At 39.1% G+C, this 288,358-nt stretch overlaps 1 protein-coding gene across 2 annotated transcripts; it reads left to right on the top strand.

Annotated features, from left to right (window-relative positions):
* Nucleotides 1–10,172: 10,172 nt before the first annotated feature.
* Nucleotides 10,173–181,761, top strand: LOC126298377 (inhibitor of growth protein 3-like). Of its 2 annotated transcripts, XM_049989685.1 has the most exons (10): nucleotides 10,174–10,865; nucleotides 34,820–34,932; nucleotides 51,162–51,233; nucleotides 163,673–163,801; nucleotides 163,877–164,011; nucleotides 164,673–164,756; nucleotides 172,316–172,545; nucleotides 174,247–174,401; nucleotides 180,966–181,194; nucleotides 181,309–181,761. In XM_049989685.1, the coding sequence occupies exons 2-10, from the start codon at nucleotides 34,902–34,904 to the stop codon at nucleotides 181,423–181,425; spliced, it is 1,182 nt and encodes a 393-aa protein (XP_049845642.1). In that variant the 5' UTR covers nucleotides 10,174–10,865; nucleotides 34,820–34,901; the 3' UTR covers nucleotides 181,426–181,761. The 2 variants fall into 2 exon arrangements, with proteins under 2 accessions (XP_049845643.1, XP_049845642.1); XM_049989686.1 differs by lacking the exon at nucleotides 34,820–34,932 and having other exon boundaries at nucleotides 10,173–10,865.
* The last annotated feature ends 106,597 nt before the right edge of the window (nucleotides 181,762–288,358 follow it).

Raw genomic sequence — 288,358 nt, forward strand, 5'->3', positions numbered from 1 at the left:
CCACTGTTGCCACACGCCTTGGTTTGGATAGTCCCATTTCACCATGCGTGGTATACTTTAACCACAGCTTACAACCATGGCCCAAAAGCCAATGATCATACCCTTTTGGAAATCAGACAAATCGCTCCATTTCCATAATACAACAATGACTACACCCCCAACACTCTTCACTGACAATGCTGCAACCTGCCACCTGTGAGTGGTTATGGTATTTTGATGTCGAACATAGGCAATGGTCAGTTTAATGTGATTGTAGCGTGTTTGATTAAAATGAACTGTGGACTTTGTGAGATTTTTGTCTGAAAAACTATTTTCTGTATTTGCTATTTATAGGTTGTGTTGCAGATTTTTAACAGTCCTTAATTACGTTTTCTCATGCGAAGTCCTGATGTTAAGAACTCCTCCCAAACACTTTAATAGCTCTCCATTGAAAAGAGTCACAATGATCCAGAATTCTAAAATTTCTATCGTAGAGACAAAAAGAATTATAAGAAGGTGCTGACTGCTGCGAAAAGTCATTTAATGACAAAATTATATGTAATGCAGACAAAAAAAAGCAAAGCAGTTTGGGGAGTTATAATAAAGAAAACGGGGAGAGGGAAACAAATGAAGAATAACCTACTGCTAAGGGAGAGGGATAAGGTAACAAACTATCCACAACACTTAGCAAATTATGCAATACGAGCATTTTTCAAATATTCCAGGGAAGGCACAGCAAAAATTCCCCAAAACAAATATAACACTTGTAAATAATGTTGTGCTAAATACAATAATGTTACTTCCAACCACAGATAATGAAATCAATAAAACCGTTCAAAAACTAAACAATAAAAAGTCAGTAGGCTTAGATGAAGTACCAATGTGTACTGAAACAATGCATGGAGATAATAAAAGGCCTCTTAACAAATATCATAAATGAATCCATAGCATCAGGGACATTTCTAGACCAGTAAAAACAGGCAAGAGTTTTACCTTTGCTGAATAAAGGTAATGCAGAAGACATATCTACATCTACATCTACATCCATACTCCGCAAGCCACCTGAGTACCTCTATCGGTTCTCCCTTCTATTCCAGTCTCGTTTTGTTCGTGGAAAGATGGATTGTCGGTATACTTCTGTGTGGGCTCTAATCTCTCTGATTTTATCCTCATGGTCTCTTCGCGAGATATACGTAGTAGGGAGCAATATACTGCTTGACTCTTCGGTGAAGGTATGTTCTCGAAACTTTAACAAAAGCCCGTACTGAACTACTGAGCGTCTCTCCTGCAGAGTCTTCCACTGGAGTTTATCTATCATTTCCGTAACGCTTTCGCGATTACTAAATGATCCTGTAACTAAACGTGCTGCTCTCTGTTGGATCTTCTCTATCTCTTCTATCAACCCTATCTCGTGCAGATCCCACACTGCTGAGCAGTATTCAAGCAGTGGGCGAACAAGCGTACTGTAACCTACTTCCTTTGTTTTCGGATTGGATTTCCTTAGGATTCTTCCAATGAATCTCAGTCTGGCATCTGCTTTACCGACGATCAACTTTATACTTTTTACTTCGCGTAATTTTTGTTTGTCTGCAAGGCTTTGCCTATGTTTATGTTTGTTGTGAAGTTCCCTTTGCTTACACAGCACTTTTCTAACTCGGTTGTTGTACCACGGTGGCTCACATAGAAAATTATCAGCCAATTTCCCAGCCGTCGCCTCTCTCAAAAATAAAAGAAGCAACACAGATTAATGAATTACCTGAATAAAAACAATCTTTTAAGCGAATCAGAGTTTGGCTTCCGAAGTGGCAAAAATACAGAGTCAGCCATAGTAGAATTCACAAAAGTTGTGCTTGATGCTCTTGACAAAGATGAGTGAGTCATAGGCATATTTTTGGATCTTTCTAAGGCCTTTGATACAGTCGACCACAAGGTTCTATTAAGGATATTAGAAGTATTAGGAATAAGAGGGGTAGCTAATGACTGGTTTTGATCATACCTAGCAGATAGGGTACAAAGATTAGAGATAACACATTAGTAAAACAGTTTTCACTACCAAAATACATTAATATAGGGGTTCTGCACGGTAGCATATTAGGACCAATACCATTCCTGATGTACATAAATGGCTTTCGCAGTAGTGTTAGTTATGGTGAAAAATTCTCTTCGCTGATGACAGCAATATTATAGTCACTGAGAAAACAAGAGCACTCCTTGCAGAGAAAGCAAATGAAACTCTGAAGGAAGTTAACGATTTGTCAATAAGCAATAAGGTGACATTTTAAAGAAAACTAATGGCATGAATTTCAGTTTGAAGAGAGAAAATGACAATGTTAAATTAAATGTAGATGGAACCTCTACAGACTGTGTAACAAATGCAATATACCTAGGAATGAATATTGATTCTCTGTTGAAGTGGTGTGAACACACAAAGGTACTTACAAACAGAATGCCATCATCATGTTATACTCTTAAAATCCTATTATATGTGCGTAACACAAAGTGTCTTTCAGTTACACACTATTCATGTGTACACTCAATTCCTAGCTAAGGCGTTCTGTTTTGGGGACAAATGCACAAAATATGAACACAATTTTCAAACTCCAGAAAAGATCCATAAGTATAATAACCAAAAATACTCGTCGAGCTTATTATAAAGATCTGTTCAAAACACTGGGGATTTTAACAGCTCTCTGTGAATACATTTACCAGTCAGTTGTTCACATCAAAAATAACATTGGTAATTAATGCACAAACAGCTCTGTCTCTGACCATGGAACAAGAGCTAGACTCGTATTATAAATTACCAAAAGAGATTAAACAAATTGCAAAAAAGTTTACATTATATTTTACATTTCTAAGTTACAGATACACAAGTACATAAAATAATACATGTAATACAATCCCTGTTTTCAGACTGTGAAACTGTCCTCTATGAATTCTTCACCAGAACAATAACACTTTTCCACCAGAAGAGTAAAGAGCTACCTTTTCAGTGAACCAAGCTCCATCTGAAATATATTACCGCCTTTTATTTTTATGAAAATTTTTAACCTCATTTAGCGTTTGGGCATAAAGTTTTAAACGATGTGTTGGAATTTTGAAATTATCTCTTTGGCGAGTGCTGTAGTTGTGGTCAAAACGGAAAGTGTCTAGTGTATATTAATTTTTATATACGAACACCACCACCCCATATATGTGAACTGAGGAGATAGGTAGTATTGTAAATTTTTTTATCTAGGAGCCAGTGATATTTGCTGAATTTCCTCAGAAGATTATACCATAACGAGTAACTGACTCAAAACAGCAATGTATCTTTCTGGTATCCATGTTTGTGGCACCTGACAAAATACACATTGTAAATGCCAAGCTATTCAGTTTATTTGCTAAGTAATGTATGTGTACTTCCGATTTAAAATTTTATCAAGATTTAAGCCGGGTTTACACACGCAACGAAAGTATTGCCACAAGTCAAGTCATTCTGGAGTGGCGCTTTGAGCTACCGTTCACACAGGACGCCACAAATTCTTCGTAATTGTGCAGTTTGCAAAATGGTGTCACCTGTCTCAGCTGATTAAACGGCTGTACATATTACTAAATAAGATGTTTTGGAAACATAATAAATGAAAAATATTACTTGCCAAAGTGTTTATCGTCTCTCTTGTCTCCACTACATGTTTTAAGAACTGTCCTGCAGCTTCAAACCAAGGAAGGCTGGGTTTATAAATACCGTCTGTAGACGCATCACTCTTAAGTGATTTCAGTACTTTTTATGTTCATTCATGTAAGCATTTCTAATGCTTCGAATTTTTAATTTTGTTTTAGCTACATTAATTCTAGATACATATTCATGCATACTGTTTACTATTTTAATTAATGCAGTGTCTCTCAAACTTCTGTCTTTGTATGATTCGCTTTTGTGGTTCCAAAGGCATTCTCGTTCTTGGTATACCTCCAAGAATCTCATAACTGACGCTGTTGACCACTTTTTCGACATATTAATAGCAAACGCACAAACAAAAGCACTATCTGCTAACGAATACGCACTTGAAAGGTTTGAATCCAGCTGCGAGTTAGCAATTGAATGACGTTATTCGATTTTGGAGAAGGCAAAATGGAGCAACAGAGTAGAAACAAGTTCAACTTTTTGTGGCGTGAACAAACCTTGCGCTTCTTAAATGGCGCCACTGAAAACTAAGAGTTCACACATGCAACTACAAAGCAAATGCAGTCCGCCATTAGCAGTGGCGATACTTTTGTTGCCTGTGTGAACCCGGCTTTAGGGTTAAAAACTTGACTTGGTTTACTTGTGTTATATCCTGATCATTCCAAGCTGTCTTTACTTCAATCCTTTCTACTGATTTAGCTTCAAATTGCATCATTTTGGTTTTTGGTAACAGTTTTAGTACGTTTTGATGGAACCAAGATTCGAGTTTTGCTAAAGTATTTTTGGCTTTTTCTGGAATATTTTCAGATTCCTCATTTTCAATTAGATCTGATGTATCATCAGCAAATTAGACTGAATGAACATCAGTAGAAAGTGGTAGGTCATTTAAGTAAAAAAGAAACAGGTATGGACCCAATATCGAATCTTGTGGGAATCTTTGGGGAAGTGTTTTCCAGTCTCTGGAATAAATGATTTTATTTGGAGTTAAGATTTCCCTTTGTTTCCTATCTGACAGGTAAGAGCTAAACCATTTTAAAGCAGTGTCCCCGATTCCGCACATCTATAATTTGTGGAGGAGTAATGCATGGTTCACTGAATCGAAAGCTTTAGGTAGATCACAGAAAATTTCTGTGACCTTACGGTGAAACAATATGTGTATAGTGTGTGAAGGACTGATAGTGAGATATGAGTGAACAGTGTTTCATTACATTATTTAATAAGTTATTTGTAAAAGCAGTATTGTACACCAGGACTAAATCTAATTATTGTCTCTAACTAGAAGTTGTAAATGTATGTGTACACGAATTAGTTTATTTTAAATTGCTCTAAACGTGTAAATACTGTGTCATGTCCTATATCATTGTAAAAAGAGGTCTACCGAAGAATAAAGCTACTACTACTACTACTACTACTACTAGTACTAGTACTAGTACTATCTTAGTGTAGCTAATACACACTTTTAACTGCACATTAACGTTTATAAAGCCAATAAATTTCTGTTTCTTTATTTAACCCATACACTATAGGTCGAAGTATTTCTTGAGAAATAAAATTATTAGTCTGAGGGCAGTTAGATTAGATTAGATTAGATTAGATTAATACTTGTTCCATAGATCATGAATACGACACTTCGTAATGATGTGAAACATGTCAGGTTAATGAAAGATGTCTGTACACGATATTACATTACACAAAATATTGCATGACACTAATGTTTAATTTAGTTTTTTTTCATTCCCTTAATTTATATCTAAAAAATTCAGCCAGTGAGTAGAAGGAGTTGTCATGTAGAAATTCTTTTAATTTATTTTTAATTGTTGGTTGACTATCTGTCAGGCTTTTGATGCTGTTTGGTAGGTGACCAAAGACTTTTGTGGCAGCATAATTTACCCCTTTCTGTGCCAAAGTCAGATTTAACCCTGCATAGTGAAGATCATCCTTTCTCCTGGTGTTATAGCTATGCACACTGCTATTACTGGGTTGGATTATTAACAACAAATTTCATAAGTGAATATATATACTGTGAGGTTACTGTGAGGATCCTTAGATCCTTAAATAGATGTCTGTAGGATGACCGTATGTGGACTCCAGCAATTATTCTGATTACACGTTTTTGAGCAATGAATACTTTTCTACTCAACGATGAATTACCCCAGAATATGATACCATACGAAAGCAGTGAATGAAAGTAGGCATAGTAAGCTAATTTACTGAGATTCTTATCACCAAAATTAGCAATAACCCTAATAGCATACGTAGCCGAACTCAGACGTTTCAGCAGACCATCAATGTGTTGCTTCCAGTTTAACCTCTCATCAATGGACACACCTAAAAATTTTGAAAATTCTGCCTTAGCTACAGACTTCTGTTCAAAGTCTATATTTATTATTGGAGTTGTGCCATTTACTGTACGGATCTGTGTATACTGTGTTTTATCACATTTTAAAGAGAGTCCGTTTGCTGAGAACCACTTAATAATTTTGTGAAAAACATCATTTACAATTACATCACTTAGTTCTTGGTTTTTGATTGTTATTACTATACTTGTATCATCAGCAAAAAGAACTAACTTTGCATCTTCATCAAGATGGAATGGTAAGTCATTAATGTATATCAAGAACAGTAAAGGACCTAAGACCGAACCCTGTGGGAATCCGTACTTGATATCCCCCCAGTTTGAGGAATCAGCTGTTGTATTAACATTACATGAACCACTTATTTCAACTTTCTGCATTCTTCCAGTTAAGTATGGATTAAACCATTCGTGCACTGCCCCCCTCAAACCATAATGATTTAGCTTATCTAAAAGAATTCCATGATTTACACAGTCAAAAGCTTTTGAGAGATCTCAAAAAATACCAATGGGTGATGTCCGGCTATTCAGAGCATTTAATATTTGATCAGTGAAAGCGTATATAGCATTTTCTGTTGAAAAGCCTTTCTGAAAACCAAACTGACATTTTGTTAATACTTTATTTTTACAAATATGGGAGGCTACTCTTGAATACATTACTTTCTCAAAAATTTTTGATAGAGCTGTCAGAAGAGAGATTGGGCGATAGTTGTTGACATCTGACGTATCCCCCTTTTTATGCAATGGTTTTACAATGGCATATTTCAGTCTATCGGGGAAAACACCCTGCTCCAAAGAACTATTACATGCATGACTGAGAAACCTACTTATCTGTGGGGAACAAGCTTTAAGTATCTTGCTGGAAATGCCATCAATTCCGTAAGAGCTTTTACTTTTCAGTGAGTTTATTATTTTACTGATTTCAGAGGGAGAGGTTTGTGGAAATACAGTTGTTTCAAACTGCGCAGGTATGGCCTCTTCTATTAGAAGCCTTGCCTCTTCTAGTGAAGATCTAGATCCTATTTTCTCCACAACATTTAAAAACTGATTATTGAAAATATTTCCATTTTCAGATTGTTTGTTAGTACACTTGTCATTCAGTTTTATGGCACTAAAGTCTTCCTGTGCTCTTGGTTGCCCTGTTTCCCTTTCAATAATATTCCAAATTGATTTAATTTTATTATCAGAGTTACTGATCTCAGACATGATACACATGCTTCTGGACTTTTTAATAACTTTTCTTAGTACCACACAATAGTTTTTATAATATTGAACAATTTCGGGGTCAGTACTCCCTCTTGCTGTTAGATACAGTTCTCTTTTATGGTTGCAAGATTCTTATTCCTTTAGTTTTCCAAGGTTTTTAATATGTTTTCTTGGAATTATGTTTCACTATTTTCTTGGGAAAACAATTTCCAAATACCCTTAAAAATGTATCGTGAAATAAGTTATATTTCAAGTTTGCATCGGGTTCCATATACACTTCATCCCAGTCTAGCTGCTTTGGGCTTTCCCTAAAATTTGCAGTATTTATATTGTTAATTGAACGCACTGCTTTGAAATTTTGATTTGATATACTGCATGGAGCTATGTCATGTACTGTAACTACCTGTGCACCATGATCTGAAAGACCATTCTCAACAGGATAAGCATTTATGTCCTTAAACTTATCTTGGTCTATAAAAAAGTTATCTATCAATGTCCTGCTGTTCTTTGTTATCCGAGTAGGAAAATCAATGACGGAGCTCAAATTGAAAGAACTGCGTAATACTACAAGGTCATTCTTCCTATTACACTCTTTCAGGGAATCAACATTGAAATCCCCACAAATGATAATTTGCTTCCCCCTGTCTGACAGATAGCACAACAAAGCATCCAAGTTTTTTAGAAATAGCTGGAAATTCCATGAGGGGGATCTATACAGTGTTACAATTATGAAAGTGCCATCATTTAGCTTTAGTAGCTTTAGTTCAGTGGCACATGCTTCCATATGTTGCTCTACACAAAATTTTTTAGTTTCTAAATGTTTTGCGCTGTGGAAGCTTTTGACATATATGGCAACTCCTCCTGTCATCATATTATCTCTACTTACATGTGCAGCTAATTTGTACCCATTGATGCTAACCTTTTGCATATCAGTGACAATGTGATGCTCAGACAGGCATAGAACATCTATTACATTCTCAGTTTCTATATCTTCTAAACAAAGCAGAAGCTCATGAGTTTTATTCTTCAATCCCCCAATATTTTGATGAAATATACTAACATTATTTTTCATTTTACTTATGTGAGTATCTTGAACTTTTTTAACATCTTTAGTACTTGCCTGGCTGAGTTTCCCACTGGACACTGATCTTACACTAAAAAAGAGTTACCACCATGAGATGTAGTTCCTTCCCCCTTTAAATTTTCTGCTGTCAGCCCAGCCAGTTTACCCTTCCCCTTCTTGTTGAGGTGTAGGCCATGTCTAGTATAATCCCACCTACAGAGTGAATCAACAGGAACCACACCAATGTGTGACCCTGCATCAGATCCAAGTAGCCATTCCAACTCCAAATTAACTCTCCTGACTGAAGAGCTCAAATGAGGCCGGTCGTGGCTCTCCAGAAGCGACACAAACCCAACACTGGTATGACTCGATGCCGATGCAATATTTGCCAGGTCACACTCTATTCTGTACCCTGGATCTCTGTCAATACTGTTGCCCACCCACAATAACCATGGTATCTTCCTTAGTAAAGCCTCTACATGGTGAACCTAAATCCTCTGTAACCTGCCCCAGTCCAGCACTAGGTTTGAAAAAACTTGTGACCTGGTATTCTGCCCCTAATTCACCCTGCAGAAGTTGGCCCACACCCCTAGCATCTGAACTACCTAGCAACAAGACTTTCTTTCTCTTTGCACACTTCCCTACCTTCTTATTCAATTTGCTGCTATAAGCTTGTTGAGCCCTGTCTACATCTACTTCTGTGAGAGGCTCATCAGTTTCCAACTGAGGCAACAGGTCAAACCTATTTTGTACATTAATAACAAAGCTGTCAGAAGAATTTCTTGGCCTGTTCCTTATGCCTGTTGCCACTTCCCACCCCTGTTTACCCTTCTCCCCCCCTTGACCTGCACAGTTCTCGCCTAGCCTCATCTAACTCAGCCTGAAGGGCAGCAATTTTCCTCTCTTGTTCCACAATCTTACTATCTCTACTGCATAGCCTACAGAACCACTGATGAGTTTCGCTCATTTTCCCAATTCCCACGCCACTACAATCACCCCAATGAAAAAAGTTACTACGTCCATCACATGAGACCCCGGAGCTAACGATTCTACGGCACGTCAGGCACTTTACACTGATGGTACAAATCGATTTTAGTGACAGAAAGACAATTAAGTTACCGGAAAACAATGAAAATACGTGTACAAAAAATTATGCCTAATCGCGACAATGTAAAAAATGGTTCAGAAGTTTCTTACTGGAAATTACTTAAGAGATGACGATACTCTACAGATATAAAGGGGCAGCAAACGTATTTGGCACACTAAACTATCAGTAAATGCACTTAAAATTGCGGTATGAAGTTTAATCTGAAAGCTCAAAAGTTCGGCCTGGCCGCGATATGTAAACAAAACGAACTTTGCGTGATTACTGTGAAAGTACGCGAGTAAGACAAAAACTTTTAATGGTACGCTTGAAGAGCACTATAATTAACGTAATAAATTAGTTTAAAGTGTTAGAAACAGTTTATTACTACTAAAATTACTTATCTGTTACGGGAGCTGTGACTCAAACGTCCGTATAGTAGGCGCAGGTTTTGTGAAAAACATCATTTACAATTACATCACTTAGTTCTTCGTTTTTATGTTATTACTATACTTGCATCATCAGCAAAAAGAACTAACTTTGCATCTTCGTCAATATGGAATGGTAAGTCATTAATGTATATCAAGAACAGTAAAGGACCTAAGACCGGAACCTGTGGGACCCGGTACTTGATAGCCCCGCCAGTTTGAGGAATCAGCTGTTGTTTTAACATTACATGAACCACTTATTTCAACTACTTCACTATTGCAAGCAGTACCCAGTTTTTTTCAATAATCATAATAGAAGTTCTGAGTGTATTGATGTGACCGATAATTTATCGTATAAGACTTCGAGTTTATATTAGTGATGTGTGAACTATCTTCAGCGACAATGTTTGAATTGTTTTTGTTTGAATTGGGAATACAGCGTTTTCATTTAAATGTGTAAAGGAAGTAATCTTCCTTTACAAGACCTTCGTTAATATGTAATAAGCCCGATAAATCATTGTAGACGAACTGTACGGCACTTATTAGTATTTTAATTTTTAAATCATGCCATACTGTGTGCTTTTTGAAAAAAATATTTACATGTTTGAGAATGTACGAAATAGAACTAGCTGCGGGGAATTATTATTTACTTGAATAAACGAACTGCAACATAAGTGTATTTCACAGACGTGCCTTCTCTTGACGTGTTTTGGAAGTGTGTTTGTATGATTCTCTTCGCTTGTGGTGCAATATATATCATTACCGTGGTTGTGAATCCGACTGCTAACAGGAATATATATAATGGAACTTATAATATACTCATGTGTGGACAATATTCAGTACTGTACGAAAATGACAACTTTGTGGCGAACTGACGTTGGGGTGGTGTCATGTTTACCGGTGTCGGGAGTGCGCGTGAAATGCTAATTCTTTACTCCACTTAATCCGTTCAATCGAATTCTGCTGCGTGGAAAATCTTGCGACATAAATCTGCTGCAAATATTAGTGCCCCTCAGAAGAGCTTCATCACTTCACCAAAGGATCGCAAACAAGACCGACAATGCTATATTTAGAAGATTACTTGGAAAGTGAGTATTCATGTTTTTTGTGAAGTAGTAATTTTTAATATTAACTTAACGATTCAAACTTAGCACACCTGTATTTTACATTTTCTGGGTTGATAGTTGCTGATCTCGCGATGAATTGTTGTCTGTGTTATTAGCCTTACATGAACAAAATTTGGTGTTTCATTTGTTTGGGTGTGATTTTTCGATTGGCAAAATGTGTGTACTATTGATTAATGAATAAACTCTCATTTGCCACCTTCAACAGTTGACTTCACAACTTTAAGACGTTTTCTTTATGCCAAGCATAGGAGTGCAAAATGGTTTATTTTCAATTATAAACACAGAGTACCACTGCAGTGGCCTCACAATTGCAATCAAACCGTGAATAAATAATAGTGGAATTGTCGTCACACTTGTATGTGATCTATAGCAGCCTGTATATTAGAGCCATGACATTTCCCACATACAAACATGTTTTTTACATTGATGAGTAGGTATGTTCGCACTCTTTGTTTAGTGTTGTTTGTACGCACGTTTTTCATAAGTAAATTTTCGTAGTTTTGCTTATAAGCCAATTATTGATACATTTGGTATTTGATTCATCAAATGCTCCATTGTGTAGCATGAGAAATTTTGTGTAGAACCCTTATGTATCTGAATCTGATACATGAAAATTAGATTAATTGTGTAATTACTCATCATGACAAACTACTGGGCATAGTGATTGATACCTCATCTTAAAAGTAGCCCTGTAACGTGGAACAGTTTGGCAATTTGTGATGACAACGGTGGGGTGCATTTTATAGTACTATTACTGTATGTTTTGAAAACGCTGTGATTTTAGTGTTTAATCAAATTCTATAAAATGTTCCAAATTGTCATCAGTTTAACAGATACAAATTTTAAGGTGCCAACATGAGCTTTTTTAAAATTAACAGTTATCAGTATGTAGAAATTGCATGAATTAATTCCCTCCAAACTATAAATTAATCATCATCATTAATGTCATCCCAGTTGGAGCATAGACCACACTATTATGTTTTCAGTGGTGACAGCAGTCTTCCATCTTCCCATCACAACTGCTGTCTATGATTAACTCACCCATGAGATTATTTCTGCTGGATCAAGTGGAAGTACACTTATTTTTACTGTGAACACCTGAATGTCAGCTTCTTAAGTATACAGAGCTAAACATTTTCTTTGGTACTGATTGTGGATTCGAACACTGACATCCCAGTATCGTCTGCACTCTTTTTTCCATGTGCATCAGCTTCCTACTCCTCAGTTGATGCAATTTCAAAGACTTCAGACAAACAGCTAATCTATTTCAGCAGTTACAAACCTGTGCAGAGGAACATTGCTTCAGCATATGAACAACCTTAGCACCATTGTTCAATCTTTCTTTTCTATTTTTTGACTTTCCGATACCCAAAATTTATGATTCAGCAATCTGTAGTCTACCACTGTGCAGTAGTGTTTCTTTGTAAAATAGTTTCTATTTCAGATACTTATTTGCTACTGTTGCTTGCCAGTTCTGTCATTGGAGGTATTAGCGGAAGTAGATGAAGCTCAGTCCCTCAACAACATGCCTTTACCTGCGGGCAGTGTTATATGTGAGAATGTAGATTCCTTCTCATGCTTCTCCCAATTCAACTTAAAATTTACGAATAAATTTAGTGCATTCTGCATATTAAAAAAATGACCACATGGCTAAATGACATTAATTATTGTTGTGTTAAGATGTGCACTTTTACGGTGTTTTTCGTCGATGATGCATCGTAGGTTTAAGTGCATAATGACTGTGTACACAGAGTCAGATTCTGACAAGGGAGGATAAGGTTTCATATTAAGTATTTCCTGCTTGCCTTTTGAGGGTGGAACAGTAGAGAAAAAGCTTGAATGTGGTTTGATGAACTCACTGCCTGGTACTTAACCGTGTATGGCAGAGTAGTCATGTAGATGTAAAATCTTTTAGCTATAGAAGACGACCCTTTAGTCACCAATTCAGAATCGAAGAATGAGGCAGAACTGACAGATCAATAAGTTGAGCAAGGAACACCATTCCAGAAATAAAGGAACTAATTAATGCAAGTGTATTTCTAATATATTTTCTCTGTTTTAAAATGAACATGCAAGTGACAGTGGTATGTTATAAGGTAAAGAAAGTAGTAACTGTCTGTCATTGCGTATATAATGTGGAATATGTGCAAATTTAAACAAGTTAACTGTTGGCCGTGTGGTGAATGAATATCATGCAGCGAAGTATCCGTTGTCAAATGTCTTTGTTTAAAAGTATGTAAACATCAATCTAAGACTTTGTAGAAATGAATTCTGAATTTGCTAAGTAGATCCAAATGGAACAGCTCTGAGAGTAACTTTGGGCATGGCGAGAGACTTAAAACCAAATGTGCCCAGTACGTAAGGGGTTTATTACGCCAAATATGCATCAACTGAGAAAGCCTTCCATCACCAGAAGATACATAGACACTTACAGAAAACTTTCTGTTTTTTTGGTAGCAGTACTAAGTGATTAAGACACATAGAGTGTATATGTATTCTAAATAATTACCAACTGAAGGTATAAAAATGCATAACACTCAAAGAACAAACTGTTACACTCTGCCAAATATTCAGGCATAATAAGGAGAAAAATTCATTTCCCCTTCACTCTATTTGTGAGTGGAACAGGAACGGAAATGATTAGTAGTGGTACAAGGTATCCTCCACCACATACATCATTCATTGGCTTATTTACTGTGTATGTTGATGTAGGTGAAACACTTTCTTAAATCAACATGGGTCTTGGGTGCTTGAGAATAGTTGAATAGCTGGCGCACTAACAATGGAACATTTCCAGGTGTAGATAAATGATTTTGATTAAATTTGGTGGGTATGCAGAGAAGTCAAAATGATGCACTTCGTATTTTTTCATTTTTGCCTAATTTATGTTTTAAGGTGTAAATCATACCATTTGAAAGGTAATTTGGCATATTAGATTTAGAGGGAATATTTTTGAAACCATGATATAAGAAAACTGTGTTTCATATAAAATTTGAAATGAAATTAGCATTCTTGAAAGTTGTATGGTCAAAATTTGTAATAATTTAAGATTTTACAAAATATCCCACCACCGTTAATTAATTTTGAAAATTGGAAAGTTTTGAGGTACAACATGAACTAAGGAAGCTTTCACACCACCTCAGTTTGTGTGCTGTAAAGCTGGTTCCTCAAATACCATTTTCGGAAAGAAAGGCACGCACAATGTGCTGTCGCAGTATTTTCAACATACCTAATTAAAATACCTAAATGTTCATTGTCATTCTAATTATTTTTTTACATCTTTTTGTTTTGTGTTTTAAATTGTTATTTTACATTTTCAGTTCCTGTTGTTTTGTTTGTTTTTCAGTTTACCATTTCACATATGTATATTTAGTTGACATAAAACAATAAGTCACTCATTATTATGATACAAAACTATTAGAATAATAAGAAATGCTTAAAACATAATGCCTTTTAGGGTCATTCCATGTCAAGTCACCCAGGCCTTGACACCAACCATGTCAGATTTTGATGAAACTTGCTACAATTACTTCTTTTATCATCCTGAAAGCACTTGTAAAAGTTTTTTTGCTCTATCTCTTATAGTTTTTTTTATAAATTTTTAAAGTTTTTAGATTTGGCGTTGTTTCAGCAGTCGGAAATCGTAACTTAAACTTGTCCTCACAACTAAAAAAATTTGTATATTAAAGAATACTCAAGATATCAGTATGAAATTTCGGAATAAGTTTGTGTATTATATCCAAATGTTAAAAAAATTACCATAAAGATATATTAAAATCTTCCAAATGAAAAAACATTTACAAGTTTTTTATTTCTCTCTCTCTCTCTCTCTCTCTCTCTCTCTCTCTCTCTCTTTCTTTCTTTTTTTTCTTTTTTTTTTTTTAAAGAATAACTGATGTTTAGTTTTACAAAAACTGCAATATCTAGAGTCTCAGACCTGATAGAAAGCTCATTTTTTTAAAAAAATACTCTTAATTGTATAGGCTATTAGATAAAAGAAAAATTATGTTGGCTTTTTAACCTGTTTAGTAGTTATCTAATTTTTTAAATAATATTAATTATATTTTAAAAATAAAAAGTACCAAGTGACTTAGGCACCGAAAATAAGTTTTTGTCATCTTGGAGTAACTATGTATGCTTGGATTTTGTTTTGTTACTCCTGTGTTTTAAAGTAAAAAATTATTACAGTGTTAAATAGTGCTTGGATAGTATTTTGTTAAGTTTATTCGAACTTTCAGTAAGTACTGTTACTTAGTTTACAGGGATTCTTTTCCAATATCCTATAAAAGCAACCAGAGCAGTAATCACATCAAAAGTGAAATCAGTATGTCAGATATTCAAACCTGTAGCATAGGGTTAATTAAAAAATCAGACTGTTTCCTAACAACCTACACACCTTCAAAAAAGTTACAACCGGTATCTGAATTGAGTGAGGAAGAAAAAGATTTGATCCCTTATGATCTGGAATTAATCTGTGTGAATTTAACAGTATATGTTCACACCACGGCTACTACTTTTTAATGTTTTTGAAAAGTATCAAACAACATGTGTAGACCCACTAAAAAAACACAAAAAGCCCATCGGAAATCGTTGAGAAGTGTAGTCTTGGATCTTTCTAAACAATTACTGATAAAAAAAATATTAGCATAAAATCTGGACAAAAGTTTTGCTCAACATGCCGTAACTTTTGTGAGGAAAAATTAAGAGTTGAAGTCACTGAAAGTGAAACAGATGATGAAGTCATGGTTGAATTAGAATCATTGGAATCCAGAAATGAATCCCTCGTACAAACAAACATTGCTCTTGATAATTTAGGTTTAATACCGATAAAGCTTCATGGCTTGTCAGAACAAAGTAAAGGGTCTTATTATAAAAGGAAGGTTAGCAGTATTGGAAAGACTGCAAAAAAGGCGGTTTCAAAAGCATTAAAATATTATGCACCAAGTTTTGATGATGACGAAGAAGATACAAGTGTGGTTGAGAAAGCAAAGGATTTTGATGTAATGATTTCTCTTATGAAAGAGAAGATTTCATCTGTTGGGAGGTCTAGAAAAATCCAGCTTCTGACCTTGGCTCCAGATTCTTGGAGTCGAAATAAAGTGATGAAAGAATTTACTGTAAGTGAGTACATGGTGCGACAAGCTAGCAAGCTAAAATCTGAAAAGGGTATTTTGAAACTCCTGGTCCAAAAAAAGGTAAAACGCTTTCTGAAGATACAGTAAGACTTGTAACAGAGTTTTATGAAAATGATGAAAGTTCCAGAGTGCTACCTGGAACAAAAGACAAAGTAAGTGTTCAAAAAAATGTGTACATACAAAAAAGACTCATTCTGTGTAACTTGAGAGAACTCTATTATTCTTTCAAATGGGAGAATCCTGAGGTAGAAGTAGGATTTTCAAAATTTTGTTTCTTGAGGCCTAAATGGTGTATCCTTGCTGGTGCTGCAGGCACACACACGGTATGTGTATGCAGTATCCACCAGTATGTTAAACTACTACTGGATGCTGTGAAAATTGAAGAATCATATAAAGACCTAATTAAGATGCTTGTGTGCAACACGAAAAACCAAAATTGCATGCTACATCATTGTGACAGCTGTCCTGCAAATACTGCACTAACTGAGTACTTAACTGAAAAACTAAGTGAAGATTATGATTTAGAAGAAGAAATTGTAATCAGTCAGTGGGTTAACACAGACAGGGCAGAAATGATCAAACAGTCTATAAGTGTTGAAGACTACATTTCTTTATTGGTTAGGTCATTGGAAAAGCTCACCCCGCACTCGGTTATAGCAAAATCCCAATCAGCAGCCTTTAAAAGATTGAAAGAAGACCCACCACCCGAAACAGCAATTATTGTGATGGATTTCAGTGAAAATTATTCCTTTGTTATACAAAATGAGATCCAAAGCAACCACTGGAATAGAGGTGGTTGTACTCTACATCCAGTTGGTGTTTTTCTAAGAAATGAGGAAAACAATGTTTTTGTTTCCAACCATTGTTTTATTAGTGATGACCAAGAACATGACACTGGTTTTGTTAACTTTGTACAAAAAGAAATTACAAAGTGGCTGTCATTACATCATACTGACGTTGACTCAGTTCACTACTTTACAGATGGTTGTGCTGGGCAGTACAAAAATAGAAACAGTTTTAAAAATTTAACTGAACACTTGAGAGACTTTAATTTGAGGGCCCAACACTCATTTTTTGCAACAAGTCATGGGAAGTCAATTTGTGATGGCCTAGGAGGAACTATTCAAAGAATTTTAGGAAAGCCGGTCTACAGCTTTCAGACGAAGAACAAATAATGGCGGCAATCGATGTGTAAAAGTTTTCTGAAGAAAAAAAAAATATTGAAAACATTCATTTTCACTTTATTGACTAAAAAGAAGCTGATTTGCTACGGTTAAAACTAGAAAAACCTTTTTCAGCAACCCGAACCATTCCTGGAACAAGAAGTTTTCATAACTTCAAACCACTTCCAACAAACAATCTTGAAATTAGAAAAACTACAGATAGTGTAAAACCCTCCTTAGTCTTTTCTTTCCATTTTTCTTCTGATTGGGTTCGTGTTGAACCATCCATAAATAGCTATATGGCTGCAAATTATGATGGTAACTGGTACTTTGGACTGTTAAAACAATATTCAGTGATGAAGAAGATGCAGAAATTCTATTTCTACATCCTTCAGGACCAGCTGCATCATTTTATTGGCCTGAAAGAGAAGATTCTTGCATAGTGCCTTTGGAGCACATAGTCTGTGTAGTAGACGCACTTCAATCAAGCGGCACTGGAAGAATGTATTACTTCAAAAAATACTGTATCAAAAGAACTGAAAGCTCTTGGATGAAGTGGAAAACAGTTTAAATCAGCATTAATGTTTATTAAAAAGACAAAATTACTCAAAAAATTCAATGTTTCAAGCAATCAGTTGGGTTATACATAAGTGTCGTAAGTACACTATCTTTATACATTATTCTAATGTAATCTACCATAATTAATAAACGTGTTAAAAAGCCATCATTATTTATGTTTTATCAAGTAGCCTGTATGTTTAAGAGTAAATTAAAACAAATTTGAGCATTCTATCAGGTCTGAGACTCTAGATATTGCAATTCTTATAAAACAAAACATCCGTTAAAAAAAAGAAAAAAAACACATAAATATTTTTTTCATGTTGTTGTTGTTGTTGTTGTTGTTGTTGTTGTTTGTCTTCAGTCCTGAGACTGGTTTGATGCAGCTCTCCATGCTACTATGTCTATCCTGTGCAAGCTTCTTCATCTCCCAGTACCTACTGCAACCTACATCCTTCTGAATCTGCTTAGTGTATTCATCTCTTGGTCTCCCTCTACGATTTTTACCTTCCACGCTGCCCTCCAATGCGAAATTTGTGATCCCTTGATGCCTCAAAACATGTCCTACCAACCGATCTCTTCTTCTAGTCAAGTTTTGCCACAAACTCCTCTTCTCCCCAATTCTATTCAATACCTCCTCATTAGTTAGGTGATCTATCCACCTTATCTTCAGTATTCTTCTGTAGCACCACATTTCGAAAGCTTCTATTCTCTTCTTGTCCAAACTAGTTATCGTCCATGTTTCACTTCCATACATGGCTACACTCCATACAAATACTTTCAGAAACGACTTCCTGACATTTAAATCTATACTCGATGTTAACAAATTTCTCTTTTTCAGAAACGCTTCCCTTGCCATAGCCAGTCTATATTTTATATCCTCTCTACTTCGACCATCATCAGTTATTTTGCTCCCCAAATAGCAAAACTCCTTCACTACTTTAAGTGTCTCATTTCCTAATCTAATTCCCTCAACATCACCTGACGTAATTCGACTACATTCCATTATCCTTGTTTTGCTTTTGTTGATGTTCATCTTATATCCTCCTTTCGAGCCACTATCCATTCCGTTCAGCTGCTCTTCCAAGTCCTTTGCTGTCTCTGACAGAATTACGATGTCATCGGCGAACCTCAAAGTTTTTATTTCTTCTCCATGGATTTTAATACCTACTCCCAATTTTTCTTTTGTATCCTTTACTGCTTGCTCAATATGCAGATTGAAAAACATCGGGGAGAGACTACAACCCTGTCTCACTCCCTTCCCAACCACTGCTTCCCTTTCATGTCCCTCGACTCTTATAACTGCCACCTGGTTTCTGTACAAATTGTAAATAGCCTTTTGCTCCCTATATTTTACCCCTGCCACCTTCATAATTTGAAAGAGCATATTCCAGTCAACATTGTCAAAAGCTTTCTCTAAGTCTGCAAATGCTAGAAACATATGTTTGCCTTTCCTTAATCTTGGGAACTATACCAAGACACTAGAGTAAGTCGAGATGAAGAAAAGCTCAACCAAAATAAGAAATATTGTAATATATTAAGGAAAGTTATAAAAAAAATCCAGAAGTGTGTGTATCAAGTCTGAGATTAGCACCTCTGATGACAAAGTTAAAACAATATGGAATATAGTTAAAAGGGAAACAGGGCAACCAAGGTCACAGGACAACAGTATTACTGTTAAGCACAATGAAAAGCTTATAAATGAAAAATCACAGGTTGAAAATATTTTTAATAATCATTTTATAAATGTAATGGAAAATATAGGCACCAGCTGCTCACCAGATAGGGCAGAACTCTATATGAAAGAGGCATTCCCGGTGCAAACAAATGAAATTGAAATCCTACCCACCCCACCATCTGAAATTAAGAAAATAATAAATTCACTTAAGAATAAAAACTCACTTGGAACTGATGGTATCTCCAATAGAATACTAAAATCTTGTCCACACCTGATAAGTCGAGTTCTTAGCCACATATGTAATAGCTCATTGAATCAGGGAATATTTCCTGACAGATTGAAATATGCCATAGTTAAACCCTTGTATAAAAAAGGTGACAAGACAGACATCAACAATTATCGTCCTATTTCACTTCTGACATCCTTCTCAAAAGTGTTTGAAAAAGTAATGTACTCAAGAGTAACTTTTCACATTAGTGGGAATAAAGTTTTAACAAAATGTCAGTTCGGATTTCAGAAAGGTGTTTCAACAGATAGTGCTATACATGGTTTCACTGATCAAATTTTAAATGCTCTGGATAGTAGAACATCACCAATTGGGATTTCCTGTGATCTCTCTAAGGCTTTTGATTGTGTGGATCATGAAATCCTCTTAGATAAGCTGAAGTACTATGGAATGAATGGTTCATTACACAGGTGGTTCACTTCATATTTAACTGGTAGAATGCAGAAGGTTGAAACAGTAAACCCACATAGTACACAAAGGGCATCAGAGTATTCAGACTGGGGATGTATCAAGAATGGGGTACCACAGGGTTCTGTCTCGGGGCCTTTATTGTTTTTAATATATGTTAATGACTTGCCTAATTATATTCATGAAGATGCAAACTTGGTTCTCTTTGCAGATGACACAAGTATTGTAATCAAGCCTAAAAAGCAAGAATCAACTGAGGAAAATGCAAATAATGTTTTTCAAAGAGTTATTAGGTGGTTTTCCGCAAATGGACTTTCATTGAACTTTGAAAAAACACTGTACATTTAGTTCAGTACAGGGAAAGGCATAACACCGGAAATAAATATAGAATGTGGGGGAAAATCTGTAGCTAAAGCAGATTGTTCAAAATTTCTGGGTGTCTGTATTGATCAGAATTTAAACTGGAAGACACACATTGACAATCTACTGAAACGATTGAGCTCAGCTACCTATGCTATTAGTGTCATTGCAAATTTTGGAGACAAGCACATCAGTAAGTTAGCTTACCATGCATATTTTCATTCGTTGCTTTCTTACGGAATCATCTTTTGGGGCAATTCATCACTGAGAAAGAAGGTATTTATTGCACAAAAATGTGTTATCAGAATAATGTCTGGGGCTCATCCAAGATCATCTTGTAGACAATTATTTAAAGAATTAGGGATATTGCCAGTAGCTTCACAATATATATACAGCCTAATGAATTTTTTTGTTAGTAACCCAGATCACCTTCAGAATTAATAGCACAGTCCACAGCTACAATACTAGGAGACAGGGTGACCTTCACTACCGTTCATTGAATTTGACATTGGCACAAAAGGGGGTGAATTATACTGCCACAAAGATTTTTGGTCAATTGCCAAACAATATCAAAAGTCTGACAGACAACCAATCGGCATTCAAAAGTAAGTTGAGGGAATTCCTGAATGACAACTCCTTCTACTCCATAGATGAATTTTTAGACATAGGCCAAAGAAATACAGTAAGCATTAACAATTGTACCTTATATAAGACTAACAATGATTATTTGGGATAAATGAATCTTGTGTAGTTTGACACGTTCCACATCATTACGAAAGAATCGTGTTCATGATCCATGGAACAAGTAATATAACTCCAACTAACTCTTCTAAGATAAGTTGTAAGGTCAGTATTGCCTCACGTGTTCCAACATTTCTATGGAATCCAAACTGATCCTCCCCGAGGTCAGCATCTACCAGTTATTCCATTCGCCTGTAAAGAATTCGCGTTAGTATTTTGCAGCTGTGACTTATTAAACTGATAATTCGGTAATTTTCACACCTGTCAGCGCTTGCTTTCTTTGGGATTGGAATTATTATATTCTTCTTGAAGTCTGAGGGTATTTCGCCTGTCTCATACATCTTGCTCACCAGCTGGTAGAGTTTTGTCATGACTGGCTCACCCAAGGCCGTCAGTAGTTCTAATGGAATGTTGTCTACTCCCGGGGCCTTGCTTCGACTCAGGTCTTTCAGTGCTCTGTCAAACTCTTCACGCAGTATCGTTTCTCCCATTTCATCTTCATCTACTTCCTCTTCCATTTCCATAATATTGTCCTCAAGTACATCGCCCTTGTATAAACACTCTATGTTCTCCTTCCACCTTTCTGCCTTCCCTTCTTTGCTTATAACTGGGTTGCCATCTGAGCTCTTGATATTCATACAAGTGGTTCTCTTCCCTCCAAAGGTCTCTTTAATTTTCCTGTCGGCAGTTTCTATCTTACCCCTAGTGAGATAAGCTTCTACATCCTTACATTTGTCCTCTAGCCATCCCTGTTTAGCCATTTTGCACTTCCTGTCAATCTCATTTTTGAGACGTATGTATTCCTTTTTGCCTGCTTCATTGACTGCATTTTTATATTTTCTCCTTTCATCAATTAAATTCAATATTTCTTCTGTTACCCAAGGATTTCTACTAGCTCTTGTCTTTTTACCTACTTTATCCTCTGCTGCCTTCACTACTTCATCCCTCAGAGCTACCCATTCTTCTTCTACTGTGTTTCTTTCCCCCATTCCTGTCAATTGTTCTTTTATGCTCTCTTTGAAACTCTGTACAACCTCTGGTTCTTTCAGCTTATCCAGATCCCATGTCCTTAAATTCCCACCTTTTTGCAGTTTCTTCAGTTTTAATCTACAGGTCATAACCAATAGATTGTGGTTAGAGTCCACATCTGCCCCTGGAAATGTCCTACAATTTAAAACCTGTTTCCTAAATCTCATTCTTACCATTATATAATCTATCTGATACCTTTTAGTATCTCCAGGATTCCTCCATGTATACAACCTTCTTTTATGATTCTTGAACCAAGTATTAGCTATGATTAAGTTATGCTCTGTGAAAAATTCTACCAGACGGCTTCCTCTTTCATTTCTTAGCCCCAATCCATATTCACCCACTATGTTTCCTTCTCTCCCTTTTCCTACTGACGAATTCCAGTCACCCATGACTATTAAATTTTCCTCTCCCTTCACTACCTGAATAATTTCTTTTATCTCATCATACATTTCGTCAATTTCTTCATCATCTGCAGATCTAGTTGGCATATAAACTTGTACTACCGTAGTAGGCATGGACTTTGTGTCTGTCTTGGCCACAATAATGCGTTCACTATACTGTTTGTAGTAGCTTACCACACTCCTATTTTTTTAATTCATAATTAAACCTACTCCTGCATTACCCCTATTTGATTTTGTATTTATAACCCTGTATTCACCTGACCAGGAGTCTTGTTCCTCCTGCCATCGAACTTCACTAATTCCCACTATATCTAACTTTAACCTATCCATTTCCCTTTTTAAATTTTCTAACCTACCTGCCTGATTAAGGGATCCAACATTCCACACTCCGATCCGTATAATGCCAGTTTTCTTTCTCCTGATAACGACGTCCTCCTGAGTAGTCCCCGCCCGGAGATCCGAATGGGGGACTATTTTATCTCCGGAATATTTTACCCAAGAGGACGCCATCATCATTTAATCATACAGTAAAGCTGCATGTCCTCGGGAAAAATTACACCTGTAGTTTCCCCCTGCTTTCAGCCGTTCACAGTACCAGCACAGCAAGGCCGTTTTGGTTAATGTTGCAAGGCCAGATCAGTCAATCATCCCGACTGTTGCCCCTGAAACTACTGAAAAGGCTGCTGCTCCTCTTCTGGAACCACATGTTTGTCTGGCCTCTCAACAGATACCCCTCCGTTGTGGTTGCACCTATGGTACGGCCATCTGTATCGCTGAGGCACGCAAGCCTCCCCACCAACGGCAAGGTCCATGGTTCATGGGGGGATTTTTTTCATAGAAAATATTAATATATTTTAATAGTATCATTTTTTTTTCAAATATGTATAATAAATAAACTTGCTGCAAAAATTCATGATGTTATCTAAAAGAGTTTTTAAGATAAGAAATTTTAAAGTTTTGAATACAAATGAAATTTACCATTTCCGAAGGTTCGGAAAATGCAAAACATAAAAAGTTTAAAAATTTATATAAAAAAGAAACTATAAGAGATAAACCAAAAAAAAAAAAAATGCAGGCGTTGTCAGGATGGTATTAGAACAATTTGAGCCAAATTTCATGAAAATCTAAGGAGGTGGGTGTAAAATTTATTTTTTATTGGGTGATTTGATATGGAATTTTTTTATTTCTTTATACACGTCCCACACATAAGATTAGTAAAATTTCTTCACATAACACTCACAATGGACAACACAATGTAAAACAAACTTCAGCCTTATTTGCAAATTGTGTGGATGATCTTCTAAATATCCTGATATGTATCAGGCATATTTCAGTTAATTGGATAACCTTCGCTAAGAGAACTGATTATATAGTAGTGACTGCTGCTTGATTATATTGTTTCTCAAGTCGAGATTGACATCATAATCAATCGAGAGAACTATTTCCAAAACTCTGCTGACCAAGTTCTTCCAACATCAAATGCCTTGTTCAGAAAATGGTTGTACCTGTCCCATTGAGTCTTTTGGAATCACCAGATAAATGATTTCCTTGTCTTCAGGTATAATGCTCAAAACAGTTCTTTCACATTGGCCACCCCGAAAATCTAACAATAATGCAGGTTTTTCTCCCACACTTCTGCCCAAATATCTTTTGATGTGGTCAAACGATAGTTTACCAGATTTTGATGGCGTCACAGGAACATTTGGGGTTTTAAAAAGAGATTCTCAAATTCTTTCTCCAAACGCTCCCCATTCTGAGTGTCATACGTGAGGACAAGGAACTTGTTCACCTGGTGTTAACAAAAGGCCCAACGGGAAAAGGAAAGCCACTGGGATGTATGCGGTATTTGATATTGGAAGCATTTTGTGAAAGTATTTTCAGATCTAGTTCTGCTGAAAGATTATGGAGTCAATCTTCATGTTTTCTTCGACAAGGTTTTCCAATGCACTGAAATATGTCTAATATAAGTACGGATATTTAGAGAATCACCCAGCAACAGTCTGTGAATCCTGTTTTACATTGTGTTGTCCGTTCTGTGTATTATGTGAAGAAATTTAATTCGCTCTATGTGCATGGTGTAAAAAAAAATGTGTTTTAAGCATGATATTATGTCATAATAATGAGTTAGTTATTAATTTTAGTTAACAAAATACTAATGTGTGAAACTGTAAACTAAAATATAAAATAACAGTGTAAGGCTTAAAACAAAAGTGAGTCAAACATATAGTTAGAATCATAATGACAGATTAGATATTTTAATTAGGTTTGTTGAAAATGCTGTGACAGCACATTGTGTACCTATTAATTTCCAGAATTGGTTTTTCAGAAACGTACTTTATTATATATTGATGGATGTGGCATGAAAGCTTAATTTATGTTTTTTTTAAATTAATTAATGATTATGGTGTATTTTGCAAAATTTAAAATTATTACAAAAGTTGATTATACACATTCCAAGAACGTTAATTACATTTCAGTTTTTATGTCAAACACATTTTGTATATTTCATGGTTTCAAAGCTATTCCCTCTAAACTTACTATGCCAAATTACCTTTCGGGGTGTCTTTTACCCCTTAAAAGTGAATCTCAAAGAAAATATGTATTGCATTATTTTGACTCCTCTACCTACAAGATCTGGAACTTACATTTGGGAATGTTCCCCTGTGCCAAGGGCCTTGCCACAGTGGTAACACTGGTTCCCATCAGATCACCAAAATTAGCCACTGTTAGGCTGGGCTAGCATGTGGATGGGTACCGTCCAGTCTGCCGAGTGCTGTTGGCAAGTGAGGTGCACTCACCCCATTGTGAGGCAAACTGAGGAGCTACTTGATTGAGGAGTAGCACCTCTGGTCTCGTAAACTGACATACAACCAGGAGAGTGGTGTGCTATCCACATGCCCCTCTGTATCCGCATCCAGTGATGCCTGTGGACTGAGGATGACATGGTGGCTGGTCAGTACCGTTGGGCCTTCCAAGGCCTGTTCGAATGGAGAGAGAGAATGTTCCCTTGTAGCACAAGAAACACCCTCAGGTGAAGCCAATGATGTGCTATTACCTGTTGGCCTTGACCTGGGACATCATCAAGGTGACGGACACACTTATTTTAAGCTTATATAATATGGCGACCATAGCATTGCTCATTACGCACACACACAAATAATATGACAAAGATTTAATTGTAAAAATAACATGAAACAAACGTGACAACTGTGGGAGTTAGGGGTTTATGGGTGGATACAAAATAAATATAAGACAGTCTTACTATTGAAGACATACCAAAACAAATGCTAACATAAAAATCAAGCTCACGATATCCTCAATAATCAACAAAACTACAACTTAAAAAAACTTGTGTCAGAAATTTGACCTACATAGCACACACACTGTCCATTGTATAGCTAAAATGAAGCCCTCAGTTCAACAAACCAAAATGTGCCCTTACAATTAGTACTGACAATGTAACCTCACCATTGTGGGTAAAAAAAAAAAAAAGCTTTTATGATATCTACCGGCCACAACATAACAGAATTACTAACAACAACCACGACCCCAAAAAAAAAATCATAAAAAATTGTGTTAACACCAGTTTTTATATACAAGGATCACACATAAAACACACATTTGCTATATACCACTCTAAAATAAAATAAAAAATGAAAATAAAAACATATTTACCAACGAATGTCAGCTGTCACACAAATCTAGCAATCTAGTGGTAGCAAAAATAATGTATCATCCGCACAATCTCTTAAACTGCCAGTCGAGACTTCTGAACTCGAGAACCCCTCCAGACAGAGCCCCGACAATGTCTCATGAACTGGTCCCTGGTCCGAGATGCAGCAGGTTTGGTCACTCTCCTACCTCCTCGCTAAATGTAACACTTCACATGTTCATCAGTCAAAGGGAATAACTGTAGGAATTTAATTGTGATATGCCATCCCCCATTGTGGCCTGTGAACTTTGTCATATCCATAACTAACAAAAAATGAAACATAAAATTAAATACCAAACCATAAAAAACAAACCCAAAAATGAATGCAGTGCCCACAACTACCAACACCAAAATAACTTCTTAACAAACTACCAGGAATGCTCAGCAATCAAAAAGTTCAGTGAGTCACTAATAGCACTGAAAAACATCTTAGAAACATAAATGTCGCACACTAGGGAATGCCACCACATACTCAAACATGCCCCTGTAAACATGATCCATTTCAAATACATTGCACCACCTTGATGTCACACACAATAACACAGTTACATTACTGAGCGAGGTGGTGCAGTGGCTAACACACTGTACTCGGACAATGACGGTTCAAACCCGCATCCAGCCTTCTGATTTAGGTTTACCATGATTTCCCTAAATTACTTCAGATGAATGTCAGGATGGTTACTTTGAAACGACAGGGCAGACTTCCTTCCCAAATCTGATGGTAACCGGTGACCTCGCTGTTTGGTTCTTTCCCCCAAATCAATCAACCAACAGCCACATCACAGATCAAAGCTGATGAGTGGTACCACAAACTTTGGTTGATCCTCTCCCACGCCAACTGCATAAATAAATCACATACACACCCTGCTATTTCTTGTGGATACCCAACACATCAGACTGATGTGAGCCATAAGCTGAATTCTTACTGCAAGCCCCCACATTAGCTTGCTCTCTTGCATGCAGGATGGGTTAAGACAACACTTTCTACATCTGCCCCTTATCACCCTCACTTGTAGCACTAGAGGTAGCCTCATTCACACCTAGCAGACTCCCCTCCCCTTTTCATATCCCCCCCCCCCCCCCGCCCCTCTTACCCTCTCTCCCTCTCTGTCGGAATGACTCAATATATATGGCCTTATCACTGTCTTTAGTACCTAGAGATAGACCTATTTGCCTTTTACATTGGAATTAAGGTAGAATCCTTAAACAGAAAAAAAAAACAATTGTAGCACTTTATGATCACTATGGTACAGCTTTTGCTCGTTTCTCTTAGATGGATCTATCACAATCAGTTTCATTCAGGATGTGTCAATATTCCATGCGCTGTGTTAACAAACAACAATAGTGGCAGGGTAGTAGTTCATTGGTGTTTTGTGAGTTATGTAGGTATGCGAGATGCATATACCAAATTTTTCCCCAGTGTGAACTACTTAAGGGCACTCTTTCAAGTATAGAACTTAAAGCCATATGCTAGTAGCAGGAAGCTTCATAAATGGCAGTGGGGAGAGACTAAAGCAGGTTATTGCAGTAGTTACCCCTCTCAGGCTCATCTTGCTATGATATCAGGCTTGATATCCTGGTATCTTTCTGTCAAATTGCATGGAGTGGTGATCTACAAAACCACTCCACTGGCAGCTGTACTGAGAATATGGCCTAATTTACTTAATTGTGCCAGATATAAAGATAGAAACCAGAGAGTATCAAATCCAACATGTATAATTCTCTGGGTGAGGTCCAACCAACTTATTAATAAGACTGAGGAATCCCACCCATGCAGATTGAAAGTGAGCTGTATGGGACGTTGAGACCCTTATGAAGGGCCACAATATCCATGCTTTGAAGAAACATTTGAACTCCTTAAGCAGTAAACCCATTTTCTATAAACCTGTCCTCAGACATCTGCTAGTTGCTGTGTGACACGTGTAGATGCATCCATAAATCTCCTGAAAGCTATTGAGTTGGTAGAAGACCCATGAAACAAAAACTGCATGACCACAGAGGCCACTACATGTAGCAAGAACCATAAGATGATCTGGCAGAAACATGAGTAATATATGAAAAATCATGCAATGATACAAAACATGTTCTCTGTAGTAGACATGCCATTATCAGTTGAAAATAGAATGCTAATGCTGTGGCTAAAATCCAACAGGGGAGTACTCATTCATTTGAGTCATTTTTAATTTAAAACTAATAATTCCACAGCTAGAAGTGTGATAAACACAGTTATGTTTTACATTGAAGGCAATAATTTTCTATAGTTTGTTCTTGATACAAGTAATTGATGTACCAAAGAGATCAACATTCAGGTGTATAAGGTGGTGGTCAACCAGTGTTAGAAACAAGTTTGTTGTTGTCGCAATCTCTCTCTTCTTGCCCATTAATTAATCAAAGTGAAATTTTGTGAATGTTGCTAAGGTTGATGCAGCCTTAGTAGTTGACTGACTTGTCCCTTACTTTTACATATTTAAGAAAAAATAATTTGACAGATCCTACTGATGCTGAACATCACCCTTGACCCTTAAAATGATTGCTGTAGCATAGAATGTCATAGCTGCACAAACAGAAATAGGACACTCATTATATTTACTTTGCATCCAATTCCACCTGTCTGCTTTGACTCGTGACGTAATGGTGTTGTGGTGTGTGATGTCACGATGGCACAGTGTTTTTGAGTTATGGTATTTTTATTGTGTTTTAATTGTTCTAGGGAATATTGTGTTTTTTGGGTTTTTGAGTTGTTGGTATTTTGGTTCAGGTGGTATTTTGTGAGTTGCATAGGTGTGTGAAGTTTGTAATTGTGACTTTTCTTTAGTTTGATTTGCCAGTAGGTATTGAGAGCTGTGTTTGAGCTTTATAGGTTAAGAGAAATGTCTGATTCGACTTTTCAGAGTTATAGTTGTTAGTTGCATTTCATTGGCAGGAGAATTAGAAGATGCAACAAGACAGCTTACACTACACTCGTTCGTCCTCTGTTAGAATATTGCTGCACGGTGTGGGATCCTTACCAAGTGGGATTGACGGAAGACATCGAAAGGGTGCAAAAACTGGCAGCTCGTTTTGTATTATCACGTAATAGGGGAGAGAGTGTGGCAGATATGATACGCGAATTGGGATGGAAGTCATTACAGCAAAGACGTTTATCGTCGCGGCGAGATCTTTTTACAAAATTTCAGTCACCAAGTTTCTCTTCCGAATGCGAAAATATTTCGTTGAGCCCAACCTACATAGGTAGGAATGATCATCAAAATAAAATAAGAGAAATCAGAGCTCGAAGAGAAAGGTTTAGGTGTTCGTTTTTCCCGCGCGCTGATAGGGAGTGGAATAGTAGAGAGATAGTATGATTGTGGTTCGATGAACCCTCTGCCAAGCACTTAAATGTGAATTGCAGAGTAGTCATGTAGATGTAGATTTTGGTATTAACGGCTTCATTTGAGCTATATAGGTCGAATGAAGTGTACTTGGTTTTGTGACTTTACCGTTATTTTATAAGTTGAGACTTTTTTAAATCGTATTTGTTTTGGGGTGGTACGGTGTTTTGTATCATTATATATTTAGCTGGTCCCCACCCTAAGCCCCCTATTCCTTGCAGTTGTGCTGTTAGTTTCATTTTATGGTTGGAGTGAGACTTTTTTGTGACATTTTGATTTCTGTTTGCAATTGTTGGTATGTTTATGTAGTGATGACATTGTTGCCATTTTGTATACGCTGGAAGTAGGAAAGGAGGCATTTCTGCCGTTTTGATGACGTCATGGATCAAAGCTGGTGGGTGGAATCAGATGCTTCCTAATGCTGTTGGAAGATGAAAGTTGAGTTGGGAATTAGCAAAGACAACAAATGTGAATATGACATTTATTGTGCTGACAGAGTGGTTTGTAGTGTAGCCGAAGATATAGGGTAGATTAATAAGTGGCAATTTGTCAGTTGGTGAAGCCACTAAGTATGTTGCCATGAAATTAACCAAAATGCTTATTATGACATATTTTATGCATATTGGACTTCTTGGAGTATTTTAATTCACTTGTTTTGGTGACGTTATGATCAATGCAGACAGACAGCATCAGTAGGTTCAATATCTTCGAAAATATGTTAATATTCACTAATCAAATAAAACTCATTGTGTAGTGCCCACATCTACCCATCTTTAACCAAGTGTCTTGTTGTGTTGAACTGCATATCGTAATACTTGTGTATTTTGTGCACTTATGTTCCCATCTCCCATACTGGGTAATTTCGTGGCGTAATAATATAGACGAGGGCAGTGAAGTTTTTAGCATGTTGAAATGAACATTGAGACTGTTGTGTAGACCACTGACATATGCTACCTTACCTTGTTATTTGAATCAAGTTCCATACATGCGTTCAATTTAATACATTACATAGGTGAGGGAGACTTAGATATTCAACTTTAGGTAAGAAAAACCTTTACTTGTGATGAAGCAATCATTCTTTATAGTGAAAATTTATATAATTTGTTCTAGTATTTGTATGTGTCCACAAAATAATAATGGCTGATCTGCTTTTTGATATTCTCTTTACGAGAACTATATCGTATATACTATCTGTCACAGATTTGTGTGCGTAATCTTAATTCTAAGTGTGACATGTTTTATTGTGTTACAGTTCTGTATTTTCCTCATACAAACACTTTCCTTGATTATTTGTTGTCAATTCTGTTGAATTAATAATAATAATAATAATAATAATAATAATAATAATACTGATTATTTCTATAAAATAGTGTATGTATGTAGCTGCAGTCTCACTCGGTGTCATTTTACTTTGTTCTGCTATTTCATGACACTTCCATTACACTTTTTGGAGTATTTTTTCAAATCTTTAACATTAACATGTACCAATTACATACATGATGATGCATGTTACCAACTGCGTTCCTAGCTTTGATAGTAAGTGAATGCTTGGGGAGTTAAATCTGTTAAGTTGTCTGCACTGAATGTGTTAACAGGTTGGACCTTCAGTTAATGCAACTTTTGTCTTAGAAATAATGTTTGTATGGGATTATGCTTTGATCATATCATTGTAAATTTCTCTGGTGAAAGGTATCCTATGTATCCCATGATAGTGACAGTGAAGATCTTCAGTACTTTCCAATGAGGCTCAGTTCTTTGTTAGAGATTTAGTGTACTATTCCCTGAGAAAATTAAATCTGCGTACCATTGTATGTATGTGCCATTTGTGTGTGTGTGTGTGTGTTTACCATTATGGGATCTCTTGAAGTTTCTAGTGTTCTATATCACATACCTTCTATATTGTCTCTTGCACAATATTATCTTTTTTGTGAAGCTGCTTTTGTTACGTCATTTCCTTCTCTCTCAGTGTTAGTAATTAGACAGAGTTTCTGAAGTTTCCCTACAAACCTTGCAATTTTACTATCATTTCTCAAAATTTTCTATCTTTGTGCCCATGGACTTGCATGCTTCTTCACATATGTGTGTCATATCATACACTTTCTTAAGTGGAATTTGTTAAATTCTGAATCTTCAGACATTTAAGTACAAAAACATTTTCATATTCATAAAGTAACATAGGCTATCTGCCCTACATTACTACATAGGATGTGTAGTCATTTGTTTTGTCTGCCTAACTTCCAAAGACTTCTGGAGTTTTATTAATGCCTGTCACTTCCAATTTAACATCGCCTTAGAATAATTGTGTACAGCCAGAAATCATAAGAAGAATATTTGTGTAATAGTTCTTGCTATCATTTAGTGAACTGAATTCCATGTTTAGTAGGCTGGAGCATAAGTGGCAGTAATTAATTTTTACCTTGAAAGAATATTGGGCAGACCTGACACGTGGGTGGGACATAGTGTCTGGTGTTTTTGAAAGTAGGGTAAGGTGGGGTAAATCCGACCCAGTAATTTCTTGCGGCTATAAAATGCTTATCTGGGGTTGGATTATAACGTTATATACGTTAAATTATTGGTAATACAAAGGAGCAACTGTTTGTAAAATATTTTTTTTATACCATGAATAGTTTTTGAGATACCTGCATTTTAAGAAACATCCATTTTTGTCATTTGCAAAAATGGTGGGGTAAATCCGACCTCTATTTTGTATGGCTGATTTTGCAAAGAAATAGTTCTAAATGAATGATTTGTTTGGGTAATAATTATAAGCAATTATGTTTTTTACATAAATGAACAAAATGTATTAAAAAATAACAATGTTTATAGTACTAAATGTACTGAAAGTTAAATGAATGTAAATTTTAATTGAAAAAAGATGATTTCATTGCACGCTGGTGCAACAGCAATGTCGATCTCGGAATGTTAAAATCACGAGCGACAGCTCGTAAAGACATTCCCATTTGCATTGCAGTAACTGCTCCACGAATATCGTTTTGATTGTGTTTTGTCATTTTTCTTTTATAATTTCATACCATTTTCCTAAAAGTAAACAAAAATTCACTTTGTTTACGTAAATAAATAATTCTATATACATAAACGATAAAAAATACGCGGTCAGATTTACCCCACCATTTAGCGGTCGGATTTACCCCACCATGCCATGTTTCATTTAACACATACACGACGTTTCCAACAAAAATGATACATACACTGAATAGGTCACTAAATGCACTACAAAAATCACTTACCATTTGTTTTGCGTCGTTTTATTCAATAAGGTAAATCTAGTGATGTAATTTGCAAGAAATTAAATTGAAACAATCAAAAACACACTTGTTGTCTTTTGGGTGTCTAAATGTCAAATGCAGCAAAGATGTCAAGGTAACATTTTTGTTATTTCGAATGCTCTATATGGTAACAGTAATGTGAAATCACTCCACTTTGCCATTTCTCACAAATAGAGTGCGGTTGGGTTTACCCACCCAGTCAGATTTACCCCACCTTATCCTATTTTCAATCTAGATTGTGTGTGTTCAGGGTAAGTACAGTAGTGTGAAGAAGAGAAAGGTTGCAAGGCCGTAGTGGCAGTACAAAAATAAATAAATATTAAAAAATAGGCCTCTATATTGCCCTCAGGTCCATAATTTGCTGTCAAAAAAGTCTTCCACTCAATATTGTCCATTGTACCACTTGTGAGTGGTTCATTCTTTGGGAATACGGAAGTGTCCGATTCCACCCATGTGCTTTGACCCATGACATCATCAATATGGCAGAAATGACTATTCTAAGAGTCTCCAATATGGCGCCTATGACGGAACTACATACACACAGCAGGAAACACGAAAATACGTATAAATAAGACAACACCTCCCTCCAAAAATACAATCAAACTAACGGGGCAACTGCAGGCAATTGGGGGTTTTAGGGAGTGGACAAGCTTAAAAAAAAAAAAAGAGGCCTCACCACGATCCCAAAACACACAAGATGACGAACAAAAAAAAATTAGAAAATCTACAGGAATCGGACACTTCCCTTGACCTACATAGGTCATTGGCAGCTGATGATGCCAAAACACCAATGCCTACAGCAAAAACTATGAAAATTGGAATCAGACATTTCCCCTTGACCACACCTGACAGTACCAAAACACCTATACCTACATATAAAAATACGAAAATTGGAATTGGTCATTTCCCTTGACCTATATAGGTCAACTATAACTACTGATGCGAAAAACAATTACACACACAGGACTGCCATCGAACAAGAAGACAACATCTACAAACACAACCAACTCAAACCTTATCAATTTTTTTTTCCCTACATCAGTTTTGAGGAATGAATATTTAGATATGGCCCATGTTTGCTGCATTAAAACCCAATTATGACGACTTTCATGATGGGTTTTTGATACAACTTTCAACCCCCCCGCCCCGCCCCACTTGTATATACCAACAATTAAAATATGGAGAAAGTGACAATAAATCAAGTACTGAAATAAAGAAAAATATTTTTCAACAGAAATATCTTAAATGTTACTGTTATTGATGTTTTTATTGTAGTAGTTGTTGCTGTTGCTATTTTTTGGTAAAAAGAGAACGTTAGTGATGTCAAGCAACATTACTATTTTAGGAGGTAATTTATCAGATGTTCTGTGCACAGGTACAAGCATGGACAATAAAGAAAAGTGAGAAGAGTGTTGAAGCTTTTTGATGGAAGACGGTAAGGATTCCAATTAGTAAGGTTTCACAAGAAGGGGATACCACAAGGAAGCTCTGTGATTGTGTGAAAGTAATATTAATAATATAGGATCTACTTCAAAGAAAATCACAAAAGTACTTAGCTGCAGCTGGAATTTCTGAAGCAGTTATGAAATAAATGGTGTTTGAGTGATTTCTAGTGTTGGAGGTATAAATAACTGTGTGTGTCCTTCAGAACTGGAGTTCCAGTTTATAATTTTTGCATTTACACAGGAACAAAAAACATAGCAATTCTGTGATAAAATAGTTTAAATGTGTTGTGTGAAACCGTAACCTTAAGCATTTGTTGCCTAAAATCTGTGATACACAGGAAATCGGAGAATCACGTGTAAAAGCAACTTCAGTCAGAAGAAATGTGTGGTAGTAACTGAGACTCTTTAGAAAAATACATAATGCAGAGTTATTTAGAAGACTGTCGAGAAAGTGAGTATACTAAGGGAAAACAACTTAATGGTTTTGTTTATGTATCAATTTTTTTATGTTGTCTATAAACATGATTTATTTTTATTTTTTTATTTTTAGCTTTAGGTTATGTTGTGGGATTATGACCTCATTGATGTGTATCTAGCAAGTACGTGGATGGCAACTATGGAATCTTGAGTGGAGTGTGGTATTGCACCCATTTATTTGTACCAGAGACACCTCGCATGTGTATTCTTATTTTTGTTTCACCTGCCACACTCGGCAGTTATCCCTCTTTAAGTTTAAATACTGATGTGGTATTATGACTAGTGTGTGTGTTACTTTTCCACTTTTTCATTGACTGTCCCTCGTAATGGCCTAATACGGATGGGAAAGTCCAAGGGAAGGAGGCACCTCTTATTAGAAAAGACTTGGTGGAGACAATATTTAGCCATGGAAAGAATATTTTATTTATTGTCACTGTGGTGCCAAAAGTATGATGGAATTTATTTTTTATGTACTCCTGATGGATCTCACCTATGAAGTTTTCAAGTAGTATGGTATTAGCACTATAAGAAATTATGAATTTGAAATTTTAAAAAGGTTCAGGAGTTCATTGCAAAAATACCATTTTACAGCAGTGATAAGTGAGACATGAGGAAAAAAATTACTAAATATGAAAAAAGCAGACAAAAAATTAACTTGCTCTGGTAATAGCATAAAAAAGGAGTGCAGTAGTCAACGTATAATATATAGATACATACACAACTGATGGATGAGTGAGTGTTTTGAACAGTAATATTTGTGTGTATGTAAATGAAAAAATAGTAATAAAAAACTTTTTGATAAGTGAATATAACATTCCCATACAACAAGATGAAGTTACTGAGGAGTTGTAAGGACCCATAAGCCTCTGCAAAAACTAATGTATATGCTAAATAGCATGAATAGTGTGACTGATTGTAGGTGATTAAAAATTGTGAGTGTGAGACTAACAGAAGAAGACGAGAAAAAGTAATGAAAGTATTGTGACTGATAATATGATTTGGATGAGGAATTATTTCCATTGATGCTTTTCAAGCAATTAGCTCATATTTCAAACTGAACGAAATGTGAACAATTTGGACCATTAAGGGACTGCTGACTATAAGAGGGTGTGTGCAGATCAGTGCAAAATCATTTGCTCTGTCTCATTAATAAAGACAGGTTGCTGGGAAATAGCACTATCATAGTCATGAACAGAAGAAAGATGATTTAGGGTAAAATGAGTAGAGATGAAAATCGATACAAAAGTAGCTCTGCAATCGTGTCATCCAGAGAGCTATGTTTAAGTATATAATGTGCATAAAAATTAGATCTGATGAAGATAAGTACATCATAATAATGATGATTATAAGCAATAGGGTGAGGTGAAGAATGGAGCTGAAAAACTGTGTAAAAGCAAGAACAGAAGTGTTAAAATGATTAATGGGGTGTATCATGTGGTTCAAAGTGCAGGAGAAGCCCCTAAGTGTGGTGTTACATTGGTAGCTGTGGTCTCAGTTTTGTTACTTGTGTATTCAAGCAGCTTCTGACTCTGGACACCATTCTAGAGCTTGTTGCCGCAGAAAAATTCGAAATTGTCACTGGGAGTCACATATGGGACCTTCACTTCAGAAACTGACTATGCATATCACTAGACTATGGATGCAACACAGACAACTTGTGCCATGAAATAAACACTTATTTCACACAACTGCATGGATGGAAAAATCAACAAACAAACAAACTTGGAAGTTGGCTTGAAACTAGCTGGATTGTGATTATTGTGAAAACTGAGACTGATTCCCATCATGATATTGGTTATAGTTTATTTTCCAAAGTGATGGTGTATATGATTACAGTAGCGTTGGAAAATATCTTGGTAAAGAAATGAAGTGGATGTAGGAAGTGTAGATTTTGCTCAGGTAATGTGTTCATTATTAGGTACATGTTGTAGACAGCCTCGGTTAGCAGAATAGCAGAGTGTAACTAGTATTGACATGGTTTCTTCTGCTTCATTTTTCATTCGTGGATAGTATAGGAAGAAAATAAAAAGAAAAGCAAAGGGTGTATTGGTAAATAGGAAATTAATTTCTAATGGGACATTATTTATTGGTTATTTCAGATACTTTTAGCAACAAAATAAAGGGAGACAGTTATCAGTTTAAACAAACTTGTTGCAACAAAGGAGATATAGAGAGAAACGTACACCACTGTGAAAAAAAATGATAAGAAAAGCATTAGTAATGATATTTATAGCACTGATGCTGCCATTATGGGGCTTGCCATCATAAGATACATGTAAAAGTACGGAAATGAGTTATAATTCAGGGAGTCCAGATGTATATATATTTTTTTCTTTTCTTGGTTACTCCTGACCAGATTGTGAGAATGAAGAAGTTGTCACTAATGGTGCTACCTCGTTCTTTCCTTTCTTTCTTGCTTCCATGTATCCCCAAGTGTATAAAATTTTAGTTTCTTTTTCTCTGCCTGATCTCTAATGCTTTACGTTACAGCTCAGGAAGTGGAAATTTTTTATGTTGATGTATTTACAGGTCATCAGTTCTTATCATTTGCTTCACCTTCCAAGTCATGGTTCTGCCATCCGCGTATAAGTAATGTGTGTTTTCTCTTTTTTGATAACTGTCAGATGATATGCATGAGTATGTGTTATCACGCATGGTAGTACTAATTGATCAATGGTATCTTGATATTATGTTGCAAAGATAGAACTTTAATTTGACACATACCGCAAATAAGCCAACAAAATTGTCAGCACAATATATTTCAAAATCAAGATAATGGAAAAAAGTTGAAATTTCTGTAATTTTGGCACATGGCTTATTGGGATGTGATTGTGTTGTTTTCATGTTGTTGTTTTTTCTTTTTTTAATTACTTATTTTATGTTAAGCCTTTCAACAAACAGTAAATGGATTTTGGAAATGGGATACAAAAAGAGGAAGCTGAAAATTCTCTGTGTTAAAAATAAAATAAATTTATTAATTTTGAGTCACTTGACTCCAGCATTTTGTGTTTCAAATATTTCTAAAATATTTTGCTGCTATTTTTGGGGAATTTGAGGCTTCCTTGCAACTGTATTTTCAGTTTATGATGCCAGTTGGGTGTATGTTTCAGATTTTTTTACGCCAGTTCCATACCACATTATCCAAAAAGATTTTGCAATTTTACAAACACAAAAATATTTAATAATTCATAACATACTCAGTGTTTTGTGTAACTTTCTGTATCTTCTTTTGTCAAAAAAAAAAAAAAAAAAAAAAAAACCCTTGTTTGTACAAGTTGTTATGTTCGTTTCAAGACTGTTGTAACATTTAAAACTCTTAATCTCTTTCTTCTTTTTTCTGCATTTATGATGTGAAACTTTCTGTGTCTCAGTGATAGTTGATGACATTATTTGTCAAAATACACGCCTTGCCAATGCATGGTGAATCGAGAATACATCATGCCATAGATACTTTTGTTTCACAGATTTTGAATGTTGCACAAAATACTTGAAATTTCCACATTTTTAATATCAATGAACCAATAGTGTACACATATCTATGGTAAAAAATCTGTTTGTGACATAACACATGTAAAGGAAATATATGAGGATTAGTTAAGAAAGAAAAATAATTTTGTTGTTGACTTACTTTTATTTATTTGAACTAAGTATTACAAAATGAAAACTCTTATGTTCAATTTAGTGCCACTCTCCCCTTTTTCTAGGCATACTTGCTAAAGCATTTGAAATTTCTTGGCCCCGTACTACAAAAAATCACTTTCATAAATTTATGGACAGTTCTGGACAAACTTCTGCTCTTGCTGATTGTCTTCAAACTGCTGTCCTTCCAGCACTTCTTAAATAACACGAACATCTGGAAATCACACACTGAAATATCTGGAACTTGTTTGTTACAATCAGAATGTTATGTCGCCCAAACTTTGAGAGTCCACAATAATCCATGTCAACAGATAAACTAATTTGAAAATGATTCTATCTGGTGGTGTTGTTGCTTATCAAGCATCAATGTTATGTGAAGCAGTTCTTGTTCATGTAACAGCATCATGAACTTTGGTGTATTTGTTCTCCTTTTATGTGTAAATTAATTCCTGCCATTAACTCTTTCTCTGGCCTTTAAGAAACTGTACAAGAAAGACAACTAATCAGTTGTCTGTTAAAACTGTTTCAAGACTTTGGCAACTAAGAAACAAATTTTCACTTCCAATGGGCATGGATTCCCTTTTATTCACCACTCCACATTAGTAGTCACATTAGTAGTCATCTTTTACATGTACACTCTGCAAACCACTGAGGCTGCTTGATAGAGGGTACTTCCCATTGCATTAGGGTTTCGTCCTGTTCCATTTGCATTTGGAGCTTGGGAAGAATGAGCATCCCACCAGTGGGCCCTCAACTCTTTTATGAGTACATGCTAGGCTACCAGGGGGCTCCAGCACTACTTCCCTTTCTGTGCTGCAAGCCTATGCTTCCTCTTCTGCCCTTCCTTTGGATGGTCTCTCTAGTGCAGATCTCGTTTTGGCGTGGTACATGATGTAGAATCCTGTTTTTCAATTTAACTTCCAGCACACTCTACACTTTTTCATTAATAAGTACTTGGTCCCCATTGTGTATACAGTGAACTTGTGCCTCATGGTACAACTTTGGAGGCTGTGGCTATTCAAGTAAGTACATTTCAGGACTTTACCATCTGTAATGTTTATGTCCTCCCCATTGGTGGAGTGCCTTAGAAGATATTGTTTGCATTGGTTCGCCGTATTTACTGATCTTCGATAACTTCAGTACCCATAATCCTTTGTGGGGTGGAGCGCCAATCACTGGCCGTGGTAAAGACATCAAAAACTTAATGGCAGATCTTGACTTCTGTCCCTTGAATATTGGTGCCTCCACACACTTCAGTGCGGCAACTTACTCAGCCATTGATCTTTCTATTTGGATCTCTGGTCTTCTCCCAGCCACCTACTGGATGGTACACGATGACACTATGTGGTAGTGACCATTTCCCAATCTTTCAGTCCCTCCCTCAGTGTCACTACCTAAGGCCCCATCTCTCCCTCCACAATGCCTACTGGGATGATTTCACCTCCTCTGTTTTTTGATACTCCACCTGTCAGATGGTACTACATTGGAGGACCTCTGAAATTGCTGAGGCCATTAGAGATTGCAAGCGGGCTTTCCAGCACCACAAGTGGCATCTATTGATTGAGCACCTCATTGCCTTTAAATGGCTGTGTTTCCAGGTCTGCCACATCATAAAACTATGGAATCAAGAATGTTGGGAATGGTATGTTTCAACCATTGGACCATGTACGCCTCATTTGCAGGTTTGTGTGAAGATGAGACACCTCTGTGGATACCAGTTCTCTGCAGGTGTACTTGGTATTTCATTGAACATTGCTATTTTCACTGATCCAGATGCCACAGCCAAACAATTTGACTGTATTATGCTTGAACCACTGTGTCTGAGACCTATCAACCTGCCTTTTGTGTCCTTAAACAGCAGATTGAGTGATTGCACTTATTTTTCACTACACGCCACTCCATTCAGTGAGGGGGAAATTCTTCAGTGCTATAGCCCTTTTCCCTGGTACAGCCCCAGGGCCAGACTGCATCCACAATCAAATCCTCAGAACACCTATCAGTGGAATGTCAGTGTCATCTCCCTACCATCTGCAACCGTATCTGGAGCAAGGATGTGCCCCCATCTCAATGGCAGGAAGGAGAGTATCATCCTCCCAGTATTGAAACCAGGTGAGCATCCCTAAGAGATGGACAGCTATTACCCAATTAGTCTCACTGGTGTTATGTGAAAATTGCTTGAACACATAGTGAGCTGGGGTCTGTGTTGGGTCCTTAAGTCATACGGTCTTCTGGCTCAATCCCACTGCAGGTTTCACCAAGGCTGTTCCACTTATGATAATTTGATTTGCTTGGAGTCTGCCATCCAGACATATTTTGACCAACGTCAACACCTTATTGCTGTTTTCTTCGACCTACAAAAGGCTTGTGACATCACACGATGACACCACATTCTCTCTACCTTACATGGGTGGGGCCACAACTCCCTCCTCCCTCCTCTTTACCCCAGTCCCGCCTCCCTCTCCTGTCCCCCTCCCCTGCAGTTCCCACGCACTCTACTTTGTGTGCTGCTCCTGCTCCTCAGCTGGTGAAGCGTCCCCCTTCTTCAGTGCCCACTGGTGATGGGGCTCCCTCCCATAAACCCTTCCCCCCTGCTTCTCCTAGGATGGACACCTGCTGCCACAACTTGGCCTCAGGAGCCAGTCAGTGCACCCCAAAGTTGCTCGCTGTCTTTCAGTTCCAGATGTTCCAGAATCCTGCTCTCCCTTTCTGTCCTGCTCTCCTTGACCTATGAGAGAGAAGAAGAAGAAACATAAATACTTAATGAAATAGAGCAAGTGGGTGTGTTGGGAATGCTTTATCTCCTCCAGGTTCTTATGTCCTTTCATCATGGGTGTGGGCTACACTCCTCACCCTTCAAGGCCATCAGCGACAGTTTTACGTTCCGGGCCATCCAGGTGGCCTTCGTACAGATCCATCAGTTATTGGGGAACACCTTGTAACCCATTTTGCTACAACATTGGTGTCAGCCTCCTTTCCAACCACCTTCCTCATCTGGAAACAGAGGTCTGAAGCTTCCCACTTATCTATAACTCTTTTGTCAGGTGGAATCCTAAAATGAACCTTTTACTGAATGGGAACTTCCACTGGCCCTCTCTTTTCACCACAATTTAGCCCCTGGCTCTGATTCCATCCATGACCAGTTTCTTCAACACCTCAATCCTCCATGGCGATGATATCTCCTCATGGTGTTTACCTCTATTTAGCTCCAAGGCATTTTCCCCGCTAAATGTAGGGACAGTGTTGAAGTTTCAGTCCTTAAGCCCAGCAAGGATCCATTACCCCTCAGTGGTTGCCAGCCCATCACTCTGACTAATGTCACCTGAAATTTACTTGAACAGATGATGGTTTGTTGACTCAGTTGGGCCCTTGAATCTTGGGACTTTTTATCTCCTTACCAATGCAGATTTTAGGAGTGATCTCTGCTTTGATTCCTTAGGTTGACATCTCGACCATCAACTGTCTTCTTTCTGAAGACAAACGCTTCTTTATAGTGTCGTATTTGATAGAAATACTCTGCACCAAATAAGTATGCATTTTGAATGTTAAAATCACCTGCTTCCCAAAATGTTTTGAATAGTTTCATCACATTCAAATCTCCTACTTTTTCGAATCATTTACGAGGGCACTGGGAATTAGGTCCCACAGTTGTTTTACTTACAGTTGCTCCTGTCGAGAAACATACTCTTTGCGCAAATTACGCCTCTTCTGTTTAATTTTGCATTGGGAATCGACTCTCAGCCTTTTTTGAGACGACCTCTTTGTCTGTTCGAGGGTCCCTTCCTGAATGGTTTCTGCAGGAGCGATACACTGTTCGTTGTTTTCGGCAACATGATCTGATTCGCTATTAACCTGTACAACAACAAAAACTACTATTACCGTTACCATTATCATTATCACATGTAACAATATAAATGAGAAATGCGCATTCACACACCACTTAGCCAAAAAAATGTAGCCATTCTAAAATAACCTCAAAATTAACATACTTCAGGAACATAATGGTATGTACAGGCACTTACCATTATGTTCGTGAAAGTACTAAAGACAGTATATTTACAAAATAACATACCTCTGAGTCATCTGAATCATTAGGAATGTATTCTGGATACCTCTCGAAGATATTAGTATCATTGGAAGTATATTACTCGTATTCTGCCATGTTCACTGTTGCCATAATCTCGGAGATGTTTTTACTTGCCGCCATTCTCTCTGTCACTTACCATTACGTTTCCGCAACAGACGCACAGTGGCGCTTACCATTAAGCTCCACCCTGACATCTGTTGAGTGAATTTGGAACTACTAGTAAGTTTACTACAGTGTGCATCCCACAGGGGGTGTCATTAGCCATCTACTGCAAAATACATGGCGATGGCGCTTACCATTGTGTTCACCCGAGCAGCTCATATATAACTTGCGCCGTCTGTTACCTCTGTTGATCCAACATTCATTTCAGGGCAAGCCATTCCTGAAACTGGTGTTTGTTTCCTGCACGCTCATTGGCAACTGCTTCTGCACCTTTTCTCGGCCACCATCCCTCCTATGTGTTTTCTCACGGGCTACTTTCTTCTCCTTCTTCTTCCTTCCATCCACCTATTCCTTGTTTTTCATTGTATCTGACACCATAACAGATCTGCCTGCAGCCTTTGCCTCCAGGGGGCTCACATCTCTTTTGTGAGTACATGCTTGGTGAACATGGAGTCCTGGCCGTTGCAGTGCTACTTCCCTTTCTGTTTTGTAAGTCAGTCCTCGTACTGTTCTTTTTTCCCCCTCTGCCTTTACATTGGATTGTTTTGGTGCCAATCATGTTTGGAATTGGTTTATGTTTTTTGACACTCATTTTTTCTTTCGGCAATTTGTACTTTTCATCCTTCCCTACATGGTCCACATTGTTGGGTTTGACCTACCATTCCTCCTACAAATTTTACAGAAGTATGGATCATGCAAGGAAGGTTGCCCAACATGGCATATGTTTGACATTTTGTACCTTTATATATTTGCACCACTCCTTTCTGACAGATGGAATAGCCCAAAACCCAGCACTGTAGCCATCCCGCCAAGGGGGGGCTCTTTGAGTACCTGAATTGTCGTAGCCCCTGATCATGCAGTGATCACACTATTGGTGCCTGTGCTGGAAACTTGCACGTATTTGAGGAGTGTGTGCCTGTTGTGGCTAGGGTATGGGGATTCCAGGCAACAGTTACCAAGCTGCTAACTGTTGCTGTGGCTGGGTGGTGCCAGGGGCAAGTGTCCCTGTTCAGAGTGGGTGACAGGTGGCACCAAGGTGGATAACTCACAAATGAAGCACTCAGACTTTGTGGACATCAGTTGCACATGAACACTTTTTGTGCACCTCCCTCTGTTTGTGTCAGTTGCAGGAAGCACCTTTACCCATGTTCATTGGGCTGCTCTGTCTTCCAAAGAAAAAAAGAAAATCCAAGAATACATGACTACTGACCGACTGATGTATCAACAGGACAAGAAGGAACATGACCGAATGCATCCTGCACATATGACTTTGATGCTTGCTACATCAACAACAACATTATTATCTCTAGCCCTTTTACATTGGGCCCTCAGGGCTGCTTGACTACATCCCCTTCCCTGCTGCTTGGGGGCCCCCCCTCCGACTGTTTGCCCCCACACCCCCCTGTGTCCCAGAAACTAGGGCAGACAAGCCCTCACAAACATCGAAATCATCCAAGGAGAACAGGAACAAAAAGACCTCCAAGATGGAGTCCTCATTGGTTTGCATGCCACTGGACGCCACATGTTTTGACTCGTTACCCTACCATCCTATGCCAACCTGTTCATGGGCTGTGTAGAGAAATACTTCCTAGTCATCCAGAACCCCAAACCCCTTACCTGGTTCACCCTCATCAATAGCATCTTCAGTGATCTGGACCTACCAACTCACAACACCTCCATCGTGACAGCTGCGACTCAATCCACACCAAGAAGTCACTTACACGCAGCCTAGCCACTTCTGGCCATTGACTCTGCAATGACAAGCAGCTTTCTCCAAATATGCTGAGAGTCTCCTGAGACTTTCACAGGCTGATACTACTCTATCATCCTTATCCAGAAATTGATTTTCTGTGTCCTATCTATCCAGTCACCTGCCACACCCACTGGCTGATCACAGAGGAGCATCCTCCTTGTGACGCAGTACCATGCGGAACTAGAGCAATTGAATTATGTTCAACTCCCTCTCGCCATGCACTGAAATTAGAAATATCCTCCTCATTCCTCCCACAGCAGTGTTCCAGCACCCAATCAACTTATGCAGTAACCTTGTCTGTGCATTTTCCGATCCTGCTCCCAACCCCTTAGCCCTTATACCAAACCTTGTAAAAGACCCACATGTTAAACCTGTCCCATACATCCTCCCACTGCCATCTGCTCCAATCCTGTCACAGGCATTTCCTACCCCATCAAAGATAGGACCACATGTAAAGGCAGCTGTGTAATATAGCAAGTTAACTACAGGCACTGTACAGCATTCTATGTGGACATTACCACTAACAAGCTGTCTGTCCGCATGAATAGCCACTGCCAAATTGTGGCCGAGAGACAAATGGACCAGCCTGTTGCTAAATGTGCTGTACATCACAGAGAACTTGACTTCAATGGCTGCTTTGCAGTCCATTCTATCTGGATTCTTCCCACCTTTTCTGAATTGTGCAGGTGGGAATTCTTGGTGTAACATATCCTTCATCCCCATAAACCTCCTGGCCTCAACCTTTGCTAGTCCCCGTCCCCAATCTGCCTCTGTCCCCTTCCCTGCGTCCACTTCAGCCTCACACATGCCTTCTGTCCCCCAGCTCACATGCATAGTCCTTTCCTTTTCCCTGCTTCTCTCTGTGCCCAAGTACAGCTTGTGTTGCTTCACCTAGCAGTCTGGTACCCTGTCTGCTACATCTGTGCTCACACACATACAAGCAGCATTACATCTTCACCCACCTCTACCCTGCTATCCTTCCCATCCCCACTACCCATGACCACTGCTCGCTGAAGTGGCACTACAGCACCTGGAGAAACAGTGGCCTTGTGTGTGTAAGTTGTGCTTGTGTTTGTCTCTCATCTGTTGAGGGACTTCGTCCAAAAGCTGAGATTTTTCCAACTTTAGCTGTAAATGTGCCAGTCTGCCTCTCAATGCATACCATGTGTGGTGAGTAGCAATCTGTCCAATTAATTTTGTTATTCCATTGTGGATATTCCAAGTTTTATAAGTTCAGTGTATAAAACAAGGAGCATGGTTTCTTTTTCTATTCGGGTACTGTAAATTGTTAAAACTGCATTAATGCAGCTTTATTTTACGAAACACACAGTGATAATTGTCTCCCCAGTATTTAAAGACTCTCAGTATTCCACAGTTTTCATGCTCTGTTCTAGATAGTATAAAATGAAAACTTTTTCCTGTAGTGCAATCACAGACTGTTGGTAGAAGGCTCACTTCACCCATTATGGTAAATATTGCAATCCATTGCAAACATGCTTACCTGTGCTCATGGGAAATTGAAATGGGGATAGCTGCTGAGTAGGAGCGAGAGCATTTCTGTTGCCATGTTGTATGGTACTCGCTGTCAATATGACACTTGATGCTGGGTGAGGCAGAGGGACAGTATCATCACATTTGATTATGACCAGGTCATGGGTTCCCACAGAATAGGCTTTCAGTTTTGGTGAACACTCAGGCATTAGGCTTTTAACATTTCACTGTGTCAAGGGTGTACCGTGAGTACTTTGATCCTGTAGGAAACTGTCATATCAAGACTTTGATGCTGCAGGCGCAGAGTGCTGATACCAAGGGCTGCCACTATCACTTACTGTAGTAGCAAATAAATGTTCTACACTGTGCTCACCAGACTAATGTTGGACAACAACAACATCTGCTGCTGCTACTACTACTTCTACTACTACTTCTACTTCTACTACTACTACTACTACTACTACTACTACTACTACTCCCCCACAAGTGTACTTATACTCTCAACTGTTGAGTGTCTTTAATTCAAATGCTCAAGAGTTTATATTGATACTTTCAGTCTCTTGCAGGGCTTGGAAACAGATTTTTGTGTTGCACAGTTATTGCTTTTTGGAAAGGCTTTGATAGAATACCACTAACAGATGAATAATGTTCTCACAAAATTATCATCTCTGTGCAAGAGCAGAATAAGAATCTTGTTGCTGATGCATCTAGTACATCAGTGTAAATGGTCATCAAAAGTACCTTAACATTGAATGTTCATGAGGGAGTTGTGACAAGACAGTAGTATTCTTTGTGCAGAAAACACTGACGTGTTTGGTGTAGTGCCAGCTCAATAAGCCCTGCATAATGTGAAAGGCTCTGTAGTAACTTAAAACTCATTTAGAAATTATGTAAAGGTAATTCACTTCAGACAGGTGTTTGAAATTCCGCAATTTTGTTTGATTACAAAATCACCAGGTAACTGTAGAGTCAGTGCATAACTTCAAGTATATGGGCAAGAAATTTTGGAGTAATCTCAGATGGAATAAAAGTTTGAAATAAATAGATGGAGATGTAATTCACAAATTGAACTTGATTTGAAACTTCTGTGGAAATGTGATTTGTATCCATTATTAAGGTAAATGAAGAAACTCTGCCATGAAGTATTCTCGATTATTGAGTAAACAGTTTTTAATGTTGATAACTAGGACAATGTTTTCCCTGATATGCACCACAGATTGGGGGATGTCCTCACTTTGTGGAGGAAAGATGCCCAGATTTTCAAGTAGCTCTTTACAATCAGCCTGATTACTACTTCTAGCTGTTATTCTTATGGCCCTTTTCTGCAGTTTAAAAATTGTCCATATTGTGTGTCTTTGATCTATAGAAAAGAATTTCATAGCTCAGAACTGAATGCATGCAGATCTTGCATGCAGTCGCCACAAGACATCAGCTGTTACAAAATGATGTTAAAATCATAAGAGCATAAAATGCTGATGACATTCTTCGTGCCAGTATCTTTGTGTGCTCATTCCTTGTTGGCTGCTACTGTTCATCCCTAAAAACTTTGTGCTTGCTACACAATCTATAGGGTTATCATCTATGCCTCATGTGACGGTGTTGTCCCCTGCTGAAGTGCACCCTGTATGTTTTTCCTATGCTTAACATTAATTTATTACATACTTTCCAATTGTAAACATCCTTGAGGGTTTTATTTGCTTTCTGTATTAGGAATTCTGATGTTTTATCTGTGACTATGGTGTTGCTGTCATCTGTATAGAGAACTTGGCCTTGCACATTGATATGACGATAGCACTACATGTTATAATTCATCATCTCTACACCAGTGCTCTGTAATACTTACGACAAAGCTTCTCAAAGACTGTAACTCAGCTTCAAGTTGTGTACTTCATTTTTAATGGACTGCTCATTTTGATGAAAAATAGAACATTCTAAGCAAATTTGCTTGGTGTTCGTGCACTCCAATACGGTACTTTCTAATTTTTGCCTATGAGTTGAAGAAATCTCTAAGCAGGTTGAAATACTTTTAAGAGAGGAACCTGTTGTCATGGTTTATTCTAAAAAATGCCTAGTTATCATACTCATGGCAAGTTATTTGACTATGAGTGACCCCACATACACCTGCTTTACTCTCACTAATCAACTCCACCAACCGACCTTTGCAGCCCTGTTGACGTGCAGATTGTGCCTATGGTAGCCTAATGTCCTGATAGTCACTGCTGACTCCAGTGCAATGTGCATCCAATTAGCAGTCATCAGTGCCATCTCCACATTGTCTCACCATACAGCACTACCAAGACAGGCCGATCTTGCACCAGAAAAGCTTTACCATGTTTACATTGGTACTACCAGTTAGGGAAGCTATCTTATTCTGGGCACCACCTATGTTGTATGCCCAGTCCCTGTACAAGCTTTCCCTGCTCCACCCATTATCACCACCTGATTATCGTTGGTGAAATCCTTACACAAAAGCATTAAACACTCAGTCACCTGATTTAGCTCAGCACTTGCTTAAAAAAGCTGGCGACCTGATACTCCTCCCATAACTTCTCTTGTAATCAATGGCCTGCACCTCTGCTATGACTGGTGCCTTGCAGCAGCACTTCTTCCCAATGTTGGTGGTTTTCCTATCCTTCCTAACTGCAGGCAGGGACTACTGCACATTACCTTTTCCTACACCATCCTGAGGCTACTGTCCCCTCAACTCTGGCATCTGGAACCTGTTGCTGGTAGACACAACAAAACTATGACATCACATTCTCCTCCTGCTAACCCTCCTACCAGCTGCCAGTTCCCAACCACCTCCTTGCCACTGCCTTGCCTCATTCTCACAAGCTCTCTCCTAACTTTATCCATCTGTGCCTAAATGGCACAGATCATACTTTCTTGCACCTCTGTTAACCTATTTCTGTTGCATATTTTGCCCAGAGTCCTGCCAGTGACATTCCCCCTAGCGAAACCATTTACTACAGCACCCACAATGCATCCCACTACTTTATTCAGGGAACTCCCACAGTTTCCACTTACAGTCAAATAAAAAGTCTTTCTACATCAAATGGAAAAACTTAAACATGTAGAAGTAATGGAACATTATGAGGTATATTATGTGTGTTTCACTATTTTTTTTTTTAAAAAAAAAAGGTAAGTTCATTACTAGCGTATTTACAAGGGCATGCTGACAAGTAACACCTCAGAATTTATGTGAAACCTCTTAAAGCTTTTTAATTAAAACAAACTTTATTAACATTCTACATCTTTATTCTTCATGTCTACATATTTATTTCTTAACATAATCACCTTGGTAATGAACACATTTCGCCCAATGAGAGGTCAATTTATTGTTATCATCACTGTAGAATGTTTACTTTGTTGATGGAGCCACAGCCTCACCTCTGCTTGCACTCCTTCATTGCTATCAAAGTGAAATCCTTGAAAGTGTTGTTTCAGTTTTGGAAACAGATAAAAATTTCATGAGGCTAAGTCGGGACTTTATAGAGGATGATCGATGACAGTGAACCCAAGGCATCTGATAGTTGCAGATGTTGCAGCACTCATATCTGGTCTTTCATTGTTATGCTGAAGAAGAGATTGCTCATGGGTGAATGAAGTCTTTTGAATTCATGCTTTCTGATTTCTAAGGATCACTCAGTACCATGCAGAGTTTATGGTGGTGCCTTCAGGAATGAATTCCAAATGCTCCACACCTTGAATGTCCCAGAACACACTGAGCATGACTGCCTGCTGATGGCATGATCTTCAACTTATTTGGCAGGGTTATCCTGTGTGGTGGAACTCCAATGATGCTGTTATGTTTTTGGGGTAAAAATGGTGATCACCACTTTCATCAGCTGTCACAGTGTTGTTAAGGAACCCATAACCCTTACATTGAAAGCACTAAAGAAATTGTTGGCAGATGACCAGTCTCCTCTGTTTCATATCAGGAGTGAGCATTTGAGGCACCCACAGTCCACACAGTTTTCTGTAATGTAGTTCTGCAATGATGACCTGTACACACTCTCATGATATGCCACACTTATCTGAGAGTTGTGTCTGTGCTATCCAGTGATTTGCTATGATGACTTTATCAACCCGGTTCTGATGAGTCTCATTGCTTGATGTACTTGGGCATCCACTCTGATCTCTGTCACACATGTTGAGGTTAGCATCACCATATCCTTTGTCATGAGCACAAACAACCCAACATTGCACATTAATTCTGTCCATGCAATCATCAACACGATTTCAGTTGGAGGCACCATTTCTGAGATTAGAAACATGATTACAGTATGCTGTTTCTCATGTGCCAACATGCTTATGTTACACACCACAATGGTACATCATACAATTTGTTGCAGCTTGAGTCAGCAGAGCAGGAAAGTCAATCAAGTAATATGCACAACATATAATACCTCAACTGATATTGAAAACAGAATAAAAACTTCAGAGCAATTACTTTTCAGCATGCCCTCATAAACAAATGCCAAACAGAAGTTGCACCTAACAGCATTCAAAACAAGAATGTGACAAGAATTAGGCAGTTAAGATTCTATTGTGCTGATAAAAACTTTTGAATAATAATAACATTGATTTATTTTGTGTTAATGCGTTTTTGCTACAATTTTTTTTATTATTGCTGGTTTTGTAATTTTTTGTTACTGCCATGTTGGAAGAACATTGGTCCTGATTTGTGTTTTCATAAAACAAACTAACTACTATTTTGAAGGTATTCTTAAACATGTGTAATGTCACAAAATTGTTAGTAATGGTGCTAGAAACATGTATTTCATTGTATGAATGTTTATCATAGCTGTTACAAAAATTTAACTTTTAAAATTAATGTTTTCTATTTTAATGATTTACAGTGTCCTGTAAAAATTTCTCATTTACTGAATGATGGCTTTTTTCCCATCACGTTTCAAATTTTTAGCTTCTGAATAATTTAATGTAAATGTAACTGTGACTTACCAGTTTTCTATTGACAATGTGAAACAGAACAGTAATACCTTTTACTGATATTGTTCTTGATATATATGAAACAAGTATTGGCACTGATTTTGTGATAATTTGTTCACAGTGATAGAACATCTTCCCCAAGAACTGAGGGATCGTTTCACTGAAATGCGTGAGATGGACTTGACGGTCCAGAGTGAGTAATCGTTGAGAAAATATTAAAATTCTTTATGGTTCTTTTCTTCTTTATAAGTTGTTGAAAATATGCAAACTTGATCAAAGATTGGTTCATTGCTTTTCGTTTTGGTCTTCCATTGTCTGTCATTAGCTTTCTAATCTTTCCCATATTGCATTTAATCCACTTATGTTTTTGATAAAATGGTGGCTGAATAATAATCTTTCAGAGTTTATGTTGTGCGTGGGTGTTAAAGAGTTAGTGAGGAGTAAAACTATCTAGTAGAGTAACTTTCATATATTATGTTTTTGGTTTTGATAGCCAATGATAAAATTGCTACCACTGCTGAGGTATGTCGTAAGATCTAATGCTTATTTACACTGTCTAATCATCCCTTGTATGTAGTCCCAGGCCACTGTAAAATGTGAGGTCCGTTTAGAGCTGTTATTCAGAAACACCATGATATTTTGGTTGTTACTTCACTTTCAGCTAAATGTCCTGGTAATAAAGCAAACTGATCAATTTTAATTGAAGTGTTGATGATGTCAAGAGTCTATTGCCTCTAAGACATTGTGGTTGCTACAACAGATTTATTAATCTCATGCAAAATGAAATGTGTCTCTTCTCTATACTCATTCATTAAGAAAGGAGGGAGACAGGTCCAGATAAATGAAGATTTTCACTAAGTAAACAAAAAATAGTGTTTGAAATTTACTCTGTTGCTTCTTAGACAGTGTGGATGCTATTGCAATGATACAGCCAGGAAATATTGGCAGGATGACATGAAGTTTAAAGAGATCTTTTACTGTTTTTAATTTGTGTATATGGATACTTATCAGTTTCAACAATTCCCTTTTAAGCAACCACCTCTACATTGTCTTCACCTTCCAACCTATTTCTAATTGATTATTCTCATTCCATTACCTCTAACTTCCATCTGAAACATTTTATTCATATTTCTAACACTTGTCTTGGCTACGCATTTTACCATTTTAATTTCTTAATGTGTTTTTATATATTGTCCCTGCACTGGTCTTTCAGCATATCTGGTTTACGTGCTTCATTTTTCCCCTTCGTCATTTTTGTCCTGTATAAGCTAGTGTCTCGTATACGTATACTTTTTTGGGATGTTTATCATACTTTCAAACTATGCTTCATTGCATAGCTTGTACTCATTTAATTGTTTACCATCCTATCATGCCAGTCTATAACAGTTCCAATGTGCCTCATATTACCAACCCTTTTCGCAAGTGAGCAGGGTTTACCATTTGAGTCCTCTTGGATTTTCATCGTTGGCACTTGGATCTTAGAATCTGGAGCTTCCATAACTTATTATTGGAACAATTCCATCCTAGTCAAAAATTTCAGGTGTGTGTGTGTGTGTGTGTGTGTGTGTGTGTGTGTGTGAGAGAGAGAGAGAGAGAGATAGAGAGAGAGAGAGAGAGAGAGAGAGAAAAGTGAATGACTTGTTCAGTTATACTGTAGTCTGCCCATGCTCATTTCCTTGTAAAGTTCAATGCAAAGTAAAATGTTGTGTGCCACACTCTTCTGTCTCCTATCTGATAGACTTAACCTATGGAACAGATTATGTCATTGCTGTTGATTAAACTAGGTTGTTTAATGCTTCAGTTGATTAGGTCCTCCCCAATACCCAAGCCTTCCCAATCACCAAGTACTCCCCCCCCCCCCCCCCCCCCACATACGAAAGTTTCTTTTTTTTCCAACTGGGCAAATTAAGTAATTCCTTTCTGTTACATTGCATAAGAATTTGAAGAGTGAATGTGTTTGGAAGAGTTTTGAAATCTGGTGTTTCTCTTTAAAAAATGAGAGAAATTCACTAGCCTAGTGTGTTAAAATTTATCTGTATGTATATGTGAAAATGATAGATTGCTATTCACCATAAAGGTGACACTTTGAGGTGCAGACAGGCACAATGAAAAGTCTGGATACTGAGCTTTTGGGCAAAGCCTTCTTCAGAAAAGAAAGTAAAACACACACACACACACACACACACACACACACACACACACACACACCTGCCATCTCTGAACGCTCTTGCTGATAGCTCAACTGCAACTGTTGTGTTGGATGAAAGCAACAATCTGTAGTAGAGGCAGGGAAGGAGGAAGGTAAGCATGGTGCTGTGGGGGGAGGGGGGGGGGGGTGAAGAGAACAACATGCAGGGACTGAAGGCGGCGAGGCCCAGGCTTCCAGGTGCAATGTCATGATGCTGTGGGGGAACGGGGGGGGGGGGGGGGGGGGGAGTGGAAAAGTAGAGGAGCAGAGAGGGGAAAAGACTGGTGGGTGCACTGGCAGAGCACAGTGCACATTGAGGGTGAGGGATGTGAATTGGGAGGAGGTGGTAGGATAGAAGGGGCAGAAACTGTTGGGTGGAGGGTGTGTGGACATTGGTTATTGTAGGTTGAGGCTGGGATAATTTTGGGAGTAGAGAATGCATTGTAAGGGCAACTCCCATCTGTGCAGTTCAGAGAAGCTGGTGGTGGAGGATCCAGATGACTCAGTTGTGAAGCAGCCAACTACTGCTCCTTTGAAGGGAAGGTATACAAATAAATTTGTGGCACAGCCATGGGCACCTGCATCTCTCTGTCCTGTGCCAACCCATTTATGGGCCATCTAGACATAATCTTCCTAGACTCCCAAAACCTCAAACCCCTAGTCTAGTTCAAAGTTCATTGATGATATCTTCGTGATCTGCATTCAGGGCCAAGACATCCTATCCTCATTCCTTCGCAACCTCAACAGCTTCTCTCCCATCCACTTCACCTGGTCCTCCCCAACCCAGCATACCACCTTCCTGTACACTGATTTGCTTTCATCTGATGGCTCCATCCACACCTCTGTCCGCATTAAACCCACCAACCTCCAACACTACCTGGAATTCAACAGCTGCCATCCCTTCCACACCAAAAAGTCCCTCCCATACAGCCTGGCCACCCGAGGAAGGCATTCTGCAGTAACAAGTATTCACTTGCCCAATATGCTGAACGTCTCATCCTATGTATTTTCCGTCACCCTCCCAACCTTTACAATATCCTAATCCATCCCTATTCTACTCCTAATCCCAGCCCCTTGCCACAGGAATCATATCCCTGTGGAAGAGCCAGGTGCGAGACATGCCCAATCCAACCAGCCAGCGCTTGCTATTCCAGTCCTGTCGCAGGCTTATCCTACCATTCCAGCCCTGTCACAGATTTATCCTATGCCATCGGAGGCCTGGCCACATATGGAAGCAGCCGCATCATATACCAGCTCTGCTGCAATCATTGCATAGCTTTTTTTGTTGGTATCACTACCAACTAGCTGTCCACCAAGATGAATGACCACCACCAAACTGTGGCCTAGCGGAAAGAGAAGTGGACTACCCTGTGGCAAAACATGCTGCTGAACATAACATGCTTGATTTCAGCGGCCGTTTCACAACCCGAGCCATCTGGATCCTCCCCTGCACCATCAGCTTTTCTGGACTGTGCACGTGGGAGTTATCCTTAAAACATGTTCTGCATTCTTGAAATAATCATGGCATCAGCCTGCAATAACCAATGTCTCCATGCCTTCCACCCAACAGATTCTGCTCCCTGTGTCTTGTCACCTACATCTATTTCACATCCCCTCACCCTCATTGTGCGCCACTTCCTGCAACGCACCCACTGGTCTCGTCCCCTTCTCTGATCCTCTCCTTTACTGTCCTCCCAGCCCTTTCCCCACAGCCTCCCAATACTCTGTATGGCAACTTTGTCCTGTCGCCTTCTAATCTCTGCCCGCTCCATTGGACAGTGCCCTTCTCACGCATGCACACATACTGTGCTATCCCTCCACCTTTCCTGGCCCACTCTGTGTTGCTGCTTTCATTCAATGTGACCATTGCAGTCTGGCTACAGGGTGTATACGACCCGGGACAACTAGGTCTGTGAAAAACCTGGGAATTTTTTCATCTGGGAGAAAACCGGGAAAAACCCCGGAATTTTACATTGTTTTAGTTTTCATTTAAATTTTTGTGATTTTGACAGCTAAGAACCAATACTCTAACAAAGGATATTATTGTATCCCACTTCTGCAGAATAATACTGCAGCAACAAAACATGAAGAAGAGGAGCGGAAAAAAGAAAGAAAAAAAAAAGAAAAAAAACGGAAATAAAACTTAAGTCATAAAGGAAATATGCCATATATAACAATAAAACACAGTGCTCATACAAGCGTCTGCCAACAGCAAAGTGTGTCAAAGGCTTTAGGAAGACTATGCATGCTTCCTAACAACAAATTGCCTCCGATGAGTGTGATGTGACAGCTGTTTACATTTGATTCATTTGAGCGGTTGCGGGTGGGCTCTTGTGCGTGTCCAGTTGAGTCACATATGAGTAGTACCTTCTCCCACTTCTGGTTACAGATGTGTGGCTGGGCGCCACTACCTAGTATAGCCCCAGTTCGGAAATACTGTAGATCTGGGCTGATACCAAGAGCAGTCTGAGTTGCAGTGGGGAGTCTCCACGTGACCCATGTTTACGTTTAGTGGTTGTGCTGTTGCCTCTTCATTTATTGCTCCCACATTAAATGAAAACAAAATGGATTTCTGTGGCCGGGAGCTATCAAATGAATTAAAATATGTTTGTATAATTACGGAAGGCAAAAAATGTTATTAGTTTCGCAGAGCAATGAAGTTATTTTTGTCAGTTTGCTAAAGAGATTTGGCTTTTATTAATTTTTTGCACTGAGGCAGTCAATTTATTTGAAATGAAGTGTTTGATTCCACACTGTTGGCTAGTTTCAACTGCGCACATTTTCCATTTTCTAGCTCGTATGGCATTATGCCATAATATAGAACTAAACATGAGATAATACAGTACTGGTACTCAAAAAAAGGTTCATCTGATTCTGGATATATGAATGTGCACTTTAAACCGAATTATGCCTTTCAGTGTGGTTCATGAAATTCCGATGCTCTTGAAGTATCCTCTGATGTCTTGTTTCTTTCATGACATAATACAAGGTCTTTTAATATTTTACACATACGAACATGCGGACTTTCTGCGTCATCATAGCTGCGCAAGGGCAGTGACGCCTGTTCCCTGGCGCTCTCTGGCAACTGCTGAAACAAACCAATTTCTAACAGGTCATGGGAAGATATTGAGAATGGTGGTTTGAAAAGCGTTACTTTCAAAATAAATTTCCTTTCATGCAAGATGAACTGTGTATGAGAATGTTCGATGAATTTCGTAAATCACAGAGTGTGTGGCTCTCATTTAAAAATCGTGTCTTTGATTATGACCATCTAGAAGGATTTCAAGCCTAGATGATCAGACATTTACGTCGGTATTAAAAATTTTACTGGCGTACTTGTGTGATGTACCTTAAAGTGTAACGTGTGCAAAAAAGATCTACATTATATGTGGAAACTTAGCTTCTCTTGCAGCTTATTAATCTTAGAGACCAATATTATATGTGAAAGCTTGATTTTTCTTGTAGCAACACTATGTATATTAATTTAAACTATTAACTTTTCTTATTTGTGTGTTTGCACTACTTAAGAGTGATCTTGCTATTGGCTGACTACATCAGGTGTCCTATGTTGTCATCAGCTGAGCTATGACTGTATTACAAAAGTGCGTTGCAATCTCGATTTCTATACTTCAGGAAGTAACATGCGGTGTTTGGTGGAATTCTAACTTACATCTTCGTAACACGAAAATATGCAGCGTACATGTTGCGGCACATCAAACAAAACATTTGTTTTTTCTCCCCCGAGTTTTGCTTTCTAAAGTGCGGGGAAATTCAACGTCAGTGTGTAAAACCATAAACATTCTAAGGATTGATAAGTTTTACAGTGCTGAGGAAAAGTTCCTGTCACGTAACACGGAAAATGCGTATTTTCACCCAGGAGAAAGTGTATTTTCAACTGGGAAATCTGGGAAAAATCCGGTAATTTTTTTTCCTTGTCCATGTATACACCCTAGGCTAGAGCAGCCAGAAATAGCCATCATTTGTGTGATGAGTGTCTGCGTATGTGAACGTGTGTATATTTTCATTTCTTTTCTGAAGAAGGGTTCTCGAAAACTCTGTGTCAGTCTTCATTGTACCTGTCTCCAATTCAACATGTTATTTTTATGCTGAGTAGCAATCTCTCCTTTTCATAATATTGTTGATAGTATAACCTGGACTTTCTATTGTTTGAAAGAGTAAAATTGTTGACTTGCTCAGCTATATTCTAAAGTACTTGTGCTAAATTTGCATTTTTGAAATCGGCAGGGTACGCTATGGTAGAAGTCAGCAGTTCTCGTCAGCAAGACCCCCATGATACCCAGTTATTATCGGGGGGGGGGGGGGGGGGGGTGGAAGAGGATATAGTTCAATTGTGAAAATTTGTACATATATTTTTGTACAATGTTGTTGTTGTGGTCTTCAGTCCTGAGACTGGTTTGATGCAGCTCTCCATACTACTCTATCCTGTCTAAGCCTCTTCATCTCCCAGTACCTACTGCAGCCTACATCCTTCTGAATCTGCTAAGTGTATTCTTCTCTTGGTCTCCCTCTACGATTTTTACCCTCCACGCTGCCCTGCAATACTAAATTGGTGATCCCTTGATGTCTCAGAACATGTCCTACCAACTGATCCCTTCTTCTAGCTAAGTTGTGCCACAAGCTCTTCTTCTCCCCAATTCTATTCAATACCTCCTCATTAGTTATGTGTTCTACCCATCTGATCTTCAGCATTCTTCTGTAGCACCACATTCAAAAGCTTCCATTCTCTTCTTGTCTAAACTATTTATCGTCCACGTTTCACTTCCATACATGGCTACACTCCATACAAATACTTTCTGAAATGACTTCCTGACATTTAAATCTATACTTGATGTCAACAAATTTTTCTTCTTCAGAAACGCTTCACTTGCCATTGCCAGTCTACATTTTATATCCTCTCTACTTCGACCATCATCAGTTATTTTGCTCCCCAAATAGCAAAACATATTGTACATATTTTATAGATATATTTTTTATATCTATAAGGTCAAAGTTTTCGACTTTGAACTGTGCTACATGGAATTTAACCTCAGTCTCCTTTCCATGTTTATTACACACTATTGTCCACATGTTAGTGGACCTTAGAAACCCAAAAAGAAATAAATGCATGGTACACCACGATGAGTACTGACAAAATTGTGACATGTGACACAGTGCCAAAGATTCGAGATACGTTGATAACGGGTTGTGGAGAATTCTGCCACCTGCTGTACTCCGGGGGCATATAGCATGCCATAGAGTGTATGATGTCCTTGAATTGCAATGTTTATTTCATATTGGGCTGACCATTGTACCTTACAGTAATACACATCCTGCTGGGGTCCTCATGCACATAACAACATGGAGGGTTAATATGTCTGTGCGTATAGAGTGTAAGTATCCTTACATTGCGATGTTCTTCAGACAGGCACGCATATCTGAAGGTTATTGTAATGTGGAGGTACCACTGTATAAGTGTTGATATTGTAACGATCCGTGATGCTATGTACATGAGTGCACAAGTCTGACTTTCAACAGTTGTGGAACTGTTAGTCGGGTAAGTGCATCCACCACGGCAAGATCATACCACAACAGATTTAAAAAAAATCATTTTTTAATTTTCCTGTGGCGTAAAACAACAAAAAAAAGGTTTTTAATTGTCCTGAAGACAAATACAACATAAAAAACAACAGTGAAATCAGTTTTTAATTGCCTTGAGATGGGCACAAGACATGTTCATTATGCTGTCTACTGTTCTCTGCTACAAACTGAAATTGAGAAGCAGTGTGTTTCACAACAGACTGGAGTGTCTCAGGGGTCATATTCAGAATGTGTTGTGCAATGTGTGCCTTCAGTTCAGCTACATTTGTAATCGGAGTATGGAACACTGCATCTTTCAGATACACCCACTGCCAGAAGTCACACGGATTAAGATCAAGGGATCTGTATGGCCATACTGAAGGGAACTGACAGCTGATAATTCTAGCATTTCCAGAATGCCTCTACAGTAGCAGCTTCACTGGCTGTTCAATGTGCAGAGGAGTGCCTTCTTGCATAAAAATGATCCTACTCACACACCCACACTGTTGAATGGTATTTACCAGTGACTGCACTTTTCTACATCACCACCTGACCCTTTCTGCAATGCTGTAGCCATACCTTCTACTGATGTCAGATCAGTTGCTTTCCTCCCTCTACCACATTGCCCTTCAAAAGAAACTGTCTTCTCAAACTTCATAATAATTTTCTCTAGACCCATGGCAGACATCAGACCAATGCCTTTTTTCGCACCCTTGAGGGTTCAGAACTTGTGTAGGGTTACTGGTGCACAGTCACCATTGTTGTAAAAGAGCTTTAACAGCAGCACATGATCCTACACAGAGACAGGCAGACTGAGTGTACTTCTCCCCACCCCCCCCCACCCCCCCACCCTCCACCCCCGAGTAACATTTTTTTCCTTCTTCGATAATACTATGTTGAAATTCAAAATCATTCTGAGCAATTGGTTTTTACAGCTTTTTGAAACTTTAATTATAAACACTTTGTAGATAATATTAAAATGAATGTTATTTACTCATAATGTTAATAGCATCTGGTGATATTAAAGTAGCACATCACTTCCCATAAATGAGTGTCTTAGTTCGCAGTTTGCTTAAGGCAGAAAAAACAAAAGTAGCTAGGACAGCTATGGAAGAGGAGAGCTACCCAAATAAGATTTCCTGCTCTTTATTTATAATGTTTGAGTTGCAGTTGGTGCATCTGGATACTATTCATAACTACCCTTCATACACAAATCATAGTTATGGAAATTCCTATAACATTCATTGGCCTATACTTGGTAGTTCTGCTTCCAGTCAGTGTGTTGGCAGCAGGTGCCACTATGCCTTTGAAGTGTCAGCTTTCCCACTGCTAACTAGCTCAAGCAACACACAGGCTGAACAGATGTATTCTGTCTATTACTATTCTAATGGAGAACTGGCAACACTTTAGAATACATTTGTCAACTGTATGGCCATTGATTTACTTCCTGAGAAATTTATTAAATTTTTTTCTTGGCATTAGATTAAATATTCTGAATGATTCTTATTTAAGGGATGATGCAGATATAGAAAATTTATGTTTTTGAGTTCAAGAAAGTTGTAGCAACAGAAACTGCAGCTTACTTTCCCATATACACTGGGAAAGCTCCATCTTAGCCATCACTGGAACAACAAGGGAGTGATGTCTGTTACAGCTGTACAATAGCTTAGTCGTAAAGTGTTTGTCCTTTGAGGGAGGGGGGGGGGGGGGGGGGACTGCATTTGTTTTTGGCTTTAGTCTTGCTGGAGTAAATATGTTTACCTCTTCTGTGGTAGAGCCATTAGCAGTCACACTGATAATCAGTAAAGAAATCTCAAGGCAAATTCTCCCCCATAAGTTTTGTTGCTACCTTGATTCTGTACCTCTAGAGTTGTATAGATGAAAAACTTGCATGACTGCACTTGTTAATGCCTGTTTTTTTTTTGCTTTTGTCCATTGTATTGACTTAATTGTGCCACTCAATGAATTGTTAAGTGAATTTCATTATGTATATACTCCTTCTGCTTCATTTTGCATACTTCTGTGGTAGTCGTTCCTGTAACACCACTTCAATACAGTAGTGAACTGAACAAACACAGACCTGTTTTAAATACACTGAAAGTGCATATTATCCCGTCAATTTGTGACAATTTGGGATTCTCTGTTCTATTAAAAAAGTTTTTATTAAAAATACTATGATGATAAGTTGTAATTCATTTGTATTAGTACAGTGCGTGCTATATGGCATTTTTCATAAGTTTATTAAATACAACAGATAAAACATAAGAGATAAATTAATCAACAACAATATAGTTTCTTGAATTATCTAAAACAGTCGGACAAGGCTCAAATAGTTTTTCAACTCCAGGCCTGCAGACAGTATGTTGGTAGCACTTCATCTCCTTGAATCTTATGCTGTGGAAGAGACAATAAAGCTGTGCAATTGGACATAATAATAGGGTCAAGGGGTCTCATGAATTCTGTCTTTGACTGTGCATGGGAACAAACAACTATTCTATTCAAATTTAAAAGTATTGCAGTCAAGAATATCTTGTCAGTGCTGTATGTAATTGCCTGTGTGTTACATTATTATTCTACTACACACTGATAGTCAGTAAGTGAAATAAAATTAAGAAGTAGTATTACTAAAAACCAGTTACAGTTTAAAAACATTTTGAAATAGGAGATAGTGACTACTAACAAAAATGTGTATTTTCAAGACAAGAAAAATTAAGACCTTAAAGAAACTCAGTTCATTTACGAACACCATGTATTCCCCTAGTTGAAGACTGTTTTCCATTTCAAGGTACAAAATTGTGTACGATAGATGAAGTATGACTTGATCATTCACACATTACAAACTAGTTTTAAAAATATACAGAATTTACTCACTATAAAACTCTGTAACTGAAGAATTAAAAATGTCCCCGAATATATTGCACAGAACTTAAATATATAGAACTCAAAGTATTTGCAAGTGCTGCACAAAACCTACTCTCATGTCTCACAATAACAACACAGTAGAAAATACAAAGAACTGTTTATGGTGGATTCTATTGCACATTTCTTCATGTGATTTTAAAATCAGTCAGTAAATTAAAACAGGGACCATTAATCATCATGTATTCCTAGGTACCTCAACGTATGACACTCTCACCTAAACGTTTCTTATTTTACATTTAACACAAATTGTTAGTGGAAGACAGTGAAGCTGACACATCTCACCTCTGGAACAGACACTGTGTGTACTTTTGATGTAGTGCTCTAATCTCTTGCCTAATGTGATGATGTCCATCTGTATCATGTTGACACACTGGAACCAGTTATATTTAATAACAGGACAGTACTATCTAGTAAAAAATATGTGAACCTTTATATACTGAGTGTGTCTCCTAAGAGTCGTCAGGTGGATTTTCTCATGTGTTTTGGTACATATCTACAGTTTCATTTTTGCATTGTGTAGCTGGAGTCAGCCCAAATATTTTCTGCACATTACATCTCCCACAAAACGCTCAGTGTCAACACAAAGCGTTGGCTTGTTTCAGACAAAATGATTTTTAGATTGAGATTTTATATGCCCATTCAATAGAGTGCTCCCAAATTCGTCTAGTCCAGTATTCATTTTATCAACAGGTATTAACACGACAGAAAACATGAAGAATAAACAGCAATTCAGTAGCGACCTGTATTGCTGTGTGCTTGATGGTAGCAGTCAATGTAGGCCAAGGTTATGCTGTTGCTGCTGGAGTACTGGTTATTCTTCAGGTTTTACTGTCACTGTTAATACATACTGATAAAACAAATATTGCACGAGATTAATCTGTCAAATGGGCATGTTAAATTCTGCATTAAAAATAATTTCATTTGTAATGGGGAAACGAACAGACACTTTATGCTGACACTGGGCATTGCGTGAAAGACTTGATCGGCTATGAAAAGATATTGTAAATAGCTGCTGAAACACCAGAGGAAATGTGCCTGCCGACTCTTAGGGGACACCCCCCTTGTGAGCGTGGGGGGTATAATGTATGTCATGTATATTGCATCTCCATGCAAATTTGCCTTTTAGGGAGGTTATATATATATATATATATATATTCTGAATACAGGGAATCTGACACATCTCCACTTTAGAATAATGCCTCTCTTTCTATTCATAGGGTGCCTTGCTATCTTGTTCCAGCTGAAAATTTTGAATGAGGAAATATCAGACCACTTGTGTTACTGTGACAAATTCTGTGTCCTGAATTACCTGTCTGAGTTAACAGTACATGAAACCAAGCCACTAACTTCATTGCTCAGGCAAACCAATAGGGGGATGAACAACAATTGGCATTCAGACTTTGATTCTGTGCACAGCCATGTAACAAAATTTGATTCATTAGCTTACAGGTTCCTGAAATGATAAAGTAAATACTGACTGAGTATAGTGGTGCTGTGATTGATACACTGTATTTGCATTTCGGAAAAGCATGGCTCATATCATTGTCCAGCCTTTCTGCTTTAGACTTCCCATAGTTTTTTTTTTTTTTTTTTTTTTGGTTTTGGATGGTTTCTGTGAAAAGGACACACCACATTTCTTTCCCCACTTGTATCCTCTCCTAACTTGGCTCTGCGTCTAATGATCTTTTCTTAAGTGGGGTGCTAAATCCCTAATTTTCCTTCCTTCTTCCTTCAGTGGACTCCATGTTCTGTGACGCAATGGGAAGTGAAACCACAAGTCAAATTTGTCCAGACTAGTTTGTATTCAATTTACATAGACAGTCACATTCTTTTGGGTTTCAGTGCCTGAATCTAATTGCATTATTAGAGAAATAAGTATTTATTAATGACAAGATATCAGCCATTTAACTGAATCTTCCATACTAAATTAAACAATTTGGAGGTTACAGAAAATAATTAATTATAATCTGGAAAATGTAATGACACTCTGGACCCTACATGAACCAGGAATCCATTAAGGAGGGTGAAATGAAATCAGGATCATTCAGTAGTGATTTTTACAGCTTCCTCACTGGAAGCTGGTTGTTTGAGAGTGCACCATATATTGCCTGAAATGCACTACTATCATCAGCAGAGGCATCAGACAGTATTGGATCTAATTCCACAGCACTTGAGTACCTTTTTGTTTTATGTTACAGTCTTCCATTTAATGGACATTATCAGTGTTAACTGAGCAGAGCCAGGGCTAATTTGAATAAAAGAGACACATTAGCCTAGCTAATTTTTCATCATAATAATCAACCATTCAACATCTACTACTGGATAAGGGCCTGCTCTAGACTCATCATCATCATCATAATATTCAGATATACCAGTTGAAGTTGCTCCTGCTTGTTCTCTACTGTCATCTCCCCACCTAAAATTAGATCATGCTCTTGGTCTTTCCTTATATCTTGAAATCAGCAAAGAACTTCCTTGGTCCATCTACCAGTAGTTCAACTCACTACATGTCACACCCAACTCTGTTTTCCTGTTTCTTTCCTGATCCATTTGATTGTTTTCTTGTAACTCCTAGTAATTCCTAACATTCATATCTCCATTGCTCATTATAAAACTACCATCAGTTTTTCAAGATTTTTCTGTTAAAAGTCCATATTTCATTGCCACAATTCAAAATTGATATTTGCGCCATCTGTAAAGGAACTTATTCATCCATTTGGTGTCCAAACAGCGGGGAGAAGGGCAATCACCACATATACACACAAGCACTTACTTGGAACTGTAGTGTCAACTTGAAGATCAGCTGACTGTCACTTTGTTTCACCTACTTGTTCTAGTGTCAGTGCAGGGATACACTTGAGTGTACTTCTTTTCAGTGTTATGCATTCAGAAGAATTGCAAGGGAGCAGGAAGGGTTTGAGGATGGTTTACCCTTGAAATTACTTTGACACTATCTGCAAAAACATCTTTATTTTAAATTTTATTACCGTCAGTTTACTGGCGATGCTTCCTGTATATTGTGTCCCCTTTTTGCTATACTTGTACGTAACATCACTGTAGTCATAAAAATGTATTGGAATGAGTTTGGTGTTGTCAGTGTCAGTGACTCTCAGTAAAATGTACCCAATTTTTTGCTCTTGCTGCTGCCACATGGGTATTATATAAATGTAGCATTAAATTGCTGTACTAGTTGTCCTCTTGCTTGGTTATAAGTTGCAACCAATGGACTTTTTCGGTTGATGTGAGTTGCTGTGTGTGAATATATTTAGGTGCAGCTTATATAAATGCTTGCACTGATGGGGTGAAAGCCAAGAATGTCTGTACAGTGACCAACACATGCTTATTGCTCCTGGACAGTTGGGGCAGGATTGTCACAAATTCTTGGCGAGGCATGCTATGTTGGCATTGCCACACAAGAATCATTAAGGCTGTGGTGGCACTCCTACTTAATGGTTTGCCTTGTCCTTTGTTTAGGAACACTTTTTTAAATCTTCCTCTTCTGATGGCAGAAGCGACTACAACAATGCTGCCACAGATGCTGATGCATTCTGCATTCGCCTCCAAAGCTGCCAACACATACCCTGGGACGCGAACTGCATAGGGGATGTCTCGTAGAGGAAGGGGTTATGAATCTTCCATGTGCCCCCACCAACTCATTTTGTCCATGCACCTGACTATAGCAACATGCCTGATCGACAGCATATTGTACCTGTTGGACACAATGAACTGTCCATACACTTGTTGACTTTTTGATTAACCAATTATGTTAAATTTAGTTATCACACCAGAGGAAAGAGTATCTGTATTGACTGATAATATCATTATAAATATTGGTGAAATGTCAGGAGGCATAGTGACACAATGCTTCAGAGAGAACTTACAGAGTAACATTAATAACTTTCCTCATAATACTGTTGTAATAGGGGGTGACTTCAACTTGCAAGGTACAGATTGGGAGAGACACATGATCGAAACTGGTATCAGAGACAGGTATTCGTGTGAAAATATTGTGTATGTCTTGTTCGAATATTAATTCATGTACATAATTAGTAAACCAACTCAAGACCTGCTACCAACAAACAGACCTAAACTTATACAATGAGTTAATGTAGGGGAAAGCATCAGTGATTATAAAGCTGTGATGGCAACTATGACTATAGGTATTACAAAGAATGTTAGGAAATGGAGGAAAATATTTTTGTTTGGCAAGAGTTACAGGATTTAATTTGCAGACTATTTGAGTTGTCAACATCAAATATTCAGCCCTGAGGAAGAAAACGCGCAGCATAAATGGGAAAAATTCAAAAACATCATACAATATACCTTAGACAAATAGATTCCAAGCAAGATCTTGAGGGTTGGGAATGACCCACAGTGGTTCAATAGCTTTGTTAGAAAACTGCTATACAAACAGAGTTTCATCGAAGATTCAAGAGAAGTCAAAAACTAACGGAAAAACAAAAGCTGAACAGAGCAAAAATAGACATAAGGAGAGGTACGAGAGAAGTGCTGAATGGATCTGAAAGTAAAATTTCATACACCAATTTAACTAAAAATCCTACAAGGTTTTGGTATTATGTAAAATTAGTAAGGAATTCAAAATCATCTACACAGTCACTAAGTGACCATACAGGCACCGAAATGGAAGACTGAAATACTGAATTCGGTCTTCCAAAATTGTTCCTCTCCAGAAGTTGGTAATACAATCCCTCCTTTCAATCATTATATGAAATGGCTGGTTCAAAATGGCTCTGAGCACTATGGGACTCAACTGCTGTGGTCATCAGTCCCCTAGAACGTAGAACTACTTAAACCTAACTAACCTAAGGACATCACACACATCCATGCCCGAGGCAGGATTCGAACCTGCGACCGTATCAGTCTCAGGGTTCCGGACTGCGCGCCTAGAACCGCGAGGCCACCGCCATTATATGAACATCAAACTGGCAGATACTGACATAATAAATTGTAGAACAGAAAAGCAACTACAATTGGTTAGCTGGGGAAAGGCATCAGGACCAGATGAAATACATGTAAAATTCTAAAAAGATTATGCGAAAGAAGTTTCTCCCTTTCTTAGTAGTGGTTTATTTTAGTTCTCTTGAACAATGCAGGATACAAAGTGACTAGAAACGATTGCAGGTCATTCTCATTTTCAGAAAGAGTCATAGGACAGATGCTCAAAATTGTAAGCATATATCATTGATGTCAGTCTGTTGTATAATTATGGAACATGTTTTATGCTAAGAATTATGAAATTTTTGGAGGATGAAAATCGCCTCTGTGAAATCAACATGGGTTTCACAAGCATATCTTGCAAAACTCAGTTCGTCTGTTCCTCCATGAGATCATCAACAGGTAGGACTGATAGAAGAGATAGAGAAGACTAACTGATACTGCACGAAGAGTAGCGTATTTCATCACAGGATCATTTAGTCAGTGCAAGAACTTTCCGGAGGTGCCCAAGAAAACTCGAATGGCAGGTGCTACATCTCACAAAATGATCACAAAGAGAAAATTTGAGAAATTGGAGCTAATACAGAGGCTTGTTGACAGTGAGTCTTCCCACGCGCCAACTGCAGGTGGAACAGGGAAGCGGAGGGGATCAGTTAGCAGTACCAGAAGTACCCTCCACCACACACCGTCAGTGGCTTGCAAAGTATTAATGTAAATGCAAAATATAAAGGAACATTTCATGGCAAGAGGCACACAGCAAGGCTGTTTTGGCTGATGTGGAACCATGACATGCTCTTCATCAGGGATACTTCTGCTGAGTTGAAGGCTCAGTGTAGAATATGTTAGAGAATACCCCACTTGGAAGAACTGACTTGACCCAAAGGGCAGATCAGAAGTAGGCAAGAAAATAGTGCACACCTTTAAAATGTATTTTGAGTTTTATTTTCGTAAGAAACATTGCTGGAAGCAGCTGTCGGATGTCAGGTCACTGTGTTTGCATAGCGTTTTCTGAGCTAAATCCAGGACTTGTTCCCGAGCCTTGCTGAGATTATAGCCTCAGTCCCGGTTGATAAAGTTGTCCCTGGTGTGAATTGCGGTGGCTTCTCTAGTGACACTGCCCTATTATTTCGAAGTCTGTGCTAAAATCCTTGTATCCATTGCATAATTCTGTGACAAACAATGCTCTGTGACTGCCGACTTGTTGGGATATCTTAGTTGAGTGTGCCACTGGTATTCTCGGGATCGATCTTTGATGGTGCACTTTGTTTGTCCAATATGTCTCTTGCCACATTGGTACAGAATCTGGTAGACCCCAGCGTTTCGCAATCTCAGATAATTTTTTATGCCCTTGTTTCATGCACTTGTTTTATTGGGCAGGTAAAAGAATTTCTTATTCAGTACATTTTCAGTGTGTGCCCAACTTTTCCCAATAGCATGTCATTGTACAGCATACAGGCTGTAGCTGCCTCTTCCCCCATGACTTTTACCATCTCCAAAGGTTGTACTGCAATGGTAGGGTGAAGAACGTCAGTAATCTGCCATAGTGTATTACCATTTTTTTCAGAACACGGGGTGATGGCTGCTGTCTGCAGGCAAATACAGGCCGGTGTGCATTTTCTTCAGATACACACCATGCCCCTTGCTGCTATCAGCTCTTCTCTTGACCATCCAGGAATAGTATATTCTTTCTTCTTTAGTCTTCATAGTGAATTTGGTGTTGGGATGTATGGCGTTCAGTTGTGCAAGTAAGTCATGGAGTTTGTTCCTTCTGTGGGGTCAGATAATGAATATGACATGCACATGCATTAGGATGATGTCAAGACCTCTTCCTTGATGTGCTCTATTGACAGATTTGCAGCCACTGCTGGAAGCTGGCTGTCCATTGCAACCCTCTCCATTAGTTTATAATACTCCCCATTAAGCAGAAAAAACTTGAAGTTTATGACATGCCCGAAAAGATGAAAACTTATGACCAATAAGCTCTAGTGTTCTCATAGAGGCATCCTGGTGAATAATGAGGTGATGTCAAAGCTCACTATGATATCAGAGTGCTTCAGCCTGAAGTTACTTAGGCATTTCACAAAATGTGCAGAATTTTCAGTGTGATGCAGGCATTTACCCACATAAGGGTTTAGAATTTCTATCAGGTATTTCATCAGCAAATATATTGCAGTCCTGACATTGCTGACATTGGGGTGTAATGGCACCACATCTTTGTGGGCCTTGGACGTGCACAATGTCTTGACAGTACAGGTCCTTGTGGTAATAATTTCTTCGTGACTCCCTCTTATAGCGCTGAGTCCTTCAGAAGCACCCTGATATTGTTCTCCACCTCCTTGATAGGGTCAGCATTGATCTGTTGCCTTTGTTAGCAGGTAAGAAAACAGTCTCAGGGCACACTCTCGGGTCCCAAATGGGCACCCTCTCTATGCTGCTAATGTTTGAATTGGTAGTCTCAGTTCTCGTCAGAGCATAAGAAGTTTCATGATATACTTCTTCTTCAGCTGCTTCAAGCTCATGGTCTAGTGGTTAGCATTGCTGCCTCTGAAGCACATGGTCCTGGGTTCAATTTCCAGCCTGGTCGGGGATTTTCTCCATCTGGGGACTGGGTGTTTCTGTTGTTCTCATCATTTGATCATCATTCATAAAAATGGCGAGAATGGAAAGTGAAAAGAGTGGAAATTTGTGTAGGTGCTGATAACCATACCATTGAGCACCCAACAACCCAAAATCATCATCATCACTACCATCACCACATTATGCTGCTTCAGGAGGTAGTCGCACCACCACCTGTTCAACTTCACTGATGATTTCCACAATCTGTGTCAACTTAGTACTGAGAGCAGAGTTAAGTCCCCTCCAGCCAATTAATATGTGTCAGGCATGGGGCCTCAAGTGATGAAACATAAAATTTTTAATGTTTAAAGACTTGTAGCCTTCCTGTGGGCAGTATCAGATGCCACCTAAGTAGCTGCATGTGTCCACTCTCAGGACCAGAAGTTAAAATGATGGTAAGTTGAAAATGTAGTTTAAAAAGTTCATGGGAGTTGTATTCAAGACACTACTGGGTAAAGTGTATTCTGTCATGTACCAAGGCAAGGCTGCTTGATTCTCCTGGCTACTGCAGAATCAATGTGATATATAGCCCGAGTAAAGTTTGCCACAGCAATGCTTGACTTGACATCTCTTGAATGCAAGAGCACTGAGCACACACCATCTGTGATGGTGAAGCTTTCTGAATTTCTTCAGGCTGCAATACATCTCCTCCTCATAAATGTGTGTGACGCAGTTCTACAGTTTCTCCCAGCATATTTGTTGATTGAAAAGTTTCCCTGATAACGTGCCAGTATATGGTTTAAAGGCTGTGGCTACCTCTCCCTGCATGACATCTTCTGTTTGAACAGGTTGTACTGTAGTGGTGGGGTGAAGAGGGCACTTAATATGTCAATCTCAGTAGTCAATTTTTGAAACACAGTTTTGAGATGTTTCAGTTCCTGGGGCAGAAACTCTTTGTCTGAGATGGTCATGCCTTATGTAATAGTGTTTTTAGTACCCTGTTACTCTACACAGGTTAGTGGCAGCGTCTGCACAAGCCATGGCCCATGGTGCCATCAGTTTTTCTCTTGACCATGGCAGGACTGATGACGTAGCTGATTAGTCCCAAACTCCCCCTACTCTCCCTCCCCCTCCCATCCCCCTTCCCCTCCCCTGCCCCTGCACTGCTCTGGCAGTTCTGAGAAAATCGCAAGAGAAGATTTACACATATGTTATGTGGCATATATATTTATGCATAGTGCCAGATGTTTCCGTTCAGGGTGGTCAAGTGATTAGCGTTCAAACTTCATAAGACAAATGTGTATGAGGTGATGGTTTGACTCTCGCTCATACGTGATTTTTAATCTACAGTTTTTCTCATCACTGGTCAAATAAGGTTTGCAACCAAACTATTGGAAGAAAGAGAAATTTTGCAAAATGTGAACTAGGTGTGTTTTCTCATAGAAACTATGAACATTCTCTGTAAATGTGGGAAAGCTGCAATCGTTCAATATAGTAGATGCCATATCAGTTTATGTTTTTCATGTCTGTATGACAAATATGATCCTGAAACGTATGATGTTGAGAGCACGTGCGACGAGTGACTGTACATTACTCTTGTGGTCTGGCACATTGTGACTTACTGAGTAATGTCATTTGCATCATTATTTATCGAGGCCTGAGTTGGGCTTTCCAAGCCTTGTTCCTCATCCTTGAAAATTTAATTAAAAATAGTAAATAGTAAAATGGTAAATGAAATTCACTACAACTCCAAGAAAATGCACATTTTTTCCCTTCATTATATTACCTCTCAAATGACTTATAAGTTAAATAATATGACCAGTGATGAAAAAATGTTGATTAAAATATAAATGTTAGCAGGATTCAAACTGTTACCTCATTCTCGACCCTCTTACTAAGTGTGAGTGCTAACCACATCACCACATTGACTTTTTAAGAGGGGCCACCTTTATATAGATACATATACCACAAAATAGACGCATACAACTTTCGTTGCCATTTTCTTGGAATTGCCAGAGCAGTGCTCCTTACCACTTGCACATTATGTTGTTTGTAATGGCCTGCTAAAGGTGTACAAAGTTTGAAGTAAATCCGTGATTCCAACGTTATGGCCTCCCCTCGTCAGCAAGGATTGGAAATACACATTGGGTCTAATTAAGAAGGCACTCAGCAAACAAAATGATCAAGTGGACAGGGCAGACAGAGCAACTGCTACAACGCTGCCCCCAAACTCCAACGCAATCGTTTCTGTGGCCACTGACATGAGCCTTAGGGTTCAGAAAGCTGAGGAAACAACTTGTGTGAATGGGTTATAAGTCTTCAGTGCACCCCCAGCAGATCACTTCATCAGTGCACCTGACAGTAGCAACGTATCTGATCACCGAAATATTGTGCCTGCTGGACTCTACGAACAGGCAGTAGTACATCCATGGACTTCTCAATCAACAAATATACTGAGAGAAACTGAAGAATTACATCATTGGTAAAGTTGATGAACACGAACTGAAAGACTTAACTTGTACTATAATTAAAACAATGGAAAACCCAGAACTGAATGTGAAAATATTATCGAAAGGAAAGTTACTGTTCACCATGTGACAGAGATTCTGAGTCATAGATAGTCTGCATGGAGACTGGGTGTGTGGAGTGGTGCTGGATTGTGCTTATTCAGCTCGGGTTGAACAATAGGTACCTCTGTTCGACAGAGAGTGTGATCTTATTTCTGCAGATTCCTTCAAAACAATGTGGTAGCCTTCTCTGTGAAACCAATTTGTGGTCTGTGCTTTCGTAAATCACTTAAGCAAAATATTCTATCTAATCAGGTGCCTGATGGGGTGAAAACACAACAGAATCATCAGAATGGCTAAACAATAGAGTGACATTGAAATTAATATTACAAACACCCCCTAAGACTTAAGATATGTTCTTAACACACAAACTGTAAAATGTATGGGGGCGGGGGGGGGGGGGGGGGGGGGGGGACATAAATTGAACAAATGGAAACTAGTCAGCTGCTGTGTAAATGTTTTTGTACACATTGGCTTCTGTTCTAAATGGTTCATTCAGTCTTTTTGGATCCATTACAGGAGATGGTATATCGCTACCTTTATACTTGGTTAAGTGATTAAAATGAATTGCAATTTTCCAATCTGAAAACTTTAATTGACAGGTGATGTGACACAGGATACATGAACTGATCCACCTTAGGGGCTCATAAATTTCTTGGTTCTGCCCAGTTTTGTGGTTGTTTGTTGTAATATCACATAATTTTACCCTTGGTACAGCACCCTCTTAGCATTATTTTAACTACAGGACTGTTGCTTCCATGCCACAGCTGCACTGCTCTGCTGAACTCTCTTCCAAATAAAGTTTAATTTTTAGCCAGATCCTTCGCTTTTCTGTAGTTTATTTGCAGGTGGCAGCGTATTAATCTTCAGTGGTGAGTGCTTTTTGTGATCATAGACTACCTCAAAGGGACTCAACCCTGTTGCTTCATGTACCTTGGTATTGTACAACAAAATTACTAATTAGGCAATAGATGGCCCCAGTCTGAGTGCAAACTGTTCACATAATTAGACAACATTTTAACTACTCTCTTATATATGTGTTCAACCCTGCCATTAGTCTCATAGTGAAATGGCATAGATCTCCAATTCTTTATTTTACTCTAGAATGGTCGGGTGAAAAATAGTTTTAAGCACAGTTGGGCTGGGTCTGTGGGACCCAACAAACAGTGTATTTACATCAGATGATGAATTTTTCTTGTGTTCAAGCAGTACTAAGTGCCATAGAGACATTATTTTAACTTCTTGAACTATACAATAATTGGAAAAAACTTAAAACATACTTCTCTGTAGTACTAAATGTAAGTAAACTGGAAATACAAGTAAACTTGTTTGAAATACGAATATAATTGGGAATAAGTTCTAGAACTAAGAAGCAAAAATGTTGAATTTTCATTATATAAATAGAAATTGGCAATATAATGAATAGTTTGTGAGGTATCGTCCTCTAAAATCATCATTTTTCAAAACAGTCACTGCAAACCATTTCAGATGTGCCAAGCATAACCACACCTTGCAAACTTTGCAAAAGTATTTAGTTTTACTGTCCTTGCATTTGTAGCATCTTCCCCTTTTCCCTGGCTGTGTGTTGTTGACTGTTCTTTGTTTTTGGGTGCTGAAGAGATTAGATGCAAGCATGTGAATTTAGCACAGGAGGTCTTGCTAGGTTACACCCATTGTCAAATACGAGGTGGAATGCAAAATTTTTGGGACTGGTGCTGCCATCTGGAAAGTAGGCATAGTAGATCTTTGCACCGCTAGGTGGCGAGATCTGCATATCTGATGAGTCAATGTGCGGAGTGGCATTCAGCTGGGAGGACGTGTTGTGTGTCCACAGTGATTTCCGTAATACTCTGTGTTTGGTGTGTGGCGATTTTACGATGGGTCTGCGAACAGAACAGCACATGTTGAAGTGTGCACCGACCTTTGTCAGACTGCATCTGATGATCCAATCTTCTTGTTACGGGTTATCACCGGTGATGAGAGCTGGATTTACAGTTATGACCCAGAGACAAAGCAACAATCGTCTCAGTGGAAGATCCCGGGCTCCCCAAGACCGAAAAAGTGGGACAGGTGAAGAGCAAAGTGAAGAGCATGATTATTGTTTACTTTGATACCAAGGGAATTGTGCACAAAGAATTTGTCCCACCCAACGAAAAAGTGAATTCTGCATACTACTGTGACATTTTGCGACAATTCTGTGAAAATGTGCGGCGAAGACAGCCCGAACTTTGGCGTCGTGCTATGTACATCATGATCGGTCAGAGTGCCCCCAGCGTTGGGCCGTTTGTCGCAAATGTAATAAAAAAGGACACATTGCTAAAGTTTGCCGCTCAGCCTCAAAAGAATCGAAGGAAGCAGGTACAGAGGACATGGACGTTGACATTCAGGAAGTTTCATCGGGCTAGGCTCCTGATGCATCGGCGCACAAACTCTTTATCGAGCTGTCGGTTCGGTCGCGCCAATTACAAGTGCAAGTAGATACGGGTGCGGCTGTTTCTTTGTTGAATGCACAAACTTACTTCGACCTTGGCTCGCCGCCATTGGCGCCAATTTACCGGCGTCTACACGGGTATGGTAAACAGTTCATTCCTCTACTGGGTCAATTCACTACCGACGTGACTTACAAATCAGTCACTCGGCCTATTATTTTTATTGTTGTCAGTGATGCAAGCTCCGCTAACCTTTTTGGCTTGGATGTCTTTCAGGCTTTCGGTTTTTCTATCACTGACACCATACAGTTGGTCTCCAAAGACGTTCCCTATCAATCATTGGAATCTTTGATCTCTGACTTTCCGGATATATTTGAGGAGGGCCTGGGGTATGTTTCAGACTTTGAAGCTTACTTAATGTTGAAGGCGTCGGCTCGCCCGCGTTTTCTACATGTGAGGCAGATCCCCTTGGCTCTCCACCCTCAGGTAAAAGAAGAGCTAGACCGGCTGATGGCCCTTGGGGTCGTTCTTCCCATTTCTTCTAGTGAGTGGGCTTCACACCTTGTTATTGTCAGGAAACCCTAGGGAAAATTACGTCTTTGTGGCGATTTCAAGGCCACCATTAATTCCCAATTGGTGGTGGACACCTATCCTTTGCCTCGTGCTGATGAATTGTTCTCCGCCGTGGTGGGAGGCCAATATTTTTCGAAAATCGATCTTTCGGAGGCTTATCATCAGATACCACTTGATGAGGACTCCAAACGGCTGCCAGTCGTCAACACCACGTTTGGACTTTACCAATACCAGCAGTTGGCCTTCGGAATATTCAGTGCCCGGAGATATTCCAGCGTTATCTTGAGTACGTCACGTCGACAATCCCGTCCTCATTGCCAATTGTGTAGTAACACGGTTCATGTTTTCCGTCGCACTTCACGTAGCGTAGACTGTGAACTGTCTCCTAGGCATGCCCGATGTGAACTGACTGGGCACAGCCCGTGCTGCCTGAGTTGTTGTTGTTGTTCCGCCGGCAGAGGACGCGGCCGAATTTTCGCGTGCCCTCTGGTGGACGGGACTCTACTTGTGGCAACTACCGTCAGTGACGCGCCGTGCTGATGTGCGCCTCCTGCGATCTTTCTGGCGGCTACTGCAGATATAAATGACTCGTGTTCCAGGCTTGGGGGCACCTTGTGCACAATAACAGAGACTGTTGCAGTTAGAGGAGCACTTTTTTAACATGAGTACTGCTTACATAACCAAGTTAGATAATACACACTGATTGTAAACTTTCCTTTCCTGGCACTTCTAAACTTGGTTTTAAAAATCATGTTTAGTGTACCAAAAGCACTCCAGCCCCCATTTAATCTTCTGTTTTCATTTTTTATTTACTGTCAAACAAGTCACCACCAACTGCTACTCTTAATACAAAAATTCATCAGGTTCTATGGCTTTATTCTTAATGTGTACTTCTTTCATTCTGATGTCCACCTGCTTAGCTGGGTGGTAATGTGCTCACCTCCCATGCAAGTGGGCCCTGGTTCAATTGACAGCCGGGTTGGAGATTTTCTTTGATTGGGGACTGGGTGTTGTGTTTTCCTCATCATCATTTCATCCTCATCACCAGTGCGCAAGTCACCCAATGTGACGTTGACTGAAATAAGACTTGCACTTGGTGGCCAAACTTTCCTGGATGGGGCCTTCCAGCCGACAATGCCATACACTCATTTCATTTCATTTTGATATGTTAGATATCCATTATAATAAGTGAGTAACAGGCTTATGTTCAGTATTGTTCTATTTACTGTTCAAATTCAATCTGTACCAGATGCAAACAGTTCAGCATCATCCACAAAGTGAAGGATGTTCATTTATGTTCCTGTGTATTCCTTATTCATTTTTCCAATTTCAGAATTTGAAAATGTGCTCTTGGATTGCTGAGAATAATCTTAAACAATGGAAAATCCAGGTTTGAACATCAACAATGTAAGGAAACAATAGATTGCTACTTACTGTCAAGATGACACATTATAAGTCACAGACAGGCACATAGGCACAATGAAGACCTGTACACATTAGATTTCAGCCACAGTCTTCATCAGAAAAAGAAAGAGAGAAACACACCATTCATTTACACAAGCAAGCACACCTCATGCACCCATGACCACAGTTGGTCGTCATGTGCATGTGTGGTGTTCTTGCTTGTGTGAATGAATGGCGTGTGTTTCCCTCTATTTTTCTGATAAAGGCTGTGGCCAGAGTTAATGTGTAAATGTCTTTTAATTGTGCCTGTATGCAGCGTAACATGTCATATTTATGGTAAGTTGCAATCTATCTCTTCCTTACATTGTTGAGAATAGTTTAGTGATATTGAGTCGCCTTGTTATTTATTTATTTATTTACGTGTCAAGTTCTGTAGGAACAAATTGAGGAGCAAATCTCCAAGGTCATGGAACGTGTCATTACATGAACTTACAACATAAAAGTAATAACAGATAAAAATAAATGTTCGTGAACATGATAACATGTCAGTCCATAAGTTTAAGTAAACGCTATCAGCAATACAATAAGAATCAGCTTAATTTTTCAACGAACTCCTCGACAGAATAGAAGGAGTGACCCATGAGGAAACTCTTCAGTTTTGATTTGAAAGCGCGTTGATTACTGCTAAGATTTTTGAATTCGAGTAGCATCTTATTGAAAATGGATGTAGCAGTATACTTATCCTTCAATTTTGAGTTTCCCACCATCATGTTGTAGTCTGAGGGAAGAGGTAACATTAACTTACATATTTTTCAGTGTACTGACATTGATAGAACTGATACATTGTTTTTATTGGTTCATAGTATGAAACCTTTCTCAAAATCTGTGATACTCAAAGGTGAAATTCACATTTATTGCCGTGTTCTGTAATTTTTTTGATGACTTGTAAAGGGGTTAATTCTACTATATCCACTTCTAAAGCCAGCTTATTTCCTCACTTCATTAAAAGCTAATGTTTTTAATGTGGTTGGTTATAACTATTCTAAATTCTTTGTACTTTATGGAGAGGAGGCCAATAGATCTATAATTTTTTTGTTTTTGTTTGTTTGTCCCCTTTGTTGTGAAGTAGAACAGTTACAGTATTGTTCCATTTATAAGGAACTGTCTTCTTCCCCAGAAAGTTTGTAAACAGTTTTCCAAGTTTCTTCAATATTACTTCACTTCCATCCTTAACCATTTCTATTGAAACACAATCATCTCTTGCTTTTCTTCTCTTCACACCCTCAAATGGTTTTATAAATCTGAAATGGCATTACATCTGGAATTTCATTACCTTCATTATTAACTATGTATGTTCCAGATTAATGGTAGCTATTGTGTCATCAGTGATCTTAATTGATGAAGTTTGTTGTCTCTTCTTCATACTTTTTTCAGTTGTTTCACTTACTGTACTTTCATTTTATCTTCTCGTGTCCTGTTAATCCTTTAGCTGCTGTAGATGTTTTTGCTATGTGCTGAGCTCAACACTGCATTTATCGCCAAATGTGTCTGCCTGCTCTAAGTAGCCTGCATCTGGGGTTCTGTCTGGGCTGGGGCTACACAAGTGGCCTGCCTCACCCTGTACTAAATATTTATAGAGTGCTTTCTGTGATGATTCCTTCCGTTGCTCTAAGATTTGTCACCACTGAGCGAAAAGTAATTGTAAGTGTGAAAATTAGTTTCTGATTTTGGGGGTTGTCTGCAAATTAATTATTATTACATATCTGCAGAGATTTAAAGATGGATTTTCCTTCAGTAGTTTCTGATGCACCTTTGGTAATCAATTGCAATAATTACGTCTTGCTTTCAGTATACATCAGTAGTTCATTGTTACTTCATAGCTGTGTTTCAATAATCCTGTATGTACTGCATGTGGCCTTCACTGTACTAAAAAAATTATTAAGTTAAGAAGATATTTTGGATCACACATGGGCATTTACTTTCTATTCACGTACAATTTTACTGTTTCCTTGCAAGTGAGGCATGAGAGCCATCAATGACGTAATTTTCCTTTATGGCATTTTTGTAGCTAAGAGCAGCCTGTTACCTCTTATCATGAACAGAATATACTGATTGACTGTGACATCATTCTCATGTATTGGGATTCATTGTGAACCCCCATTAAAAACTTTTTTGTTTCACTTTTATTGTAATCCAAGGCTGATTTGGTAGCTTAATGAACAATTTTTCGCAAGATTGGAGCAGGACAGATTGTCTCTCTGTGAGAAGTACTCTATGTAAACAGTACACTTACAGAACAGCTCTTGTCATCTTAAGAAATTTGGAAATGGGTTTCTTAAATTTCTGTTAACTTCTTTTCCATCAGAAGAGGATGACCTAGTTCTATGTCACATAGTTACTAATACTTTATAACTTTAATATAGCTTTTGAAATCAGGCACACATAATCCAAAATGTTCATCCTTTTCTATGTGTTTTCTGATGCAATAATTTGTTGGTAGACAGCTAAAAAGGACAAGGTGGACATGGGCCTGAACAGTTTATGGGAATGGATGAAAACAGTATGCTTTGTGTGCACTTGTGCAATAAAATCTTCGAGCCTGTGGAAATCGAGATATATGAATTATTTTTGTTGGTATAGAAATAGTTTTGTATCATAAATAGATGATTATTTATTATTTTTGTCTGCCTGATGCAATATATGTTGTATTTTTACTTTCTTGTGTTTCACAAATGAAATAGGCACCACAGGATTTCAAACCTTCAGTCTGCATATTTTTCAGCATCTTTTCTCAAAAATAACATAAAGAATGGCAGAATGCTTGCACCATTCCCTAGTTGACAGTTGTGTCCTAAAAGCTAATCATCATATGCGTGATTATGTGGATGAAAATCATTTTCTTTACAATCAAATATGTCACTAAATCATGCTTCCCTCCTAAGTTTTCATTATCACCTTCTTACTCAGATGAATTGTCAGTTACCTCGGTGGCCGGCCTGTCTGTCTGTCTGTCTGTCTGTCTGTCTGTCTCTCCATGACCTCTTCCTCAGGAGAATAGTGGATGAGACTGTCATTGTAATACCAGTTCTGATGAATAGTAATATGTAAAGAAAAATTAAATGCCACTAGACTAGATTACAACAGACAAAAGTACCTGAACACAACTTAGCATCCAGAACTGCGAAAAACTACTGATATATGGGATAGAGAATTTGCTGTGTGCTTAAACATGCCAGTAGCCTGCAAGTGCTGGTAGGTGGTATGACTGATACTCATCATTAGTGCTCATCAGACAGTAGTTAACATACCAATAGTTCTCAAGGAAAACATGCAGGCCATGCTTAAACTCATCAACAGTACCCTGGGGAGTGGAAGAGAATGATGAATTAATTTTTCATCAACACTCAATGGGGTAAAGACATTTAGAAGTTTTGACTGATTTGGCGTATTTTATGTTGACAGAATAGATAGTAGTTTGTGTGAAACTCGCAACTTTTAATCTTTTAGTGCTAAGAAGGCGCAGTGGACAGTCCATCAAAACTGATTACAGATCAGGCATGAAAACAGGAAGGTGTGTTGGGGGGGGGGGGGGGGGACAGTGAAAACAGTATGGCCGAGAAGTGCAATATAGAGCAGCCTGAAACAGCAGTATCTTTGTAGTTAAGTGTTGTGTAGAACTTTGGATAAGATACCAAAAATGGCAGTTGTCATAAATTAGTAAAAACTGCCAAGAAGAACATGTTTAACCCTAACAGTTTCTTCCAGAAAAAAAGGAAGTAGACTTATCAAGGACTACTTTGAGATAAAATTAAAATTACCTATAGTTTATAAAACAATTAAGAAACTGGGCAGGATGTAACAATCATAAAGCACTTTAGTTTTTAGTGAATGTCGACTCTTAAGACTAGAAGGAATGTGTTGCGAAGGATCCATTGAAGTCGAGTGTGTTGTGCTTAGAAGCATGTCCTGGCACTCTGCTTTTCGCCACAGTTTGACCGTAGCCTTTATTCGGGTGGACAGCTGGTTGGTAGTCATGTCCACATAAAAGGCTGTACAGAAATTAAAGCAGTGCTGATATGCACTGAAGTGCCAAAGAAGCTGGTATAGGCATATGTATTCAAATACAGAGAGATGTAAACAGGCAGAATACAGCACTGTGGTTGGCAACACCTATGTAAGAGAACAAGTGTCTGGTGCAGTTGTTAGATCGGTTACTGCTGCTACAATGGCAGGTTATCAAGATTTGAGTGAGTTTGAATGTGGTTTTATAGTCGGCGCACGAGTGATGGGACACAGCATTTCCAAGGCAGCGATGAAATGGGGATTTTTCTGTATGATCATTTCACAAGTGTACCGTGAATATCAGCAATCCAGTAAAACATTAAATCTCTGACATCGCTGTGACCAGAAAAGGACCCTGCAAGAATGGGACCAACACTGACTGAATAGAATCATTCAATGTGACAGAAGTGCAATCTTTCCACAAATTGCTACAGATTTCAGTGCTAGGCCATCAACAAGTGTCAGCATGTGAACCATTCAACAAAACACCATTGATATGGACTTTCGGAGCCAAAGGCCCACTCGTGTACCCTTGATGACTGCACGTCACAAAGCTTTATGCCTTGCCTTGGTCCGTCAACTTCAACATAGGACTGTTGGTGACTGAAAACATGTTGCCTGGTTGGACAAGTCTCATTTCAAATTGTATCGAGCGGATGGCCATGTACGGGTATGGAGACAACTTCATGAATCCGTGGAAACCGTATGTCAGCAGGAGACTGTTCAAGCTGGTAGAGACTCTGTAATGGTGTGGGGCATGTGCAATTGGAGTGATACGTGACCCGTGCTATGTTTAGATACGACTCTAACAGGTGGCATGCACGTGAGCATCCTGTCTGATCACCTGCATCCATTCATGTCCATTCCAATGGACTAGGGCAATTCCACTGGGACAATGCAACACCCCACACATCCAGTATTACTACAGAGTGACTCCAGGAACACTTTTCTGAGTTTAAACACTTCCACTGGCCACCAAACTCCCCAGAAATGAACATTATTGAGCAAATCTGGGACGCCTTGCAACATGCTGAACAGAAGAGATCTCCACCCCCTCGTACTCTTACAGATTTATGGACAGCCCTCCATGATTCATGGTGTCAATTCCCTCCAGTACTACTTTAGACATTAGTCGAGTCCATGCCATGTCGTGTTGCAGCACTTCTGTGAGCTCGTGGGGGTCCCACACGATACTAGGCAGGTCTACCAGTTTCTTTTCCTCTTCAGTGTATGATATGGCCACTTTCACAGGTGACCTTGACTCTCAAAGGATAGATTATGCCTGTAATGGGACTGGACAAGGGTCTGCTGGGTGCATGCATGAGATGGGTCCTGTACTTGGTTCTCCCACAGGGGCATAACTTATGTGGCAACTGCTTGTGAGTAGATGTGGTGATGGAAAACTAAGTAGTTTTGTTGATTGGGTGGGTGGTGGAATGCTGCTTTTGGATTGTTTGGAAGGATAATGGGTAGGGTGTGCTTTTTTTTACGGGTACAACGTTAAATAGTCCAGGCCCTGGTGAATGATTTGATTAAGTTGTTCTCGTGTGTGGTGGTGTAGGATGATGAACTGTTCCGCTAGTTTACTGGTGGGGTTGGAGGGTTAGGGCATATGTGGATATGACATGAGAAAAATCTGTTTGGGGTGGGGGTGTAATGCCTTTCTGTGAAAGGCAGAATAAAGCTGTCTTCTCATGAGATGAGAAAAGGCATGTCAACAAGAAGCTGGTGACGTCACAGTGTGGAATTCCACCATCCACTGCACTGCGAAACATAAAATGAAGACTCTGGCATGTCAGATTATTGGCTTATGGAGAGAAATGTGACTAGTGGGATGTGACATCATTTTTACATCACAATCAGAACTTAGGAGCCACCATATTGTATGGTGCTAAACTCCATATTTTGTGTATGGATATAAGATGTTTTGGAGCATCAGAAAATTTAGGATTTCTTGAAAATGCGTCTTTTTAGTACAATTTGTTATATATATAAAATGACAAGAATTGGCAGTTAAAGGCTTCCCATTTTAATGCTTTTAGTGTTACAACTGGTGTGCTATGACAGTACACTGTTTCAGTGCTATGGCACGATGATAATCTATCAAAAGTGTATCATTTTGGTACAATTTGTCATAGTTAAATATCAAACAGTGATATTTGTAGATGGCCATAAGCAGTGTATATCATGTATAGAGGAGCAGGTGCTGTGTCCAAGCCGCAGCGTAGTTGATATAATCGTGAGCTGTAAAGAGAAAGGTAGCAGGTTCGTGTCCAGCTCCTTCCAGATTTTGTTTTTTCACCTTTTGTTTTCTGAAATATTCTGGGTCTTTCGTAATAAATAATGGAAGTAATATCTGCAATAGTCATTGTTATTTATTATGAATAATGTATATGTCGGAATTCTGGTTGTATAGGCCAGTGACTGGAATGTTTCCCCAGTGGTCAGAAATCTTAAAATGACCGCCAGTCTTTGTTGGAAAGTAAACGTAAGTTATGCACCAGAAGTTTTTGCTATTACAAAACTGTGTGTAGAATATATATACCTCTCTCTTGGTTTTATGGACTGCCTCATTTTTGTAGCTTGCTGGTAAATACCTTTCTTAATTGTGGCAAGCATCTTTGGGAAAAATCTACTCTTTTGCTCAAATGAAATTGCAAAATGAATCTCGGTCTTGAAATATATGTGATGAAGCACATTACTTTAGAGTGATGGTAGTGAATGCAACATTGAGAATACAGATATTATGCATGTGCAATTTAGCATTAGACGCCATACTTTAACAACATTCAGTTCAAAACTGAAAATTGGATGGAAATTCAATTCAACTGATTAATAAGTTCTAGTAGTATGTATTTCAGATGGTTGTACAGGATTATGTAGCATTCCTCTACCATCAATTCACTATTTAAGTCACTGAAAAGTCCAGAATCTTCTTCACATTTTTTCCACTCTTCATCAACACTCGTTAACATAGATGTTTTATGTGTGTCCATTTTCATAAAGGAACTGTGTGATTTATGCAGCAGGAGCAGCTGCAGATTGCTGTTGTCACCTATATGATGAGAAGCACACTCAGTGAGACGTAGCAGATCATGTCAGAGCATACAGTATGCGCAATGGACACCACACCTAGTGTGCTTTGCAATGAGAAACATACCCCATGTGAGGATGGCTTAAGGCCTTCTGCATGCTGGGTATAGGATTGCTCGTCACTGCAGATACATTGTCCACCAACACAGGTGGCCCGACTATGTGGGAAAAATTTTTTACTGTGAGAAGGATTGCAGTTATCAAAGTGTAGGTACTGTTGATGATGGTTAGTGGGTTTGACGTGACCAGAAGTGGAGGTGAAGGGCCAGGTAGGTGGCACACTGGGCTGAGGTCCCGGTGAAACAGTTGGAAAAGATGTTGAACCATGAGCCAGGTTCAGGTCATTAAGATATTATCAGTGAACCTGAACCAGACAAGGGGGCTTAGGATGTTGAATTGTTATTAAGTTTTCCTCTAGATGGCTCATCAACAAGTTGGCTTGGAGAATACCATGTGGGTGCCCACGGCCATGTTGCGGACTTGTGTGTGTGTATCTGCCCTTCAAAGAAAAAATAATTATGGGCAAGGATGTAATCACACAGGACAAAAACTCCATAACCCCCTGGCAACATCATCCTAATACCATGTAACACTGCCTGTAACCTTAATAATGACTTAAACTGAGTGAGGAAGTGAGTCCCCAAGTTTCTTCAGATATGCCATACCCAGCTGAAGCCACTCATTGAAGCTTAGATCTTGTAGAGCTACCAAATTGTAGGAATTTTGATTGCCGTGTTTCAGCCTCTGTTTCAAGTAGTTCCAGCCATTTTATGTGGGATTACAATTAGATGTTTTAATGGGATACTTTCAGTATAATAGGGCTCCAGAGTGTTAACCCAACCAGGAATTAATGCGTGCAGTCAGTCCTCAGACATTGCTGCTGTCAACTTGGAAATTCTGAGTGTCCGCAGCATATTCATCATGAAGAAGTAGAAGACAGGGCAACATTTGTCACCAACAACATTGATATAAACCTTCTGGCGTATGTTCGTAATAACCTGAATGAGTGGCCCAAGTCATAGCATGAAAGTCATCCGCAAAACATCACAGGATCGCCTCAAGCCTGAACTACACGCTGCACGCACAGAGGGTTAAACATATTTTGAGCCATTGGTGCATGACTTGAAAAGAGGTGAAGTTGCTGCTTGTTGAGCCACATACATGCCTTCAGTCAGCTCCTGTCCAAGTCCTGTGTTGTTCAGCCCATTGAAGAGTTGCATCTTTATGTACTGCTATGAGCAATGGCCTTTTGTAAGATACCCTATTCCAGATGTCATTGCATTCAGTTCTCTTTGTAATATTCAGTCTGAAACTGGTTAAGATGAACCTGCACTCAGTTACAGGTACCATTCCTGTTGAGTTTGAAACTGATTATCCTTAACAAGGTATGTTACCCTTCTTTGACGTCTGTCGGTGAGAATCTCTTCACTACCACTATTATTTCACAGTGTTACGTGGCTGCAAGTGGTGCACCATTCATTGTAGATGCATTGGACAGTCAGCATTGTAAAACTGACAAATTGAGCAACTTCATTCACTGCATGGTCATGGGCACGTACAAATGTGGTAACTCTTGTCTGCCATTCCATCATATCTCCACATTGACTACACTGATTCCATGCAGCTGACTGCCGTATAAACATCACTTCACTACCATCACCTTTTTTCATCAGTGATGGTCCATATAACTGCCTCATAACAGTTCTTCACAATGTACTGCACTCCAGAGTGACTACTGTGCATATTTAAACGGAATAGTTTGTCAGGTGTATAAGTAATGAGATAGTGGGTTTGGAGTCAATAGGGCATTGTGAGAGGTAGTGTTCAGTAGCGGCAAGGCCATGGGCATAGGGTATATTAGTGTGTAGGGAGGAGACATCATCAGTGATGAGTAGGAATCTTTGGCGTTAATGGAGTGGATGTGGTTGGGAGATGGTGGAGGAAGTGGTTTGTGTCTTTGATGTGGGAAGGTAGGTTGTGGGCAATGAGCTAGAGATGTTCAAAAAAGTTTAAATTCTTTCTGTAGGAACACAGTATGGTTAGGTTTTTGAATTTTGGGGCATATGTACTTGGTGGGCTGTGCAGGTAGTGGTGGGTGGAGGGTCCAGGGATTTGTGTAGGGACTGATGTTTATGCCAGTCTTCTGAGCAAGGATCACTATGGAAGGGTTTGTAGGTGGAGTCAGTCAGTGGATACCTCCTGTCAGGTAAACACTGCATTTAATCGTGTCAAGTGGTGGAGCCTTTGTCAACAGGGAGGGTGAGTAAAGTAGGGTGTGACTTAAGGCTATCAGTGGCTGTTCTCTCCTCTGCTGGGAGGTTTATGTTTTTGGGAAAGCACCTAAGAAAGGATGGTGAGGCCAGGTTAGAGGTAAGGAATTTCTGGAATGTAACATGGGTATGGTTATGTAAGAGTGGGGGAGGGTCATGGCTGGATGAAGGAACTGGGAGAGGGAAGGTTCAGTGTTGCTTCTTTTGGTTGTGGTCAGAGGGATTGGTAATAAAAAAAAGTATTTCCATTTAGGGATCAGGAGGAGGAGAGTGGGTCTTCAATGAGTCCAGCATAACTGAATTTCAGTGTAGCACTAAATGTGTGGCTTTTGGATAGGACCTGGAACTTCTGTGGGATTGAAGGTTTTGGTAAATAGTTTGAAAACAATGTTTTTGATTTGTTTGGTTTCTGGGTGTTGGGATGAAGTTTTGATAGATGGGTAAGATCAGGAAGGTAGGATCTGGATGCTACGAGGATTTAACAAGGTGTTTATTTGGGATGGGGTAAGCACCGTTGAGCAGTGGTGAGTGTCATCGTCATTAGTTTTATGCTGTATTAGTAGTGCTTTGCCTTTCCATTTCCTGTGATCCATTGCTTCCTTCTTAATGCTGGTGTATGTTCTGCCGTCCATCACATCATCCAGTATCTGAAATCTCTTCCTGCCTCGCATTCTCTTTTCTTCCACGTACTTCTCTGAGGAAATTTTTATAACCTACGTCAACTCATTTCTTCAGATGTCTAATCCAGTTTTGTTTTCTTCTTCTTCTTCCTTTTCTTTTACATCCAGCAATTGTCTCTGTTCTTCCACTCTTCCTTGTATCTCATCATTTTTCAATCTATCCATCCACCTTATTCTTCCCATCATCTACCATGTCCATATTTCAGAAGCCTCCATCCTAGCTCTGTTTCTCTACCTCAGTAACCATATTTCAGCACCAGACAAGGAGACACGCCATACAAAACATTTTATTAATATTTCCGTGAAATCTTTGTCCATATAGCTGTGGAAAATTCTCCTTTTCTTATAAAAGACCTCTTTCGCCAGTGATATTCTGGTTTTAATTTCTGTTCTGTTTTTCCAGTCAGTTTCCATCCTGATAATGAGATATGTAAAGCTTTGCACATGTTGTAACATTTCTCCATTCTCTGGTATCAAGTTCCATGGAAGTTGAATTCCTGCCACAGGAAATGGACCTAGATGATTATTAGAGGGCATAGTATCGGCACAGCGTTGTGCTTGCGTAGCACGTGTGCGCCACCCTTCTCACCATGTGAATATGTTGACCAGTAGTGTTCCTCACGGCCAGTAGAGATACGATCACCCACCAAATGGTCAGTCAGTTCTATACTCACATATGGTATTGTCAGTTACTATCATTGTTGTACAATGGACTATTCAATAACAACGTCACTTGTCAGTTGATTCTTCTCTCTGGCTGCATTTTGTGTTGTCTCTCTCTGTGTTGGCCTGTTGCAGCATTGTGGTGACTGTTTTCACTTTGCACCTCATTGTTGCATAGGTTGTTTTGGGCTTGTTCTGGTTTATGTATTGTCCGCCGGTCTTAGCTCGACTACCACTTGGTATCGTGTTCTCCACCACAGTCATCTTCCTCCCCTGGGTTTTGATGCATACACTGATATCTGGTTACTCGCAGATATAGCATATTCAGCATTATCTTTGCCCTTTTATTTTCTTCTACTTTACTTTTTTTTTCTTTGTATTGATTTTCATTCCATAAATCTTTCATTTAGCTTCAGTGTTACCCAGTGTATCCTGTGACTCCTTTTCATCTGTTGCTGGAAGGTCTGTGTCATCTGCAAACCTCAAACAACATATTATTTTTCTCCAATTTTTACCCCCATTTTATCTAGTGGGCAGCAATCAATCATATTTCATAAGTGTAGAGTTAAAAATTAGGTGACAGGCATCAGCCTTGTCATACTGCTTTTCCTAGTTGTATCTAGTTAGTACTATCTTCTCTAGCTTTCACTGACTTTTTGATTTATATTAATGAGTTTACAAGTTGTCTGCTTTCACATTGCGCTCTCTCTTCCCTCATTATATGAGTCGCAAACTTGTACAAAGCCATATTATCAAATGCCTATTCTAGGTCTATAAAACACACATATAGGTCTCTTCTCTTTCCAATAAACCTCTTCCAAAATTTGCAAAACTCCTATTGCGTCTAAAACTGAGTTGATCTTCAGCCAAATTTCCTCCATTGCCTATTCCAGTGTTTTGTCAGTGATTCTTAATGTAACTTTGCCTGCATGTGAAATGATGTTAACTGTCCTGTGCTCACTGCGTTTCTTGGTTCCTTGTTTCTTTGGGACAGGAATCAGTACTGTTGTCAAAGTCCTCTGGCCATTCACCACTGTCTTATATTTTGTTACATAACCTCAAGTTTTCTGTTATTCCTTCTTGGTTCAAATATTTTAGTGTTCCACCAGGTATTTTATCTTTACCTACTGCTTTCCCATTTTTCATGGCAGCTGTTGCACTCTTTACTTCTTCCAGTATGATTGTTGATCCTTTCTCAGAATCATTAACACTCTTCAAGAGTTGTTGGTTTGTGACCTATCAAGATCTTTGTACACTACATTTCTGTCTTTACTGAGAATTTTCGTAGTAGCACTGCGTGGTTTGTTTTGATCCAGTGTTGTAGTCTTTACTGTGTTGTACAGTGAGTACGTATTCCCTTGCTCTATAGCTCATCAATTTCATCACACTACTCTTTTAGCCATTTTTCATAGCCTGTTATATTTACGTGTCCTGTACATTTTTGCCCTACTTGTATGACATCTTGTTTCAGCATATTCCGGTGCTTGTTGACATTGTCAGGTGGTTCTTTTTCTCGTAATGTGTTAGTAAGTTCAAGTGAAAGCATTTCTGTAATCCTTTCTTTCCTGGATCTTATCATCTGTACTTCTTGTCCATGGCAGCTTCCTTCAGCTTTTTCATTTTTATTTCTATTTCTGCCATAAGTAAATTATGGGCACTATTAATATCTGCATCTGGGAATGTGTGCACTTTCTTAATACCGTTTCTGTGTCTTTCTACCATCGTATAAATCGGTTTGGTCTCCATATTTATCCCATGATGATTTGTAAGTTTAGGTTCTCCTCCTGGGAGTTCCAGACCTTTTATCAGTCCTCCTTCCAAGGCTATGACTGCCTACTATGTTTCTCTCCTTCTCTTTTCCCACAATGGCATTCCAGTCACCCATTACTATTTTGTAGCATACTTGGTCATTATCTATTATTTTCTCTTATATGTTGTAGGTTTCCTCTATGAGCTGGTAATCTAGTTCTGAAGTTGTCATATATTGGTCGATAATCAATATACGTTTTTGTATGCCAGTAACCCTGTCACTTGCATAGTCTACATGCATCATGCACTTAGCCATTCCCTTTGACATAATCACTCCTATTCAATTCCTTCCTTCCTTCCATCACATCCCATCTTACCTCAGCAACTTCCACCAGCTTCGTATAATTCTCTTCCATTTCTCTTTTAATGTTGTCTAGTTTCTGTACTTGCGACAGTGGTCTGACATTCCAGGTACAATTTTTTTTTTTGATTTGATATTGTGTCTCCTTCCAAACTCCACCATATGGCATCCTCCATACAGTCCATATTTAGCACCGTCTGACTTCCATCTGTTCCCGATAATGAAAGATGAACTCCGGGGGACATCATTATGCTTCTGATGAAGATGTGGAGAGAACTGTGAGACTGTGGTTGCGGAAACAGTGTGTCGACTTCTTCCATGACGGCTTCAGAAAACTTGGCAGAAATGTATCCAGTTGGCTGGTGATTATGTGGAAAAGTGAATATTGGTAATTAAAAATCACATTCTAAGGATTATTTCTGCATTTGATTTAGTAAAATATTCCCATCCAAACCCAGTTAACGAAGGTGGAGACATTACTTTTCATTCAGCCCTCATATGCGTGAACACTTGCGGGAGTACTGGAGATGAAACTGGATGATGAATGCTAGAGGAAGAAATGGAAAAATGGGAGGTAAACATGTGAAGTCGGTGTGTGAAATGAGAAAAATGACCATGTGAGGTGCCTGTTCCTGTGTCCTGTACTCCTTCTGCAAGGTATTACTACTATGTAATCCCAACTATCTACACGTGGTCCCCAAAGCTGAAACCCTTGCCTTCCAACATCTTGAAGAGCAGTTGAGTTTACAAGTTCTGTGTTGCTATCTGCACTGTTACGCAAAACTTAAGGATGAAAATAACTTACTCATGATGTCTCATTGCTGAGTAACTTAAAGTAATGAAACGTAGAAAGAACTACTTCAATATGGTGTGGATGGTAACTGAAAGAAATGCCCAATGAGACAAATGGCAGTCACACTTTTATTCAAAGAAATGAATTACACCAAAGTCGTCAAGATTTATGATGGTCCCCTGGACATTACAAATCATGGTTTTTAATAGGGAGTGTGATTACTAAGGATGGCACTGCATGCTCTGGAATGTCCTCCCATGCCGATCACAAGATTGGTAAGGAGTTCTTGTGGTAGGGCATTCCACTCCTCCACCACCATATTTGTCAACTATTCGATGATTGTTAGTGCATGTGGACGTGTTGCAGTATGTCTCCCCAAAACATCCCACACCTGATTGATGGGATGTAAGTCAGAGGAACAGGCAGGCTAGCCCATTCACCAAATATGCTCTCATTTCCAGAGCTACTCCACTTGCCCAGTTCAAAACTGCCATACATTGTCATTCATAAAAATAAAGTCAGGGCTGAATGCACTCCTGAAAAAATACACATGGGGAAGAAGTACAGTGTCAAAAGTAATATTGATTGGTGATGCTCAAAGATTTGAAGGTCAGAACACCCATGCAACATTATGCTTCCCCACACCATAACACCTGGACGACCAAAACAATCATGTTTGACAGTGTAACTGGATCTATTGTATGTTCCCACCTCTCACCTTATGAGGGTGCGTCCAAAACCTCTTGTGCACACTGAATGTGCTCTCACCCAAGAAGAGCATGCGATCCCACCCCTCATTGGTCCTGTTCTTTATGCTCTTAGTATCACAATAAATCTTTGGACATGGTATACTCGCCATTCAGCATTACTGTCATGCCGTGCTGTTTCCCCATGTGCATCTTTTCAGGGGTGGATTCTCTCTCGACGTCATTTTTATGGATGACAAAGAATGACCACATCGAACTGTCCAGGTGTAGGAGCTCTTGGAATGTGAGGATTTTCTGCAAATGGATTAGCCTGCCAGCTTCCATGACTTAAATCCCTTTGAGCAATTGTAGGATGTGTTGGGGATGTATTTCGGCACAACCACTTACACCTATGACCTATTCAGCAGCTGTGAACTGCGCTGGTGGAGGAATGTAATGCCACACCACAAGAACTCTTTACGAACCATGTGGCTGGTATGGCAGCATGTTGCAATGTCGCAGAGTGTGTATTGACATCTGTGGGGATCACACACCGTACTGTGAACATGTCTTGCCATTTGTAATGCCCAGGGGACCACCATGAATTGTGGTGACTTCAGTGTGATCATTATCTTTGAATAAAAGTGTAATTAATACTGTATTTAAATTTGTCATATTTGCTTGTAATTTATACTGATAACTAGTTACAAATGTAGCTGTTCATTTTCAAACCAGACCTGCATTAATTGTGCTTATCAAAGCAAACTTCCACTGTGACATACAAGGGTAATGTCCACACCACACATGTGCAGATCTGATTTGCAAACGAACTGCTATACTCGAAACCACACACCAATGTAAATTACACACAACTGTATCAGAAACTTAAATAAAGAATTGTGAAATCTGAGTTGCTGGTCTCTCCCCAACAAAATGTTGAAACTATATAAAAGTTCCATTTATGTTTGTGCTATAGCATATTTCTTTCAGTTTCCTTCTGTACTATACTGTAGCAATTCCTTCTATGTAGGGTCCAAGTTTCATCAACCTATGTTATTTGCCAGAGACACATAATGCAAAACGTTTTTTAGTTCTTAAGTTTTGCACACCAGCATATTTAACCATACTTCAGATAACAAGGTGCAGCCACAGAAGCAGTTGCAACATTTCCACATTTTGTAGCGACATATTCCTTCACATAGGCTAGAATATGAATGTCCCAGAACTCTCACATGGCAGTAGGGCATTGACAACCCTACTCATGGTTTACTAGCCTCTAAAAGCCCTAAGAGTTTGAGAGTCACATGAACAGGGCTACATTTCAGCAGAGCTGTGCTTGTAGCAGTCTCAGCCATGGGATCAATATGACCAATTCACGTGCTGACAACATGCCAGCTCAGAGTCCTCAAGTCAATAAATCAGCAATGTTATTGGGCAGAAAGTTGATCTGTTACTGATATTACATTTTATCCAATAGGGTAACAGACTTTTGACTTACCATGCTGTCTGCTGGGTGGATTGTTGAGCATCCCATCTGTGGTTTTTTTCCCCATAAAGTGATCTATCAAGAGTGTTTATTTGGAGATCTACTGTTATTCATTATCATTATCATCATCATCATCATCATCATCATCTTCTTCTTCTTCTTCTTCTTATTATTATTATTCTTATTCTTCAGTTTGTAGCCCCTTTCTGGGTTTGGAGCATAAGCCTCACCATCTTTTCCTGACATCCCACCACATGTCTTTCTCCACTCTGTGCCAGTCTTCTCCTCTCTTCATCACATAGTCCATCACTCCCACTATCCATCCGTCTCTATTTCTTGCCATTTCAAGGCTATGTCTTGGTATCCTACCAACTGCCACTCTTGTAACATGCCCCTGCTGCCTTAATCTGTGGTCTCTTGCTTGTGTTTGTCTTTAACTATATTTCTCATTGTCTCATTCTTTACTGTGTCTTTTCTAGTAAGCCCAATTCTACTTTGACATATCATCTCACAAGCCTGTATCCTGCTCACCTGCTTTTGCTTCATTACCCAAATTTCTGATGTATATATGAGGAATGAAGCATAATATGCTCTCTGTAACACTTGCTTGCATTTTGGTGGTACATCCTTGCCCTAGACCAGGCTTCTTACACTCTGCGTGAAACCATAGGCTTTACTTTCTCTCTCACTAATCTCCACATCATTCCTCCCACTGTCTTTGGGTATGCTCCTCAGGTGCTTGCAACTTTCCACTTTGCTTAGTACTGGTGATATAATACTTATATCCATTGCTGCTTTCCTCTTATTCCTCATTGTCACCATACCTCCACACGTCTTCACATTAAAGTTCAGTCCATACTGTCGCACCACTTTCTCCCACATACTTAGCCTTTCATATAGCTCTCCTCATTCGTTTCCCCACACCATTATATCATCTGCAAACAACATTGCTTTCATATTTTCACCCCCTATTCGCACTTCCACTCCTGTCATTATTACATCCATAATAGTGATGGAAAGCAAAGAGTATAGTATATTTCTATGCTTCAGCATATTTTTCTTTTCAGACCAGCTGGTCTTCTCTTCTCCTACTTTTGCACTATCAAAATTCTGTGATACATTTTCTCTATTCTTGTAATAGTCAGCCTTCCAATTCCCCTTTTCTGAAGATTTCCCAGATGTTCCTCCTTTTCACATTACCATACACCTTCTCAGTGTCGAGGAACACCATTAGTAAATACTTACTGTATTCGTAGGCTCTCTCTTGGAGCTACCCTACATTAAAAACCAAATCCGCTGACAACTTTCGTGGTCCAAACCCATATTGTTCCTCTCACAGTCCCCCTCCTATTATCTTCTGTACTCTCTTTACGCTCATAGGTCCCCTAAATACTCACTAAGATGTAATAAAATGCTGCCCACCCAGTTCATTGTAGAATCACCTTTTGCATCCCAGCTAATTACCCTAATGTGTTCCTCATCAGGTGAATATTGTAGAATGTGGTCAACATATGCATAGTGTGAATTATAAAATTCAACAAACCTTCCAGTGTAATCAGGAGATGTCATGTTACTTGTATTGACCATATGTTCTTGGCACGGTAGTAAAGGGAACTTCCAATTGTAGATGATACCATGTATTTGCCTTTGTTTGTCCTGAAAGGAAAAAGCAACATGGTAGTCATGCCATTTGTTTTTTCATTACTGTACTTTGGATTTGCTTGTTCGGTGTTTTTTTAATTCTCTAGTTGGGTGTTTGATGGACAAATGATATGCAGTTATGAGAACACTCTAACAGATGAGTCTTCTGTGATATTTAGATTGATTGCAAACCTGATTCAGGTGTCTGATGTCACTAATATGGGAACTGTAATTTGTTACTATGCAGATGTTAACTTGTCAGAAGATAAACTACCACATTTCAATGATACCACTGTCTTGGACTATCAAAAATGATTGAAAAGACATTGTCATAATGTGGTTATACTTACTGTGTACACTGTTACATGTTAACATAACCACCACATGCAGCTACACAAGCACACAATAGCAACCAGGTGGTCTCCAGGATTGCTGCTTCAATTTCCTTTGGTAACTAATAGAAAGAAACATGAGCAAGGATTCCAGAGGGAATAAAGAACTAGAGTTGATGGTTAAATAATGATCATTCCCTGTGATTGTGCCAGGCTTCCCCTTTACTTTTTTTATATCAACTCCTGCGTTAATGCATGATAGACAGATATACTTCTCTAGTATGATTTTCAATCACACTTAAGTTTGATGCGGCATTCGTTTGCATTGACATTGTACACACTGTTTTGACTATATGTGACATGTAAAATACTACCTGAAAAAAAGGGGATGGCTGTTGGAGCACCTAGAAGGAGAGGAGAAAATACAATTAAAGTTCGTGATTGAGAGGGTACCTGATTTTACTTCAGAGATAACAAAATAAAGCCAAATTTATGAAGAAATTGGCCGTATGAACCCACTTACCAGCACGACATCACCTGGATGCATGCACTGATTTTGTTGGGAAGGGTGGCATAAAACCATTGCAGCTTATCCTGAGGCAAGCTGGCCCACAATTGTTTTCAGACATATTCTATAGGGGATAGATTTGGGGATCTTGCTGGCCACAGGAGTACCTCAACAACATACAGACATCTGTTGGGAAGCCATTGCACAACTGTATCACAAGTCAGTGTGATTATTACATGCTATTTGTCATAAAAATATGTGTTTTATTTATTACAACATGTTTCAGAACTACATTATACCCATTATCAAGTTCTGTCAAGCAAGGTAACACAAATCGTTACACTTTATGTTAATACAGTTATAAACATATATGTAAGGTAAATCTATCCATATTGACCAGCATTACATGCCTTAAGATTAGTGTGTCATTAGGAACAGTCACAAATAATCAGCAGGCAAGCACTAAACCTACATTGTCGAGCATATGTCTCATCCTTGTACATCTCTTGGTAATGCATAACTCTCACAGAGCTCTGTTTGCTAACTAAAGTCAACTGCCAATCACCTACCGAAGATTGTACTACCTTGTTATGCAGGTATCATAGCCACCAATGATGGAGCTGTCAACAGTAAAATATTTGAAAGTTTGTGTTATGTCACAGCAGACCTAAAAACAATCTTACACCTATGTTGCATTGTTGGTATCTGTTGAGAATTACCAACAGGAAACATTAAAACTTGATGGCTACTAAGGAGATTAGTTTGGTGGCTGCTTTTCACAAGAACATTGCTAATGTGAGTCCAGAAATGCCCATTGAACACTTTTGTCTGTTCGTATAAAATTTTTCACTGGTACAAAATGTCTCTAATCCCTCTAAATTTGACAGCAAGCAGCCTTTTTCTTCTAAATGCAGTACATTGGAGCTGTTTGTGAACTTCGGTAATAAATTTTATTGATGGCACTTTCTGCTGTGTGATTTGATAAATTAGGTGAATATATAAGTGTGTTAGTTTTTAAAGGAAAAAGAGACTATAGTCAAGTCACGTGAAAAGAAAATACTAGATTTTATAAAAAAGAAAGGGTTGTTGAAAATAAAGTTTGTATGTGTGATGTGAGCAAAAAAAACCTTTATTCTAAGGGCTACAAACTATACTAACTTAGAATCCTCCAATTAGGTAGTTGCTGTTTTACACAAAGGCTTGAAATACAATGTTCCATCCATACCAACAATGAAAAACCCCCATAAGCTAGTGGCAACAACCAAAATCATTTCAAATATTTTTAAAAAGTCAAGAGAGGAGCAGTGTAATTATCATATAAGGCAAATAAAGTAATTAAAAATGGATTATCAATTGGGAAAAAGAGCAGAGATGCAAAAGTGTTAAAACAAGTTAATCTGAAGTTGCAAGAAGTGTTGGTGGTGAAAACTGACAAAGGGAGCACAGGAATCATTACAAAACACAAAGATTACGTTGGTAAAGTAAATCATATTGTCGAAGGAGAATGTGACTGTACTAAAGTAATGTCTAAAAGAAACTCTTTATTTTTTTACTAAAAAGAAATAGAAAGCCTTACTGTAATTAACCCAGAAGCTCCATATCTGGACATTGGATAAAGACACATTTAGAGGGAGGGTGCAAAGTTAGCTTCATTAGACATGACTGATTTTTATACATTTGTGCTGGTTGAGAAAACATTATAATGAGCAACATGCGTGAGCATAGAAAAATATCTGATGTAGAAATAGATATATTTATAGGATGTAAAAACAGATATATTTATAGGATTTAGAAATAGATGTATTCATAGGACTGTTAAAGTTTGTGTTACTGGTAAATTATTTTAAGTTCAGCTTGAATACCGTATTTACAGTAGAGTATTAGCAATAGAAAATTTTAAATTATCGTATTTCCATTAAAGAGATTCAAGCCCACATGAAGGTTTATTGGCAATCATTCTTCCTGCAACCATTCGCGACTAGAACAGGAAAGGGGGGAAGTGACAGCAGTACGCAAAGTACCCTCTGCCACAAACTGCAAAGTTTGTTGCGAATTATAGATATAGATGTCGATGTAGAACAAGAACAAGGCCAAAAATAATAAGCTAAATACAGGAATATAAAGGGAACCCAAATTTGTCGGTGTAGTAATTGATAACCGTTCATGCCACCTCGTAAACATAAAATTGCATTCTTTAAAATTGCAGCACATAGGGCTAATGTCATTCCATTAAGCTCTAAGAACAAAGATGATATAATGAGAACCCATAGATAAATAGTAGGAGAAAATGGTTGTAACACAGGTTTAATAGATAGAATTAGTGCAACGACAGAACACAGAAACCAACAAAATGAGAGAAATCCACAGAATTATAGTCATGCCACATTGGGGAATAATCTCATAAACTGGTGAGGTTATTCAACAAGAAAGAAGTTAAAATTGCATTCCGGATGGATAAAAAATGCAACAAAAGCTGAAACGTAAGATTAGCCTTAGTGAAAACTAGATGGTGAAAGTGAGAGTTTATGAAATAAAAATTAAGATTGTGAGATGAAATACATAGGACAGTCAGAAAGAAACTTTAAAGTAGGGGTTCAAGAACACAATGAAATGAATAGTTCACTGGCAGTAGCAAGGCACCTTATGAACGAGCAGCATTTATTAGGAAGCATCACAAACTGCTTGAATGTACTGCATTTGGTTGCAGTCAAATGTAGAAGATACGGAAATATTCTTTTCCTTTATAAGATGAACATGTCAAAATGGTAAACAAAAAGATAGAAGTGTTCAGTGAGCATTTCTGGGCTCACTTTTAGCAACGTTCTCGTAAAAAGCAGCCCCCAACCTAATTGCATTAGTAGTCATTAATTTTTAATGTTTGCTGTTGGTAATTTTCAACAGATGCAAACATTGCAACATAGATATACAGTTATTTTTGTGATTTGCTATGACATAACACACAAACATTCAAATATTTTACTGTTGGTGGCTATAATAACTGCATAACAAGATAGTACAATCTTAGGCAAGTGATTGGCAGTTGACTTTTGTTAATAAAACACAACTCTGTGAGAGTGTTATGCATACCAAGAGATGTACAAGAAAGACACATATGTTTAACTATGCATGTTTAGTGCCTGCTTATTATTTTTGACTGTGTCCAATGACATACGAATTGAAGTATGTAAAACTACAGGACAATATAGATAGCTTTACAGGGCGTCCAGTTTCAAAATGCTGTAGAAAGAGATTTACTGCTCAGAGTGGTGTCAAATTTGAAAACCATATTATTGACGTGGGGGAAAAAATCAAGGAACAGAAACAGTGTAACAAAAATATTAGCAGTAGACGGCCCTGTTGGCAGTCTTAATGTAAATGGGGTCAGATACAAATGACAGTTGAATCACAGCAAGATGACTGTGGTTTGAGTTGTGCATTACACCATCTGCACTGTTCAGTGTGCATGGCTGCACAAGTTCGGCAGATAACAGTTGGGACAATGTTAGTTAGATAGCCCATCCACCATGACAAGTTCAAACAAGCAAGTTTGACCGTTGCACAGAGTCCCATATGGATACTAGGGCATTGGCCCCTTACTTAGCTTGCTTTTATTGTGAGTCTCTCAGCCAGCGCAAAGTCCCAAGTGACTGGAAAAAAGCGCAGGTGATTCCTGTGTATGGGAAGAGTAAAAAACGGACCCTCAAAAGTCAGACCATTATCCTTAACAGTTTGCTGCTGAATCCTAGAACATATTCTGAGTTCAGAAACAATAAATTTCATGGAGGTGAATAGTTTATGTCTGCAAATCAGCACGGTTTTAGAAATCATTGTTCATGTGAGTATCAGCTTGCTCTTTCATCACATGCATGGTATACTGCAAACTATGGATGAAGGGCAACAGACAGTTCCATATTTTTAGATTTCCAAAAAGCATTTTACATGGTACCTCTGCAGACTGCTAACAGAGGTACGAGCATATGGAATAGATTACCAGATATGTGAGTGGCTCGAGGACTTCTTACATAATAGAATCCAGTATGTTGCCCTCTACGAGGTTGGTTGGTTGGTTGTTTTGGGGAAGGAGACAAGACAGCGAGGTCATCGGTCTCATCGGATTAGGGAAGGACAGGGAAGGAAGTCGGCCATGCCGTTTGAAAGGAACCATCCTGGCATTTGCCTGGAGTGATTTAGGGAAATCACGGAAAACGATTTAGGGAAATCACGGAAAACCTAAATCTGGATGGCCGGACGCGGGATTGAACCGTCGTCCTCCTGAATGCGAGTCCAGTGTCCTCTACGAGGAGTGTTGAGCAGAGACTAGTGTATTGTCAGCAGTGCCCCAGGGAAATGCTATATGACTGCTATTATTTTCTGTATAAATAAACGATCTGACAGGGGGGGGGGGAGGGGTAGGGGGGGGGGGTACAGCATTGTGCAGTTATTTGCTGACGATGCTATGGTGTACAGGAAAGTGTCAAAGATGGGAGACTGTAGGATGACACAAGATGACTTGGACAAAATTTATTGTTCGTGTGATGAATGGCAGCTAGCTATAAATCTGGAAAAATGTAAGTTAATGCTGGGGAGTAGGAAAAACAAACCCGTAATATTCATATACAGCATTAGTAGTGTCCTGCGTGACACAGCCACATTGTTTAAACCTCTGGTTATAATGTTGCAGAGAGATACGAAATGGAATGAGCATGTGAGGATTGTGGTAGGGAAGATGAATGGTCGACTTCAGTTTATTGGGAAAATTTTAGGGAAGTGTGGTTCTTCTTTAAAGGAGACCACTTACAGGATGCTAGTGTGACCTGTTCTTGAGTATTGCTCAAGTGTTGGAGATCCACACCAGATCGGATTAAAGGAAGACATTGAAGCAATTGAGAGGTGGGCTGCTAGATTTGTTAGCAGTAGATTCAAGCAAAATGCAAAGGCAAGTGTTGCAGAGATGCTTCAGGAACTCCAACGGGAATCCCTGGAGGGAATACGACATTCTTTTCGAGGAACACGGTTGAGAAAATGTAGATAACTGGAATTTGAAGCTGGCTGCAGAACAGTCCTACTGCTGCCAACATGCATTTCATATTACGACAATGAAGATAAAATACAAAAAAATATGGCATGTACGAGGCATGTAGGCAATCTTTTGCCTTCACTTTATTTGTGAGTGGAACAAGAAAGGAGATGACTAGTAGTGGTACAGGGTACCCTCAACTATGTACCAGACGGTGACTTATGTGGTAAGTATGTAGATGTACCACATAGGATGGGAAAAATCAGTTTCTAAATATCATGAGACCGAAAGTCTCATAACAAGCAAAAGGACCTAAGTTTCATTGTTGTGACATGTTCAATGTGCTGTCCACTGTTTCCTGCCACAGCTTGTTCCACTACAGATTGGAGTGTATTTAGGGTCACATTCAGATTGCGTTGCACAATGCATGCCTTTATTTCACCTGCATCTGCAGAGTCTTTCAGGTAACCCCACACCAGAAGTCACCTGGATTAAGATCAGGTGATTTGAACAGCCCGGCTGTAGGGAAATGCTGACTGATAAATCTAGCATTTCCGAAGTGCCTCTGCAGCAGCCACTTCACTGATTGTGTAATGTGCAGAGGAGTGCCATCTTGCATAAAAATTATCCTACATTCACATTGTTGAAGGGTTGGAATGACATCCATGTGCAAAAGTCTCACAATACGTTTACTAATGATGGTACAGGTAACAGGACCGCAGGACTCATCTGCTAAAAAAAAATGCAGCTCTTACAATAAACAATGACATCAGCTCGCACCACACAGTCGCCTTTGCAGAATGAAGTGGTACTAGTTGTTAGGCGTGCAGATTTTTGGTTGCCCATATTCTGCAATTCTGTGTATTGACATGTCATTGGAGATGGAAATTGTCTTTTGTCTATCCACAGAATGTTCCATGGCCATTCATTATCCCCTTCCATGCAAGCAAGAAATTCCAGAGAGACTGTTTGTCTTACCAGTAAGCCAGCAGGATGCAACTCCTGAACATGGGTGATTTTAAAAGGGTAGCAATGCAGGATGTTTCATAGTGTTATACGCTCAGTTTTCAAGATGTGTCCAACATTCGGGTGCTTCTCCATGTGCTGCATGTTTGCACAGCACCACTCAACCCCTCCTGAAAAGCTGTGGCCACATCTTCAAGAGATGTTGGATCAGCCACTTTCTTTCCTGTTCCACATTGCACTTCAAAAGAATCATCTTTTGGAATTTTGGAATCATTTTCTCTAGACCCTTAGCACACATTGGACCAATGCCTTTTTTTCATACCCTTGAGTGTCCGTAACTTCTGCAGGGCTACTGGCACACTGTCAGTATTCATGTGAAAGAGCTTTACCAGTGCATGAACTTTCATGGAGACAGTTATGTTGGGCATCTCAGATGCAAACTGAGGAACAGCTGTGTGTTGTGTGCATATTTTGATGAATACAGTGCCATCTGCCGTTCAAATTTCCACCCCCCCCCCTTCCCCCCATACAGCATTAACATGCTTTTCAAATTTGGTGTCATTCTGAGCAGTAGTTTACTTTTTACAGCATTTTGAAACTGGAACTTTAATTATGGACATATTTATGTTACATATATGTTGGTAAGTGTAGTAATGCAAAGTAATGATTTGTTTCCTTGTTTTACAGAGTTTGATAATGGGATAATGTAGTCCTGAAATGTGTCTTATTAAATAAATCACACATTTTTTGCAACCGGTGTGTAATAATCTCTGTACTGATCATAGGGACTCTTGTTGCATGTGGATGAGCAGTGTCCTGTTGGAAAATGGTACCACAATACTTCCACATGAAAGGTAACACATCAGGGCGCATTATGTCGGTAACATACTGTTGTCCTGTCGGTGTCCCTTCAATCACTACCAGCAGTGACATTAAGTCATACCTGATGGCTCCACACATCATTACACCAGGAGTAACACCACTGTGCCACTCCTAAAACATACCCACTGACAATAGTCAAGCTCTGCTATCCATCAGCATTTCATTCTTTCTGGTCATGGTGCCAGTTCAAATGCAGTCATTTGTCAACTTCTAATGATTGGGGTTCATATTCCTATAAGACTTTTTAGAAGATATCATAATCACCATTAATTGTAGACCAGACACAAAGCTGGTCTGAAATTTTGGAAACTTGTATTTTATGCACTATTGAGTCTCGTTGATGAGCAATGTGAGTTGATTTTCAGAAGATTGCTGTTAGCAGAAGCCATACATGCAGACCATTTTCTCTGAAGAGAATTTTAAATGTATGTTGGCTGCTCATATTTTTGGTTTCTCCTGTGTGAACAGTAACAAGTGAATAGCGCTCATTTTGTCACCTTTCTATCAGTCAGGTTTTCATTTCCAGAAAGGGAGGGGACTGTCTATAACTGTAATATCTCAGCATTGCTAATCAGCACCTTTTCTTTTGTTTCTCAATATATTCAAGTGTGAAATCATTCTGCTACACTTAATGAGATTACGTCTAAGACAAAAGTTTTCTTTGGTGTTGGAGAAAGATGTCCTCTGGGATTTCACTGGAGTAATTTCAGTAGTCACTTAAATCAAGTAGGATCGTGGTTGGAACCACGTTTCCTTTGATTAAAAGTTTCCTGTTTATTGACAAGTCAAATCAAGTGACTGTGTGCTTTCAATATCACTTGGATTTTTGAGGTCAGTGTGAAGTTACTGGTGATATTCGCAACTCCATCAGGATGCCCATATTTTTGCTGCCATATAATACTCCACTACGACAGCATGAAATAAATCACTTTGTTATTAAGTTTAAGTGATTTTTTTTGCGTCTATGGTATCTTCTGAACATCATATTTCCAGGCAGCATCACATCTCATGGCGAGTTTATCTGACAGATATTTCCTTTTCCTTTCTATGCATCATCCTTTTAACACTTTAAGCTATTCTGCATTTCTACAGTACTTTCAATTCATTATGAGAGATAAAAATTCAATAAAATCAAATAAAATGAAAAGGTAAACTTTTTTATGCCCTGTAAAATTGGACACACGATCACTGGCACAGAATTTGCTGCAAAGTAATTTGAGAGATTAGTAAACTAGATTTGTGTAGTAAAGTATCATATCACTGTGATATCTAGAAATAGCTGCTTTGTTCAAAGTAGACCAGATTCATGGTAGAGACCATCACCACGACCACCACCACCACTTATCATCCACTGCCGTATAATGAGCTTTTCCACACTTCTCCAATCTTCAGCTTTGTGCAGTCATGTTTGCCCTGCTTGTTTCATTACAGATCACCAATCCTTATTCCATTAGTTTGTCATGTGTATACTTGTCACAAGGAGTTCAACACAGAATCTCCTTCATACATCTCCCATTATTTCACTTCTCTCGACTTCAGATTTGTTACAGTAATTGTCACATCTGGAATTCCTGTCTATTTTCTTACCCGTTTTTTAGTTTTTCTGTCCCTTCTTGTTATGCATCACATATTTCCATTACTTGTCCGGCAACACTTAGAATAAGAAAATAGGAATTTGGGTAAGCTATTATGAGAGCATAGTGAGTACATAATCATAGCCAATATAGACACAAAGCCATCACCAACCACCATACTGCGAGTTTATAGGCCAACTAGTTGTGCGTATGATGAAGATATTGAGAGAATATATTCTGAGATAAAAGAAATTGTTCAATTAGTTAAGGGAGATGAACGTTTCATTGTGACAGGTGACTGGTATTCGATTATAGGAAAAGAAAGACAAGTGTAAATAGCTGGAGAATATGCACTGGGGAAATGGAATGAAAGAGGAAGCTGCATGGTAGAATTTTGAAGAGCCTTAATTGAATCATCACTGACACTTAGTTTAAGAATCACGAAAGAAGGTTATATATGTGGAAGAGACCTGTAGATACTGGAAATTTTCAGGTTGATTAAATAATGCTAAGAAAGAGATTTCAGACCTAGATTTTAAACTGTAAGATATTTCCAGTGGCAGATGTTGACTCTGACTATAATTTATGGGTTATTAACTGTAGATTGCAACTGAAGAATTTGCAAAAGGGTAGGGAATTTAGGTAGGACCTGGATAAATTGAAGGAACTATGGGTTGTTGAGAGTTTTAATGGGAGCATTAGCCAATGACTGACTGAAACAGGGTAATATAATATGGGGAGCTTTGAGAAATGAAATAGAGAAGGCAGCAGATGATCAAGTAGTTAGAGAGATACAGGCTAATAGAAATCCTTTTAAATCACTGGTGATATTGAACTTAACTGATGAAAGGAGTAAGTATAAAAATGCATCAAATGAAGCAGGTGAAAGGGAATACAGCAGTTTAAAAAATGACATTGACAGAGAGTGCAAAGTGGCTGCACGGGAATGACTAGAAGACAGATGCAAGTCTGTAGAAGCATGTATAACTGGGGAAAGATAGGTAGTGCTTATAGGAAAATTGAAGAGGCATTTGGAGAAAAGAGAAGCAGCTATATGGATATAAACAGCTTGGATGTAAAACCAATATTAAGTAAAGAAGGGAAAAATGGGAGGTGGAAGGAATGTATAGAGAGTGTCTGTACAAGGGTGAGGTGTACTTGAAGGCAATGTAATGGAAGAGGAAGAGGACACAAACAAATATAAAATGGGAGATACATAGTGCAAGAAGTCTTACACAGAGGACTCAGAGCAAAGCCGAAACAAGGCCCCTGTAGTTGACGATACCCCCTCAGAACTGCTGATATCCTTCAGGGAGTTAGCAGTGGGGAAAAAAAAAATATTCCACCTGGTTTGCAAGATATTTGAGACAGGAGAAATACCCTCAGACTTCAAGAACAATGTAATAATTCCAATAACAAGAAAAGCATTTATTGGCGGATTTGAAAGGTACAAATTGCAGGGAGGGGGACCAAGAGAAGAGTACAGTAAGCAGGTTCAAATGAATGTGGATTGCAGTAGTTATTCAAAGATGAGACTTGCATAGGATAGAATGGTGTGAAGAGCAGCATCAAGCCAGTCTTTGCACTGAAGATCCCAACAACATGTTATTTCAACCTTGTGACTTGCTGGCTTACCAACAATGTGAGTTGGAACATGGAACATTTTAGTTATAAATAAGTTATCTACAATCAGAGGTATTAGTCTTAAGCTTTGTGCTTCATTTACAACATATGCAACACATTTATTGTTAAAGTTTTTTATATCCAAATAGCCAACAAATGTATGTGGTGGATTATTGCATATATTGTAATTCATTATCTGTTTAGTTTCTGCATTATCTTTAACTGAAAGGTGATGTATCTAATATTGTCCTTGCAAAAAGCTTGTTAATAGGGCACTTGAAAATGACCATGACCAAAAGTTTGAAATAGTGCATAAATAAACTAAAAATTAAAGCTAAAAGTGGCATGGGATCACACAAGGTTTCTCATAGTTTATAAACCCCATACAAAATGTCGACTGATGTTTGATCCTTCTTTCTGTTGTCTTGTGCTGTACTCACTTCCAAAGCCAGCTAGTTATTTTCCCTGATTTAAGTGTAAGTTTTCTTGTCGACAATTAGTATTTTGGTAAAAATCATGCATAACACTGACAAAAGGCAAATTGGCCTGTTGTCCTTCACATCATCTCGGTTCCCCTTCTTTTGGATTACAATAAATACAGTGTGTTCCAACTATCTGGTATCATTCTCTTAAACAAATGTGATATGAATAACTATGTAAGTTTGACTTTCATCACCTCTTGCCATGCTTCTATCATTTCTTCTGTTAGCCCACTTTTGCCAAACACTTTTCCTTGGCTCATGTACTGAATTGGATTCTCTACTTCCTTAGGTTGTCCTTCTGCTGTGTACTCATCCTCACAGAATATTATCTGAGCGGTTTCTTTTCCTTAGGCGCCCTAAATAAATTTTTTCAAGAACTCCTCAGACACCTTTATCATGGTCTCCCAGAATGTCATAACAGTGCCATCTGACATCTTGACAGATGGGATATCATGTCTACCAAGCACAAGTGCCTACTTGTTTTCTTCATGCTTTGGTTTTACTCAGTTGTCTCAGTTATAATCTTCTCATTATACTTTCTGACTTTTTCTTATTAATGTTTGGATTATTTGTATTTAAGTTAGTTATTTACTTTTAATCGTTCTCTGTTCTTAAACAGCTATCTTGTGTTCTCTAAAATTCTGTTTGTTTCTCTTTGCTGATGCAACAACTCTCCCTGTTTCCGATATAATATTTGTGAAAGGACCATTTCTCTTATTTATCTGTACAATTGCTTTTTTCTCTAGAGCTTTAAAGCTGTTCGTATTCTTCTTCTCTTATAATTAATTTATTTAAGCAGTTAAGCTGGATATATGTTTAATGAGTAACGTTTCTTTGTAACTGAGTGTCCAGTGCGATTCTGCATCGTAGTACTGACACATCCTGTACGATTTGTGTGTTGCTCGACAGCACATTGTCAGTCTCATTTTAAATTCCATTTGGTCCTTACCATGTCCATTTTCTGCTTGAACCCAATATGTTGTCCTCGATGGTGAGTGTTCATTGGAGGTGAGGGTATCATCTGGAGTGCCCCAGGGAAGTGTGGTAGGTCCGCTGTTGTTTTCTATCTACATAAATGATCTTTTGGATAGGGTACATAGCAATGTGCGGCTGTTTGCTGATGATGCTGTGGTGTACGGGAAGGTGTCGCCATTGAGTGACCGTACGAGGATACAAGATGACTTGGACAGGATTTGTGATTGGTGTAAAGAATGGCAGCTAACTCTAAATATAGATAAATGAAAATGAATGCAGATGCATAGGAAAAAGAATCCCATAATGTTTGAATACTCCATTAGTAGTGTAGCACTTGACACACTCATGCCGATTAAATATTTGGGCGTAACATTGCAGAGTGGGACAAGCATGTAATGGAAGTTGTGGGAAAGACGGATAGTCATCTTCAGTTCATTGGTAGAATTTTGGGAAGATGTGGTTCATCTGTAAAGGAGACTGCTTATAAAACACTAATATGGTCTATTCTTGAGTACTGCTCAAGTATTTGGAATCCCTATAGGTCGGATTGAGGGAGGACGTAGAAGCAATTCAGAGGCGGGCTGCTAGATTTGTTACTGGTAGGTTTGATCATCACGCGAGTGTTACGGAAATGCTTCAGGAACTCGGGTGGGAGTCTCTGGAGGAAAGGAGGCGTTCTTTTTGCAAATTGCTACTGAGGAAATTGAGAGAACCATCATTTGAGGCTGACTGCCGTACAATTTTACTGTCAACAACTTATATTTCGCGGAAAGACCACAAAGATAAGATAAGAGAGATTAGGGCTCGTACAGAGACATATAGGCAGTCATTTTTCCCTCGTTCTGTTTGAGTGGAACACAGAGAGAAGATGCTAGATGTGGTACGAAGTACCCTCCACCACGCACCGTATGGTGGATTGCGGAGTATGTGTGTAGATGTAGATGTTTTCTTGAAAAATGTCTTTCAGATGTACATGGGCTTCTTTTCAGCAAAATTGCATCAGCATCTGTCTTCTATTGTTCATGGTATCGAAACAGAAGTTCTGTATTGAAGAATAATTTTTCTGTCTTCTTCTCACTTTTGCTTTAAAGCCACCTGTTGTCTTACAGTATGAATCACTATTGTTTAACAGTTCTTGTAACTCATAAAGATATAAATCATCATCAGTGTGTGAGGTCTTAGAACTTAGATTTTTCTATATACAATGAGTTTCTTGTATTTTTAATGCTATTCGTGCTGTACTGTCAGAATTGTTTCAGTGTCAACCATTCAAACTTTCGAATTTCTTGCCAATGGTAGAGCCTACAATTGAGGTCTTATTTAGTCCTCTTCATTTCTTATACCTTTGTTATCCCAATGATACCCCACTCGATGTCACTTATTTCACTCCAGTTCCAATAGCTTATCTTGTGTTGTAAATGCTCTTCAGGTTTTTGTCTCTAGTGTGGTAGAAGCAGTTTACTTTTTATGAGTAATGATATTTAATTTTAACTAAACTTTGCATAGCAAGGTGTGGGTGCAAAAGTTGTTGGAATTCCCTGTGTTATGAATATACTGCTGGAGTTCCTTTAGTCCACCACTTCAGATACACTTTAAACCAGATTGAGACACCAACATCTCGGGAACTCAGATATAACAATAGGGCCTTTGACAGCCCTATCTATGGTACATTAGTCTTCAAGACCGCCAGAATTTAGTAAAACAAACGTCAAGTTTTAAACCTTCACAAAACATATCTCACAGCAGTTTCAGACCATTTTAAATTGCTTTTAATTATCAGTGATGGATATCCACATGACCAGTTTGTGTGATAAACAGATGCCAGAAAATTGTTCTACAGTATGGTTAGTCAATGTTAGTCATTTAGACACTCCGGTTTTTACTGCAGAAATAATGTGACCTGTATGTAAAGTTTCAGACATCTTGTCCTCATGTTGTCTCTGATTCATGTTGGGGAGCTGCCTTTCTATGTATGGTCACCAAACTGAAGTTTGGGTCACTGTCACATAGGGCTGTGCTGTTAACGCTTAATATGAATAGGATGTGGCGTGATGGTGATGGAATGTTGTGACACACACTTTGTGCGGTTCTGCGGGGACCTATGTGGCTTGTGAGGCCCTACCAGTTGTTGTGCCACTGCTGGCATAACACTCAGATGCTTGTGAACATTTAATCCTTTCTGGCCAGAAGGTCAGTTCTGCAATAATGTGGCACCCCATGGAGAGATCATAACCATTGAAAATGGCACTCAGTAACAAATTGGGGTGGGTCAAGTTTGGTAATCATATGCCTTTATAGACCACCTGCATCACGAGCTGTAGGGCACAGTGCGTCAGAAGTAACTTAGAGAATATCATGAGTAAGGTTCCTGATCATGCTGTTGTGATAGGGAGAGACTTCAGTTTGCCATCTATAGAAAAGGAGACCAACACAATTAAAACTGATACCAGAGAAATGGGTTCATGTTAGATTGTTCTGAATGTCTTTACTGAAAATACTTCAAGCAAACAGTTAAAGAATCAATGCAAGAAGGCAATCTCTTAGATCTCTTAGCAATTAACAAACTCAAACTTTTCAAATGAGTTACACTGAGAAGATAATTGCTGATCATAAGGCTGTGAGAGCATCGTTATTACAAGATATGTTAAAAAAAGATAGGAAAACAGTTTTGGGTAACAAGAGTGACAAGAGAAATAACACATTAAGTAAGTACTCATCATCAGATATTCAGCTTTGAGGACGAAGATGTGGAGCACAAATGGGTAGAACAGAAAATCAGTGTACAATATGCCATAGACAAGTATGTGCTGAGCAAGGCTATGAGGGATAGAAAGGACCAACTGTAGATAAATAGCCATGTTAAAAAGTTGCTTCAAAAGCAAAGAGAATGTCATCTCTGATTGAAGTGAAGTCAAAGCCTGGTAGACAAACAGAAACTGAATCAAATCAAAATGAGCGTGAGTAGATTGTTGTGAGATGCATTCAATGAAACTGAAAGTAAAATTTTTCCAAATGATCAGTCTAAAAAATCCAAGAAGTTTTCTCTTATTTAAAATCAGTAAGCAGATCAAAATCATCTATTCAATCTCTCTGACCATATTGGTACCGCAACAGAAGATGACAGAGAGAGAGTATCTGTCATATTAATCCTCCTTAGTGAGGATCACAGACATGAGAAATAGCCAAATGAGTTGTCCATGATTAACTTGCTCATGTGACTGTTCAAAGTAGCGCATGTTGATACCTTGTAGTGCTGGCATGGAAAGTGATGGTGGAAAATGCTTTAGAGGGCAGCTGCAACAGTTTGCTATTAGCATCATTGAATTTCTTGATATTGAGGAGGAGAAAACAGTGACATTGCTGATGGAAAAGATGACAAACTGTGCAAGCAAAATGTTTAGTAAGTCAGTGGTGTGCAAATTACAGCAAGAAGCAATGATGCCAAGCAGAGTTGGATTTAAGTAATTACTCAAGAGGAAAGAGCAAAGTCACATAGTAAAAATTTCATTGGCAGTGTGGAAAAATGTATTACTAGGCAGCAAGTTCTGCAGTGTTGTGAACTATATAAGGAAATACACTGTTCAAAAGAATTAGGGGAACATATGAATCAGTGTCCAGTAGGTTAAATCTATTTTGATGCAGTCAGTACCTGTGGTCTTAATGATTGGCTTGAGATGTTTGCTTTCAATGTGTACAATTGAAAATCATTCACCACCTATTGGCTGTGTCGCGCATAACAGTGTCAGGTGACCCCTCAGAAGGAACCGAGTACTGGTGTCCCAGTGTTTTCTTTCTTGTAAGGTACACAGATGACAGTTGTCATTTGTGGCCATTGTATTCAACCAAGAACATGGAGTGCAACATATTAATGCAATGCAGGTTGCAAGAGTAGTCGGTATGATCCAAAAAAGATATACTTTCCTTTGTACTGCTGCAGATTCCAATGTTCGTCCATCATTTGTAGTTTGTGGACACACTACAGGGAAACATGCCAGTACACTAGGTGAGTTGGACAAGGTCGCTGTACAACCTAACGTGAAGACCGATATGTGGCCATCTTTACATAGTGGCAACAAATGGTTACTGCCAGAGCACTGCAAGACGATCTCAGAAGGGCCACTGGAGCCATTCAGACTGTAATGAACAGGTTACAAGAAAGAGCCATACGACCCAGGAATCCTTTTTTAGTACCTTGCTTGACATGTCAACATCTTGCAGCGTGCCTTCAGTTCTGCTGTTTGCATGCCAACTGGCAATTTTGTCACTGGCAAAATGTGTTATTCAAAGAAGAGTCCAGATATCCTCTGATGCAAAGTGATGTCCGTGTTCGTGTGTGCTGAGCAATATCTTCCAGATGTTTTCCAGGAAATCAACAGATTTCCAAGGTTCTGTGATACTGTGTGGAGGCATTAGTGTTGACATTGTCTATGGTCACTAACCAGTAAATTGAACAATCCTCTTTGACCATGTGGTGGATGCTGCATACAGTGGCTGGCCTGAATTCCTTCTGATGCCAGGGCCCATATGGCGGGCATCAGCAGAGATGTCTTGCGAAGCCTGGACATTGAAGTAATGGAGTGGCCAGAGGTGAATCCTGACTAAACCCCATCATGCATATGTAGGACATGCTCGACAAATCTGTTTGTAGTTGTCCTATTCCACCACGGACTCTTCAAGAACTCTTTTGGGTTCTCATTGAAGAATGGGAATGGATACTACAGGATGACCTACGTAGACTTAAATGAAGCATGTCACGTAGGTGTCAGGCAGTGATAAATGCTCATGGAGAGAACAAATGTTACTGAAGCTCTCAAAGTCCAGTAAAAAGTACCCAGGATGACTGGATGAATGATTGTTTCCACTTTGTTTTTGACACTTGTTGGATATTTCACTTCTTTTTATGTAAATGATCAAGGATTTAATAATGTTTTGTTGTGTACTTAATTTGTGAAAGATAAAGGTTTAGTGTGTTAAAAGACCAAGTTCTCAATTATTACTCAATGGAGCATGGCAGGAACCCAGACCAGAGTCATATTCCCATAATTCTTTTAAGCAGTGTATGAACCTTGTGAAAACATCACATTTCTATTACACAGAACTGGACTTCTCCAAGAAGTCAATGCAAATAAAATTTGTCACAGTGATAGCGTGTGAGAAGTATTGTCATAGTATACTCTGTTACTGTCTCTACTTCTCGTTACTTGGGAGTAAACATGGAGGTGCTGCCAACCTGGCCAAGTCTTCAGTTTACTTCGCCAGGTATTGATTGCCTTAAGAATTAATTAAATTTCCTGAAGATTCTTGGAATGAATAACTGTCTGTCTTTTGCTTTTCCTACAAATTGTTTTACATGTACAGTTAAACCAAAATGGGTCACGTATTATTTGATTTAGGTCTAGTTCCAGTTGTCAGATGTGAGCATATTCAGACTTTCATTGCGCTGATGACAACGTGTTGAAGACTTAAAGTATTGTTCAACACCATTATCAATGTAAAGACTTGCTGTTGTTGATGGTACAGAGTGATGCTTTAAACCTTTAATATTTTACCACCAGAGTAATGGATATCTAATGATACAGCTGTTGAGTGAGGGAAACTATTTGTAAATCAAACAGTACAGGAACTGTGGTGGTTTATCTGTTTATTAATTACAACTGTCACAATGTCCCCTATAGGCCTGTGTTGTTAATACTATATCTTTCATGGTGATTCCAAATTCAATATAGTTTCCACTGATTGAGCACTAATTGTTTACTCATTCAGTAATGGTTATTTATGTGTACGTACATGTCATACAGTAACTTTCTGTACATATAGGATCAAATGTCACATTCAGTATCTAGTTTTGAGCATTCTAGCCTTTCCTTTACTGCTATTATCTTACTTTTCACTATGTTACTACTTGACCGAATTTGTTATATTATACGTGAACATTATATCAAGTAAAGTGATTAAAACACTGAACTCGTATTCAGGAGATCAGGTGTTCAAATCCCTGCCCAACTACCTATATTTATTTTCATAAATCACTGAAGATGAATTCTGAGATTGATTCTTTCTAAAGATCATAGTAGATTCGCTGTGCTATGTTTGCCTGCTACAAGCCTGTGCTCATTTTCCTGTAATTTGATTTTTGACAAATCATTATGCTGTAATATTCTCTCCTGTGTGCTAATTTTCTTGTCTATCAGAACCTCCCAGTTGATTGCTTCTTGTGCCAAGTACCACAAAATCTCTCATAGATTTATTCTTTTAGTCTGTTATTTTCCTGTAAGTCTACATGACTGCAGGAACTCCAGAATCTATTCTAGTGTGCATCTCCTAAGTTTGTTATGCAGTGTCTTTCTTCGCTGTGTTTCAACTTTTCATATATTATCATCATTTCTGTGAAGTTCTTCCTGCAGTTCTGCAGGGTTGTTCAATATTGTGTACCATTTGTTAAAGCTAAGGTGATTTGTCATTGCATCCATAGTTTGTTCTCCTGAATTACCACGGTTTTATTTATTTCAAGAACCATCTCGTGGTGCTCTTTGAACAACACACGTACACAGCGAGCTGTGTGACAGCTTGTATTGTCCTGTTGGTATATGCCATCATGCCAAGGAGAAACTAACTACATGTAGGAATGGACATAGTCCCCTAGGAAAGATGCATAATTGTGTTGATCCTCTGTACCTTACAAAATGACAAGATCACCCTGGGAATGCCACATGCCCAGGCCATAACCCTCTCTCCTCTGGCCTTGACCCCTCTGAAAGTTGTTGCAGGGTGTTTACTTTTGGGTGTTTCGCGCTGTGCGTGCCAATGCCTATCAGTCAAATGAAAAGATCCCCTGTTGCCATTCAATGGACATCTAGTTTGCAATGCTCAGGGAATTATATCAGCGAAATTTGTATAGTACCTGTAATGTCTCATATCCTGTTTGTGCAGCAAAACAACTGACAAATGGCAGAATTAAAGGAGATATAAAATGCACATAGAGAGAAATAAGTTTCCTGCATTGGTTGTTATCATTTACATTTTATTTCTATTTTGCGTACTATGAAGTTACAGCCATGTAGCCTCTCTTCAGTAAAATGTTGTAGTATGCAGAATAAAGTTAAAATCAAAATGAATAACACCCAATGCTAGAAACATACTTCTTTCAAGAAGTTATCATGGCTGTGTATGCTGTTGCAACTAAATATAAAATACAGACTGGCACTAGCAAACAAAAGTGTTTATGAAATAGAAAAATGTTTTAACATCCTAATAAAAACTAAAGTGTTAGGAAGTGTTTTGTGAAAGTGTTGTGTGGAGTGTAACCAGATATGGATATGAAATGTAGGCGATAAACAGTACAAGACTAAAAAATATTAAAGCTTTTAAAATGAGGTAGTATGTAAGAATGCTGAAGATAAGATGAATATATATGATCACCAATGAAGAAGCATGATATTGAATTGGGGGGAGAAAAAACATGAGTGAAAGAAGGGATTGTTCAATAGGTCACATCCTGAGGCATCAAGGAGTACTAATCAACTATGGGAAGTGTGAGGAGGATGAAAACTGTATACAGGGACAAAGGCTGAACTACAGGAAGTAGGTGCAAATTAATATAGGTTATAGTTGTGCAGGATTCAGTGGCATAGAGAGCTGCATCAAACCTGCCTTTGCACTGGGGACCACAACTACTATTAATAATTTAGCTGTTGTGTGCTCTAATCTCAAAACATCTAACCATATTTGCCAATTATAAGACAGCCATTTGGTTTTGAGTGGGAAGTTTTTGCCCCTGCCCCCCACCCCCTTCCCCTTTCAACCCACACCCACCAAGTTGTTTTCGGTGACAATGAGACTTAATTTGCTGTACATCTTAAAAGCACTTTTTAAGAGATTTAAATGCATTGTAGTGACAGGTATATGAATGTCAATTTATTACATGACCAGCTATATATCTATAGTACTAAATTGCTAACCTGGTGCATAGTCACAAAACCCCATTGCAGGTTGCCAATCTGATGACTTTCAGGGGCAACAAAAATTAGATTTTTAGTATTTCATACAGTTAATGACTGAATTCACAAATTCAAAATGTGGCCATAATCTACTCATTAAGAGCTATAATACTGTATTAAAGATTCAACACAATAAGCCAAGTATTACAGTTAAAAATTGTAAATATGTCTTGAAGCAACATAACACACGGCACACAAATTACCCAGTATACAGAGTGTGATTCAGAAGTTTCATGACTGATTCATTTCTGAGTAGGGGAGTGCGTGTGGACCAGTTCCGCTGGGTGGGGGAAGTAGTGGGGGGTCTCAGGGCAGGAACTGATGCTGCGGCATTGCCTACAGAATCCTGGAGAGTGCACATCGCTTGCAGTGTGAGTGCGTGTCATTGACCTCGATCGAAAAGTGGGAAAGTTTGTTTGATGGTAAAGGAGTGATTGACACGGAGTTTGTTGCTCGTGGACAGACTGTCACAGGTGACTTTTACGCTGGAGTGGTCTGCCGCTTGAGGGGTCAATTCCTCCGTGTCCGCTCGGCGATTGGATTCTCCACCATGACAATGAGCCTGCTCACACGTCGCGTGCCACTGCCGAAGTTTTGGTCAAGTTCAACGTGACAACACTGCCACAGCCACCGTACAGCCCTGACTTGGCTCCAAGTGACTTTTTCCTCTTCCCCCGAATCAAGACAGGCCTAAAAGGGAAGCAATTAGACTCCATCGATGCCATCCATCAGGCTTCGACGAGAGCCCTTGACACCATGATGTCCAAGGCCTTCCAAAAGGGCTACGAACCGTGGAAGATGCACTGGGAGCGTCGTTTTGATGCTGAAGGATCATATTTTGAAGAATTTTAGTCTGCTGTCCTTAAATGCCCAATAAATTTCTAGTTCTGAGTTAAGTCTTGAAACTTTTGAATCACAACCTGTATATTCATCTACTCTTTGAGAATGAGATCACGTAGTGAATTCCAACAAACTTTACACATAATTTATTACCATTACATGGCTCTTTTTTGCCGACATACAAAATGAAGAAATTTAAAAATTTTATTGCTTGCTACATTTTCACTGTTCATGCAGTAAAACTTCAGCATCAGGCATGATGTTTTAATGTATTACTTCTTTACTACTAATTCTGTTCACAACATACTTTGACAACAGTATCCACATATACCACTGCATGTTCTTGCCAGATTATACTATTGTACAACATATAGTTCAGGAAGTATGATGCCATAAATATTGAGATGCATGAAAAACTTGCTGTTGCTGAAAACAGAATACAAATTACCCAGACTGTAATCATCCAGTGTTTGATAATGGGAGCACAGAGCAACTTGCAAGAAACTTTAAACCAACTTTACACCTGGTTTCAGATCTTTTCCAAACTTTTTGTCACTTACATGTTTAACATATAATATTTAATACATTAACTAATTTGTAAAGTAATCAGACATTTGAAGTTGTTTTATACATGATAGTACAAAAGTGTGTCCAAATTTATGTTTGCATAATGTGCTCACACATGAAAGATTTTCATGTTTTGCCTTCCTAAAATGTTAGTCTGTAACCTCAATGACAGTATCAATCTGGAAAACAGTTGTAAATAACATTACAACAAATTTGCTCTCAACATAATACCATTATTTGGTATGATCATTCAGTTGCCCTTCACATATTAGACGCTACATGAGAGGTATGAGAATTTCATTGTATAAGTCAAACCAGTTGCAGGATTGCATTCCAGCACTAGATGTTTCGAGGAACTGCAGCACAATGTTGTATCATCTTTGGTGCATACAGGTGTGAGCTGTAGTGGTGCATATCAGAACATGTTTCATTACTTCTGCAAATTGTGAAATGGATAATGTGTAGGAGCAACAGATTTGCATCAAATTTCATTTCAAGTTTAATGGAACTGCAGCTGAAATGCACCACATGCTGACAGAGGCATTTGGTGAAAGTGCACCGAGTCAAGCTAGAACATTTTGAGTGGGTCAAGCATTTCAAGGAAAGTCGAGAGACTGTGGAAGATGACAAACATCTTGTCAACTGTCAACATCCACAAAATTGTAACAAATTTGGGCTGTTGTACTGTACATGTCAATGAATTGTAGTAGTTGAACTAAACAAGATGAATTGGAGCAAAGTTTATCCCTTGCCTTCTCAGCATCGACCAACGAAACCTCAGGATTTAGACTTGCACTCAGCTGTGCAACAAAAGAGTTAGACAGTGTCCAAAATTCTTATCCAGAGCTGTAACTGGTGGTGAATCTTGGGTCTATGGTTATGACCCTGAGACAAAGCAGCATTCATCACAACAGAAAACGTCGTCTTCTCCAAGGCTGAAAGAAGCCCAACAAGTTTACAGCAACATGAAGTCAATGCTGATCAATTTTTTCAACATTCAGGGAATAGTGCATAAGGAGTTTGTTGCACCTCATCAGACTGCAAACGGGCAGTTTTGTTGTGGTGTTTTGAGGTTACTGAGGGAAAATTTTCAGTGTGAATCTTCAGAGTTGTGTAAGGAGGAGTGGTTTGTGCACCATGACAGTACTCCCGCAAACACCTCTCTCATTGTGAAGGAATTCCTGGCCAGGAACAACATGGCAGTAGTCCTCCACCCTCCTTATTTGCCAGACGTAACCACATATGATTTCTATGTGTTCCCAAAGATGGAAATCGTACAAAAAGGGTGGCATTTTGACTGAATGGTAGACATCCAGACAGAATCGCAGTGGGTCCTGAACACCCTTCACCCTGCAGACTTTGTGGAATGCTTTCAGAAATGAGAACAACATTGAGATCATTTCATACATGCCTGAGGTGACTACTTTGAAGCTGACTGAGAATGTTAGGATGTAAGTATAGTTTTCTGATTTTTACAATGAAATTCTTGGATGTTTTGGATAGCATCTTGTATATCTCAACTTGTATCACCAACTATGGCTTTTTATTATTATTGTAGAGTTATTCCAAGACAGTTGAAAGTTCTGTTACATCTTAACACTTCTTGTTCCTTTGTGTATTGACAGATGAACACAGCTCGGCTCATCAAATTTTCATGATGTATAGTGTCATATTCAGGTCTACCTGGCGTTGTTTTTTCTTCATGTTAATATTTCAGTGTAAATTGTACAAATGTTATGTTCCATAACCATAAAATGACCCTATGTATTTTTTGCTATGCGAAGTTCAGTAATATGCTATTGGTTATGTCAAAGTCACAACATTTATGGCGTAGTTGAAATAACTTGCAACTTTTGACAATTCTTTGTGGAGCATGTAGAGGGGGGCATTGTTGTCTGAACATTTTGTGCCATACTTACAGTTGGCGTGTGGTCATTAACTGCCTGTCAGAAAGCATTGTTAACTACTAAAGAAATGGCAGTACAGAACAGGACATTTGTGTCAATATATTATAAACTGACACTCTTAAGTTTTTTATAAGTGTTCAGCGAGTTGTATTTCCATGTGCCTTTCTTTGATCATCTCTGTCATTTTACTTATGTTTTAATCTCAGGTACAGTATCTGTCCTCCATTGTCTTTAGGTGTGTGGGATTGAGTGTGGGTCAATGCGAGTGAGGTGGGAGTGAGTGAATGGGTGTCATTTTTTAGGTTTGCTCCGCATTGTGTGACAACAATTTTAACCCCCCCCCCCCCTCCCCCCCCCCCCCCACACACACAAAATATATGACATGGCCCATAGTAGTGCTTTAGTGACTTTTCTGGTAGCCCCACATTCCGCACAGGCATAAAAATCCATACTAAGTCTCCCAGGCTGTATCTTGCTCCCCGATACTTGGTGTTCCTGTGCTCTTGGTCTTTCTCCTGGGCTTCTAGAGTCTGTGTATGAGTCGAGCCATTGCTTCTTCAGTCCTGGCGAGGAGGTTTTTCATGTAGTCATATTGTCACTTCGTTGAAATGAGAGTAGTGTCTCCACTGTCATTTCCATCTCACACCTATGCAGCAGGAAGAACGGTATAAACTGTGAAGTGTCTTGCTTTACTGTGTTGCATGCAAATGTCAAGATGAGTATTGCATCCCAACCTCTCTGTTCGACATCCAAATATGTGATGAGCATATCCTCTGTGAGGCCATTCGTCTGTGGATAGTAGGCAGCTGCCATCCTGTGGTTGATATCAAAGTGTGAAATTATGTCTGATACTAGTTTCTGTTGGAAAACTTTTCTATGATACAAGAACATTACACAGGTGCCTCATGCTTAAAAATGCAGTCTTCTGAAAATAACTTGGCAATTTTTGGAGCGTTGACAGTTAGGACGGCTTTGGTGACAGAATTACGAGTGGGGTTGTCACCGCCAATTCAACAAATACAAAAGTCAGTTGTCAGCTGCATAAGAAAACCTTGAGATATTCTGCATTTTATATTTGTTGAGATATTCTGTGTCTGCTGAACTACAGCTTTGAAAACAAATGACCATTGCTACTTTATCTATTGATTCCCATTTGTCAACTTTAGGAACCTGTCCCCTCACTCCTCACCCCAAGAGGTTGTTTCCATTTTGATTGAATGGTGCAGCTGCAGGTTGGATTGATACCAGATGCTTTGGAGGAAATTCTGGTGCACAGTTCCATTGGTGGAATTCTTACAGTGACTAACATAGTGTGTTAACAGATCAGCAGAGACCTTGCCAGTGATACCTAGAGTCTTGACAAATGTTCCATGACTAGATGTTGGATCATTGTGGAAGTGCTTCACAATAACAGGCCATAGATGAGCTGGCATGACAAGCAACCATTTGGATCATAGTTCCTGTTATGAAGTGCTCTGGTTTTTTAATTGATATTCTCCTTGGGCCGGTTCCTCCTCCATAAAGGCTACTATGATTTTCAGTAATGATGGATCTTCCCACTGTTCAGCAACAATATTAATGCAATGATGACTGAGATTTCATCTACACTGTCGTGTTCTACCAAAGGATTCCTGAGAGGCAGTAGGCATCCTTTTGTTTATGTTTGCCTTCTTGTACCACTGTGGCTTTGTACTACTGAAGCTTCGAGGTCCATCCCACCAGTCGACCATATGGGTCATTTTGGCTAGTCAGCTGGCATATAGAATGGTGGTCTGTCACAGTGGTGAATGTTTTGCCAAATAAATATGGCTAGAATTTGTTGATGGCCCAAACAACTGCGAGGTACTCATTTTTGGTTGTAGAATAGCTCATCTTTGACTTGGAGAGTACTCTGCAAGCATAAGCTATCAGGTTTTCAGTACCTTCTGGAATTTGCTCTAGAATGGCACCTATCTCAGAACTCCTAGCGTTCGTGTGAAGTTGTGTTTCAGCTTTCTTGTCAACAGTACCAGGACTGGATAAGATGCTAACATCAGCTCAAGGACAAGGAAAGATCTTTCTTACAATTTGTTTGAGGAAAGTTCGTCTCCCTACAGTAGTTCTTGCAAGAGACATACCTTGGTACAGAAATCCTTTACAAATTTCCAGCAGTACGAGCACATTCTGAGAAAACTTCACACACACGATGAGTGTGCCAAGGAGTTGGAAAATCTGTAACTGCTTTTACTTTCCCTGAATTGGAACAGACTCAATCTCCAGGCCCCTGATGTCCTAAAACTTTTCTTTCTTAAGCAGTAAAGAGGTCCATTTTTGGATCAGGTGGAGGCCTGCAGTCAGAACATATCACCGTAATTGTCAGGCTGCCTAGGTGTTCTTCAAATGCCTTTGAAAAAATAAAAATGTCATCAAGATTACAAAGACATGTTGTAAATTTTAGATGTCACAGCAGGTTGTCCATCATTCATTCAAAAGTGGCTGGAGTGTTACGCAATCCAAAAGAAGTAACTTTGAACTTGTACAGGTCATAGTTATGAAGGCAGTCTTTTCCTGGCCACCTTTGTCAACCTCGGTTTGCAGTAGCCTGTCTGCATATTCATACTTGAGAAATAAATGCTCCTTTCAGGTGTTCTAGGATGTCATCATGTGAAGCAATGCAGATACATCTTTTTTCTGATTTTGTTCAGTCATCAATATTTAATGCAGAAATGCCATGTACCATCCTTCTTCCCGAGGACAGGAGAAGAGCATGTACTCTCTGAAGGTTCAATGATGGCTTCTTGCAGCATCTTCTCAACTTCCTTTTGGATTATCCATCATTCAGCCTGTACACTGTATATGAGTGCTGGCTAATTGGTGGATGATACACAGTACTGATACGATGTTTTATTGTGGGTCATTTTGTATGTCTTTTCTCCACTCTGGATTAGAATTTATCCGAAAATTGACATAAAATGGCTATCATTTGCTAATGTTATTCCTTGCTTAGGCCAGTTCCTACAGACAGTTTGATAGTAACTTCTTCCCCAGCGTTGTGTGTAGTGGTAGTAGAGCATTGTTCTTTGTTGTTGACACCTTTGATCAGAATGAAATCCTTTGTTTCCACTTAGATGTTGAGGCAGAATGTACAGTGGAAGGGTTTCCTATTACGGGCTCCTGGACCACAGCTGTGTCACAACCGATCAGGTTCTTTGTCAAGTTGTTCACCTCATTCAGTGTGGTAGGGTGAACAGGCCCTCTGGCAGGGCCTCTGATCCTTTGAGTAACTATTTTGAACACTGTCACTACCTTTCAGTATATGATGGTGGTGTTCTCTTAGCTACAGGTGGGCTGTCACATAAATCATGAGATTGTGCATCTTGTCGCAGCCTGCTCTCAGGGTGCTGCCCAACAGGCAGCAGTGCAGACAACATCCGCAGCATCTATGGGAATGTGTCCATGTTGATTTTGCAGTATTCTTCCTAAATTCTTACTGTTTATTTGTCGCAGATGCTTTTTCTGAATTTCCATATGTTATTCACTGACCTTCATCATCAGCCGTGGCTATGGTTCAGCCACTCTACAAAATTATTTCTATTCAAGGACTGTCTTACCTGCTTGTGACAGATGATAGTCCACAGTTTGTCTCTCGGGCACCCCAAGATTTCGGCGCCCATCAAGGCATTTGCCACGTGACTGTTCTTCCTTTTCATCCCCAATCTAATGCCAAGGCAGAAAGTCTCCTCTGAACATTCAAGGTTCAAATTGAGAAGTATGTTGCAGACCTCTCCACAGACATGGTTGCCAGCCAAGCACCCTCCTGTATCTGCTCAAGCCATACCACCAACACTCGTTGGCATGGTCCTTGCCCCAATTTGCTCTAGGCGCCTGGATTTGAGCTCACGGGTTCAGCAACCAACTGAAGTGGATTCTGGCTATTATCCCCAGCTGCTGATGCCACCAATGTGTGGTGTGACCCAGTGATGGGTGACATTCCACATCTGTCATAGCATGCAGCATCTCCCACAGAGGCCATGGGTGTTATAACAGTCACCCAAATGCCTGCATCAGCTGAATGTCCTTACTCCAGTTGGGGAGGTGTGCTGTAACTCTGTACGTAATACTCATATATGTGGGGCTGGCTCACTATCCTTTGAATATTGCGCGAATGGCATCTGGACTGGCGAAATGAGGAGGGTGTGAAATTTAGCGATATATGGATGCCGGTGTTGAAGAAGATGTGTACCACCTGTCAACCACTGAGTGATGGCAATGGCGATCGACTGCAGCGGACGGCAGCCAATTGCACCGACGTTTTCAAAGCATGTGACGTCATGCCTCGGCACAGGAGCACGCGGACACGGAATTTAGCGGCAGTCAGTAGCGAGCCAATGGGTGTGTTGGACATTCCATCGAGCTACAGACCCCCTTGACGATGTCCTTTGCAGACGGGGACGAAATACTGGGAATTGATACAGGATTCATCAACCGACCACGGCATAACAGCCCAGATAATTATAATCACATGACATTTCCGGCCGTGAAAGTCTACATTTTAGTTTCATACTTACTGTAAGCAATGCTTGTGTCAATTATTGGATTGTTTCTGTGTTTGTGTCTGTGTTCTCAGCTGTTGTTTTCTTTAATGTGGAAGGAAAATAAACTTTGGCTCATTGTGGACATGCTGTTGTTTGTGTCTTATAGTATAATACAATGGTCTTCTTTCACAACTGCCATATGGAGCTTATTTGGGAGTTGGTCATATGTATTTTGTCTGATTTCCCCTTCTTTTGCAGTCTGACGATTAGCTGTGCGTCAATTTAGAGTGGCGAAGTGTCAATTTTGTCCAGTGCGTCCACCGGGGTCCAAGCAATAAACAGGTTTCCACCGGTGCTTTCATCTTGGCCTTCGAGGGTGACACATTACCCAAGAAGGTCAAGGTGATGGTGTACTGCTGTGACATAAAGCCATATATCCCTACCTCGATGTGGTGCTTTAAGTGCTGGAAGTTCAGCCATATGTCTTCTCACTGTACTTCCAATGTCACCTGTTGGGATTGTGGACATCCTTCATATCGCAATACTCCCTGTGCCCCGCCTCCCATCTGTGTCAACTGTGGAGAGCACCATTTGCCTTGCTCACCGGACTGCAGGATTCTTCACAAAGAAGAAAAAATAATGGAATACAAGACCCTAGACTGACTGACCTACACTGAGGCTAAGAGAAAATATGAGAGGCTACATCCTGTGCATATGATTTCAACCTATGCCACTGCTACAACAATGATTCTACCATCTTCCATTCCACTGCATACAGTTGGCTCTCAGAGCCGTCAGACTCTACCTGCCGCTTTGATGGTGGGGGGGGGGGGGGGGCACTTCCCTCTGTTGCTCCTGCACAGCCTACTTCAGGAGCAACCCCGCCCCCCCACCCGTCCAACCGCCCCCCCCCCCCCCCCCAAAAACCATCAGGGACATCAGTCCCCACTTCTCAGTTGGAGAAGCGTAAGCCTTCTTCAGCTCCTCTTGTCGGGAAAGCATCCCTTGGGTCACCACTTTCCCAGGTTCCTACCCATGGCAAAGCTGATACCTGACAGTGGCTGAAGCAACCACAGTAGCTGGTCGTAGGGCCTCACGGTCCTCTTCAGTCCCTGAGACTGAATCATTCAAGCTCTCCCAGCTGGACAAACCTAAGGAGCAGTGAGGCAAACCTAAAAAGAAAAAGACCCCCAAGAACCAAGGCACTGCGGTAGCACCAACACCACTACTACCTACAAAGGAGGATGAGGTGGAGATTCTGGCATCTGCTGACGACCTAGATCTCGCTGGGCCCTCAGACACATTGGATGTCAATCGCACAGGTACTCATCTGGTGGCAGCAGGTGACCCTGAGGCGTAGACTGTCTCATTGAGTGTTTCGTGCCTTCCCAGCCCCACGATCACATAATCCTCCAGTGGAGTTGTGGCTTTTTTTTCTGCCACCTGGCTGAGATACGGCAGCTGTTAAGCTTTACACCTGCTTTCTGCATTTCCCTCTAGGAAACCTGCTTCCCAGCAATGCATACCCCTGCCCTCCATGGCTATAAGGGATATTACAAAAACCGTAGTGACTATAGTAGTGTGTCAGGTAGAGTTTGCGTCTATGTCCTGCACTCACTATGTAGTGAACCTGTGCCCCTTCAAACCTCACTTGAAGCTCTGACTGTCAGGATAAGGACAGTGCAGGAAATAACTGTCTGCAATGTATATCTTTCTTCAGATGGTGCAGTACCCCTGAACATATTGGGTGCACTGATTGATCAACTCCCTAAAACTTTTCTACTTTTAGGTGTTTTTAACATGCATGACCCCTTGTGGGGTGGTGCCATGCTTACTGGCTGAGGTAGGGAGGTCGAAAATTTACTGTCACAACTCGACCTATGCCTCTTAAATACAGGTGCCCCCACATATTTCAGTGTGGCACATGGCACCTATTCAGCCATTGCTCTCCCCTGTTTGCAGTCCTGGCCTTCTCCCATCTATCCACTGGATGACCTATGTGGTAGTGACCACTTCCACATCTTCCTGTCACTTCCCCAGTGTCATGCCCATGGACACCTACCCAGATGGGCTTTAAACAAGGCAGACTGGGAAGCCTTGACCTCTGCTGTCAGTGCCGAATCTCTCCCACATGGTGCCATCAATGTTGTCATTGAGCAGGTAACTACAACGATCATTTCTGGGGCAGAAAATGCAATACCTGGTGTTTGTGGTGCCCCCAGCAAAAGACAGTCCCTTGGTGATCACTGGAAGACAATGAGGCAATTAAAGAGCATCGGCAAGCTCTACAGCGACGTAAGGGCACCCTTCTCTAGAGCACCTAATAGCCTTTAAGCAGCTCCGTGCCCACATTCACCAGCCTATAAAATGACGGAAACAGGACTGTTGGGAGAGGTACGTGTTGGCCATTGGGTGCCATACGTCACCTTCCCAAGTCAGGACGAAGATCAGACGTCTTTTTGGGTACCAGACTCCAACAGGTGTCCCTAGCATTCACATCAATGGCGTGTTATCTACCGATGCAAATGCGATTGCCGAGCACTCTGCCGAGCATTTTGCTCGAGCATCTGCATCAGAGAACTACCCCTCAGTCTTTTGTATCCTCAAATGGCAGATGGAAAGGAAACTCCTCTCATTCACTACACACCACAGTGAACCCTATAATGCCCATTTACAGAGTGGGAGCTCCTCAGCACCCTTGCACGTTGCGCGACACAGCTCCTGGGCCAGATCAGATCCACAGTCAGATGATTAAACGTCTCTCGTCTGACTACAAGCAACATATCATCATCATCATCTTCAACCAGGTCTGGTGCGGTGGCATCTTTCCGTTGCACTGGTGGGAGAGCACCATCATTCTGGTGCTCAAACCCAGTCAAAACCTGCTTGCTGTGGATAGCTACTAGCCCATCAGCCTCACCAACTTTCTTTGTAAGCTGCTGGAACGTATGGTGTGTCAGTGGTTGGGTTGGGTCGGGTCCTGGAGTCACGTGGCCTACTGGCTCCATGTCAGGGCGGCCTCCGCCAAGGTCACTCTACCACTGATAATCTCATGTCCCTTGAGTCTGCCATCCAAACAGACTTTTCCAGACACCAACATCTGTTTACTGTCTTTTTTGACTTACACAAAGCATATGACATGACCTGGTGACAACATATCCTTTCCACATTGTACGAGTGGGGTCTCCGGGACCCGCTCCCGATTTTTATCCAAAACTTTCTGTCACTCGGTACTTTCTGTGTCCAGGTCGGTGCCTCCCATAGCTCCCCTGTATTCAGGAGAACGGCATTCCACAAATCTCTGTATTGAGTGTGTGTCTATTTTCAGTGGCTATTAACGGTCTAGCAGCAGCTGTAGGGCCGTCGGTCTCACCTTCTCCGTATGCAGATGACTTCTGCATTTCGTACTGCTCCTACAGTACAGGTGTCACTGAGCGCACCTACAGGGAACCCACGGCTTCCATTTTTCAGCCACGAAGTCATGTGTCATGCATTTGTGTCAACGTTACACCATTCATCCAGAACCAGAAATTTACCTTAATCATAATCCACTCACTGTAGTGGAGACATATCGTTTCTTAGGACTGATTTTAGACACCCGATTGACTTGGCTACTTCACCTTCGTCAGCTTAAGCGGATGTGCTGGCAGCACCTCATGCCCTCTGCTGACTGAGCAACACCAACTGGGGCGCAGATTGCTCTAAGCTGCTGCAGCTCTACAGAGCCCTTGTTCAATCCCACCTTGACTATGGGAGTCTGGTTTACTGTTTGGCAGTGCCCTCAGCATTGCGTTTACTTGACCCAGTGCACCACTGTGGCATTCGCCTTGCAACCGGCGCTTGTAGAACAAGTCTGGTGACCAGTGTCCTGGTGGAGGCCGCAGTCCCTCCATTGAAGGTTAGGCACGCACAACTGCTCGCCAGTTACGTTGTACACGTTCATAGCTCTCCTGAATATCCGAATTACTATAACTTTTTCCCAACCACGGTGGTGTATCACCCGCATCGGCAGTCCAGGTGAGGGCTTATGATTGCAGTTCATGTCTGGTCCCTTCCATCTGAACTGGAGTCCTTCCTGTTACCACCTCTCTTTGAGGGCCATTCACATACGCCTCCATGGTGTGCACGTAGGCCGCAGATTCTTCTGGACCTTTCACATGGCCCTAAGGACTCCGTTAACCCTGCGGCTCTCCGCTATCGCATCCTTTCGATTCTTGACATGTACCGGGGCAATGAAGTGGTTTACACCGATGGCTGATGGTCACGTAGGCTTTGCCTATATTCATGGAGGACATATTGCATAGCACTCCTTGCCAGATGGTTGCAGTGTTTTCACTGCAGATCTGGTGGCCATATCTCGTGCTCTTGAGCACATCCGCTCATGCCCTGGCGAGTCATTTCTCCTGTGTACTGACTCCTTGAGCAGCCTACAAGCTATTGACCAGTGTTACCCTCGCCATCCTTTGATAGCGTCCATTCAGGAGTCAATCTATGTCCTGGAACAGTCCCCGTCATTCAGTGGTGTTTGTGTGGACTCCAGGACACGTCTGAATTGCAGGCAACAAACTTGCCGCCACGCTGGCTAAACAGACTACGTGGAAACCGCTTCTGGAGGTGGGCATCTCTGAAACTGACTTGCATTCTGTCTTATGCCACATGGTTTTTTAGCTTTGAGAGACAGAATGGCATAAAAGTATGCACAACAAACTGTGTGTCATTAAGGAGACTACGAATGTGTGGAAGTCTTCCATGTGGTCCTCTCACAAGGAATCGGTTGTCCTGTGCTGGCTCCACATTGGCCGTACGTGGCTAACGCATGGCTACTTCCTCTGTCGTGAGGACCCACCTCAGTGTTGCTGTGGCTCACGAATGACGGTCATCCACCTCTTGCTGGACTGCCCCTTTTTAGCCATGCTGCTGCGGACTTTCAATTTTCCCAGTGCTCTACCTTTGGCGTTGGTTGACAATGCCTCAACAGCGGCTTTAGTTCTAAATTTTATTCGTGAGAGTGCGTTTTTTCATTTTATCTAAGTCTTAGCGCATTTCCTTTGTCCTTCTGTATCCTCCACCCTAGTTCTTTTAGTGTGGAGGTTTAAATGTGTTTTAGAGTGGCTGACTTCTCCTTTTTTTTCTCATGGTGAGCCAGCCATGGTAATCTGCTCTCTTGTTTTGATATCTTCTACATGTTTTTTGCATCTCTCTGTAGTTTTCTTGTCCGATTTTGTCCATTTTAGTGTTTTTGCCCCTCTGTCATTCTTGTGGTTTTCTCCTTTCTTCCAGCTGTGTTCCGTATGTCTCGATTATTATACTCCCACTTTTGTGGAATTATTTTAATCAGAACGAGGGACCAATGACCTAGCAGTTTGGTCCCTCCCCCCCTCTTTTAAACCAACCATCCAACCAACCTTTTTTTCCCAGTTGCATTTCCTCAATGCACTGGCAGGACTTGAACGATTCCTCAGTTCTTTACTATAAGAAATTGGACATGTCTTCTGCAACTCCTTTCATCAGATGTAAGATTTTGCCAGATTCTGTCATACTTCGGTTCACAACGTGGCATAGAGCCAAAACATTCTGTATGTATGTCTGTGTCATTTCCCCAGACACTGGACCCTGTTCTTCAATTGTTCTTCCACTAAGAGGAAGTGCCTCTGATTATCACCCAACACTTTCTTCAGTTCTGCTTAGAATTTATCCCAGCTATTTAGATTCTCATAGTTGTTCTTGAATGACTGCTGGTTCTGTGGTGTCTAAGTAAAAATATGCATTTGCGAAACATGTGATGTCATTCCATCTATTGCATTTGGCAATGTGATGAATTCTTTTAGCCATGTTGTTAGGTCCTGACCGGCATCTCTGGAGAACACTAAGGGGTGCTTGGTTTACAGTTGACTTAATGCTGGCTAGGAATACATTCCTATCCTGAATGTACGGACAGTGAGAACTTACTGCTTGTATCCCAAGTTCCTGTCCATGCGGGTGAATACTTTTACATTGCCTAATTGAAGCCACACTGATGTAGATGTTTTGATTCCTTGCATTTCCTATCGAACAGTGTCATGTTATAACCACACTAGAGTCCAGATTGAAAAGCAGCATTGCCAAAGAAGCACAACACGTAGAACTGAAAGTATACTTATTACAAACACCAACATGCAGCCAGAACTGAACTGACTTCCTGGACAGAGAGTGCAGCTATTTATATAAACATAGAATATTCCAGAATCCTGTTGGCTATACAAACAGAGAGTATTCTAGAATACACAAACAGAAGAAACCGCCAAAAAAGGTTAACACTAAATAAGAAATAATCATGGTTGGTTGGATTTGATCTGACGATCTGCAACATGCCAACCAGCAATGCTAACCACTTTGCTACACTGCTTGCACCACAGTTTACAGCAATAAGTGTTCAGTCAGATTGAAATGAGCATACATGTGGATGAAGCCTGATTTATCTATTCTCTTTTGTTGTAACCTGTCCATTAACATGTATGTGGGAGAGTTAACTAGTTTCATTAACTGTGCCTTATTACTACCAGTTTTAATATCCTCTGATGGCTCATCTCTCTCTTCCCAAAACAAATTATCTACTTTCCTCCACGGCATTGTATGACTATTATCTAACACAGTGGCATGGTGTGGAGAATTATCCATTATCATTGATGAATTATGAGGAAAATTTTGGTCCACAAAATTAGAAAACCCCTCATTGAAACCTGTAGCAGTCATTTCTCTTCTTGAACAAAACAACTATAATTAGTTTGAAAAGAACCATGTGGCAACCGAGAATGAAGGATAATTATTCTGCCACCCTTGCCTGTCAGTGTTCTTGTTGTTCCTTGGACTCTGCAGTTCTGTATCCCATTTGTAAGTGTGTGGCTTGTATTAATACACTCCTTATGAAGCTACACAGTGTTTTCAAACAAAATGCTCTTCAGACCACTATATCACTTTCATCAATGATAAAAGTCTGGAATGAATCATTTTAATGCTAGAAACAAAATTAATGATAACCATTTCAAAAAGATGACTTAATGCCATTGAATACCTCTGTTCCTTCAAGTCTAAAAAGAGTTTGTTATATTAGAGCATTCCTTTCATTGGTAACAACCATTTACACATCTATGTATTACATCCTGCTGCAGTGCATCAATATGACATAAATTCTTTTGTACCTGGTGTTTCCATGGAAGAATGACCTGGTATTGATTCATTGTTCTTATCTTTCTTACTTTCCTTTTCCTTTCCAATTTTCAGCACCTTAAACTTATGAGTGTTGAAGGTGTAGGCTGTTCTGACACCACTCTTGTAACATGTCCTCCACTGTTGGTCTCCATTCAAAGTACTCATGCACAGAGCACACATATTTGTGGCCGTGTCCATGGATTGGAATTTCCCTTCCGACCCCTTTGGTGCAAATTTATTATTGGATGACCTCTTGCATGGTGACATATCACAATGTTACTGAAACAACACTAATAAAAAAATAAAAATTCACATCATTTGACAAATGCAGAACACTCCAGTGTTTGAAAACAATGCTTCACAATGATAGCTGAGGGACACAGAAGCCACTGATGTTTGACACCGTATGCCACTGTTTTCTGATGATGTGGCAACAGGGTACATTTTACCGAAAGGCTTACTGGCGGAACCAAGAAGGGAAATTGTGAATGTTACCTGGGCAACACCAACATGTCCCCTCTACTGGGCCGAGCTTTCAAAAGCCACAAGTTGAGGTCATGCTGTACGGGTAGGAGATGTTTCTGTTGTGAACATCGAATCTATTGGAAGGATTACAGCACCATTAGCAGCTTCGTTTCAAAGTTTTCGTACCATGTGACTAGAAATTAGAAAGTTATGCCCTCTAAGTTCCTGATTTCATTGTACAAACATTTCAAATTAAATGACAAGCATGATTACTTTGCTTTCATGAGGAACCTCATGTAGAATTGCCGAACTAGCTGGTGAGAATGGCCTTATAAAATAATTAGTGACTTCTGCGAACGTGGCATGGCTAACACTAATTATCTGTGTCTGGGGGATTTGTGTGGCATAACGGTAATGAATTATGTGTACAAACCTTCCTTGTGACTCAGTCTACCTGTTAGTGAAACCTGTATCATAATCCCTACAGCAATCTCAGAAATTAGACAGAAAGATGTTGCAAGAACTTTAATTTATAGTGTTTGATGATTATGATCTCTGCCATTCTCAAAGAGAAGTGTAAGTTTGCTTTTGCAATACATGTCATAGAACTGTCACATGATAATCTATAAAAAAGAGCTCTTACAATTGACATACATTGTGTAGCCACACAAGAGATCTGTGCAGAGAATCTAATTCACAGTAAGCCTAGCTGAATGTCATACCCTGTACTACCACAACACAATAGAAACAAGACTGCTTATATTATTAAGAAACAATTTTTATTGGCATCATGGTGCCTGATATTTTAATTTTGTGAACTGTGTCCTTGTATTATGACAAGTGTTGTAAGAACTGGTCAGATTACTAACAGTCGACACAGACATGTATATACAGTGAGTTAAGGAGACTTTAAGCATATGTGTGTTATTACCCATTATGTTCAGTTAGGTTCAGTTTAGCTCTACCTGTCTGTATTTATTTCTTCCATTACTCATAATATTTCTACATATCAAAGTGGTGATCATGAGGGGTTTGTCTGTGTAGCACATGCTACAGGCCCCAGGCTTTCAGGGGCACAGCTGCATTGCCTAGTTAAAAAAAAAAGAAGAAGTAGCAAACTTGATTTGAAAGTAATAATACTGTACAGGTTTATGTACCATCAAACGAGGTGATTTCGGATGGTTTTGTCATTATTTTGATTGTAACTCTCGTAAATATTGTTAGATTAAATTGATTGTTATGGAAGTGGTAGGGTATATGTGTAACAAATAAAATATCCCAGAACCAGAAAGTGTATGTGTAGGTATATTTATCTGAGGCAGTTAAATAAAGTGTCTAAAGTCACCCCATGGATTGTGGTGATTTCGGACACGTGTGTTTTTTAAATCTCTGTCCGAAATTTCTGTATATAGAGGGTGAATTCGGACAGTTACTGGCTCTTTTTTTTTTTAATCCTACATGCTTTTTATTTGATTTTGGTGACATTTTACACATTTTAAGGTAGCCCTTTGTTACGAATAAGTGATACGGAATGATGGTTTCATCATAGTTGAACATGTTGCTTGGTGGGAGATTTTCTAGCTTTGACTTGATATTGGAGAAAAACATCTTAACAGTCTCTTCATTCACTTCTGCAGGAGCTCGTTTAATATTTTCGCTTAAGTAAACGGAAAGACCTTCGGACTGTTGTTTGAGGAATAAATGCACCCATTCTTCTCCTGGCAAATTATTATGAAATTTCTGCTCATTTTTGCCAGATTTATCAAGGTAGCCTTTAACTAAATATCTGATACCCAATTTAGTGAAGGGAAATCCCCAATGTGCAGCCCTCAAGATACCTTGCTTCAACATTTCTTCTTCTTTATTTAGCACTGGCTGTCCTCCCATTTTTTTCGGATGTGCTTCCTGCACTTTTTTTTGTAGGGTTGATTTAGGTATACCATACAAATCACAAGCTTGTATGTATGATAATTTACCACTCTGAATATCTCGAACAGCTTTACCTAAAAGTTCCGGGTCATAATTACACCGTACTATAGCATCTCTCCTGCTCTTATATGTTCTTGGCATTGTCCGAAATCACCCCATACAGTACACAGTTTTACAAAAACCGTCATTATTTTATAACCTTGCACAAGAAACTTGACAAACTTGTACAGAAATTGTCTCAAAGCTGTTAGCTACAGAGCGCGTCTACAGTTACGGTTACAATAACTTCCCACTCGAAACAACAATAGAAAGTTTCCACCTTACGATAATGCATGGATTTTTAACACTGAGACTGTTTGTCAGTTATTCACCTAGGGAAACAATTGATGCAAAATAAAAGTTGTGGAAACTGATAAATGCAATCTTGTGCTTAAAATAACTGGCACATGGACGTTAAAATAAGTAACTCTTTGTTTCTATGCAGTGGCAAAGAGCAAATAAGCCATACTGTCTAAATTTGCCCTGGTGTCCGAAATCACCCCGTTTGACGGTACCTTGATTATGCAACACCAGAAATATTTTATCATAGATGTAAAACCAGTGGAAAAATGCTGCTATCGGGGCACAAAAAAGGTGAATATGCTCCTTTATATTAAAAAGCTGACTGAAAAGTGGGGTGCTAGCTGCCTCATTCAATTTTCTTGTGTTAACATATTCGTACTCTTTTTAACATGCAACTCACCTCTTATTCCCACAAGCTGCTCTAACTGTAAATCGCTCACACCCACTAGTCCATCACTGTAAGTTGCTCGTAACCATCACTCTCTTTTGCCCATTCTCCATTCTCATTCTCTCATTCACCCCCCCCCCCCCCCCCAACTCATTGTCTTTACCTCTTTGGCTTTTCTAACTGTCACTGCCTCCTGTCTCACAGCCACAGCCCACTTCGTTCCGTCCTATTACTGTTCCCTCTCAGCCTCTCACAGTCACTGTCTCCCTCTTGCTTTCACTTATTGGTACCATCTCATTTCATTCCTTCCCACTGCTGCTGTCTCTTCACACTCTCACTATTTCTCTCTTCCTTGTTGTCATTGTCATAGGCTCTGTCTCTCATTATCACTGACTCTTCCCCCCTTCCACTTCCTCTTCTCTTTATTCCCTGCGGCATTGTACCCTTTACTCTGTCACTGTCAGCCATGTTCAACTGCCCTGTGTCCCTATCTTTCTCTCTTACTGCCATTGTCTCCTTTGCTTTTTCTATACCACAACAACTGTCTACTGTCTTCCAGTGTTTATTACTTTTCTGTCTCTTTCTCACAGGCACACTGTCCTTCTCTCAACAAAAAAGTGTGAAATCTTCACATCCCAGAATTTATTTGGGTGGGGTGGGGTGGGGGTTGGGATTTTTGAAGATATTTAGGAGGGTAGAAGAGGCGGTTGGTTGTAAACTTTTCAGTCAGTCTTTGAATTTAAACAGTAGAATACTCTCCTTTTTGTGCACCATAGGAGCATTTTCCACTGGTTCCTTACTTATTCTGCAGGACATGTCACATCACTCATACGAAAAGAACTTTATGGGTCAGTGAAATTTTGATAGTTTAGTTACATAAAATTGAAATGAGGCAAAACTAATTGTACACATCAAACTGGATGTTATGTGCACAAAAATTTTCAATTTTCTTCAGTACTACATGGCACTCCCAGAACCCTTTTATTGGTAGCAGAGAAAGTTTATAGCATACTTCAAGCTATGTCTCTTTATAAAATATGTTTCTGCCTCACACCGGATTTTGTGTGTGTATTTTGCATGTACAAGTAGCGTGATTTTAACCTCTGTATGTCAGAAATGGATAAGGATATCAAGAAAATGTTCACAGATGTTTGAGGTTGGGTTCTTGGAAATATTTTGTAAAAATTACAGCCATTTGCTGTGTGTAGCTGTCTTGAAACCCACAACTCAGTTTTGTTACCCAGAAACCATGTTTTTGGGGTTTTTGTAGATAACTGATAAAGATTTTTAAAAATTGAAAGATGGAACGTCTACATAAATGCCTAAAGAACATATTGTTAAAATTTGAACAATTTGATGCAGTTAGTTATTAAGATATTCACTGCTGACAGTTAACGAATGATGAAAAATGTTTTTTCACTTTTTCTCAGGAATTGCCCATGAATTAAATGGTGCCTCCATAAGCCCCTTAAGGCACACCGTAGACCACATCTAATGCAAAAAGAACCAATTTATTTGCTCCATTTGCCTAAGCTGGAGGAAGTGTGTAAGATTCAAAAATTGACACTGTACTGTAGGATAGTTTCAACAAGATGATCCTTGTGTTGGTTATACAGATGGTTTGTAGCCCAAGGGTGTCCAAAACATTTGACCCTAACTTTGTATTACCGATGTAACCTGTGGTGTGAGCCCTGGAAAAATCCTGTTTTTATACAAGGCGGTTTGGAGCATTTTGTTAGCACATGCTATTGCATATGTCTTTTCACTGTTTTAAATACATTCAACATAATTCTAATTTGTTAAACCATGTACTTGTTAAAAATTGACTTATGAGTTTTATTTGTGTGTTTTGCCTTACTTTGGTCTGCTGTGCATTATTATGAGCTTCTGCCACAATATCATAGTGTTACACAACCTGGGGGTAATTATCACCTGAGGGATAAAATGAAATTTCCTGAGGGGTAAAAACTAAATGATTCAGTTCCATTTCAGTCATGAAACTTAAATATTTTCTAAAGATCATTAATATTATCATAATTTTGTAAGACTATAATATTGATTATATAAGTTATCAATAATATTTTTTCTCAGTCAGTAACGTTAATGTGGTGGCAGTACAGGCTCCTCACATAGTCCACCCGATACACACGCATGTTGTGCTTTGTCCCGTAGATCGCTGATGAGAAAAGTGAGATGTATATATAACAAATGGTAAATATCTCAAGAACATGTGTACGCCAAGTTGTAGACAGTACCTGCAGTAGCCAGAAATTACTTCTTTACTCACTTCAGAACAGATAAATGAATTAATTGACAGCACGGCACAGCAGTTTTTACACACACACACACACACACACACACACACACACACACACACACACACACACGCTCATGCTAACGTTGGTGATAATGTGTGGGAGGGGGCCCAGACAGCATGGGGGAGGGGGGGGGGAGAGGATACTACTAGATAACGTCTAATTGCACTCAGGGGTAATGGTCTAAGAAAGGGTGGGAACCACTGTGTAAGAGTCATTTGTTGATCACAGTCACACATAACAACATAGACCACTAAGTAAAATGGGGAGGGGGCAGAATACTCCAAAAATATCACAACTATTCATTTGATATGAAGTTAGTTATAATATACTCACAGCACTGCTTTTACAATCCTGTTTTGCATTCATCATGTTCTTCTTCTGTACTACAAGCCTTGATGGGCCTTGGACAGCTCAATAATCTTCCACTACACATCTCTGTTCTGCTTTTCTCTTCCATCCTTGTATCTGCATCTTTGTAAGGCCAGTCAACACATTGTCTGGCTATGTAACTCTTGGTCAGCCCTTCCCTCTGGTGGTATACAATCTGCCTTTCATTTGATTGATTTGGACATCCTATCATTGTCATCCTCTCCATGTGTCCAAATTAATGTATTTTCTGAGATTTATTATATTTCACCGTATCTTTGCCATACATAAGCTCTTGTATTTCATGGTTGTACCTTACTCTCCAACCTGTTACCCTTCTCATGGACCCATAAATTTTTCAAGAGACAAAGGAATTGTTGACACTATCTGCTAGTGACCATTGATTTACATCAGTGGAGAAAGTTGAAAATTTGTGTCAGGTCGGGATTTGAACCCAGGTTTCCTGCTCACTAGGCAGATGCTCTGACAACGAAGCCATCTTGACACTGCTCATTGCAACTGCACGGAATACTGTAGCATGCCTCCCATCAGACCCAAATGCACACTACTGACATAGTGCCCATGCCCTTTATCCTCCTGACTCGTGGCGTTTTGCCATTCCCATAAGAGTTCGAGTGTGGTGTGCATCTGCACTGAAGGGATCATTGGCCATGTTTGGCTTAATTATATATATGTGGTGTCTGTTCTTTAGGACATGGTCAGAATCATGTAATCAATTATGTACATTCAGAACATTCTATGTAATATCTTTTCTCGTAAATAGATTACTATTAGAACTGTAAGGGACAGTTAGATGAAAACAATACAGATGGAAAAAAGTAAGCAAACTGTTTCTTATTTCAAAGGTAATTGCCATAACTGTTAATAAATTTATCCCACTGTGACACAAGATAATCAATGTCTTCCAGGGACAAATGTTTGTGATTGCCCACATAATCTTGATTATACCCAGATGTGAACCTCTTCGTCCAAAGGAAACCGATGGCCACAAATGTCTTTCTTCAAGGCTCCAAAAATATGGAAATCACATAATGAGAGATTGGTACTGTATGGAGCATGTGTAACACAATCCCAATTAAACTCCTGCAGTATTGTATGTTGCCAAGATTGTTTTGAGTATGCTGCAGAAATTTCACTGGGAAGCCATTAAACATCCCCCATACAGTCCTGATCTCTCCCCATATGATTTCCATAATTTTAGAGTCCTGAAGGAAGATGTTTGTGGCCATTGATTTGCTTAGGATGGAGAGGTGCCACATCTGAATACAATCGCTGTTCCTTAGGCAACAGCAAACATTTTTCCATGAAGGCATTGAATGTCTTGTCTCATAGTGGAATGTCTGTTGATTCTGTTTTAGTCACTTCCTTGAGGAATGGGGAAACTTTCAAATTTTGATGAATCTCTTAGAATTGAATGTGTTCTCATAGTGGACGGCTCTCTCTCAATCCCTCTTTTTACATGTGTCTAGATGCAATGGTTCTAGTACTTGTATTCAGTTTACCCCAATTGTATTAATTTGTATTTTATGTCAAATAATGGTTTATCAAGCAGAGTGGATCCCACACACTTAAAAGTTGTTATCCCCTATTTTAATATGTTGGGGAGTGACTTTTGAATGATGTAGGCTGATTTGTCCAATATAAACTAATACAGGTCCTAGTAACTTATCTTTTAGTTGCACTAATCATAAAACATATTGTTCACCTATTTTAGTAACAATTTTATGATAATTTTAAGTGTTATATAGTAACACATTCCCTCTAATAGTGCATCATCACCAATAACATCATTCATCTCTCACTATTAGATCCACAAATAATAAAAGGGAATACTGTAAAATAATCCCAATCTCTGACAGTTGTAGGTCATGCAGTGTCGATGTTGGTAAGGTTTGGAAGGTTCTCTCTCCCTGTGTGTGTCTGACATGAAGGTGGATTCTTCATTGCAACCCTAAACATTGGCATGACCAGATATTTCCAAAGAAGGAAAACTTCTTTGTTTGGCTCAATAAATGTTCATGCTCATATTCAGCAACCACACCAATGATCTTGCAATTGAGTGCCATAACACCAAAATAATCCTCAATATTTGAACTGTGAGTATGTGAACTGTATCTGTCCCATTTTAGGATAACATGTACTCCTCATAATGACATGTACAGTTCAATAGAACATGAAATAGTTCATGGAATTAGGAGTAAAGGAGGCAACTCACTGAATAGTAGAAGCCTTGAGTCATCAGATTAGATTAGATTAGATTAGATTAATACTTGTTCCATAGATCATGAATACGACACTTCGTAATGATGTGGAACGTGTCAGGTTAATAAAAGATGTCTGTACAAGAAATTACATTACCCAAAATATTGCATGACACTAATGATTAAGTTTTTTTTACTTACTTTATATCTAAAAATTCAGCCAATGAGTAGAAGGAGTTGTCATCTAGAAATTCTTTTAATTTATTTTTAAATGTTAGTTGGCTATCTGTCAGGCTTTTGATGCTGTTTGGTAGGTGCCCAAAGACTTTTGTGGCAGCATAATTTACCCCTTTCTGTGCCAAAGTCAGATTTAACCCTGCATAGTGAAGATCATCCTTTCTCCTGGTGTTATAGGTATGCACACTGCTATTACTTTTGAATTGGGTTGGATTATTATCAACAAATTTCATAAGGGAATATATATACTGTGAGGTTACTGTGAGGATCCCTAGATCCTTAAATAGATGTCTGCAGGATGACCGTGGGTGGGCTCCAGCAATTATTCTGATTACACGTTTTTGTGCAATGAATACTTTTCTACTCAACGATGAATTACCCCAGAATATGATGCCATACGAAAGCAGTGAATGAAAGTAGGCATAGTAAGCTAATTTACTGAGATTCTTATCACCAAAATTTGCAATAACCCTAATAGCATACGTAGCTGAACTCAGACGTTTCAGCAGACCATCAATGTGTTGCTTCCAGTTTAACCTCTCATCAATGGACACACCTAAAAATTTTGAAAATTCTACCTTAGCTACAGACTTCTGTTCAAATTCTATATTTATTACTGGAGTTTTGCCATTTACTGTACGGAACTGTATATACTGTGTTTTATCAAAATTTAAAGAGAGTCCGTTTGCTGAGAACCACTTAATAATTTTGTGAAAAACATCATTTACAATTACATCACTTAGTTCTTGGTTTTTGGATGTTATTACTATACTTGTATCATCAGCAAAAAGAACTAACTTTGCATCTTCATCAATGTGGAATGGTAAGTCATTAATGTATATCAAGAACAGTAAAGGACCTAAGACCGAACCCTGTGGGACCCCGTGCTTGATAGCACCCCAGTTTGAGGAATCAGCTGTTTTAACATTACACGAACCACTTATTTCAACTTTCTGCATTCTTCCAGTTAAGTATGAATTAAACCATTTGTGCACTGCCCCACATCAAGAATGAAAACTTTGCTAGCTTTCAGATGAATCGTTTAATGAGCCAGAGTTCACACGGAGATACTATTGGTTAGAGGGACATTAAGCCCAAAGGATTATGAGAGCAAAGAATGTATTGCAAGGATAACTCCCATCTGTGTAGTTCAGAAAAGCTGGTGCTGGGGTGAAGTATCCGGATGATTGGTTAGGTTCAGCAACATGTACTGCCACTGGGTGTTTAATTTTGCTCTTAGCCACAGTTTGGTGGTGGCCATTCGTTCTGGTGGACAGTTGGTTGATGGTCATGCCCATATAAAATACTGTGCAGATATTGCAGCAGGGCTTGTATGTGACATGGCTGCTTTCACAGTTGTCCTTGCATCTGATGAGATGGGCAAGTCTGTGGCAGGACCAGAGCAGGATGTGCGGGATGGGTCTTTTACAGAGATAGGACCCTTGGTGGCGAGAGGTTGGGAGTGGGTGTGGAAGTGGCACAGGAGCAGATCAAGATGTTGTTTAGTTTGGGAGGGTAGCAGAATACACATTTAGGTGATTTGGGAAAGATCATTAGTAGTACGTCTCTCATTTCTGGGCATGAGGGTCTATAGTCAAAGTGCATGCAAAGGACGTCGTTCAGTTACTCCTGTCTAGGATGATACTGAGTGTTAAAGGAGGTTCCTTTGCAGCTGCTTCTTGGGGGTGGTGAAAGGTTTAAGGGTGTGCAAGGATTTGACTCAAGAAAACTGTTTGCAGACAAGTTTGGCGGATTGTGCCTTACTGTGAAAGCCTTTGTAAGGGCTTCACCATTATCCTCCTGGCCTCAGTCTCTACTAACCCACCACACCCACACCACTAAGCATTCTCTTCTTCTGTTCCGTCACATTCTTCCAATCCACTCCTCCACATCTTCATCATCATCATCATCATCATCCACAAACTCACTGGCCCTGGTGCCCGTCTGTTGCATTCCTATCCCATGCACCTGCTACCACTTCCTCTTTCCTAATCTGCACACCTGCTGTCTCCTTCAGGCCAAGCCATCAGATACTCTTACCCAGCCCCTCCTCCCACTTCCCACCTCTTTCTACCTTTACCCACCTCGCTTGACACAATCGTTCACACCAGTCAACCTGCCAAAATGCAGTTCTGGCATTGTGTGTTCAAAAAGTGTTTGTGTAGAGATAGTGCATACATATAATGGATATTTTTCCACATAATCACCTATGTGAGTGCGACATTTGTCGTAGGCATGTACCAACTATCTTTTTACCTTCTGTTTGTTTGTTGAGGTATGTTATATGATGATCTGTGATAATTCATGTGAAGTGAAACATTCTCCTCTAAACCATTCTGTCATCTCTGGAAACAATGAAGGTCACTTGATACCAAATCTATACTCCATGGGGAAGGTCCATTTCCTCCCATTTTTGAATTTCTGCAGACCAAATCCTTTTCATTCATAACTTTTTTCCAGGAAAGAAATAACAAACAAATTAATTGCTAATAAGCAACCATTTTAGATAATTAATTGCATATGAATTTTGCGTGGTGAGAAAACAAGCAATATCATAATGCTAAGGACAGTCATGCCCCAGTTACAGAATTTCACTACAGACAATGTTGCAGTGCTGAAGAATGTCATCAGATAGAACAAAACAATATCTTATGCCAGAAGAATAGGGAGATCTAGAAACAAAATTGTGTTGTAGTTGTAAAAGAATTATCAAGGGGAAGATCCCTTAACGTACTACACCTTTCCTATGATAGAGTGGAGCTGATAGTGACCAGCCACCATTGTATTAAATATTTGGTAACTACTTTGTCAGTTGCTATGGAGTTAAATAAAAAAAATTTGTTAGTAGAAGGAAAAGTTTTAAAGGCTGACCTTCTGAGGCAAATTGAGGAAGTTGATCAATTATTAAATCACTGAAAGCTAGACTCATGTGGACATGATGGAATACCAAAGAGGCTTGTGAAAGTCAGTGCACTCTACATTGATGCTGTATTTCCATCTGTGCAATGTATCTTTCAGGGGCACTCACTTTCCAGGGAGATAAAAACACTAATTAGTAGAACAACTTCATATAATGGAATAAAGATTTCATGCAGATAATTACAAGCTAATTTTCTTCCTGTCAGTATTTTTGAGAATGCAATGTGGAAGAGAGGGAGTAATAACACCTTCCAGTACACGTATTTTGGTTTCAGAGTCACTGTTTAGCTTTCAGAAAAGGGCATCAACAAAATATGAATGTATTGTTTTATGTCTCAGATGTATGTAGGCCTAAATGATAAGTAGAAGACAGTAAATATCATCTCTTCTTTGACAAAAACATTTGATTATGGGGATGCAAACTATATCTGTACTTTTGCACACAATTTGAAACATTACAAAACGGAAAATGGTATACCAGTTGTTGCTGTCAAATATAACATATAGCAAGCAGAAACGAGTCCTCCAGTGCCAACAAACAGAGGACAAATTTGAATCTTACTGGGACACTGTTACGTGGGGACGGGGTTTGCCACAGGTGTGTGTTCTGGGTCCACTGCTGACTTGCTAGTAAGCATGACAGAGGATTGCTTTCATTCTAGTTGAAAAACAGGAAATATAATATGAATGATTTACAAAGTGTGTTTGTAGGTAACATCGACTCATGGCTCACAAATAACAGATTGTTGTTTAACTACAACAAAACACAGTGCAAACACTTTCTGCCTTAGAGCTCTCATAAAAACAAAATTTTATCCTAGGATAATAAAGTAATCTTTGAAAGTGAAAACTCTAAATTCTGAGTACCTGAATTAGGTGAGAAACTTTATTGGAAGTATCTTGTTAAAGTTGTTGTGCATTAACTAAATGACACTCTCTCTTCTATAAGAAGAATCTTCAATGACTCCAAGACACAAGAACTTGTTTACTTTGGTTACTTTGACTCTGTTCACTCTTACAGTACTGTATTTTGGAGCAGTACTATGTACTCTGAGGGAATATTCATAGCTCAGAAAAGGATATTCAGTACAGTGTGCCATACCAGTTCAAGAACTGTAAATAATACTCTTTTATGTGATGTGTACTTAATAACATGGGGTCATTCACAGGAACGTTCAGCAATGGGGGAAGGGGGGGCAGGGGGGTGAGGGGAGGGGAGTTAACCTTTCCTTAATGATTGTGCAAGAACATGTGCACTAGTCTTCAGATTCATTTTTCAGTAGACTTCCACCAGAACTGGAACAAAAGTAAATTACGCACTGCCAAATTTAAGCTGTAAAACTCAATCGTACTGAGAGATGACAATGATATATTGAAAATATTAGTATTATACCTTCGAGGGGGGTAATGCAGTTTAGCTGAATAGGCGAATGATCTGTAAACACTGCCAGCACATTGTCGACTTCACTGCCAAGTAGTAAATACTAACCCTATGCAAGCAAATTGTTTAACCCATTAACAGCCAAATTTTTTTCTTCAATCTACATTTATTTCTTGGTTGCTGGATTGACATACACTGGGAGAAAGAATGTGAAGTAAAAACATGAAATAACCGTGAAATAAACAAATGGGGAACAGGGCACATGCTCCTCTGAAATAAACAAATGGGGAACAGGGCACATGCTCCTCTCTCTTCCCATTTACCTATATTTTTCATGCCAAGCAAAGCATTCCTACAGTACACACAGCGCATTACCTTCAGCCATTTTTCTTGAAAATTCCACATATTCTTTGTTCCCCAAATGTCATGTGTTCAATCACATGTCCAGTTGCAGAAGTCCTTAGTTCAGCTGGTGTACGTGAAGTAGATGGTTTTGGGTATGATGGATGTCCTGCACTTTTTGGGGCAGAAGTAGCAGATGATTGAGCAAGATATGTCCTTGCCACTATCCTTCTGAATTGGATCATTGGAATATTTTCACTCGTGAGGCAGTAGATATGGGAACTTCACATGGCCCACTGTTTGATTCTGAATCTTGCTAGTTTCCTGTGAAACAAATGTTTTAGATAATAGTGCCTGTAAAATCTAACCCTTTCCTCATCAGTGCTCAGGGAATCAGAAAAAACCCTTGAAATTTCATTAGATTCTTATTTAGCAAGTCCATCATGGGAAGAATTTTGGAAACTTTATCCTGTTCATCAGCTGGGATTGTGTTCAGATGTGTGTTGTCATTGAAGTGAAGTTGGCACTTGATTTCAAGATATCTATTGTGGCGCATACACTGTAGAATGCACCTTGAATTAGTGCTCTCATCTTCATTCCAATATAACTGTTCCTTTGGGAGAGCGTGGTATCCAGTGAAGAGCAGTATACCAAAGAACTTTTTTATGTGTTAATTGGATAACTCAAAGCTGTGATTATTCTTCTGTGTAGCATGTCGGACACTTCCACTAGCAGTCAAGTTCTGTACTTCATCAAAAAATTCTTCAAAGCATCAGTTGCAGACCTTCCTTTTAGTGCTGCATCCAAATTGCAGTTGCTCGGTTCATTTCTTGCTAGATCAGGGTAGGTTTTACTGTAAGTTATATCTTCTGTTGTCCAGTTATATGTGATATTAGCTTCAATTTTCTTCTTGCGAGGCCTACATTTTGCTCATCCTCCCTTTTTTTCCCTGGCACATAAGCTGGAAGAGTATCTTCCAATATATTTTTGCCTATATCATTACAGTCGGGTTTGTCATCTACGCTATCTGGATGGAGCTCGACAATGTCAGTGATCTCATTCACTTCACCCTGATCATAGAAGCAGCCAAAATTCTCAGATCATATACAATTGCTTCAATTTCCGCAATAGAAAGTGCTTTATAACGATTAATTTTGTTTGGCGAGAAAAGAAAAATAAAATGTTATTTTAGGTGAAACTGCCACGAGCCCCAAATGGAGGCCGAAATTCAGAGAGCCCTCGTTGAAAATAAAATGAGAAATATAGAACCAGTAAACATCTTCTAAAACCATTACAGAACATGTTAGTACATAGGTGCTTTAAGTTATATATATAAGAATATAATGTATACTGTTCAACTCTTGTAAGTCTGAAGAAGTTAACTTCTTTGCATATGTAATCATGTAGAATTCACTCGTTTAACAACTGACTATCAATCAATGCACAAGCTTGACAAATGCCGAGACAAGTATGTAAAAAAAGTAACAGTTGTTGCCAACATAATTACAAATATAAAATTTACATTACCTACACAAATCCCCAAATGGGGATCATGGTAGTTTATGGGTTACCACACTGATGGCCACCCAGGACGCGGCCTGGCTTAGCCCTGAAACATTCATCGTTATGCCTTCAGCAGTCAACATGTTGAGTGTGCAGCCACTTTAGACATTATAAAATTTTACATACTTGGTGAATAAAACCATAAAAATCAACACATCATACTGCAAGCTGCTCGTGAAAAGTTTAAGAAAGGCTGTAGTTTTAATGGAGATGCAGAAGCAACAACTAACAGCGGCAGACAGGAACTATTGTTTCAGGACATCTAAAATGTGTTAGTATGACATAAAACACACTCAACTTCAGATAGTGGATGCGAAATCATCTGAAAAAGAATCTGAAACTGGTAACCGGTAGAGTTTAATAAGTTTTTCAAAACATAAAACAGTTAGTGGGTGTTATCTCATTTCTTAAGTATTTTTATCACAGCTCTGCTGTAGGACTCACAGCGTGCATAAATTAATGAGAATGCTGATTTCTGTGCAGTGCAGTGTAAACACAGCAGGATAAATTTATTTGGCTAGTATTTCCAGTCAGTGTTAGCAGGCGAATTCTGTTTTACACCTTTAAACAGATGGAGTTTTTTGTGAAATTGGTATCACATTATCATTTATTAACAAAATATGGTTGTATGGGGTATCAGATGTAATTCGAGACTGGCTTGAGGATTTCTTCGTAGAGAGGATACGACATTTTATCTTGCATGGAGAGCCATCGACAAATACAGAAGTAACTTTAGACATACTCCATGAAAGTGTGTATAAAACTGTGCTTTGTGGGTTAAGAAAAGGCTGGGGGAAGATGAATCTGCAACAAAGTAATCTTTTGAGTATTAGTTGCAGATTTAATCTGGTGGATAATATTACTAGTGACCTCAGAGTTTTTGTAGATGATGCAGTTAAAGTACATTGCTGTTACCCAAACTAATTGCGGGACATGGGCGTTTGGAAAACTGTCTTATTCGGATAATCAGACTGTATACATTTATTTGCCAGTAACAATATCGGACACTGGACACTTTGATCTTGAGCTTCAAATTATCGGAAGGCAGTATCTAAAGGTTTAAATGCTTCAGAAACAACTGGTATATTTTCATCCTCATTTTCTCTCTAGTGGATGAGATGGTGGTGGCATAAGCTTAGTCAGTGACACAGTTAACAGTTTCACTGTCCTGTATGATTTTGTGCCCTGAATCTGCATCGTCGAGACTCATCCATTTTGGAACATCATATTCACCATATTGAAGCAGTTTAGCATTTCAGACATATGATCCTGTTTGTCATTGTCAATTATACTTTCAGAACTTTCCATATATCCAAAATCTTATTGGAGGCACCATATCCAAAATCTTATTAGAGGCTTTTACGCTATCCGATGCTGCTCCTGTCATGTAGGATGCATCTTTCAAATCAGTATGTTTATGATTTCTCAATGGGCTTTCTTTTCCCTGCTCTTATCTTTCTAACGATAAATTACATAATAATTCTTTTCTGTAAAGCATTTCAAAGTCTTAATAATGCCATTGATCCTTGAGCTGTAATAAGAAGGCTATGTTAGATGGAAGAAACATCACTTTTATTAACTCATCCTTTCCATTTAAGATATCACAGGGATGACTTGGTGTGTAGTCAAGCAGTAGTAATGTTTTCTCCCTTTCGCCAATCTGTAACTGGTGAGCTTTTAGAGAGGGTACAGAAAACTCCTCCATAAACCATTCCATGAAAATTGTACTATCAGTCCAGATGCTCTTTTGTGAGGCATAAAAAATAGGCATTTTGACATATTTGAAATGAGGAGGTTTCTTACTTTCATACCAATGATGGACACAGGCAATCGCCACTACCAGTAGCAGTAGGAGAAGTTAAAGCAATTACGAACCTTGCTTATTTTCGACCAGTTCAGACAACATTGTAAATGGAAGGAGGGGCACACTGCAGTCAGTCATAATCCAATTAATTTTTATTTTTCTTGCAAATGTAAATTTTGGCTATAGACAGCCATCTTTAATGCATTTTCGTCTCAATTCAACAGACTCGCGACAGTTCATGTCACCATATATTCTTACAGATGTATAGGCAGGAGGACACTGAAGTGCTTGTTTAAGATGGCTATTTATAGCTGAAATCTAGATTTGCAAGAATAATTAAAAGTAATGGGATTGCGACTGACTGCTGTGTGCCTCACCTTCCTTACAGTCTACAGTCGCTGTACCCAACGGTTCCTGATGGAATCAAAGTAAGTTAACCATTGTAAACATTTTCGAGAGCACAATCTTCTTCCTTCAATATGTCACTTAGTCTTACTGTCTGTTGTAGAATCAGCTGACAAGTTTCTTCTTTTATTTAAAGCTGACGAGTGCCGTATCTTGACTTTAAGCATTTTAACCAGCCCATGCTTGCTTTAAAATTCAATGGCCCTCCAAGATTTTCATTAAATTGAATTCTGCTTGTGACTTTCTTTTTTTTAAATATGTAAACAACTTGTAAACAGCATCAAATAATGAAAAATTTAGGATGGAATGTAACAATACGAGAGAAGGAAAGTTGATACTGACTGTATAGCGGAGATGCTGAGCCGTGATAGCCACAATAAAAATTGTTGTTTCAGCCCTCTGAGACTGCAGATGGCTGAAAGCTGAAAGCTATATTTGTGTGTTTCTTTTTATTGTGCCTATTGGAGCTCAGCATCTCCGATATATGGTGAGTAGCAACTTTCCTTCTCTCGTATTGTAAACATCTTCATCTAGATTTGTGTTCATGCCGAGCTTCACAGTTTTACTATTTGTCGCTCCATTAGTAGACTCAAGCTTAAATGTAATGTTTGTATTACACATCTTTTGTTTTTTAATGTCTGTAATTATCAACTTACCAACATTGTACTCATTAGATATCTTGGTTGCAGGTTCACAGTCCCATAACCTTTTATTAATTTTGTATTTATCTCTGATAGAAAGGACAACATGTTTATGGTTAGGCATTTTATATTGCAGATTTACCTTTTGCGGAAAAGTTGGTATAAGTATAAGAGTGTGTAAACGGTCATTTTTGTCGGCAACTTATCATTGCTTGGTTGGTTCAAGGGGGGCTAAAAGCATTTCCAGAGCAAGGGGAGAACGGCACGGAGCGAGTGAGAACAGGTCAGTCAATCGGTCGTTCGGTTGACCAACGTTCAGATAATCGACCATCAGCTCTAACTACATTGAAACACTGTCTGAAAAAAGCTGTACAAATATCCAGTCAGGTTTTGGAAAGATTTTGGAGTCATGCAAAGACTGACAACTTGTTTCAAATGTTGAGAAATGTAAGATTGTACACCTTACAAAACAAATCATATGACAACATCAATGATTCAGAGCTGGAATCAGTCTACACGCACACATACCTGTACAGAACAATTTGTAGTGATATAAATGAAATGGTCACATGGGCTAAATAATAGGTAACACAGGTGGTAAACTTTGGTTCGTTGGGAGGATCCTGGGAAAATGCAGTCAGTCTGCAAAGAAGATCGTTTACAAATCACTTATGTGTCCTATTTTAGAATATTATTATTTCTCATCTGTGCAGGACCCATACCAAGCATGATTAGCTGCAGATTTTGAAAGTCTGCAGAGAAGTCTGACACAAATGGCCTCTGCTTTGTCTGACTCAGGGAGGGAGTCACACTAATGTTGAAGAGCCTGAATTGGCAGAGGCTTTACATTAGACACTAATCACCCCGCAAAAGCCTGCTTACAGTTTCAGGATGATGATGATGATTGGTTTGTGGGGCACTCAACTGCGTGATCATCAGTGCCAGTACAAAGTCCCGTTTTTTTTTTTTTTTTTTTTTTTTTTTTTTTTTTTTTTTTTTTTAATGCAGTCCTAACTAGCCACTGTCATGAATGATAATGGTGATGAAATGATGAGGATAACACAAACAACCAGTCCCCTGTCAGAGGAAATTCACAACCTGGCTGTGAATCAAATCCCGGACCCCATGATCCAGAGATAGCAATGCCAGCCACTAGACCACAAGCTGTGGACTTTCAGTTTCAGGAACCAGTTTTAAGTAAACAATGTAGAGACATTCTTGAGACCCTTGTGTATCACTCCCTTAGGGACTACGAAGGTGAGATTAAACTACTGTATATGGGGCTATCAAAAAAGTTTTTGTTCGAAGGCCACACTAACCCCTTACCTACATGTCGGTACTTGTATACCCCCTTCGGAGTCACACTGGGTTGCATATACGCTGCAGCAATGCCCTTAAACAGCAACTTTTTGATCACCCCCTTATAATTACAGTATGCACACAGGCATTTAAACATTCTTCCCATGCTTTATATGTGAATAGAACGAGTGTGGTACCATGCTAAGTACCATATGCGATGCACTTCACAGTAATTTGCAGAGAATGTATTTAGCCATAGATTTAGAAAATACACAGGCAAAATATTCTAAAAATGTTTATAATGTGTACTCTCTTCACTGGCATTATCATATACATGTCTTCTCGTTCACCGTGAGATGTCCATCTGCTGGTGTTCAAAGTCTTCCTGGAAATAGATGGAAACTTATGCGCTAGGTTCTATGTCCAGTGTTGTTGGATATATCTACACCGAAGTACAACACCCTTTAGCTATTTCACTGAATCGTCTAACAGGTCATGAAAGAATCTGAAAACAATATTATCGATCTTAGAACAATGCATTGTGTTGCTATAACCATTTCGTTGCAGTACTGTGTTTGCTGCCAAGTGACATTACGCCAATAAAATACTTACAGTGGGTCTCATCACTTTCTCTCTATTGCTACAGCGATTGCACTGTATTCAAAGTATTTAGTACCAATCTCAGATTCTTTAAACACGAGTGAATATACACTGACGGGAAAAAAATCACAACACCAAGGAGGAGTTGTGCGACGTAAACAGTAGTTGGTAGGCGTGTTTCTACATCTGAAATATTATGTCTATTCAAATTTTGCACCAGTCGCATAAGAACAACGCTAGTAACACAACTATGAGGATGCAAATCAGGTTTGCTTTAAATACACGCTGTAACACTCGTGAGCATTAGTTATCTATTAGATTAGATGTGGTGAGTTGATTGTAGTCAAGAATGACTTTAATTCTCCAAAGACACCATTATCAATGCCTCATTGATTTTGGACAAGGTCATGTAATAACGCAAAAAGACTTGGTAGGAATTCAGCCATTGTACAGGATTGCTGGCAGTGGTGCTCAATGTATGTATGTTCACAAGAAGACTGGGGTCTGTAGGAGCAGGGGGCACTACCGAGAGGGAAGACTATTGTGTTTGGTGTATGGCTATGGTACATCATACTGCATCTGCAGCCGCAATTTGAGCAACAGTTGGCCTCACAGTGACACGACGAACTGTTACAAATCCTTTACATTCAAGGACAGATCCAAACCAGATGTCGTATAGCGTGGGTGCGACTCATCCCAAACCACCGCTATTTGCGACTTAAGTGGTGTCAAGGGAGAGTTCAGTGGAGGGCAGGATGGAGGTCTGTTGTGTTTTCTGATGAAAGCTGGTTCTGTCTCGGTGCCAATGATGGCCGTGTTTTGGTTAGGAGGAGGCCAGCTGAGTGTCTGCAACAAACCCGTGTGCGTGCTAGACACTCTAGGCCTGCGCCTGGGGTTATGGCCTGGGGTGTGATTTTGTGTGACAGCAGGAACACTCTCATGGTTTTCCTGTGCACCCTGACTGCAAATTTGTATGTGAACCTGAAGATTTGACCTATTGTGCTGCCATTAATGAACAGCATTCCAAGGGGTGTTTCCAACATGCTCTACAGTGTGTCAATATGTTGCCTTGGCCTGGTCGATCACTAGATCTATTCCATTCGAGCACATATGGTACGATATCGGACAACTCCATCATCATCCACAAACAGCATTAACTGCCCTTTTATTGACTGACCGCATGCAACAAGCATGGAACTCCATCCCACAAACTTGAAATCCAGCACCTGTATGATACAATATATGGACATATGCATGCTTGCATGCAAACATTCTGGCGGTTACACTGGTTATTAATGTAAGAGCAGTTCACATTTGCGATTGCTTATCTCGCAGTTACATTATCCTGTGACCTTGCAATGTTAATCACCTGTTTACGGAAACTGGCTTTGTGCAGGTCCCGTCAGTGTATATAAATTTGTGTTTCACGAATCTGAGATTGGCACTAAATACTTTGAATACAGTGCAATCACTGCGGCAGTAGAGAGAAAGTTTTGCACCTAAACCAGCCTATGCACAAACATAGTTACTGAGAACCTACAACAGCTGCAAGTACCGAAGAATGACACTCAATAATCAAGGTACGGAGCACTACATTGGCACAAATTCACCAACAAAAACTGGTTCAAATGGCTCTGAGCACTATGGGACTTAACATTTTAGGTCATCAGTCCCCTATAACTTAGAACTACTTAAACCTAACTAACCTAAAGACATCACACACATCCATGCCCGAGGCAGGATTCGAACCTGCGACCGTAGCATTCTCGCGGTTCCGGACTGCAGCGCCTAGAACCACACAGCCACCGCGGCCAGCGAAAATCGCCAACAGTTAACCACCAAAGTTGACTTACCGTATTACCCGAGGGCAAAGACAGAGTATCTTCCAAGTGGTTTTCCCTCATCCAGTCAAGTGACGAGACCCACTGTAAGTATTTCATTGGCATAATGTCACTTGGCAGCAAACACAGTATTGCAATGAAATGGTTATAGCAATGCAATGCATTGTTCTAAGATCGATAATAGTGTTTCATACTAATCTGAAATCCCTTATTTTATCCGTAGCCTTACCTAGACTAATGTATTCCCAAAATTTCATTACTTTACATAAAGTGTCCACAAACAAGCGTCATCAAAAGCTGTTGGTTAGTGACAAAATTGATGGTTACAGCCTAGCCAGCATAGATGTTATGTGTCATTCAGCAGGTGGAATTACTGTTTCCTTTTGCAAGATACATGTCGGCCATCATTCAGAGCTAGACCACACAAAGGGAACACAGAAAGGAAATTGCTAGAAAATTTAAATAAAAATCCCTTTCGATAACATCCGTGATTTCATGAGAGTCTGTGACAAACGATGTTCAATTCCTTTGCTGGAAAGCGTCACTCTTAGCTTAAAATAGCTGATAAACAGAATTGTAGTAGTGCACCAACAGTAGATAGCATGATAACAAACATACTGTGTGTCCTGCGACCTTTGAATTTCCAAGTACATACATCTGCTGCCTTTGTTATGCTACCCATTACACAAGGTATGTTTTGCACATGTGGGCATTAAATTGTATGACAAATGGGCTTAAAACTGTTCGAGTGTATCGAAAACTGTGAAAAAAAACCAACCGGGTGCTCCCGAGAGAACTCGGAAGAGGCCAAAGCTGCTACTCACTTCACTGCCTCAAGACACAAGTCTGCTCATGTGCAACACAATTAGCTTATGGCTTCCATTGATGGAGCATCAGCAGATACCATGAGACATCCTAATCGTACTTTGTAAAGTGATCTTCAGTTTTAGTTTCTCTGGGACAATTGTTCACTGGACTCTGCAACTCATTTGGTATTCAGAAACAAACCAGTTCCTTTTGTGGTAACATCAAGTACTAACAGTGAATAAAAAACTAAATTAATGTTCATTGTGTTTCCGTATTATATTCCTGTTCACAGAAACTGGCTTTGTGCAGATCTCGGAGTTTCATACTAATCTGAAATCCCTTATTTCATCCATAGCCTTACCAAGATGTAATGTAAAAACTGTGATTTGCTGCTTAATTTCATGTGTGCTCATTCAAATGATGATGATTTTTCAATAGTAACTGGGAACTGTGGTACAAGCGATAATAACCAAGCAGGATAGTGCAGTGGTCAGCACACTGGACTCATATTTGGAGGACGATGGTCCAACATCCGACTACCCTGATGTATGTTTTCTACGAGTTCCCTACTTTATTTAAGGCAAATGTTGGGATAATTCATTTGGAAGGTCACAGCCACTTTACTTCTCCATCCTTCCCTAATCTGAGCTCATGCTCCATCTCTAAAGAACTTGTTGTTGACGGGAGATCAGACGCTCCTCCTTCTCGAGCGATTAATGGTCGTGCCAATAAGCATACGCCCCAGGATTACTTTCCAAGTGCAAAAAGAAATGATGTACCATACTACAAATAACTTTCAGTGACAAGGAAAAGCCTGTAAATTTTTTGTTAAAAATGGGAAAAGCTGCCTAATTTAATCCGTATAAAAAGCCAGTTCTGTTTTGTAAGATCAGAAGGTGAATTGTACGAGCGGAAGAAAGAATTATACAAAGATTCACAAGCAAAATGCACACTGGTTATTTCTGGGTTTCCTAGTGATGGTTAAGCAGATTGAAGAAATCGTACAAATAGGATGTTGTAAAATTATGAAGTTTATTTTAAGTTGACGTATAGAAGAGTTGCCGTTGTAGGTGATACAATTGAAAATTTCGTAACTGACATGAAGGTGAAGCTTGTGGTTATTCCAGTGACTGCTAAACAGTCAGATTCTCCCTTTCGCCGGGAAAAAAGAATGCAACAGCTGATTGTTATGACATTTTCGTATTGAATAACAATAGGTGATAAGCATCAATGAGATACTATTTTGACACCTTTATATCTGCACACAGGAACTTCGATGCAAAGTAAGACCTTAACAAAAAAATATTGTTTACTGGAATAATGTAATCAATGTCGAAAAACATGGAAAAAAGGGAAAACGTCATTTTAATTATTTCATTCGAAACTACTACTTACCAGTTGCAAAAGTTTTTGGATTCTAGTGACAATTTTATTACGAACTTGCTCGGCAATGTATTTTTCAATATATCATTGTCATTTCAGATTTTTCATGTGAACTATATTATTTAAACTTAAGTGATTTCTGTATTATCAGTTTCCATACCCTCGTTTTTCAAACTTGAACTTGTATGCCTGATATGCGGCACAATATGCAGAAGAACGGCCAGCGCCATTTCTCACTCCATACAAATTTAGTCAAGATAAAACTGGTAATAACTATGAAGTTCCAATAAATGCATCAATTATTTTGTTAAGGTATGCATGTTTGACAGTAAAGAATAAATGACAAACAGTTTCATCATGAGTAAAAAGTACATAATTATATATATATCATGAGCTGTACTAGACGAACTTTTATAACATGATGTACTTGTGTGTCCTGTTCCATTTCAACAAGTGAAATTACCTATTAAAATGATGGGAAATGAATGTCATGTGATATCAAAACCTGCCACGAGTTTTATTCTCACTACATACATTTGGGAGAGTTAGTGCTGCAAAAGTTTCACTGTTAGATTGAAGTAATCCAAAAACATTGTAATAAATAATACTTTTGATATGATTTCAGTGCTTAAATTCGCGTGTGGTTTTCCCACATAATGTGAAAATGTTTTCTCTTGTCATGATTGCTTCTGCTCACTTGCTGATTCACATGCTAGGCAGGAAGGCCTGTACAAACTGCAAGTATAAGTAGTTCAGCATGCAACAAAAATGAGTAACTTTCACAATTTTTTTAAAAAATCCTTGCAGTCTGTCTCGGTTGTTAAAATTGTGACACTATGTTTCTTTTGGTGCCGGGATGGTTCCTTTGACAGGGCACGGCCGATTTCCTTCCCCATCCTTACCTCACCCGAGCTTGTGCTCTGTCTCTAATGACCTCGTTGTCGATGGGGCGTTAAACACTAACCACCACCACCACCACGGGGGGAGGGGTTTATTAGTTATTGGGAGCTCCTACGTTAGGCGGGTGATGGAGCCCCTTAGGGAAATAGCGGAAAGGTCGGGGAAGAAGGCCAGTGTTCACTCTGTCTGCATGCCGGGGGGGGGGTCTCATCCGAGATGAGGAGGCCCTACCGGCAGCGATAGAGAGCACTGGGTGCACCCGACTGCAAATTGTTGCTCCTGTCAGCACCAATGACTCCTGCCGTCTGGGTTCAGAGGTCATCCTCAGTTCATACAGGCGGTTGGCGGAATTGCTGAAGGCGGAAAGCTTCGCTCGCGGGGTGGAATCAGAGCTAACTATTTTTAGTATCGTTCCCAGAACCGATCGCGGTCCTCTGGTTTGGAGCCGAGTGGAACGCTTAAACCAGAGGCTCAGACGATTCTGCGGAGATCTGGGGTGCACATTTCTCGACCTCCGCTATCGGGTGGAGATGTAGGGTCTCCCTGAATAGGTCATGCATGCACAACATGCCGGAAGCGGCTACAGGGGTAACAGAGTACATGTGGAGTGCACATGGGGGTTTTTTAGGTTACAGAATTCCCTCTCTAGGCCCGACAAGATGCCTCCTGAGATGTGGCAAGGTAGGAGTAGGCAAAATGCAACAGGGAATAACAATATTAATGTGCTAATAGTAAACTGCAGGAGCATCTATAGAAAGGTCCCAGAACTGTTCTCATTAATAAATGGTCACCACGCCCATATAGTACTAGGGACAGAAAGTTGGCTGAAACCAGACGTAAACAGTAATGATATCCTAAACTCATATTGGAATGTATACCGCAGAGACAGGCTGGACGGTGAAGGGGGAGGCGTGTTTATAGCGATAAGAAGCGCAATAGTATCGAAGGAAATTGACGGAGATCCGAACTGTGAAATGATTTGGGGGGAAGGTCACGGTTAAAGCAGGCTGAGACATGGTAATTGGATGTATCTATAGGCCCCCAGGCTCAGCAGCTGTTGTGGCTGAGCACCTGAAGGATAATTTGGAAAATATTTCGAGTAGATTTCCCCACCATGTTATAGTTCTGGGTGGAGATTTTAATTTGCTGGATATAGATTGGGAGACTCAAACGTTCATAACATGTGGTACGGACAAAAAACCCAGTGAAATATTTTTAAGTGCTTTATCTGAAAACTACCTTGAGCAGTTAAACAGAAAACCGACTCGTGGTGATAACATATTAGACCTTCTGGTGACAAACAGACCCAAACTATTTGAAACAGTTAATGCAGAACAGGGAATCAGCAATCATAAAGCAGTTACTGCATCAATGATTTCAGCCTTAAATAGAAATATTAAAAAAGAATTTTCTGTTTAGCAAAAGTGACAAAAAGCAGATTACAGAATACCTGACGGCTCAACACAAAAGCTTTGTCTCAAGTACAGATAGTGTTGAGGATCAGTGGACAAAGTTCAAAACCATCGTACAATATGCGTTAGGTCAGTATGTGCCAAGCAAGATCGTAAGAGATGGAAAAGAGCCACTGTGGTACAACAACCAAGTTAGAAAACTGCTGCGGAAGCAAAGGGAACTTCACAGCAAACATAAACATAGCCAAAGCCTTGCAGACAAACAAAAATTACGCGAAGTGAAATGTAGTGTAAGGAGGGCTATGCGAGAGGCGTTCAATGAATTCGAAAGTAAAGTTCTATGTACTGACTGGGCAGAAAATCGTAAGAAATTTTGGTCTTATGTCAAAGCGGTGCCCCTGCTTTGCAGTACTGCTGCTACTACCACCTCCACTACAGATTTTCAACATCTATGATATATTTATGTTTCATTTATAACAGTGTAGCCTGAAGAGGGAATCAGTTTTATTCTACTTACATATTCTGTTAAGTTCCTACTTTCTAGCTCTTCTCGCAGTTATGTGCCAGAATACAGGAAAATTATTAATCACTTTTTGTGCAAACCCATTTTCTGTCATTGATCCCACAACCACGGCTACTGTTACTTTGGGATTGTGAATGCAAAGGCAGATATTAAAAAAAAAAAAAAAAAAAAAAAGTCAGGAATACAAATATTTTAGCACCACAATACTAGATACCAGTGTAACAAGTTCAAAGGTACTATAAAATTTGACATTTGTTGAACAGAATCATATACATAAATTGCCTTTATTTGATTTTCTAATTAACGCAACAGATGGTTCCCTTTTGGACTAAAGATACACTTATGTCCATGAGTAAGGGATCTATGAGATCCACAGAACAACATAAAGCATGCACAAAATTTGTGGCATTAGTGCAGAATGTGATATCCTTGCATAGCAGTTCAGGATATATAATTGTGCCCCATATTGTGGAACAAGTGTCCAGATTGGTTTGCAGTAATGTCTGCCATTGATGATAAAGTGCCCCTTTGAGCTCACCAAAGATCATGGAGGCAATGTTAGGATTGCATTCCTTCAACCTAGTGTTCTGTGCATGTTCAGTTGGACACAAGTCTGGCTATGGCCACTTTTTCATGTTGCAGGTACTAGGTTCCCCCACTCCTCCCCCCCCCCCCCCCCCCCACCTCAGCCATCCACATGTAACACAGAAGAGTCCCCCATTTACTGTTGTGTAATGTTATTCGTATAGAACAGCTGTCACACTACTCCTAGGTAACATGTGCTGGTGTACATGCTCTAAACATGATACCACCGCAGAGGTTTCAACAGTGCTGTTGCCATATTGGTTCTTTTCCACAACATTGATAGTGTTGTAAAGAGTTCCAGAGTGAACCAAAAGGGCAGATGATAGGAATCATGTGCATAGGTAAACCTCAACTCTTTTTGTGTACAGGACACTACCCAACTGTTCCTGAGCTCGCTCACAGTGTGCAAGACACGCAACATCTCTAGATGGGCAGATCATGTGTTGGCCTGAGAGATATATTTGGGTAATTAAGCAACAAAACTCTCCTGGGTCTCTGCTGTAGCATTTAGTTGATCTTGACCATACTGCTAATTAATCTCTCTCCTGGAATCTTCTTCAGAGTCATGAAATCACATTGTAAATGAAATTTACTTCCTAAACCTCCTCCAGCAAACTATTACTGACATCTGATCTGTCAGTTATCTGGGTACAACTAATGTCATCCAAATGGGTTTGGTGTGCTATCTTGATTTGCTAGTATTTGAGTATGCACAAAATGCACAGTCAGAACCATTATATCATAGACCACTGTCTTCATGGACCTTTGAAGGCACTCTAAGTTGCTCCATAGTGGCTTACCATGTATATCATATTTCTGTGATGTCCTGTCACAGTTTAGTCTGCACCGTGTCACAGTATGTTTCTGTGGATGTCGAGGGTTCGTTGAATTGCTGCCATGGATGTATGATGACTAGTCTTGCCACCATGTGATGTGAAAATCCCGTTTACATCATCAGTATTCATCAGTACCTAGCCTGTATTCCATAATATGATACAATATTGCAGTTCCTGTGTTTTTATGAATTAAGATGCAAATTCCATTATGATGCTTCATAATTGAGAATAACACAGGCACTGCAATATGTATTTATCTGCCGACATGAGGCTAGTGATTTCCAAGTAAAATGTCTCACCTGTACGGCAATGTACATATCAGATGTATGAGCACAGGTCGTAGATGTGTGGTTGACGACATATGGAAGTTTAGGTCTGGCCATGAGTCAAGCACGGATAGCCAAATGGTAAGGTGACTGCTCGCGATAAGCAGGAAATTCGTGTTTGAGTCCTGGGCTGGCACAAATTTTCATTGTCGTCATTCCCCTCTACAGCTGATGGTTGTCCATATTTGCAGTTGCGAATATCCTTCCTGTATTTCACATATTCCATGATCTTGAGTGCCAGTTTGCTAATTCAAATAGATGTGCCAAAAGTAAGAAGTATTTCTTATCTTCATGTCCAAACTGCTTGCCTAAACCACAGGTATTTTTCCTGGTTGGTGATTTCACATACAAATCCTGATGGGTCTCTCTGTAAGCCCAGAGATTCACTGCAAGGTAAGCCATGTATACATGGAGGCTTCCACTGTTGTTTAGTCCCAAAAGTGTCACAAATAGTTTCACAGTGGGTAGCAACTTTATTCAGAGTTCATAAGATATACCAAGCAATCTAGGTGTTGCCTTGAATTAGAATGAAAATGAAGACATCAGTAAGGAATTGTAGCAGCAAATAAAACAGTTTCTATCCTTGTTATGATGTGAACCAGTAACCGTTATGTTCCAAGGAGCCAAATGTTACGTCCTTGCTGCTAATGATAAATGGGTGGAAGGTGGCTGCAGGATTTGTCGCCTAAGGAATCATAAAAGCCAAGCAAAGGATTAGTTGACACAAGTGCACTTTAAATAAATATAATTTACTCGGCTTGTGCAAAAGAACTGCTTCACTGTTGACAATTTGGGGCAGCTGTGGCTACCTATAAACAGAGGCCCGACATGGGCATGCGTCTAAGTACACTGAATGTTTGATGGTAGAGCTAGCAATCAAGAACTCAGTTAACATTTGAAACCAACTAGTGGCACACAGATAATCTTGGCTAGAAGCAATATTGAACTAGCTGACTGGTGCCCAGGTTTCTGTCACTTATAACACTGTCCTGGTAGTCTTCATTGGTTGGCAAGTTGGAGATAGTTCATTGGTGGTGATGTTTGATGTGCTGCTCCCTGCACCTGCAAGAATCTTTGAGGCACCAGCTCCGGCAGTACCAATAAGCTACAGTACTACACCCCCACCCCCCTTCATGAACCGCTTCACCATTGGAAGGCAGGGGAGGGGAGGGGGGATTATGGCTGCAGGAAGTGGTGAGGATACAGGAGCTGAAGCTGTGGCTGGAGTCAACCTCGTGTCTGAATCATGGAATTTGCCTTAAGACCTACCCAGGACACTAGCTGAGAAACGAGACTGAGTGATGGTACAAGGTCTTCTGCTGATCAAACTGCAGATGTTTCTTGAAGAGGTGTGACGGTCCCCTGGCTAGCTGCAGAGTGGAGGGGACCAACAACTGTGGACGTCTGCTACTTCTTGGCGACAGGATCATGCAATTTACAGCTGTAAAATTGACTCAGGGTGCCATTGCTGCAATCCTCCTGGACCCTGTATCAAAAATGTGCAATTGGTAAGCAACTTTATGATGTTGCCACATTCCCAGTGACAGGTGACAGCTGCCGGTGTGGGTGCAGCAACTGGAGCAAGGTGTGGTGGTGCTGTCCTTGAAGCAACACCACCAGTCATGTGCTGTTGTGATGCTGGGAGCAGTAGGACGACAAGAATAGCAGCAAAGCTTAGTCCCATGTGTGGTGGGTGCGTAGTTTATCCATCTGCTGTGTAAAAAGTGCGTCACAAATTGAGGTCCATTATTAGTCACAAGCCACTCTGGTAAACTCTGAAGGCAAAATTGTGGATTACAGAGCTTGATGTGTGCACTGTGTAATTGTATAGCACATGGGAACCACAAAAAGAAACTTGCTATATGCATTGATGACAATTGGCTAACAAGTGTTACAGTAGCATCCAGCAAAATCCAAATGCAGGTATTGCCAAGGTGTGTCAGGCTTCAGCTAATTAAAGGACTGTTGAGGAGGGGCTGCCTGGTATTTCGTGTGAGCATGGCACTGAGCCATAATCTACTCTATTTGTGAGTCCATGCCAAACCATGTGCAATGAAAATGAGCTAATAGTTTGGTGCAGACTATGTCCAGTGACCCTGATGGAGCAAACTAAGAGCATGTCTCTGGAGAACATTTGGAATCACAACACATGATTGTTCAGATTCAGTGCATAGAAGTGTGACACCTTGTAGCACAGACAAGTCGTGCCGATGTGCAAAGTATTTTTGAACTACTGGGCTAACAGTATGTTTCATGGTCCGAGGTCAACCAGTGAAGACATAGTGCAACAGAATCTGCAAGTCTGTATCCAGTACTGTGGCATGGGCAATCTTCAGGTGATCTAATGGAAACTGATTCAGTGTGTCAGAGTCACTTGCATCAGTGTGGCAACAAGATGTTTCTGCTGTATCAAAGCCTGCATCTGGTCCCAAGGGAAGACATGAAAGTATGTGTGCTTTGACATGCTTGGATGTGGGACTGTACATCATCTCGTATTGGTAGAATGATAAGTGTTGCAATTCCTGTGCAATGCAATTGGGGGCCGTGTTGAAAAGTGTGTGCAAAGTCCTGTGGTTGGTGACCAGGTAGAACTTCCATCTGTACAAATACTGATGAAATTTAGTGTATCCATAGATAATAGTAGGAGCCTCTTTCTCCATTTGAAAATAGTTGCTCTGAGCTCTGTTTAGCAATTTGGAGGTAAAGGCCATTGGTCTGTCAGCAGAACCAATACTTTGTGAGAGTACAGCATCACTGCTGTACAAAGAGGCATCCATGGCCAAGACTACAGGCTTGGAAGGAACAAAATGAACTAGGCAACTATCACTGCGAAAAGCTTCTTTGAGGCATCGAAAAGCAATATCACATTCCAGCAACCACACAAAAGGTACATTCTTGTGGTGAAGGTGGTGCAACAGTGCCGCAATTTGATTTGTATTCTGAATGAAGTGGATTTAATATGTCAGCTTCCGTAGCACTGACGGTAATTCAATAACATACCTTGGAGGTTTGATGTCACGAATTGCTTGCTAGTGAGACTGCTTTGGATGAACACACTGATTATTAATTACATGCCCCAACTGCACAGTCTCTGTTTTAAAGAACACACGTATGTTTGTGTTGGATTTAAGGCCTGACTTGGAACAGGGTGCACAAATTACTAAGGTTCTCATCTGCTGTGCCACCTGATACCACTATATCATCTAAATAATTTGTATACGAAGGCACAGATGCAGTTAATTCTTCCAAATAGCATGGGAAAATTTCTGGAGCAGATGCACTTCAAAAAGGCAAACAAAGGAATTTGAAGAGTCCTCTTGTGTATTAATGACAAACACTTGCTGTGATTGTTCATCTAAAGGGATCTGGAGGTAGGCATCACATAAATCAGTCGTGAAGAAGTAACAATCAGCTCCCAAATGGTCCATAAGTTCATCGGGTAGAGGTAAAGGAAATGAATCGATCACTGTATGAGGGTTCACTGTTGCCTTGAAGTCTGCATAAATACCCAGTTTGTCTGAAGCATTCTTGATCAGTACTAATAGAGATACCTACTAACTGGCTGTGATGGTGTCGTAACACCACTGCTCTGCTACTGTGAAAGTTCCTGAGCAACCTGTTCATGGAGCTCATGTGGCACAGTGTGAACCCTGAAGAAGTGTGGCTGTGTACTATCTTTTATGGTCACATGCGCAACGAAATGAGAAGATTTGGCTGCAAACAAGTCTTTGAATCCAGCACACAAGTGAGCAACACTGTCCTTCGAATCAAAGGGAGTAACTGACAACACATTTTCTACCACAAGCACCCAAACAAATCAAGGCCAAATATACTTGCACTATTCTGTGAATACAGTCTTTTGCAAATTCTGGTACACAGCAGGAAAGCTGCAAGAACTGAGGACTGGAATGTCTTGTTAATCATTTGCTGTAAGCATAGTGTGTGATTTGTACAGCTTGGGCTTGCGAAGAAGATCATTAGTATTGTGACTGAGCAAAGAAACTGTGACACCCATGTAATTGCAACTGAATAGTTTGACCAGGTATCACAAGTTCTACAAAGAGTTTCTTCAAATGGCAATGAACCGAAGAAGAAGTTACTGGTTTTTTGAATTGCACATCTGATCCACACTAGAAGCACTGTTTTGTTAAGAATACACAACATGTACAACAAAGTTTGATTTCTGTGGGCATATAGTAGGAGAGGGAGCCTTCTTTTTCTGGAAGCATACTTCTTGAACATGTCTGTTCTTGCTAAATGAAAAACAAGTTTCGTTTTGTGACAGGCATGTGTGATGCTTATGCACTGAGGAGCAGTGCGGGCAAGACTTCATGCCAGTACCTTGCTAACCTGGCTGTTTACGTGGCTGACTATGCTGAGCCTCATAGGCTGCTGTATGCTCGACTTTTTAAGCAGTATGTTTACATGGATGTGCAGTGCTATCACTAGGTGTCACAGTGAAAATTTTGATTGAGAACTATCTACAACACTGTCACGACAGTCTTGATAGTCAATAATTTGCAAAACTTGCTGCAAAGCAGGGTTGGGATACTTGAGAGTGTTTTTCCTTGTTCTATTATCACCCACATTCTGAGTAATAGTGTCACATATCATAAGGTCAAAATATATTTGCCATTCTCATATTTAATGTTAAACTACCTAGTAAGCACATGTAAGTCCGTTACTCACTTTCTATAATTTTGTCCTGACTGCTTCTTTAGTTTGAAAAAAGTTAAACCATGCAACCACCATATGGACTTTCTCATCATAGTATCTATTCAAAGCATAAATTAATTCTTTATATTGTATAACATGTGGTCACAAAATGGGGACCAATTTGCAGCACGTTGTATACACTCACACTCTGGCCATTGATTAGAAAAGGGGTTGTTTAACAGTACCTAGTGTTTGGTGTGCAGATACATGAGCTTCAAACTGGGCCAAGTACTCTATCCAGCCCTCTTTGTCCTCCTCAGATAGGTGAAATGGAGATAGTAATTATGGCTGCCTAAGTTGTGGCCCTGCCTAGGTGGTGGCATCTGATTGTGATTCTCACTGACTGCTGTCTGCATTTGACTGAAGGCCCTCATCATCTCAATAAACTGGGTCATTATTTAGCACCTGTAACTAAAGAAGCTGTGTTAGATCGAGCATTGGTGCCAATGGCAGTTGTAGCACAGCTAAGGGCGGGGCAAGCATACAGGGGCTGGGGGCTGAAGGTAGCTATAGCAAAGCAAAAAATACTAAAGCTAAATCAATATGTGGCAGCAAGAACAACTTAACTGAAAGAAAATGGAAATCACAGATCTGAAACAGAAATATCAACACACACAAATGGTAAAAGCACTACAGAAATGTCCAGAAAGCAATGAAAAATTCAACAAAGTTTGTTACTAGATGTTATGATGTGGTATGGTGTTCTGAAGAGCCAAATCTTATGTCCTCACTGCTAATGATTCAAGAGTGCTTCTAGTTGAGATTACTTGCGTTTCACCAGTTGGTGTCGCAAGTGTACTTAGGTGCGCGCCCATGTTGGGCCTCTGCTTATAGTAGCCACAGCTGCCACAAGTTGTCAACACTGTAGCAGTTCTTTTGCAAGAGTTGAGTACATTATATTTATTTAAAGTGCATTTGTGTCAACTAATCTTCCAAAGCACTGCTCGCAGCACCCACAATAATCTTAGAGGAACTGGCTCTGGCAGTATCTATAAACTATGATACTACAGGCTTGGTATTTAAATTATAACACAAGACCAAAAAATGACATGTTACAAAACTCAAAACAAGAAGTGGGAGTTAGCATGTTGGAAGTTAGACTGTCATATCAGATATCACAAGAGTACACAGAAAAAATTATTCCATAATAACCATATCTAATCAGTAGAAGACCTGATGATGATATTTGAAACAGTACAGATGAACTATAGCTGAGAGTGAAGGATTTCAAGCAGGGGAGCACAGTCTTGTAGCTCCACTGAGGAAGTAACAGCCAGAAGAATGAAGTCACCCTACTTAGCAGGTGATATGTTGTTGCCCATTGATGATTAAAAGAAAATATGCTGCATAGGGCCCCCCCCCCCCCCCCCGCCCCACTTCAAATTAGTTTGAGAATCCACTAAAATGGCAAAAATTAGCCATTGTTACATGCAAATGATGTTAAACATAAAGTGAATGTATAGATTAGCCACTTCATTAAGACTAAATGACCACTAGAGATGTGTTACATGTACTGCTGCTAGAACAGCCTGTCAAAACTGGTTAATTGAACTATGACTGACTGCTGTTGAAATGAGTCACTTTTTTTATGTAATCTATAGATATGTAACCTTGTTGACATAACTGTTTACTGAAAGTGGCAGTAGTCAGAACATAAGCTGCAAATGAAAATCTCTGGAAATGGAAATTAAAGATTCATTGCTTTTGAAAAAAAAAAAAAATTTTGCTACATATATTTGATTCTTACTAATACCTGACTTTGTTATAGCTGTCCTTCTACTACTGCTGTGAATTGTGGAGGGCCTTCCTATAAAATAATTTACCATCATTCTTAGCAAGCTGAATAAATTATAAACAATTTAATTATATGCAATAATGTAGGAAAAATTCAAGTAAATACTGACATTTATATTGACTCTTAGTAAGTGGCAATTAATTTCCTGTATTAGGATAATTTTAACAGAAACTATTAGCCATTGGTTGAGATATATTTGAAACTGTAAAGGATGCCTAATGCCTGCCATAGTATTGAAAGCTGGTTTTATTTCTTTCAGATAACCTTGAAAGTCTTGAAAAACGGGTGAAGCTCTTCTTTGCAGCAGCGCGGAGAATGAAAGCACATGAGAAAGACCGTGAATATCAGCTGATATGCCGAGACTATATAAGAACACTGGACTTTGCAGGTATGCAAATAGAAGTTATAGTTTGTCCTTTGTATTTATCATCAATATTTCTTTCTATTTAAATAATTGTTTCAGATGAAAAAGTGGCAATGGCTACCCAGATGCATGACTTGGTGGAAAGATACTTGAGAAAACTGGATCAGGAACTTCTCAAATTTAAATATGAACTTGAAGCAGATCATCGAGGAATTACAGAAATATTAGAAAAGAGTATGTTTTTCCTTTGCAAGTTCTAAAATATTTTATCACAAGTAAAAAACAAAAAGATTTCAGTAAATAATAATAGTTATGTTCTGAATCTCTGCACTTACACCTACCAACTTCCTGCTCCATCATCCCCTTTCTCCCCCCCCCCCCCCCCCCCCCCCCAAAAAAAAGTTTTTGTCTCACTTGAAAAATATTATCTTAACTGTGTTGTGCAACATGGAACTTTCATGTTTATAACTGAATTTTATTGTCAGACTTCTTTCTCTTTATTTCATTTTACCTCACACTCAGTAAAAGAAATCAGTTTGTTTGATTATTGTTTGCACCTCATATTTTGTTCATGGTTTCTTAATTAATGCGGGTAAAAGCTGTTCCTCTTACGTCAGTTTTAAGTATATTACTGCAGTGTTGTATGTACAGATGCATCAAGACTGATTTTGTAGAGAAATATGTGTTACTTGCTAAGGAGTCAGTTGTTATGAAATTTCTGTCTACAAAGCAACCAGAAGTTAAGAAAATCTTATCTTTTATTTTAACTGACAATATTACACTTCTGTGTGATTAATTATTGTGTGGCCTGTGACACACATTCGTTAATAATAATGAATACATAACATGGCCTTGGTTTCATGTTTATTTTGGTTACCGAGTACTTCTGTTTCAGGATCTTTGGAAATGGACCAACCATCTGTCACAAAGCAACAGAAGGACCACTATAATTTCACAGTTCCAAGGGCTACGCATTATGGTATGTCGGAATCTCACTAGTTCCATTTTGTCTTATGGTTTTACTACTTTTAATTTACGGATCTTGAATTTTCAATAAAAAGGAACATTATTTTATCCATGCTGGATCTTGCGAACAATGTGGCCATTAAGGATTGTTGAAGAATCAACCAAAGACAAATGTAGAGTAAAAGTCAATAATGGGCCAAGTGCCAAAAAATCTGATTCCGAGTTACGTAGTATTTGTTTAGTTATTTATTTATTTATTAACAAAACTATTTTAATGAAAAAACCAGTACATTATTTTTTATTTATCGCTACAGCAAGAGTCATACAACTATTGTGATTTTTTTTGAAGTTCCCTTCCTTTGAAAATAAATATTTTATTCTTAGAAACGCAGAATGTGCTTAATGCTGTACAGGTATCGGCAAAAACAAGATAAATACTGATGAAAGAAATCACAAGTGTTCATCAGTTTTATTTATAATAATTATTTTATTGAAATATTTTGCAGAGATTATACTGTGGTTAAATTATTTTTGATCCTTCATTTAATTTTGTAAAGGACAAAGAAATTTTAATTGATTAACTGTTTGAAAAATGTTCTGTTAGCTACTTTAAAAGACAGCAGCATTTGTTGCAGATCCTGTTTCTCTTCAGTGAACAATTTGTTTTTAAATTGTTGTGATGTTAAAATAAAATTCTTTATTTTGTCAGTGGTAACCCCTTCCTTGAAAATATTGTAGGTGCTCCAGTCTTCAAATTCGTTAAACACTGTTCTCGTCTTAACACCAGGTGCTATTTTTTTCACTTGGATTCAACTACATTTGGAAATATTTATTCTTGTTGTGTTATTGTGTGTGTCGGCTACTTTTTTAAAATGAAAAAGTCCTGAGGCTGGAGCATAGTAACCACAAATGGATTGTTAGGTGTTGCATTCTCCATAAGTTTTACAAGATCCTTAGGTACTTGACACTCTGACAATCTTCCAGCCTCTTACATTTTTCAGTCTTTGTCACCTGCTGTAGATAATTACAAAGCTTTGTGGCATTGAACCTGTATTCAGCCTCAACAGTAGGTCAGCACATAACAATCCTGCTATCTTTCGGGCCTTATCTGCACTACGAGAAATAATTGTAGTCCTTAGTTTGCTCTTCGGGTTGTTGGAAGTGCCACTTAGCTTGATTTTTCAGGTCTACCTAAAAAATAATTTTTTACATGTAGTCCATTATTGATTTCCACTCTACAAATACTTTTAAAAGATCTTTCTTTAATCTCATAACTGATTTTGAGCTACCATATCTATCTTCAGATTGCTGACTTTTCAAATCATATTTAACGTTTTTGTTATCAGTATTTCATCAGCTCTTGCACTGGACAGGAATATTTGAATATTTAGTGCCACTCTGTATGTTGTGTGCATGGCAAAAACATGCTATTGCGCCCATATCTGAGTAGCTAAAAGCTGAAAGAGATGCATGCGTTTACATATGTTTCAGTGGACAGCACTCTGTCTTGCTTTGGTTTTTAGGCTTTTTTAGGGCAATGCACGAACTGCTGGAGTGAAAACAGTGCACCCATTTTAAATAAATCTGTAAGGCGCACAAACACTTCATATTCTTAATGTGAATTTCAGTCTGAGGCATGTGCTTACATTCTGTGTTTTTGTTTACAATGCAAAGACCATCCAATAAGCAAAGATAATGCTTACTTCATATTAAAAAGAGACCTAAATTAATCAAAGAAAGTATGTGGGAGTTGCAGTATGTTAAGAACAGTAAGAACAGAAAAATACTTATATTCGAGGAGTGAACTTCTTATGTAAGAGCTATAGGAGAGGTTGTTTTAAAAAGTTTTATTTATTTATTTATTTATTTTAATTCGCTCTCCCCTTCCCTCCTCTGCCCCCCCCCCCCCCCAGTAACTAGCAGCAGGAATTTTAACAAAACATATGATTACATTCATTAGAAAGCCCATGCCCTAGAGTTAATGAAAAACCTTAGTTCAGCTGTATTTGTTATATGTGTGACTCCAGCTGTTAGTGATTTAAAAACAAAGAAACTAGTTTGTTCTGTCTTCATTTCACTGATAAGTTACACCATCAAATTGTTGGGAAATTCATCATACTGGGATGATAATTTCAGAATACAGAAGCATGTTATAAGAATTATATCTGGTGATAGTTCTGAAACACTATTTTGAGGGTTGTTCAGAGAAATTTGTTAATGTACAGCAGTTCAAAATACACACTTCCATTGTTGTTCCGTGGTGTTGCCAGTTTTTTTCTGTTCTGTTTGTATATTTACTAGATATATATTTTAGATATGGCCCAGCGAACTGTTTTTCCCATTACAGTTCAAAATTGATGATATAAAATGTTTTTGCATCACTGAGGGCCAATATTTTGGTACCATACTTCACAGGCTTATTTAGAATGTACTGTACAAAACCACAATGGCCTCTAAAGACCTGCAGCATTTCATCAGTTGTCACAAATTAACTGGCATTATAATGAGCAGTATAGTTATTTACAAATCCTTGGTGAAACTCACGAAGAGGTACCAGTTTATCTGTAAACCTTCATTCAATTCTTCTTTCTATATTGTCAAACCTAATTGCTCTAAGAATAAAATGGAAAGATTTATAACTGAAAAGTGATTGTAAGATAGCCGTAACAGTACCATCAGATGCTCACAGTTCACCACAGTTGGCATAATGTCCTTTCTTTATGCCAATCATAAAAATTGCACCGAAAAGAGCATGAATTTCTTCTGTTGAAGTGTCTTTCCAATCACAAGCTCTAGAATGGTTTTTATCACTATATTTTTCCCCTGATCCATCTGTTGGTATGAACTGCAATGTCTTCTATCATGTTTTAGTGATAAAAAGATAAAATGCATCTAAAGGTGTAAATGTGTTTCTGGCAGTCCCTTTTGGGCCCGGTAAAGTTCTGGTAATGTTTTTAGCACTTGTTTTCACTGCAGTTAGGGGTTGAGTAATCCAAAGAGTTTCACCATCTTCTCCAATATAAAGTGTATAGTTACCTTTCGTAACATCATGTGCTACTGTTTCTTCACTGTCATCTTCTTCCTGTGACTGTTCGGATTCACTACTGTGCTTGTCAGCTTCAATAAGTTCCTCTTCCATATCAAAATCGATTTCAGATTCATCACATGTCAACTCATCTTCCGAAATTTCCGCTAGAATTCATCTTCCGAAATTTCCGCTAGAATTCATAGGATCTCTTCTGGATCCCCTATAATATCACTTTCCCTGGAAGTAAATATTGTGTACCCATAAAACAAAAAAATAACACTCTAAACAAGAATATGCATATAATGTAGAACAAATACTTACATGACTAAGCGTGTGGTGGCAATCACACCGCAGAGGCAGAATTGAAGTTAACAGTGCTGTTGCAACAGAACAATGGCCAGGTTTGGTTTCAAACAAGGTTACACACATTCCACCTATGATGAAGACTGCATACTAGATTCCATGGAAACTGACAACTAGCACCAGCCAGTGGGCAATCAAAAGTGTTGTGGTGCGTATGCCGCGGTATGCCCACCAGAGGGTTAATAGTGAGGTAACGACTGAATGTCAAATCGTGGTCTTCCTTTTCCTAGTAATTAACTACACCATGCAGGCATTACAGAACATGGTGTTGCTGGTAGTCATTTATGAAACTGAAATCAAATAGAATATTTTATGAGTCATATTTCTGTTATAGCCAAGGAGGCGTGTCACGCCCCACAAGTATCTCAGTGTGCTATCACCCTTTACGCACTCACCTCGCTATTGAGCTCACGGGTCATGCATCGGTGGGAGGATGAGTGGCTGGAAGTGACTGACAATAAGCTCCATATAGTCAAGCCCACAACACGTGTGTGGTGTACTTCCTTTCAGCCCTGTCGACGGGACGAGGTTCTCTTCACTCGGCTTCGAATAGGCCACAGCCCTATGACGCATGGCTTCCTGCTCCGGCGGGAGGACCCTCCAATTTGTGGTGCTTGTGGTGTTCAGGTCACTGTGCGCCACGTTTTATTGGATTGTGTTTTATTTTCTGACCAGCGGGCCGCCGCTGACTTGCCGGCAGGTCTGCCATCTCTTTTAGGCAACACTCGGACGAATGTGGTTAAAGTTTTAAAGTTCTGTGCCATGTCAAATGTTTTTACAAAGATTTTAGGGAGAGGATTTTAATTTGCTCACTGTGTGACAAGCTCGCCCATATTTTATGTAAGTGGCCAGCTAATGACAATTTTCTGTGGCATTCTTGTTGCTATGTTTTCCCTTTCCTTCGGTTTTACTTTGTTATGTAGTATTTTCTTTCTTTTCCTGCTTTCTTTGAGTTTGTTTTTTAGTTTTCTTCAGTCTGTCCACATTCGTTCATTTTAATGTGTGTCAGGGCGTTGATGACCTCGATGTTGTGTGCCCATAAGCCCCAACACACACACACACACACACACACACACACACACACACACACACACACACACACTCTATTTCTGTTATAACAAAATACTGAGAATAGTGTGTTCCTTACCAATCCTTATTGTACTAAATCTTTCAAGATTTTTATTAATATCTGTAGCCATGAAAATTGAGATTTTTTTTGTGTTCATAAGTCTGCAACTGCTTTTTGAACATTTCACTGCTACATGTGTTTTTGAACTAACATACAGCATTTTACAGATGCTACTATAGCTTCCTATGCTAACACAGTACATAACTGTAGTTATCTAACACTATATGTAAAGATGATCATGCATGAAGTACTACTGTACATGCACTAAACTGAGACTACATTTTTCTGAATTGTATTGGTAATACATAGCAGTTAATTATACAGGGTGTCAAAGGAGGAATGGTCAGTGTTTAGGGATATGACAGGAATGATCATTTGAAGCAAAAAATTCAAGTGAACATGGGTTCTAAAACAGTACTTAAAGATCGCGTCCTGTGTAAGTGACAGAAGTGACCGTTAGTGCGCAACACCTTCAAATGACAAAACACTACCTCAGTTATAGTTATGGACGTGTCCTAGGTGAGTAACATCCGTGGCACTGCCTGTCCTCTGCTGCAGCTTGCGACGTTTAGATTCAGACATGTTTGAACCTTGCCGCTGCAGACACGTGACAGTGAGAGTGACGGGTACGAGTCTTCTGGGCAAAGCACTGCAACGGACGTGCTGGCTGTTATGAGACACTTATCATCGGATTTAAAGCAAACTATGTGGTAAAAAAAAAAAGTTGATTCTTCCACACTTTATGGATTGATATCTTCGCTTGATGAAGGACTGAATTTATTTTCATTATTTGTCATAGTTACTGTGCTGTATGAAACTAAGTAAATGACTGCACAAAATTTTTTATGAGTTTGCAGGGATAAAATCGCATTGCATAGACATTGCGTATAATTCATTTTAGACCATACATGATTTCATATGAAATGCAGCCAACATATCAAAATTGTATTTAAAGTTGAGAGCGGAATGATACCTGTTTCCTTTTTTGAGATATTGGTTGTTAATACACATCCAAGTCATTTCCTGCTCATTGGGAAACAAGTGGTTGTAAAAATCATCATATTTCATAAATAGTTCAAGATATCAAAACGAGGTGGTTTTTTGAAATGACAGCACACAGAAAGGATTTATTTTGTTGTATGATTAACACTTGAAATTTTTTGCTCAAGTATTTGAGTAGAACTGAACCAAGACTCCCCATAAATTCTACAGTGATTTTTCATCCAAATTTTCATAGCTAAATAAAGAGTGAGGAATGGGCAAATGGTATTTCAAAATGACCAGTGTGCAGTCTAGTATTGCAAGTAAATAATTAATTGCTTGAAACTAATCAGGGTAATTAAGGAAAGTTGAACTGCTGATTTGAGGTAAAATTGAAAATTTAATGAACAGCTGCTGCTGCTAGCTATGTAAATGAAGTGTCAAAAACATTCATCTCTTCAAGGCCTAGCCACTTTGAGCATAAAAAGATACTTTGGTGTGATGTTTAACTGTCAAAAAGGCTTCCTTCAAATCCGTATGAGGAATTTCAGGAACAGAAGACACTAGGAAGGCAAATGAGGTGTCAACAAGATCATGCTTTGTGAATAAAACTTGAAAATAAAGAAAAGTGAAAGAAATTGGTCAAATATTTTGTGAAATGATTTGTCTAAAAGAAATAAAATAGAGCAGAGAAACATTTGACATGCCTTTGAATGATGCTTAAAATCATGTACAGACAGCGACGTCCTTCAAATATTTATCTATTTCTTATTTCTTACTTTTAGATAAATCATTTCACAAAACTTATCACTTTTGTCAGAACATTTTTTTATTCTTTACTTATGCAGATTATTTAGATTAATTGAAATACTTGGCCTTGACACTTATTTGGTAGACCTAAAAAATATAATTTGAGATGCAGTGTTAACAATATAGATAAAACTTAGTATACAGAACTGGTGACAGGATTGCAACTGAGTCAGTTAAAATATAAGAAGCAGCCAGCCCTGAACCTGGGACCAACAATGATCCATATTACTAGGCTGCGACACTACCATTACACCTTGTACACCTCCTGCAGATCAGAACTCTTTCATCTATATTTAACTAGCCAGCCGTTCTTCTGCATTTATAGGCTGTTGAAAGTGTTTGGTCATGTAAAAAACCTTTGTCTTTAATTTATTGAAGAGATAGTCGGACATCTCTGTGCTCATGCATATAGTTTCAAGGAATTTGTCATGATCTTCATAGATGATGATATAAATTGTCAAATTCTCCGTTAATATTCCTCCCTTTGTAAATTTCATGCACAGTGCTCCTTTATCAACTTATCTTCTTAAGTAAAGCTACTTTTGTTGGCTTACTCTTGAGATAAAAGATTCTGTGGTTTAGGGGTACCATTTTATAGAAACAGCTGGTTGGCTCTGGTAGCCATCTTGTAGCGGGAGATAGTCGCTCACACACAACACACCAGAGTGTATTGCCCAATGCTGCCGCTTGTTGCTGGAGCGTCACGTATCCAGAGGTTGCACACTGTCAGTCACTTCTGACACTTAACATAGGGTGTGGCCCAAGAGCTGTGATATTTGTTCCATAGAAGAGATGTGTTTCATGTAGCAAAGATGAACAAGTGCTAATAGCTCTTAAGGTATGCATGTTAGAGCCCATGTTTACTGAATATTTTTCCCTTTTTTTTGGTCAAGATACAAAAAACAAAGAGCTTGCAGTAGAAGAGATTTGTTTCAGGTGAAGTAGTGCTCATAACTCTTAAGCCATGTATTCTAGAGCCCATGTTTACTAGACTTTTTTTGCTTTGAATGATCATTCCTGTCACATCCCTCAATATTAACCATTTCTCCTGGGAAACGCTGTATTGTATGTTGACCTGACTTCAGTATTTGTTTGCAGACTGGTTCACATTGTAATGAGTGATACTCCATTTTATCCTTTCTTTCACTTTATTCTCATCATCCTCAACAGTATATCATATTATATGAAACAATAAAAAATATTTCTGCATGTATGTTACAAATTTAAAAGATAAAATTGATATTCGCTTAACTTTCCACAGAAAAGAAACGTGAATCAGTGTCAACGGCACATGCAGCAGAGAAAAGAATGTGTGTTGAAAAATCGTTACCAGTTCCAGACCCACGTCAGTCAGCTACAGTTTCAGGAAGGGTGACTCCTTCTACTACTCCTGCAAATACATCGAATGTGGGATACAATTTAGGTCACATAGGAGCAGGTGGAAATGCTATTGCAGCTGCTGCTTCTCAGGCTATAGCTGCAACCCAACAGGTAGTAACGCGCGCATGTTGCGTGCGTGCGTGCGTGCGTGCATGCATGCGTGCGCACATTATATTTACATGATGAAAGTTAATGACCTTGATGTCCTTATCAGTTGGTAGCTATAACATTTTCATTTCAAATTGTGTTTGGACACAACCACCAACCAGTTGTTCACCCAGATGAATGGCCACTACCAAACTGTGACCAAGAGCAGAGTTGACCATCCAGTGGCAGAAAACACTGCTGCCCACAGCATGCCTCACAAGCCATGGCATCTAGATCCATCTCCACAACAGCAGATTCTCTGAGTTGTGTAGATGGCAGTTGTTCTTGCAACATATCCTTGGATTTTATAGCCATCCTGGCCTCACCCTCCACTACGCCATGCCCCACACCCACCTCCACCCCCGGCCCATGACAGTAACTTCCCTCATCCTGCACTGACACACTCTTCTACACAGTCTTCATCTTCCTCTGATCTATCTCCCCATCTCAATCCGCTTATCCAAGACATAGTGCTCCATGCACAACTTCCCTAGCCGCCGCCAGTTTGAGCTCATCTGTACAGCATTCCTGTCCCAGGCACTTGTTTCCTCTCCTTACTAGCTATCAGTTGCCCTTCCCAAACCCTTTCCATGGCAGGCATCACTAATCATCAGCAATCACTCTTACATGATTTGGCATTTATTTTAATTTTAATTCTGTGACTGGATGCTGTACCTACGCCCACTAATGTAAATTGTCCTATGGGAGGAAGATTGTGTGTACCATCTATTTGTGAACTTTTTCCTATTGGAATTCATATTTCAACTATTTGTGTCTCATGGTTTTTGAGATGGAGATAGGGAAGCAGCTCAACATTTGCCAGGAGATGTGTGGAAAACTGTCAAATCATCACACTTGGGGTGGCAACTCTGCCAGACCAATAATAATCAGTTCATTCTACAGATTTGCTTAATGATTTCTGGCAGTATAAAAGTATAAAGTGTGGTTCATAATATTTCTGTAATTTGGCTTCTGTAGCTAAAAAATGATGTGTTTCACCCTCTCATGTTTTATTTTCTGTCACTAGTGCAAAAACAGGGCATTACTATTATTATTGTTGTTGTTGCTGTTGTAACATGAATTAGCCAGAGCATCAATGAATGCCACTTTGTTTTATTTATAATTTGGATGCAGTTTGAAAATCAGGAGAAATACCAAACAAAGTTTTTCCATCAAGCTTCAATTCAGGTACTTCAGGACTAGAATATAAATCAATTTCTAATTTGTACAATGTTTTTGGAGGTCCTCCCCTTCCTCTTTTATTTCTTCTTCACTGGTGACTGTAATGCTTCATAACCCATAGACATAATAATTTTCATAATGTCACTCTGTGCTTCAGGCTGGCTAGTAAGAAAATGCTTGCAGCAGAAACAAATTATCTCTCCATGAGTGAGGTTTTTTAATATGTTGCATCACCTTTCAACAGGGTAATTACATTATTTAGTTCAGATTGAACACATCCAGTGTGACGTAGATCGCCTTCATCAGTCATGAAATTCTCTAGCAGAAAAACTCTTTTATTAGCATAAAGTGAACAATAGAATCTAATGGATGAGGGAAGATAGAGTAATTTAAACATATTGTGTTTTGTTAATTATGTTTTATATATTTTGTGTATTTGTGTGAAAGAATCATGTTAAGGTGATATTGTGCTTTTACCTGCAGATGCAGCAGGGACGCCGAACTGCAAGCCTGAAGGCTTCGTATGAGGCCATAAACATAGGTGTCCATGCTCATGAATTCAGTATAGGCAAAGAGCTGGCTGGTGCAGCTCAGACTGCTATTGCAGCAATTCAGGAGACAACAAAGAAGCAAAAAAAGTAAGAGTCTGAGGGGTCATTTTTATTTTAACCTAGTAAGATTATGACAGTGAAGCTTTCACAGTATTCTGAAATTGAGATTATCTAAGGTCGATTTCCAGAGAAATCAGCCAGAACTACATGTCATTAAGGTTTCTTTTCATATGTCTCCAATTACAACAAGAAGGACCTGACATGGAATCAGTTAACTAATAAGCACCAGTAGAAAATTTGTTTTCTCTGAATATTCAAGTTCTGTTGTTAAACATACATTTGATCCATGAAATATTTATACAGGTAATGGAAATTCTTGAATAGAATATAAATGCTTATAGAAAGAACCGACCACCATTCACACTGGATAGAATTACTGTGTGGCAGATAATGTCTCAAGGCATTGTGAACGTACACTTGACAACACCAAAAGTGGTGACAGAAAATCATAGCCAGTGTCAACATCTGGTACAACACTGTTGTGAATAAAATTCAACATGCCATTTTTCCAGTTTACACGAAGAACATATGAAAGAGGAATTATTGCTTGAAATATTATGCAAAAATTTTCCTTTTTGTATTCTAGGCACATTCCTAGAAGAAAATACTTTTCTTCAAATAGAATACGCTGTTATTAGCTGTAGGACAACACACAGACTCTTGAATAGGGAAATTTTTTCTCATTTTTGCTGTAGTTGAATGGCTTTCTATTTAAAGGAGCTATGCAGTTAATTTTCTTCAGTAGGTATAAGTGTTTTTAGGTTGTAAATCAATGAGGAGTCACTTGAGATGGCAAGTATGGTAAAACTGGTGGCAATGTTTACTGGTAGCCCTCATGTATGGATGGTTCTGACTTCTGGAAAAAATTATCATAATAATAAATTAATTCCATTGTAGCCTAGAAGAAAGATGAAGATAATGAAAAGTTGATTATTTTATAGAATTCTGATACACACGATAACCCACTGGTTCCAATGTGCTGTAACATATTTATTGGAGACCACTCAAAAGTAACTCTTGTAGAAGGACTCAGTTCATTGGGCTTTAATTCTTAAAAAAAGTGATCATAAAACAAAGTGTTCCATATTATCATTCAGGCAGTTTCTTCCTGAACTTCCTTTTAACAGTGCAGCTGGTAATAAATGTCATAAAAGTATTCAAAACACAAAAATTTTCTACACCATGCATATTGAAAAAAAAAAAAGACATTTGGGTGCATGCACATTCCTTTTTCATAATAATCACTGGAAAAGAAACTTTGATTATATTCATGAAAATGCATCTTTGCTGAATTAGCTAATAGTAAGGAACTTTCTAAGTGATAATACAAAACAATGTGTGTTATGATTATGTATGACCACATATTATATTATTCCTGTTTATATTTTTGTATTATCCTGTGACTGTTTTACAAAGTAAAGTTGCTCTCAAGTTTTATACCTGTAGTAATTGATGTGGGGGAAAAAAAACCCATAAGCACAGTGATTTTGTTGCATTACACTCCAGTCAGCAACTAAATGTTCTCATTACTGCGCCAACGTGTTGAAGTAGGAAAGAGCTCAAACGTGGTAACTGCTGGCCTCAGTTTTTCTGAAAACTAAGGTTTAGTGTCCTAAATAATGTGTGGAAAAATTTGGTGAGATGAAACTGCTTGACTTCCTTGTAGGAGTACCTTAGCAGAAGGGGAAACTAATTGTTGAGTAATTTATCACATTAGATGTTATTCCCACATTTTATGACACCATTATTCTTCAGTAACTGACAGTCTAACGCACTTAGTTGTGTTTGTCAATGCACCATTCATTCTGTAATAGCCAGTGACAGTATATGACTCCAAGTCAGATACCTGAATTACCTCACTCTTGAGTCCAGCTGCTTTATTTAAGTGCAGAAGGTATCAGAGCTGGTGCATGGTATGGCATTTCTGAGCACACTGCAGAAATTTACAGCTGACATCATAGAACTGTCTATAGCAATGTCAAAGAGATACATTGCATTATTTGCTGGTGTACCATATTAACTCCTGTATTGTATACTAATTAATCAGTGATGGAAGGACATACAAACAAATGTATTAAAATTTTTGTACAGTACATTGGAAGTAATTCATAAAATAACTACAAATTTCATAAAACAGTTAGGGAGATACATTTTATTAATTGCTGTGTACCAGTCTTAGCTGGTGTATTGTATAGTATGTAATGAGTAATGGGTGACTATGTATGGATGTACAAATGAACCTATTGAAATTTTATACAATAGGGTAATTCATATAAAATATATGATTTCATGAAGTATTTTAAGTGGAGAAAGTCCATACATTATTATTCATGTTGGCGTGATTTCGCATACTTGTCATTTTGTAATTTGTTGTGATTATGTGGTCAGTTAATGTTTTATATCTACATAGTGATGCATCCAGTCAGTGTTAATTCTCTTCCATGTTGCTGTATTTCAGTTTCAGGTACTTGAAAATGACGTAAGGTTGAAATTAGCTAATCACACAAATTAAATGAAATACATTAACATACAGCCTACACCAGACCTTGTTTTCAACTGTGAAACATACTGAGTTTCATGGGTCTGTTGGCATGGTTCAATGTCAACTTCAGGAGGCTGGAATACAAAGCAAACATGTGGATCTCAAGGGGAAGCTTTGTGATGATCACCAACTCTCCCGATTAGTGTGTCCTGAGAAAAATATCTATTGTGACAAGCAGAAACTAAGTATCTTATGATGAATCAGTATTTTTTGTAGCAGATGATGGTCTAGTATGAATACATAGGTCACATGATGTTGTTTGTAATCCCAAATATATCTGCAAGTCATCTTATAGTGTCTGTGTGTCTGTGACAGTTTGAGGCTAAATGTGTTCCTGTAGATCAGGGATGCTTTACAGGATAGATGGCCAGTGCTAAATTCCATCACTGTGAAACTACTATACTCATGTTCATAAAAAAACAGAATGCTTCGAACGACCAGAGATATTCACAGGACATGTACATTATTATGTTCTGCAGAAATGATTAGCATTTTGAACCATGTTGGCCCACAGGTTCAAGATCAACATCAGTATCACTGCACATCATCATCCTCTCTTAAATTGTGTCTGCGGCCCTTGTTGTTGATATAAACTTAAGGTAATGGAGCAGTGTGACTCAAGCAGATGTGCAGGATGCCTCACAGACATATGCGTAAACTGTACTGTCAAATCAGTGAGTTTGAAAGAGGTCACATTATTGGAATGAGAGAAGGTGATGCATCCATCTAGGAAATTGCTGCTTGTGTAGGACAAAGTGTTTTGGCAGTGCAACGGGTGTGTGCAGAATGGTTCACAGAAGGCCGTAGAACATGACAGGATGGGTCAGATTGCACCAGCCAGACCATGGCCCGATAAGATCAACACCTCATCCGAATGGCATTGCAGGACAGATTTGCATCCTGCTAGGCTCTGATGCAACAGTGTAACATATCGTACACTATTAGGGGTACATTTATTTATTATGGCATGGGGTACATGTGCATCATCTACTTCTCTGCCTACCTTTGAGATGAATGTGCAGAAACATGCTAGATGACAATGGTTTTTGGAATGATGTAATTGGGACAGGAATGGCATCTGATAGTTTTTTTTTGGATGAATCTAGGTTCTGTTTGTTTGAAAATGATGGCCACATTTTGGTTCACCACAGATAGGGGAGTGGCATCACGCTGACTGCATTTGCACAAGACCTACAGTACCAGCTCAAGCCACATGGTGTGGGGTGCTATTAGATGCAACCATACATCACATGTGGTGTGTGTCCAAGGCACTGTGACCATTGTGACCTACATGAATGACGTCCTGTGACCTGTAGCCGTGCTCTTTCTGCACAAAACCCCAGGTGAACACCTGCCTCCTCAGTGTGACAGGATGTGAGCCTTTTCCCCTGGCCCACCAGATCACCATACTTGTGGCCAATCGAAAATGTGTGAAATATGAGTAAATGACAGCTCAGTGCTGTGACTCAATGCCAACCACCACAGATTTACTGTGGAACCTGGTGAATGCAGCGTGGATGGCTATACCACAGGACACCATTCATGCCTTATATGTGTTGATGCTATGACATGTGGATCAAGTTATCAGGGCCTGTGGTGGATCCTGTGCCTACTCGGTAACAGGACATGTGCTGAACCGAGGTGACTGAAATGCTAATCATTTCTTCAGAACATACTCGTGTACATTATTCTGTGAATATGAATGGCCTATCTCTAGTCAGAGTATTCCATATTTTTTGGAACGTGAGTGTATGTTCTGTGATATTAATTTGTTTCTGGCAGAATCAATCTCCAATGCTCAGGCCAGCTGTGGTGCACAAGTAGCCTGCAGAAAAGAATGAGATATCTTGACTGTTCTCCTCTTGCACCGTACCTCAGCCCCATTGAAAATTTATGGCAAGGATGAACTGGACACTGTGAGAAAACTGGCCATATCTCATGCCAAGAACCTGCAGTGATCTTCAGAATATCATCCTAGCTGCCTGGGAATAGGTAACAGAAAATAAGAGATTTATTAAGCACCTTGTAGTCCATACAAAATGAATAAATTTATGAAAAAACATGCTGTGCCTTTTTGAGCCCAGAAAAAATCTCATTAAAAACTATGAACTGTTGTTCCTGTTGATTAAACAGATTCATGCAGTAAAACAAATAATGATTGCTGTAAGTAGTATTTGATCCAAATGCTGCTGTTGTGCAGTTGCTTACCAGTCTGTCATTTACACCATCAACTGACAAAGTCATTACACAGAATCCTGTAATATTCAGGTATTTCCCACTGTTATTCCATCCTTGACTCCATGTCACGACTTCAGGTGCCTTTTCCATGACGGAAATCCTTTGAATGAGACAGAGACAGAGCTAGATTTGTTGTGTTGAAACTGACCCCAAGGATGGTGAGATGGCTTCAATGCAGGATGGAGGATGGTGGAGAGTTATGGCTGGTTTGCAGGTTGTCCCAGCAGAACATGGCTATCAAAATAAACACTTTATTTTACTCAGATATTTGTACTCTTCCAATTCTCGGTATATGGCAGGGGCTGTATGGCCTACAAGGTGATAGTTAGTGCCCAGTTGACTGGTTGTGAAACACATGCCAAGGATTACTGGCACCAGTGCCTGATATTCAACATGTGACATAGTATGTATGAGCGTATGGCACTGGTGGCCGGGAGACCCCTCGCGGTGTGCGGCCGCCGCTCCACAAGTTCTTTAACGCCACTACGGCGACTTGCGAGTGAATGAGGATGAAATTATAATCAGCACAAAACATGTGTCTTAACTGTGAACACCAAAGGCTAGTGCTCTTCATTGCTTGCTAACAGTTGGCACTGACCAGTGTGTGAAAAGTATTTCTTTTTGTTTCGTATGTTCGGAAAATCTAGAAACATTTCCAGCAAATGCAATTCCATCACCCCTTGAAAAAATATATATGTATCTTCTCTGTGTTTCTATGTCTGGTGTAGCAATTTTTGTTTCAGATTAGGATTTTTTCAAACTTTTGCTTGTATTTTCTCACCTGTGATTGTTGCCGATTCATTTTTGTTGTGGCACATCTGAATAAAATTGTTTAGTGTTGAGAGCTATTTTTATCATAATGGACGTAAAGTAACCTCTGTACATGAACCTTAATCATAGTTATTAAAAGTGTTGTAGTATTGACAGTTTTGGTTGTTGCATCTTTGTCATTATCATCGTCATCAACAGCAGGAGTAGCAACAACCAGTTCAGTCACTTGGTTATGTGGCCTCTTTGAGCCAGCATGCAGCATAGGTTCCCATCAGGTTATTCTGTTTCTGCTTATCTTGAGCTTCCTGTTGCTAGTTCAGTCCATCTGTATTTCTTAAGTCTTTGTCCCATATGTCTAGTGGTGATCTTTTTTGCTAAATAGGACTCCAATGTAGTTATTTGTTTTGACCATTGCCATCTTTTGTTCGAGCAATGTGACCAGCGCACAGCTATTTCATGATATTTATTCTTTCCATTATGTCGCTAACCTTGTTGTATATCTGATATCAACTGAACTGCTGTTTTCTGCCTTTGGTTGCATATTGCTGTTTATTTTACAGAGAAAAAAAATATTTATTTGGCGTATGCTCGTAATTTTAGTAACACATATGTAATAGTCAGCAGCTAAGGGCATTAATACACACTTAAGAAATGGTACTCAACTTAAAGAAAGCTAGATTAAATGCTGATGGTGGAGAAAAGGTTGGCTAGCAAGGAAAATAGACATGATGTCGCATAGTTCCTGATCATCGGACTGTGCACCAATCCATTAAATTAAATCCGAATTCTCTCTTGAACATGTAAGGGAATGTGTCATTGTTAATGGAGACCTATCTTGTTGGGGGTATTAATCTCGGTAATGTTTGAAAGGAATGTTTATTGCCTGTGCTCCGTTTTGTCTTTTTCCTCTCTGATCACTGTAAACAACGTGAATGTAACACTACACTATACACAAACTTATTTATTAATTACTTTAGTCAAATTTTTACAAATTTGGAAGATGCCCATCGCCAACTCTATAAGACATTTAATTTTTCCAGGAAATCATCGCATGCTTCATCAAATCAAGGTACAAGTTCCAATGCATCGGCTGTTTCAAATTCTGTGCATCAAACAGTTGCCGTTGTTGAAGAACCGATAGCGACAAATGAAGTGACAGCAGTTGACAACTCTGATGGCAATGATTGGGCATATGATCCAAATGAACCAAGATACTGTATCTGCAATCAAGTTTCTTATGGCGACATGGTAGCATGTGATAATGAAGATGTATGTATTGTTATATTTCTCTTTGTAACACCCATGTAGTCAGTTTTATATTGTTACATGTATATGTTGTTAAGAACATGTCTATTTTACTTCTGACAATCACCTTTGTTTCAGTGTCCATTTGAGTGGTTTCATTATGCATGTGTGGATGTGAAAGCCCCACCTAAAGGAAAGTGGTATTGCCCACAGTGCACTTCAACAATGAGGCGGCGCGGTTCACGGAAGAATTAAATTAGTGACATAAGATATTGTAGGAAACTGAAATCAGGAAAGAGAAATGGGTCATTACTTTCATGATAGCAAAAGTAGTGTACCATCAATCGTATTTTACTCTTTTTTTCTAATGAATTATAATTATGAGATCAAAGTCTAGAAATTATGTGATAAATTTTTATTTCTATTTAATATTTTTTATAATTTCTTTTGTTCAATAGGGAAGTTCCATTTCACTTTCCTAAATTTCAACAGGTTGTTTCCTGATACTAGAAAAAAAAATAAAACATTGTGCCAAAAAATTATATATAATTATTGTGGTGTTTAAAATAAAATGAATTGAATTATTTTTTACATTTAGCCTTAATATTAAGATATTTGTTATCTCCAGAGCCAATTAATCTTTTATGTGTCATCCATAATCTAAGACATTTTAATTTGTTACACAAAGCAGAGGAGTTTGCACAAATTTTTTTATTGATTGTTGAGGATTTATGAGAGTTTGAAATAACAGAAAGTCATGATGTGACCCTAGGAAAGAAAAATTTGATGACTTTTGATAAGACTTAGCTACATAATATATACAATAACAGAAAGTCATGATGTGACCCTAGGAAAGAAAAATTTGATGACTTTTGATAAGACTTAGCTACATAATATATGAGAGCTGAACATAATTCCATAGTTAAAGAAATGTGTTGAGAGTGTGCAAATCCGTAATCAGTCTCAGCGGAACGAGTGTCTTCTAGTCCAAGGGCCTGTGAGTCCTGACTGCTTTCAGCTGGTGGGCATGTAGCAGAGGCAGATGGGATTGTGAGTTTATGTGATTGTAGCTCTAGCAAAATCCACTTCAGTAAACATTGCATTGTTGGTTAGTACTATACCACACCTTTGAAGTCCAGCAGGGGTAACACTACTTAAAAACTCTCCCCAAGCAGGTGAAAAACTTGATACTGAGTTACTTGACTACCTAGGTTATTTTGCAAGCATCTCCCGATAGCCTGAATGTAAAAAGTGTTGAAAGTTGCCATAAAATATACGTCCAGCAGCTGCAGATTTTGGCTGCAATGTGGGAGGATGCAAATTACAATTGTTTGTAGCCTTTTCAATGAAGTCAACGTTCCTTGTGTGGGTAGCATGTCCATCAAGTATTAGTAATACAGGATCCTTTTTCTTCTACCATTTAGTACAAAAACTGTATCTGATTTAGATTGTACAGTCGAAAGTCCCTATTTCACTTACTGTGTAAACCCAATGAGTTGGATATTAGCAACTTTCCTGGACATCCTCTAAAATATCAAAGAATTTCATAACATTTATTCTGGTAAATGCTTGGGCAGCTCTAGCTGCTGAAGATGCCTCTGGTTTTCTCAAAATGTTTCAGGAGGCGATTTCTGAAGCCTCTAACCCAGTCTTTCCAAACAAATTTTTTGTCATTGTTTCAATTATTAGGGCTATTACTCTATTCTTCCAGTTGGTAAGCAAGGCTGCGTACACTCACAACTGTAATTCCATAAAAAAAAGTCGATATCAAAAAGGTGTTGTACAAGCTGTTGTTCTTATTCTTCATTAAAAATAGCACGGTAGTGACGTAGACATTTTTTTATTTCCAGTTGTGTGCTGATTTTTGTTCAGAACACAATGTTTTAGAATGTTCTGAGGTATACTAAACGTTTTAGCAGCTGTTTGTCAGTGCACACCATGTTTTTTCATGGTGTAAATAGTTACATGCATCGCCTGAGAGTCCTAGATTTGCTGCTAGCTTTTCCTTTGGTAGTCAGACACCATAACTGCAGCTAAACAAATGTATAATGCTCGTAACTAATTCAAAGAGAAATGCTATCTTAGTTTGGCAAGGATGAAGCTAAGTAACTACAAGTAAAATATAAGCTATGCATTAATACCTAGTTTTAATAATTGGAAAAGTATTTAAATGCACAAAATGAGATTAGGCTTGGTCTCATAAAAATAATTTACACAAAAAGTGCAATGTGTTTAGTGCCATTACAGAAACACGGTTCTACAGTTTTAACAATTAACACTAGGTACTACTTTGAAGCATGCTTTTAAAGGTTACACCACATGGATTTCAGTTATGACTGCAAAATCATATATATAAAAGCTTGTATTTCGTCATAATAGTTTATGTAGTACACTTAACTTACATCAGCAAGGTGAAAAATGTGAAAACCATGGATAACTTCTGAACAATTAATCAGAATACCTTCTAAGATCAGCACAACACTAATGGCATACTAGCAGAGTAGTTGAGGCGTTTGCTCTTCAGTGGTAACAATATAAGGAGAAAAACCAGCCAGTGACAAGTGTGCTCGCCGTGGTCACTATGCCCACTCTTACACTACTGTTGCCAGTCTAACTCCGATGTAAGTGTTTCAGTGAGTAAGGAATTTGTAATACTTAACTCAGAAAAATTCAGTAACTAAGTAATTCTATTCATGAACTATTTCCATGAGAAAGGTATTGAATTAACTTTTACTTTTAACGGTGATATGCATTTTACAGAGAGATCCTATTAAGAAAAGAAAAAACACTCGCTCAAACTCACATTTCCAAAAATATTCTAAATGGTTTTGAGTAAATCAACATCTAAATTAACCAAGGAAGTTAGTTTGGAACTCTTCTTCCTTTATGTAGTTATCGTGTAATCACAAATATCTGTATATCAACATACACTTATCAAACAATGAAATGTTAAAAAACACAGTAATCATGTTTGTTAAATTTTACTGTCAGAATCAAGTAATTTTTAGATTGTTACCCATTTATGACATACAAAATCATTTACATCCACTAACTGACAGTGAAATTTCAGTAATCTCAGTCGGTAATTTTTTTTCAACATAACATAAATGCCTTCCAGTCTTTGTTAAGAAAATATGACCATTTTTCCTATATAATTAAGACATTGCAGTAAATATTTGGAGTGGGACCAGGAACCTATTACAAGTAGTATGACTTGGGTCAATAACAGTCTGTAGGCACATATGAATTATACTATATTCATAAAAGGACACACAATACATACTGACCCATACTAAGGAAAACAGCGCTTTGCCTGGTGGCTATGATACGAAGCACTGTGTTTCTGTAATTGACTATTATTTTATTTTTTATTTACTATTATTTTTATTATTATATTATTTATTATATATTTTTTATTATAATATTTTATCGTCAGTGTTTACGCAGCTCTTGTAATGAATAAATGGTATTAAGCACAACTTAACCATTCTACATCTTCCCCAGCAGAGCCAATGGATGTCCGAAGCGATAATTCAATGTAATTGATTAGATATTAGCCTTTTATCCGAGCTAATATTTTGTCAATATGGTGGCCGAGTACTGATTTTTGCTTTGTCCTCCGCTAGCACAGAGATACTTCACTCCAAATTTTTGTATCCTATCGTTACTAATGGATCACTAAATCGTACGATAGTAGGTAGATAGTGGCTGTTATGACACATGGCAGGTGACCAGTGCAGGCTTTCAAAAATAAAAATGAGATGGTGGTGGCCCTTAACTACGTACCCTCAGACTCAGAGTCGAAGTATTAATAGTTTTGGCTGAGATATGTTCAAAATGGTTCAAATGGCTCTGAGCACTATGGGACTTAACATCTGCGGTCATCAGTCCCCTAGAACTTAGAACTACTTAAACCTAACTAACCTAAGGACATCACACACATCCATGCCCGAGGCAGGATTCGAACCTGCGACCGTAGCAGGCGCGCGGTTCCTGACTGAGCGCCTAGAACCGCTAGACCACCGCGGCCGGCTGAGATATGTAGTTGCTGCATTTCAGACCAAATAGTGATGTGTCTACAGTATACAATATCAATATACACATGAATCAAATGGTAGTTGGTTCCTATCACTCTGCAATTAAGGCTTTTGAATGCAACATAGAAATTTATAAATGAAACATTGCAATTAAATAAAATCTGCAGGTACTATTTTTAACGACTTTAAATGACGAGTATGAAAGCAGAAGTACCTCTAAAAATGCCTTTTATTACTGCAAAACACGTATTGGTGTCAATTATCCAGCAATTAAATAAAATATAAGTTAAATAACAGGGAAACATTAGATATCTACTTCACGTAATTAGTTATGAACAACAACATAGCTCGCAAGATATTCACTTCTAAATGCATACTACGCCTTCACTGCAGAAGCCATGCAAATCTCGCAAGTGCAAAACTCAGCACTACGAAATATTTCTATCTCCCGCGTCCATCTGCAAACTGCTACACACTCCAAGTCTTTCCTGTGACCTGATGCTCCTCCCCCATTTCCATACAGTCTCTCCATTCTTTGGTAGTCGCCTACCATAGTAACGAGTGCCATGATAAGCTAGAGTGCTCCTGCCATGTCTCCAAGCCAACGTACACTCACAAACGTATTGAAACATGTACGAAATACTGGATTTACATTTAAATAACTTGAAATTAAATTAATATTCCTACTGCTGGACCAGAAACACGCTCTAACACACATTATTAAATATGTAATCAAATCAAATAAACATATATCAAAGGAATAGAAACAAACGTAAGTCAGTAGCCTAATGTCTCTTTGATTTCTAAAACTCAGCAAATATTTAACCAATTTCTTCATGAATAGTATATATTGGGTATTAAACAAAGACATAGACGAATAAATATATTGATAAGCATGCTGCTACCATTTTTTCATGTAACTGTGGAGTACTTATGGCCTGACGTGATCAATAGTAATTGGCCACTTTGACCTAAAATAACTCATGTACTATTAAAGTTACATGTCTGTACTTCATACCAATTTAGGTTTACACTAATAGCCCTTTAAAGACATGACGATCGACACAACCGGATGAACCGTTTAGATTTTGGAAATTCATTGCTGGGTGTTACTTGTATAATTTACAGTCAGATACTAAACTTTAAACTAATAAAGATATTGAAAATCTGATTAAACCATAAGAATCATAGTGCAAATAATGGTAATGTATACGTTTCTTTTTAAGGTATCATGATTCCTCTGGCTATTATTAATTTCTACATGAACTGTGAAATGTCTGCTATTACGGTTTCACAAAGTCCACCATCTATGGCACTCCCGGCATACAAATCTCCTTCATCGAGATAAAGCACAGTCCTCGTCACAATGTCAACATGGGGTTCCCAGCCACACGGTCGGTCTGGACCACGTGTTGGGGCTATCCCTATTGCTTCGGCCAATGCTCGGAACCGTTTGGCCGCCGACGAGCCGCGCCTCACCAACAGGCCGCCGCACAGCCATGCCAACTCCGAACTTAGAATATTTTCAGGGCGCCACAACTCACCTGTTACCTCATACCAGTGACATGATCAACAAAGTCATCAGATTTCCCCACCCCTCCCCCTCCGCCAGCCAACAAAGGTACATAAAATGGAGGGAAATTCGAATTTTGGATGGCTTTCCTGCCACTCCTATGACAACACTGTGGAAGGAGGGCTGTTGCCCTAAGTATAAAAGGAGTTACATGAAAAAATCCAATGGGGTGCATTGTCGTACTGGTAGCAGTAGGTCACGTGCGCTAAGTATAGGACTCTCTGGAATACTGGCATAAGGTCAATGATATCAGAAACCATGATGGCAATCCAAGATGACATACCTGGAATAGTGGCACTGACACTGGCACTGGCTCTATGACATCAGAATGCAATACTGGGAAGACTGGCACTTTGACATCAGGTTACCCCCAAGCTAATAGTATTTCTGTTTTGCCTGCAGGTCCAGGCCTGCCTGTTAGACAAAGGAGGTCAATCTGCTATTATTCACTCAGATACATATGATAACTTACAGAATTCCTACATACTGCTTCTTCTAAATTTGTACCTTTCCACTTCATATCTTTCACACCATGATGACAGGGAAAGGGCACTCTTAGCTGCTCCATGCTGCCCACTCTGCTACTGAATTCGAAAACTGCCCCATCTGTGGCAGCCCACAAATAGCAGAGTCCAGTGCACCACTGCCACCACAAGAAGGTTATGCAGCACCACGTTGTCAGCTGCCAAGATCACCGTGTCATGTAAGACATACGAGGCTAGGGCAGCCGGGAACCAGCCCACTGTCCACCAGTGACAACTCTGCACGCAGAGATGCTGCACGAGACTTTCAGTTCAGCTGCCTGATGCAAAGTGGAGACTAGAAGTTATGATCTCTACCAGTAGTATGCTGTTTGTGATAGTGCTGTAGCTACAGCCCACATGACTTGGGTTAAATTGATGGAAAACTTGAAAAATCGTGGCACACATTCATCGTCCTGAGGTGGAAAACTTGTATGATGGTTCTGAAGCCAAAAAAGTAGGTTCAGATTCTATGCTCATAAAATTCACCACAAAAATTTATATGTAGAAGGGACAGTGGCTATTTCTCTAGCAGTAAAAGGGCCAACCATCTCAGAGACATCAAACATGCAAACCTATATTTACCAGGCATATAGCTGTAGCATTTTAAAATGAAACACACTTATAGTTAGTTACAACTTTCATGGCCATTAAAACACAACAAATATGCAACCAAAAAACGTTTTGCATCACCTCTGTACTGAGAGATCTGGAACCTGTGCAGAAAATTGGAATAGAGATCAACATAAACATCATTTCCGCCCATTTTATTGCTCATGAAAACCACACATTGCATGTTGTCCACCATACAGCGAGACCTTCAGAAGTGTTGGTCCAGACTGTTGTACTCACCGGTACTGTCTAAGGCATTCAACCGGACCGTGTTGTCTCCAAACATGTCACCAACAATTGTCTGATTGAAGGCATATGTGACAGTCATCCGTGAAGAGAACGTGATGACAATCCTGAGAGATCCAATCAGCATGTTGGGCCCATCAGCATGGTGGTGTTGTTGCAAAGATGGAAGTCGGGAGTGAAGGTGCGCATCATGAAGCCTATTGCACACACTTTGGGTCATAACACATCCTGTGGCTGCACGAAAAGCATTATTCAACATGGTGGCTTTGCTGTCAGGGTTCCTCCAAGCCATAATCCGTAGGTAGCGGTTATTCACTGCAGTTGTAGCCCTTGGGTGACATGAGCGAGGCATGTCATCAACACTTCCTGTCTCTCTGTAGCTCCTCCATGTTCGAACATCGCTTTGGTTCACTCCAAGACACGTGGACACTTTCCTTTTTCAGAGCTCTTCCTGGCAGAAAGTAACAATGCGGATGTGATCAAATTGCAGTACTGACCGTCTAGGCATGGTTGAACTACAGACAACAAGAGCCATGTATCTCCTTGCTAGTGGAATGACTGGATCTGGTCGGCTGTCGGACCTCCTCAGTCTAATGGTTGTTTACATCTTTGGGCAGGCTTAGTGACATCTCTGAATAGTCAAAGGGACTGTGTCTGTGATACAGTATCCACAGTCAACGTCTGTCTTCAGAAGTTCTTGGAACCGGAGTGATGCAAAGTTGTGTGTGTGTGTGTGTGTGTGTGTGTGTGTGTGTGTGTGTGTGTGTGTGTGTGTGTGAATGGGAAGTATGATGCTTGCTATAAGAGTAGTGGTCAATACCCTAATTGTACACCAGATTTCAGGACAAAAAACTAAACTGCCATCACCAACAGAACACCACTCCAATTTCTGCAGTAATACATAGTCAAAAGCTTCCAGATTGGATTAGATTAGTACTTGTTCCATAGATCATGAATACGACACTTCATAATGATGTGGAACATGTCAGGTTAATAAAAGGTGTCTATACAAGATATTACATTATACAAACTAACACATGACACTCAATATTTATAATTTTTTGTGGGGGTTGTGAAATTACCCACTTATGATATCCAAAAATTCATCTAATGAGTAGAAGAAGTTGCCATTAAGAAAGTCTTTTAATTTCCCTTTAAATGCTATATGGCTATCTGTCAGACTTTTGATACTATTAGGTGAGTGACCAAAGACTTTTGTGGCAGCATAATATAACCCCTTCTGAGCTAAAGTTAGATTTAACCTTCAGTATTGAAGATCATCCTTTCTCGTAGTGTTGTAGCCATGTACACTGCCATTACTTTTGAATTTGTTCTATATATATATATATATAATATGAGGCTACAGTGAAGATTTCTAGTCTAGCTCTTTAAATAAGTGTCTGCAGGTTGATCTTGGATGAACTCTAGGAATTATTCTGATTACATGCTTTCGTGCAATGAACACTGTTTTACTCAATGAGGAGTTACCCCAGAATATGATGCCATGCGAAAGCAGAGAATGAAAATAGGCGTGGTAAGCTAATTTACTCAGATGTATATACCCAAAATTTGCAATGACCCTAATAACATAAGTAGCTGAACTCAAACATTTCAGCAGATCCTCAGTGTGTTTTTTTCCAGTTGAACCCCTCATCAATGCATACACCTAGAAATTTAGAATATTCTACCTTAGCTACTGATTTCTGATCAAAGTCTATATTTATTTATGGTGTCATTCCATTTACGGTGTGAGACTGTATGTACTGTGTTTTGTCAAAACTGAATGAGATCCCATTTGCAGAGAACCACTTAATGATTTTCTAAAAAACATCATTTACAATTTCACCAGTTAATTCTTGACTGTTGGGTGTGATAACTATACTTCTATCATCAGCAAAAACTACCAGCTTTGCATCTTGTTGAATATAGGTTGGCATGTCCTTAATATATATTAAGAACAGCAGAGGACCCAAGACCGAACCATGTGGCACCCCATTCTTGATTGTTCCCCAGTTTGAGAAATCACCAGTTTTTTGCATATTATGTGAACTGTTTATTTCAGCTTTGTGCACTCTCCCAGTTAGGTATGATTTAAACCATTTGAGCACTTTTTTTAAAGGATGGGGCCCTCCAAGCCCACACCAACGTGGTGACCAAACCAAAAGTTCTACAGTCACCTCCATAAACATGTTAGTTTTTGAATCGGGCGTCACAGGATGCGGGCTGTGATGTTGTCTATGCGTCTGGGTAAGATTACTCATTAACATGGTCCATCAGGAGATAGAAGTAGTCGAAAACAGTTGAAGGGTAGTGGTTGTAAGGGCAGAGGGAAAAAGTGCCAAGGCCAGCTCCAAAGGAAAAAAAAACCTCTGCGACAGTAGGACGGGTAGTAAGGACAGTAGCGGCTTGCTAGCTGCGACAGAGCATACAAGGTGAGGTAAGGTTAGTGTGAGGTATCGTGCAACGTTACCTTTGTAATGCGTGTTCATTAACTGGATCAGTCCGGGTGCTGCGGCTGGGCTCGCTTGTAGTCTCCTGGCCATCCGCAGTGGCTTCCTCCCTGTAACAAAAGAATTCGCATGCGTTGCTGTTAGGCCCTCTGCTGCGCCTTGTCGTCAGTGACTTGGTACAGCTTCATCAGGCTGGTGCAGAAAGGCGGCGATCGGCTACCGTTCAGCGTCCTCCTCTACTGAACAGCACAGCCCTTCTGCATTGCAGCTTCTAGGAGCTCCGCTTGTTCAGAGAGCTGCGCCAATTCAGCATCGGAGGAAATCCGGCCGTTTGCTCGCGCTTGTGCGATGAAGGCTGCCCATTTTGCTTCTCGATCCCTTGTGTTGCCACCGGTTCCGCTGGGGCGGCGGCTTCTTCTTTGCACCTTTCACCTGCGGTGCTGTTGGGGCAGCTGCTGGGACAGGCGCGTGAACGTCCTTCTGCGAGGTCGCAGGAGTGGTCGCAGGTACTGCTGCACTGAGGCCTTGGGTGAAGACTGCTCGCAGTTGCCTCAAGGCCTCTTCCTTTTCTGCAGCCACGGCGGCTGTGAAGGCAGCCCTCTCTGCCGCCATGATGGCTTTGAGGGCTGCAGTGGCCTCCTTCACGGCGGTGTCGAGTTCGAGGTCACATTTCTTCTCGGGAGCGCTAGCTGCGTCTTGGCTGCCCGTTTCCGAGCGGTCGTCCCTGCCCTGGCAGGTCGAGCTGCTACTGCGCCGTCCCTCAGCTGTGCCGGGCTGTTCTGCGCCCTACGCCATTTCCGACGTCATCTTCTCTTCTTCCGCTGCGTCGGTGCGGCTTCGGCCGCCTCGCCGCCCTCGGCGCAGCTGCGGCTTGAGAAAGCCGCGCCAACTGGCGACGTGCGGACCGCCACACCGGACACAAGTCGGCAGAACGTTGCAGCCACGGTCACAGGCGCGGCTGTCATGCTCGCCTGAGCACTTGACGCACCGCGCCGTGTTGCGGCAATACTTCGCAACATGGCATTCGCCCTGGCACCTGAAGCCCTTCCCGGACCGCTGCCTCATCAGAGCACCGAGGTAACCCCTGAGGAGTGCCTCGGTCGTCTTCATCCTTCCTATGGAAGGTGCCTTTCCACTCGCCGGTGGCGTGTCGACGATGTGGTCGGCCACTGCGACCTTGATCGCCCTGTGGTCGGCCACGTTTGCAGCTCGAACGCAGATCAGCGAGTCTGTATCGACAGACTCATAGACCACCTCGTTCCGAGCGCAATTCGTAATGGTGTCAAACAGCGCTGTCCACCCGCCTTTGCACTTGATGTACAGAGGGGGGACAGGCCGCGACTCGTCTTCTCGGGAGATCCTTGCATGGTCGGCAGACTTAGTGAGTTGCACAACCGAAGGACCCTTCGTAGCGGCAGGTTTCCTCTGCGCACCCTTCTTTCCCATTCTGCGAGGCGCGGAACACGACAATCTGCAAGCATTGTAAAAACAATGCACGACAACTTGCTCTCCGCGGCGCCCACAGCACAGAAACCTCTTCACGAGCTCTCAGCAGCCGAGTAAGCGTAGCGCACAACGGCAGCGATGCGCTCGCCTCGCTGGCTCAGGCCGCTCTAACGTTTGAGCACTGTCCCATTCATACCACAGTACTTGAGCTTATCTAGAAGTATTCCATGATTTACACAATCAAAAGCGTTTGATAGATCACAAGAAATCCCAACGGGTGACTTCCGGTTACTCAGAGCATTTAATATTTCATTAGTGAAAGTATATATAGCATTTTCCGTTGAAAAACCATTCTGGAAACCAAACCGACATTTTGTTAAAACTTCATTTTTACAAAAGTGTGAAGCTACTCTACAATACATTACTTTTTCAATAATTTTGGATAATGCAGTCAGAAGAGAGATTGGACGGTAGTTGTTGACATCAGACGTATCCCCTTTTTTATACAGTGGTTTAACAATGGCATACTTCAGTCTATCTGGGGAAATACCCTGCTTCAGAGAGCTATTACATATGTGGCTAAGAATCCCACTTATTTCTTGGGAACAAGCTTTTATTACCCTGCTGGAAATGCCATCAATTCCATGTGAGCTTTTATTTTTGAGAGAGTTTATTATCTTCCTAATTTCAGAAGGAGAGGTGGGTGGAATTTCAATTGTATCAAATGTTATTCAAAATATTTTCGACTTCCGGCTTGTTGTATATCAAGTTTCCATTCTTTTTGATTGTGATGCCGTCATCCTGTACTCTAGGTTGCCCTGTCTCCCTTGTAATAATATTCTAAATTGTTTTGATTTTGTTATCAGAGGTATTAATCTCAGACATGATGCAGATGCTTCTGGACTCTTTAATAGCCTTTCTTACTGGCCATTTAACAGACCCATCATGCTACCAGCACAGCAGGAAGTTACATGCTTCCATAAATGCTTTGCAGTTATTTGATTCACAAGCTGTGGTTGCAGTGCAGTCAGCTGGTGACCAACAACATGCATCCCACTGGCTGCAGTCAGCTGTTGTTATGAATTGCACTTGTACGCAAATCTTCTGCCATGTTACAGAACTTTTAATCTAAGTGTTTATGTTTCACTATGTGTTTTCCGCTGCAAATTTCACATCGGACTCTCCATAGGATTTCTAAATGGTGACAGACAACATACATACAGCAAGTCAATGAAATTTCACAGCAATGTTGTGGTGAAATCAACAAATAATCTGTCGAAATCAATAATATTTCCACCTATAGAAGCGTAAAGCCCCTTTCCAGGTTTAGTCTTATGCTTTTAAAATGGATGTAGTACCAACAACACTAAATTTTACAACACTGAATTTTGTACTGAAAATGGTAAATATCCACTGAACTTCCATGTTAAGGTGCACCGATTTTTCGTCAGTCATAGACACAGAATGCCCCCATTCTCAAAAAGTTCAAGAACGAAAATCAATGGAATATATTTCTTGGGAAGCAACACAGATAGCTGAACACATGGAAATTAATACATATAGTTGTAATGTTATTAATAAGTCGTCAGGTCCAAATGGAATAACAGTTCTGTTTTACAAAGAGTACTCCACAGCATTGGCCCCCTAACTTAGTTTGCATTTATCTTGAATCCTTCACCCAACACAAAGTACCAAGTGACTGGAAAAAGGGCAAGTGACTCCTGCATATAAGAAGGGTAAAAGGCCGCACCTATAGAATTACAGACCAATATCCTTAACATCGGTTTGCTGCAGAATTCTAAAACATGTTTCGAGTTTGTATATAATAAATTTCTTAGAGACCAAGTAGCTTATGTCAATGAATCAGCACTGTTTTAGAAAGCATCATTTGTGTGAAACCTAGCTTGCCATTTTCTCATGTTATACTGCGATCTATGGATAAACAGGGTGTATACAACCCGGGAGATCTGAGAAAAACTCGGGAATTTTTTCATCCCGGATAAACCTGGGAATTTTTCGGAATTCCGGGAATTTATCATTGTGTTAGTTTTCAGTTAAATTTTTTGATTTTGACAGTTAATGACCACTACTCTAACAAAGCATATTACTGTATCCTGCTTCTGCAGAATAATACTGCAGCAACACAACATGAACGAGAAAAAAAAATAAAATAAAACATAAGTCGCAAAGGAAATACAGCAATACAACAATAAAACACAATGCTCATACAAGCGTTTGCCAACTGAAAAGCGTGTCAGAGCTTTGGGAAGACTATGCAATGCTTAGTAACAACAAACTGCCTCCGATGAGGGTGACGTCACAACTGTTTACTTTAGATTCGAAACTTCCTGGCAGATTAAAACACAGAGTTTTAATCTGCCAGGAAGTTTCATATCAGCGCACACTTCGCTGCAGAGTGAAAATCTCGTTCTGGAAACATCCCCCAGGCTGCGGCTAAGCCATGTCTCCGCAGTATCCTTTCTTTCAGGAGTGCTAGTTCTGCAAGGTTCGCAGGAGAGCTTCTGTAAAGTTTTGGAAGGTAGGAGACGAGATACTGCCAGAAGTAAAGCTGTGAGTACCGGCCGTGGGTCGTGCTTCGGTGGCTCAGATGGTCAGTCTGCGTTCGGCAGGGCAGCAGTGCGCACCGCGCTCGGCCGTCCACACCGCTGCGCCCGTGGAGTGTTTTGTTTACATCGTCGTCACAGCGATTCTCAGTCGACCACGCTCTAATGGCCAACTCTTACAGGAAGAACACTCTTAAGTTCACCTTCTCAAATGAATACGCACGACCCAAAGCACTGGCCGTCGAACGCTTCCTACGCGAAGACGTGAAGATCCCCCGTGACGAACTCATCGGCATACACCTATCGATCATTAGCAGCGTCGTTTATGTTAAGATGACTTCTGACGCTGCCTGCAATGAGATTATTCAAAGGACGCGACATGGACTAAAATTTCGGCACTCCGACGGAAACGTCGGGCCTGTGGATGTCGACCATGCAGGACTTGGCCTTCGGACGATCCGTGTATTCGAACTGCCTTTTGAGGTAAAAGAAGATGAAGTCATCGCGGCGCTAAGTCCGTTCGGAAAAGTCCAGAGCCACTTAGCCGAGACATGGGCACAGTTTACGACGTATCCGGTGCTTAATGGTGTGAGACAAGTCCGAATCGATCTCAAACGGCACGTTCCATCGTACATTTCTATCGGCGGCTGCCGCGCGGTGGTCATTTACGACGGACAACCTCGAACATGTTCCGGTTGTGGCAAAGAAGGCCACGTCCGTAATGAATGCCTGCAACGCCGCATCACACAACTAAGGCCCGACGATACGAATACCGACAGAACCACGACCACCCTTCCAGTCACCTATGCGGCGACACTGCACGTCCAGCCCACACATGACGCCGTTCATGAGCATCTCTCTGGTCCGATACACTCGGAGGCGTCCCAGCACCTTGACACCGACGATGCCGCCCGTGAACATGTTCAACAGCCGGACACACCCACGCTAGAAGATCACAAGGATGCCAGTGAGAGTGTTCTGGGGAATGACGACCGCATCATAGCACCCGCGGCTTTTGTACCCGAACGACGTGAATCTCTTCCTTCCTCAGACACCGAAACTCATTGCCGAAAGCAGAAGTCGCCCAAACGACGAAAAAAACGCCGCAAGACATCAGAATCAACCATTGAGCCCCCTCCGCAGGACGAAGAGATGGCACATCACTCTGACGGAGAACACGATAACACTTTCTCCTCTGCCACGGAGACGCGTCATCCAAAAGACGGTGAACCGTCCAACAGAGAGCGTGAGCAAGCCCCGCGCCCTGAAGCCATGGAACATAGCACGCCTGTTGTCACCGACGCAACTGAGCCGACTCGGCCGGCGCTGCCACCTCTCGCCGATGTCAAACCTGTCGGACAGTTTTCATGGGCGGATGACACGGATTTCCCACCTCCATCTGATGCGGAAATGAGATCTGTTCCTCCGTTAGACCAACACTAAAATGGGGGAAGTTTCTACGGCGACTACTGCGACTTCTATGGACTTCCAGCATCCACCACAACAATCTTCACCAGCTACGACCCTATCGGCAGCACGAATCTCCCATCAGGCGTACCGAATAGCTACTATCAATACTAATAATATCGGCTCCCACGCTAAACTTCAACTGCTCCGTGACACGCTAAGAGCAGCGGACATCGACATCGCCCTGTTACAAGAACTGAGGACAGCAACTTGGGCTGGGTGTTATGGATATGAGACGTACGCCGCCCCTGCAGCTATGGAACACACAGGCGCAGCCATCCTCCTCCGAGAAGGGATTGCAGTTTCCGATGTCGCATACCTCCCAACAGCGCGAGGGGTGGCCATCACAGTTGACGGACTCAAAATCATTAATCTGTACGCCCCATCGGGCACTGATAAACGGAGAGATCGCTCCCAGTTCTACGCAGAAGATATCACACCTTTATTCCTCGGCCGATACGATCATCTCATCGTAGGTGGAGATTTCAACTGCGTTCTCGAGCGCACAGACCAATACCCCCATTTCACCACATGTCCGGAACTTCGCTTCCTCGTCCGCCGCCTTCGTCTCCTCGACACTTGGCGAGTGGTACACGGCGACCGCCCGGGGTATACACACATTACGAGCCACTCCGCCAGCCGACTTGACAGAATATACATCTCTAACGCTCTAAAATCAGTTCTCCTCGACGCGGAACGTTGGCCGTCTGCCTTCTCGGATCATGACATCTACATCTGTACCATGAACCTACGTCGACAATCTATATGGCGCAGTGCAGGACCTTGGAAACTCAATGTAGCACTACTGCGGGACCCTGAATGTCGACAACAGGTCACCGACACGTGGCACACATGTGTTCAACGAATTACGCGTTACGAGACCACACTGCAGTGGTGGTTGCTGTGCGCCAAACCGGCCATCCGACGCACATTGACACACTATGGCAGAGCCAAAGCCAGGTGGAATCACCATACAACTGATTTCTACTATAGCGCTCTACGTGAACTCATGGATCAACCTCCATCCCCGGATCGTCTAAAAGAAGCTCAACGCATTAAGGCGAAGATTTTAACCTTGACCAGATGTCGTCTAGAGGGAGCTATTGTACGAGCACGCAGCCAAGATAGGATTAACGGTGAAGAACCTTCTATGCATCATATTATTCAAAATGTTCGTCGACGCCGACAGGCTTTAATGACAACTTTAGACTTACCTGATGGACGCCGGCTGACTTCGCAAGCTACCATTGCGGATGCATTCACAACGCACTATAGACTTTTATATCAAGAGGTACCTGCCGGTGCAGAAGCCATTGCTGAGGTTACCCAGGAGACACTTGGTACTCTAAACGCAGCAGCGGCTACCCTCCTGACTTCTGAAGTGACCAACGACGACGTCCAAGGCGCTGTGGCTAAAGGGTCTCTGAATCGATCTCCCGGCCCAGATGGTTTACCTCTCGATTTTTACAGAACCTTCCAAGATTTGATGATGTCACGATGGAGGGACATGTACTGGGAACTTTTGTCCGGCGCGGCGAACCCGCCACCAATGTTCATGGAAGGCTTACTTGTACCAGTCCCGAAACCCGCAGGAGGAACACGACTCGACAGTTATCGGCCGATCACGTTACTCAATTCCGACTTCAAGATTTTCACACGCCTTCTAGCAGTGCGACTCAAACATGTCTTACGAGACATTGTTTCCCACGAACAAACATCTTTAGGCGGCGATCGTAATATACAGACAGCCCTCAGTGAATATCGAGATGTGATCGCTGTGGCAACACACTCGAGACTGCCAGGCGCTTTAATCTCCATCGACTTCAAACAAGCGTTTGACCGCGTCAATCATGCATTCCTGAACGCAGTGATGAACCGAATGGCAATTCCCCCGACGTTCACGCAAGTGGTTATGCGGCTCCTTCGTGGAGCAACGTCCAGACTTCTCGTCAACGGCAGACTTACAGAACCTATACGGATTGAACGCTCAGTACGGCAGGGTTGCCCCTTGTCGACGGTGCTTTATGCCATTGCGATGGAACCACTCATTTGCGGATTACGGCGACGTTTGACAGGTATTCCACTCCGGGATCATATGTTCCGCTGCCGAGCTTACGCGGACGACTTGGCCCTCGTCGTACGTTCAGCGGCCGACGTACAAGCTGCAATGCAGTGGATTACCCGTTACAGTGAAGGGGCAGGGAGCGCTATGAACGTGGCAAAATCATGCGCCATGAAGATCGGCCGCGGCCTTCCCGCAGACAGCGTCGTCCCATTTCAACTGGTGGACACTCTTCGCTGTCTCGGGTTGGTGTACACGCGAGACATTCGCCGCACCTCGGCGATCAATTATCGGGCGCTGCTGCAACGCATCCGGGCCAACATACAAAATCACATTCTACGCCCGCTGAATATGTGCCAGAGAGTCACCTTCGTCAATAACCATCTGGCAACCCGGATACCCCATATAGCGCAGATTCTGCCCATCACTGCGACAATGGCGGCCAGATTACAGGCGGCTTTCGGCTATTTCATTTGTTCTGGACACATATTCAAAGTCAAGTATGAAGCTCTCACCTTACCGAAGCGGGATGGTGGCCTCGACCTGGTTAATGTGAGAGCCAGGACTACGGCACTTTACACCAATACTATGCTCCGGTTATGGAAAAGCCAAAATGCTAGTTTTACTGGAATGTTGACCACCGAGCTCGCACCTGTTTCGAGACGCCCACCGACGTCTTTGGCGCACATCTCACCTCCGATGTCACATATCGGCCGTTTCTTTTTGGAGTACAGCTACATATGCACCGAGCTCCCCAGGACCAGGAAGACGACCACCCGCGACATCTACCGCCTTCTCCGAAAGTCTCCACCACGCAGCCCCGCCGAAACACGTCAACCTCAGGTTTCATGGTCTACAGTTTGGAAAACGATCCACCAACCATATCACACCACTGACACCACCTCTATGTGGTACCTTCTCGTCAACGGCAAGTATACTACAAGACAGAAACTGCATCGTATTGCACTGGTGGACTCACCCCTGTGCCTCAAATGCAATGTCGAAGATACAGATTTACATCGTTTTGAGTGTGGGCCAGCAGCAGCTGTCTGGACCCTCGTACAGAAGATTGTGGCTTTCTACCTCCGAGTACCACCACATCATGTTTCTCCTACTATAATGATATATCCTGACACGACCTACTTTCCACCGGCTAAGTGGCACGCCGTCACATGGATCAGTGGCATGGCTGTCAACTACCTCTTCCGGGACGACATCGTCGATCCGGTGGACTTCTGGACACGCCTCCAAGTACGTCACCACACCCTTCGCCGACATCGACACTATCGGGCCACTTTCGCGAACTATTTACAGAGTATTTTCACCAACCCGCCTCAAAGCTGGAATCTCAACGAACATTGCCAACCAAGACTGGACGATCCCACGTTCCCCTTCAATGGTCAATGATAGAATGCATTTTGTTCTGATGGCGCGCCAAAGTGGAGCCTGGCGCGGAGAGTATTCCTATTTTATTTCACTTCTCTTTTCTCTTCCTCTTCTAAGTTTTTTCTCCTTATACATGTTTATCCCTTTCACACATAGCTCTCTATCTGCAGCCTATTTGTTTTTCTTTCTCCTGTGCTCCCCCAAAACAAAAACAAAAAAAAGACTTAAAAAAAAAAGAGTTTGCTGCTGATGGTGAGGCTGTATACTCCTTTATGTTAAAAAAAAAGAAGAGAGAATAAAAATAGAAGGCCTTTGCGGAAATATAGCTACCTCTTATGTTTTCCATTTTCAAAGGGTATTGTGCTATTTTATGAAGAACGTCGTCTCTTATTTTCATGTTCAAGAGGTTTTTTTTATAAATTTTCTTATTTAAAAAAAAATGGTAGAGCGCGAAAGGTAAAAGAAAAAAAAACGCAAAAAAAAGTTGGAAAAAAAGGATGGTAGAGCACTTGCCCGCGAAAAAAAAAAAAAAAGATGGTAGAGCACTTGCCCGCGAAAGGCAAAGATCCCGAGTTCGAGTCTCGGTCGGGCACACAGTTTTAATCTGCCAGGAAGTTTCATATCAGCGCACACTCCGCTGCAGAGCGAAAATCTTTTTGTGTTTACTTTAGATTTGATTAAGCAGTTGCGTGCGGGCTCTTGTGCATGTGCAGTGGGGTCGCGTATGATTAGTGGCTTCTCCCGCTACTGGCTACAGACGTGTTGTTGGGCGCCACTATCTAATATTTCTCCGGTTCGGAAATATCGGAGATCCGGGGCTGATTGACAGAGCAGTCTGAGTTGAAGTGGGGAGTTTCCACGTGACCCCTGTTTACGTTTAGTGATTTTACTGTTTCCTCTTCATTTGTTGCTCTCACATTAAATGAAAACAAAACGGATATCTATGGCCGGGAGCTATCAAATGAATTCAAATACGTTCTTATAATTACAGAAGGCTAAAATATGTTATTAGTTTCAGATTTTATCTCTACCTTTCTGACAGACAAGCATTAATCGCCTTGCAGAACAATGAAGTTACACTCCTGGAAATTGAAATAAGAACACCGTGAATTCATTGTCCCAGGAAGGGGAAACTTTATTGACACATTCCTGGGGTCAGACACATCACATGATCACACTGACAGAACCACAGGCACATAGACACAGACCACAGAGCATGCACAATGCCGGCACTAGTACAGTGTATATCCACCTTTCGCAGCAATGCAGGCTGCTATTCTCCCATGGAGACGATCATAGAGATGCTGGATGTAGTCCTGTGGAACGGCTTGCCATGCCATTTCCACATGGCGCCTCAGTTGGACCAGCGTTCGTGCTGGACGTGCAGACCGCGTGAGACGACGCTTCATCCAGTCCCAAACATGCTCAATGGGGGACAGATCCGGAGATCTTGCTGGCCAGGGTAGTTGATTTACACCTTCTAGAGCACGTTGGGTGGCATGGGATACATGCAGACGTGCATTGTCCTGTTGGAACAGCAAGTTCCCTTGCCGGTCTAGGAATGGTAGAACGATGGGTTCGATGACAGTTTGGATGTACCGTGCACTATTCAGTGTCCCCTCGACGATCACCAGAGGTGTACGGCCAGTGTAGGAGATCGCTCCCCACACCATGATGCCGGGTGTTGGCCCTGTGTGCCTCGGTCGTATGCAGTCCTGATTGTGGCGCTCACCTGCACGGCGCCAAACACGCATACGACCATCATTGGCACCAAGGCAGAAGCGACTCTCATCGCTGAAGACGACACGTCTCCATTCGTCCCTCCATTCACGCCTGTCGCGAGACCACTGGAGGCGGGCTGCACGATGTTGGGGCGTGAGCGGAAGACGGCCTAACGGTGTGCGGGACTGTAGCCCAGCTTCATGGAGACGGTTGCGAATGGTCCTCGCCGATACCCCAGGAGCAACAGTGTCCCTAATTTGCTGGGAAGTGGCGGTGCAGTCCCCTACGACACTGCGTAAGATCCTACGGTCTTGGCGTGCATCCGTGCGTCGCTGCGGTCCGGTCCAAGGTCGACGGGCACGTGCACCTTCCGCCGACCACTGGCGACAACATCGATGTACTGTGGAGACCTCACGCCCCACGTGTTGAGCAATTCGGCGGTACGTCCACCCGGCCTCCCGCATGCCCACTATACGCCCTCGCTCAAAGTCCGTCAACTGCACATACGGTTCACGTCCACGCTGTCGCAGCATGCTACCAGTGTTAAAGACTGCGATGGAGCTCCGTAAGCCATGCAAACTGGCTGACACTGACGGCGGCGGTGCACAAATGCTGCGCAGCTAGCGCCATTCGACGGCCAACACCGCGGTTCCTGGTGTGTCCGCTGTGCCGTGCGTGTGATCATTGCTTGTACAGCCCTCTCGCAGTGTCCGGAGCAAGTATGGTGGGTCTGACACACCAGTGTCAATGTGTTCTTTTTTCCATTTCCAGGAGTGTAATTTTGTCTGTTTGTTAAAGAAATTTTGGCTTTTATCAATCTTTCCCCCTGGGGCAGTCAATTTATTTGAAAAGAAGTGTTTAATTCCATACTATGGGCTAGTGTCAACTGTTCGCTGCATTTCAATAGTGCATCTTTTCATGTTCTAGCACATATGGCATTAAGCCATAATAAAGAACCAAACATGAGATAATACAGCATTGGTGCTCAAGAAAATTTACATCCGAATCTGGACATACGAATGTGCACTTTAAGCCGAATTATGCATTTTAGTATGGTTCACGAAATTCCGATGTTCTTGGAGTATCCTCTGATGTCTTGGTTCTTTATGAAACAGTGTAAGATCTTTTAATGTTTTACACCTACGAATATACGGGCTTCCTGCATCATCGTAGCTGCGGAAGCGCGGTGACGCCTATTTCTGGCGCTCTCTGGCAACTACTGAAACGAACCTATTTCTAACAGGTCACGGGAAAGTATTGCGAATGCTAATTTGAAAAGCGTTACGTTCAAACCAAATTTCCTTTTATGCAAGATGAATTATGTGCGAAAATGTCCGATGAATTTTTGACTCTCATTTAAAAATCAAGTCTTTGAGGAAGTACACTCTTTGACATAAAACTCGACCGGCGGCCGTCCGCTGCAGAGCCTAAGTCCGCGCCGATCGCAACATGGGACAAATAAACTGACCAGCCCGCTGATTCTCCGGGTATCTGCACAATCTGGCAACACTGTAGACTGCGGCACTTCCTGCAGGAAGGCTTCTCTCATGTTAGAGAAAACATATCCTGTTTATGCCCGTGGTCTAGCGGTAGCATGCATTGTTCCTATCTACAATGTCTGTGGATCAAGAACGTTTGGCGCAGAAAATTTTTATAGCCTCTTCTGTCGGAAAGCTGAAGACGTGAAATTAGTGGTAGCACAGATTCAATCTATTTCACTTTCTGACACACTGATAACTAAATTTTACCCAGTAACCACTTTGCCGAAGATTTCTCGCAGACTGTCGTCCTCGGGACTCCGTATGTGGCAAAGCTCCGGGATTCACTTGCTGGCTACCGGCAACAGCCGTGGCGACAGAGGCGGCGCTGCACTCCCCCGTTCTTTATCGAAAGCGCCTTCTACCGCTCATCGCTTTTAATAATTTAAAACGCTTTATTATTATTAAATGTTGCTCCACAGAAAATTTCTACGATTTCCATTCGCGCTCGAAAGCAACAAAGATTACTGAATTACATTAATCGGCAAGAGCCGAGTATGGCCCGAAATTAATTTTATAGACTGGGACGAAATTAAACCACCTCACTACTTTCTATGAAGTTATAAATGTTTCATACCTCGTTTGTCTTTCTTTTATTCCGGAGTGGCATAAGAGTGTACATTTAGAAAAGTTTCGTGTTCAGAAGATCAGACATTTATGTCTTTATTAAAAAAAATTTACTGACACATCTGTGTGATGTACCTTAAAGTGTAACACGGGCAAAAAAAAAATCAGCATTATATGTGAAAGCTTAGCTTGTCTTGCAGGTTATGTGAATATTGTATGTGAAAGCTTTTCTTTTCTTTTATTAACGCTGTGTATGTTGATTTAAACCATTAACTTTTCTTATTTGTGTATACGTGCTATTTAAAGTGATAAAGTGTATTTTCACCTGGGAGAAAGTGTAATTGTAACCGGGAAATCCGGGAAAAATCTGGGAATTTTTTTTCTTGTCCGCGTATACACCCTGATAAAGGACAACAGGCAGCTTCCGTATGTCTAGATTTCGAAAAAGCATTTGACATGGTACCCCCTCCCCCCTGAAGGTTTGCGCATATGGAATAGGTTCCTAGATATGTGAGTGGTTTGAAGATTTCTTAAGTAATAGTACCAATTACATGGCCTTTGACAGCACATGATGATCAGAAACAAGAGTGTCATCAGGAGTGCCCGAGGGAAGTGTGATAGGACCAATATTATTCTATGCATACATAAATGACATGGTGGATAGGGTGGGCAGCGATCTGTGGTTGTTTGCTGCTGATGCTGTGGTGTAGGGGCGGTGTCGAAAGTTGAGTGACTGTAGCAGGATACAAAATGACTTTGACAAAAATTTCTAGTTGGAGTGATGAATGGCATCTAGCTCTAAATGTAGAAAAATGTAAGTTAATGCAGATGAGTAGGGAAAACAAACCCACAATGGTCGAATACAGCATTAGTAGTGTGCTGCTTGACACAGTCAAATAGATTAAATACCTAGGCGTAACGTTGCAAAGTAATGTGAAATGGAATGAGCATGTAAGGGTCACAGTAGGAAAGGTCAGTGATTGACTTGGCTTAATTGGGAGAATTTTAGGAAAGTGTCTTTCATCTGTAAAGGAGACTGCGTATAGGATACAAGCACCGTTGTTGAGTACCGTTCGAGTGTTTGGGTTCTACATAAGGTCAGATTAAAAGAAGAAACCAAAGCTATTCAGAGGTGGTCTGCTAGATTTGTACCGGTAAATTCGATCAACATTCAGGTACTGTGGTGGTACTTTGGGAACTCAAGCTATAATCAATGGAAAAACAAAGTTCTTTTTTAGGAGCACTATTGAGAAAATTTAGAGAACCGACATTAAAGGCTGACTGCGGAACGATTCTATTGTTGCCAAAGTACATTTCGTGTAAAGGTCACGAAGATAAGATTAGTGAGATTAGGGCTCGTATTGAGGCATATAAACTGTCGTTTGTGAGCGTAAGAGTAACATTGTTAGCTGCAACAGGTAGGAAACATGCTTTGTTGGTGCCGCACATTTCTTGATTTTGACTGAGGTAAACTCACAACGCAGTGTTCTCCTTCGGCAGGCGAGTGTACAGATTGGCACACAAACAGCTAGGTAAAAACTCTGTGCAATTTGCACTTTTATTTATATGTAATAGCTGACTGGAATTTTCCTGCAAGGCGCAGGAGAATATTTCGAAGGGCGACAAGAAGAAGAAGAAGAAGAAGAAGAAGAAGAAGAAGAAGCGCAAGAGGAAGGAGAGCTATTTCTGTGAGATCGCGTGTGCAAGAGGAGTGCGCTGATTTGAAATTCTAGATTCGGTTATTTTAAATTATTTATTCGTAACAATGTTCATGATACAATAATAACCCACTACCTAACTGATTAGTGGGTCCTACAATGTACAGTATTATTCAGCATGCAGCTAATGTCTAATAGTGTTGTTACAGTTGATTCTAATGGGCAAGCTACTTTTACTGTACTATTGAAAACTACATTTGAACTACTTTTCTACTGTACTACACCACCTGCAGCGATACAGATTTGCCAGCAAACTATAAACATACTATTCATGCCATGCCTACCAAGCTAACTGCAGTGGGCGTGGACCTAGCATTGGGCTGGCCCTGGGAACTTAACTTCCACTGCAGTATCCTAAACTACAACTTTCAAATGACTATTTCTACTTAAACTAATCTATTTCTAACTAACTTAAAAACTAGTGCAAATTCATTCATCAGTTACAAATGCAACTCCCTCCTAGTCCATGACTTGGTGGATTCCAACCGTAATGGCTATCAGCCAGTCCACGCCTTGATGGTGCAATGTAAGTGCATGGGTGCTTTACATTTCATTTTGTACTGTTGTTATCCGTCAGGCATTCCCTCAGAATCTTAGCTGCTACCTCATTGGCAAGTTACTAAGAATTGCAAGGGTGTTTTGTTGTCTGATTGGGTGTCACGGTTTGGGAATTGACGTGTCAGATTAACTGTCACATCATCGTGTGTGGGGTACTCATAGACTACACGGTCAAGGGTGAGCTCCAAAGCTCCACAGTCACACAAGGGCATAGCCAACTTCCGAAACCAGCACAGATATGTCGGATAGGGGCCATGTCCCGTGAGAAAGTGCAAGATACCTCTGCTGGGCTTAAAGTACTTAAGTTGCATCCGTTCCCTAATGCTTATCAGTAACTGGTATGTTCTTCATCCTGTCTTGTCAGTCTCGCAGATCTCTTGCGACAGATCTTCCCCTCACCTTTTAATCGTAATTTTGTCACCTGCTTGAGCCCCCAAGATCTTGGCTGCTTTTCAATTCTGCCCTTCTTCACCAAGTACCAGGCTGCTTGCTTGCAAAGCCCCATTAACATAGTAAGATCCATAATGCATTTGTCCTATATAACCCAGTTGAACACAATAGCATGTTCCATTGCACTCTTTGCATGGTCATTGCAGTCGTGACCCTCATGAACCTGTGTGACCCAACTCTGGAGCTGTAAGCATGATAGAAGTGAGAATACTATCGTGATGTAGTTTAATTAGATTTGCTGGGAAACAGAATCACTTATGTCTGATTCTAATGAGATTATGAAGCACTTCCAGTGATCTCTGGGTCACGGTCTCGATGTGTGTGGCGAAGTTCCACTTTTCATCAATGGCGACTCTCAGGCATTGGGCCCCATGATACCAAAGGATTGGTGAACCATCAATCCTTATAGTTGGATTTCTGAGTATTGTCCCTTTAGTAACATATTGGTAGATTTGTTTGGGAAAATTTTCATTTTGGCTTTTCAGCACCTTTCTAATAATAAATACATTGCCTGCTCTCTCTTAGGTTCTAGATACTCGTGGCTACTGCCGCCAAACTGCAGAAGGTTGGCTGAGTAGGCTATCACCTCCAGCACATTGTCGCTATGTTTTAGACTGTCCAATAGTGGCTCCATATTAATGTCCCAAAAGACTGGACCCAGGACAGAGCCCTGTGGACACCCCATCGCTATCGTTTACTAACATACTCGCTAGGGGTGATAGCTAGACGTTTCTTCCCTCGCAGTAGCTCCTCAGACAACCATGTAGTGGCCATGGACACTCTTTCTCCCACAAGTAGGAGAAGACTGAAGGCCACCAAAAGTGTTCAAAGGTACCGCTGATATCCACCATGATGCCGACTATGTACTTGTGTGGAGCTGAGCTGCAGGCCTTGGCCACCAGGGCAATAGCTTCAGACACGAATTGCCCTGGCTGAAAGCCAAATTGCCTGTCACTCACCTGCACAGCATTCTGTATGCTTCCAGTATGTCAGCCAGCAACTTTTCGAATCGTTTCCCATGTATGTCTAATAAACATATAGGTTTGAATGACTTTGCCTCTGTGGGGTCCTTGTCTGGACCTTTCTATATGATGACCACCTTGACCATTTCCCAGATAGTCGCAAATCTCAGCAGCCTTAGACACTTGTTGTATAGCCTTGCGAGAGTTGCAACTAGCTTTGGGCGAGGAACTCCACCACCTCCGCTACAGTGCCGTCTGGCATAGGGGCTTTACCTCTCTTTAGAGACGTTATTTGAGCAGCCACTTCCTCCTCGAAAAAGGGTATACCTTAACATTATTTATATACTCAGCTCGGTCTTCCTCTCTGATATGACGCTGCTCATCTGTATCTACTCCTTCAATACTCATCACATGACGACTGCACACCATTCGCAAACTATCGGGCTTACTGAACGCCTTGCCGGCCTTTGTGGCCGAGAGGTTGTAGGCGCTTCAGTCCAGAACCGCGCTGCTGCTACGGTCGCAGGTTCGAATCCTGCCTCGGGCATGGATTTGTGTGATGTCCTTAGGTTAGTTAGATTTAAGTAGTTCTAAGTCTACAGGACTGATGACCTCAGATGTTAAGTCCGGTAGTGCTCAGAGACATTGGAACCATTTGAACGCCTTAATATGTCCTTGGCCGACATGCTATCAATGTTCGTCGATGTTGAGCAGAGCAACTGGGATGAGGTGCTACCTTTCGTGACGATTGCCTACAATCCCGCCAAACAAGACACCACAGAATTTACACCTTTTTTCCTGGTGCAAGGGCGTGAGACTACGACGACGATGGATGCTGTGTTTCCGTTACATCCTGATGACGTGAACGGTGACTACATCGGCCAGGTGTTAACCAGAGCTGAGGAAGCTCGGCAGTTAGCTCGACTCCGCACGCTGCAGGCTCAAGAAAACGATCGCCGAAAATGTGACGCGAGTCACTGCCATGTTGTCTACCAGCCTGGCGACCACGTCTGGATCTTCACTCCTGTTTGGAAGGTTGGTCTCTCTGAGAAGCTCCTCAGGCCCTACTTCGGACTTTATAAGGTTGTAAGACTTATGAAGTTGAAGATTTCGACCCCGACACAAGACGACAAAATATCGAAGATACGGTCCAAGATCTTCGAATGAAGACCTATAAGGATCCTACAAACTAGGGTAAATTCGAACCTTCAGTGACATGTAACAAGCGGAAAGGTACCGAAGAACGTAGCGCCCAGGGAAGTTCTTAGAAGATTACCGCCAGAGCGAACAACAGTCATCGGGAGTCGGAGTATGCAGGACTGATGACTCGTTCCCGGAATAGGAGGACGTAACACCAAGACGCTGTTCTCTTGAGGAGGGAGAAATGTCGCAGAAGAAGTCGAGTAGCACAGTCGCCGTAGTGTAGTGATTATGATACGAGATTGTTGCATGGAGGGTCGTGAATTCAAAACTCACCTGAAGTGAAACCTTTTAATTTCTATATTCGGTTCGAGTACATTCTAGAAGTATCCACAAATGGCAAGAATCATTGTACTGGAATGTTCTGTAGCTGTATATATACCGTATGTGTTTGGCTGGCAGCAGTTCGCTCCGCGCTCTTGTATGTGCAAATGCTGAATAAACCTTCGTTAGCTGAAGGTAGTCATCTACTTACACCTTCCTCTACGTGACAATATCTATGGTAGTTTGTATGATTTAATTGTCTGTACAATATGGCGAACTGTGTAAAAACCACTGAAAGTCTCTCCTGCAGAAGGAAATAAGGCGGATATAGTTCTTCGATACAGCGGTATCAGTAAATCGGAGGGTAAATTCGACAAGAGCCAATCAGAATGCTAGATTCATTCACATCCTTTGTGCTGGGATATAGGAGCCTCTACATAGTGGTGAGAACATCTGAGTATATTGAGAGCAGGGAGGCTATCGCGTTAGGTCCGCGAGGAAGACTGCATTCGGTGTTATTTTCGTAAATAGGTTCTGTTATGGTAACATGTTGCGTCCATAAAATGAAACAAAAACAAAGGGAGTTTTAACTATTTGTTGGACACTATACAATCCCAGAGAGGTCTACTTGGCTGTTATTTTTTACAAAGCCATCTGATCTAAGAATAACATTGAGAATATTTGAGATGGCGAATCGCCACGCGGACGGTTCAGGGCGAGGCGAGGTGTGAGCCACGCTGGGGTGGGTAACATGGCTGAACACGTCACGCATGGTCCGTTACAAACGCAGTCTGTGCTATTCTGTCATAAGCGGTAAAGACAAGTGCTGCCTTGAGGTGTTTCGAGTATGAGACAGACGTGAACGCGCCTTGGAGTTCTGTGACGTCTGTATAACCGTGACTGCAAACTCGGAAATAGAGACAGGCAACTTTCACCTGCAACTGGTGGCGGGCCTACATGCCACCATCTGCGATTAGGTAACTGGAGGGATGACAGTACCCTCTGGTGACAGTAATGTGTACTAGGTCAGTGGAGTCTAGATCTCTTGGTGGAGACATTGCTTGCAAAATAATAAAGACTTATGTCCATTATAGGCAGTGTCGTTTTCCCACCATTTCGCCCCACCATCTAGGATGGTGTCAGGCACTGTGCACGTTAGTACACTTTAGTGCACGTTAGTGGACGTTAGTGTACGTTAGTCAGACAACATTGGTCGTTAAGGGGACGAGGCAGTCGGTTGAGGATCGTGGTGGAGAGTTTAACTTTTTCCTTCCAAGTCCAGATGGGAGTGGAATTCGCGAAAATTCATTCCTAGTCCACGGTAGGACTCTCTAGCCGTGTCAATATGTGCTAGGCCTTGTGGTGAACACAATGTATGCCGCCATCTTGAATAACGGTTGTCGCGTCATCAGATGACGTTACAGATGACAGCGCCCTCTGGTGCCTGTAGTGTGTACTAAGTCGGTTGGAGTCTGGATCTCTTGGTGAACACACTGTTTGCCGCCATCTTGGATTGCGGTACTTGCATCATCACCTGACATCACGGTAGCGCCCTCTGTCTGATCGTTTCCACAATTAACTTGGCTCTCTTGTTTATCCACTCCTTTCTTATTCTTTTTCTTAGATTCTTCTTTCTCTCCACTAGAAGTTACTGCAGACAATGAAGCAAGTTCCTCAAAATTCCCCTTGAAATGTCTAATTCGGCTCACGTGCACAATAGTAGGGCTAGTTGGAAGCTGTAATTTTACGTTCACTGGCGATGTCATCTCGATCACCTGGAAAGGACGTTGTTAACGGGATACAAAATTTTTCGTTTTGCCTTTTGACACATACGGATTAGTCATCATCACCAATTGTCCTACATGATATTTGGGTAAAACCGCCTTCTATTGTGCACTTTTTCCTGTCTCTCTAATGCTTTAGTGTTCGTTTTTTTCACCTGCCGCCAGATTGTTTTCAACTTTGTGGATAAATCCTTAACAGCCGAAATATCGGTACCTGGTGGGGTCTTGAGCAATTCAAACGGAGATGGCATCTTCCGACTGAACAGTACTTCATACGGAGACATTACGCCGCGGTTACAAACGCCAATAGGGTATCCCAATTGTTGTGTTGCAACTTTACATAATAACATAACATCTTACCTATTGTACGATGAACCCTCTCGGTCCGACCATTAGCCTGCGGGAGTAACGCACTCATTCTCAATTTCTTTACATGCAACAACTTGCATAACTGTTTCATCAAATCGGACATAAAGTTTTCCCCTGATCTGTAATTATAAGTTGGCCGCGGTGGCCGAGCGGTTTTAGGCACTACAGTCCGGAATCGCGCGACTGCTACAGTCGTAGGTTCGAATCCTGCCTCAGGCATGTATCTGTGTGATGTCCTTAGGTTAGTTAGGTTTAAGTAGTTCTAAGTTCTAGGGGACTGATGATCTCAGATGTTAGGTCCCATAGTGCTCAGAGCCATTTGAACTATTTTATAATTATAGTTTCAGGTGTTCGAATTTCAATATCCATTGATATATCATGGCGTGTGCCTCTGTTTCGGCTCGCTGGTCCGGAATAGCTGTGTTAGGCACATAGCGCGAAAAATGATCTATTAATGTTAAAACATAGCGATTACCTGCTGGTGTCTGCACAAACGATCCCAAGACGTCTACACCAAGTAATTGAAAAGGTCTGTCCACTTCCGATAGTCGTTGCAACACAATTTTCTGATGACTCAATACCGCTCGTTGAGCACATGGAATGCAATTCTTTACATACTGATCGACATCTTCCCTATGCGTTGACCACCAATAACTCTGTGCTACCCAAATGACCTAAATTACCAGAAAACATTGAATCAAGTGCTTGCCTAAACATTTCGCTTTGCAATTTTTCTGGTACGACTATGCGTGGATCGTTAGTAGTTTTATGGTACAATATCCCGTCTACCACGACAAACTGTCGCTGCGAGGCAAACCGTTGACAATCTGTGTCGGCGGTTTGTGCCTCCTCCCATTTCTTCTCATTTATTCCTGTGCATTCCATGGCTCATACTTTCCGACTCAGACTATCCGCATTTCCGTGCGATTTACACAGTCAATGAATCACTTCAATATCGTACTCACTGAGACGCAAAGCCCACTTAGTTAATCTACTCGTTGGGTCTTATAGGGCTTCATCCGAAGGACTTGGACCGTATCTCGGATATTCCGTCGTCTTGTGTCGGAGTCGAAATCTTCAACTTCATAAGTAACATCAGACAACTGTCTTACAACCTCATAAGGTCCAAAGTAGTGCCTGAGGAGCTGCTCATAGAGACCAACCTTCCAAACAGGGGTGAAGATCCAGATGTGGTCACAAAGCTGGTAGACAACAAGGCAGTGGCTCGCGTCATACCTTCGGCGATCGTTTTCTTGAGCCTGCAGCGTGCTGAGTCGAGATAACTGCCGAGCTTCCTCAGCTCTGGTTAACATCTGGCCATGTAGTCGTCGTCCACGTCATCAGGATGTAACGGAAACACAGTATCCATCGTCGTCGTAGTCTGACGCCCATGCACCAGGAGAAATGGCGTAAATCCTGTGGTGTCTTGTTTGGCGGGATTGTAGGCAAACGTCACGAAAGGTAGCACCTCATCCCAGTTTCTCTGCTCAACACTGACGAAAATTGATAGCATGTCGGCCAAGGTCATATTAAGGCGTTCAGTAATCCCGTTAGTTTGCGGATGGTGTGCAGACGTCATGTGACGAATAATGTTGCACAGACGGTTTATCTCTGTCACAAGTTTCGGTTGAAAACCTTTCACTCGATCTGTAGTTAACGACCTTGGGGCACCATGTTGTAATACAAGGTTTTCTAAGATGTTTTTGTCTACCTCGAATGCTTCAGCTATTTTCACGGCTTTTGTAATGGCATAGCGTGTCAGATAATGAGTGCAAACAATAATCCATCTACTGACACTAGCAGACGTTGGAATCGTCCGAGGAGGTCAATCCCAACACGATGGAAAGGCGTTCCAGCTGGTGGAATTGGTACGAGTCGGCTAGGTGGTTTCTGAGGAACTGCCTTTCTCCTCTGGCACTCTGGACAGTGTGACACATAGTGATGGACACTCTTAAATAAAGCTGCCCAGAAAAATCTCTTGCGGATCCTATCGTATGTCTTAATAAATCCTAAATGTCGGGCCTCAGGCGTGTCATTGAATTTCTGTAGAACATATAAGCGCATGTGTTTAGGAATCGCTGGTCGTCACCTCTTTCCAAACGGATCAAAGGTTTTCTTACAAAGTAATCCATTAACTACCTTAAATTGTCCTTTCACATCATCTAACAGAATTAAGGCAAGCATAATTTGAGATATCTAGACGTCCTTCTTCTGCTCAGCAGAGAGATCCTGGAGTGCAGCGAGACAGTCACAACTTCATCAAAGTATTGATGGTCTTACAAAGGGTTTCTTGAGAGACAGTCGGCATCTTGGTGTTTTTTCCACTTTTGTACACTATGGTAATGTCATACTCTTGAAGATGTAGTGCCCACCTGGCGAGTCGTCCTGTTGGATCCTTAAGACCTGTCAACCAACAAAGTGAATGATGATGGTCTGTAACAACTATGAAAGGCCTTCCATAGACATACTGTCGAAATTTGCACATGACCCAGATCACAGCAAGACATTCTCTTTCTGTAGTTGAGTAGTTTATCTCGGCTTATGTAAGTGTCCTAGAAGCATAGGCTATAACCTTGTCTTTTCTATGTGAAATCTGCACCGGAAAAGCACCGATCCCATACCCATTGGCATCTGTGTGTAGTTCTGTAGGTGCTCTCTCATGATACAGATCAAGTACAGGGTCAGTCGTCAGAGATTTTCGCAGCACATTGAAACTATCTTGTTGAGCACCACCTCAGATAAATTTAGCATTGGCTTTTAACAACTTTTGGAGTGGCCTGGCTTCGATACAAAAGTCTTTGATAAAGCGATGGTAATAAGAACACAATCCGAGGAAACTTCTCATATCTCTAATTCTTTTACGAATAGTAAATTCCATTATAGCTCTCACCTTTTCTGGGTCTGGCGCACACCTTCGTTTGACACAAGCTGCCCATGTATTTTGATTTCTTTTCCTCCAAATAGACACTTTCTTGGATTAAGTTTCATCCCAGCTATTTGGTGACACTTAAGATCTGCCCCAGAGTTTTTGTGTGTTTACCAGATGTCTCTGAGAACACTGTAATGTCATCTAAATAACAAAGACACCTCGTCCACTTCAGGTGCCTTAGAAGATTATCCATCATTCGTTCAAAAGTGGCTGTTGCATTACACAAACCAAACGGCATTACCTTAAACTCATACAGGCCCTCAGAGGAGATGCATGCAGTTTTCTCATGATCATTCTCATCTACTTCGATTTGCCAGTATCCCGAGTACATGGCCATGGTTGAGAAAAGCTTAGGCCCCTTCAGACAATCTAGTGTATCGTCAATTCGTGGAAGAGGGTAAACGCCCTTTTTAGTTATCTTGAATGTCATCACAGTCCCCATCTTGGATGACGTCATGCGCTGTTGGCAAGTCTACACGCCGCCATCTTGTATTACGTCATCGCAGCGATCTTGGATACATCTGACAACAATGCAGAATGGCTCAGTCTTGGTGTTGTCCCTATACTAGCGCCACATGCAGTCACAGGGCTACGAATTTTGCATTCCAGCTAGCATGCTGCTCAATGATGCGACAAGGGGGAGAGGCAAAGGCTAATTTTGTGAAATCCTGGGCTTTTAAAAGTTCATTTGGATCTGATCTACATTTTATCTATCTATCCTGAAGCCAAGTGGCTTTGAAAATACATTTTGTTCAAGTTCATTTCTGCCAGTCCACATAAAAAATATAAAACTTGTAAGTCATGCAAAAAATCTGTTAAAGTGAACAAATGTGAAGTTCAATGAGCAAAGAGTTATGGATGGCATCAAAGTTGAATAAGCCTCCTTGAAAGTTCAGGAGTATTTAAGTGACACCAGAGAACCTGTGCAAAACTTCCCCACTTTTGTAGTTTTAAATGATGTCAGTATTTGGAATAAGTGTGGTCATTGCGACGAGGGTAGCTGTAAGAACGAAGGGAAAACGTCTTTAGAAAAGAACCGAATGATGTGACCTAATAATCATAAATCCTTCCTTGTATGTACATTTCCATATGTCCAAAAATGTGTTTCGAATTTGGAATCCTAGCTTGTACAATGGGCTGAACTCTGGGACTGTCAGTAGGGCCACGTAACCTACAACTTCAACTCGACAAACAGTTTCAGTTACAGTAAGAGCATTAGGCTGCAGTTGTTATGGCCTAACGTTAAGCACTGGCACGCCAGTCGGGAGCAAGAGAGCAGAGAGGGCTGTGAAGAAGACATCAGCCAGTTGCAGGCTGACCGACCTCTCTCCAGAACGACAACGCGACAGTAGTGACGTCTATGCGAAGAGAACTTAAGTGCCACACCCGACTGTTCTCGGTCCAGTTCTACAGCAGCTTGAAGACTAGCAACTAGATAGAAGCGTCAAAGTTCATTACTTTCCTCGTACATTGTATGCAGCTCAAACATGGAATTGTTATACTGAGGAGATTTCTTATATTGTATGTCGCTCTTTGCTTGCGACACATCTGTTTAATACAAAGTTAAGTGTTGTATTTTTTCCTTTCATAATAAAACACATTAATACCATTTACTTGAATTGTTTATCTAGCGATCCGAGAAAGCAGGTTTCCTAGACACCTAATATTCAACAACTGGGCAGGATTCAACCTTTAGCGATGAGTTATAAGAAGAACCCAGTACCTGGCGGCCACGGATTTTCTTTTATGTTTTGGTGGCGCTTTAATTCTACATTGTCTTTTCTTTGCCGGAGTGTGTTTACTTGCTTTCATAGTGTCTCTTACAGTGTTTTTGCTGATCAGTGCTTTCAGATGGCGTTGCAAAAATTTTCTTTGCTTGTGCGCTAGCTTTTATTGTTTGCCTTTTCTGTTTCTTGCATTTGTCTCTCCCACAATGAGCAACCCACCTATCCCATCCCCTGCTCAGGCGTCACAGTTGTAAGGGATAGATGCAATCCAGCTAACAGATGTTTCAGTTTCAGACCCAGCAAATATCCACACAGATAAACATGGTACAGCAGTTCCTGATGAACGCTGTGTGCCCAACAGAACAACAAAGAACACCTGTAGCTCCGAGTGCCATACCGCCTTCTCGCCAGTTTAATGGCGAAGACAAGGAGTGGCTCGAGTGGTTGCAACAGTTTCAAGCCCATGAAATTTCTCACAACGTACTCGGTACTGTGAAACTACATTACTTTTTGTCGACGAAATTGTTCCTTAATGGCACGCCGAGTGAACTTTTCAATGATCAGGTTGTAGATTCGCTAACAAACTGTTATGACCAACAAGTGAATGTGGTGGCAGCTAGGTACCAATTCTTTAATTGCAGTAAAAGGTCACAACAATGTTATTGTGAGTAGGTAACAGATTTGCTGGGTATGACGAGGAACTGCAAATTCAAATGTGCTCATGGTGCTTTATCTTCATATTTTATGTTGCATGATGCAATCGTGTACAATGTAACTGATGTCACACTTAGAGAACAGATTTTGAAAGAGTCCAATCCATCATTCCAGCACACAGTGCAAAACCTAGATCAGTACAATTCAGGTGCCTTGTCGGCCGATAAATTTGAGCAGCCACCAATTTGTCGGGTTGAGTCGTCCCTTGATAACGACCAGCCTGGTAGGCAGCGACAGCATGCGCGCACCATGCCACGTATACAGCTCTCTCAGCAGGTGAACAGAATTAAGTCATGCCCTTAGTGCTATTCATAACACAAGTGCCAAAACTGGCCCTCCAGACAGGCACAGTGTTAAGCTAGTGGCAAAAAAGGTCACATACAATCCGTATGTGTGCACAAGAATTACGCACAAACATCTAGTCACAAGGTCCATGTGATCAATGCAGTGTATTCAAAGCCTGCAACAGGCATTAGCAAAACAAGCAAGCGAATGATTTCTTCAGTTCTAAGCCAGTCCAACAAACTGTTAGTTCATTTGCATATTAATGGGAGATGTGTGAAATTTCAGCTGGACAGGGGTGCCTCTGTTACATTGCTGAATCGTATACTTGAGTATTGCTCATCAGTGTGGGATCTGTACCAGATGGGGTTGACAGAGGAGATAGAGAAGATCCAAAGAAGAGCGGCGCGTTTCGTCACACGGTTATTTGGTAAGCGTGATAGCGTTACGGAGATGTTTAGCAAACTCAAGTGGCAGACTCTGGAAGAAAGGCGCTCTGCATCACGGTGTAGCTTGCTGTCCAGGTTTCGAGAGGGTGCGTTTCTAGATGAGGTATCGAATATATTGCTTCCGCTTACTTATACCTCCCGAGGAGATCACAAATGTAAAATTAGAGAGATTCGGGCGGGTGCGGAGGGTTTCCGGCAGTCGTTCTTCCCGCGAACCATACACGACTGAAACAGGAAAGGGAGGTAATGATAGTGGCACGTAAAGTGCCCTCCGCCACACACCGTTGGTTGGCTTGCCGAGCATAAACGTAGATGTAGATGTAAGGCACATGAACTGTTGCCAGCTGGTGTGGGCGAGCGGTTCTAGGGGCTTCAGTCTGTAACAGCACGACCACTGCGGTCGCAGGTTCGAATCCTGCATCGGGCATGGGTGCGTGTGATGTCCTTAGGTTAGTTAGGTTTAAATAGTTCTAAGTTCTAGGGGACTGATGACCTCAGATGTTAAGTCCCATAGTGTTCAGAGCCATTTGAACGGTGTTGGACTGTTAGGCTCCCCACCCCCGTCTAAAACTAGCACTCACCTGATGGCTTATAATGGACAAGACATTCCTGTTCTCGGAAAATGTGCTTTGCCCACCATGTATCGCTTGCATACGCAAACTGCGACTTTCACTGCGCTACAGTCACGCGATTGTGAGATCGTATTTGGCCTTGATTCGTTTGCTTTGTTTAGTTTTAAAATTCAGGACAATATGTTGTCAGTGACTGCATTCAATGCCAAAGACAGTGTGGCTGGCTTGCTGAAAGAATTGCCAGAGCTTTTTTCTGAAAATTTAAGCAAGGCTAACAATTTTGTTGCACATATTACTACGAAAGGCAATGCTTTTCCGAAATCGGGAGGACGACGGTTCAATTCCGCGACCGGCCACCCAGATTTATGTGTTCCGTGATTTCCCTAAGTCGCTCCAGGCAGATGCCGGGATGGTTCCTTTGAAAGGGCACGGCCGACTTCCTGCCCCGTCCTTCCCTAATCCGATTAGACCGATGACCTCGCTGTCTGGTCTCCTTCCCCAAAAACAACCCAACAACAATTAGCCGAAATTTTGCCGAGCAATAACAGTTCCCATTGCATTACGGGACAAAGTGGCCGCTCAATTTAAAGAATGCAGGATAGCGAAGCTATTGCGTTCATACAAGCTAGTCAGCGGGCAAGTCGACTGGTTTTTCTCCCCAAATCTTCAAGTCGCATTCACCTCTGTGTTGATTTTCAACCCACACATTCGTCTCTGTGTTGACTTTAAGTCTATAGTCAACCCACAAATTCGTCTCTGTGTTGACTTCAAGTCTATAGTCAACCCACAAACTGTGATATTTATCCGTTGCCACGCCCAGAGGATCTTATAGACAAATTAGACGCTGGTCGCTGCTTTAAAAAACTGATCACCGTGATGTGTATCTTCAGATACCATTGGATGATGAATCTCAAACTGTGTCTGTGTTGTGAACACCCATTTGGGCTTGTTTAAATATTTGGCAGTGCTTCTGCACTCGCCATTTTCCACTGGTATATGGAGCAGCTGACTGCTGAAGTACCAAACTGTTCAAACTATTTGGACGGTATTGTCATAGCAGGCAATCCCTTCTTCCAGTCAAGTTGTGCCACGAATTCCTCATCTCCCCAGTTCTATTCAGTATCTCCTCATTATTTACATGATCTACCCATCTAACCTTCAGCATTCTTCTGTAGTACCACATTTCAAAAGCTTCTAGTCTCCTGTTGTCTACACTGTTAATCATCTATGTTTCACTTCCATACATAGCCACGCTCCATAAAAATACTTTCAGAAAAAACTACCTGACACTTAAATCCATACTCAATATTAATACATTTCTCTTCTTCAGAAGCGCTTTCCTTGCCATCGTCAGTTTACATTTCATGTCCTCTCTTTTGACCAGCCTGTTTTATTGCTGCCCAAACAGCAAAACTCATCTGTTACTGTAAGTGTCTCATTTCCCAATCTAATTCCCTCATCATCACCTGATTTAACTCGACTACATTTCATTATCCTCGTTTTGCTTTTGTTGATGTTCATCTTGTATCCCCCTTACAAGACACTGTCCATCCTGTTCAACTGTTCTTCCTAGTCCTTTGCTGTCTCTGTCAGAACTGCAATGACACTGGCAAACCTCAAGGTTTTTATTTCTAGCCTGTCGCTGTGGCCGAGCGGTTCTAGGCGTTTCAACCCGATACCACCCTGCTGCTACAGTCGCAGGTTCGAATCCTGCCTTGGGTATGGATAGGTGTGATGTCCTTAGGTTAGTTAGGTTTAAGTAGTTCTAAGTCTAGATGTTAAGTCCAATAGTGCTCAGAGCCTTTTTTTATTTCTGCTCTCTGGATTTTAAATCCTACAACAAATTTTTCTATTATTTCCTTTACTGCTTGTTCAATGTACAGATTGAATATCAGCTGACCGATGTTGCCGAGTGGTTCTAGTCACTTCAGTCTGGAACCGCGCGGCCGCTACCGTCTCAGGTTCGTATCCTGCCTTGGGCGTGGATGTGTGTGATGTCCTTGGGTTAGTTAGGTTTGGGTGGCTCTAAGTTCTAGGAGACTGATGACCTCAGAAGTCCCATAGTGCTCAGAGCCATTTGAATAACATCAGGGATAGGCTACAACCCTGTCTCACTCCCTTCGCAACCACTGATTTTCTTTCATGCCCTTTAATTGTTGTAACTGCCTTCTGGCTTCTGTACAAATTGTAAATAGCCTTTCGCTCCCTGTATTTTACCCCTGTCACACTCAGAACTTGTGAGAGAGTATTCAGGACAACACTGTCAAAAGATTTCTATAAAACTACAAATGCTATAAATGTAGGTTTGCCTCTCCTTCACCTAGCTTCTAAGATAAGTTGTAGAGCCAGTGTTGCCTTATGTGTTCCTACATTTCTACAAAATCCAAACTGATCTTCCTCAAGATCGGGCAAGGTTCAAATTTAACAATAAATCCTCAAATTTCCATGGTTACATCAGAGCTTATGTCTTCTTTTGGAAGAATAACTTTTATCTCAATACCAGTTTGATTATAGTCAGCCCATGTGAGAGCAAAATCTTGAGCTCTTGAAAACCTTGTAAAAAATATAGACAAAACTCCTTGCCACATTATTTCTTCAGAATTCTTAAAGAACTTTCTAATAATTCTCACAGGTCAAGAACTTCACTTTTTTCTTTTTAATTTCACCATTATTAAGTATACGTCCTTCCATATAACTTTTATTTAAATGCGATGGAGCTACATTTATTGAAACTGACGAGGAAATAAAAGGATGTCCTTGCCTTGAATAAATATTATTCCATTATTTCATAATTACAAAATCAAATATTTCTACAACATACTTTTCAATTAATTTTTATTAGATTACCTACTGTATGTAATGTAACTTGAACCCTTACACTGAATAATTTTAAACCCCGCACAAAATTGAGCATCATGATGGTGAACCTAAGCATCTCCAGTATTTGTATTAATTTCAGTACTTTTATTGGGACTGTAAAAATTGTTTTCACTTTTCTCATTCAATGGAAATGAATAAAATTTATAGTATTAAATTTTTAAAATCTATTTTTAAAGATTATTATTTTTTAAAGTGATTTCTGAATTACCTGCTACATCAGCTCCAGTAAAATTTATCAAATTATTATTTTCATCAGTGACATTTATTTATAAATCCTGAATTGTCATATAATGAATTGGAGTGCCCCAGGGAAGTGTGGTAGGTCCACTGTTATTTTCTGTTTACATAAATGATCTTTTGGATAGGGCCGATAACAATGTGTGGCTGTTTGCTGATGATGCTGTGGTGTACGGGAAGGTGTCGTCGATAAGTGACTGTAGGAGGATACAAGATCACTTGGACAGGATTAGTGATTGGTGTCAAGAATGACAGCTTACTCTAAATATAGATAATTGTAAATTAAAGCAGATGAATAGGAAAAAGAATCCCATAATGTGTGAATACTCCATTAGTAGTGTAGCACTTGACACAGTCACATCGTTTAACATTTGGACGTAACACTGCAGAGTGATATGCTGTGGGACAAGCATGTAACGGCAGTTGTGGGGAAGGAGGATAGTCGTCTTCGGTTCATTGGTAGGATTTTGGGAAAATGTGGTTCATCTGTAAAGGAGACCACTTCCAATCCAGGTCGGATTGAGGGAGGACATAGAAGGAATTCAGAGGCGGGCTGCTAGATTTGTTACTGGTAGGGTTTGATCATCACATGAGTGTTACGGAAATGCATCAGGACCTCGGGTGGGAGTCTCTAGAGTAAAGGAGGCGTTCTTTTCGTGAATCGGTACTGAGGAAATTTAGAGAACCAGCATTTGAGGCTGACTGCAGTACAATTTTACTGTCGCCAACTTATATTTCTCAGAAAGACCACAGAGATAAGATAAGAGAGATTAGGGGTTGTACAGAGGAATATAGGCAGTCGTTTTTCCATTGTTCTGTTTGGGAGTGGAATAGGGAGAGATGATGCTAGTTGTGGTACGAGGTTTAAAAAAAATATACAGAAAAACCAACTGAAGGCTATATAATGAATGACATTAGAGATTTCATCGATAGATTAGCTTAATTCATCGAGAAAAAGTAGCTGGAAATAATGAAGAAGTTGATACAACAAACATGTTAACAAATAAGCAAATGTTAACAAATATATTCAATAATTTTATTATTAATATTCAAAAATTGTACCTCATGTAACTACGATTATCAACAATATAGCTCATATTTTTAGAAAATCAGAAAAATATTGTATATGTTTAGTAAATACTTTAATTAATAAATTAGCATTGGCAATACATCTTCCTGGTTATAATTATTGTGGTCCAGGAACAAAATTAGAAGATATATTAGCTACAGTGACAAAGAAATAAATAAAATAGAATTTTTTTATAAAAGCCATGATATTTTTATAGAAGTAATGAAGGATTAGAAATAAGACATCAAGTAGTTAATGAAATTCAAAAAATATAATGAGAAAGAATGTACTCTGAAGATTCAACACATGGGCAGAAAAATTAATAGTAATAGCAGCAAGGGGAATATTGCTTAGTAAAAGAACATTAGGTAAGGGACTCAATGAAAATGATGAGGATTATGAATTATATAAGATAATTTTATAATTTTTTGATAGTATTAAATTTTTTAGCCAAGATTAGTTTTATTAATTTTTATAACATTTAAATCTATATAAATGAATAATTTTAGTACTGAATATTCTTTGCTATCAAGTGGCAAAACTAAGCCTAACGTAATTAAAATTAAAGTAAATAATGAACAGTTAAACAGAACTCCAAATTTTTAACAGATGCTCAAAAATGGAAGACAGATAAAAAAATTGTCAGAAATTTACTTATATCTATAGGTATATTTACTGTGAAAAATTATTGAACACTAGACAAAAAGGAAACATGTAGGAGAATTTCTTCATTTATAATTGGTCATATTAACATCTAACCTTTTACTGTTTCATTAGTTGGTAGAGCAGCTGCAATTGCCCCTGCTGCCCAGGGTTACAGGTGTAACCTGGCCATTGTCTTGAAGGCACAAGAGGCAGTCTGATATAATTTCCAATGGTGGAGAGAATGAAAGAGCCTAGTGGAGTGAACCACAAACAAATAAAAAAATTCAGACAAATAATCTGATTTTATCTTGGAATCTAATTCCTTTCTTTGTATGTAATACCATTTCAATTGCAGTATGGAAAACCTGCAAAATGAATGCACTACTCCTGGTGGTAACTCAAGAGAGAAATATAATACAGACTTACTATAACAAAAGAATCAATTCAAAACTATCAAAATGACTTTAAAGAGACTAAAGAAGGCAACTACAATTATTAATGCTGCACAGAAAACATTCGCAAAAACAAATAAGCTTGTGGAGAAGAATCTATTGCAGCTGAATTTTTAAAGTGGTCTTTCTCAAATATAGCAAATAAGCAAAATTGATGAAATCGGGAAACAGTAAAAACCCTAGAAGAATGGGAAGTTGCCTTGATACATACACTCCACAAACCAGATAATAAGTGGGATGTAAATAACGACAGAGGAATCTCTTTACTGCCAGTAACATATAGAGCATTTTCCAAGATTTTATTAAGCAGAATAGAAACTACACTAGAAAGTCATTAGGTGAATATCATGGTGGTTTTAGGATGAACAAATCTTAGTTTCAAATTTACTTGTTTAGGATGTTTGGAACAAATATTCAATCTCAAATCAGTTATTCGACACAGATTACTTAATACAGAGGACATTGCAGTTATTTTTGGGGATTACGGAAAGGCTTTTGATTTGTTTAAACTGGCAAACGTAATCCGTGAAACACTTACAGGTTCAGACTGTAGAGAAAATTTATGGGAGATATTTTGCGACCTTTCAAAATAAAAGCAGATATATGACAAGGTTATACGTATCCCCAATTCTTTTTATAGTGTGTTAGAAAAAACAGTGAGAATTCGGAATGAAAATGTTAATGAACTCAACATTTCACCGATAAGGCTAGTATGGGGAAGAAAGAAGATCGAAATCATCTGTCTTGCGTTGGAGGATGAATGATTTAACTATACTTACTGAAAATATGGGGTATCCTACAACACAAATAAATCTTGTGAAAGAAATTGTCAGCAGAACTGGCTTAAGAAATTCTGCAAAAAATGAAAAGTATTAACAAAAGTTAAGGAGGCTCCAAAATTTCAATATTGGCCAAATAGAAAGATATGTGATATCACCAAAGAACTGTACACTAAGAAGTGTCTATCCAAAAATGCAAAAAATCAAAAAAGTTTAAAACATAAGATATTATACAAGTCTCTCTAAAATTTTCAAAAACATCAGCTGACAGTAAAACATCAGTTTTTAAATACAAATCACAATATTCTGATGGATTTTTGATATCAAGTTTTTCTCAAACTAATTTAGCAAGTTTATAACCTTCTCCACTTATATCATACTCATTTAATTTGTTATAAACTTTTTGTTTCGGTGGAAGTTCATTTCTTAAAATTTTCCCAACTTTTTATGCCATCAAAATGATGACTTCCTTTTTAGTAAATATATTTATTAGATCATCTGGGAATATATTTTCAATATTTTTCTCCTGTTTCTTTTTTAAATCTGAAGGAAGTTTAACAAGGCTTGAAGCCATAAGCTTAAATTTATTAACAAATCTTATTTCAAACTTACTTTTTTAACTAGAAATAATATATCTATTTTCATTATTAGGTATTCAATCTATATCTTTTTCATGATAATCAAATTATTTTACAAACCAATGAGAATCATATTCATACAAATTATATAAACAAACAGCTACAAGAGTTGCTTGTTTTAATTGTCAATTACAATTACTAGACAATGGATTTATATATTTTCCTGATAAATGATGATGATGATGAGCTTTTTATCGTTGTTGTCTTTTGTTTTGTAGACAAAGAACAAATTTTAAATTAATTATGTCTTGATTCTTCCTCATAAGTTTAAAGTCTCAATACTTCTTCTTTAGAATAAATTCTTCCTTGTTCTTCAAGATCTTTTTTCATACATTCTATAACTTTTTATGAAACTTAAATCTCCTTTACACTATAGCTTTCCTGTAGTGTGTCCATTTATATACTTAATAAAATAATAAAAACCACATGGTTTAGCTCTGCAAGGTTTGCAGGAGAGCTGTGAGGTTTGGAAGGCAGGAGACAAGGTACTGGCAGATGTGAAACTGTGAAGATGGGGTGTGAGTCATGGTTGGGTAGCTGAGGTGGCAGAGCACTTGCTCACGAAAGGCAAAGGTCTCGAGTTCTAGTGTTGGTTTGGCACACAGTTTTAAGAAGCTGGGAAGTTTCTTGTTATTGATATTTTATGGTTTCCAGTTGGTTATTTAAATTTAATTCTATTTGATTTTTTTGTCCATTGTTAAGTTTATACATATCTTTTAATTTTTGTCTATAGAAACTATTAATAGCATTAAGTGCTGTTAATTCAGGATATTTTTTAATTAATTTTAATAACAAAACTTTTAACATCTCCATAGGTAGAAGAAGGAATTTTTGAGTATACTTATAATTTTAAAACCTACATATGAGCCTTTTTTTGGTAGTTCTGCTTTGAGTGGTTTAACAGTTAAACAGTTTTTGGACTGATTATCTAATTTTTCTTTATTATTAATGTTGAATAAACACAAAGAAATTTTTGATGCCCATATTTATTAATTTGGCTTGAAACAAGTCTTGAAAGAATCATTTGTCCAACAGTAGTCTGAGCTATTTTCCTATCTAAAACATAACAAATTTACATTATTTTCTTTCTTAGATTTTGTTATTTTTAATTAGTATAGTTCATAATATTCATCAAATGAATAAACAGTAATATATACATTAATTTTAGTCTCTGTTTTTGAAATATCATCAACTGAAAATAAGAAACGAAATATTAGGTACTTTTTAATTCAGGCACCATAACAACTTTTTTTATTACTTGTATATGGATTTGCATAGTTCTGTCTGTCTACTGCTTTTTAATTCTGTAGCTATAGACCACAAAATACTTTTTTTGCCTTTATTTGTAACATTAATACAAGCTTCATTTTTCTTTTTTTAGGAAATCAGTATATGATAATCCTCTTCTTGGATTATATTTATTAATTGCTAACTATATTCCAATAATTTTGTTTAATATTCATCCATATACACACGTTTGAAACTTAGACATTTGTATTAAAATCCTTTTTTTCCCTTCTAAAATCTTTTAGCATTTTTCTGTAGTAATCCTATAATTTTGATTTTTATACCCATATTCAATTACTTTATTATTGGTTGGCATTGTATGCATAATAAAGTATAAAATACACATTACATAGTTGTAAATTTTCTTTAACTATTTTCATGACTCTTGGTTTTGATGCCTTCAAGAAATGATTAAGCCCAATTGAAGTTATATTATTTTCGAAAATTATAGTTTGGAATCTATATTTGAGTGATTTATTAACTATATAATGATTCACTGTTTTTTTAATTTTTTGTTTCCCCAGATATAAATCAGTAGCTTCATCACATTTAAAAATTTCATCACTATTTTCAGTATCAGAATCTACATCTATATCTACATTTATATTCCGCAAGCCACCCAACGGTGTGTGGCGGAGAGCACTTCATGTGGCACTGTCATTACCTCTCTCCCTTTCCTGTTCCAGTTTTGTATTGTTCACAGGAAGAACGACTGCCGGAAAGCCTCCGTGCGCATTCGAATCTCTCTAGTTTTACGTTCATGATCTCCTCTGGAGGTATAAGTAGGGGGAAGCAATATATTCGATACCTCATTCAGAAACGCACCCTCTCAAAACCTGGACAACAACCTACACTGCAATGGAGAGCACCTCTTTTGCAGAGTCTACCACTTGAGTTTGCTAAACATCTCTGGAACGCTATCACGCTTACCAAATAACCCTGTGACGAAATGCGCCGCTTTTCTTTGGATCTTGTCTATCTCCTATGTCAACCCGACCTGGTATGGACCCCACACTGATGAGCAATACTCAAGTATAGGTCGAACGAGTGTTTTGTAAGCCACCTCCTTTGTTGATAGAGTACATTTTCTAATGACTCTGCCAATTAATCTCAACCTGCTACCCGACTTGCCAACAATTAATATTATATGATCATTTCACTTCAAATCGTTCGGTATGCATACTCCCAACTATTTTACAGAAGTAACTTCTACTAGTGTTTATTCTATTATCATATCATACAATAAAGGATCCTTCATTCTATTTATTCGCAATACATTACATTTGTCTATGTTAAGGGTCAGTTGCCACTCCCAGCACCAAGTGCCTATCCACTGCAGATCTTCCTGCATTTCGCTACAATTTTCCAATGCTGCAACTTCTCTGCATACTATAGCATCATCCGGGAAAAGCTGTATGGAATTTCCGACACTATCTACTGGGTCATTTATATATATAGTGAAAAGCAATGGTCCCATAACACTCCCCTGTGTCATGCCAGAAGTTACTTTAACGTTACTTTAACTATTCAACCGAGCCACACAGCTGGTCTGATATTCCATAGGCTCTTGCTTTGTTTATCAGGCGACAGTGAGGAACTGTATCGAACACCTTTCGGAAGTCAAGAGAAATGGCATCTAGCTGTGAGCCTGAATCTCATATTTTGTGGGTCTCATGAACAAATAAAGCGAGAATCCATGTGGATTCCTACAGAGTAAATTCTGGGTTTCCAGAAATGACATGATACACGAGCAAATTTCTACAACAGATAGATGTCAGAGATATAGGCCTATAGTTTTACGCATCTGCTCGACGAACCTTCTTGAAAACTGGGACTATCTATGCACTTTTCCAATCATTTGGAACCTTCCGTTCCACTAGAGACTTGCGGTACACGGCTGTTAGAAGGGGGGTTAGTTCTTTCGCATACTCTGTGTAGAACAGAATTCGCATCCCGTCAGGTCCAGTGGACTTTCCTGTGTTGATGATTTCAGTTGCTTTTCTATTCCTTGGCCACTTATTTCGATGTCAGCCATTTTTTCGTTTGTGCGAGGATTTAGAGGAGGAACTGCAGTGCGGTCTTCCTCTGTGAAACAGCTTTGGAAAAAGGTGTTTAGTATTCCAGCTTTAATTGTGTCATTCTCTGTTTCAATGCCATCACCATCATCATCCCAGAGTGTCTGGCTATGCTGTTTCGATCCACTTACTGATTGAACGTAAGACTAGAACTTCCTAGGATTTTCTGTGACGTCGGTACATAGAATTTTACTTTCGAATCCACTGAACGCTTTACGCATAGCCCTCCTTACACTAACTTTGACATTGTTTAGCTTCTGTTGTCTGAGAGGTTTTGGCTGCGTTTAAACTTGCAGTGAAGCTCTCTTTGCTTTCGAAGTAGTTTCCCAACTTTGTTGTTGAACCACGGTGGGTTTCTCCCATTCCTCGCAGTTTTACTCGGCACATACCTGTTCCTATACCGTGCCCAAATGGCTCTGCTTCATAAAGCCTGTCAGTCATGTTTTGCTTTGCAATGCATAACACTCTTGCCTGCCTGCGGCTGGCTCTATTCCAACTCACTTTAGCTCTGGCATAATTTTTTACTGAATATAGTTGATACACTACAATGAAGTCTTTGGCTATTTCATGGAATACAGTATAGAATTCACTATGTAGAAATAAGATGATCAAGTTTTACCAAAAAGATATGGAAAATTAATATGTTAATTATTAAGAAGAAGGAATTTAAACCTAAAATATAAAATAAAATTTGATATTATATCCCTTTATTTTTGTGTGGTATTTTATTCACTAAATCTTAAAGTTTGTCATGCCCAAGATTTTTTATTCAGTTAAAAATTTATAATTTTTTCTTCATCGATTATGTTCATATCCAGTTTAAAATTATTTTTCTTCAAATTTTCCATGATTTCATAGTCACCTGAAATTTATAATGTAATTGGTTTTTCAGTCACTTGTTTTTATGGTATACAGTTAAATTTTCTTATAGTTGTAGGTGATATCTAGTAATGACCCACATTTTATCACGCAATTATAAATTTTAAATGATTATTATAAAAGTGGGGTGGAGCCAGCAGTTATCACCTACTTAAAGACAGCAACAATATACTCTAGGCAGTTATTAAAACATGGAAATGTACCTGATAAATACGCAAACACACACGAAATTCAGATGTTTAAAATAAAGCTTTCAGGGAAAATTCACAATAAGGTGCTTCTTATGAGAAGCCATGTCAACTCATAAAGAAAACAGTGTATTTAACAGTGTACTTGGATGTGCTGCTGCAGTCCTGAAAGTTATCCTTGAACCTATTGTCCCTGGCTCAACGTATCAGTCAACAAATACCCAAAAATTTTAGATATGCATTTAAAATAACAGCTACTTAAATGGAATATCCTCATTTTGTATTAACTCTGCATGCAATGCATCATCGAGAGGGGATGATGGCCATTTCCATTATCCTTGAAGAGGTAGAGGTTACTGGCTCCAACACCATCAGCTTGTGCAGATCATTCATTCATGGCTCCACTCAGTCGTATTCTTACGGATTTATGGACAGCTCTGCAGGTATCATGGTGTCAGTTCCCTCCATCACTACTTCAGACATTAGTCAAGTCAATGCCACGTTGTGTTGTGGCACTTCTGTGTGCTCACGGGGGCACTACACGATATTAAGCAGGCGTAGCAGTTTCTTCGGCCATTCAGAATAGATAAGTCTCCAAAGTTAAAAAAAATTTATCATTGGTAAACCAGTTCAATAATAATCGTAGATTTTCTGATGCATTCATAAATTCACAGTTTCCATCTCTCTTCCTCTTCTTCTTCTTTCTATTATTCGTCAGCTGGCGAAGGACAGGACATCACCATGTTTCAAAAATCTGAATAGGTACTCTTTTAGAAATTTCTTGAAACCAGGACGTGTTTTCTCGACTTTTACCGTAAGCTATGCTGTCTCTATGGTCATAAGTTTGGAGTGACAATACCATGTCTTGATAAACCTCTTTTTCATCATCCAAATGGTTTGTGTGGTAAAATTGTGTCAACCACACCGCTGTTTTTCGCGTTTAGCACACTGCACTGAGATAAAAAGTGAAGCGATGATTGTGGAATACCTTGTTAATACTGGTATGGAGTTGGGAATACAATGAATGCAACATCTTCAAACACAAATTGTCCATACTCATTGTAAAATCATAGTGTGTCTCAGATGACGTTTGCACCTTCTGGAAGCACTGTATTATACGTTGCATGTTGTGTAACAAGTCTATATTTATACTACACATTTTACAATTGGTGTTATTGGCAAGTAGCTTATGAGATGGTCCTATAGCAATAATGCGTACACTGCAGTGCCTGCTGGAAAGTTCTGTGATGATTAAAATTGAATACACTTGTCCTCAGTTTCAGTGGTCTCTTCACTATGCTGCTTTGAATGATCTGTCACCACTGAAGCTTCTGTGGGCAGAGCGAGAATGTAAAACCATCATCAGTCTTATAGTAAGATGTGTAATATCCGGTATACATCTCATACAATAGTCCATATAAGTTTTTGCCTCAGTCAAGCCTTAAGTTATTAGATGGAAAAAAACTCAGAGTTAGGTAAGCACAAACATTGGTTAGTTAACTGATATGAAGTACACTCAAATCCTTTTTCAGATTCCCCTTTCCTATGTTTTCAGTGCTAGAATAATGAAGAGAGAAGTTTCTAGCTGAAGAGAAGTCTTAATCTTCCATATTCGGTAGGATGATTATGGAGAGACTAAATATTAAAACAGCTCTCATGAATGGCAAGTTAATGGCAGCTGAACTGCAGATTTCATTACATCTAAAAGTTTCAGACTCTCTTTGTCTGATAATGATTTATGCAGTACTTTCCATTTATCCAGATCAATTTTACGTTCTTCTTCTCATTCTGCTAGAATGTACGAATTGCATTTGTTGGTAGCACGTGTAAGTAGAATCAGCTCTAGTTTAGGAGTCATAATAAAACGTATTTTGTCCACTAACCTTCTGATCACACATTATAAGAGACATCTATCGCTCCATCTATAAACCATCCAGTGTTCCTTAGGGCATTCAGATCTCATGCTGACAGAGAGGTAATGTTTTGAGAGTCGATGTGATGCCAATGTTTCTGGTGCAGTTGATTTCAATGCCATTAAGTTTTTATCTTATTTCTTGAAACAGAAAGCCGAATGTATCACATGTAAGGTGCGATGTTACAGTTGCTGCTGGAATCTTCTTATGTGTATATACCCATCCCAAAAATATGAAGCTCTTGTAATTCTTCAGGCTTTCCCAACGACATTTCGACATGTCGAATAATCGGATCTTCTGCCAGTTGTTTTTGCACAATACTTCGATGGTGTGACTCACTGTCCTCTTCTGTTGCTCCATGATACTGGTCCTTGAATGTTTCTTCATTTTTTATTTACTTTTATAGCACTTTTCATCCCCTTCCTTGATGGGGGAGGTCAGGCCTTAGTAGAACATCTGTTGGCTCTTTCTTGGAAATTGGAAATTTGCATTAACGTCTTATGGGACCAAACAGCTAACGTCGTTGGTTCCTGAGCTTATACACTAATTAATCTAACTTACAATTAAACTAACTTACACTAAGGACAACTCACACACCCAAGTGCGAGCAAGACTCGAACTCCAATGGGGGGAGCCGCGCAGTCTGTGACAAGACGCCCTAGACCTCAAAGAACTTCTATTAGCTGCAATAGAAAGAATGTATGCAAATGATGCTTCATTTGGTGAAAAAGTAGCAGCAACAGCAGTTGGAGGAATAATGTATGGAGAACGAAAATTAGGTATGGGAATTAATGTTGATGTGGATGAAAATGGTTGAGGATTAAAATTTTTAAACTTTATAAAAACCTTTATACACTTTTAAACTATATAAAATGTTTATTAAATTTTTAACTATATAAAAATATTTCATTAAATTTTTAACTATATAAATGAATAAGTTTAAAATTGATTATATTTTGCTATCTAGTAGGAAAACAAAACCGAAAACAATTAAATTAAAGTTAAATAATGAGCAATTAAATGAAATTCAACAATTTTAATAAATGTTCAAAAAAGAAAGAAATAATAGAAAGTTGGTGGATATTAACTTGTAACATTAGCTATTTTGTTGTTAAAAAAATTATTGATTTAGAACGAAAAAGAAAGATGGTAAAGGACTATCACAACATGAAGGAGGGTTTTTACCATTATTATTAGCTGCATTACCTTATTTAGCAGCAAATGGTTCTTTAGCTGGAAGATCTGCAGCAATTGCAAATGCAGTTAGAAATAAAAAGAAAAATGATAATTATTAGAAGAACAAAAAAGACATAAATTAGAAATGGAAAAAAGCTTTTAATGGAATAAAGAAACAAAAGAATTTCCAAAAATATATTAATTAATATCCTAAGACATTAAGTAATTTTGATATAGAAGAACTTACTAAACAATTAAAAATTAAAAATTTTCATGGTGTATATTTGAATGATGAATTTGTAACTAAGACATTAAAAATTGAATGTGGAATAGTTAATTTAGATACATCTGATAATCCTGGTACACACTGGATTTGTTACTATAGAAATAATTTTTAAAAAGCTGCCTTTGATTCAATTGGTGGCAATATACCAAAACAAGTATTTAATTATTTAGGAAAAGATGAATTATATTACAATACAGAAATAATACAAAATTTTGATGAAGTAATATGTGGACATTTACATTTATTCCTTTTAAAATTGGTGTGTGAAAATTGTAATTATAATTATATTTTGGATTTAATAAATTGACGTTTTTGGAAATAAGTTACATTTATTGAAACAAAGTGAACAAGTAGTTAATATAACTACAAAACATTGAAAATAGTATGAAAAAACTGCAATCATCATAAGATCCAAAGATAACTAATGTAATTAAACAATTTCAGAAAGAATTTAATACTATTTTTAAATTTAGTAAAGGTTATATTAGTTTTAAAAATAGGAGACTTGTTATTGTAAATGACCCAATTGATGCAAAACATGTAGTTAACAAATATTATTTTGTTAATATTCTATTAAAATCTCTTACAAAAACAGAATATACAAAATTGTGAACAAAATTTTATAACTATGTTAATAAAGAAGATAATAACAAGATTCAAGCAGAAATAAAGGCTTTTCTTTCACATTTAAAGCAAAGAAATGGTATTATTGACGGTGTTTTGGTACAATATAATAATAAAATAATTTAAATGCAAAAAAACCTCATTGAAATATTAAATATAGTTAATGCCCAACTAAGTAAATTAAAAACATTAGAATAGCGTATTAATAAAGGCTTACATAAGAAAGAGGGTGAATATTTAGAAGAAATACAAGATTTAACATTGTTTGATTAATTACAATTTCAACTTAACAAATTTTCCAAATTAAATAAATTTTTTGTTTATGTAAATGCATAATCATACTTCACATGACCATCATTTATAGCCCTTAAAGTGTAAAAGTTTTACTGGTACACATAATCCGTAAAGAGTAACAAATAAAAATGATACACGAAGGAAATGAAGCTCTTTGTACAATACATAAAATTAAAAGAGTAAATAGTAAAAAAAAATATTGTATGTGGTGATGAAGGTTTAAATGATAACAATTGTTCGCAAAAATATAATTCATGAAGTACATAAACCAATGAGAAACAATTTTAAAAGGAGGAATGTTGTTTCCTTTAGTGTAGATGATTTATGGCAAGCTGATTTATTTGAAATGGATTCTGGTAATTTAAGAGGAATTTCTAAAATAAACAAAGGTTATAAATATTTATTAACTGTAATTGACGTTTTTTCAAAATATGAATTTGCTGTTCCTATGAAAGATAGGACATATAAAAATAAAGCAGATGATTTTCAAAAAAAGTTTATAGATAGAAAACCAAATAATTTACAAACAGATAATGGTAAAGGCTTCTATAACAAAGAATTCGAATATTTATAGAATATATATATAATTAATCATTATTCAACTTTTTCTGCATTAAAAGAATCTGTTGTTGACAATTTAACTGAACACCTAAGGAAAAAATGTGGAAGTAATATCCTTTACAAGAAAATTATGAATGGATAAGCTTAGTTATGGATCTAGTTGATGAATACAATAATACAAAACATTCTACAATAAGAATAAAATAAATATCAGTTAATTAAAAAATTAAAAAAATTAGTAATATTAGATCTAAGGAACAAGCTATATTTAAAAAACGTAATAAACTTCTAAGAAACAAGAACTACAGAATACGAAATATCCAGAAGTATACTTAGTTGAAAAACTCTTAAGAAAGAAAGGAGATATTATTTATGTTAAGTAGGTAGGTTTTCGATCATTCACACAATAGTTGGGTAAATAAAAATAAAGTAATTTGATAAAGATAAAGTAATTTTATAAAGATGTTGTCTGAAGACGCTTTTTGCTGTCGAAAAGATATAGTTTACTATTTTAGTTTACTAATCAATTTGTTTAATAGTCAATTACTTTTTTGATGAAATTTAACTATTTCCATCAATTTTTGAATTTGATCATTTTGTACTTTAATAATTTCATCTTTTTCTTTTATACTTTCATCTTTCATTTTAATTGTATGCTCTTTTAACTGAATTATTTCTGTGTTTAATTTATTCATTTCTTTTTATAAAAATTTTTTTTTGTGTTTTATTAGATCTTTGAGGAAAATTTTCATTTATATAGAAAAATTTAAATATTAAAAATTTAATTAACTTTATTTAGAAATAATTTTATTAATTTGATAACTAATAATGACCATATGGTAATGTATGAATTTTGTTTTCCAATACATATCTTTTATTATCATGACGACTTAGTTCTTTTTTGTTCACTTTAATTCTGTATATTTCATGTTTTTCACTTTTAATTTAATTAAATTTTCTATATTATTTTTTATTGTTAATTAAACAATCTTTATAATGTTCTAAACTAATTTTGTTTTTAACAATACATATTTTATTCATTTTGATTTCTTTTCTATTTTGTCACCAACTTAATAAGCATATATTTTTGTTCTTAAACCACACATTCTTTCATTATTTTTCCATTACATTCATCTTTCATTTTACCAACAACTTTTTTGTTTACTTGTGGAATAGTATATATATTATTTGTTGGGTAATCACTTGTATCAAAATAATTAATAATTGACTTCATATCTTCATAGAAATCTTCTGTTTCAATATTGTAAATATAACTATCTTTATCTTGATAACATAATTTAATATTTTCTCCATATATAGGTTTCATAACATAGTGAAAATGGTACATCAGTTCTTTAGATATACTTAATCCAACATCAATAGGTTGTTTATTTCTTATGTTCTCCATTGTTTTACCTAAAACAGAATTATTCATTTATTTATAGAAATCTTTTGTAACTTTAGTTCTTAACTGTATATTTAGATCTATATACTTCTTTGACCAATCAGATTGTTTAAATTTTAAAACTTTATGTATTTTTGTAAGTTTCATTCCTAAAGATAAATATTGTTTAAGATTTCTATTGCGTACTACATAATTTATTCTTTTTTCTAATGTAGGTATTTATTTACTTTCATTAGTACCTGGAACAAGTTTTGATTCAGGAGCTAGTGGTAAATATTTATGTAAATCATGTAATTCTTTTGGATACTCTAGATCTACTTCAAATATATAACCATTTTGGCTATTGTTTGACGTTCACTTACTCTTGTAAATTAACATTATTTGATTCTACCAATTTAAATCCACCATATGGTAAATATTGGTTCGTAGCATAACCATATAAACTGTTTGCATCTAGATACATTATATAATTTGATTCTTCTTTATTATTATTATGTTTTAAATATTTATTATTTGCCTTTACATATCTTTTACAACATAGTGAAATTCGGCCTCTTACTCCTTTTTCAACCAATAGATGCATATAGTAATCATGTAATAATTCAAGATTTTGATTAGTAATTTTTAACATTGCATCCCAAGATAAACCTTGTACTGTAAAATACCAAGAAGGATCTAGACTGTACATTTGTGTACATGTTTTTCTAAAATTTTCAAAAACATCGCTTAACAATAATACATCAGTTTTAAGATAGAAATCATGACATTCACCAAGGTTTTCGATATTGAATTTCTCCAAAACTAATTTTGCATATTCATAGTCTTCATCACTTATGTCACAATCGTATAATTCACTGCAACATTAATCTTTTGTTTGTAATTGTGTTTCTTTAAATTTTTTCCAAGAATCCATGTAATCATATGGAGAAAACAGCTTTTCTAATTACTGAAATAAATAATTCTTGAGAAACATCCTTTTTAATATTTTTAATTGATTTTTCTTTAAATTTGATGATAATTTATCAAGTGAAGAATCAATAAAGCTAAATGTATCAAAAAATTTCAGTTTTAAAATTTTTGAATTTTTACTAAAAGTAATATATTTATTTTCATTGTTCAGTTTCAATTGTATTTCTTTATTATCATAACCAAGTTCTTTTACAACAATTTGTAATTCATATCCAGATAAGTTATGTAAATAAATAGGTACAAAATAAGGTTGTTGTAGATTTAAATTACAAATATTACATAATGGAGAAATATATTTTCCAGTTGAATGATCATGATGATGTACTTTCTTATTCTATTTTATATAAGGACATTTACATAGTGTACCAACTGTAAATTTATGATACAATTTGTATTCAACAAGTGTAAGCTGTTTCATTTCTTCAATTACACTATATATTCTTCCAATTTCTTCAACTTCTTTTTATACATTCAATAAATATTTATGACAATTTGGTCCTCTATAAAATACAGGGTGTTAATAATTTCCACAGATATATTTCATATAATAACAAAATCCACTTGGATCATGTTGTGATATTTCATTGTATATGGTGTTTCAGAATTTGGTTCACAATTATACATTGTTAAAAGGAAACTTTCAATATCAGCATAAATAACAAATGGAACTTTTTATGTAAATTGCTAATGTTTAAAATAAACAAATTCTCCTTTACCTGGCATTTAATCTTTAATGGTTTATTAGATAAAATTTTTTGTGCGTTCATCTAATTTTTCTTTACTATAAAAATGTAGTAAGCATAAATCACAAATAAATTTTACTGTTTCATGTTTGGTAACTTTGACTTAACTCAAGCCTAGATAAATTTTTTATATAACAATAATGTGAATTACTATCTTTCTTGAAATGAAGTAGATTTACATGTTTTTCCTTTTTATATTCTCTTATTTTTAATGGAAACACTTGATAATTTTAATCTTCATCACCAAATGAATAAACACTGATAGATACATTAATTATTTTTTCTCTTTCTGGAATATGGTCAACTAATCTAAGAAATTCATTATGTTCAAGTTTATTTTATCATGATAATGACCAATGTTTTTATATTTTGTACTTGTATCAGAATGATCATCTGGTAAATCAATATTAGATGACCTTCTTAGAGGAACATATTTGTTAATTGCTAATTGTAAACCAATAATGACCATCCTGATCCTTGTGCTTGAAATTTAGATTTTTTTCTTTTACCATATTTGAATTTCTTATTAAGACTTTTTTCTTTTAAAATAATCTAGTTTGGTGTTTGGTGTCCAACTTCTTGAACTTTTTCATTTATTTCATTTGTTAGTAGTTTATATTCACAACATAAATTAAAATTTATCTTTACAACATGATGTAGTTTCAAATACTCTTTAACAATCTTAAAGAATATTCCTTTTACTGCATTTAAGAAATGATTATGATCAAGTACATCTATAAAATTTTCTAAATTCGTAGTTAGTAACCTGTTTGCTAATGCTTTTTCAACTAGGTAATCTTTAATTGTTTTTCTATATTAAGGTTTTACAAATATATTTGTAGAAAATGGAATATTCTTTTTATTGGTTTATCTTCTTTAGTTAGAAAAACATCATAAATATCATAATTTGGTAACGTTTTGCAACAATTACCACTTACTCTGGCACTATAATTTTTTACAATATATGTTTGATTATAACTTACTTCTTCATTTATATAAATATTAACAGTATTTTTATATTTTTTACTTACTTCTGTTATATTTTTTAATGTTTTTCAGTTATTTCAGCGGTATTATTTTCAACAATATTTGTATTATTTTCACTTAATCTACCCACAGCGGAAGCAGTCTCAGATCTACAATCATATGTATTATTTCCAAAAATAATTGATTAATTTCTAACAATAATTGAACGATTACTAATAATAGATCTAATTAAATCAGCATTTTGTAAACTTGAATTTCCTTGTAAATTATTTATTCTACCAAATTCATCGCTTAAACAAATAGAATATTCAATACCTTTTACTCATACCTCAATTAGTTCATACGTATCTTGTTCATTAGCTTGCATTTCGTTTTGGTTCTCCATTTATAAGAAATAATTTTTATTAGATTTATGAAAAATAAATCATTTAGCTACAATTTCGAAATTGCATAATCCAATTGCGAACTCTATATCTCGAAATTCATTATTTCTATTTTTAAGTTTCTTCATTCCTTTATATTTTAATTTCATTTGTCTTCTTTTAATTATATCAAAATCAAAATCGTCAATTAATTTAGTAAATCTATTGATAAGATAACTTAAAAATCATTATTAAGTTCTAGACAATGTTGTACTCCAAATATGGTATTTAAATATTCACAGTCCATAATATTACATAATATCTTTATCTCTAGCTCATTTACTTTTCTAATTTGTTTAGAAACACTTAAATTATTTAGCTTATTGATTAAAGTAGTCGCATTTATGCAGAAATTTTTTTATTAGTTTTTATTAATAAATTTGTAGTTGATATTAAATTTTTTTTAAAAAAATGTGCTTTGTTTACTAATTTATTTTATTTAATTTACTTATGGTCACAATGTAATTTTTTAAAAAATAATTTACTTTTGTTTTAATTAATTTACTTACACTCAAAAAGTAAAGTAAATTTCATACCGATCTGATTTAGATTTTAAAAAACCAGAGTCTAAAAATTTAGACCCTGATATCATTTTTACTTCATCTATATAATGTTGTAGCTGCTAAAGCAGAATGAAAATAATTTTATGTACTTATTCGTTAATATAATTATTAAAAATGCCTTTGTCACAGAAACAAAAAATAGGACATTTTTTGGGGCTGAGAAAAGTTGTAAAAATGCTTTTTAAAACAATTTTGTTTTAGAAGAATAGTCAATTCTCTAATTTATTTAATTACATTACATTCACCTATAGGAAATGTATATAAAATAAATGAATTTTATTATAGTTATTATTATGTTATTATATTATATTATTAGTAGGTAAAAGGGAATGTAGAATCATTTTGTAGGTTCTGGATCATTAGATCAGTCTTATGGAAAATAAAAGGTATGAGTGTTAACAAGTAATTTTTTATTTCTTATAAGATTGGTCTAATGCTCGAGAACCTACAAAATGATTCTACTCATAGTGTTGTCATTGTGTTGGGAGCAGTGCACAAGCATGTGGTCCCTTTTCCGTACAGCGTGACTGTTTCGGCAGGGGTCATTGTGGTGGCGATGTCTGCTGTATGAAGCATGTACAGTGATGGTGAAAGGTTGCCGCCTTGTGGGACGCCTGCCTGGGGGGGAGGAGGCTAAGGTGGGGACGCATGCTTATGAGGTTTGATCATCTACATGTATCCTGCATATTTTGTTTGTCAGGTAAGCTTGAATGAGTTTGTTGTGGGGATACGTAGGTGACAGAGTTTAAAGAATAGTTCCTGGTGCCATATTTTATCGAATGCAAGCTCGATATCTGGGAATACTGAGAGCATGCATTGCTATATGTTAAAACCCTGTGTGATACTATTTATCAGCTTTGAGGAGGTCATTCATCGAATGGATTCATCTGAATCCTGCCTGGAGCATGGGGAATAGTTTTCGTCTTCTGCAAAGTGTTTGTGTAAGTTTGTTATTATATGTTCGAATGTCTTCCCTATTACGCTCAACAGAGATAATTGTCTATATGATCGGTGATATGCGTTTGGTTTGTCTGGTTTTAGTATCATGATCGTTTTTCTGGTTTTCCAGGTCGCTAGCAGGGTTCGTAGTTGATATAGTAGTTAAGGTTTATGGTAAGGATAGGGTGGAACTGATCCATGGTGCTAGACGCTCCACTTTTGCTCCATCGTCTGGTGTCATACGCGTCGTCCAATAATGTGCTTCATTTCCTCAACGCACCAGGTGTTCTATCCGCCAACTGCTGCCTCCTTAACCATCCTCTGGTAATCTTGGACATTTTTTGTGAAAGACTCGCCAGTTGGGGCAGGCCTCTGGTGTTTTACTTTTCATCAGGGCAGCGCTGAGTTGTTTGGTCCTACATCCACTGCTGCTGGGCTTGTTTAGTGATGTGTCACCTACAGTCTTTGGAGTCTTGTGCTCTGTCCAAGGAAGCTGTTGCTTGGAATTGTTAACCTATCTCTATTTTGAATGAGAATTCTTACCTCACCATTATTATTAAACATCGGTGAGGCAAAAGGTATGTGGAAAAAAGTTTCCTGGCTAATAACATGCTCATCATACTGGAGTTGCTATATCAAGTAACACCATTGCGAGGTTTCAATCCTATGGATTTAAGAAACTCGCAATTCTCGCATGTTATCACGTTCTGCTTCCTCTGTAAAGTGGACTTTTAATGGTTGTGTGCAATGTATTTATGCTTTATGCACACGATGCAACTTCAGATGAAGATGTACTGTCTTTTCCTCATCATGAAACTCGACTAGATTCGCATTCTGATCTATATTATTCAGCTTGAGATGGTCTAATGTCTGAACAGTTACTGGGAGGTATAATGGAATGCTGGAAACCTCAACAATTTTGTAAGCTGGACCTACTGGAGGAAACAATCTGTATATAGTATGTATTAAACTGTCTTTAAGGAATCAGTTCGTTGTGATATTACACTCTACAGGACTCAAACTGACTGGAAATATATCAACTTACTATTTCGACTTGAAATATTTATCACTATTATGCTATAGCACTGGACCCCTCGAGAAATCTTGTAGTGGTCCTATTGAATCTTTGTGGTAGAAGTCTACTATCTCTTTCATTATATTTATTCCTGCTTCAAACGCATTAATTTTTGCACGTAACTCAAACCCTTTTGCAAATCGTTTTATATATACATTTAAATTGTCAATTCCGTAGGAGTGAGGAGCCATTATCACAACTTCCCCGTTTCCTAGATGCAGTTTATTGTTTGCGTCTGTGCACTTCCTGTTCTGTTACATGCTTCAAGACCTTTCAATGCAATACTCCACTCCCCTTTGCGTAGATCTATTGGAGGAAAGTAGTACGCTTTTAATGTAGATGAACATTTTTTTGAAGTTAGTGTGTACAACACCACATCTAAACCTCAAATGCTGTGAAGCGCATGTTGCTTATTTTTATGCAGTCGTCAGGACAAACAGTGGACATGGGTGACCACAGAGACAGGAACTGAAGTGTTGCTAGCTTCGAAAATTATGTAACACTTGATTCTGGTTAGTGAAGTAATGGCACAATTCTTCTGGTGATCTTAAATCGCCGAATGAATCAAAGTAGTAGATGGTATCCCGGTTTTGTAACACTCGCAACACAGTGAGTCTCACACTTACTCACAATATCTAAACTGACAAACCCACATTAATTGGATTTCCACATTATCTTTGGCAATGTATCATGCATAAACACACTGTGAAATCTTCGAATTTTGAGTTTTATGACGACTTCAAGGGATTTACGTTTGTAAGGCATATTACTAGTAGTATTGCTATATAGGTTTAAATACAGTCCTTTTCTGATAGCAATGACAATATTATGTATTTTAGCATCTTGTAGTTTCTTCTTTGTCTGTCATGCATTCTTTACTGTTTGAGTTATGGCAGCAGCTCCTCCTGCTAATGAGCTGACAGAACAGCAAATATAGGGATTAGAAAGGGAATTATTCGCCACATGTCTTAGGTATTGGCAAAACCCTAGGAGTTTTAACAGGAATTTTTCTGCCTCCTTTCTGCTTCAAGGCACCTTTCGCCCCAGCCACCGCTGACAGATGTAATTTTTTAAGTAAATCATAGTTTTTTCTTTTGTGTACAATAAGCTGCATCATAATTTGCCTAAAAGTTATTCCCACATCCAATTTAAGTTTGGAATGCATAACCTGATCTACCAGAAATGCAGCAAAATATTGTCCTATACTACTGTCCTTTCTTTGATGTATCTGCTTGCCTTTATCAGCTAATATTTGGTCAGCAATGCAACGATCTTCATTTGTGGTTTAAGCAATATCGTGCATCTCCCATGCCGTATCTAGTATATTAATTCCCTTAGCACCTGGCTGAGCGTTTCTAGATGCTTCAGTCTGGAACCGCAAGATTGCTACGGTCGCAGGTTCGAATCCATCCTTGGGCGTGGATGTGGTTGATGTCCTTAGGTTTGTTAGATTTACGTAATTCTGAGTTCTAGGGGACTGATGACCTCAGATGTTGAGTCCCATAGTGCTCAGAGCCATTTGAACCCTATCACCTAGAGCTAGATAACTTTAAAATCATTATTAAGTTCTAGACAATGTCGTTCTCCAAATCTGGTATTTAAATATTCACAGTCCGTAATATTATATAATACCTTTATCTCTAGCTCATTAACTTTTCTAATTTGTTTAGAAATACTTAAATTGTTTAGAGTATTGATTAAAGTAGTCACCATTTATGTAGGTGCCTAACTCAACAAAACTGCGACAGTTAATGTAATCAGTAATAACACAGACTCCCTCTTTTTCTCCTTCGTCTTCCTCTTTTTCTCCTTCGTCTTCTTCTTTCCTACCTCCATCCATAGTGTTTGACAGCCTTTTCGGACTTTCAGTTACTGGTGTTAATGTTGCGGATAGAGAGTGATCTCGTTGGAAAGGCTCTAATTTTGACAATCGTAATTTCTGTCGAATTGCTTTCTGTGCTTTAATCATTTTCTATTTAGTCATCAATGTGCTGCTGCATACTAAACCTTTTTTGAGATTTGTACTATTTACATATTCTCTTAGACTACTGATGTTGATGGCAGTCAAGTGCCTGAGCTATAGCCTTAATATAGCCAAGCATATGTTACTTTAGTGTTGACTTCTTCAATCGCCTCACTGACATATAGTTCACATTACTGAATTCTAGAGTTCATCTGCTCCAACACCTCAGCGCTTCTAGCAACCACCTCACTAAGGCATTTCATTAATTTAATGTGGATGACGACAGAATAAGTGTGCAACACACGTGCAAATTTATCCAAATTTTGAATTATTCCATCAACCCCTGCGTATGATAATGATTTAATGGAATGATATGTCGGTTCCTACATATGCTTGATAAATATGCTTTAAATTCCGATTATCCTGTTCAAAAGAGATAGCAAGCTTTGCACTATCAAAGACAATTTCTTGAGGATATATGGGTACCTCTACCTCTGCCTTTACATTTATACTCCGCAAGCCACCCAAAGGTGTGTGGTGGAGGGCACTTTACATGCCACTGTCATTACCTTCCTTTTCCATTCCAGTCGCGTATGGTTCGCGGTAAGAACGACTGTCTGAAAGCCTCTGTGCGCGCTCGAATCTCTCTAATTTTACATTCGTGATCTCCCCAGGAGGTATAAGTAGGGGGAAGCAATATATTCGACACCTCATCCAGAAACGCACCCTCTCGGTACCTGGGCAGCAAGCTACACCGTGATGCAGAGCGCCTTTCTTGCAGAGTCTGCCACTTGAGTTTGCTAAACATCTCCGTAACGCTATCACGGTTACCAAATAACCCTGTGACGAAACGCGCCACTCTTCTTTGGATCTTCTCTATTTCCTCCGTCAACCCGATTTAGTACGGATCCCACACTGATGAGCAATACTCAAGTATAGGTCGAACGAGTGTTTTGTAAGCAACCTCCTTTGTTGATGGACTACATTTTCTAACGACTATCCCAATGAACCTCAACCTGGTACCCGCCTTACCAACAATTAATTTTATATGATCAATCCACTTCAAATCGTTCCGCACGCATACTCCCAGATATTTTACAGAAGTAACTGCTACCATGTTTTTTCCGCTATCATGTAATCATACAATAAAGGATCCTTCTTTCTATGTATTCGCAATACATTACATTTGTCTATGTTAAGGGTCAGTTGCCTCTCCCTGCACCAAGTGCCTATCCGCTGCAGATCTTCCTGCATTTCGCTACAATTTTCTAATGCTGCAACTTCTGTGTATACTACAGCATCAACCGCGAAAAGCCGCATTGAACGCTATCTACTAGGTCATTTATATACATTGTGAAAAGCAATGGTCCCATAACACTCCCCTGTGGCACGCCAGAGGTTACTTTAACATCTGTTGGCTCAAATAAAATATAAATGCACAGCATGTATCATAGAGTGGAGCTATGATTTCTGCTAATTACGTGGAGAGTTTGGGGAGCTGATTCCAGTAGATTATGTGTGGTGTCAGAGAATAGATGGACATATGGCTGCCATCTTATCCAACACTGTAACTAACTCCGTAATGCATACCTGATATACATTAAATTCTTAAAAGTTTGCTTCTGTAGATGTATGCTCTCCCTGTCGTTATATGTCTTAACTGTTCCAGGGAAGTCCACTCCAAAGATTGTGTGATCTCGCAGTACCACCGATAGAGTGTGAATGTTTACACTGAACAAGGGTGCAATCTCCATTGTCACAATGCATAGTCAACACCATTCAGTCATGGATATTATCATTTTCATATCAGTAAATCGAGGGTTTTCAAATACTACCACCAGGTCCAACTCCTGATTTGATATCATACCGACACTGACATGCTTTCAGCCACATGTGTTTAAACAGTAGGTTTGACTGAACAGCTTTTCTCCATGTGAGGTGGTCACTGTTGGAATAACTTCACTTAGACTCTAAGGAAAAAGAATTGTTAATTAATCACATTTCTTTTCTTTTGTCTCCTTTCATGTTCAACACAATCAGTGAGCAAGTCAATAATGCGTTGATCCACTTCTGGACCTACGTGAGCAATTTTAGAGCTTCTTATTAACTGACAAAGTTGTTGGATGCCCTCCTGAGGGATATCGCGCCAAAGTCTATCCAATGGCCGCATCAGATCGTCAAAATATCGAAATAGTTCCAGGATCCTGCGGATATTGTTCCAAGTGTTCTCAGTTGGGGAGAAACCTGGCGACCTTGCTGGCTAAGGTAGCGTTTAGCAAGCAAGAAGACAAGCAGCAGAAACTCTTGCCCTCTTTCTGTGTGCAGATGGTCATTATATTGCTGAAATGTAAGCTTGGATTGCTAGCCTTTTGTTACCAGTATGTTAAGAAATACTTTGATTGCATCACAGATGAAGTTTTATCATACACATTTAACCTTGTGAGATTGTGTGATATGTACCATCACAAGCTGAAGCTTACTGATCAAAATTTGGAAGTTCGCTTCAACAGTCTGAAGCAGTACTGAGGTGCAGAGCCATAAAGTAGTAATTCTGCCATCCTGACAGGAATGACAAAGTAGCGCCGCTGCCTCCTCCTCCTCCTCCCTCTCCTCCTCCTCCTCCTTCTCCCCCCTCCTGCCTCCTACCACACACACACACACACACACACACACACACACACACACACACAGAAGAAATGTGTGTTTTTGCAATTTCCTCTACGCAGATTTAACAACAGATCTAATAAAAATGAAACATTACTGAAAAACCTTATTTAAAAGAATTATATTGAAGTGTGTTTCACACAAAATTTAAATTCATTAAAAAAGTTTTTATCCTATTGCTTATTGAATTTCCTGTAGCTTGATTTTAGTGTAACATGTAATAAAGAAAAAAATTTGACTTTTTTGTAAGTTATTAAATCTGCATCAATAATTAATTAGAAAAAGGGAAAAATGAGTTATTCTTAAGAACTGAGAAAATATTCCATTCCACAAATTGTATTTTAATTGTATAAGTAATTTAACTTTGTATTTCGATGGATGAGTGAATTACTCATTGACAGTGTCAGTTAAGTCCTGCATGGTAACTCTGTCATATTCTAAGGAAAAGATAGCTTAATTAGTTTTTATTGTATTTAATTTGCTGAAACTACATTAATAAGATGCTGCAGTTATTGTGATTGTCATGAACATTCTGAAAGCTATTTCACTATTTGAATAAGCATGTCTTAATCCATGCTTTGAAAAACATATCCAAATGGGAAAGCAGCGTCAATTCATAAAGCTATTTCACTTGGAACTCAAAGCAGTTATTTTATTTTTTAGCTGAAGTGCATTGATAACTCTGTAAATATTTGACATGTAAACCAGTTGCACATTTTATATGATAAGATACAGAGCTTTCGTGTAAGGTGTTTCCTGACAGGAAAACAGGACGAACACATGTGGGATCTCTCTTACTTCACTTATTATTCTACAAATACTTTGAAGCACTCTAGATCAAGGAGTATCAGTTCAGTTCCTAGTCGGCAAAAATTGCTAGTCTTTGGTCAGACAGCATATTTGCTTCTGCACCCACGCGATAGCCTTGGAGATTCTACAGTATCATTGCGAAGTATCAACTTGAGCTCTGCTAGTGAGCATGAGTGGGTTGTACAGGGAGTAGCCACGTGAGTTAAGGGCAGTGTTGCCAGACAAATGATGCTAGTGATCGATGTCTGTTCAGTAGTAGTCGTTTTTTATGATGCTACTTGGATGAAAGGGCATAACAACAGTATGCTTTAACAAATGCAGGCTTAGTGAAAGGCTTCTTCTCGTAAGTAGAAGATAGCAATAAGGGGGTACAATAACTCACATACCTTTCATGGCTAGATCTGCCATTTCTGAAATTTCGGACCCCGAGTATCTCGAAAAAATGGGATTGTTTTCCAGAAAAACTGACTGATATAAATTAAACCATGACAGATTAGTAAACAGGCATCTTGGGTGCACTATTGGTATTAGTGTCAATCATCTTCAAAAGCACAATAACATTGGATTAGATTTTATAGACTATAATATTTTAGAAAAATATTCCATTAATAAAAAGATATTTAGAGTTGATGATGGTATAATTATGCAAATGAATATTTACATATTTACAGTTGTGATGATATAATAATAAAAAAGAATTTCATTTTAATAGGTACTTGTGTATTAAAATGCGTCATTTTCATCAGTATGATAAAGTTGAATTAGCTTATATAAATTTTAATATACATAACATATTAACAGTTAATTATGGCATAAAAATGATAATGAATATTTATATATTTACAATTTATGATAATATTATGGTTTTACATTTAAGTTAATATTGATCTGGAAGGGCACCATAATTTTCTACAACTATTCTTTTATTGTGCTGCAATGAGATTTCTTTTTTAAGTTAATTGTTCATTAAACTTTTAATTTTAACATCTCTTGTTTTCTGATTGTATTTTATCGGTATCTTTTCGCCAGTTTTATTTTCTGTTAATCTTATCATAGATTCACCATGCAACTTTTGAATATTTTTATAGTTTAATGGAAGTCCTTTTATCTTTCAGACAGTACTCATATCACTTTTCACAAAACAGCCACTTTTAGGCCCTGTTGAAGCCTAACATATGATATAATTATTTCCTAATTCATCAGTACGTTCACCTGTTTCTATTGTATCTTTTCAATTATCAGTATGTACTACAGGACCAGCATAAAAATCATTTCATATAAGTCTTGCCTTTCATGTATTAAATGAAGTTATGGAAACATTTGCAGCAGTGCTATTTTCCTACATAATAATCTGAACTATTTTGTTATTAACAAAGTTTACATCTATATTATCTAATTTATCATCCAATAATGTTTACGAAAATTTTTGTAGGTGTGTGACATATTCAGCTTTACTCATATTGTGTCAATTTCAAAATTTCCCATAGTGAATTTCGGCATATTTTAGTAAGAGAACGTTTTCTAGGATTTTATTTTATTTTATCAAGATCTAATACAAAAGTCAAATCTTCTTTAACTGTTTTTGTATGTGATTCTTTTGTTTCAAAATAATGTGTACTTATCTCTAACTTTATTTTCATAAATTCTTCTACACAATTTATTTTCAAAAGTCCATACTCCATATGTTTGTAAAATCTAAATTCTATTTCTACCACATTATATATTTGATCAGTTGTTGATGTACTAACAAAACACCTGTCTTAATTATTGTGATTACATTTAGGTCTATTTATTTTTTCTTCCATGCATTTTATAGATAATGGCTACAACAGTTTTTCATTTTTATTGGTTTTTATCTCTATTGGTAAAACAGGATGATGCCATTTTCTAGGTGTCAATATTTCACATTTTGTCATTCCATAACATTCTTTATTATAATATTTTGATTTATATTTTTGTTGGACGATCTTTAGCTTAAGAATAATCATAATATTGCACAGCTGGATGAAGACTACAAACATACTGATATATATTATTTTTGCGCTAATACCATCTGATTTAGCCCTTAATTTCATTGTATTTGTATGGCGACCATAGGAAGCATCTCTTACATTTAATGGTTCAACAGGAATTATTAAGTAACAGAATGGGTCTATGTTAGCTATTTCTACAAACTATTTTTCTAATTGAAAACAAACTCTTCTCAATTCTTTTTTTGTTCTTTATCTAACACCACAATTTTTCTATCAGGTATATATTTAGATCTGTATATCGTACACAAACACCTGTAATTGTTAAGTAACAGAAAGAGTCTACATTAGTTATTTCCAGAGACTGTTTTCTAACATGTAAGCAACCTCTTCCCAGTACATTTACATCAGAGTTACAATATTCATTGATTTCCTTTTTCATATTGAATACACAATTCTCTTTGACTTTTTCCATACAACATTGGAAAAATAATTCTCTCTCTTCTGGTTTCATACATTCAGGACAATGGTATTCAATATCGGGAATATGTCTGATATAAATTTCCGTTTCTTATATATTAAACAAATGTGAGAAATAACCTGTTTTTACTCTTTCAAGTCGAATATTTCTGAAAAACTACTAAGTGGACCTTATATGAAATTTCTGCTATCAATAATTTTCAAACGTAATTCTTCTATTTCTATTAACATTAATTTAGTTCCAGTGTAGGTGCTACTAGTTATACTTAATTTTCAATAGAATGCTTAAAATTAAATTGTGAATCATATCCTTTAGCATATTGAGCCATAAATGTATAGCCCATATGTTTAATAGATCTCATCCTCTTACACTTTCATTTATAAATAGTATTACCATTATAATTATGAGCTATTATTATATTTGGAGTGTTTATTCCTGTTTCTTGTTGAGCCTCATAATCAAACTACATGTATTTTTCTGTGTAGGAACAATTACTTTTCATTGGAGATGCGTCATTAGAATATTGGAATTGTTTACATGTAACTATCATAAGATAGAGGACTCAGATACATAATAATTTTTATGTTCATGATTAACAACAGATCCAGTTTCGCTACAATTTTGACAACCTTTATTATAATTTTTTACTACAATTTTAACATACTTTACTGTGATTTCTCTACCATAATCATAAAGTATATTTCGATCACATTGACCAACTTTTTCATATTGCACGTAACAAGAGTGTATTTTTATTTCCACTTCAAGATGACAATTTCTACATTTTTCAACCCACACTGATGTGTTTCATATTTCAAACAAATTCATTTGCATTTGTTGCATTTACAAACGGTTTCAGAAAAAGATTGGTGATTGTTTAAATATTCTTCACTGTAACAGTGTCTATTATAATTTTCACAATATACCTTGTGTTTTTGACTACTGCGAATTTACATATTTTCCTTTGTCTTCTACATTTGTGAACGCTATTGTTGTTACATGCTTTGTTACATATTCCAAAATAATATGATGATTGTAATAACGCTGACATGCTGTTAATTCCATCAAAATGGTTTTGATCTTCATATAGCTATATCTTTATTGCTTTATCAATACCATGATAAATAACAAACTTAAAATTTTCAACACATACAATATTTACTTAACAATCCTATAATTCTTCCACATGTTTAATATCCTCTTACGTAAATACTTTTCTGTTATATTCCCCTACTTGTTTACCTAATTGGTGGTTCGCCTTTTTTGTAATTTATCACCTACTCTATATCTTATTAATTTCAGGGTCTGTTAGTTCTATGTTTAAGATTATTTTTGTCTGATATGTTAATGCTGCTACTAATGCCATTGGGAAACATAGGATATCATTATTACTAGTTATTGTAATACATACTTTTGTCTTTTTATCATCAGCTAAATTTATTATTTTGTTGCCTCTACCACCTCCAGACGTAGCCAATATTTTAACAGTATTGTAGTATTTACTATATCAGTATATTCGACATATTTTAATATATCTATGTCCTTATTACATGGAAATTAAACTGTTTACTATTTTGTAACGCTCTGTACCCTATAGATATTGTATAAAATGTTTTTAGATTTAAGGCTGTTATATTCATGAACCATGGACCTTGTTGTTGGTGGGGAGGCTAGCGTGCCTCAGCGATACAGATAGCCGTACCGTAGGTGCAACCACAATGGAGGGGTATCTGTTGAGAGGCCAGACAAACATGTGGTTCCTGAAGAGGGGCAGCAGCCTTTTCAGGAGTTGTAGGGGCATCAGTCTGGATGATTGACTGATCTGGCCTTGTAACAATAACCAAAACGGCCTTGCTGTGCTGGTACTGCGAACGGCTGAAAGCAAGGGGAAACTACGGCCGTAATTTTTCCCGAGGGCATGCAGCTTCACTGTATGATTAAATTATGATGGCGTCCTCTTGGGTAAAATATTCCGGAGGTAAAATAGTCCCCCATTCATATCTCCGGGCAGGGACTACTCAAGAGGATGTCGTTATCAGGAGAAAGAAAACTGGCGTTCTACGAATCGGAGTGTGGAATGTCAGATCCCTTAATCGGGCAGGTAGGTTAGAAAATTTAAAAAGGGATATGGATAGGTTAAAGTTAGATATAGTGGGAATTAGTGAAGTTCGGTGGCAGGAGGAACAAGACTTTTGGTCAGGTGACTAAAGGGTTATAAACACAAGTCAAATAGGGGTAATGCAGGAGTAGGTTTAATAATGAATAGGAAGAGAGGGATGCAGGTAAGCTACAACAAACAGCATAGTGAACGCATTATTGTGGCCAAGATAGATACGAAGTCCACACATACTACAGTAGTACAAGTTTATATGCCAACTAGCTCTGCAGATGATGAAGAAATTGAAGAAATGTATGATCAAATAAAAGAAATTATTCAGATAGTGAAAGGTGACGAAAATTTAATAGTCATGGGTGACTGGAATTCGGTAGTAGGAAAAGGGAGAGAAGGAAACGTAGTAGGTGAATATGGACTGGGGCAAAGAAATGAAAGAGAAGCCGCCTGGTAGAATTTTGCACAGAGCACAACTTAATCATAGCTAACACATGGGTCAAGAATCATAAAAGAAGGCTGTGTACATGGAAGAAGCCTGGAGATACTGACAGGTTTCAGATAGATTATATAATGGTAAGACAGAGATTTAGGAACCAGGTTTTAAATTGTAAGACATTTCCAGGGGCAGATGTGGACTCTGACCACAATCTATTGGTTATGACCTGTAGATTAAAACTGAAGAAACTGCAAAAAGGTGGGAATTTAAGGAGATGGGACCTGGATAAACTAAAAAAAAAGAGGTTATACAGAGTTTCAGGGAGAGCATAAGGGAGCAATTGACAGGAATGGGGGAAAGAAATATGGTAGAAGAAGAATGGGTAGCTTTGAGGGATGAAGTAGTAAAGGCAGCAGAGGATCTAGTAGGTAAAAAGACGAGGGCTAGTAGAAATCCTTAGGTAACAGAATAAATATTGAATTTAATTGATGAAAGGAGAAAATATAAAAATGCAGTAAATCAAGCAGGCAAAAAGCAATACAAACGTCTCAAAAATGAGATCGACAGTAAGTGCAAAATGGCTAAGCAGCGATGGCTAGAGGACAAATATAAGGATGTAGAGGCTTATCTCACTGGGGGTAAGGTAGATACTGAATACAGGAAAATTAAAGAGACCTTTGTAGATAAGAGAACCACTTGTATGAACATCAAGAGCTCAGATGGAAACCCCGTTCTAAGCAAAGAAGGGAAAGCAGAAAGGTGGAAGGAGTATATAGAGGGTCTATACAATATTATGGAAATGGAAGAGGATGTAGATGAAGATGAAATGGGAGATACGATACTGCGTGAAGAGTTTGACAGAGCGCTGAAAGACCTGAGTCGAAACAAGGCCCCCGGAGTAGACAACATTCCATTGGAATTACTGACGGCCTTGGGAGAGCCAGTCCTGACAAAATTCTACCATCTGGTGAGCAAGATGTATGAGACAGGCGAAATACCCCCAGACTTCAAGAAGAATATAATAATTCCAATCCCAAAGAAAGCAGGTGCTGACAGATGTGAAAATTACCGAACAATCAGTTTAATAAGTCACAGCTTCAAAATACTAACGCGAATTCTCTACAGATGAATGGAAAAACTAGTAGAAGCCGACCTCGGGGAAGATCACTTTGGATTCCATAGAAATGTTGGAACACGTGAGGCAATACTGTCCCTACGACTTACCTTAGAAGCTAGATTAAGGAAGGGCAAACCTACTTTTCTAGCATTTGTAGACTTAGAGAAAGCTTTTGACAATGTTGATTGGAATACTCTCTTTCAAATTCTGAAGGTAGCAGGGGTAAAATACAGGGAGCGAAAGGCTATTTACAATTTGTACAGAAACCACGTGGCAGTTATAAGAGTCGAGGGACATGAAAGGGAAGCAGTTGTTGGGAAGGGAGTGAGGCAGGGTTGTAGTCTCTCCCCGATGTTATTCAATCTGTATATTGAGCAAGAAGTGAAGGAAACAAAAGAAAAATTCGGAGTAGGTATTAAAATCCATGGAGAAGAAATAAAGCCGGCCGCGGTGGTCTCGCGGTTCTAGGCGCGCAGTCCGGAACCGTGCGAGTGCTACGGTCGCAGGTTCGAATCCTGCCTCGGGCGTGGATGTGTGTGATGTCCTTAGGTTAGTTAGGTTTAAGTAGTTCTAAGTTCTAGGGGACTGATGACCACAGCAGTTGAGTCCCATAGTACTCAGAGCCATTTGAACCATTTTTTGAAGAAATAAAAATGTTGAGGTTCGCCGATGACATCGTGATTCTGTCAGAGATAGCAAAGGACTTGTAAGAGCAGTTGAACGGAATGGATAGTGTCTTGAAAGGAGGATATAAGATGAACAAGGATAATGGAATGTAGTCGAATTAAGTCGGGTGATGCTGAGGGAATTAGATTAGGAAATGAGACACTTAAAGTAGTGAAGGAGTTTTGCTGTTTGGGTAGCAAAATAACTGATGATGATCGAAGTAGAGAGGATATAAAATGTAGACTGGCAATGGCAAGGAAAGCGTTTCTGAAGAAGAGAAATTTGTTAACATTGAGTATAGATTTAAGTGTCAGGAAGTCATTTCTGAAAGTATTTGTATCTAGTGTAGCCATGTATGGAAGTGAAACATGGACGATAAATGGTTTGGACAAGAAGAGAATAGAAGCTTTCGAAATGTGGTGCTACAGAAGAATGCTGAAGATTAGATGGGTAGATCACATAACTAATGAGGAAGTATTGAATAGGATTGGGGAGAAGAGAAGTTTGTGGCACAACTTGACCAGAAGAAGGGATCGATTGGTAGGACATGTTTTGAGGCACCAAGGGATCACCAATTTAGTATTGGAGGGCAGCGTGGAGGGTAAAAATCGTAGAGGGAGACCAAGAGATGACTACACTAAGCAGTTTCAGAAGGATGAATGTTGCAGTAGGTACTGGGAGATAAAGAAGCTTGCATTAGATAGAGTAGCACGGAGAGCTGCATCCAATCAGTCTCAGGACTGAAGATCACAACAACAACAACATATTCAGTTACCTCTTTTTTTTTGAAATTATTGCTTTTTTAGCTACAAGTACCATCAAATCGATTGCTTTCGTTATAGACTCTCTTTTTTCGTTGACAGTGTTGAGTTTACTAATACAATCATCATTAAAGACAATTTTCAGTTAACAGACCAAGCTTTAAATTTCTCAGTAAAACTTGATCGTACTTTTTTAATTTCAAATACATCTTTTTTATGATTTGTCCATTTTTCTTGCTCAAAAGATTTATTCCTGAATGGAAATGATTTATCTAATTTCACTATTTTCCCTTTTCTTTGTAGCTGATGCTTTTAAGATTTTGTCATCAAAACTGTACAAAACAATTTCTGTTTGGTAGTCGGTTTGAAGTTGCTGTTGGCTCACAAAATAGTTTACTATGAGGGAAATTTAGTTTTACTACTATATCTTTTTTTTTCTTTTCTTTAGCATCTTTCCTAAGTAGTATAAATTTTAGACTTCTCAAATTTATGTTTTTCCTTATGTGGAATAAAACTTATTAAGAATTTATTTATGTCTGTGGTTAAAAAACTAGATACAGATATATCTTTTTATACGTATAATATTTAATATCAGCGATAAAATAGTGATTTTACAACTAGATACTATCAGATGTATCTACTTATATAGATAGGAATTAATAGCTGTAATTAACAGTTAGGTGCAACTAAATGTAGCTATGTACATGAATAAAATTAGAAGTCATTATGAAGTGGAAACTCATGTAACACAATTAAATCAATTAATTCTGATTTATCTAATCCGCTGTACCTTTTAATACCATTACTTTTTGGTAGTTGTAAGTTTATATAAATTTGTTGTTTCACAACTAGATACAGATGTACCTTATATATACTATAATTATTAAGAAATTTTAGTATTTGGTGAGGATTGTGAATTAATGCTTTTACGTGTTGTATGAGTATACACCTGACCATACATTTACAACATTCATATGTACGCTTTTCTAGAACTTTATCTTTATGAACATCATAATGTCTCACAGTACAATAACATGCATTTTCATTACATATATTTTTGGTTATTACCAATATGTAATTCTAAATGCCTTTATAGTATTACACTGAGTGCATGTTTTCCTAGTATCCATTTACTATAAATAATAACCCTATTTTCATATTTAGTACACATGTAACGATTTCACATATTGTGCCTCATGTTCCAGTACATGTGGTTTATCAACCACACCTACGTATACAACATTCCAACCAATCATAACTCCATTCTATCATGAGAAGTTTTAACATTGCAGCACATCAGCAATAGTGAATAATTTAATGATTATAAAGAATCCGCCTCGATTGCAAATTGAAACTGAATGTTAACCCAGGTTTTGGTACGGATAACCACGCCTTCTTCAGAACACACCACAACTACAAACTGCTTAAGAGGCATGGGCCAACATTGATACAGAACCCCCAAAAAAGCAAAAGACTCGCATAAAATGTAAAATAAACGCTACGTGTGTACAATGCAATAGCTGCACTTAGCTCAAACTTCAGAAGCGTGCTTCCTCACCCAAGTCAACGTTCGATGGGCCGCAGGCTCTCGGGTAAGTTTAATATAAATTTATTGGGAGTTTTCATATCTATTTGGTAATACATTTTTTCATCATCATTGAGCTCTAGAAATGTTTTATAGCAAAATTTCTTATCAATAATATCTACACTCCTGGAAATGGAAATAAGAACACCGTGAATTCATTGTCCCAGGAAGGGGAAACTTTATTGACACATTCCTGGGGTCAGATACATCACTTGATCACACTGACAGAACCACAGGCACATAGACACAGGCAACAGAGCATGCACAATGTCGGCACTAGTACAGTGTATATCCACCTTTCACAACAATGCAGGCTGCTATTCTCCCATGGGGACGATCGTAGAGATGCTGGATGTAGTCCTGTGGAACGGCTTGCCATGCCATTTCCACCTGGCGCCTCAGTAGGAACAGCGTTCGTGCTGGACGTGCAGACCGCGTAAGACGACGCTTCATCCAGTCACAAACATGCTCAATGGGGGACAGATCTGGAGATCTTGCTGGCCAGGGTAGTTGACTTACACCTTCTAGAGCACGTTGGGTGGCACGGGATACATGCGGACGTGCATTGACCTGTTGGAACAGCAAGTTCCCTTGCCAGTCTAGGAATGGTAGAACGATGGGTTCGATGACGGTTTGGATGTACCGTGCACTATTCAGTGTCCCCTCGACGATCACCAGAGGTGTATGTCCAGTGTAGGAGATCGCTCCCCACACCATGTGCCGGGTGTTGGCCCTGTGTGCCTCGGTCGTATGCAGTCCTGATTGTGGCGCTCACCTGCATGGCGCCAAACACGCATACGACCATCATTGGCACCAAAGCAGAAGCGTCTCTCATCGCTGAAGACGACACGTCTCCATTTGTCCCTCCATTCACGCCTGTCGCAACACCACTGGAGGCGGGCTGCACGATGTTGGGGCGTGAGCGGAAGATGGCCTAACGGTGTGCAGGACCGTAGCCCAGCTTCATGGAGACGGTTGCGAATGGTCCTCGCCGATACCCCAGGAGCAACAGTATCCCTAATTTGCTGGGAAGTGGCGGTGCAGTCCCCTACGGCACTGCGTAGGATCCTACGGTGTTGGCGTGCATCCGTGCATTGCTGCGGTCCGGTCCCAGGTCAACGGGCACGTGCACCTTCCGCCTACCACTGGCGACAACATCGATGTACTGTGGAGACCTCACGCCCCACGTGTTGAGCAATTCGGCGGTATGTCCACCCGGCCTCCTGCATGCCCACTATACGCCCTCGCTCAAAGTCCGTCAACTGCACATACGGTTCACGTCCACGCTGTCGCGGCATGCTACCAGTGTTAAAGACTGCGATGGAGCTCCGTATGCCACGGCAAACTGGCTGACACCGATGGCGGCGGTGCACAAATGCTGCGCAGCTAGCGCCATTCGACGGCCAACACCGCGGTTCCTGGTGTGTCCGCTGTGCCGTGCGTGTGATCATTGCTTGTACAGCCCTCTCGCAGTGTCCAGAGCAAGTATGGTGGGTCTGACACACAGGTGTCAATGTGTTCTTTTTTCCATTTCCAGGAGTGTATATATGTAATATAACACATGTTGCCTATTTCATTATCACACAATTTTTTCCATGGTGTCTTTTTATTGACACTATTAAGCTTAGCTGCTAAATTCATTTATATAGCAGTAAAATTTCAAAGCTTTTATAATATATTTCAGAGCAATTATCAAGTCTGGTATTAATGAAGATGGGTTAATACGATCAATAACAAACAGTGATAAATCAGTCAACACACCCCTTATTACCTTTCTTGTGAATTCATTACACTCATAAAATGTATTGTCTTTGAAAATATACAACATCCCATTTATGCACCTTAATGGATTTCTTTATATTTAAAATTACACTCATCCAACTCAGTACAGAAAAAAACATTAAGAAATAGAAATGTACTACCTGAACACATGTTGACTAACCTATTTAATATTGAATGTCGATTAAATTCTGTACTAGATAGTGGCTTTAGATATATTGTTTGTAAATGTCGTGTATATATGCATTCTAAAGCTAAAGATGTTGCTGAAATATTAGAACATAAAGACACTAAGTAAGCCATCAGAAAAATGTTGACTTAGATGACACAAGAACATTAGAAAATTTTAATGGTGTCTACCTTGATGTGGTTGAAAGATAACAGAAAAACATTATTTTCACCAATTAATCAGGTCTGTCTCATTAATTTTAAAATAGCAGAAAGAAGGAACCAATTCAAAAACTGCATTACAGATAAAGTTCTGCCATCAATTATAAAATACATTGAATATGACGTTCAATGAAATGGAGATGAGTTAGAAAATAAACTAACAGATAAAGATAAAGAATGTTTACACCTAAAAAAATTATATCTAATGTTGCTGAAATGAAAAAAGGATTAGATTATATATATATTGCTTCATGTAAAATATATACTAGAACAAATTACTATAAAAGTTAGATATAATATCCAATTTGGATCTTCAAACTAGATTTTCACCGTGTAATAGTGGTAGTCCAGATGATAAATTATTTTGTATTTTTATTAATTGGTATTATGATTATAAAATAACTGAAAGTTCAGTTGAGAGATATTTAGGTGTACACTGAATAGATTAAAAATAAAGAAATGTATCAAATACACTGTTATGATTCCATCCATATAGAAGTAAAATATATAGAAGTATTCTAACTGTAACACCTATTCATCTACATCTGCATCTACACTGATACTCTGCAACTCACACCTAAGTCTCTGGCAGAGGGTTCACTGAACCACCTTCACAATAATTCTCTGTTATTCCAATCTCGAACAGCGTGCAGAGAAATCTTTCTGTGTGAGCTCTGATTTCCCTTATTTTAGTAGTATGATTGTTTCTTCCTATGTAGGTCGGTGTCAAGAAAAAAGTTAGTGATTGATATTTCATGACAAGATTCCGCTGCAGCAAAATTATCTTTGTTTCAAGTATGTCCACCTCAAGTTCTGTATCACGTCAGTGACACTCTCCCCTATTTCTCGATAATAGAAAAGTGCTGCCCTTATTTGAACTTTCTTGATGTACTCTGTTTATCCTATCCAGTAAGGATCAAGACTAGGCAGCAGTACTCCAAAAGAGGACAGACAATTGTAGTGTAGGCAGTCTCATTAGTAGATCTGCTATGTTTTATAAGTGCTCTACTAATAAAACACAGTCTTTGGTTTGCCTTCCCCACAACATTTTGTATGCGCTCCTTCCAGTTTAAGTTGTTTGTAATGGTAATTCCTAGGTATTTAGTTGGATTTATGGCCTTTAGATTTGACAGATTTTTCATGTAACTGAAGGTTAATGGATTCCTTTTAGCACTCATGTGGGTGACCTCACACTTTTCATTACTTAGGGTCAATTGCCAATTTTCACACTATACAGGTATCATTTCTAAATCATTTTGCAATTTGTGTTGATCTTATAATGACTTTACTAGACAATAAACAACAGCATCCTCTGCAAACAATCTAAGGTTCCTGCTCAGATTGTCTCTTATATCACTTACGTAGATAAGGAGCAATAGAAGGCATATAACACTACTTTGGGGAATGCCAGAAATTACTTCTGTTTTACTTGATGACTTTCCATCAGTTGCTTTGAACTGTGAACTCTCTGACAGAAAATCACAAATCCAGTTTCATAACTGAGACAATATTCCATGACCGTGCAATTTCTCTTCAAGCCACTTGTGTGGTACAGTATTAAAAGCATTCTGTAAATCTAGAAATACAGAATCAATTTGAAATCCCTTGTCAGTAACACTACCCTTTTTGTGACTAAAGGGCTAATTGTGGGATAAGATGAAATTTGTGACTATAGGAAAAACAGAAAATTTATGGTCACAAAAGATGATGGCCAAAGCTTCTTTTATGACCTGTGATTAATGTTGTTAAGCTGGAGTAAGTCTCTTTGTAGTAGTAGTAGTAGTAGTAGTAGTAGTAGTTTTATTCATCCGTAGATCTCTTTTTACAAGGATATAGGACATGTCAAAGTATTTACAAGCTTAGATCAATTTACAATAAGCTAATTCGTATACACATATATTTACAGACTTCTAGTTAGAGACAATCATTAGATTTTACTCCTGGTATACAATAATTTATTTACAAATAACTCATTAAATAATGTAATGCCACACTATTCACTCATATTTCATTATCAGTCACTGCACACACTATACACACATTGTTTCATAACACTTCACTCACTACACACACACACACACACACACACACACACACACACACACACACACACACACACACACACACACACAGGTGATCCTTGGGCCATTTTCTGTACTGCAAGTTCCCATTTGCTATCCTGAAAAACTGAGTCAGCATCCCTTCATAATGAGTGAGATGTTGAGCTCAGAAAGAGGAAGAGGTGTTAGTATTGTGCTATGCATAGCTTGAGGGGAGAGTGTCTCTAGAAAGGAAAAAAGAAGAAAAATAATAAAGTGAAGGTGTTATGTGGAATATTGGATGTTTTATAATCATTATTATTATTATTATTTGTTTGTATAACATTTTTTTATCAAACCCCTACTCTGCTTTATCTAAGTAATCCTTCAATGTATAAAATGTATTGCATAACAGGTACTTTTTAGCTGCCTTCTTAAATAAGTGTATTTTTGAAATTTCTTTAATCTCTTTTGGTAATTTATTGTACAGTTTTATTCCTTGGTAGAAAATGCTGTTTTGAGTTTTATGTTTATTTTTTCTTGGTAAATGTAAGTTGAGTCTATCTCTTGTTGCATGGTCATGGACAGAGCTGTTTGTGCAGTAATTGCCAATGTTACTTTTGATGTGTACAACTGACTGGTAAATGTGTTCACATGGAGCAGTTAAAATTCCCAGTGTTTTGAACAGATCTTTACAATGAGCTCGACTACTATTTCTGCTTATTATTCTTATGGCTCTTTTCTGGAGATTGAAAATTGTGTTCATATTTTGTGGATTTGTTCCCCAAAAAAGAATGCCATAGCTAAGAATTGAGTGTACATATGAATAATATGTAACTAAAAGACACTGCATGTTACACACAGATGATAGAATTCCAAGGGCATAACATGCTGATGACATTCTGTTTGCAAGTACCTTTGTGTGTTCGCACCACTTCAGCTGAGAGTCAATATTTATTCCTAGTAATTTTGCATTTGTTACACAGTCTATAGAGGTGCCATCTACATTTAATTTAACATTGTCATTTTTCCTCTTCAAACTGAAGTTCATGGCATTAGTTTTCTTTATGTTTAATGTCAATTTGTTGCTTATTGACCAATCGTAAACTTCCTTGAGAGTTTCATTTGCTTTCTCGGTAAGGAGTTCTCTTGTTCTCTCAGTGACTATAATATTGCTGTCATCAGCGAAGAGAATTTTCTCACCATGAGTAACACTACTGGGAAAGTCATTGATGTATATCAGGAATAGTATTGGTCCTAATATGCTACCTTGTGGAACCCCTATATTAATATGTTTTGGTTCTGATAAGTATTTTACTAAATGTTTAGATCTATTTGAAGTATGTGTTATCTCTACTCTTTGTACCCTATCTGTTAGGTATGATCGAAACCAGTCATTAGCTACCCCTCTTATTCCTAATGCTTCTAATTTGTTTAATAGAATCTTGTGGTCGACTGTATCAAAAGCCTTAGAAAGATCTAAAAATATGCCTGTGACACACTCATCTTTATCAAGAGCATTAAGTACAACTTTTGTGAATTCTACTATGGCTGACTCCGTATTTTTGCCACTTCGAAAACCAAACTGTGATTTGCTTAAAAGATTGTATTTATTCAGATAATTCATTAATCTGTCTTTCATAATTGCTTCTATTATTTTTGAGAATGCTGACAGCAGGGAAATGGGCCGGTAATTTTCTATGTCTTCTGCATTACCTTTCTTAAGCAAAGGTACAACTCTTGCCTGTTTTAGCTGCTCTGGAAATGTCCCTGAAGTGAAGGATTCATTTATTATATTTGTTAATGGGCCTTGTATAATCCCTATGCATTGTTTCAGTACACACATTGGTACATCATCTAAGCCTTCTGACTTTTTATTTTTTAGCTTTTGAACAGTTTTATTGACTTCATTCTCTGTGGTTGGAAGTAACATCATTGTATCTAGTGCAACAATTTTTGCAGGTGTTATATTTGTTTTGGGGAATTTTTGCTGTAATTTCTCTGCAATACTTGAAAATGCTCGTTTACATAGTTTGCTAAGTGTTGTGGATCATTTATTACCTTATCCCCCTCCCTTAGCAGTATGTTATTCTGCGTTTGTTTGCCTCTCCCCGTTTCCTTTTTTATAACATCCCAGACTGCTTTGCTTTTATTCTCTGCATTATATATTATTTTGTCATTAAATGACTTTTTTGCAGCAATCAGCACCTTCCTATAAATCTTTTTGTATCTATGATAGAAATTTAAGAATTCTGGATCATTGTGAATCTTTTTCATGGAACTGAGGTGTTTAAGTGTTTGGGAGGACTTCTTAATACCTGCTGTTATCCATCTGTTTTTGTGAGATGTTGATACAGTCATGCATACTTTTGGAAATGCTGTTTCAAAGTTCAATTTAAACAATGTGGAGAATTTGGAGAATTTCATATTCACATTGGTTTCCTTATACACTTCATCCCAGCTTTGTTTTTCTAGTTCTTTTGAAAAATCTTTTATTTTGATTTCTGATAGATGTCGTTTATAGGCTTGCAGTTTAGGGAATGATTCGATGCCTGATTTTACTGTTGTCATTTGACAGAGATGGTCTGATAGTCCGAGATCTTTTACAGCTACATCACATTTTTCCCTGTCTATATTTGTGGCCACATGGTCAATTACTGATGCAGTCATTGTAGTAACCCTTGTTGCACTATTGACCAATAGGGACATGCCAAAACTTTGAAGGATATTTATGAAGGTGCTGCTGGATTCATTTATGATATTAGTGTTGATGTTTATGTCCCCACACAGAATTATGTTGACCTTTGTACTTGAGACTTTATCTAGAACTTCTGTTAATTTATTGAAAAAAGTGTCCACACTACCACTGGGAGATCTATACACACACAAAATGATTAATTTCTTGGTGATATCGAGCCCTGATAATTCAATAGCTGATATTTCAATGTGTTTGTCTTCACTTACTGTACTGAGGTCATGTCTAGATTTGAACTGTGTTCCTTTTCTGATATAAATGCATGATCCTCCACCCCTTGAAGTAGTTCTGCAGTAAGAGTTTGCCCTTTCATACAATGATAATACTACATGTTGGATTTCTGTGTCTCTACACCAGTGCTCAGTAATACAAACTACTGTGCAGTTCAAAGATTGGAGCTCAACTTCTAATGCTTGTATTTTATTTTTTATTGATTGCATGTTTTGATGGAGGATTGTTAAGTCTGTGAAATGCCCCATGTTACTCTTTCCGATGGTTTGTTTTTCTTTGTGACATCTGGTATGTGTGATTTTTGAAGTGTTATAATCTGTCTTGTGAGTGATTGTTTCAGTATTTTTTGAACTGCTAGAGATACTCTTTAGGCAGGGGAACCTGTTGTCTGGATTTATCCTAAAAAAGACCTACTTTTCCTACCTATGACAACAGGTATTTGACCATGTGTGGCCCGAGATCCACCCCCTATACTTTCATGAATCAGCTGTACCAATCTTCCCTTCCCAGTCCTGTTTAGGTGTAGGCCATGCCTAGTGAAACCCCATCTGTTGATAGCCCCGACGGGCACCAGAGAAACATGAGCAAAGTTGGCCGTCCTCAGAGCCATCCCCAGCCCCACATTGATTCGCCTCACAGCTCCATCAAGGCGTGGCTGATCATGACGCCGGAACAGCTCAACAAAGTGTACATTGGTGCCATGAGTCAGGGAAGCTATCTTGTCCAGGTCACCACCTATTTCATATGCCCCATCCCTGTCCAAACTGTTTCCCGCCCCACCCACTATCACTACATGGTCCTCTTTTGTAAAATCCTTACATAAAGACCCTAGGTCCTCTATCACATGACTTAGCCCTGCATTTGGTTTGAAGATACTGGTGGCCTGGTACGCTGCCCCTAAACTTTCCTGTAACTGAGGGCCTACACCTCGCCCATGGCTACTACCTAGCAGCAGCACTTTCTTCTTCCTAACACTTTGTACATTCCTAGGCTTCTTGGCCTCGGTTGAAGTGTGCTGCACATTTCCTGCTCCTCGTTCTACCTGAGGCTCTTCTCCACTTAACTCTGGCAGTGGCAGATACCTGTTTTTGGTGTTGATGATAAAACTATCAGATCGCGTTCTCTTTCTTCCTATCCTCCTACCAGCTGCCAGTTCCCAACCACCCTCCTCCCCCCTATTTCCCTTGATCCTTATCAGTTCCTTCCTTGCTTCCTCCAACTGTGCCTGAAGGGCACAGATTTTCCTTTCCTGCTCCCCAATCAAAATGTTCCTACTGCATACTCTGCAGTTCCAGGAGAGAGCCTCTTCTGTTCTCCCAACATTCTCCCCACTGCATCCCCCCCAGTGAAAATATTTCCTACAAGATTGGCAACAAATCCCTCTACTCACTACCCTATAACAGCTCCCACATTTCTCACTCATGGTCAGTTTCGAAAGAATAGTTAAGTTTAAAGAATGTTTTAAATTTGTCAAGGTCGCGAGATTGTATGTCTGCAAGCAAAAAAAGCGACACAAAGATCTTATGTGCGGTGGTTGTTGTTTTTCTACTGATTTAGAGATGCAAAAACAGAAGAATGAATTTGTAATTACTTTGCTTTTAGAGAATTTAAGTTATCAGGCGTGTTTGGTCAGGTTTTTAAACGTTTATAACTCGGAAAATTTAGACCTAGATCGCGTCTATCTAACTAGTAAACAATACGAAATGTGTTAGTTAAATACGATTTAGAAATGTTTAATTACACTTTTATTGCGACAATAGACACTGATGAAACTAGTAGCTGTCTTTTTTAAACGATTTTTGCACTATCAAGAAAACTTGAATAGAATTTGTTATGTTTATGTCACGCAAAATTACGGGTTATGTCGCGATTATCGGGACCTCAGCTAAAGAACAAGTTTTTTCAAGAACAAGCTCTGCTTGGACGCTAATATTCAGTTGTGTGACAATAACGGACACTACAGCAAGTAATAAAAACAAAGAATATTTAAACTTGGCACTATTTCCTCTTAAATAAGTTATTTTAGCGGACGAAGAAAATACCTGTGATCTCACTCGGCGGCCATCTTGGATTTGACATAAATACACTTCACCTCTCTGTACTATCATCTAACTTATGAGAGAGAACAGCAGTGATGCTGTGTCAATATGCATCTGTTGCCAACATCAATGGCAAATGTGGCTGGCTGGTTGCAAAGCAGTGTGCTGACTGGGTGCCCAATTTTAACTTCTGAAAAGTCAGATGACACTTTTAACTTCTGAAAAGCCAGATGATGCTTGTCTGTCCACTGAGAGAGGACTCCCTTTTAACAGAGATCTTTTAATGGATAAACTATGGAGCCTTCCTGGGGAATAATTTGAGCATAGTAATACATTTTTTCTAGAAATGCTTGAAGGTCCTTAATGGATTTAGGCACAGACATGCTCTAAAAAATGGAAATGAACATACGGCATTGTGGACCGGGAGTCCCCCACTCAGGGGAAGTTTGGCCATCAAGAGCAAGTACTTATTGCATTCAATGCCACATTGGGTGACTTGTGCTTCAGAGATGAGGATGAAATGATGATGAGGGCAACACAACACCCAGTCCAATGGAGGCGAAAATCTCCTGCTCCAGCATGTAATCAAACATGGGCCCCTTGGCGTGGCGTTCTGCCATGCTGACAACTCAGGTAACGGGGCCGGACAGAAGTGTTCTGAATAACCAAAATGTGATTTTCACTCTGCAGCAGAGTGTGTGCTGATATGAAACTTCCTGGCAGATTAAAACTGTGTGCCGGGCTGAGACTTGAACTTGGGACCTTTGCCTTTCACAGGCAAGTGCTAGCAAGGATGTTTCATGTTCTGAATAACCTCTACATATTTTTTGGTGAATGAAAGCCCTCTTCATGGAGAATGTAGGCTAGATAACTGACCAACAAGGTGCATTTGGAAAGTTACACTTAAGGCCTTTCAGTGCAAAGATTGCAGAAACTAGTCACAGATTGTGCAAATGTTTTTCTGGCATGAAAACAGTGACCAGAATATCATTACAGTAAATCATATAATATGGAACCCCTGCAGTGCTCTGTTCAAGAAACCTCTGGCTTATAACAGGGGCACTAGTTACGCCAAATTATATCGATACAGTCCAAACAGTGCATTCATTGTCTTGACAATGCACCTTTTTAGAAGAGAGTTTTCCTCCTGAAAGTTTCAAAACAGTTAATTTGGATGAGGTAACGGATAAGAATCAGTGTCTGGTTGAGCACTAATTATTTGCTTAAAGTCTCCACAGAACCAAAGAGAGTCCTCAGGTTTAATAACCACCATAAACGACAAGGCCCACTGACTGTAGGAAACAGGGGTGAAACTTGTTGTTATAGTCTGTTTGGTTCAATGTTAACTTTATCCTCAATCAACAATGGAATTGGGTGAGCTTATCAAGATCTGGAACTTGCTTTTGGTTTTAAAACAGTGTGGGACTGAAAGTTAATCACCTTCCACAAACTTTGGTCAAACAGTAACACAAACTGCCTACAGAGTGTGTCTATGGTTTCACAGGGTATTAACAAGCCAATTTAGTTCACTTCATGATTTAATGAAAATCCAAAGACAGAATATATGTTAAGATCATAAATGTTCTCAATAGACTGATCTTCCACAACAAAAAAAGACTACATTCAAGTCATGTGATTGTAAGTGCCAGTCATTTGCACACCACATAAGACTGTTTCTTCATGGCATCTATATCCCCACAACTTTGACTGCACTTTGTTGAGTGAGGGAATGCCCAGACTACAGTATGTAGACTGGTTAGTGACTGAGACAAGTGTAAAGGTGCTGAAAAGAAAATTCATTGAAATGTCTTACACTGTTGCACATAACAAAATTTTACTTGGTACCTACACCTATCCACTGCCTGAAATGTTATTATGTGGGTAATCTCAAAAGCAATGTGTTCCATTTTTTATAAGTACATTGACCTGTTTATTTCTACAATGGTTTACATCAGCTTACAGCTTGAACATTTAGTTATTTTTTGACATAATCACCATTTGTGTCTATGCATTTTTGTAGACGCTGTGGCAGTTTTTGTATGCCCATACCAGCTTGTCCCCATGCTGTTCAGAAAGTTATGAACTAGCATGATTGTTGCTTGGTCTCAGGTGTAAAGTGGTATGCCCAGGTTTCATCAGTCATGACACTTGAGTCCAGAAAGTTGTCCTGTTTGGCTCCAAGGCAGTGAAAAAATGAATGGGGAGCATCAACTAATTGCTGCATGTGGTCCTCAGTCAGCATGCGTGGCACCCATCTCGTGCACACATTATGGTAGTTCAATGTTTCTATTAAAATTCTGTGAGTGATACTTCTAGACACCTCAGTAATCAACATACAGAGATCATCCAGGGTGATACACCAATCATCAAGCACAGTTTGCTCAACCTTCGACACTGTCTCCCCAGAAATTGATGGTCACCTGCTCCTTTGTTCATTGTGAATTTTGGTCTGACCAGCTGCAAACTCTCTACACAACTTCTGAATATTTTTGACATCCATGCATGACTCATGATACACTTCCGTCAACTGGTGATGGATTTCAATTAATGCAGTGCCCTTTGCATTAAAAAAATGAATAACTGCACGCAATTCCCACTTGGTGGTAACATCCAATGGGAGCTCAATTCTCAATGACTGCCAAGACAAGACTGAGCACCTCAGCACGGCATGTTCATGTTTACGCACAGTGCATGAAGCACTCTTCATAACAGTGTGACGAACTTCTAAACAAACAGAGTTCTGTACTTATAAAAAGTAGGAGACCTTACTTTCGGGATAACCCTTGTAATTTGAATCAGCTTGGCCAAGTGCCTGGTGCATGTCACACTACACCACATTGGTTAAATATGACCTCTGTGTAAATACTAGTAACACTTGTCCTCATGGTGTTGACATTCCCATTTGGAATGAAAGGAAAAAACAGTCTTAGCAATGTACAAGGCAAGTATGTCACTATAAATGACCACTGTTATTATCCTGTGTCAGCACAGACTGAGGTTAACGCCACTGAAAAAAAAAAAAAAACTTATTTACAATTTTAGAGCATTTTTACAGGAACCTACTGCACTGTACCACTACAGTTCTGAGCCAAGCACGAAATTTCAAAGTCAGTTCAAAAAGTTTGTTGAGCGGCTTGTGATATTTCAAAAATGCATGCAATATGCAGCATTTCAGCTAGAGTGTGGTGAGATTGTCTTTGGGCTTCTGTGCAGACCTCTTTATCAATGTGTGAACTCTACCCTTGCCACTGCCATATGTGTTTTGTTGGAAAAATGGTCTAGTAATAAAAGGAATATGTCAGACTGTGGGAACAAAGATGGACTAGACAAGAAGTCGAACTTTCAAATCAAGTAATGTAACTGAACTTATAAGCATAGAAAATACCCACTAACAATCCCAAAATTTGTCATCACTTGCCTGAATGTGCAGCATGATATGATTTTGATATACTTGACAGTCTTCTTCATCCTTATTGAATGGCTGGAATTCTGGGAAGGATCATAGCACCTGTGACTGCTGAAGTGTGAAACTAGTTAAGTGCTTGATCAATTTCTTATGCTGGTTTAGCTGTTGTTGACAAAGCTTGAGAAATTTTGCATCCAAATTTGTGCTTGGTGAAGCAAACTCACATTTATTGAACTGATTTAAGTCGTCTATTAGTCCAAGAAATCAAACTATAACATTTATTGATGAAAATTAATATGAACCATAATTTCTGATAGAAATCAACATGCAGTAGTTCCTGACTGAATTTGTCAGAAGTCCAAGTACTACTAATTTGTTATGTAAGTGCATTGAAATTACAGTATCGGGTAAAGTTCTACTTAAGCCTGGCAGTAGTGGAAGTGCACAGCCACCAGTTGAAGTGTTGTAGAAAAAGATATAAATCATTCCAAGTAAACAGTGGTGATGTTCATGCTTTACTTGTAGAGGCAAAGTCAGATAACAGCAACTGAGAGTAAGTCAACTACCAGACAGCTGTATATTTGCCCCTCATACATAAGTTCACGTGACTGTTCTTTGATATCATCAGCTTTGCCTTTGCCGTTGTAGGTTTCTTTAGAATGTTGTGGTGCAAAACAATAAATTATATACAGTTGGAGACAGTGCACAACAACACAGTTCCTCAGCTCTTTGAATGGAGACCAGTTCCTTGTATACAGTTAATTCAACACAATCTTTCTTTTCAGTTCTTTGTACACACTTCTTTGCATGGAGTCAGACTACAATGTATTAAACTTTCTTACATTATAAACAAATACATTAGTAATGTTTGCTTAAAAACTTTGAAGTTTCAATAGATGTGTTGTTGAAATATTTGACTTTGTAATGGGAACTACATGAATTTATGAGAAAAGTTTAGCCAAAGCATGAAGACCAATAAATCCCAAGTATATGACAACCAATGTTCTCATTCATGAAGTTAAAAAAACTCAGCACCTTTGAACAAAGAAGAATTTATACAGACATCAAATGACTGTCTCTTTGCATGATTTTTAGGTGTGGTGGAATTAATGGTTAATGGTAAATGTGAGTCTTTCAACACCTCTGGTGGAATTTCATGTCACTGTATAGTTTACTGTATCCAGTAGATGAAGTTTAAATGTACATCCTTTGATTGCAGTCAAAACTGCATTTTTGAGCTTTGCTCTATGAGTGTATTGTAGTGACAGAGTGTAATAAATAATATGAATATGATAAAAATATACTCTTAATGCCTGTCCAAAATCCTGAATAAAAAAAAAAAAGAAGCTGAGAAATTGAGAAATGTCTGGTGTATCAGAAGAATTCAGCTCTGAGTACATAGCAAGAGACATGATAATGCAGCACCTGAGGTGTAGCCACCTAGTCTTGCACACCATAGTCAATGGATTAAACTTCTTTGGTGACACCACTCAGTGTCATTAAAGGAACAGAATAACTGGTGCAACATTACTGTTGGCAACTGTGTCAAAATACTCATCAAGAGCCTCTTCTGATGGGACAAAGCCAAAGCCTGGCTAATAAGCTATCCCAGAGCCAGTCTGAGTCAGCTGTGATAACATCTGTGGAGAGTGTGCCATCAATTTGTCTCAGATGCTAATATCAAGGACTCTGTTTGTCATAGGTGGGACTTTAATATGGCGTGATGTGGATTTTGCTTTGAGGTATTTTTTGTACTTACGTTAGCTTGCACTGTTTGCATGGAGCATTGTAAATAATCCAGAGTGAGTCTTCACTAGCTCACATGTCACTCTTCTTTACAGAAGTGGTGACAACTCTGGACCTCTGATGGGTGAAAATGAAACTGTGAACATTTTTGTAATTAGGTGAGAGTGTGGTTTTCCAATCACGGAACTCTTGTAGCAAGTACTAATGCAAACCATGCTAAGTTATCAGGAACTAACAACAGCTATATTAGTTGCAGTGCAAGCATTACTGAGTGTAGCAGGTGTGTCTTTCATGCCACTCAAGCTATAGCTATTCCACCATATAACAAAGAAAGCAAACTGTGGGAATATCACAGGTGACAACTGCAGTTACATTTTATAGCTTGCCAAATTTCTGACATAGAAAGCCAGAAGGCCATGTTCTTGTCTTGTGTCAGTTTAATCTAATACAGAAACTAGAGCCATTGATGAATCCAGCAAAATATGAGTTGTCTAGACTATTTTCTTTAAAGCAAGAAAATTTTTCAATGAAGAAACAAATTATTTCTTCTAGGTTAGAATTTTGGGCTCTGGTCAATCAGACTGGACCACCAACATACATGCATTAAGTAGGAATTGCAATTTCAGATGTTTGTGTGGGCAGTATTATGCAGACTCTCTATTCATTGCAGTATTATGCAGACTCTCTATTCATTGGAGTTATAGTGTATCTTACATCTGGCTGGGAAATGTGGAACCACATACCGCAGATGACTCCTTCTATAGAGAAGTAACATGAGTAGCTCAACCTTATGAAACTGTCTGCACAACTCAGAGTTTGATTGTAATGGAAGAAGATTTCATGGCAGACAGCTCTCTGGTACCAGCTATGTAGGAAGTCATGCCACCTCTAGTGGGACGTTCACTTGGTCCAGAGCTTGGATGACCTCATAAATAACTACACCAGTGGCAAAAAACCATGTGATGGTTAGTGCTGAGTCCCAGATGTAAACATTTCTTCCTTTGTCATGCCCCCAGTGGCGTGCAACATCCCATAGGCAAGGCAAAAAGAGAAAATGTCAAGAGGTATGTTGTAGCAGCTCTGATGTAGATATGTCCAAATGTATGGGTGTGTAAAAAGTGAGTGATAACTTTATAAAAGTACAGACTTCTCAAGGCACAAACTAGCAGATGTTCTTAGGATTATTCATAGATAAACACTCCACCAACTTACTCCTGGAGATGGGTGCTTCTGTGTCCTTATTATACCAAACTACTTGCTTAAGTTTAGGATTGCCACATTTGCAGCTGAAACAAATCTATGGTCCTATGAATGTCATCATGTGCCCTTGCCAGGGAAGTTTCCAGTTTTAGTTATATATGACCAAGTCACTTGTCCAGTGAATTCTGTGGTGGTAACTGACCCCAAAGTAGACAACATCTTTGAGACAGACTTTTTCCACACTTTTGGGTTTATGGTTTACGAAACATCAAAAGAACTCAAATGCAGCCAGCACAAGTGTTGTTTCAAGCAACCATCATTGGCACATTTGGGGTTCAGATCTCTGGGCAATAGGCTATCCTCGACAAATAACCGTGCAGTGGCCATCATCTGTAAGGAAATGTTATCTAATACTGCATCTAACACCCTCTTTGGTTTCCTAGCAATTTACAGGGCCACCTCAGCTGCAGGCTACAGTGGAGCCAATAGGCTCTCCATTTTCATTGGGTGACCTTAGCCTGGGCATTGAGTTCACATGCCACCCAACCTGGACTGGGAGGATAATCTCTGTCCTCCATAGATCCATGATGTATACTGTGGCCCCCACTTATGAACTTCTGCAGCGCCTCTGAAATCAACTACACCTCCAGCATCTTGGTCAGCAGCTTCCTGTTTCTCCTCAACCAGCAGACTGTCTGGTCCTATGCTGACTCATGCATCTTCCATCAAGCCTCATCTTGCTTCAGGCTCCTGGAAAGGTGCCCATGGACATTGCCCCCTACCTTTTCCAGTAGTGGCTCCTGCAGACCATGCACCAACTGTGTCTTCTGCTCTGGTGGTCGATGCTGTGCTGATGGAGAGGGGAGGAGGAGAGAATGTAGTGACAACACCCAGTATCACTATGAAAACTAAATAACTGGTGAAATATTACTGTCAGCCAGATTGGTGCTACTACCCAAAGACTGCTAGCCATCAGGAGTGCCCTCTGACAGGACCACTCCAGAATCTGAATATAAGACAGCTCAGTTAGAAGGCAATCTGTGGAGTGTGTGGCAAGAGTGTTACCAGTTTTGCTCAGATGCTAATATTATGGACTCTGTTTGTCATAGGCGGAACTTTGATATGGCGCTGACTGGACTTTGATTTAGGATATGGACTTAAATCAGCTATACGAATAATGAAATGCGTGTTCGACCTAGATCATAATCTTCTTCCTGAAATGATTATGATTTTTTTCTGTCTGTTATGGCTGTATTTCAACATTGTCACAAAATTCTGATAGAAAAGAAATGGAACACTTTTAATTTTTGTAACAGTTCATTGAATTATTTCATGCTGCTTGAAATCTCTTTTTGTACAATGAAGTTGTAATATTTACTGGAATTTTCAATACAGTTTCCTTTATCATCTGTTACTGATGGCCTACAATGGGCAGTTCAGGGAATGACTGTTTCATCTGATGTGTTAAGTCTTGTTGAGGATAAATTGTTTGTTATAGAACCAGTTCATATTCACTGAACCCAGGAGAATATTATGTTATTTCATGGAATATAGCCTACACTCTGTGTCATCACACTTTGCGTACTTCCGTAACTCAGATTTATCCTTGAGTGTGAAGTGGCAAAATGCCAATGATGTTTAGAGCATTTGATGCCTGACATTTTGTCTACCATGCAACAACAATATTGTCTGCTAATGGCAACAGGGGGTGGAACTGGGGGTATCCCATCGTGAGCACAGCACGAGGCTAGAGATCACAATTGAACGACTTAGTCAAAGAGTAACATACAAGAGTGCTAGTGGTGTTGATACAAAGCAGAGCAATTGTAACAATAAACACTGCATTATATTACAACGGCAGTTGCTGAAATTGACATTTCATCAGAAAGGAACCCAAGGAAATATGCAGATTGAGGAAGAAGTGGCAGATGAAGTATTAGCATTTCTACAAGGTGAGTCAGTGGAATGTAGGATGTTGCATACACTCGACTGTGTGGACAATGTACATGAGGAGTACAATGATGATGACAGGAGCTTAACAAGTGAAAGTGATACTGGAATAGGTGTCAAGCCCTGCAGTTCACCATCCTTGTGAGACAGGGAGCTACAAATCCAGTCTCCAGTAAAAGACAATTGCTGTCCAAGTAGGGAGTACTAAACATAATTATGTACATGGAAGATTATCTATAGCATAGTAAAAAAGCAATTCTGAACAGATTCTGAATAAGCCTTTATCAACATGATCGTGTAGTACATAAGAAAAACTGTGGACATTCGAGAGAGGACTTGATGATGCACAGCAAACTGCAGAATCAGTCTGAAAATTTGTGGATGAGATAAACAAATTATCCCATTTCTCAGCAAGGAATTTGTTTTCATCTCTGATCAATCACAATTTGAAGAGGAAATGCATATGAAAGGAACCCTGGAAATTAAAGGTATCAAGACTGTTGTATCAAGATCAGCTAGCATCTATGCCTCGAGGCATTCGTATTCAATTATTCTGATTGTTAATTTGGATGGTAAATTGGGTGGAAGGTTATTTATTGTGGCACGAGAAGTTGGAGGTGCTCTGCCCCTTATGATTCTTTCTCATGAGAGGGATCTTGCATGGGCAGTAGGGAATATTTACGTCACAGCAAGTGCAAAAGTGGGAAAATAGGCATAAGATAACTACAACTATGGTACACTGTATGATCAAATTATCCAGACCCCCCCCCCCCCCCCCCCAAACATACATTTATCATATTAGGTGCATTGTGCTGCCACCTTCTGCCAGGTACTCCATATCACCAACCTCAGTGGTCATTAGACATCATAAGAGAGCAGAATGGTGTGCTCCATGGAACTCACAGACTTTGAACATGGCCAGGTGATTGGTTGTCACTTGTATCATACATCTCTATGCAAGAATTCCACTCTACTAAACAGCCCTAGGTCCACTGCTTCCAATGTGATAGTGAAGTGGAAACATGAAGTAACATGTACAGCACAAAAGTGTACAGGCATACCTTGTCTGTTGACTGACAGACACTGCCAAAGTTGAAGATGGTTGTAATGTGTAATAGACAAACATCAATCAGACCATCACACAGGAATTCCAAACTGCATCAGGATTCACTGAAAGTACTATGACAGTTAGGCGGGAAGTGAGAACTTGGATTTCATGGTCGAGCAGTTGCTCATAAGCCACACATCAAGCTGGTAAATGCCAAACAATGCCTCATTTGTCGTCAGGAGCATAAACACTGGACAATTGAACAGTGGAAAAATGTTGTGTGGAGTGACGAATCCTGATACACAATGTGGCAATCTGATGGCAGGGTGTGGGTATGGCAAATTCCCAATGAATATCATCTGCCAGCATGTGTAGTGCCAACAGTAAAATTCAGAGGCGGTGGTGTTATGGTTTGGTCATGTTTTTGATGGAGGGGGCCTGCGCCCCTTGTTGTTTTGCATGGCCCTATCACAGCACAGGCCTACATTGATGTTTTAAGCACCTTCTTGCTTCCCACTGTTGAAGACCAATTCAGGGATGGCGATTGCATCTTTCAACATGATCGAGAACCTATTGACAATGCACGGCCTGTGGCAGAGTGGTTATGCAACAATAACATCCCTGTAATGGACTGGCCTGCAGAGAGTCCTGGCCTGAATTCTATAGAACACCTTTGGGATGGTTTGGAAAGCTGACTTCATGCCAGGCCTCACCGACTGACATCGATACCTCTCCTCAGTGCAGCAGCACTCCATAAAGAATGGGCTGCCATTCCCCAAGAAACTTTCCAGCACCTGATTCAATGTATGCCTGCAAGAGTGGAATCTGTCATCAAGGCTAAGGGTGGGCCAACACCATAATGAATTCCAGTGTTACCAATGGAGAGCGCCACGAACTTGTAAGCCATTTTCAGCCAGGTGTCCAGATACTTTTGATCACATAGTGTATGAGCACTGCTTTTGGCCAATATCTGGTCAAAATAACTTGACTTTGATTGATTCCTGGTCTGTAGATAAAAATCATACTCCTTTAGATCAAACTACCCCTCCTGAAAAGTGTGTGACATTGCAGTTCATATCAACTGGAACCACTGGATAAATTCAGTCTCTGGATGTTTGTTTTTTCTGTGCATGTAAAATCTATTATCACACTGTCTGCAGCTATGCCTTAAAGAATAGCCAGTTTCACGAGAAGCTCCACAACAGACAGTTTCACGTTTGGTTGCGAGCCATCAAATCCTATCTATTCTTATCACCTCATTACGTCAATATGATTCTATAGGCATTCTTTAGGAGTGGATACTGAGCTGAATTTTTTGCATGGTTGGCAACTCCCAGTGAGTTTCCTTCAATCTTGATGGTGTGAGCAGGCCGGAGTGGTCGAGTGGTTCTAGGCGCTACAGTCTGGAACCGCGCGACCGCTACGGTCACAGGTTCGAATCCTGCCTTGGGCAAGGATGTGTGTGATGTCCTTAGGTTAGTTAGGTTTAAGTAGTTCTAAGTTCTAGGGGACTGATGACCTCAAAAGTTAAGTCCCATAGTGCTCGGAGCCATTTGAACCAGTTGATGGTGTGAACCTTTGTGATCATTGTGGCATGCTATTTTTCATTCAGTGTTCACGGTGCAAGTTAATGGTTTGTTTTGAACATTTCTTGACTGTCAACAATGTCCATTTTGTGAAGTGTAATACATACCATATAAGGTTGATCTCTGTACATCCCTGACACCCATTTTCTGTAAACCCCCCTGACGCATTTGGTGAGTCACTAACAGCTAATATTTTTCCTGTCATAATTGTTAACACAACATTTTCAAATGAGCCATACTAAATATTGAACTTTCGACACTGTACTCAAGGGGTTTCTTGTCAGAACTCGTTATTCTGTAGCACAATACTAAACATAACCTGTATTTTCTGCCTGAGTTTTCATTTAATTCTGCTGAGAAAGTCTCTGTAACATTATGCTAAACATAAGTTGTCTTTTCTGTCTGAATTTGCATTTAACTCTGCTGAGGGAGTCATAGTAGGTTACTATAGTGTTGGATAGACAGGGCCTGTACTAGAACTGTTATTACCATTGCTTTTAATGGTTCACTTGGTGACATGCACTTCAAAGGTGATGAGATGTATGGTCAGTTATACTCAAAAGGACAGGGTACATTTTCATATTAACAGAATCTTTTGTTGGTTCTTGGTAGCACAACTTTATAATAAATAAAAAGCACCAGCTTGCTTTTGTTCTACAATATTGTAGAACAAAAGTATGGTATATTTTGCTCGAGAGTTGGTTGCACAAATATGAAACACTTGTAGTGTAACATTTTTGGTAGTAGTACTTCCACATCTGATTACATTTTAACTGTTATTCAAATATTCTGTCACTGGAATAGTCTTGGTTCAAAGCTGAATGGTCACTAAAACATCAGTTATTTCCCCATTAGTAAGTTTGCCTCATGTTTAAATACACATTACATTGATATTTCTTCAGATATTACAAATCTGTCTTTTATAAAAGAATATTCAATACATTTAATTATACTTGTTTATTTGAACAGAGAGACAAAATTTTCATGCTAGAGCAAATGCATTTTTATATAGATATATATGTTCACTGACACAAAATGATTCATTTACAGACAAAAACATTTAATATGAGCTTAAATTCGTCATTTTAAAACAAAATGGCTTGGAGCTTTTCATAACTAAGTTATAGTCTGAGTTCCCTTTGTACACTCCTGGAAACTGAAATAAAAACACCGTGAATTCATTGTCCCAGGAAGGGGAAACTTAATTGACACATTCCTGGGGTCAGATACATCACATGATCACACTGACAGAACCACAGGCACATAGACACAGGCAACAGAGCATGCACAATGTCGGCACTAGTACAGAGTATATCCACCTTTCGCAGCAATGCAGGCTACTATTCTCCCATGGAGACGATCGTAGAGGTGCTGGATGTAGTCCTGTGGAATGGCTTGCCATGCCATTTCCACCTGGCGCCTCAGTTGGACCAGTGTTCATGCTGGACGTGCAGACCGCGTGAGACGACTTTTCATCCAGTCCCAAACATGCTCAATGGGGGACAGATCCGGAGATCTTGCTAGCCAGGGTAGTTGACTTACACCTTCTAGAGCACGTTGGGTGGCACGGAATACATGCGGATGTGCATTGTCCTGTTGGACCAGCAAGTTCCCTTGCCGGTCTAGGAATGGTAGAACGATGGGTTCGATGGCGGTTTGGATGTACCGTGCACTATTCAATGTCCCCTCGACAATCACCAGAGGTGTACAGCAAGTATAGGAGATCGCTCGCCACACCATGATGCCGGGTGATAGCCCTGTGTGCCTCGGTCGTATGAAGTCCGGATTGTGGCGCTCACCTGCACGGCGCCAAACACGCATACGACCATCATTGGCACCAAGGCAGAAGCGACTCTCATCGCTGAAGACGACACGTCTCCATTCATCCCTCCATTCACGCCTGTCGTGACACCACTGGAGGCGGGCTGCACGATGTTGGGGCGTGAGCAGAAGACGGCCTAACGGTGTGCGGGACCGTAGCCCAGCTTCATGGAGACGGTTGCGAATGGTCCCTGCCATACCCCAGGAGCAACAGTGTCCCTAATTTGCTGGGAAGTGGTGGTGCGGTCCCCTACGGCATTGCGTAGGATCCTACGGTCTTGGCGTGCATCCGTGCATCACTGCGGTCTGGTCCCAGGTCGACGGGCACGTGCACCTTCCGCCGACCACTGGCGACAACATCGATGTACTGTGGAGACCTCACGCCCCACGTGTTGAGCAATTCGGCGGTACGTCCACCCGGCCTCCCGCATGCCCACTATATGCCCTCGCTCAAAGTCCGTCAACTGCACATACGGTTCACGTCCACGCTATCGCGGCATGCTACCAGTGTTAAAGACTGCGATGGAGCTCTGTAAGCCACGGCAAACTGGCTGACACTGACGGCGGCGGTGCACAAATGCTGCGCAGCTAGCGCCATTCGACGGCCAACACCGCGGTTCCTGGTGTGTCCGCTGTGCCGTGCGTGTGATCATTGCTTGTACAGCCCTCTCACAGTGTCCGGAGCAAGTGTGGTGGGTCTGACACACCGGTGTCAATGTGTTCTTTTTTCCATTTCCAGGAGTGTATATGTCACTTATGTCTGAAACATGGATATGGGCTCATTTTTCATGCACCTTCTTGCTAAAGTCCATAAAACAGCAGATTCATTGTAGATCTGGAGCCCTCACACGTGTTGATATTTAATGTATTGTAGTTGGTTTTAGTGTTACACAGTAGTTATTCTCTTTCTTCTCCTGTAGAAGCTGTGCTATGCTTTAGCATATCTCAGAAATATTCTGTAAACACATAGTAAAAGATATTTAATGTCATGAAAGGAAAATCCTATAACCATTTCATGCATCTTGAGTTTAGAGAGCATTAAAAAGTTTGAGCCCAGAACTGCTTCCAGAACTTATAGAACTGTAGTTAAAAATTGTTATGTAATGCGGGATATCTAAAAAAAAAGTGAGCCCATATCTATCTTTCAGTCATTAATGCCAAGTATTTCGGGATGATTGTCAGTGCATTACAGACTATACAAAAACTCAGTTTACCTCTTTCTAAAACAACTCATCTATATTTCTTTGGCAGACTTTGGTATTTATCCGATTCCGCCTTATTTATGAAAGAAAAAGTCATTTAAAAGTGTAGTTTATTGATTGACAGTGCAGACTGAGGAAAAATGAGGAAGAAATTTTCTAACTACAGTATGTGTAGAGATAATGTTTAAAGGAAAATAATTAATTGTTTTTTTATTTATTTTAATTTTTTACTGGTGTATATGTAGAATGAAATGTGTTTACATTAAATATGGCAACATTCATTTAACAGTTGTAGAAAAACAAAGGAGTTTTAAGTAAACTTCATGTGACACACTGCATTTTGTGTCACATAATATAAGGTAAAAAGGTGCCTCATTTGCAACACTTAATCATGGAACATAAGATACTAGTAACATTTGAATTTCATTTTGTATAATGACATTTGGCAGTAGTGCCAAGTTATAGATCAACTTAGCTTACATGTAATTCAGTTTGATGCTGCTTTATTTGATTCAGATGGAACAGTCTCACTATGGGGGAATCATAATGTTGTTAGTAGCAATGAGTATATTAAAGGTACTATCATGAAACTAAATAAACCCAAAATCTGATTGTAACATTGCTTTTTTTTAGTGCATATATCCAAGAATTGTTAACAAATTAACATAAGCTATTGTGTAATGCCTATAGTGTCTTTAAAATTTTAGAATACTTTTCAATTATTTGTGAAGCTTATTAATTTATCTATTTGTGTTATTTATATTTTCAACATTAATAGCCACAGATAAGCAATTTCATTTAAACATCAGCAGGTCCAAGGTGCCAAAGAACACAACTTTTTCATTGTCACTGCCAATAACATCCCTCTTGTAATGTTTGTTTCTTGATGACAGGGCCTGAAAAACAATTTTTTTACTTCAGTCAGTAAAATGCAGTCAACAATGTTATTGTCTCATCAGTTGTCTCATTATTACAGGGGAAATGGGTGTATCCCTGTTTTATGTTCTCACCCTAGTTTTCTTGATTATGAAAATTTTATAAAATTAATATTCTCCGAATGAGAATGGAGGCTCTGCTGCACTCTTGAGTCACCTCTATCATACTGATTTCCCACCATCTGCACATCACACTGTCTTGTTATGTGAAAATGTTACGTGAAAAATTATCCAAATGCTAGTCATCTACAGCAGGCAGCACAGTAGACTGAATGTCAGAAGTAGATTTTACTAAAAAGACATTACTGCAACAAAGAATATGGAGATAATCTTTGAAATGTTGAGTAATAGTCCACAACTGACAGTTAGAACACACTGCATCTCTAATACAAGGATGCCACAGCAAAAGACTTCTGGACTTAAAATCTTTCCTTTGCTGAAAAGTATTTCAGTTTGAAGGAACAAATGTTCACTATTTTGGAGAAAGATTGTGGAAACAGTGCTCTATTGAAGGATATGAATCTTATACCAGTTCTACAAATCCTAATTCCCAATTTTTTCTGTTAATGTATAATATGAAATGTGCAAGAAGTTCTCTTTGGGCAGAGCACTGTTCAATTTACAAAATAAACACAGAAACAGTTAACTATGACCATCCTGAATGAAACAATCCAGAAATTTTCAACAATAATATAAGGAATGAATAGGAACTAATGAAGATTTGAAGCTTTCGGAATGTAAATGATATATGATTAGATGACTCAATTAGAAGAGCACCACATATGAAAAGAAGTCGTCTGGATTTGAGTTACTATGGGTCAGTCAGTTTTGTCTTGTTGCAAATGATCAAGACAGCACATGTGTTGATAAAAGTTAAGTAATTTCATTGTCATTTACACCTGTGAATCTGAGGTACTCTTCATTTTATCAATGTTCACTTTATCATTGTTATACCACAAACTCATAGGAGGACTGCTTTGCAGAATGTAAGTAATGGGGAGGAAAGGATGGTGAGTTGAAGTTTTGGGTCCATGACACATACACATGCTATTCAATCAGAAGAGTACTGTTCAAGGGAGCTATGTCTGAATTCTTGTCTAGCACACAGTTTTAGCTTGCCATAGATTAATTGTACAGCATATGGTCCAGCAAGAGAAAAGAATTCCATTCTTTGAGACAGGATGTGGTTGAAGAAGGTTTTGAATGTAGTTCCTCTCAGTTTCTAATCCAATATTTTGATACTGCACATGGTCTTTGGAGTGTCAAGTTAGCATAGTGCAACACTTCTGCAAGATGCAATGGGGACTTCTCTACACCAATTTTGTGTTTTAAGAACACACAATAATTTTTTTTTAGTTTTTGGTAGTATATACAGTACATTAACAAATGTGTAATTAGCACAGACAAGCACAATTGCACTGATATTACAATTTACATAATACATAAAGAATTCACTTAATTTCTAAACTATTCCTCAAAACAGATGGAGATGACTCAGTGTGAGTGACCTCCTTGGTATCTACATTGCCATCCACTGGAAATATATGTTACAACCATGTGTACCGATTATATTGAAATGGCAGCAGCTACACTGTCATATAACTAAGCTTACTATCATCATCACATATGCACAATATGAGACAGACTGGTATTGATTTTTCTCAACATGTAAGTTCATTCTGTGTTCTGTTCCACCTGCACCAAAACATACCAACATGCTTGTGGAACATTATAACACATAAGCACTCAAAAATATCTACCTGAAACAAAAATGCGTATATTGGTATGCACACAACATATTATTAATCTTGGCACATGGCATAATGATTATTAGTGAGCAGTCTTATAATTGTCTTATTGACCACTGGAAGTGTGGATGACAATAGGTTAGGAAAAAAGGTGCAATGTCACATTTTACATGACTGTTTGAAATATCAATAAGACAAGTTATCAATGGCTATATACAGCCTCATGGAGAGGAAGATGTCTGTTTGGAAGAAAATAATTATCTATTTGAAAGATAGTAACTACTGGCACATTTTGTGGGGTGTAAGTAATACAATGACACACATGAAGAAGCAGTAGACACCCATATCGAAGTCAACAGTGGACTTATGTTGATGTTGAGTGAAGTCACAGCAGTAAGTAGAAAATGATGATGATAAATAGGAGCAGAACAAGCAAACCTAAGTGGCACTACCCATTATCATTATGAAAACTGAACAGCTGATGCAACATTACTGTTGATCACTGTGGCACAACTATCCAAGGGATAATAATTGTCAGGAGTGCCTTCTGGTGAGACCATATGAGAATCCAGGATGCAGGGTGTAAGAGAAAAAACTTTCAGGAAACATTCACCATACATACAGGAACAACAACAATGTAGGGAAAGACATATTGCCACTTACCATAGAGAAGACACATTAAGTTGCAGACAGGATCAATTAAAAGGCACTTACATAAAGTTTTTGGCCACAGCCTTCATCAGCAAAACAGAAACATAGACAATTTATTTACACAAGCAAGCAGACCTCATGCAGTCAAGGCTGCCCATGCCAGACATGGGTAGGAACTGAGCTCTGACATGGAAGTAAACCATTTCCAGACCCATGTCCATATAACATATTTTCTTCCTCTACATGTCAGGAATGTTTCCTAAAAGTTTGGCCACACTTTTTTCTTAAACCTGTTGTAAACCAGCCCAGATCTGGTCTGAGTCAGTTGTGTGATCTGTGGATTGAGTGGCCAGTGTGCTAATGATTTGGTGCAGGTGCTAATATCGTGGAATCTGTCATAAGCAAAATTTTGATACTTTGTGGACTGGACTTTGCTTTGTAATACTGACTCAAGATGGTAGCCTGCACTGCTTCTGATGAGCATACTGCCTAACAAAAAATTAAAGCACCCAGAAGACATGTTCAGATGTTAATGTAACTGCCTACACATACATAACATCAACTGGTATGTAAATGATTAGAGCTGCTTTTCTCAGTGGCAGGTAGAATGGCCACCAGAGTGCATTAGTGTTGTTTGTGTTTAGTGTTGCTACCAGGCCAGGTCAATGTGTGAACAGTGTCAGAAGAAGAGTGATCACTGTGAAAGACAAGAAGATACTGCATACTCATGTGAGACAGTGTTGTAAGCACTGCCTCATTGCACGTCTCCATTTGGTTGGCAGGTTGACTCATGCAATATCCAAATTTGTGGAGCATTTGGGTGTGACGATGACCCAAGGTCAGATTGCACTCATCATCAAAATTCCAGTTGACGACACTTGACCACCACAATGAAGGACTACTATACTGTGCACCTGTTCACATCTGCACCTGCAAACTGATGCCTCTGAAACATTCTGTGTCATCCTGCATCACTGGTCAGAGACTAGCAACATCTGGACTAGGGAGGGTTGCCATTAACACCACAACACAGACAGCTCTGTATGGAGTGGTGCATGACAGGGAAGCATGAACTGATGATTAATGGCATCACATTGCATTCAATGATGAATCATGGCTCTACACTAACAGATGACCATCATTGATGAGTATGTTGGTGATATGGGGAGAGGTCACATTCTTCCAATGGTTTGAAGAGGCACAGTAGTGTTACTCCTGGGGTCATTGATGGTAAGCCATCAGTATGACTTCTATCCATGGCTGGTGATAATAGAGGGAACTTCTGATGGCACAACAATATGTCATGGATGTCCTGCATCCTTGAGTGTTACCCATTAAGTAACAGTAACATGGTGCTATTTTCAACAGAAAGATGCTCATCCACGAATGGTCTGTATCTCTATGAACTGTCTGCCTGACATTGAGGCACTTCTGTGGTGAACAAAATCCTCAGATCCATCCATGATAAAACATGCGTGAGGCCAGCTTGGACATAAACTCCCTTCCAGTGCCAGTACTCGGGGTGTCAAGGACTGGTTACAACAGTTGACTACCAGCTTGCCTTAGGAGTGGATAAAATAGCTTGATGATACCCCTTCAAGCTGAATGAAAGCATGCGTTGAGAGCAGAGGGAGTGAAACATCACACTGATATGTGGTCTCATACTTCAATGTTGTTGTTGTTGTTGTCTTCAGTCCTGAGACTGGTTTGATGCAGCTCTCCATGCTACTCTATCCTGTGCAAGCTGCTTCATCTCCCAGTACCTACTGCAACCTACATCCTTCTGAATCTGCTTAGTGTACTTATCTCTCGGTCTCCCTCTACGATTTTTACCCTCCACGCTGCCCTCCAATGCTAAATTTGTGATCCCTTGATGCCTCAAAACATGTCCTACCAACCGATCCCTTCTTCTAGTCAAGTTGTGCCACAAACTTCTCTTCTCCCCAATCCTATTCAATACCTCCTCATTAGTTACGTGATCTATCCACCTTATCTTCAGTATTCTTCTGTAGCACCACATTTCGAAAGCTTCTATTCTCTTCTTGTCCAAACTAGTTATCGTCCATGTTTCACTTCCATACATGGCTACACTCCAAACAAATACTTTCAGAAACGACTTCCTGATACATAGATCTATATTCGATGTTAACAAATTTCTCTTCTTCAGAAACGCTTTCCTTGCCATTGCCAGTCTACATTTTATATCCTCTCTACTTCGACCATCATCAGTTATTTTACTTCCTAAATAGCAAAACTCCTTTACTACTTTAAGTGTCTCATTTCCTAATCTAATTCCCTCAGCATCACCCGATTTAATTTGACTACATTCCATTATCCTCGTTTTGCTTTTGTTAATGTTCATCTTATATCCTCCTTTCAAGACACTGTCCATTCCGTTCAACTGCTCTTCCAAGTCCTTTGCCGTCTCTGACAGAATTACAATGTCATCGGCGAACCTCAAAGTTTTTACTTCGTCTCCATGAATTTTAATACCTACTCCAAATTTTTCTTTTGTTTCCTTTACTGCTTGCTCAATATACAGATTGAATAACATCGGGGAGAGGCTACAACCCTGTCTCACTCCTTTCCCAACCACTGCTTCCCTTTCATGCCCCTCGACTCTTATTACTGCCATCTGGTTTCTGTACAAATTATAAATAGCCTTTCGCTCCCTGTATTTTACCCCTGCCACCTTTAGAATTTGAAAAAGAGTATTCCAGTCAACATTGTCAAAAGCTTTCTCTAAGTCTACAAATGCTAGAAACGTAGGTTTGCCTTTTCTTAATCTTTCTTCTAAAATAAGTCGTAAGGTCAGTATTGCCTCACGTGTTCCAACATTTCGACGGAATCCAAACTGATCCTCCCCGAGGTCTGCATCTACCAGTTTTTCCATTCGTCTGTAAAGAATTCGCGTTAGTATTTTGCAGACGTGGCTTATTAAACTGATAGTTCGGTAATTTCCACATCTGTCAGCACCTGCTTTCTTTGGGATTGGAATTATTATATTCTTCTTGAAGTCTGAGGGTATTTCGCCTGTCTCATACATCTTGCTCACCAGCTGGTAGAGTTTTGTCATGACTGGCTCTCCCAAGGCCGTCAGTAGTTCTAATGGAATGTTGTCTACTCCGGGGGCCTTGTTTCGACTCAGGTCTTTCAGTGCTCTGTCAAACTCTTCACGCAGTATCGTATCTCCCATTTCGTCTTCATCTACATCCTCTTCTATTTCCATAATATTGTCCTCAAGTACATCGCCCTTGTATAAACCTTCTATATACTCCTTCCACCTTTCTACCTTCCCTTCTTTGCTTAGAACTGGGCTGCCATCTGAGCTCTTGATATTCATACACGTGGTTCTCTTCTCTCCAAAGGTCTCTTTAATTTTCCTGTAGGCAGTATCTATCTTACCCCTAGTGAGATAAGCTTCTACATCCTTACATTTGTCCTCTAGCCATCCCTGTTTAGCCATTTTGCACTTCCTGTCGATCTCATTTTTGAGACGTCTGTATTCCTTTTTGCCTGCTTCATTTACTGCATTTTTATATTTTCTCCTTTCCTCAATTAAATTCAATATTTCTTCTGTTACCCAAGGATTTCTAGCAACCCTCGTCTTTGTACCTACTTTATCCTCTGCTGCCTTCACTACTACATCCCTCAGAGCTACCCATTCTTCTTCTACTGTATTTCTTTCCCCTATTCCTGTCAATTGTTCCCTTATGCTCTCTCTGAAACTCTGTACAACCTCTGGTTCTTTCAGTTTATCCAGGTCCCATCTCCTTAATTTCCCACATTTTTGCAGTTTCTTCAGTTTTAATCTACAGGTCATAACCAATAGATTGTGGTCAGAGTCCACATCTGCCCCTGGAAATGTCTTACAGCTTAAAACCTGGTTCCTAAATCTCTGTCTTACCATTATATAATCTATCTGATACCTTTTAGTATCTCCAGGGTTCTTCCACGTATACAACCTTCTTTCATGATTCTTAAACCAATATGCTTTGTAAATGTGAAATGATTTTGTACACTGAAATAACATCACATACTCTCTCAACCTGTGAAGTTTTAGTTCATTTCATCCATTACTTCTGGGTGCTTGCCTTTTTTTGTTGGTAGTGTATACTGCCCTTAAAAACTGTTTCATAAACTTGAGTGGTATTACATTAAATATTTTATAGATTGTTATTAACCCACAACTGGGTGTGTCCATGTATAAAGTGCATCAATTACAAATAACATTACCTTGTACCATTCCATTATTGTTTTAGAGTTGCATGGGCATACCTATTCCTTCATTATTGCTTCAGCTAATTCAGTGAGAAGTTGTGTTGTCATGTGTCAAACTGAGCGGTAGCAACATAAAATAAAAAACAAACTAGGTGCCAAAAAATTTATGATCCATGTAAGGAAATGATCCAGATTATGAGCTAGCAGCACAATCCCATGATGGGGCTGTTGTCTATGTGAAAATTGGTAATTGAATAAGTGGTTGACTGGGATATGATGCCACTGTGTTGTTGAATGCTTTGAGTGGGTCACTGCTGTGGGGTAGCACTTGTACACAGCAACACAGTGATATAATTAAAGTTTATTTAATTATTGTTGATTAAACAGTGATTTAGCTCATATAACGTATGTTTATTTTATCATTTTTAGTTAAACTAAGATTAAACTGTGATTTAGCTCATACATGTTTACCCTGGTAACATAAAAACAGGTATTCTTTACAAGTGTAAAAAGTATGCTGCATGGCCGCTCGTTTTATGAAAACTGCTGCATCCATTCAAGGGTTAGTTACTGATTTTCAGTATCAACAATTTCCTACAGCATGCTCCATTATACAGTTAAATCTCTTGTATCATAGACTTTTTTTCATTTCATTTTATTTTTTAGTTGAAAATTCGTAATAATGATCCTTAAAAAGAGGTGCACAATGGTAGAATTATCCAAATGGGTCAAAACTCAGTAGATGTGTTGTACATGTACAAACATACAAATGATTACAATTACAGAAAAATTGGATAATTTATTCAAGAGAAAGAGTTTTACCAACTGAGCAAGTTAATAATGTGTTGGTTCACCTCTGGCCCTTATGCAAACACTTATTCAGTTTTTCATTGTTTGACAGAGTTGTTAGACATCCTCCTGAGGGATATTGTGCCAAATTCCGCCTAAGTAGCATTTTACATCATCAAAATCCTGAGCCAGTAGGGGGGCCCTGCCCATAATGGACCAAATGTTCTCAGTTGGCATACGCACTTGTATCATAAGTAAACAGAGACTTAAACTTATATGTAATCACCAGTTTTTTTATTCAGTACTCTTTCAATTTATTTATATCTCTCTGAATAGTTTCTAGGGTCCTGTGATTATGTTTTAGTCAGCACTTAAATCAGTTTATACGATTTCTGTGTTTACTATGAGTGAGAAGTGTTTGACATGCCGTAGGATTGTTAGTTCCGGGATATGGTGTGATGTGTGCTGTAGTTTCTTTCATTGGGGCAAATGTAGTGGCGTAGGAAATGGGGACATAAATGACGCTCACCAGTGGTATTGTAGGATCTACAGTAGAGATAGGAAAATACTGGAACAGGAAGGGAAAATTGCAGCTCTTCAAGCTGACCTAGACAAGGCAAGGGAGGATCTGGACAGGTTAAAGAGGGAGAAGGGTGAACACAGTTGGGAAGTGGCAACAAGTAATAGGGGGAGCAGGCAAAGGAGAGCATCAGACAGCTTTGTCATAAATCTTGAAAATAGATGTGACCTGTTGCCTCAGTCAGAATCGGCTGAGCCTCATGTAGCTGAAGCTGTAGAAAGGGCACAACAAGCTTTCAAGGACTTGAAAAAGGGAGGGAAATTTGTAAAGAGAAAGAAAGTTCTGTTGTTAGGTAGTTCCCATGGTAGAGGTGTTGGCCAACTACTGCAGGAAAATCTAGGTACAGAGTACCAGGTCACAAAATTTTTCAAGCCTAGTGCAGATCTGGGTCAGGTAACAGAGGATATAGGTTCTCTATGCAAGGATTTCACAAAGAAGGATGCCGTGGTTATAGTGGGTGGTAGCATTGACAGAGACTCTGAATATTCCATAGACAGTGACCTGGTGAAGATAGCGTCAGCAACGAAGCATACGAGTGTGGGTTTTGTGTCTGTGTTGAGACACCATGATCGGCCTCATTTGAACTCTTCCGTAGGGAGGGTGAATTTGGAGTTGGAGTGGCTGCTTAGGATGGCTATAGGGTCCCATATTGGATTGATTCCTGTGGATGCTATTGATAGGTGGGACTACACTAGGCATGGCCTTCACCTCAGTAGGAAAGGGAAGGGAAAACTGTCTGGGTTGATTGCAGAAAACTTAAGGGGGGACACTGTCACAAGTGGTAAAATACCAGTGGTCACAGGTGTCAGAGGGATGCCTTTTTTAGGATAGAGAAGAGGGAAAGAAAACGAGTTTTAAGTGAGATTGGCAGACACACTCAGTTTGAGAAAACAGGTGAACAGGAGTCAGATTTTAGCATACAGCCTCCATTTAAACAATGTTTAACACAAAGTAATCAGAAACTACCAGTTCATCTTTGCCAAAGCAGTTATAATCCAATTAGTATGCAGTATCAGCTATCTTTATTATACCAGAACATTCCAGGACACAGAAATAAAGTTGATGAACTACTCATTTGTATCGATGAAATGAATTCATCTAACCAAATTGACATAATCTGCCTCTCTGAACATCAAGTGACCACTGGTACAGATATGTTAGACATTTCAGGATTTAAGCTAGCTTCCTACTTCTGCAGAGTAGGTATGGATGGAAGAGGAGTTGCCACATTTATTATAAACTGCCATAAAT

Source organism: Schistocerca gregaria, chromosome X (assembly GCF_023897955.1).
Source record: "Schistocerca gregaria isolate iqSchGreg1 chromosome X, iqSchGreg1.2, whole genome shotgun sequence".
In the NCBI taxonomy this organism is placed as follows: domain Eukaryota; kingdom Metazoa; phylum Arthropoda; class Insecta; order Orthoptera; family Acrididae; genus Schistocerca; species Schistocerca gregaria.

Excerpts from the sequence above, each read along its gene's own strand:
- LOC126298377 (XM_049989685.1), top strand. The coding sequence starts at position 34,902 with ATGCAGAGTTATTTAGAAGACTGTCGAGAAA. Across the intron at positions 164,757-172,315 it reads TCCAAGGGCTACGCATTATG|AAAAGAAACGTGAATCAGTG; the intron begins GTATGTCGGAAT and ends AACTTTCCACAG. Across the intron at positions 174,402-180,965 it reads ACAACAAAGAAGCAAAAAAA|GAAATCATCGCATGCTTCAT; the intron begins GTAAGAGTCTGA and ends TAATTTTTCCAG.